At 38.3% G+C, this 244757-nt stretch overlaps 8 protein-coding genes across 9 annotated transcripts; 4 read left to right on the forward strand and 4 right to left on the reverse strand.

The window, feature by feature from the left end:
- The first annotated feature begins 1562 nt into the window (after window positions 1-1562).
- LOC131943103 (actin-binding protein IPP) lies at window positions 1563-8732 on the forward strand. Its single transcript, XM_059303127.1, has 7 exons — window positions 1563-1732; window positions 3906-4077; window positions 4645-4773; window positions 4926-5101; window positions 5257-5971; window positions 6602-6822; window positions 7729-8732. The coding sequence occupies exons 1-7, from the start codon at window positions 1622-1624 to the stop codon at window positions 7969-7971; spliced, it is 1767 nt and encodes a 588-aa protein (XP_059159110.1). The 5' UTR covers window positions 1563-1621; the 3' UTR covers window positions 7972-8732.
- Window positions 8733-12198: 3466 nt separating this feature from the next.
- Window positions 12199-13815, forward strand: LOC131943108 (uncharacterized). Its single transcript, XM_059303131.1, has one exon. It carries the CDS (start codon window positions 12199-12201, stop codon window positions 13813-13815), a length of 1617 nt encoding a protein of 538 aa, XP_059159114.1.
- A 9088-nt stretch (window positions 13816-22903) lies between these two features.
- Window positions 22904-31056, reverse strand: LOC131943109 (mucin-2-like). The gene is made up of 4 exons (XM_059303132.1): window positions 30929-31056; window positions 30082-30830; window positions 29422-29844; window positions 22904-23235 (listed from the first exon to the last, which is right to left on the reverse strand). Exons 1-4 carry the CDS (start codon window positions 31054-31056, stop codon window positions 22904-22906), a joined length of 1632 nt encoding a protein of 543 aa, XP_059159115.1.
- A 4026-nt stretch (window positions 31057-35082) lies between these two features.
- Window positions 35083-79899, forward strand: LOC131943082 (leucine-rich repeat-containing protein 7). Its single transcript, XM_059303092.1, has 21 exons — window positions 35083-35364; window positions 51858-52040; window positions 54790-54907; window positions 57692-57770; window positions 65241-65330; window positions 66863-66983; window positions 68087-68161; window positions 68359-68503; window positions 68606-68678; window positions 68879-69008; window positions 69466-69651; window positions 69948-70047; window positions 70195-70307; window positions 70587-70751; window positions 71043-71156; window positions 71502-71610; window positions 71763-72916; window positions 76296-77195; window positions 78075-78167; window positions 78279-78353; window positions 78586-79899. The coding sequence occupies exons 2-21, from the start codon at window positions 51867-51869 to the stop codon at window positions 78697-78699; spliced, it is 4128 nt and encodes a 1375-aa protein (XP_059159075.1). The 5' UTR covers window positions 35083-35364; window positions 51858-51866; the 3' UTR covers window positions 78700-79899.
- Window positions 79900-84126: 4227 nt separating this feature from the next.
- LOC131943110 (helicase-like transcription factor) lies at window positions 84127-95199 on the reverse strand. The gene is made up of 23 exons (XM_059303134.1): window positions 95117-95199; window positions 93038-94483; window positions 92524-92687; window positions 91951-92188; window positions 91517-91591; window positions 91243-91408; window positions 90713-90849; window positions 90234-90411; window positions 89825-89906; window positions 89561-89619; window positions 89073-89405; window positions 88711-88827; window positions 88342-88404; window positions 88069-88190; window positions 87619-87762; window positions 87186-87324; window positions 86899-87034; window positions 86338-86517; window positions 85965-86089; window positions 85513-85718; window positions 85144-85272; window positions 84829-84941; window positions 84127-84343 (listed from the first exon to the last, which is right to left on the reverse strand). Exons 2-23 carry the CDS (start codon window positions 94385-94387, stop codon window positions 84127-84129), a joined length of 4473 nt encoding a protein of 1490 aa, XP_059159117.1. The 5' UTR covers window positions 94388-94483; window positions 95117-95199.
- An 8581-nt stretch (window positions 95200-103780) lies between these two features.
- LOC131943100 (helicase-like transcription factor) lies at window positions 103781-136552 on the reverse strand. Its single transcript, XM_059303124.1, has 25 exons — window positions 136444-136552; window positions 135540-135812; window positions 135215-135381; window positions 134916-135138; window positions 134643-134717; window positions 134354-134519; window positions 134075-134214; window positions 133875-133971; window positions 133701-133797; window positions 133422-133489; window positions 129035-129163; window positions 128528-128677; window positions 128268-128324; window positions 127687-127790; window positions 127442-127585; window positions 127131-127266; window positions 126627-126762; window positions 126304-126483; window positions 123191-123321; window positions 122672-122841; window positions 122188-122328; window positions 121850-121962; window positions 121493-121673; window positions 119930-120010; window positions 103781-104684 (listed from the first exon to the last, which is right to left on the reverse strand). The coding sequence occupies exons 2-25, from the start codon at window positions 135789-135791 to the stop codon at window positions 104529-104531; spliced, it is 3294 nt and encodes a 1097-aa protein (XP_059159107.1). The 5' UTR covers window positions 135792-135812; window positions 136444-136552; the 3' UTR covers window positions 103781-104528.
- A 291-nt stretch (window positions 136553-136843) lies between these two features.
- Window positions 136844-144377, forward strand: LOC131943085 (major facilitator superfamily domain-containing protein 1). The gene is made up of 12 exons (XM_059303095.1): window positions 136844-136904; window positions 138242-138342; window positions 138927-139048; window positions 139231-139430; window positions 139861-140019; window positions 140197-140312; window positions 140480-140580; window positions 140709-140817; window positions 140936-141073; window positions 141374-141513; window positions 141678-141792; window positions 142211-144377. The coding sequence occupies exons 1-12, from the start codon at window positions 136880-136882 to the stop codon at window positions 142367-142369; spliced, it is 1485 nt and encodes a 494-aa protein (XP_059159078.1). The 5' UTR covers window positions 136844-136879; the 3' UTR covers window positions 142370-144377.
- A 1488-nt stretch (window positions 144378-145865) lies between these two features.
- Window positions 145866-239869, reverse strand: LOC131943084 (E3 ubiquitin-protein ligase MIB1). 2 transcript variants are annotated; one of them, XM_059303093.1, is made up of 23 exons: window positions 239417-239869; window positions 238324-238495; window positions 237899-238043; window positions 237413-237502; window positions 237184-237250; window positions 236552-236685; window positions 236284-236360; window positions 235811-235994; window positions 234935-235082; window positions 234583-234716; window positions 234307-234414; window positions 233476-233673; window positions 232484-232635; window positions 159331-159463; window positions 158572-158634; window positions 157982-158068; window positions 157407-157535; window positions 156249-156430; window positions 154734-154926; window positions 153921-153999; window positions 152803-152889; window positions 152148-152251; window positions 145866-149288 (listed from the first exon to the last, which is right to left on the reverse strand). In XM_059303093.1, the coding sequence occupies exons 1-23, from the start codon at window positions 239742-239744 to the stop codon at window positions 149148-149150; spliced, it is 3135 nt and encodes a 1044-aa protein (XP_059159076.1). In that variant the 5' UTR covers window positions 239745-239869; the 3' UTR covers window positions 145866-149147. The 2 variants fall into 2 exon arrangements, with proteins under 2 accessions (XP_059159076.1, XP_059159077.1); XM_059303094.1 differs by lacking the exon at window positions 158572-158634.
- Between the last annotated feature and the right edge of the window lie 4888 nt (window positions 239870-244757).

Genomic DNA, 244757 nt, shown 5'->3' on the forward strand with positions numbered 1-244757 from the left:
GCTTTCTGCTGTTGTTCACACACAAATAAGGGAGTCGTCCATAAATGACGTCATTCTCGTAGAGGGTTGTGATGAGGGGGAGGGGGGGGGGGGGGGGTTCAGATGGTGTGACATCACACTTTTGCATTTAAAAAAGCAATGTTAGAAAACGAGTTTTAGCCGTTATTTCGCGTTTTAGAAAACGGTTGTAATAAATTGTATTAGGAATTGATTAAAATACTCTATGTTGATAAAGTTCAGACAAGATTTTTGGGAAAATAGCGTATTTTAAGAATAATTCAACTGCAATTTTGAGGGGGGGGGGGGGGGGGGGGGTTGTAGGCTGATATGTGACGACATGTTAAGCTAAAAACATCAGAAACTGTTTTAATTAATTTGAGAGAGTATTAAATCATATTCTAAAATTGATATTTTTCTATTAATTATAATGTAAAACAATAAATATCACGACCAAAATATTACCATTAGCCCCACATTCGTCCACTGTCTAAACAGACATAGGGTCTACTGGCAGGCATAATTTTAATACGAATCATTTAATAAATCATGCATTACAAACCAATATCAAAACGAATGTAAGATTATCGACTTTAGGCGAAGTCCACTCGCACAATTAAATTAACAATTTGTATCATTGTTTAACAGGTGTCACCCCATTCCTTCCATTTTGCCTAATGGCGTAGATTTGTACACAGATAATTATTCACATTTCATTCAAGTGGAAAAGTATCGTTTTCATAGTAAATCATTAGATATGGCGTCACCCCCTACTACAGCTATTGGTTGACGTATTAATTATTTAAAATATTTAACATGACTTTTTTGCTTCTGTAAGTTTTGCAGAAGGTGTCGTCCCCCTCCCCCACCCCTCCAAGGGATTTCTTTAATCTGCGCACACTTTTTGCAAATGTTTTCCTTAATGCCCCCCCCCCACCCAAATTGTGTCACTTGGTGCGGTTCGCACCCCCCGCACCCACCTCGAGACGCATCTGTTACTGCTCCTCCCTAAAAATATATGTAAGCCCTATATCTAATCTTTTAGCCAATTATTTATCAATAGATACCTAACTTGTGGGGTAGTAACGAGCGGCGCAGACCTTAGGTGGGGAGGGGGGGGGGGAGACGCCAAATGAGACAGAATACAATATTGAATGCTGTTATTGAATTGTTGTTTTATTTGTTTAAACGGCCAATGTGAAAAAAGGCCTTCGTGCCTACAATTGTTACCGTTTTTTTTAAATACATTAAATTGAATTAAATTAAATAAATTAAAATTGTATAGCTTTTAATTTTTGAGCGATGTTTTTTTTTCCGACCATAAATGGATGACCACTAAATCTAACCCTAATACCTTTTAGCTAGATCTAGACGTTTCTAAAGTTGGTCAAATAAAAATCCACTTTGTAGATATATGATAGTTGACACAGGTGTTATAATAATTTATGAATAAATATGAACAGTGTTTAGGGGATAGATTATTCACATTTTTCGGTAACGTTACGTTATTTAGATGAACCTGAAACATTTGTTTACAAACTTGATCTAGATCTAGATCTAGTAGTAAAGCAGTAAACTTAGTAAACTAAGCGTCAATGAGTTAGTTAACAACTACTTTTCTAAAATGAGCTCTAAAGCCCCTGATATTTTTGAAACATCTTCTCCAGGTTACCCTAGGCGATTATTAGAGAATTTGCAATCCATCTGGACTGAAAATAATTTCTGTGATGTAACGATATGGCAGGAAACAGATTGGTACCGCAAAATGCATATTCGGTCTTCGCCGTTCATAAACTTTCTAACCAGACATCGTTCGGGGATTTTGTTTATACTGATAAATAGAGCAAGGTTTTTACAAGCTTCGTTAGCAACATTTTTGTGGAATTCATTTTTTATGACATTTTGTGCCGCGGCGAAGGATGCGAAGTATGCAAATCTAGACGGAATGGATCTACTTGGAAAGTACGTGTACTGCACTAATAAGGTAAGAAATAATATTTTGTAAAAATAACTATTATTTTTTTATGGATTTTTCATTAGAAATGATTGCTGTAAATTATGAAAGTAAAAAAAAGTATATTTGAATGCGTTTTTTACTTTAATTTGAACAAAATGACTGCCGAAAATTACGACACATCGGCGTCGCTGAAAGCGGGAATTTCAGTTAATTTTTTACGGATATAAAATTGTATTTTTTTACTCCGAAGCATGTATTTAAATAACAGTTAAGTTAAATCTATTTAATTCTGTAAAATATAATTATTATTTTGCCGTAGATACTTTTTTTTTTATTTTTAATGATTTTCTGTCGCGGAAAATCGGTATTCGCACCATGCACGCACACGTAGTAAAACTAGACTTATCTTTAAAACACGAGAATCTTGAGTACACTGCGAATAACAAAGTTTTTAAATGTTAGTTTACTTTTGACTTTAAGCCATTTGTTTTAAATCGAAATTAATTGATAATGTAATTATTTCAAAGTAAAAACTTTCCGTCTCAAATTGGCTTCTAACCTTCGCCACTGAACCAGCCTACGCACGACATTCGCGCGAGTCTGTTTCTTCGCAATAGTCTGTATAGTGTCGAGGGCTAATCCTAAAAAGAACCGAGTCCTCACTAATGTAATGTTTATTAAAATTAGGTACAATTGTTGGAACACATGAGAAATAACAAATTTAAATTTCTTCAAATCTATAGCCAAAAGAAAGTAGAACATTATAACTCTGTAAATTATGAATCGAGTGACGGCTGTCGTGAAAACGGGAGCCATTGTACTCTTTTTTTTAGGGTGACCTACTTTTATTATATAAATTTAAAATTCGAAGATTTGATAAGCAGCTGAGTAGCTGAATACGCATGCGATATGGCTGGCACGTTTTGGGATAGGGATCGAGTACACCGTAGAAATTTTTTTTCTTAGAACTACGCGTATTTTTTTTTTAAATCAAAAGATACTTACATATAAGCTGTGGATTTCAATTTCATTACAGAACTAATCACTAACTTTAGTTTTTAAAAGTGATTTTGCTTCTAGATCTAGCGTATTTTCAAAATTACGTAGATTCTAGATCTAATCTAGATCGATTTTACTAACTATTTGACAAACGTGTCAGTAAAATGAGGTCACCGCTTCCAGATTCTTAGGTTTTAATTATGTTTGTCATTTTGATCTATTATAAGTAGCATTAAAACTACTGCATCTATCATCAACATTGTTTTTATATGCCAGTTCTAATGATACATTCTGTTCATTACCAATTCTAATGAAATCGTATCAGGCCCTAACACCCTGTTCACTGACACCACACTATTTGAATGAGGCCACAGACAGTCGTAACTTTAAATTAATTTATAAAGTACTAAACAATTATAATTAGCCATGTAAATGCTGCAACTATAATAAAAATTGGCATATAGACATATTTTACTAATAATATTTTTTATATAGACCTTCTATATTTAACTCTGTTATTTTTTTCTTCCCCAGAGTGTTTTTAAAGCCAGAATTTTGAACATTTTTTAAAGGGGATAGCGGTCGTTTTTTTTTTCAAGAATAATTATAGAAATAAGTTATAAACTGGTATATTTTGTAAAGTTTGACATAATTACAAATAAATTTATGCCTAAGTGACATTTCTGTGTAATTATATTGTTAATTTTGTGAATTTCGTGGATTTTAGACCTTACTACATTTAGATGTAAAAAAAAATGTCATTTGAGTGAGTGTGGTTAATCTAAATTTTGAACGTGATGTAAATGTCTAGTGCTATTAATTTTTATATTTTTGAATTCCTCGATTGGTAAGCAACAAAATTGATATATAATATGTCAATATTTGTTACTTTGAAAATTGGCGAAAATCGACCCTAAAAGTAGATGTTTGAGAGTTGAATCTGTTTCCTGCCATATTGATTGGAAGGAAGCGGTTCCCTGCTCACCGAAATGTCCTTGCTGCCTCCAGTCCATTTTTTAAAGCAATGTTTCTATCGGGAATGGAGGAGCAAAAAAGAAGCGAAATAGAATTGCATGAGATGTCTGCTGGAATATTCAATACAATTATTTCCTTCATGTACACAGGTAGAAAGAAAGACCAAAAAATTAAAATCCACTGCATTTAAAATTTTTATTTTACTTGCAATTGCCTTGAGTCCATTGAATGGACACAACCAAGAATTAAGAATAGTCTCGAAATTATTCGTAAGGCCAATAAATATTTTGATATACACAATAGTATAGGCCTATATTTTCTTTAATATCTCTGGCCATACCAATCCAGTATTAAGTATTTCCTTCTTGATTGACCTATTTCATGAAAATTTCATTGCAATGTTTTGTCTTCCTTTCTTCATCCATTTACTTTTCATCATGCAAGTTATAACAAATACACTAGTATTCATAATGATTTGTATATAGTTATTTACTGGTCTTTACAAAATATTTCACCAATAAGCCCCTTCGTATTTAATTAAAGTGATGAAATTTTAGTTCAATTGTTCAATGCAGAACTAAATTATTTTCTTCTTGTACTAATACTATCTATGTCCAAAAATAATTTGTTATTTTCTTAAGACGTTGTGCTTATTTGGTACATGGCATATAACTGCATTGTTTTCATTTTAATGCAAATCTTGCATTTTTCTCAAGGTTATATTAAAGTTGATGTTGACACATGTCAAGAGATACTGGCTATGGCTGATATGCTAGGAATTGATGATGTTGTTGACATATGCAGTGAATTTTTAATTGAAAACATTACACCATATAACTGTGTTGGTAAGTTTAAAAAAAATGAATTAATTATGAAAGACTTATTGATTTAATAAAATGTTTCAAAATATTTTGATCTTAGAAATGTATCACTTTTTAATAGGTGCATTATATACTAAATAATTTCATATAGACCCTTTGCTATTTTTTTGTTCTAGGCATATATGCTTTTGCTGATGCTCATAACCTGACTTCCATGAAACGTCAGTCAGAACTCTACATTGAAAAAAATTTCATTTTAGCAACTAAAGCAGGTGAATTCACGCAATTGGAATTACCTCTAGTCCTAGCTATATTAGGAAGTGAAAAGCTGCATATAGAATCAGAAGTGCAGGTGAGATTCCTTCTGTTCCTTGATGTACTGTAAATGGATTATGTATATACATGGTTTGACTTGAACATTTTATTTCTAAAATTGTAGTGATAAAGCAAAATAGCTCCAGTTTAGGTTGACTAATTATTAAAAAAAATTATTCTCCCATAATTTAGGTTCTTGAAGCTGCAGTGGATTGGATATTACATGATGTAGTTTCTCGAAGAAAGTACCTTCTTCAAATTTTGAACCAAGTCAGAATCAATCTTGTCTCACAAAAACAACTTTTTTGTATAATTGACTCATGCAACGATCATGGTATCAAAATAGCATTGACAAATTTTGCCTCTAAACATGACAAGTTTAAAATGTTAAAAACCCTAAGTCTTTACTTACCAATTAAAAATGTGAACACTGCTACATGGCCCAGACAAAATGCAAAGAAATACATTTATGTGATAGGTGGCTTTTCAAGAGTTAAACAGTCTTTTGTTAGTAGTATAAATACATTAGACAGTGTTGAAAGGTATGATGTGTTCTCCCAAAAATGGCAGCCATTCCATGGTATGAACAACCCTCGCAGCAGTCACGGGTTGGCAGTGCTTGACAGAAAGATCATCGTGGCAGGCGGAGAAGATGCATCTTTAATATCAGATTCAGTTGAAAGCTTTGACCCTGATGAAAATTACTGGATCTCACTGCCCAGCATGAATCAGCCCAGGTACGGCCTTGGCCTTGTGTCACTGAATGGCTACGTGTATGCCATAGGGGGATATGTTGGCTCTCAAATAGGCGCTTCTGTTGAAAGATATGATCCAGTTGAAAGGATGTGGCTGGAAATTGATAAAATGCCAAATCCAAGATTTTCAATGGCTACAGTTGAATATGAAGGTAGGTTATATTTTGATCCTCTAATTTTAGTTGTGTTATTATTAAAAAAAGAGAAGTAAAGAACCTTTTCAGACTAGACAGACCATGAGCAGATAAAGTAGAGTTCCCCTGTTCATTGACCTTGGCACATGAAGGGATAGTGTCATCAACACTGTGCCAAGTTGCTTTCCTTCCCTCATTCAGGTACCCATCAGAGGTGGATAGACAGTGATGTTTTACTGATTGAAGTATATGAATGAAATTTGTGACCTTGGGGTTAGTAATCATGTGCCTACCACACAACCCTTGTTTTTTTTTAGCTAAGACGTTTTTTTTTCATTATCAGTCTCCACCCCTTGTTGAAAATATCTACAACTCTATATGAATTTAAATTTGTTAAGGCAACAGGTGTTAAAATGTTTTTAAATGGTATCTTCTAATTGTTTATTATGTTTTCATTAATATTATTTATATTTTTTAATATGTTTTATCTATTTTTATTAACATTTTGTTTGTTTTTTTGCATTGAATTAAAATCACCATGTTTATAAAATTACACTAGATCAGTGTAGTAAATTATTTATTGTATTTTAAAAATGTGCAATAAGCTGTGTTTAGCTCAGAATACCTGACGTCTGATCTATTTGACAGGGCTCATCTATGTGGCTGGAGGTCTGTCAGAGCTGTACACAGAATCTGATGCTGTAGAGAGTTACAATCCTGTGACTAGGGAGTGGTGTCCCCTTGCCAGACTCAAGTTTCCAAGGGCATATCATGGATTGGTTGCCTGTGATGGATACTTGTATGCTATTGGAGGTTTCAATGAGTACAAGGGTTCTTTGAAATCAGTAGAAAAATATTCTATACGAGAGGTGAGAAATTGAAATGCTTGTACTTAAAATTCTTATTGCAATTGTTTACACACATTTTTGTTAAATAATTCAATAATTGTCAAATCCCTCAGCAAAGATCTTTGTTACCTAAAATTTATTTTAGCTATACATATTTTAAAAAGTCAAAATGAGTAGAATACTAAATGTTTAGAATCTGAGCCTTATTAAATTAGAAAATGGGTTAAATTTGATAATTTTAATGATCATTTTTCCAGTTGAAAAGTTTTAAAATTGTGCATGTATTACCTGTTTACTACTTCACCTTGGCATGGAACCTTCTCAACACTATTCCCGTTATCACATTTTTACCTCTTTTTATACCACTGCTCTTATCATTATTTTCTCTGTATTTGTATACCATTTCCTGTTATGATATTTGCATGTTTTTGTAAATTTATGATTTTTTAACATCTGTAAAACCATGCATATATCAACACTTATCAAATTAAACAGTAATGATTATCAATGGTTTTGCCAGTACAGGCTAATTTAATGATTATTAGTTTATTACTATAATGCTTTAATTACTTTAACTACTTGTACTTGAGATAGGACAGACCATTCTATTTTATATTTACTATTTAGTACTTTTAAAAAGGGTTAGGTTTGCTGTGAAGTTACTTGTTAACTAGTTACAATACAATACCCACTAGCTGAAAAGTTCCAGATAAATAATTTTTTATGAAGACTTTAAAAAACTTATCCTACAGTAACAAGTTTTACAGCATGCTATTTTGCTGGTCAAACAGATTCACTCTCTTGCTGACAACTTTAATACATATTAACATTAAAAAACAAATGTTAGCAGTATAAAATTAATACTAGCAGTATAAAATAAATACTAGCAGTATTAAATGTGTTTAACTTTTATCTTTAATCCTCTAGAACACATGGACGGTTGTGTCTTCCATGTCCATCAGTCGGGCAGGCTCAGGTGTAGCATTGGTAGATGGGAAAATTTACGTCTTTGGTGGACGATCTCAAGATGTGGAGTTGGCTGGCTTGAATGGTTTTTGCCCCTCTGTTACTCTAGACAGCTGTGAGTGTTATGATCCTGAGAAGGATTCCTGGACCAGTATTCCCAACATGGCATTTGAGAGATGTGAGACTGTGGCAATTGTTTTATGACAGTAATGGTAGCTGTAGGCTATGTGATGGTTTATTTATATTCTGATGGGTTTGGTGGTATTATATTTATACTTCATGTAACAGATTTCGTCTTGTCTGTGAATGACAGTGTTAAATTGGTGGAGAATAATGTTGAAGAACTTTTGTGCATTACTGCTCATTTGAATTGTCTGTTTGGTTCAAATGTATTAATTAAATTATTAATATTGTATTTTCTAATATATTTATTTTTTATATACTTATTATTTAACAATATTGACAATTGTTTCCAGTGTGATATAATTAAAATGCATTTTACTTTGTTTATGTTTACAGAGTTTAATTTTGAACACATAATTTATTTTGTATTATTATTTTTGTAAAACTCGATAAGTCGGCAAAATAAGTAACCTATATGAATTAGATGTTCGGCTATAACCATAATATTAAAATATAATCTGTATTTTCGTTTATTCTACATTTCGACGAAAGAAGGGGAATAAGTTTCGGTACATTTAAGAGTTTAAATTTCGGGTTGTTTCCCTTCAGCAGGTAACCAGTTACTAACTACTAGGCTTACTGTAACTAAGTAGAATCTATAAATTGAGCTTTCTAAAAACAAAATGACGGCAGTTTAGATTCTCAAATTATTATGCTTTTTTAAAAAATACATACATTTATAATTTAATGTATATCATTTTTGTGAGGACAACAATCTATCTTGTTTTCCTCTGACTAGATCTATATCTAGTCTCTGAACAGTTGAGGCTGTACGATCTGTATCCTACCAAGTCATGTGATCTAAACAATAAAATGGCGGCAACTATTTATAACACGAATCTTTCTTCGTCTGTTGACTATGTGATGTTCTCTAGAATCGCCCCCTTATAATATTAAATTATCTAGATCTAGTTGTTGAATGCATTTCAAAACATATTGTGTTATGACATTTATAAAGGTAGGTATATTTTCAATTAGGCCTATATTTAATAAATTTATTAGGGGCCTATAAATCTACTAGTTAGAGTCTAGAATATTCTAGATCTAGATTTCTAGTTAACTAGTACTTTATAGCACTAGAATCTAGAATCTAGATCTAGATCTAGTACTTGAAACTTCTCTAGCGATCTAGATCTAGTAGATCTAGTTTTAATGGACACAGACAAAAATGCCTTCTGAATAAAAATGACATTTTCTATTAAAATATTCGAAAAAAATTAAAATGTGCACTTCGGTAGTTGAACGCATGGAACTACTGCTACTTGGCTGGCCACAGCACAGTAGTAGAGCTGGGCCTACAAGCAGTTGTCAGCTGTCTGTATACGCTCTACTCCTCCTATTCTCAGTATTTTTATCTAGTTTAAAGTTTTTTTTACAGTATAATATTTTTATGATTTATGACCCCTGAGTTAGATTACTAGAATTAAATTAGAAATAGATAATTATTAATAGAATATATTTTATTACTAGAAAAGTTTTGCCTTTTTTGTGCACCTGCATACACTCAATTATTAGCTATACATGGTAAAGGTAAGTCTCAATCTTGACACCTAATAGGAAATTTAGCTGATTTTAGAGTGGGTGTGGGGGGGGGGGGGGGGGGGTGGGGGGAGATTACCTAAAATGAAACAATTTTCAAAGTCCTTCTTTAATAAGTTGCTGAGCGATGAGGAGGGTAACCCGAAAGTCATGAGTTTGAATCCTGGGGCATATGAGACTGTGGACAACAACCCATTTTGGAGAGAAAGCTCAGAAATCCTAGGAGCAAAAGATCAGAACTCTAACAGGAGTGGGACTCCTTTGGTGGTAGGACTACCAACTCTGGCTTCCTTATTGTGTATAGGTAACATCTTGGGTCCATCAAACATTAGAAATAGCTCAAGGTTGTGATGCAACCAATTGGAGCTGGTAAAAAATAGTGGAGCTTAACTTTTCGCCCATGCAATTTTTACATTAGTGGCGGGGCTTATCTTATCTGGAAAAGATACAAAAATTCCACTTGCTTATGCTATTTTTGATGGCTCTGTCCGGTGGTACACAACATTCTGCTTCCTTAGACTAACCATGTTTAAAGATGGTGGTCAGGAGGTCTAATCCGTAGATACCAACCATGATCTTAAGCTCAAGTACCAACCTTTCTGTGTTCCAAAAACTTGCCAATGTTTTACTATATGCCGTGTTGGACGGATCCCATAAGTAGACATGCCCAGTGTACTTGTTTCTGTTCTCTCTGTGTTATTTCCGCTTCAGTAGGTGCTGTTATAAATACTAATGAGGACAGTAGAGAGTTAATATCTAGCCCGTTCTCCGCCAACTGATTCAATATTGGGACCTGTTCTTCCTAGTAGGATCTGTGTCTTCATCGTTGTCTCGCCCCCCCCCCCCCCCTTACCATCATTGCTAAAAATTGGCAATAGATGCAAGTAAGTTAAACTACAAACAGCCTACTTTCCAGTTGAGCAGAAAAACATCTACCATTTAATTATTAGAGATTTTCCATTGAAGTCGCAGGGTAACATAATCTAACCTAGCCTAAGAATGAAAAAAGCGTGTTCATCTTAATACGGACCTACATTAGAACCTTTGACAGAAATTTGTTGGAGGTAAAGTGCCTATTGTGTGCTATATCGTCTTATACTTCGAAGGTCGGAAATCTTCCTTTACAAGAAAATAATAATCATTAAAAAAGTTTTAAAAAACCCACGTTTTCTGATTGAACTAAAAAGTAGAAAATAAATGCTATAGGCCCTACATCACAATAATGCAAGCGATCACTCTACTATAAGCGATGAAAAACGTGGGGCGCCGAAGTAAAAGTTATATTACTATTGATTAGATAATACTATTGACTTTTATTAGGGAGCTTGTAGAGAGTCAACAGTATTAGAAACTGTAAGAAAATCACGGCGCCCCACGTTTTTGCTCGCTTATAGTAGAGTGATCGCTTGCATTATTGTGATGTAGGGCCTATAGCATTTATTTTCTACTTTTTAGTTCAATCAGAAAACGTGGGTTTTTTAAAACTTTTTTAATGATTATTATTTTCTACTTTTTAGTCTTTGTCTGTTTGTTTGCATTAAAATCTTGCTATCGATTTTATCTTTTCACTTTTTTTGGGTAAACGAAGACAACTCGTAAAAAGACAACTCGTAAAAAGACAACTCGTAAAAAGACAACTCGTAAAAAGACAACTCGTAAAAAGACAACTCGTAAAAAACACGTTGTTTGAATACGTTACTGACTAGAACACATAGATTTGAACCCGTGTCGAGTGGGATAGCAATCGTGTGCCCAACCACTCGACCATATCGTCTCCCCCAAACTGGTCTACCTCCTGTAAGTTTAAACTCGGTTCAAGCTAAATTCTCTGCCCCTAAGCCTGTGGCGACATGTGATCGTTCGCTTCACTGCGCGCGAGGTACGCGTCGCTGGTTTTTTTTCTAATGGCTAGCAGAGGAGAATTATATATATAGATTATATAGCGGTCTAAAATGCTCAATAAAATGTTTCCATTGATCAATTTAGTAATAATAACAATTGAATATTCAATGGTCATCCAAAAGAAAGCTTCCCTGAAAATTTCAGCGCGCTAGCTAACTGGGAAGTGCCAGAAATTTCGATCGCAAGATTTGATTGGAAAGACAAACACACAAACAGAGAAAGCAAGTTAAAGAAAACGTGGGAAAAAATTCATTGGACTTCCACAGGTTTTCACTGTGTTATAATAATCGAATAGAAAAAAAGCAACCAATTTGCATTTTATTCCTGTAGTTTTTATAAACTAAAGAAGTAGTATTAGTATTAAAGCTAATGTAAACATTTTGCAACACTCCATCGTCTTAAGTTATAATTTTACATGGCCAAGTTGCTCGCGACGGGGTTTTTTTTTTTTTTAAATCATTTTATATAGACGCGTCTCACGTCAGCACTTCGTCTACATACTTGAAGTTAACGTCTCAGCAAGCTAAGGCGGGGTTGAGATATTACACAATACTTGCCTTAACCCTGAGAATTCTTTGAAATTCTTTGCACATTGTAGTCGCCCTTGACATTTTTTTTTAAGATTTAAAAAAAAAATAAGACGAGTGCTAGTCACATGAGACAAGGATTAGTTGTAGAATTTGAAAACAGATCAATATCTACTGCAAATGAGCATCAAAGTAGGATATTCCTGGATCTGTCCCCCTACATCTGGCCCATGTACGGCACCCTACATCTGGCCCATGTGGGGCCCTTTACATCTGGGCCATGTACGGCCCCTACATATCTGGCCCATGTTCGTCCCCTAGATCTGGCCCATGTACGGCCCCCTACATCTGGCCCATGTACGGCCCTTTACATCCGGGCCATGTTCGTCCCCCTACATCTGGCCCATGTACGGCCCCCTACATTTGGCCCAAGTACGATCCCATACATCTGGCCCATGTACGGCCGCTCCATCTGGGCCATGTAAGGCCCCCTACATCTGGCCTATGTGGGTCCATCTACATCTGGCCCATGTACGGCCCCCTACGTCTGGCCCCTGTTGTATGCCCCTACATCTGGGCCATGTTGTATGCCCCTACATATCTGGCCCATGTTGTATGCCCATACATCGGGCCCATGTTGTATGCCCATACATCTGGCCCATGTTGTATGCCCCCTACATCTGGCCCATGTTGTATGCCCCCTACATCTGGCCCATGTACGGCCCCCTACATCTGGCCCATGTACGGCCCCCTACATCTGGCCCATGTTGTATGCCCCTACATCTGGCCCATGTTGTATGCCCATACATCGGGCCCATGTTGTATGCCCATACATCTGGCCCATGTTGTATGCCCCCTACATATGGCCCATGTTGTATGCCCCCTACATCTGGCCCATGTACGGCCCCCTACATCTGGCCCATGTACGGCCCCCTACATCTGGCCCATGTACGGCCCCTACATCTGGCCCATGTACGGCCCCCTACATCTGGCCCATGTACTGCTCCTACATCTGGCGCATGTTGTATGCCCCTACATCTGGCCCATGTTGTATGCCCCATACATCTGGCCCATGTACGGCCCCTACATCTGGCCCATGTACGGCCCCCTACATCTGGCCCATGTACTGCTCCTACATCTGGCCCATGTTGTATGCCCCTACATCTGGCCCATGTACGGCCCCTACATCTGGCCCCTGTTGTATGCCCCATACATCTGGCCCATGTTGTATGCCCATACATCTGGCCCCTGTTGTATGCCCATACATCTGACCCATGTTGTATGCCCCTACATCTGGCCCATGTACGGCCCCTACATCTGGCCCATGTACGGCCCCCTACATCTGGCCCATGTACGGCCCCCTACATCTGGCCCATGTACGGCCCCTACATCTGGCCCATGTACGGCCCCCTACATCTGGCCCATGTACGGCCCCCTACATCTGGCCCATGTACGGCCCCCTACATCTGGCCCATGTTGTATGTCCATACATCTGGCCCATGTACGGCCCCCTACATCTGGCCCATGTACTGCTCCTACATCTGGCCCATGTTGTATGCCCCTACATCTGGCCCATGTTGTATGCCCCTACATCTGGCCCATGTTGTATGCCCCTACATCTGGCCCATGTTGTACGCTCATACATCTGGCCCATGTTGTACGGCCCCTACATCTGGCCCCTGTTGTATGCCCCATACATCTGGCCCATGTTGTATGCCCATACATCTGGCCCATGTTGTATGCCCATACATCTGGCCCATGTTGTATGCCCATACATCTGGCCCATGTTGTATGCCCATACATCTGGCCCATGTTGTATGCCCATACATCTGGCCCATGTTGTATGCTCATACATCTGGCCCATGTAACGAATCCCGCGTCCACACCAACCCTCTAAAAATCCTACTCAAATATTGACAAGCCTGGCCGTGCCGCCCTCAAGGGCTCTCCTCCTATACGTCCGTAACACTTGCCAGATTTTCTCTCTATTTTTATGTTAGCCCAACTTCCGCTCTCGACCCTTGTCAAGTTGCCGGTGGTATAATTGAATATATTATCGACTTTGTAGAAGACAAGTGCAGTATGTCCAATTTTTTTTTTTGGTAAAATCAATTTTCATTTATATTCATATTGGCAGTGTTGTCAAATGTCTGAAGACAAGAATTAAAATATTTTTGAAACTCCAAATAATTATCATTAAAAAAGTTTTTAAAAAAACCCACGTTTTCTGATTGAACTAAAAAGTAGAAAATAAATGCTATACATCACAATAATGCAAGCGATCACTCTACTATAAGCGATGAAAAACGTGGGGCGCCGAAGTAAAAGTTTTTTATCGGTCATTGTTAATATAAGATGTAAAAGTTATATTACTATTGATTAGATAATACTATTGACTTTTATTAGGGAGCTTGTAGAGAGTCAACAGTATTAGAAACTGTAAGAAAATCACGGCGCCCCACGTTTGTTACTTTTTTTGAACTCCTAGTAGAGAATAAGCCTTTCGGAACATTCTTCTTAACTTTGCGGTCCTTTGCTATTTTCCCCCCACACTTTCCAATAATTTTGTATCTTTTTCAATGATTGACATGTTAAAATCCCTGTGAACCTTCAACACAATCATAGAAAACCGTTCCAGCGCTGTTCAGCTGCTCCGTTGTTAGAGAAACTGTACTGTAAACTTGGTCTGCTTGATGCTTTTAGATATCAACTTTAATTTACTTTTTTTTTTTTAATTTTAAATTAAAAAATTCTGTCCGGATCGGGCATTGTATTGAATTTCCATGTTAAAAGATTGTCAGTTGTAATGTAATATCAATTTTAGTAAGAGGACTAAGTTTAGGGCCATGCCATGGCAGTAGGCTACTTCGGTCAGATTTGGGATATTGTTAGCGATAGAGTTGACATTACTAAATACTTGTAGTTAATAGTTTACATATAGGTTATCTGTCTGTCTGTCTGTCTGTCTGTCTGTCTGTCTGTCTGTCTGTCTGTCTGTCTGTCTGTCTGTCTGTCTGTCTGTCTGTCTGTTTGTCTGTTTGTCTGTCTGTCCGTCCATGGATATATATATATATATATATATATATATATATATATATATATATATATATATATATATATATATATATATATATATAATATCTTGTACCGAAAATATGATCGCCCACATAAACCAATATCGTTCCCTCGGTAGATTTGTTGGACCCGCTGCGTCATTTCCAAGCATGCGCAAATAATGAAGGTGAGAGACCAGAATGGCGAGAGGGGGCTGGTTACGTTTGAATAAGGGAAGTCAAGCCCGCCGTGTGAAGAAATCTGCTGTGTGACACAACCTTTCTACTGTAGTCATCTCCCCTTGACGGAACAAACCCTCTCTTTGTGCGACCAAGACAAAAAACAGATTTTGAACGCTTCGAGCTGGTTCAATTTTGCACTTATTGAAATTCACTTTGTGAATTCAGTAACGTTATTATTCAAGTACCCCCTGCACTAGATGGTCCAGTACTTTGGTTTTATTTAGCGAGTTGAAAAAATAAGTATTCATCGATTTTGTGAAAAGACCGCACCCCAAATACATTTTGTCAAGTGAATTTGTTCCGCTACATTTGTCTAATTTTTAAGAAACATCCCGTGACGTCAGGCCAATTAGACGACCGCCCCCCTCCTGGTTGAATAGATGGAGTTGTTCGGTTCAGAACCTTCACATAATACGTTAGTTCACAATCTTCTTTCAACTGGGCTATATTTAGAAGCCTCGTAGTCAACTCGTGGTGTAAAAACGGTTTATAGTGTAGCACATAGTAACACGTATATGATATATCTTTATAAGTAACAAACATTGTTTCATTACGTACAAGCCAGTATATTGCATCTCAGCGAGATTCGTAATTTGCACATTAGTGTATTTATACTTAGGTTTATGAATGAATAATTTCTCAAAAATTTTGCACGATGTTATTGTAACAAGTTAGTCTGTGGTGTAAGATGTCCCGATATAATAGCAGATATTGCCATACTGAAATATATTTTTAGTAATTCCAACTATCCACAGATATTTTCTAAGTTTAATGCTATTTCGCTATGTATTATTTTCTAGAGAAAAATAGTGTAATGAAGGCCACATCATTATAAAAATGGGAATAATTTTTTTCCTTTTTCAGAAAATATACCCTCACCACTCACCTAAAAAAAACTGGAAAATAAAATTACAAGAATAATATTGCAATTTCACATACTACTTATATTGCATTTTTTTTCTTATGTCTCTTGGGGACGCAACCATACTCGTCCTGTATGTAATAGGTCAGCCTGCCCTGTTGGTTTATACAATCGTCGTGTGTGGCTTAGGTCAGCTTGCACCTATTGAACCCCACTCTCTGTTAGATTACACTTCAAGAAAAGCCCAGAAATACAGCCCATGGTTTTGTGTGGCAGTTAACATTAGGCAATTAGGCATTAAAACTCTGAAATGTAAGGCCGATAGGAATTGAAACTAAGAAATGTAAGATTTAGGCATTACAGCCAGCTACGAAGTGTAATGCAGATAGGCATTAAAACTATGAATGTAAGGTCGATAGGAATTGAAACTACGAAATGTAACTGTAAGGTTTAGGCATTACAACTACGTAGTGTAATGCAGATAGGCATTAAAACTAGGAAATGTAAGATTTAGTCATTACAACTACGAAGTGTAATGCAGATAGGCATTAAAACTATGAATGTTAGGCCGATAGATCTTACAAGCACACCATTGTACCAGGTGGACCCGATGTTGTCTCGAAAAATTTAATTACAGTGTATGTGTGTTCTACTGTAGACGTGGTTTTACTGTTGCATGAAATAATTGTTTCGTGTATATAAAAAATGTTTTAAATGTAGGGATATACCAGGACATAAACTTTTTTCTAGGGGAGACAGCGACAATGATTTATAGATTTTTTAAAAGCCTCACGTAACTTTAATGTCTTATGTATAGATCTATGGTGTGTACAGTGGGAGTGGGGTGCCTTTTTTGTGACTTTTATTTTTCATTGGAGGTAGGTGAACAGTAAGACTAAACAATGGAGATCTTAAAGTAGAATATCTATGCGGTTTACCAGGATCAGCTACTGTGTTTGGAAATATTCATGTTTTATAGGACCAGTAAATATAGGTACAATCCTATTCCTAACAGTTCTAACCCTAACTATACACTTTTACATAACCCGACACTAATAATTCTAGACAGTATTTTATGAGTATTGATATGATATATATTTTATGATATAATTGCTAATGCAGTATCGCATCAAGATTTTTTCGATGATAATCGAATTTAATATGAGGAATAAGGTGAAAGCAAGTTTCGTAGATTGTCTTAAGACTAGAGTTACGGTAGCGTTACTTGAAACAGCCACAAAAGCTATGCATACATTCTGACCGTTTGAAACGGTATGTTATAGGCATCCTTGAAAAGAACCACTAAACGAAGCTAATTTTTCGGTCATGTTTAAGCGTGACCCAGTGACATTAACCTCTTGGTCAAGCTGTCACGTGTCATCAAATTCTGGTCAAGCTTTTATATGTCACCAAATACTGGTCAAACTCATGTCACCAAATACTGGTCAAACTCATGTCACCAAATACTGGTCAAACTCATGTCACCAAATACTGGTCAAACTCATGTCACCAAATACTGGTCAAACTCATGTCACCAAATACTGGTCAAACTCATGTCACAAAATACTGGTCAAACTGTCATGTCACCAAATACTGGTCAAACTCATGTCACCAAATACTGGTCAAACTCATGTCACCAAATACTGGTCAAACTCATGTCACCAAATACTGGTCAAACTCATGTCACCAAATACTGGTCAAACTCATGTCACAAAATACTGGTCAAACTCATGTCACCAAATACTGGTCAAACTCATGTCACAAAATACTGGTCAAACTGTCATGTCACCAAATACTGGTCAAACTCATGTCACCAAATACTGGTCAAACTCATGTCACCAAATACTGGTCAAACTCATGTCACCAAATACTGGTCAAACTCATGTCACCAAATACTGGTCAAACTCATGTCACCAAATACTGGTCAAACTCATGTCACAAAATACTGGTTAAACTGTCATGTCACCAAATACTGGTTAAACTGTCATGTCACCAAATACTGGTCAAACTCATGTCGCCAAATACTGGTCAAACTCATGTCACCAAATACTGGTCAAACTCATGTCACAAAATACTGGTCAAACTGTCATGTCACCAAATACTGGTCAAACTCATGTCACCAAATACTGGTCAAACTCATGTCACCAAATACTGGTCAAACTCATGTCACAAAATACTGGTCAAACTGTCATGTTACCAAATACTGGTTAAACTGTCATGTCACAAAATATTGGTCAAACTGTCATGTCACCAAAATACTGGTCAAACTGTCATGTCACCAAATACTGGTTAAACTGTCATGTCACAAAATATTGGTCAAACTGTCATGTCACCAAAATACTGGTCAAACTGTCATGTCACAAATACAAGTTAAACTGGCATGTCACCAAATACTGGTCAAACTGTCATTCTTTCAAGTATTGATCAAGCTGTACCGGAATTCATCAAGTACTGGTCAAGCTGTCCTAGATCTATATGTCAAGCTGACCTATAAGCGAGAAAATCAAACCTACCAACGCGAGCCACGTCCGTGTCCTATCGCTCGCCAAGCGGACTACGGTGCTGTATTTAGATTTGTCGCCATTAAATTATCACTTATCTCTGTTTGCTCACCGGACCGCGGGCTGTGAAGTTGAATACATTACGGTGCAAATATTTGAGCCGACACCGGTTTCTGTGCGTCACTAGCGACGCTAGCACGCACCGTGTGATGGTGCATATATTAGTACCTAGTTGTAAGGTAGGCCTACAAGCAAGTGTAAGTTGCGCGTGTTTTTCTTTGGCCGTATGTCTTAAGAAATAGCAGAGCGTTTAGTTTAAATCAAATATGTGATAATCCAATAATCCAAGATCACTAGCTAAGGTGGATTAGAGGTTAAATAATGTGTGACTAAACAGACATCTAGCTCATTACTATCAGTCAATTTTAGATCGGTTATATATACCGTATGTTTGTATAACATTAATCGCCTATAATGTCTCTTCAACTCTAATTACAACTATAACCATAGCTCCTAACCCTAACTCCAAGCTTACCACTTACAGTGTCATCACGGTAGAAGACAGAAATACAGGATGTCAGCTGCATTGTTTACGTTTGAGAATCTTGCTGTGTGTTGTGGTGCTCTGAATTAGACCAGATTTTTATAACAGGAATTGTCTAAGCATATTTTTAAAATTTAGACCCTTCAATTTTCAACTCCCGGGTACCGGAAATCGATAAAAAGTTGAAAGGAAACTGCATATAGAATCTGATTTCGCTACCTAATTGAAACAGTGCTCAAGTTATCGCGTCTACACACGTACACACAAACAACAGACACACAAACGGACAAGATTCTAGATACCGGTACTCCGATTCAGGAAGGTGTAAAACGTTAAAATGTGTCAAAGTCTCGAGTTTTCACAATACTTCCTCTATACCCCGTATACGAGAAAGTGAAATGTAACCAAGCGCTGGTCATAGGTTCTGTTGGTAAACACGCTAGAGTTGGAATCGTTAATCTGCTTGTTACGGTCTAGTTATAATGTGACATGTGCCGTGTAACTAAGCACGTGATGTCGCTTAAATCTGGACATGAACACAGAAATACTCCCCCCCCCTCCCCCGCCTCCGGATGGACACACAAACTCTAATAACTAGAATTTAGGATTATAAAGGATTTTTTTTTCTGCATTGAAATAATTAAAATGAAATAACACGCTTCATAATACTCATCATTTCTTCAACTAGAATAGGGTTACATTTAAATCTTTGGTTTGTGTTGGTTTGGTGTTAAGTGTGGAAGGAGTAGTGTTAAGCTTGGGTTAGTTATCAATATGATTATCTTTAATGTTGATTCATTGTATCGAATTACGTTAGTTTTAGTGCCCGGGTTAACGAGATGTGCCAATATACAAGCGAACAGTATTAACATATTTCAATATATTCAGCCCCACTCACCTACATAAAATAAATACACTTGATAATCACCGTAATTGCTAATTATACATCAACATTTGTGGAACGTGAAGATAAATATTGGTCGCCATGATCCGGGCGTTTTATTTATTTAAATCGCCACCCGCTTTCCGGTCACAGTTTTGGAATGTCCGGAACACACATACCAGTAAACGCGGTCACCATGGCGACGAGCATAAACACAGGTGTTCACTAAAGATAGTTTAGATATTCTTCTCCGCGACAATGGAGTGCTCTCCCTTGGATGATTGATGGGGTTGCGTCCCCTCTTATGTGTGTTTGTGTGGGCACATCTCGTCCTTGGAGTACTGTAATAAACGCGTTATCTCCTGTGGGTACTTGTCGTTTAGCCGTACCCACACGGCTAATACCACCAACAAAACAACTCTTGCTCTAGTCCGGGCTTAAAACTAATCCTAAGAATTAAAGTGTCATTATTATCAATCTCCCCAATAAGAATACGTGGGTATGGCTATTCGGTACTAACCATCGTGTATAAATGTGTTCATATTTTGTGGTACAATTCTGTTAGGGTACATACATTTTAGTTTAGTATAGTATCCAGCTGTTTTTCTATGAAAACTGGCCGGGGGTATATAGAAGTATTCTTTTCGTAATAGTGCACTTACGCTCTAGAAAAAAAACAGGCAACTCGTTACTGTATTGTCCACATTTATGCTGCTTGGGTGAGTGTGTTTATGTGTATGTTATATGTGTATGTATGAAATCGGCATTTTTGTCGAGAACAATTTTGACAGGGGGGGGGGGGGGGGCATTTTTGTCGGGGGTGTCACGAGCAGTTTTGACATGTCACCGAAAAACCCCTTTATAGTTCCATCACCATTTTAGATCACGAACGACTGCAGTACATCTTCTAATTGTGGCCGGACTTTTAATTTCACTTCCCTTAGTACAAGCCCATTAATCTCAGTTCCCCTCCTACTCATCCATTAATCTCAGTTCCCCCACCCACACAGTCATTAATCTCACTTCCTACACACCCATTAATCTCATTCCCCACACACCCATTAATCTCACTTCCTACATACCCATTAATCTCATTCCCTTTACACCCATTAATCTCATTCCCTACACACCCATTAATCTCACTCCCTACACACCCATTAATCTCATACCCTACACACATTAATCTCACTTCCTACACACTAATTAATCACACTCTCCCTACACGCTTATTAATCTCACTTCCCCTTTCTACACACCTATTAAACATGGGCAGTAGCTTCAATATATCAAGGGAATAATAACATTAAACATATATAATATCCACTCCACTATAGCCTCTTGAAACTTCCTCCATCAGATAATAAAAATCAAAAATAAGCTGCTTCTATTTCTTGATGAACATCCCCACCCCTCAAAGCCACTCCCCACCTTTAAAATCAAGAGACTGTTGGATCTAAAACTGTTGAAATTAAGTTAACACTAATTTAACATGTGTCAACTGTTAAAACGAGATGATGCGATTGGCTAACATTTATTATTTTGTTGCCTACAAACACTCTCAAAGCTGTTGTGAAATATCTCGAGACAAATAAAAACTTTAGACATTAATCAGGGTTGTTTTAACTAGGCTGTTGTGCAACTTCTCGAGACAAATAAAAATTTTACGTCATTGATCAGGGTTGTTTTAAAATTGTGGATGGGAGACGACAGGAGTTGGCAACGGGGGATTGAGATCTATTTCAAACGTTCTGTTGTGGTGTGACTTCATACTTGATAACATTAAATCGTTCGTGATTCGCATTGAATTAATCTCGCCCCCCCCCCCCCCATCTCCCCGTTCCCAAGGGACGGGATTCGATTGTTACGCGGACACACCCACGGCATTATCACACGGACGGGCCATCACTGTCCGTGACAGACCCACCGTCGCTGTCGGACAATGTGGACGGCCCCTGGTGTCTGTGTGTGGGAGTGGACGGCCCCTGGTGTCTGTGTCAGGTAGACAACTTGCCAGACGGCCAAACTAATCGGCTATTCCCGACATGGGGAGGGGGGGGGGTCTATTCATGGTCACGTGATTGTGGTCACGTGTCAACAGGTTGGGTGGCGTTGTCCAATCAGTGGAGGTGATTTGTGGCCGGATTAAAAGATTAGTGGACGGATCAAAAGATTAGTGGAAGGATGACACGACCGGACAGTTTGATTGTTCTGTGGACTCACCTACGTCATGGTCACTCCCGTGTAGACAACTTGATCTGGCACTGACTCATGTCGATACACTGTTGCTTGTGCTTATGCCAACATGCTTTCATGTTGGTGACCTTTTTAACACTGGTCATACAGAGTCACGTGGTTTGTGTCTGGTGTTAACGGCTTTGATTGTGTCCGGTCCACAAGGTACCTGACATGCTGTTGGGTGCAATCAATAGCTGGCTTGACGGTGTTACCAGACGTAACGTCGTCTGCTGTAGTCTGTTGAGTGAAAGATGTCTTCACGGTTTGCCTCTACACAGCTGAAGATGTTTTGGTCCACGTGATGTTATCATGTGTCAAGATGATGTCAAGATGTATCAACATGATAATTAGTTTATCCACATGATGCCGAGATGTTTCAACATGATGTTGAGATGTATCAACATGATAATTAGTTGTATCCACATGATGTCGAGATATGTTTCAACATAATGTTGAGATGTATCAATGTGATGTTGAAATGTCATCATGTGATGTTGATATTCAACAACATCATGTTGAGATTATCAACATGGTGTTGAGATGCATCAACATTAGAAATATAGCATCATGATTTTGAGATATATCTAAATTATGTTTAGATGTATTCATATGATGTAATGTATCAACGTGGTGTTCAGATGTATCAACATGATGTTGAGATTATCTAAATGATGTTTAGATGTATCCACATGATATGATTTATCAACGTGGTGTTCAGATTTATCAACATGATGTTGAGATGCATCAACCTCACACAAAGATGATCCGACATATTTTTATACCGTGAGGATCCCATGAGGCAAGTTTTGGTCAAACACCGCATAACCTGGCCCACAATGTTTGTTGTTTGATGTCCATTGAGCCGGGGCTTAACAATTTCAAACGCTGCTTGACCACAGCGGTACACATGCATGGTGGACATTCCCATTTGTTCATGGCTAGCATCGGCGGTTGAGCCCGCTGTGGTTATGTAGATGGCTGTGGTGATGGAGATAGCTGTGGGATTGTGGTTACCGGTTATACAAGTTTTTCATAAACGAGAGGGGTACTCGACTTATGTGATGGTGTGTGTAAACGCCGTGAAGAAACCCATTCATTGAGAATAAAACTTGGGATGGGTTGAGGGGCACTTCAATCGTAATATGTATTTAAAAAATAATTTGAACGCCTACAAGTCAATTATTGAATAGATCACGCGCAGTTTAGATAGATATAGACTAAATGCCGTACAGCTTCTTACCAGTTTATAAACTGTACTTTATGGACGCCATTTGGATCATGGTTAGGTTTAGGGTAACGTTGTCGACTAATAACTGTTGCAATGTTGAAGAATTTTAGACGAATCGAGACAATTGTTTGTAAACACTTCTTGTGAATTGCTTATCAGTATGTTGTTTTATCACATACAATCTGTTTTATGTCTTTTCGTTTAACTTCGATGAAAAATGTAATGGAACTCGAACATTCTGATACATGTAATAGAAGTTGTAGGTTTTCAAAGTATAAAACCTCCACGGGTGATACAGCATATATAACTAGAAAAAAAAATTGGCCTTTAAGTACTTATCAATCTCACTGCTTCAACGGTTTTTAGGGCCATGAATGTGCGTGTGAATGTGTGTATGAATGTGTGTGGATTAATGTGTGTATGTGTTTAGCAGGAAGCCGTCTCGGTCTTTTGACTGCGCTGTGCCGTGTAGCAGACGACACCCAAACGGTTGGATCACCACGATGTGAAATTCTAGTTGGATGTCAGAAACAACGCACTAATTCAATCAAAGTCACCCGACCGTCTAAGGAAGGTCTTTACAGATGTAGTGGGATGTGCCATTTATCTGTTTAGGCAATTCAACTTCATCAGCCTAGCACTCAAATTGTATACTTTAGTTACACTGATCTAGAATCTATACATCATCGTGAAACCTTCTTAAAGTTGTGCACCATTGAATACACGTTGTGACTTACTGAAGTAGATTTTAGTAAGTCACAACCGCGGCTGACACTTTAAGCGTTAAACCGTTATGGTACTTAAAAATCAAATTCCACTAAAAATTCACGTCACCTTGCAGTAAATAGAGCCCACAATCTTACATCAGTATTCACTTTATAAACAAAGTCCTAGGCAGCTATAGAGACACACACATATACACTCACACACGCACTCTCTCTCAAATACACACACACACACACACACACATATATATATATATATATATATATATATATATATATATATATATATATTCTAACTTGTTGTTAAAAGCATGCAGTAACCAGGTAACCTGCTGTGATGCTGTCTGTTACCCAGCAGGTTTAAACTACTCAGCATTAGGGTAATCCAACATTGCATGCGAGGCGAACCACAGCCACAAATTAAAAAAAAAAAACATTGATTGATTGTTCACGAGTTAATTTTTTAAAGACCAATCAACGCTTGCGTCTGGCATTAATTAAAAATGGATCATTCGTCTCAAAGCATAACGAGCTTTGACGAATTTGGTACCTTGGTTTACTGTTGTTAAAATAATACAGGAACTATTGATTCCATAGGCCAGACTTCTATTGAAAGGTCATCAATCATTTTATTTACATAACAGATTTTTTTTCCTATAGCTATAAGGCATACAATGGTCTGATATATTGACACGAGGTCTTTTCCAGGCAGTATCAATATTTTTTCACAAACGCCTGACTCGCCGCCTCTCACCCCCCCACCCCCTCACCCTGCCCCCCCCACCCCCTCACCCTGCCCCCCCCCCCCCCACCCCCTCACCCTGCCCCACCCCCATACCCCACCCGCGCCCAGTAGATGGCGTTGCAGACGTTTGAATGGCAGACGTTGGGTACGCGGGGAGGCAGCGAGCTGTCGACACCTTAGACCGCATTACATTAGCCTGACGCCATGGCTCTCCGGTGAGAAAAACATTGGCGCGATACGATTATTCAAGAGAATCGATTCTATGAAAGTAGCTTTAGTGTGCCGTATTGACGAGTACTAGCTTTATATTTAGCCGAGCTGTACTATTAATGACTAGAGAAGGTTGAATTATGCTCTTGGATCATGAAATAAACACAGATTTGGTTCACTTAATAAACTATAAGCCCCCCCTCCCCTTCGAACCTGACGGTTGACGGGTCAAATGAAGTAGAGTTCACCTGTTTCTCTGACTTCAGAATATGAAGGGATTATGTGGTCAGTACTATGCCAAGTCGCCTTTACTTTCCCTAACATGTCAGGTATCCATCAGAACTGGGTTGTCACCCGAACGGACTTCAACCCGGATTCGAACTCGACTTTTGGGTTAGCAGTCGTATGCTCTACCATTGTACCACGCCGTCCCCGAATAAAATTAATTATAAAACTCCAACAAAACATCTTTCTCGATTCTGTTTTCAATGATGTCGAAGTATGGTCAGGGTTAGGATCTAGGTTAGAATTATGACTAGGCTTAGGGTTACTGTTAGCTATATATTTATTAAAAAACATACCTCTTACGTTCATTTAAAATAAATAGTATTTTTTTAAAACAGTTTTCCTAATTTAAACAAAGTAGCAGTCATAAGCTAAGCTGCCTTGAAAAAAAAAACGACATGTTTTAAATTACCATTTATATCGCTTTTTAATGAATTACTTTATAAATGCGTGTCACAAAAATAACATCAACGATTTTTTAGTATCGCTCCTTGAATTTCCCCGACTACTCGGTATCGCCCGGTGTATTTAAGAGCTGTACCTGTGTCCTCAGCAGACCGCGCCGAACGAATGTGTCGTTTGACTAGCGCGACGCGGTTTTATATCTTCTGCTCCTTACCTCGGCAGGACGTACGTCATGAGCCTCTCATTGGATTACCTACATCGATCTACCTGGAATACTGAGATTACTGCTTATGTTCATGTGGAATTCTCTGGATACGTTTAGATGTGGTGCTTTTCCTTCATGGACTTCAACGATACCTGAATTTGTTTTTCTTTTCGACCAAGATTATTACTATTATTAGGATTTCAAGTTTGTTGATTCGTTTTTTTAAAAACAAATTTCCTTATTATTAGGCCTTAGCCCTATTGGTCCAATGATTTAAATAAAACATTATTGGTATTGGTAGGTACTAGTTCAGATGTTATTAATAAGTTGAACCTAGCAATAAAATAACAACGAAATATTTAACTTCATTTAAAAAAAAAATTAATATTATTTATTGAACAAAGCAACGAAGATTAACCGCTTGTATTTGTATAGTAAAATAGATCAGTAACCTAGATTTATAAATAGTTTATCTGAAGGAAATGCCCGATGACTCTACATAGGCAACAAATTGTGTCGTCGTCGTCGACTCCCCCCCCCCCCCCCCCCCATGAATGTTCACAATTGTTTGCTTAGGCAACTGTACAATCTGTTATAAACAAAGCTAAGTGAACTTCATTTGCAATGTCTACTGAAATTATTGCTCGCTTAAATAAGAAGATTTGTATTGAAAAAAAAAAACGTTTTTTATCAGGTTCGAAACTCTGGGATTACAAATCTAAAAATAGCGACGACCGTAAACATGTTTTTATCTCTTATTCTACAGTTCTAATCGGTCTACGAGGAAATGTTTAGTCACTGTCTTCAACACGGACTTTATCGTTAAAGTGTTGTCATGTTCGTTTCATTGACACGGTCAATAATTGGTCATCTAGACATTTCGGCGTCTTCCCATTTACTCGCATATGAAAGCTTTGAATGTTCCCACCCTTTTTAACCTGATATATAGATCTATGGTATCTTAAAGCCCATGTTTTAAAAAAATTGTTTATACCCCATTTTATTGTCGATGTGACAGGCTTCTGGTTCGGTAAAAATTGATTTCTTTTTTTCTATTTACAAATATCCTTTTCTTAAAATTCTTACGTGAAAAAAACACGTAACTGATAACACACGTTCACCTTACAATGACCAAGCACGATACATTACACACTCGTATCACACAGTAACAAAACACGGTATAATTCACATGCCTACCTCACGTTACAAAACAAGTATATCACGCGCCAACAACACTACGACACAGCATATTACACACTACACACACGTATCACACAGAAACAGTATATTACACATGTGTATCACACAGTAACAAAACACGGTATATTAAGTATGCCAACCTCACTATAACAAAAACAGTATATCACACGACACAGTATATAACACACGTATCACGCAGTAACAAAACACGGCATATTACATATGCCAACCTCACTATAACAAAAACAGTATATCACACGACACAGTATATAACACACGTATCACACAGTAACAAAACAGTATATCACACGCCAACAACACAACAGCACAGCATATTACACACGTATTACACATTAAAAAAAACACGGTATTTACAGCTTTACCTACACACGTTCTTGGTACTGGCAATTTGATCGCGGATCAATCTAACATACAACACAAACAATCCTACTACTACTACTAGTACTATCCTATAGAAAACACGAACCACGTCCCATACAAATGTTTAATGTTTCCACAATCCTGCTCCACAATATATTTACGACTTGTGGTTTTTATTGCCCCCTACTACACGTCTGCACACCATAGGACGCCCATATTGTCCTTATCCCCGCTAGCACCGGTGCGTTCTGGCATAACATTTGACCCTAATGGGCGCATAACGGCCCTATCTCTTTACCTAATGCGGTACCCAGCACTCCTTTCTTCTGTTATCGGATAAGTTTTATTTTTACAAACTAACCCCCTCCCCCCCTTTCCCATTCGTTTCCCAGCGCTAGTAGGTTTGTTATAATGACATGCTAGCCCTTAAGACTCCACAATCTTACGCAAATATCGATTTTTACTTGATCAAGAAGTCCTTGTTGTTTCTTTAGCCCCTGCCCCCCCCTTCTATTGTGGTCATAAAACCTCGAGTAAGAAATGTCATTTGTCTGGCGTCATGCCAAATGTGGGGTGTCTGTGGGGGTGTATTGGTGGTGTGTGGTGTCTGTAGGGTGTACTTGTGGTGTGTGGTGTCTGTAGGGTGTACTTGTGGTGTGTGGTGTCTGTAGGGTGTACTGGTGGTGTGTGGTGTCTGTAGGGTGTACTTGTGGTGTGTGGTGTCTGTAGGATTTACTTGTGGTGTGTGGTGTCTGTAGGATGTACTGGTGGTGTGTGGTGTTTGTAGGATGTACTGGTGGTGTGTGGTGTCTGTAGGATGTACTGGTGGTGTGTGGTGTCTGTAGGATGTACTGGTGGTGTGTGGTGTCTGTAGGGTGTACTGGTGGTGTGTGGTGTCTGTAGGATGTACTGGTGGTGTGTGGTGTCTGTAGGATGTACTGGTGGTGTGTGGTGTCTGTAGGGTGTACTTGTGGTGTGTGGTGTTTGTAGGATGTACTGGTGGTGTGTGGTGTCTGTAGGATGTACTGGTGGTGTGTGGTGTCTGTAGGGTGTACTTGTGGTGTGTGGTGTTTGTAGGATGTACTGGTGGTGTGTGGTGTCTGTAGGATGTACTGGTGGTGTCTGTAGGATGTACTGGTGGTGTGTGGTGTCTGTAGGATGTACTGGTGGTGTCTGTAGGATGTACTGGTGGTGTGTGGTGTCTGTAGGATGTACTGGTGGTGTCTGTAGGATGTACTGGTGGTGTGTGGTGTCTGTAGGATGTACTGGTGGTGTGTGGTGTCTGTAGGGTTTACTTGTAGTGTGTGGTGTTTGTAGGGTGTACTGGTGGTGTGTGGTGTCTGTAGGATGTATTGGTTGAGTTTGTGGGGTGTACTGGTGGTGTGTGGTGTTTGTAGGGTGTACTGGTGGTGCAGTGTCTGTAGGGTGTACTGGTTGAGTTTGTGGGGTGTACTGGTGGTGTGTGGTGTCTGTAGGGTGTACTGGTTGAGTTTGTGGGGTGTACTGGTGGTGTGTGGTGTCTGTAGGGTGTACTGGTGGTGTGTGGTGTTTGTAGGGTGTACTGGTGGTGCAGTGTCTGTAGGGTGTACTGGTTGAGTTTGTGGGGTGTACTGGTGGTGTGTGGTGTCTGTAGGGTGTACTGGTGGTGCAGTGTCTGTAGGGTGTACTGGTTGAGTTTGTGGGGTGTACTGGTGGTGTGTGGTGTCTGTAGGGTGTACTGGTTGAGTTTGTGGGGTGTACTGGTGGTGTGTGGTGTCTGTAGGGTGTACTGGTGGTGTGTGGTGTCTGTAGGGTGTACTGGTGGTGCAGTGTCTGTAAGGTGTACTGGTGGTGTGTGGTGTCTGTAGGGTGTATTGGTGGTGCAGTGTCTGTAGGGTGTACTGGTGGTGCAGTGTCTGTAAGGTGTATTGGTGGTGCAGTGTCTGTAGGGTGTATTGGTGGTGCAGTGTCTGTAAGGTGTACTGGTGGTGTGTGGTGTCTGTAGGGTGTATTGGTGGTGCAGTGTCTGTAGGGTGTACTGGTGGTGCAGTGTCTGTAAGGTGTATTGGTGGTGCAGTGTCTGTAGGGTGTATTGGTGGTGCAGTGTCTGTAGGGTGTATTGGTGGTGCAGTGTCTGTAGGGTGTACTGGTGGTGCAGTGTCTGTAGGGTGTACTGGTGGTGCAGTGTCTGTAGGGTGTACTGGTGGTGCAGTGTTTGTAGGGTGTACTGGTGGTGCAGTGTCTGTAGGGTGTATTGGTGGTGCAGTGTCTGTAAGGTGTACTGGTGGTGTGTGGTGTCTGTAGGGTGTACTGGTGGTGTGTGGTGTCTGTAGGGTGTACTGGTGGTGTGTGGTGTCTGTAGGGTGTACTGGTGGTGCAGTGTCTGTAGGGTGTACTGGTGGTGCAGTGTCTGTAGGGTGTATTGGTGGTGCAGTGTCTGTAAGGTGTACTGGTGGTGTGTGGTGTCTGTAGGGTGTACTGGTGGTGTGTGGTGTCTGTAGGGTGTATTGGTGGTGCAGTGTCTGTAGGGTGTACTGGTGGTGCAGTGCCAGTAAGGTGTATTGGTGGTGCAGTGTCTGGAGGGTGTATTGGTGGTGCAGTGTCTGTAAGGTGTACTGGTGGTGTGTGGTGTCTGTAGGGTGTATTGGTGGTGCAGTGTCTGTAGGGTGTACTGGTGGTGCAGTGTCTGTAAGGTGTATTGGTGGTGCAGTGTCTGTAGGGTGTATTGGTGGTGCAGTGTCTGTAGGGTGTATTGGTGGTGCAGTGTCTGTAGGGTGTACTGGTGGTGCAGTGTCTGTAAGGTGTATTGGTGGTGCAGTGTCTGTAGGGTGTATTGGTGGTGCAGTGTCTGTAGGGTGTACTGGTGGTGCAGTGTCTGTAGGGTGTACTGGTGGTGCAGTGTCTGTAGGGTGTATTGGTGGTGCAGTGTCTGTAAGGTGTACTGGTGGTGTGTGGTGTCTGTAGGGTGTATTGGTGGTGCAGTGTCTGTAGGGTGTACTGGTGGTGCAGTGTCTGTAAGGTGTATTGGTGGTGCAGTGTCTGTAGGGTGTATTGGTGGTGCAGTGTCTGTAGGGTGTATTGGTGGTGCAGTGTCTGTAGGGTGTACTGGTGGTGCAGTGTCTGTAAGGTGTATTGGTGGTGCAGTGTCTGTAGGGTGTATTGGTGGTGCAGTGTCTGTAGGGTGTACTGGTGGTGCAGTGTCTGTAGGGTGTACTGGTGGTGCAGTGTCTGTAGGGTGTATTGGTGGTGCAGTGTCTGTAAGGTGTACTGGTGGTGTGTGGTGTCTGTAGGGTGTACTGGTGGTGTGTGGTGTCTGTAGGGTGTACTGGTGGTGCAGTGTCTGTAGGGTGTACTGGTGGTGCAGTGTCTGTAGGGTGTACTGGTGGTGTGTGGTGTCTGTAGGGTGTACTGGTGGTGCAGTGTCTGTAGGGTGTACTGGTCTACTGGCTGTCATCTGTCCTGTCTCAGCTGTCCAATGTACTGACTGTCATCTTTATCGATTGCTTCAACAGTTCAGTCAAATCACATTTAGATCAGTGTAGTATCCTACATTCGGTACTTAGTGATTTGCAATAGGTAGGCTACCTATGTGGTACAACCGATAAGGTTACACCAACATTTAGTATTCATTCAGGAATCGTTTTCATTGATAAGTTCTGGATATGTAATCGTCAAGTGCCAATTCAATTTTAAATTTGGGTTTGAGGATTATTGATTATTTAAAAAATAAATAAATCGGTATTCCTTGTGCTCTTGTAACTTCTCACGATTTTAAAAACATTCAGAAAACAAGTTTGGCTCTATGGATAGTTATGTAATTTATGTTATCTATAGTAGATAAGTAATATTTGAAGCTATGTCAGCTTTGTACAGTAATAGTTTTTTTAAAAACTTTACCCCCCCCCCCCCCCCTTTTTCATATTTAATTCAAAGCACAAAAAAAGCACTAGTCCTTCTTTTGGAAGCGTCTGGAATAATTTACGGAGCATTTTTTTTTTCATTGTCCGCCTCGTGTTGTAATCTTAAGACAACACGCTCTAAACATGCAGGAATGCTGGAATGTGGGGGATCACGTCCGCTAGACGTACCAGGAATCAGGGCGGGTATTGTGATTGGATTAGCGCGAGCTCATTACAAATGTGCACTCTGTCTGGGGTATATCACGTTTTTGTTTACCCCGGAAGCCGCGAATGGAGGGTCGGAATTGTTCTACTGGAATGTTTAATCAGCTACTGTTCCTCTACCCACGGCGTCCCAATTCTGTGCACGCCCCTGTACTAGACCACTCACCGTGATGCGAGTAATATATGCCATGTATTGTTTACTTATGTTAGATTCTGTAGCGATGACGGACGGACTGACACACTACCTAGGGTCTTATATTATAGTAATAATAATATAGATGGCCTTTTCTTTTTTTTTTTAATTTGAGGGAGGGGGAGGGGTAGCCGTGCCCACGTTATCACGTCCATATTTCCGAAATTTCGGAAAGGAAATTAACTTCAAATTGATTCTTGTGACGTAAGGCAGATCTGGCATAATTGTGGGGAAAAAAGTCACAGAGAAAAAGTCACAAGAACAATGCACATGTGTATTTGCATAGAGTTCAGTGTGTAATGTAAACATCTTAGATAGGCTACATGTGCGTAGGTTGTAGGCCGATTCCTATGGTAATATTTATAACACACGTAAAAATATTTCGTCTGAAGTAAGTTTTTATTTATTATAGGCCTACATTTATGGCTTATTCAATTAATAGAATATAATAGAACGTCCCAACCAACTCAGTTTTCATCGTTTAAAAAAATACTAACTTGAATTAGTGCGAAATGTGAAGAAAGGCATTGTAATATGACTTGCTGTATTCAACTCATAGTTCAACCACCTTTACTGCCCCCATGTATCATGCTCATTACATCACAAAGCATAGGATCAAGACAAAAAGCCGACATGCTAGAAAACAAAGGCTGTCATTGACACCATCGTCAACAATACACAATTGTGGACGGACAAGACCGATCGAGGACAGGACTGCGGCAAAAAAACACACAAAACACAATGATGTGTTTAAATTTCTGTTATAAATAACTTTCCGGGTATGAATTAAATATGTAACTCAATTAGAAGCTGCTGTGTACATTGCGTTACAGTATTAATACTTATTAAGAAGTTAAAAGTCGGATTATTATTATTATAAATCATGTTTTTAAAGTTTTAAACATGTTACTAAAAATATAACCTACATTTTTTCAATTCTCAGCAAGTAAATCAAAATATTTCTTAAAACATTTTTTTTGTGAATTTTATACTATGACTTTTTTTACCAGTAATATATTTCCTTTATGACTTTTTCCCGCTCACTGTATAGCATATCGACGAGTAGGTCTACCAATTTGTGTTGTAAAAAACACTGACCTAGTTTTAAAAATTGCAACGCATCGCTAATCTAAAACCACAACACAAGAAACGATTGATACCCCCCCCCCCCCCCCACACACACACACAACCATTGCAACAAGCGACAGCTTGAAGCCAGTGTCGGTTAGCTAGCTGTGTAATCGTCTGCTCGAGTAAAGGACTTCCGGTGTGTCCCCGCTCAGTAGGTCTGCTCTTGGATTATGCATCAAAGGTTCCATTTCCGGCGCCAGCGGTGTGTGAAATTATGGATCATAAGACTGGATAAATCACGCCCGTGAGACTAATTTATTTAATTAATAGCTAATTTTAAAACGTTTAGTATGGCTTAAGTTGACTAACGTGCGAGGTTGAAGTAAAGTTAGATCTCCCTTACTTATTATCGACATTACATTGGGGTTTTTTTTTCGATTTATGTTCAATATAAATTCAATTTAAACATTGTGTTAACCTAAGTAGTAAGTAATGTACCATTAAATAGTTAGATCAAACAAATACACGTTCAATTACTTCTAGCCTGTTGTCTAAGAGGTTATGATAATCCAAACAAGGTTTGGTTTAACTAGTTTAAGAAGAGAAACTTTACTTCTGGACTTTAAAAAACAAAACGGTGTAGACAGTGGTGAACTTCCTGCTCTTAAGCACCAAGTGGTCATTATCGTATAGCCAGCACAGGGTGGGAAGGGGGGAGAGATCAATACCAACAGGTGTCATGTTGCTGTTGTGATATGGTATCTCATGTCAGGGAAGTATAGAAATATGGGGATGGGGGTGGACACAACTTAGGTCAGATCCTGATGCGTTACAACTATCTCAGTTTTCTTTTCTACGACACGGTCGTTTTTGTTGTAGACAAAAATCGAAATGTCCAAACTATTTTTAATTTTAAATAAAAAAATTAACAAACTGTAGAATCATTATAAAAAACTCAAACCTAAAAAAAACAGCTAAAAATAGTTGTATATTTTTTTTTACCACTAAAACAAAATACAACTATTTTTTTTTAGAAAACGAACAAGTATTTGACATGTAAAACTGAATAAATACTGATCAACCGATTAAGGTAGGCAATGCTTGCCTTCTAGATCTAAGTGTCTTCAAACACTACCCTTTGTTATCTACCTACACTGATTCCTCTCGGAACTATTCAACTTCCGGATACCATATTATCTAAGACTTGACATAATACCCCCTGCAGATTATTGGCATGCGATTCCCCCCATCTACCTACCATTTCCGGCGTTATGTGACCCCCAGTCTGAAGAGGGCTGTGAATAAACCCCTTTCTTCTGCGATAAATGGGCCCACTTTTCTCGCGAACATGGGTAAATATTATTGCGTCGATGTTGAATCTACGCAGGAGCAAAATGCCGTGTTTACTTAGTTATTGAATGAAATATCGACGGCCAACTTCTAATTGTAAGGTTTGATGCTGCTCTATGTATTGTTTGAGTAGGGGAGGCCTGGGGTTTTAAGGATATTCAATAGTCATTGATCGAACGATATGACATTACTTTATGCGTTAAACTAGTGATTTGTAAGCTTGCTGTTGTGTCATCTTAAGAATGTGGGTTGGTTATGTTTTAGTTGTTATCAACAGGTTTGTTTTATTTTTGTTGTGTTATCCTTTGAATGTTGGTCTATTATGTTTATTGTGTTAGCCTTTGAATGGTGGACTATTATGTGTATTGTGTTATCCTTTGAATGTTGGGCTATTATGTGTATTGTGTTATCCTTTAAATGTTGGCCGGTTATGTTTTAGTTGTGTTATTTTAGAATCTTGATCAGTAATGTGTAAGTTGTATTATCTATAGAATCTTGATCTTTTGATCATGCATGGGATGGTGCAAATTTCTAATGTGGTAGTCTTGTGTTCTTGTATTGTGTTTACGTTTACATGATGGTCCGAGATCATGCAAATAATACAAAACGTATTCGTAGTTTGATATCCTATTTGCATTCGTTATCTTTGGAATGTTGGGCTATTTTTTTCATGGAGGGGGGTTGTGTTAATATTCCATTTTATATTAATATTTTTTATTATCTTTAAATGTAGGTCTACGTAGGTCCATGACTCTTGGAAAAGTGTTCCTTCTTTCTCCTATTTTGATGTGATATTTTAGTGCGCTGCTCTGTGATTCATGAAGGATATACCGACAGATGTAAAAAAAAAAAATTGCTTAAACCAAGATAGTGTTGTGTTCATTGGATAACGAGATGTTGACGTTTCTGGATAAGTATTCGTAAGTTTGGAGTCCGGATATTTTAACTTATGATCGCAGAACTCTTGGATATTTGTCGTCTCGGGGCATCTTGTCAACTTGATGAAACAGACTTGATACTCTAGGTAAGTGCTCTGTATATTGTTTTAACTGTATGTTTAACGTATGTTGCTACAAACTTGATATAATTTAGGTAGGTTTATATAGTTTTAACTGTATGTTTAACATGGCTATATTGATACAAACTTGATATAATCTAGGTAGGTTTATATAGTTTTAACTGTAGGTTTAACATGGCTATATTGCTACAAACGTGATATAATCTAGGTAGGTTTACATAGTTTTAACTGTAGGTTTAACATGGCTATATTGCTACAAACGTGATATAATCTAGGTAGGTTTACATAGTTTTAACTGTAGGTTTAACATGGCTATATTGCTACAAACGTGATATAATCTAGGTAGGTTTACATAGTTTTAACTGTACGTTTAACATGGCTATATTGCTACAAACTTGATATAATCTAGGTAGGTTTACATAGTTTTAACTGTAGGTTTAACATGGCTATATTGCTACAAACGTGATATAATCTAGGTAGGTTTATATAGTTTTAACTGTAGGTTTAACATGGCTATATTGATACAAACTTGATATAATCTAGGTAGGTTTACATAGTTTTAACTGTAGGTTTAACATGGCTATATTGCTACAAACTTGATATAATCTAGGTAGGTTTACATAGTTTTAACTGTAGGTTTAACATGGCTATATTGCTACAAACGTGATATAATCTAGGTAGGTTTACATAGTTTTAACTGTAGGTTTAACATGGCTATATTGCTACAAACGTGATATAATCTAGGTAGGTTTACATAGTTTTAACTGTAGGTTTAACATGGCTATATTGCTACAAACTTGATATAATCTAGGTAGGTTTACATAGTTTTAACTGTAGGTTTAACATGGCTATATTGCTACAAACTTGATATAATCTAGGTAGGTTTACATAGTTTTAACTGTAGGTTTAACATGGCTATATTGCTACAAACTTGATATAATCTAGGTAGGTTTACATAGTTTTAACTGTAGGTTTAACATGGCTATATTGCTACAAACTTGATATAATCTAGGTAGGTTTACATAGTTTTAACTGTAGGTTTAACATGGATATATTGCTACAAACGTGATATAATCTAGGTAGGTTTACATAGTTTTAACTGTACGTTTAACATGGCTATATTGCTACAAACTTGATATAATCTAGGTAGGTTTACATAGTTTTAACTGTAGGTTTAACATGGCTATATTGCTACAAACGTGATATAATCTAGGTAGGTTTATATATTTTTAACTGTAGGTTTAACATGGCTATATTGATACAAACTTGATATAATCTAGGTAGGTTTATATAGTTTTAACTGTGTTTAACATGGCTATATTGATACAAACTTGATATAATCTAGGTAGGTTTACATAGTTTTAACTGTAGGTTTAACATGGCTATATTGCTACAAACTTGATATAATCTAGGTAGGTTTACATAGTTTTAACTGTAGGTTTAACATGGCTATATTGCTACAAACGTGATATAATCTAGGTAGGTTTACATAGTTTTAACTGTAGGTTTAACATGGCTATATTGCTACAAACTTGATATAATCTAGGTAGGTTTACATAGTTTTAACTGTAGGTTTAACATGGCTATATTGCTACAAACTTGATATAATCTAGGTAGGTTTACATAGTTTTAACTGTAGGTTTAACATGGCTATATTGCTACAAACTTGATATAATCTAGGTAGGTTTACATAGTTTTAACTGTAGGTTTAACATGGATATATTGCTACAAACGTGATATAATCTAGGTAGGTTTACATAGTTACAAGCTTTTATTACAAGCTTTTATTACAAGCTTTTATTTAACTCACTTCCTCTGTCTGTCGTAAGTCTGTCTTGACGGAAACGCAGGAGTGAAAATTCGGACAGTTCTACTTGACCGACACGATTCACAGTTGGCACGTGGGTCAAGACATGAAGACAATGCAATCTGAAACTAAATTTGACTTAATTGGATGCCTAATTGATTTTTTATGAATTAATTAAAATTTGGACCGAATTAGTAGGCATGTCTAGCCAACCACACCACACGCGTCATCAATAGCTGCGCCATCACGACCACGTAATGGCTGCGTTCAAAAACCATTGCGCGCCTACTGAACGTGATATTCAGTAGGCGCGCAATGGTTTTTAGTCATGTAACTCTATTGTAGATAAAACATGTAAAGTACTGAAAAAAAATTCATAAAAAACGTTTTAATAACAAGCTTTTATGTAATGATGCACTAAAAAGTAGAAAATAAATTATAGACTACTATTTAAATAACTATAAAGAAAAGCGTGGGTGTCTTCCTTAACATTAGTAAAGGTATCCAATAGATACTAAAGTGACCCACGCTTTTCTTTATAGTTATTTAAATAGTAGTCTATAATTTATTTTCTACTTTTTAGTGCATCATTACATAAAAGCTTGTTATTAAAACGTTTTTTATGAATTTTTTTTTAACTCACTTCCTCTGTCTGTCGTCAGTCTAGACGGAAACGCAGGAGTGAAAATTCGGACAGTTCTACTTGACAGATACGATTCACAGTTGGCACGTGGGTCAAGACATGAAGACAATGCAATCTGAAACTAAATTTGACTTAATTAATCGGATGCCTAATTAATTTTTTATTAATTAATTAAAATTTGGACCGAATTAGTAGGCATGTCTAGCCAACCACACCACACGCGTCATCAATAGCTGCGCCATCACGACCACGTAATGGCTGCGTTCAAAAACCATTGCGCGCCTACTGAACGTGATATTCAGTAGGCGCGCAATGGTTTTTAGTCATGTAACTCTATTGTAGATAAAACATGTAAAGTACTGAAAAAAAAAATTCATAAAAAACGTTTTAATAACAAGCTTTTATGTAATGATGCACTAAAAAGTAGAAAATAAATTATAGACTACTATTTAAATAACTATAAAGAAAAGCGTGGGTGTCTTCCTTAACATTAGTAAAGGTATCCAATAGATACTAAAGTGACCCACGCTTTTCTTTATAGTTATTTAAATAGTAGTCTATAATTTATTTTCTACTTTTTAGTGCATCATTACATAAAAGCTTGTTATTAAAACGTTTTTTATGATTTTTTTTTTTTAACTGTAGGTTTAACATGGCTATATTGCTACAAACTTGATATAATCTAGGTAGGTTTACATAGTTTTAACTGTAGTTTTAACATGGCTATATTGCTACAAACTTGATATAATCTAGGTAGGTTTACATAGTTTTAACTGTAGGTTTAACATGGCTATATTGCTACAAACGTGATATAATCTAGGTAGGTTTACATAGTTTTAACTGTACGTTTAACATGGCTATATTGCTACAAACTTGATATAATCTAGGTAGGTTTACATAGTTTTAACTGTAGGTTTAACATGGCTATATTGCTACAAACGTGATATAATCTAGGTAGGTTTATATAGTTTTAACTGTGTTTAACATGGCTATATTGATACAAACTTGATATAATCTAGGTAGGTTTACATAGTTTTAACTGTAGGTTTAACATGGCTATATTGCTACAAACGTGATATAATCTAGGTAGGTTTACATAGTTTTAACTGTAGGTTTAACATGGCTATATTGCTACAAACTTGATACTCTAGCACAGTGGTTCTTAACCTTGTTAGAGGTACCCAACCCCACCCGTTTCATAAGCGTATTCGCTGAACTGGACCCCTTTTAATAATTTTTCTTTCGCACTGACAAAAAGTCGAGTATGTGTCTTGACCTCTCGAACCCCTGAGTCTGACTCACCCTGGGGTTCGATCGAACCCAGTTAGGAACCCCTACCTCAGAAGATAAGTAGGCCTGCATGTTTAGTTTTGTTTGTGTAATTGGATGTATTGCCCTGAGAGGTAGGATTATACAAGGAAAATCCTTTAAGTCACTTATAATTAATAAATTGATTAAAACGTGAGTTCGCAGTAGGTATAGCATTATGTGGTTGTTCAACATGTTATATGTAGATGTTTTCATATTGTACACGGCTGGTTTTATGTAGGTGTTTATTTTGCACGGCTGGTTATATGTAGGTGTTTACATAATTTACACGGCTGGTTATATGTGTTTACATAATTTACACGGCTGGATATAAGTATCTGTTTACATATTTTACACGGCTGGTTATATGTAAGTGTATACATAATTTACACAGCTGGTTATAATTATGTAGGTGTTTACACATTTACACAGCTGGTTATATGTAGGTGTTTACATATTATACACAGCTGGTTATATGTAGGTGTTTACATAATTTACACGACTGGTTATATGTAGGTGTTTATTTTGCACGGCTGGTTATATGTAGGTGTTTATTTTGCACGGCTGGTTATATGCAAGTGTTTACATATTTTACACGGCTGGTGAATTAGTGTTTGATAATTTGGTTAGTGATTTACATTTACTGGTAATATTATGGGCTGTGTCTCAATATTTCAGTGGTAGCTTTATTTTTTATCTGACGACTTTGTTGGCTGGCGACTTTATTTCTCTGATGATTGTGTTTGCGACTAGTAATAGAGCTGTAATTAATATCTATTGCCAGTCTTTACACATTGCACTATAATTAATGGCTATCTAAACAAGTATAATCATACACAATGAGAAAAAGCTAGTTAACTTATATGTTATACCTCAACACTGCAGATAAGTAACAATACCTTATACATTGTTGAACGGTATACTGCATCATACTGTAAAAACAACTAAACGCGGTAAGCTGAATCGGGTTAAACTGTTAATATCAGGTGAACGTTCAATTGGTTGAACTTTACTGTATGTTAAATACGATCCGTTATATCGAGTTCAACTCATATAACAGCTAGATGAGGTTAAACTGTAATAACGGCTAAACACGGTCCGCTAAACCAGGTTAAACTCTAATAGCATCGAGTTAAACAAAGGAGCTGCTTCCTGTGTTAACCCGGACAGATAAAGGCGCTCACATGTCTTCTGTCTCGCCCTGGTCCTTTAAGATAATATCATTTAAGATAAGAAATCTCCCCCCCCCCCTCCGATACCCAGCCGTAAAAGCCAGGTTAAAGCCTCTATATGGCTTTTACCTGTAGTCCCCCTAGCGAGTTAGTCGGTGTGATTATGGGGCATGGCAGACCCCTCTAGTCTTATCTAAATCTAAACGCCTATAAAACTCGATACGGCGCTATGATTGGGTGACTTCAAGACTTCAAGGGTCGCTTTCAAAAGTCATCCACACAACGTGAACAGGTTGAGATTTGAGCTTCAGGGTTGAATTCAGCTCTTCTTTCTCTACAAGTGTGAGAATCGCTGAGTTGGTCCGGGTGTAAAATATAACGCTCACTTTTATGTAGGTTTTAGGGTATATTAATAAAGCTTATGTTGCTTAATTTATGCGATTTTTTAATAACCAATCTATCAGATGCCTTTGATCTTATGTTACAAGACTGACATTTAATGGGGGGAATACAAAGTAAAAAGTATCGTTACTTGATTACTAGAGATTAACACTGCTTACTTAGGTATAGCTTGTGCTTAAGAAACGATTATATAACCTTAAAGTATTGGGCTAATGCAGTGACGGTGAACTATGGCACCAAGACATGATACTAAACATGTGACAGTTTGTAACGAGTATTTAAGCGTATTACTGACTGGCCTATTAGTTGTGGGGAAAATGTATGGTATCTTCTTTGTGTACAGTGAATGCATTAGGTTCGTAGAATATTTTTCAGTACGACGGCTCTCTAAGAAGTATTGGTGTTAAAGATATGTACGAGAAGGTGAATCTGTACTAAAAAAAAAGTTGCCGACATCTTGGCTTAGGCTGTGTGTTGTGTTGATGCTGTCGTTATCTGTGTCAATATTCACGCTATAGAGTTAAAAGGGTGTGTACAGAATGTATTGTGTGTGCGAGGTGCTCTCAAAGGACTTATAATACAAAGTTATCTGTAATTATAATACAAAGTTATCTGTAATTTAGAAGATCTCGCGGAAGTTTACTATAACCTGCTGTGGTCATGACACTTAGCTTGGGACATCAAGCGTAAGTAAACCACTTTGTAGATCTTGCTTCTGCTAATCGACAAACTCAGTTTTTCTTATGGATTTTATTGAGTCTGTGAGTCCTTTGCAATATTTTTTTAGATGTTTGTATAAAGAGTTGGGGCTTCTAGCAGTCATTGTATTCCCTGTGAGCTTCAGTTCAAGGCTGCCCACAGCTGATGGTGTAGTTTTATCAGCAGATGCCGTGCCGAAAAAAAAAAACGTGTTTGGCGACGTTACATGTTTAGGCCGTTAGGAACTTTGTGCAAATAGCAGTTCGGCACATTGGAATTTGAATAGCGTAAATTGTGTGTATGCAGTTGTCGATACGGGCTGTCTCTCAAAGGTCGCACCACTTGTGTCTGGAGCAAAAAAGTATTTTTCTTTTATTGTAAGAGGGTTGTAGTGTAGAGATCTAGCGTAAGCTGGTCTGTCAGAACTAAATATAACCCAGGTTTGACTTTAGTAGTGGTGGGTTACCTGGCCAAATCTACTCGAATGTGCCAGGGTGGATGAATTGGTAAATCTCGGGTCGTTTGTTTATACACACCGTGACACGCAAATCATGGCATTGTCATATCATTGAGGTAAGCCGTAGGCAAATACCCAGGTACAAGACACGGGGGTAATAGCGTGGGGAGAAGAGGGTGACAGGGGTACATTCAGGGGGTGTGGTACCCATCTGGTGGGGGGGGGGGGGGACATCCATACTTAAGTGACGTCTCAGTCATCATTCTTTTTCTCCTCCAGTCAGCCAGATCGTTCTATCATTTCATTGGTATCGCAGTCAACAATATTATTCAGTCATAATTCTCTTTCCTAAGTCAACAATTCTGTTTAGTCATAATTCTCTTTCCTCTGAAGTCAACAATGTTATTCAGTCATAATTCTCTTTCATCTGAAGTCAACAATGTTATTCAGTCATAATTATCTTCCCTCTGAAGTCAACAATGTTATTCAGTCATAATTCTCTTTCATCTGAAGTCAACAATGTTATTCAGTCATAATTCTCTTTCATCTGAAGTCAACAATGTTATTCAGTCATAATTCTCCTTCCTCTGAAGTCAGCAATATTGATTTATTATCAATTCATAACTCTCCATCCCCTACAGTCAATAGCACCGTCCATTCACAATTCTAAGTATACAATATTTGGAGTACCGCACCCATCCCCACCAGCACCTCCCCCACCCTCTTGCCCTTATCCACGCCCTAAAGTACCCACTTTACACATTTAGATCAACCGTCATTCATACCCCAGGTTGTTTCAAGTGGGGGTGAGGGGTGGGGAGGGGGGACACTCCACTTGATGGTGACCCATCTGATGCGAGAAATAAAGGCCTATTGAAACCCACAAGCAATCATTAGGTATCGAAATGTGTTGGTCCCTTTCAAAGGTCAGTGGGTTTCAGCCGGCTGGGGACGACAATGGAAAGGTCATTGACTCGGACAGGGGGAGGCTACTACGACAGGCAAAGATGTAGTTGGTTATTGTTCAGTGTTAGATTTGTTATGGTTCACCTCAATTTTAGCGTACACAGAACCATCGCACATTGGTCTATAAACTGATGCCGGTCACATAAAATAAACATTACATTAAGTGTGGGAATGAAATATTTATTAGACGGTTTGTGTCTCATTCATAATTCACAATGCTAGTATACAATTATTGTGGCGAAGAACTAATCAAGATACCGAAATAAAAACAATGCCTTGTTAGTAATCAGCGTACTTGTGACGATTGTCATTTGTATATTTAGGCTTAATGTGTGTGTAAATAAAGTAGATTTTGAAATAGAAACTTTATAAAAAAAAAAAAGAAACGAATTTTTAATGACGAGACAGAACAGACCTTTGAATTCGATAGAAGAAAAAAACACACTAAAAAGAAACAAGGTAGATATATTAGTAAATGGATGATTTGTAGTGGTTGGAGTTGAATAACAACTTAATTTTTCTGATATGGGCAAGATGTCTCACCCAGATCCTGATAAAGTGCTAGTGTCTTGTAGGGGAGCAGTGAGCGATAACGACTTCAGGATGGTTTTTTTTTTATTTGTTGTTGTAGTTGGCTACTACTAGTCTCTTGCTAGCAACAGGAAGGCGTTTGTGCTGAAACAGGAACTTAGAATCAGCATATCCAACTAACTTAACAGGAAAGTACATAGTAACAATTAAACGCCCATAAAAAAAAGTTATAAACAGTTATACACGCGCCAGAAAGGTTAATAGCTACACAAATTAAACGCGATACAGAAAAGTTAGTTGCTAGTATTACTAGTAACAGCTAAGAAGCCCGTCAGAAAAGTTAGTTGTTAGAAATATGACCATACACCCGTCATAAAATTTAGTTACTACAAAAAATGAAACGCCCCTCAAAGAAGCGAGTTGTAACAGTTAAACATCCGTCAGTGAAGTTGTCAGAAACATGGCTAAACAGCCGTCAAAACACAAGCCAAGGCTACGACGTTAATGGAGTTTGACAAACATCATTAGTGGCTGAATACCCGCAGAATCGCGGGGGGTAAACCAATGGACTAAAGGGCTTAGCCCGTTCATGCCATCAACGAGATTAAGCCCCGTTTAATCGGCTAAAAACGTTAAGCCTGGAGTTCTACCCAAGTTTTGGCGTTCTGGCGATGTTTGGTCAAAACTTGCTAGTCACAGGACCTGTCATTTTAAGCCAGGCTACAACGTGTACATTTGTGTCAAGAAAAACTTGACATTTGATTCATTGTTTATTCTGACAAGTCACGTGATTGTGTGGTTACTTTATGTAGACTTTGATTACTTAAAGAAAGTCTAGCAAACTTCTAATGTGACTAGTGTTATGGAATTGGTGGTAGTGGTGCATCAAGTTCAGCGTACCTTTTTGAGTGGAAAAAGGTAGTGTGCAACGAGTTTTTTGTGTGCGCGGTGTTCTAAAGTAAACGTCTAAAAACAAGGATATTTAAGTATTTTACAAAATGACTACGCGGCGAGTTCAAAACTACTGCGCGGCCGCGCAACCGGTTAGACGGACCATTGAATATGATGTATCTTATAACACCAAGCATGTGTTATGTAATTTAGTCTATATAGGAAAATGTGCTCTATAAGGTAGCCTTTGAATAAAATGTGCTATATAATGTAGTCTGTGGAGGAAGTGTGCTGTAAAAGTAGTCATTACTCCCTGACCCTAATGATTGTGTTAACACCGAAAAGAAAGTGAAATCTATTTGAAAAGATTTTAACAAACAGCATTTGAGAGCGACACTTCTCCCAGCTCGTCAAGTGGTTTGTCTCTGTTGACTATTGGAAGAAATCTTCAGGTTGAAAGTCAGGTGTGTTTTTTAAGAGCCAGTATTAAAAAATGTGTGTTGTATTGAGTTGTCTAACCTTAGATTTAATACAATGTTTTCTTGAGTGTAGGTTCTCCTATCTAGTTCTAGGTGTCTAAACTCAGAGTTTGGGCATTATCAAAACATTTGTAGGTACAACTTATTCATCAACAAAAAACAAAGATAAACCCTTAATCATGTTTTCACACTTGAATAAGTTACTTTTTTGGAGTTTTCGAGTCAGTTCTATTTTTGTTTGGTCTGTGGGCCTAACTAAATACTGCTAACCCGAAGTCTCTAGTTCGAATCCGGGTTCAAGTTCACGTTAGGGAATGTAACGGTGGCTAGGCATAGTGCTGACCACACTATCCCTTCATATGCCGAGGTTACAGAAACAGGTGAACTCTATTCCACCTGTCACACGGACCGCCAGATCCGAAAAGGGAACTATATTTTTCACAACCAAAAGATCAGGATAATCCTATCCCTAACCCACAGGAAGATGACACAGATGAATTGTATTGGCAGGTGCCGTAACCCCGCCTAGACAAGACGTCTGCCATAAGGCGGTGCTCTGTCTACCTGTATAGCAGGGGCAGGTGTGTGGGACTTTCATAAAGTCACCCAACGGTCCCGTGTCTCGCCACACCCACCCCACATTTTGTTTGAGCTATTCCGTTTTCACACACCCGATCGTGAGTCATGTTTGTTTTATTTAATACAACATAGTCGGGCCCCACGTCAAATATTTGATGAGTGATAAAGTCAGTGGTCCTCACATAGTCGGGCCCCGCGTCAAATATTTGATGAGTGATAAAGTCAGTGGTCCTCACATAATGGGGCCCCACGTCAAATATTTGATGAGTGATAAAGTCAGTGGTCCTCACATAATGGGGCCCTGCGTCAAATATTTGATGAGTGATAAAGTCAGTGGTCCTCACATAGTCGGGCCCCACGTCAAATATTTGATGAGTGATAAAGTCAGTGGTCCTCACATAATGGGGCCCTGCGTCAAATATTTGATGAGTGATAAAGTCAGTGGTCCTCACATAGTCGGGCCCCACGTCAAATATTTGATGAGTGATAAAGTCAGTGGTCCTCACATAATGGGGCCCTGCGTCAAATATTTGATGAGTGATAAAGTCAGTGGTCCTCACATAGTCGGGCCCCACGTCAAATATTTGATGAGTGATAAAGTCAGTGGTCCTCACATAATGGGGCCCTGCGTCAAATATTTGATGAGTGATAAAGTCAGTGGTCCTCACATAGTCGGGCCCCACGTCAAATATTTGATGAGTGATAAAGTCAGTGGTCCTCACATAATGGGGCCCTGCGTCAAATATTTCATGAGTGATAAAGTCAGTGGTCCTCACATAGTCGGGCCCCGCGTCAAATATTTGATGAGTGATAAAGTCAGTGGTCCTCACATAATGGGGCCCTGCGTCAAATATTTGATGAGTGATAAAGTCAGTGGTCCTCACATAATGGGGCCCTGCGTCAAATATTTGATGAGTGATAAAGTCAGTGGTCCTCACATAGTCGGGCCCCGCGTCAAATATTTGATGAGTGATAAAGTCAGTGGTCCTCACATAATGGGGCCCCACGTCAAATATTTGATGAGTGATAAAGTCAGTGGTCCTCACATAATGGGGCCCTGCGTCAAATATTTGATGAGTGATAAAGTCAGTGGTCCTCACATAGTCGGGCCCCACGTCAAATATTTGATGAGTGATAAAGTCAGTGGTCCTCACATAATGGGGCCCTGCGTCAAATATTTGATGAGTGATAAAGTCAGTGGTCCTCACATAGTCGGGCCCCACGTCAAATATTTGATGAGTGATAAAGTCAGTGGTCCTCACATAATGGGGCCCTGCGTCAAATATTTGATGAGTGATAAAGTCAGTGGTCCTCACATAGTCGGGCCCCACGTCAAATATTTGATGAGTGATAAAGTCAGTGGTCCTCACATAATGGGGCCCTGCGTCAAATATTTGATGAGTGATAAAGTCAGTGGTCCTCACATAGTCGGGCCCCACGTCAAATATTTGATGAGTGATAAAGTCAGTGGTCCTCACATAATGGGGCCCTGCGTCAAATATTTCATGAGTGATAAAGTCAGTGGTCCTCACATAGTCGGGCCCCGCGTCAAATATTTGATGAGTGATAAAGTCAGTGGTCCTCACATAATGGGGCCCTGCGTCAAATATTTGATGAGTGATAAAGTCAGTGGTCCTCACATAATGGGGCCCTGCGTCAAATATTTGATGAGTGATAAAGTCAGTGGTCCTCACATAATGGGGCCCCGCGTCAAATATTTGATGAGTGATAAAGTCAGTGGTCCTCACATAATGGGGCCCTGCGTCAAATATTTGATGAGTGATAAAGTCAGTGGTCCTCACATAATGGGGCCCTGCGTCATATATTTCATGAGTAATAAACGCAGTGGTCCTCATTCTCATATAGTCGGGCCCCGCGTCAAATATTTGATAAGTTATAATGTCAGTGGTCCTCATTTACTACATTTAGTGGGGTCCCCGTATCAACTACTTGATGAATGATAAAGTCAACGTTCCTCAGTCAGCCATACCTTTGGAAGTTTACCCAGATTTCAATACATGACATCTGAAACTTCCAGCCATCAAAAGAAGCTTTTAGAAAAGTTATTCCATTATGTATCTATTTCTGGCGGTGCTGTTTTCTACCGCCCCCACCCCCACATCCCCCCTGCCCCTAAGTTCCTTTATCTAGCACTAATACCTCCCTCGCCACGCACGTAGTGTTGTGCGACACAGCGCTGACGAGGCATGACACGCCATTCAGAACTCCGTTAGAAAACGCCATTTAATCTAGGGTATTTTTCGTCTTGTTTCTCTCTCGCTTCGACGGGATACCGAGACGTAGCACCACAAGATTGTCGTTTTAAGTCACGTTTGTCGGGGGTGGGGGTCGTGTGGGATGGGGTCGGGTTGGCGACAAAACCGTTAGCTAGTTAAACACGAGTCGTTGAAGCGTTTAGATTTGTTGCTGCGTATGGCGGCTAGTTTGTTAGCACACAGTAGATGTGTACATTGTAATGTTGTTGCTGTTCTCGCAGAGATGTGCTACGCTATAGCTGTCTCCATTCTGTTTTACTTTGGCTGTCTCTATTCTGTTTGGCTGTCTCCATTCTGTTTCACTATGACTGTCTCCGTCCTAATTCACCTCGTGTGTCACCTTTCTGTTTCACTATGTCTGTCTCCATCCTAATTCACCTCGTGTGTCACCTTTCTGTTTCACTGTCTCCATTCTGTTTCACTATGACTGTCTCCGTCCTAATTCACCTCGTGTGTCACCTTTCTGTTTCACTGTCTCCATTCTGTTTCACTATGACTGTCTCCGTCCTAATTCACCTCGTGTGTCACCTTTCTGTTTCACTATGTCTGTCTCCGTCCTAATTCACCAAGTGTGTCACCATTCTGTTTCACTGTCTCCATTCTGTTTCACTATGACTGTCTCCGTCCTAATTCACCTCGTGTGTCACCTTTCTGTTTCACTGTCTCCATTCTGTTTCACTATGACTGTCTCCGTCCTAATTCACCTCGTGTGTCACCTTTCTGTTTCACTATGTCTGTCTCCGTCCTAATTCACCAAGTGTGTCACCATTCTGTTTCACTGTCTCCATTCTGTTTCACTATGACTGTCTCCGTCCTAATTCACCTAGTGTGTCACCTTTCTATTTCACTATGACTGTCTCCATCCTAATTCACCTAGTGTGTCACCTTTCTATTTCACTATGACTGTCTCCATCCTAATTCACCTCGTGTGTCACCTTTCTGTTTCACTATGTCTGTCTCCGTCCTAATTCACCTCGTGTGTCACCTTTCTGTTTCACTATGTCTGTCTCCGTCCTGATTCACCAAGTGTGTCACCATTCTGTTTCACTGTCTCCATTCTGTTTCACTATGACTGTCTCCATCCTAATTCACCTCGTGTGTCACCTTTCTATTTCACTATGACTGTCTCCATCCTAATTCACCTAGTGTGTCACCTTTCTGTTTCACTATGTCTGTCTCCGTCCTAATTCACCTCGTGTGTCACCTTTCTGTTTCACTATTTCTGTCTCCATCCTAATTCACCTAGTGTATCACCTTTCTGTTTCACTATGACTGTCTCCGTCCTAATTCACCTAGTGCGTCACCTTTCTGTTTCACTGCATGGATGTCTCCACTCTGACAGTCCCACTACTGTGCTCCACCATACCTATCTTCTCATTCTGTGCACGACTATCACCGTGTTTCACCCTTCCATCCTTAGTATTGTTGATACATGAAGCTTTTATATACACAAAGCCTATATATACATAAAGCCTGTATATACACGAAGCCTTTATACTTGTGTTAAACCCATAAACTGAAAGAATATTTAAAAACATTTTAGTTTACCCAAATTATCCCCCTCCCCCAACACCAACAACAATTCGCCTTAGTCACTAATCCCACGACAGTTACAATAGGTACACTGTGTACACCTGGTTGTACAAGTACTGTCCACATGAGCACCACACAAGTACTGTCAATTTTTGCACCACACAAGTACTGTCAACTTTTGAACCACACAAGTACTGTCACTAGTGCACCACACAAGTACTGTCAAATAGTGCACCACACAAGTACTGTCAACTAGTGCACGACAAGTACTGTCAACTAGTGCACCACACAAGAACTGTCAACTAGTGCACCACACAAGTACTGTCAACTTTTGCACCACACAAGTAATGTCAACTTTTGCACCACACAAGTACTGTCAACTTTTGCACCACACAAGTACTGTCAAATAGTGCACCACACAAGTACTGTCAACTTTTGCACCACACAAGTACTGTCAACTAGTGCACGACAAGTACTGTCAACTAGTGCACCACACAAGTACTGTCAACTAGTGCACCACACAAGTACTGTCAACTAGTGCACCACACAAGTACTGTCAACTTTTGCACCACACAAGTACTGTCAACTAGAGCACCATACAAGTACTGTCAACATATGCACTAATCTTATGTTTGCCACTGCTCTAAACCTTTATTGATTTAATTTAACGAGGTTCCCTTCTGATTGGTTCTTAACTCAGTTCATGTTTAATGAATCATCAATTATAGGACTTCTGTTCAATAATACAGCAACATTTTTCTTCGTTCTCACGTGTAATGTTGGTACTTCCTCCAACACAAGGATTGCGTGTCGACATTTTAAGCACCTTATGATTCGTTGACTCCAACTTCAGCCTGTCTTTTCTTTGTGTATTTGCTTCCATGGTCCTGTGTCTATCCAAAAAAAAAACCTACAAGGTTACAGTTGTTTGATTTAGAAGTTTTCTGGGTAGATGGGTTGCTGTCGCCAGCTCACTAGCCTCGTCTGTCTGGGTGTTCGAACTCAGGATTTTCGGAGTTAGCCATCAAACGTTCTGCCTCTCGGCCACACTAGTCCAGAGAAGCGTCGTTCTGGCAAGTTTAGAGCTAGGCTTATGGATAGGATAAGTGCTTTTTGCTTAGGCCTTTAATGATGCTCATTCAAAATATCCAATGCCGTTTTATCGAACAGTTTTTTTCTGTTTGTCTTATCATGCTAATACCGAAGTATAAAGCGTGTAGATTACAGGGAAACCACTCCTGTCGTTTTTCAGATCCGTCTAGACGTGCAGATTTTATAAATGATTTTACTGTAGATTTCCTCAAGGAACTCTTTATTCCTAGCAGTTCTCTCCCCTTGTACAAACACAACTACACATTTACAACCATTACTGTAATCCTTCTCTTCTCCCCCTCCCCCCGCCATTCTGAAAACCGCCATTGAGCCTAAGGCCAACAATTACACTTATCTGGGGTCTAGCATTAGCGTATTATTGGTCCATATCGGAGCCCCTGACGCTAGGCATTGTTGTTACCCTTAGCTAGTGTCGTCTGGAAACCAGGGGACGCGATCCTTGACTGTTTTCTTATCGCGAGTTACGTCTCCTTTCAGACACGACTCTACTTTCTACGTTTAATAAAGATCTGTTATAAAAATTCTAAATCGCAGTTTTAACTCCCATTACTTAAAACTGTAACAGGTTTTGTTTCTCTTAAGAAGACGTGACCAGAGATAAACATAAAGGATCCAGTGCTTGAAAACCTCAGCTGTAGCAGTCCGTCTTGCTTTCTGTCCTGATTTACTCGCTCGCCGTCCCCTTCCGTTCAAACATGACTGACAACATGCCCCCCCCCCTCCTCCCAGGGTTTGTTTAACTGTGGGGCACCGTTTGCCTAGGGTCGGCCGATTGGCCCGTACAAACACGAGTGATCAGCTTACCGGGTTCTCCTAAGTCAGTTCGGGGATACAACTCTGATACAAACGGTTGATTAGAATGCCTAATCTTACCTCCCCCGTTTTTTCTTTTGTTTTTTAATTAAGGCAGTTAAAAGTCAAAAGCGGCTCGTTAATTGCCGTGCATTAAACTCAGATAAAAGAACGGGCTTTCTTTTATACATTGATATCGGGTCAAAGAGGGTTGAACCGTTCAATACAAAGCTGTTTGAGGTTTTGAGTTTGTAAGTAGGTGTAGCAAGTCACCATCTGAAACTTTACCCCGACTGTAGTTAGTGTTTAGCACTTCAAAAAAGTACTGTATTTCATCCGAGCCGTCATTCACATACAACTTAACGCAAGTCTCGCTCGGTTGGATTCGTCACTTTGTGCCCTTAGTCAAGCTCGTGTTAAAAGTCTCCATTGGCGTGTCTATAAAAGGTTGGCATTCTTAGGAAAACAGCTGAATTTTTCATACCGCCACCAGTTGTTAGAGAGTTATAACACGGTATCCCTACCCTGATCCTAACCCTAAAATCAGTAATGGTTAAAAAAAATTATCACTGACCCATTCAATTAGCATCTTAATTAAACTCACCTATTGGGTATTATATTCTTTCATTCGATTTTTTGCTGTTTCCGTGCTGATTTAAACAAGAGATATTGTTTGTTGTTTTTTTTTTTTAAAAAAAAAATGATGCTCATATGAAAAATATCAGCGTAGCACGTACACACCTAACTATATCTAAACTATCAGATTACTGTTATATGCATGAATTTAAAGATGCTAGAATGAATGCTGATTAGTATATGTGTGCTAACAGTGCCCTGTACTCTACTTTCAGCCATAGGACATGGCGGGCATCGTGAAGAAATGCCCCTGTCTGCGGCCCAAGATGGAGGAGGAGATCCGCGTGCTGGACTACAGACACTCCAGTCTCCACGACGTGCCCAGTGAGGTCTTCAACAGGGAGCGGACCTTGGAGGAGCTGCGTGCTGACTGTAACCAGATCAGGGACCTTCCCAGGGTAGGTCTTGTGTTGTCAGGTCAGGGACCTTCCCAGAGTAGGTCTTGTTTAGTCAGGTCAGGGACCTTCCCAGGGTAGGTCTTGTGTAGTCAGATCAGGGACTTTCCCAGGGTAGGTCTTGTGTAGTCAGGTCAGGGACCTTCCCAGGGTAGATCTTGTCTTGTTTTAGTCAGGTCAGGGACTTTCCCAGGGTAGGTCTTGTGTAGTCAGGTCAGGGACCTTCCCAGGGTAGATCTTGTCTTGTTTTAGTCAGGTCAGGGACCTTCTCAGGGTAGATCTTGTGTAGTCAAATTAGGGACCTTCCCAGGGTAGGTCTTGTTTAGTCAGATTTGAGACCTTCCCAGGGTAGATTTTATCTTGCTTAGTCAGGGACGGTCTTGGTTGTAACTTAGGGTAGGTTGAGGTTTTGTTTTGTCTGATTCGGTGATTTTGTCGTCAGATTTCATTGTGTTGCAACGTTTGACCAGAGTAAACCAATCCCGTTAAGCGACCACCCTGTTTGATTCGACTGTTACTTAAAAACTGTTTACATTGTTCTTCGATATTATCCGCTCCATTTTTTTTTATCAAATGTAGGAAACGTTAGTCGTTAATGTAATATTGATTATGAATTGTATAGGCATTAAGAGTAATTAAAAGCTATTTATAACTGCGGGGCCGCATAAAAATTTGAATATAACTTAATTCTGGGAAGGGGGGTGGGGCGGAGTGTTCTAAATAAAGCACGCCTTTATTTTACATTGGAAAACGCGAGTTACAAAAAAAACTTGATTGTGTAGCAAGCCGACTGTGCCCCATTTTATTCGTGAAACTCAAGCCACGTGATGGGTCCCTGCAATTACCAGAAACCAGCTAGCTCATAGGGCTGCCCTCCCCACCTCCCGATGTAATCTCAAGTCTAGACATATAAAGACTCTCAAAGGTTCTAACATTATGGTTGGCTGGGGACAGATATCTTCGGTTAAAGGTTCTAACATTATCCTTAGCTGGGGACATATGTTCTGTTAAAGGCTCTAACATTATGGTTAGCTGAGATAAAAAAAAAAAAAAAAACTTCTGTTAAAGGTTCTAGCAATCAGTGGATAGAAGGTACCGATTGTTTTAGGTTTTTTAAATGAGAAAAAATAGTGTTGCACTGATCTACGTCAGAGGCGTAGCGACCCTTCCCGGCGCCCGGGGACAAACCCCCCTCAAGATTTCGATTTGCACCCCCCCCCCCTCCTTCAACCTTTCAATTTATTTTCCAACCCATTTTGGCGCCCCTAAGGGTCGGCGCCCGGGGACATGTGTCCCGCCCCCCCTCGCTACGCCTCTGATCTACGTAACTCAGCCTAGTTCTCCTTCCAACGTGAGATCGTACTTAGTACAAAAAAAACGTGCTGCCGCGCTTAGTACTTAAAAACGTAATACCGTACTTAGTGGTCATAAACGTACTGCTGTGCTTACTAGTTATAAACGTGATACAGTGCTTACTTGTTATAAAAAAAAGGCTACCGTACTTAGTACTTCTAAACGTATGACCATACATATAAACGTACTACAGTACTTAGACAAAAGCCTTACCAATCTAGCGGAAATTAGATTTGAACCCAAGCCTAATAGGTCTTCATTATAGGCCACCACTTGAAACAGCCTTACAGTGGCAACATGTTACATGTTGGGGGAGATATATTTTTCTTATCGGCCTGCAAGGTTATCTAAATAATTACTGGTTTTTCTAAAGTGATAACAGCTGTCTTACATAACATAATTACATTTGCTGATAAAGCTGTTATCTTGCACTGCATACAATAATCAGCCGTGTTTTTATTTATTTTACTAAGGCTTGAATTAATCGCTCCACCGCCCTTTGGGACTCTCTTTGTAAATAGAACGTCACGTGACTGACATCACTTGACGTGTTAACCAATGTTCTTTAATTCCCGGATCTCAGTGTAGTTTATAGAAAGCTCCTAGCTAAATCCACTGCACCATGCGAGGTAGCCTTGCATTCCAGGCTGGGAATCCCCGTATATTTCTTCTTTACTTGGTGGGCTCGTTATATTGTACTAACCCATTGTCTTAGCACTGTATTAAATTGTTTTTTTTTTTTCAAAATCGAATGTTCTGTGCGGATTAAATACCCCGACTTAGATATTCGTATGATTATTAACCAGTGGCGTTACTTGGTGGGGTGTCAACTGGTGCGGTAGCTCCCCCCCTTACTCTAGTAGGTGTCTTGAAGTGTTCAGTGATATATTTCAGTTTTCTTTTTAAACTTTTTAATTGTTATGTTTTGGTGTCCGTCCGTCTTTGATGTTGTATTTTTGTATAGCTGGCACTGTTCAGGGGAGTTAATTACGTTAAACCATCACATAACCATCAGACAACGATCATCAAAGCGGTGTTCAATGAGCTGTGAAATGGTTCATTAAATCAGTGGATTATAATAAAGCCTTTAAAAACTGTTGTTTTTTTTTGGTTTAAATAGATAATTTTGTTTTTAACTAGATTCTACATTGTTTTTTTATTGACTTTTTGTTTTACCTGACATTATGTTGCATAAACTGACGTTATGTTGTTTTTATAGGTCTTTTGTTGTTTGAACTAGTTTTCTTATTTTAGCCGTTTGTTTGTTGTTTTTACTCTGTTAACTGACAATGAGAATTATGATAAAAATTAGTTTTTCCCGATGGTTTGTTATTTTTATTTATTTTGTGTGTGTATGTGTGTGTATTTACTGACGTTATCTTGATGCCTATGTTGCCAGGAACTGTTCTATTGCCACGGACTCCGCAAGCTGACCATCAGTGACAACGAGATCACCAGCATCCCTCCTGCCATCGCTAGCCTGGCCAACCTAGAGGAGCTGGACTTTAGTAAAAATGGTCAGTGTGTCTTTGTGGGTTCATTGTCTTTGTGGGGGTAGGTGTGTCTTTGTGGTGGTCGGTGTGTCTTTGTGGGGGTAGGTGTGTCTTTGTGGTGGTAGGTGTGTCTTTGTGGTGGTCGGTGTGTCTTTGTGGGGGTCGGTGTGTCTTTGTGGGGGTCGGTGTGTCTTTGTGGGGGTAGGTGTGTCTTTGTGGTGGTAGGTGTGTCTTTGTGGTGGTCGGTGTGTCTTTGTGGGGGTAGGTGTGTCTTTGTGGTGGTAGGTGTGTCTTTGTAGTGGTCGGTGTGTCTTTGTGGGGGTAGGTGTGTCTTTGTGGTGGTAGGTGTGTCTTTGTGGTGGTCGGTGTGTCTTTGTGGGGGTAGGTGTGTCTTTGTGGTGGTAGGTGTGTCTTTGTGGTGGTAGGTGTGTCTTTGTGGTGGTAGGTGTGTCTTTGTGGGGGTAGGTGTGTCTTTGTGGAGGGTCAGTGTCTCTTTGTGGGGTTGTGTGTCTTTGTGGGGATCGGTGTGTCTTTGTGGGGATCGGTGTCTTTGTGGGGGGTCAGTATGTCTTTTGGGGGTCGGTGTGTCTTTGTGGTGGTCGGTGTGTCTTTGTGGGGGTAGGTGTGTCTTTGTGGGGGTAGGTGTGTCTTTGTGGAGGGTCAGTGTCTCTTTGTGGGGTTGTGTGTCTTTGTGGGGATCGGTGTGTCTTTGTGGGGATCGGTGTCTTTGTGGGGGGTCAGTATGTCTTTTGGGGGTCGGTGTGTCTGTGTGGGTTTGGTGTGTCTTTGTGGGGGTCGGTGTCTTTGTGGGGGGTAAGTGTGTCTTTGTGGGGGTCGGTGTGTCTTTGTGGTGGTCGGTATGTCTTAGTGGGGGTCAATGTGTCTTTTCGGTTTTAGTGTATTTGGTGGTTGTGTGTCTTTGTGGTGTCGGTGTCTTTGTGGGCTCACTGGATCATTGTGGTGTCTTTGTGACAGTCAGTGTCTTTGTGGAGTCAGTGCATCTTTGTGGGGGTTGTGTGTATGTTGTCAGGTTATGTGTCATGGTGTGTCACAGTGTGTCTGTTATATCTCGGTTACAATGAGTCAGGTTTGTGGTGTCAGTCAGTTATTCTGGGGTGTGTCGGGGTGTGTCTGTGTTCGGTACACACAACCTGCACAAACATGGAAGTAAACATTTCTCTCTGAACCCCACTTAAAAGTTCATACAGGTAATCGTGCCGTATTTGGTTACCAATACCGATTGCTTTTAATAGCGGATCGATTCTATTGTGCGAGTCACGCGCTGAGTTTTATTATTAGTTTTTGTATGTGCGCACGTGAGGCGGTGTTTGGGGCTCAAAAAAAAAAAGTCCCAGCCAGTTGGCAATTAGGTGAGTTTCACGCGTGAATACACATCAGGGGATGTAACACGTAATAGCTCTCAGGGGAGGGGCGGGGGCTTTATCAACTTATTTAGAAAAGACCGAAATGACGTCACGGGAATCGTTCACTTGCTTCGTGTGTATGCTGTGAAATAATTAGGCATATATAATTAGTTTCTTACTGCATTTTAATCAAATAATTTCCGTGCGTGTTAAAAAGTAATGTTGTCTTTTTAAAAAAAACTACATCTGCCGTATATCATGAATTTTATTTCTTATCCCTTAAGGTTAGAATCTAATTTTAAAAATAGCTGTTGTTAAGGGAGGCGTAATGAAGTTTGTTATTGTTGCTAGGGAACTCTGGGAAGCTTTGGTTAGAGTTACGGGCCTTGAAAATATTTTTATTATACAAGTACGAGACGAAGATGCACTTGAGCCTTGTTGAGCTATCACAACTATTTCAGTGGCTGAGATAAATAGACGCGACTTGAATCACTTGGGCTCTAGGAACACGTAGGACCCAGCCATCCGTCGAATATATTTTAATTATCTACTTAGAGGAATTTACAAACATCATTTCCTGGCTAATTTGTTTTTCTTACTAAGGCTGGTTATAAGGGAACGTATCACGTTTCTCAGCGTGAATGGCGTGGTTGATTACCCACACGCCATCCTAAATAGTGTGGTTGGTTACCCACATTTAGCGTCCTGGCGTAGGATAACTATTTGCTTGGGGTAATTAGATGATAGCCCACAGTATCAGGTGTTCTTTGTGTGGAGCGGGGTTTAACATTACATACCCCACCTTTTGAGATTTAGCACCTGACGAGAAAAAAAATCCCAAATATTCAAAATTTTACCCACCCCGTACCTCGTGTAAAGTATAGTAAGAGTTGGCCCTTTCGAACCTGCATATCAACGTGGCAGATGAAGTAGAGTTCACCTGTTTCTGTGACCGCGGCATCTGAAATAATGTGGTCCTTTATATGATCCGATACCTGTACTTTCCCTAACACGAGCCAGGTACCCATCAGAGCTAGGTGGACTCAGAAACTTCCCACAGATTCAAGACATTCGGGTTGGCAGTCGTGCGCTCTACTGCCCGGCCACGTCTTCCCATCTAACACATACAGCTATATATATATATATTCACAGACCAACGTCTCAGATAATATAACATTTGTAGGACCTCCCCCTCCCCCCTTCTCCTGTCTCTTACACAAGCCACAACACAATTTTGTTTAACAATTACTTTTTTTGTGTTATATTATGGTACTATATATAGATATGTATCTATTGCTAACCTATATACATTTATATATTGGATTGTTAACGTATACACATATACATGTACTGTTAACAATTAAAGGCCTACATGTGCATGTATTGTTTACAAATACAGGCTACATGTTCATGTATTGTTTACGTTCATTTATTCCCTCCGCAGGTATCATTGATGTTCCAGAAAACATCAAGGCCTGCAAATATCTTCGATCTATCGATGCTAGTGTCAACCCACTCGGAAAGTAAGTCAAAATAAAAACACTTTGTTTTAACAATAATTGTGGGAATATATATAGATTATCCTCAACATCGTCGTTGTTCACTTACAGAGATTCGGTAAAATCCTGTCTAGCCTTAAACCGCATTATAAAAAAAAACATAATTTAATAACACAAGTGGGCTACGCATTTTTCAAAGTTTTGCTGAATGAAACCAAGCCTGGGGATTAATGTTTGCATAGATTCAATAATGAACAGATCGGCCCATAAAAATTACGTTTAAAAACGAACAAGATAGAAAAATTTTAAAGCATTAAACTATTAGTTCCCTATTTTCCAGCCCCTGTCGGAATATCTGCGTATTCTTAAGTTTGATATCCACTGATAAACCCTGTATGATTGTTCCGTTCCTCGGCGGAGAGTTCCATGAAACATCCTTTTTTAATTTAAAAAAAAGCCCCATTTAAAGCTAGTTTATCCCATTAAATTCGGTTCTTTTAATGTCGTTTGTACCTCAGCCAGTCTTGAAGGTGATCTTTGTTCAACCACTTCACCATTAGAAGTTTTTCCAATCGTGGATTACGATGTTCAAATCCTACCCACAATCCTACCCTTAGTGCAAAAACAGCCTATTATTGTGTCGGCTATTCCTTCACGTATAGTTAAGCTCAATCGATTACACTGTTATTTTGTTTGTTTAAAAAAAAATGCATTACTATTGTTAAGTGTTTCTTTTTTTAAACTTTACCGTAACATGACCCATCACAACACGCATTGAACACACGTCTAGGAATTATAATGCAACTGTTAAATTACTGTAATCATTTCATTATTCGATTACACGGGGTTGTATCAACGTGCGAAAATGTCAATAAATTGATCGCTGAAGATGTTCACATTTCGGCCAAATATCGGCGAATTGAAAAAACTAGAACATTGCAGAAAGGATCTAATGAAGGCTTAATTTAGCTGAACTTTTGGTGGGGGCGCGGATGACGGGTCGTTGGGTGACGCTTATCGCTCAACGACCTTTCTAAAATGGAACCTTAGAACTTCCGTTCTGCCATGCGCACTGTAGGCGGCAAACTGTGGCGTGTCAAGTTACATTTACACCTGAGTTGGGGGGGGGGGGGGGGAAGACGACTTTACTTTATCAATTGATCAAAACATTTTCTCGTGATTTCTCGCGTTTTAGTTGTTCGCACTGCCGGAGTATTTGGTGTGGTGTTGTAAGAATGTGTCACGTGTCACAATACACTGGGGGTGGGGGCGGGCGGGGTTAATAACGGTAGATTTTTCCCATGTTTTCTTTAACTTGCTTTCGTCTCTGTTTGTTTGTCTTTCCAATCAAATCTTGCGATCGAAATTTCTGGCACTTCCCAGTTAGCTAGCGCGCTGAAATTTTCAGGGAAGCTTTGTTTTGGATGACATTAGAATATTCAATTGTTATTATTACTAAATTGATCCATGGAAACATTTTATTGAGCATTTTAGACCGCTATATAATCTATATATATAATTCTCCTCTGCGAGCCATTAGAAAACAAGCTGCAAGCGCCTCCTTACAGTCCCCTCTCTTTCTCTCTATCACTATCACATCACTAACCACCCTACCCCACCCCCACATGGTCTGCTGAGCTGTGGTCACGTTAATGTTTACAAACCGTACAGCCAGTTTTAGTGACGGCTATTAGGGGCAGATAATTTAGTTTGAACCGACTTTAAACTTACAGGAGGTAACTAAGAGGAGGCTGCTTTCACGGGGGGGGGGGTGTAGGGTCGGGGTTAGGGGAAAGGAGGGGGGTTAGTGTTTTAAAGCAAATATTTTCAGTGGCAGCATTGGTACTGTCGAATTCACAAATTATGAATTACTGAAAAGTAGAAAATAAATCAACTAAATAGCGGCGTATGATACGCCGCGGGTCGGCTCTTTGTAGTAAAAACGTGGGGAAAAAGGGACATAACCCAGTAACTGTAATTTGTGTACAAACAACCGTAACAACTGGTGGCCAGTATGGGGGAGACGATATGGTCGAGTGGTTGGGCACACGATTGCTATCCCACTCGACACGGGTTCAAATCTATGTGTTCTAGTCAGTAACGTATTCACACAACGTGTTTTTTACGAGTTGTCTTTTTACGAGTTGTCTTTTTACGAGTTGTCTTTTTACGAGTTGTCTTCGTTTACCCAAAAAAAGTGAAAAGATAAAATCGATAGCAAGATTTTAATGCAAACAAACAGACAAAGACTAAAAAGTAGAAAATAATAATCATTTAAAAAGTTTTTAAAAACCCACGTTTTCTGATTGAACTAAAAAGTAGAAAATAAATGCTATACATCACAATAATGCAAGCGATCACTCTACTATAAGCGATCAAAAACGTGGGGCGCCGTGATTTTCTTACAGTTTCTAATACTGTTGACTCTCTACAAGCTCCCTAATAAAAGTCAATAGTATTATCTAATCAATAGTAATATAACTTTTTATTTTCTACTTTTTAGTTCAATCAGAAAACGTGGGTTTTTTTAAACTTTTTAAATGATTATTATTAACAGTATTACCCAAGTGGGCAATCTTTTAGATGAGCAGTGTTCAGCTTGTTAAAGAACCCGAGTATCACAATACGGTGGGGGTGGAGCGGGGTTAATAACGGTAGATTTTAACAGTATTACACAGGTGGGCAATCTTTGAGGTGAGCAGTGGTCAACTTGCTAGAGAACCTCACTGTGTCACAGGATTGTCATCCGAAACGGACTCGTGTTAGCATTAGGGTTAGGTTGAAGGACATTACCCCCTCCCCCGGTCATCCCCCGATCATTTTCCTACCCCCGGACAATTACCCCGTTCTAATATTTATAATACACATAATCCATATACCTATCTAGCTCCCTATAAAGGGGGGGGCGAAATGTAGGGTGAATGTCGTGCAAGCAGTGGCGTTGCTAGGTCGGGTGTCACCCAATGCGGCACCTAGAGGTGAACTTTGGTGTCACCTCCCTTCCCCCTTTTGATAGGTCTAAACTTTGCACAAATATTAGTAACGTTGTTTATCTATAGTCGGTTATTTATACAGCTTGATGTAACATTGTTTCCTCTATAGTTAATGTCATTGTTTCACGCCTACCCACCCCCCCCCCCACCCCCCACCCCCGCGTGTCGGGATTTGTCAATTTTGCTCTTAAAATATCAATTAAACTCAAATTAATAAATTAATGACATTTCATACACCCTACGTAATAGTGACGTCTCATTATATCCCATTCAATTCTGACGTCTCATATCCTACGCAATAGTGACGTCTCATTATATTCCACTCAATTCTGACGTCTCAATATACCCCGCGTAATATTGACGTCTCATACCCCACGTAATGCTGACGTCTCAGTATACCCCACGTAATGCTGACGTCTCAGTATACCCCACGTAAAACTGACGTCTCACTATACCCCACGTAAAACTGGCGTCTCATTAAACCCCACGTAAAACTGACGTCTCATTATACCCCGCATATACAAAGAATGTTTAATGCCGTTTTAAAAATCTCGACTAAAATTATTGCACATTAAAATGTGGACGCTGAAAAGTCGCCGCTGCGCTTTCTAAAGGAGAAAGAAAACGATTGAATGGAATCAATGAATGTAAAATAAATGAAGCACGCAATGAGTTGGTAAAGGGGTTGGTTGCAGGACCCCTGCGGGGGTACGGGCCAGCGCATCAAATGCTTGTGACAACATGAGGGCGTTGTGTGGGGAAAGTCGTGGGGAGAGTGAATGGGGGCCCGGGGGAGGACCTGGTTCATGGGAGCATCCAAGCGTGCTCAAGTCAGACCTGAGGCACTTACTCGTGGTTCCATAGACTGTACAGAATCAGTTTTGGCTTTTTTTTTTTTTTTTAAATTCGGTTTGTTTAATGAATATTGTTTCCAATACATTTTGTTGCGATATTTTTGCCAAGCGTCAGGGGTAACATTATTACGAAAAGTTTGTTAAGAATCAGTTTTTTCACTCCCTTTATACTACCGGAACTCAAGCATTTCTGGAACAAATCCATATCATTGTTGACCTAAGACCTGAAACATTGAGTTACTTCCCATGTAAGAATTCAAATTAACTAAGGGATGCAACCATTGACTGTTTACTCTGTTCTTAGAAGTCGTTAAATGAGAACCCGAAGGCCTAAGCCCCCTACGTAATTGGACCTAAGCCCAATACCTTATTAGACTTATGCCCCATACCTTATTGGACCTAAGCCCCATACCTTATTGAACCTAAGCCCCATACCTTATTGGACCTAAGCCCAATACCTTATTGGACCTAAGCCCCATACCTTATTGGACCTAAGCCCCATACCTTATTGAACCTAAGCCCCATACCTTATTGGACCTAAGCCCCATACCTTATTGGACCTAAGCCCCTTACCTTATTGAACCTAAGCCCCATACCTTATTGGACCTAAGCCCCATACCTTATTGGACCTAAGCCCCATACCTTATTGGACCTAAGCCCCATACCTTATTGGACCTAAGCCCCATACCTTATTGGACTTAAGCCCCATACCTTATTGGACTTAAGCCCCATACCTTATTGGACCTAAGCCCCATACCTTATTGGACCTAAGCTCCATACCTTATTGGACCTAAGCCCCATACATTATTGGACCTAAGCCCCATACATTATTGGACCTAAGCTCCATACCTTATTGGACCTAAGCCCCATACCTTATTGGACCTAAGCCCCATACCTTATTGGACCTAAGCCCCATACCTTATTGGACCTAAGCCCCATACCTTATTGGACCTAAGCCCCATACCTTATTGGACCTAAGCCCCATACCTTATTGGACCTAAGCCCCATACCTTATTGAACCTAAGCCCCATACCTTATTGGACCTAAGCCCCATACCTTATTGGACCTAAGCCCCATACCTTATTGGACCTAAGCCCCATACCTTATTGGACCTAAGCCCCATATCTTATTGGACCTAAGCCCCATACCTTATTGGACCTACGCCCCATACCTTATTGGACCTAAGCCCCATACCTTATTGGACCTAAGCCCCATACCTTATTGGACCTAAGCCCCATACCTTATTGGACCTAAGCCCCATACCTTATTGGACCTAAGCCCCATACCTTATTGGACCTAAGCCCCATACCTTATTGGACCTAAGCCCCGTACCTTATTGGACCTAAGCCCCATACCTTATTGGACCTAAGCCCCATACCTTATTGGACCTAAGCCCCATACCTTATTGGACCTAAGCCCCATACCTTATTGGACCTAAGCCCCATACCTTATTGGACCTAAGCTCCATACCTTATTTTACCTAAGCCCCATACCTTATTTTACCTAAGCCCCATACCTTATTGGACCTAAGCCCCATACCTTATTGGACCTAAGCCCCATACCTTATTGGACCTAAGCTCCATACCTTATTGAACCTAAGCCTTATAACTTATTGGACCTAAGCTCCATACCTTATTGGACCTAAGCCCCATACCTTATTGGACCTAAGCTCCATACCTTATTGGACCTAAGCCCCATACCTTATTGGACCTAAGCCCCATACATTATTGGACCTAAGCCCCATACATTATTGGACCTAAGCCCCATACCTTATTGGACCTAAGCCCCGTACCTTATTGGACCTAAGCCCCATACATTATTGGACCTAAGCCCCATACATTATTGGACCTAAGCCCCATACATTATTGGACCTAAGCCCCATACCTTATTGGACCTAAGCCCCATACATTATTGGACCTAAGCCCCACACCTCGTTAGACCTACGACTCGTAACCTTCGGACGTATAAGTTCCTAACCCCAAAGTGTCCCAGCCATGTTTTTAAGTAAACCCTCAAATTCTTCTGAACCCACTACACGAGGATGTCTAAAATGAAAACGATACGGACAAACGTTAGACCTGCTCCGTGTACCAGACCAGTACGTCAGCGAGAGATAATGGCGGACGTAGAGAACGTGTTAGTCCTACAATAGAGGTGCTAAAACCCTAGGTACACTAGGTAAACGCCGATCCCCCATTATCGGTAGCCGGCGTGCCGATGGACAGGGAGATAACTCTCCACGCTACATTAACTTTATGGCCCGTGTCACGTGATCGTGTTTCCCTCGGGTCCGCTGGAAGAGACCCGCTAGCTAAAAATAGACTCGACTCTACTACTTCTGGTTTTAGCACACCGCTGCCCTGTACCCTCTTGAGAATGTCTTCTTTCAAACGTTTTTCGCTGCTTGTGTATAGATCTACAACTTTACTCTTTCCCCCGAATAGACACGTTAAACTGTTAATCGGTGTGCAATGAGATTTATGTAGGGCGCGCTGGTCAGGCTCCATAAAATTTGGCAATTATTTTTATTTTTCTGAGACGGTTTTGAAAATGGGCCTGGAGAAATTACCCGATCTTTTGATGGAGCATCTAGACAATCTAGATCTAAATTCTTTCTGTAATGTCTGGTTATGTTTATTGGCTTTAAAAAAATATTGTGTGTAATTATGTAACCGGTTATCTTATATTATAATTATATCCTACTTTTGGCGTGTCCATCGTTAGACACCCTGGTCAAGTTACGAATGTTTTGGACATTAAATTAAATTCATTAAAGAAACAAGTAAGCGGGGTCTCAGATAATTTTACATGTTCCTGAAAATATCCGCTGTTTTAAAATAAATCTTTTAGGTGACCCTTTTCCAACTTGTCAGTAGTTGTTCTGGTTAACCAATATCATATTTTCAGATAATGTTTTTAATTAGTTCATTGTGTTAACTTATTGAATTTTTCAAAGTGTTTATTTTTTCGGTTGATTTAATTATTCAGTTTTTTAAATTTATTCAAGCTTTTCAAATACCCTATACCATATACACAGTTGAAGGAGTTCTTGGCTAGTCAAACAAAATTAGTTTCTTGATTATATTAATTCCAAGCAAATTAAAAGAGTTCTCTCCCATCAAAAATGTGTTTGACAGAGTTCCTTCCCATCACTAGGTCTATATAAGAGATTAAAATAAATAAATTTCCACTTTAAGTTTTACTGTTTGTTTTTTATGCAACATTTTATTAATAAAAATATCACCCCCAGTGTAGTATCCTATAGAAGTGGGTCTTTGTAAGAAGTTAGTGAAGGCATTTTTCACAAAGTTTATATATAATCATGCCTTACACTTGTCTAAATCACTTGAAAGACTCTTAAGATAGCCTTATGGGGTTACTTTGGTAAAAGAAAGAAATAATTGATTAAAAAACAATAGTTTAGTTCACAAGAGCAGTCTAGTTACTGAGATAGAGAATGGGTATTGACATGCATGGAGAATATTGTTTTAACTTCGATTGATTTGTTTTTAACTGCTATCATTGTGAAAATACAATATGGTTTTCAGTGTAACTTTTCCATCTTCTGCTTCTGTACTTTCAATGTAACACTTACGTAACTTTTCTATCATCATGTACGTAACATTTGTTCCCCTTTATTCCCCCAGGCTCCCAGAGGGCTTTACACAACTGGCCAACTTAACCCACCTGAACCTGAATGACACCTTCCTTGATTACCTACCTGGGAGCTTTGGCAGGTCAGTGTCACCACATCACCTGCCTCTAATGATTTGTTAGCATTTTCAGTTCAAAATTAATTTAAATGGTACATTAGTAAAAAAAAAAAACCTGCCACATGCACACCACGATAGGATAAATAAGTTGAAAAATCCTGGCCACATGCACACCAAGATAGGATAAATAAGTTGAAAAAATCTGGTCACATGCACACCAAGATAGGATAAATAAGTTGAAAAAATCTGGTCACATGCACACCAAGATAGGATAAATAAGTTGAAAAAATCTGGTCACATGCACACCAAGATAGGATAAATAAGTTGAAAAAATCTGGTCACATGCACACCAAGATAGGATAAATAAGTTGAAAAAACCTGCCACATGCACACCAAGATAGGATAAATAAGTTGAAAAAAAACAACTAGCCACATGCACACCAAGATAGGATAAATAAGTTGAAAAAATCTGGTCACATGCACACCAAGATAGGATAAATAAGTTGAAAAATCCTGGCCACATGCACACGAAGATAGGATAAATAAGTTGAAAAATCCTGGCCACATGCACACCAAGATAGGATAAATAAGTTGAAAAATCCTGGCCACATGCACACGAAGATAGGATAAATAAGTTGAAAAATCCTGGCCACATGCACACCAAGATAGGATAAATAAGTTGAAAAATCCTGGCCACATGCACACCAAGATAGGATAAATAAGTTGAAAAATCCTGGCCACATGCACACCAAGATAGGATAAATAAGTTGAAAAATCCTGGCCACATCCACACCAAGATAGGATAAATAAGTTGAAAAATCCTGGCCACATGCACACCAAGATAGGATAAATAAGTTGAAAAAATCTGGCCACATCCACACCAAATAAGTGGATGTGGATGTGAAAGGTGAGGACGTGTACTAGGTCAGGTGAGATTTTAGGTCACACTTTAAGGGGTGTCATCTGACTTTTTTGTGTGTAGAACACCCCCACATCCACAAAAGCATGTGCATAGCATCCATTCCTCCCTTGGGAAAATATATTTTTAAACTTTCATTTAGGCTTGAACATATTTTTCAAAGAAACTGTTTTGACTTTACTGTTTACACAATACCCCCACTCCCACACAAAGGTTTGACTCTTTACTCTTTACATTACATTGTCTGTTCCATTAGATTTTAATTTTATTTGTAACTATCCCACCAAAGCAGAGTGGGGTTGATTTTTACCCTCAGTCCCAGTTGTCCCACAAAGCCAGGCACCCCCCCCCCTCCCCTGCCCACACCCTCCCCAAAAAAGAATTCATCCAAACAACACATAATTCATGTCTTTTCTCAATTCTTGGACACCCCCCCTCCCCACACACACACCCAGTCACACACAGAAACAGCAAATTGTCACTAAAATATGAAATCTTCCTTATGTATGAGAGTTAGGCCTCAGTTAAGGGTGAGCCCTTATACATATAGGCCTATTAATATAAAGAAATAATTTGTGGTAATATTTAGAAATTTGTATTTTAAAGACAAAATTTGACTTGTGTTATTTGTGCTTAGAATGGTCAAGTTAAGAATTCTGGAGATGCGAGAAAATCACCTGAAGACACTTCCTAAATCATTTGGACGTCTGGTGGAATTGGAGAGGCTGGACATTGGAAACAATGAGTTCACTGAGCTGGTGGGTGTTGTTGCTTGTATACTGACCAGTCCAAACATTGCAGTGATTTACTTCACATTTACATCATGCCAGACACATTCACCATAGATACATTCACACCAGACACATTCACACCATAGACACACTCACACCAGACACATTCACACCATAGACACACTCACACCAGACACATTCACACCATAGACACACTCACACCTAAGAAATATTGACACCAGACACATTCACACCATAGACACACTCACACCAGACACATTCACACCATAGACACACTCACACCTAAGAAATATTGACACCAGACACATTCACACCATAGACACACTTACACCAGACACATTCACACCATAGACACACTCACACCTAAGAAATATTGACACCATATGCACTCACACCTAAGAAATATTGACACCAGACACATTCACACCATAGACACACTTACACCAGACACATTCACACCATAGACACACTCACACCTAAGAAATATTGACATCAGACGCACTCACACCTAAGAAATATTGACACCAGACACATTCACACCATAGACACACTCACACCTAAGAAATATTGACACCAGACACATTCACACCATAGACACACTTACACCAGACACATTCACACCATAGACACACTCACACCTAAGAAATATTGACACCAGACGCACTCACACCTAAGAAATATTGACACCAGACACATTCACACCATAGACACACTTACACCAGACACATTCACACCATAGACACACTCACACCTAAGAAATATTGACACCAGACACACTCACACCTAAGAAATATTCACACCAGACACATTCACACCATAGACACACTCACACCTAAGAAATATTCACACCACAGACATAACCACACCATTACACATCTTATCTACATACTATAGACCAACATTTAGTTCATTACCAATTTTGTACAATATCATTTTTAAACATCATTTTATATTTACATGCATTGGCAAGAATTTGCATTTATTCATATTATTTTTTACATTTAGTGAAACATCTTTTTTTTCCATTTGATATTGGTTGTGTTTTTCAAAGTTACTGGCTTCTAGTAAAGAAAAATGTTTTAAAAATAGACCTTAACTTTTTCTTTCAGTCGGATGTGATTGGGAGTCTAACAAAGTTATCTGAGCTGTGGTGTGATAACAACCAGATCACAACTATAACACATGTAGGTTGACCTTTGAACTGTTGAATCTGCGAATAAATAAATGGCACCTTAGGCTGACAGATGATTAGATAATAGTCTGATACTGATTCAGCTGTGTTAAAAATAAATATATAAACTATATATATGTTAAATTCAGTTTGTTTTCATGCAAGGGTAAGAAATTTTTTTAAAAGCTTTTGTTGTTGTTTACATCTCAGACCATTGGGAACCTGAAGCAACTGATGTTTCTTGATGCCAGCAAGAATCAGCTTCTGGATCTCCCTGGAGAGATTGAGGGCTGTGTGGGCTTGGCTGACCTTCACCTTACTACCAACAACCTCATGGGTCTACCAGAGTCTATAGGTAAGTTGGTGCATAGTATAGTATCCTCCCTTGAGAAAATGTATCTTTAAAATTCCATTATAGTTAAGTTAAAAATTAAAAATTTAAAAACAAATCTTCCAGGTAACTTGAGCCACCTGACGACATTAAAAGTTGATGACAATCAGCTGACGTCGCTTCCTAAAACACTTGGAGGGTAAGTCTGAGGCTTTTTTTTTATTTCAATAATAAATAATTGATTTTATTTTTTGCTCCTTTAGTAAAATAATACATCCTTTATTTAAAAAACAACTCATCTATTAAAAAGTATTCTTTTTCTTAGTATTTTTTATAAAAGGTAATTTAAAAAATTGTAAAATAACTACAAGCACAGTAATATGTTACCATATGTTCCAGACTTTCCTCACTGTCAGAGCTAAATGTGAGCGCCAATGACCTGGAGGACCTCCCACCCAGCATTGGCCTATTGAGGAACTTACGAACATTTTACGCTGATGAAAATCTGCTTCAGTTCTTACCTGCTGAGGTAAAGTTTAATATATATATACACACAATAGAATCAAAATTTCCAAATATACATTTTATTCCTTTAAAAATTTGCAATAATTAAATATTTTAGAATGTTTGTACCTTACCTTGGAGCAACTGTTTTTAACTTTAGAAATAAACTTTTTTTAAAAATAAAATAAATATATGAAGGATATCTAAATAGTATTGTATGATATTCATATAAAAACGGCCAATGTGAAAAAAGGCCTCCAAGCTTACTGTTGTTACTCTTATTTAATAAATAAGCAAATAGCTTTTATTATTTGTAACTTGTATTATATGACATCTAACTTGTATTAAATGACATGAAACTTGTATTAAATGACATCTAACTTGTATTATATGATATCTAACTTGTATTATATGACATCTAACTTCTATTAAATGACATGAAACTTGTTTTAAATGACATCTAAATTGTATTACACAACCAGATGGGGAGCTGCAGTGGCATCACAGTTCTCTCAGTGCGCAGCAACAAGCTGACCTACATCCCTGACGAGATTGGCCGTATCCCACGGTTACGTGTGCTCAACCTGAGTGACAACTGTCTCCGCTACCTGCCCTTCTCCATCATCAAGTTAAAGGAACTTCAGGCCTTGTGGCTCACAGAAAACCAGGTCAGTTTTTTCTGTTAGGGAATCACGGCTGTATAACAAAAATAGTTCACTTTTAAGAATCACACTACAAAGTTAGTTAGCAACTTGAATAATTCTAGCCATTTTGTTGTTGCAATACCAGACAAGAATTGTTATTTGAATAAGTTTAATGATTCCAGTTCATTTATTTAAAATGTTGATTGTCAGTCATAAAAAGGTATGGTTATCAACCAATGGTAAATCTGTAATTAAAAACAGTTATGCATTAGGATCAAATTAATAAACTTACAAAAGGTTTTCTTAATTTTCCATCACAGACGCGTCCATTGATTCCTCTACAATCTGAAAACGAGCCAGGGACTGGAAGAAAGATTCTCACCTGCTATCTACTGCCCCAGGGATCCTCAGAGCCAAATGGTAAGATCAATTCAACACACACTTTGAAGTTTTCCTTGTCTATGTGAGGTCTCATAGCTAAATTCTAAGATCAATTCAACACACAGTATGTTAAAGTTGCCTCTGAAAGTTTTTGCTTCAGTCTGACAGTGCCTACTATATTTCCAGATGAAAGAGACCCAACAGGAGACAACGAAAGTTTTCACGCCTCCATGTGGGATGAGGAGAGGCTCAAACGACAACAAATTCATTTTGATTTCGCTGATGACCTGGAAGGCGAGGTCAGAAAATGTTTTCAACATAACTTATTTATATCTGATTCATAAAAAAAAAATATGGCCAGAAAAATATTTCTAAGATACTTGTCTTTACCTGATTCATGTATGACCAGACAAATATTGTAACATTATTTTTCTTTATCTCATTTTATAGGCCACATACATATTTTGTCTTTGCGAAATTCTTGAATGACCAAAAGTTATTTCTAAAATTTCTATTTGTGTATGACTAAACATCTCAATACCACCAAGCCGGTTTCTTAATTTTAACTTTTTATTTAGGGTACCTTGGTTCGATGTCCAACACCATACCCAAAAGAAATGAGAGAAAAAGTGCGGCATGCCAGAAATTTGGCCATGAGACAGATGATCAACGTTGGAGAAAGTCCCCGCGATGGTTCGGCCGGGTACGGGGATGGTGATAGACTTTCTGGAACCACAGATGAGGTCAGTGGTTACATGGGCTGTATTATTTTTTTTAACCTTTGATATGTGAAGGGTGTTTTTATCATCTGAATTCTGATTTGAGTGATGTACTATTTTTATCAGGATTCACATGACCTCTTATGTTTTTAAAACTCTCAGTGAAGTCTTTAACAAAAGTAATTAGTTGTTTGGAATTGTATGGGGGGGGTCTCAAATCAATCCAGCTGAAAAAGATTTTAGTGGTTAATTTGTTTTTCTTTGTAGCCATTAATGCTATTTGAACTTTGATGCATGTATTTTATATTGTGACAGAATGGTTTTGGATATGCAAGAGACAGTTCAGATGTGAGGGTGAGAGAGGCTCGGATCACAAAACCCATGTCCCCTAAACTTCAGGAGTCTCACCGCTTGTACAGGTTTGATAAGGTCAGTTGGTCAGCTCAGCATTGCTTGGCTAAATGATTCTTTTAAAGATATTTGTACTGGTTTGATAAAGTCAGTTCAAAATGATTCTTTCAATAGCTAAATGATTCTTTTAATGATAATTGTACTGGTTTTATAAAGTCAGTTGGTCAGTTTAGCATTGGTTAGCTAAATGATTCTTTTAATGATAATTGTAAAGGTTTGATAAAGTCAGTCCAACATAGGTTGGCTAAAATATTTTTTTAGAGGTATTTGTGTTTACAAAGGTTGACCTAAAGGGTTCTTTTATTAAAAATATATAAATCTATTCTGTTCATAAGTTTAAAACAACTTTTTGTTACATTAAAGGAGAAACTAATGAAAGATAAGGCAAGGATGCAACATCGACTGTCAGTGCCAAACTTTGATGGAGATGCAACAGACTTTATGAAGGAAGAGAGGGGTAGAGACAGCAGGAGTAAGATTTTTAAACAATAATGTGGCCAATTTTTTCTGTGGGCATTTAAGTATTTTATAGAAGTTAAAACTATATAAATGGCTTATTTTTTTTTACTGCACTTGAAATATTTGTATGAAAAATTAAATTTTATAAATTTGTTATTTTTACAGGAAAATCTGGTGATGACAGCATGGCTCGTAGATCTGGCTCAGTTCCAGACCTCACTACACCAAAGACTAAAGAGAACTCTTCAGCAAAGGCGGTTCCATCTTCAGCTACTTATGATGAACTCTACTACAAACACATTGTCCAAAGGGGCAGACGACATGGACGGAGAATGAGAGAATATGATTCAGACACTGGCTATCGCAGCGACAGAGAAATCAGGTTCAGAGTAGATGGAGAGGAATCAAGAGGAGCCAACTCTGAAATTTTATCAGTACGGTCACAACCGTTACCGAACCAGCATCACCACCATCACCACCGCAACCACAGCGGCAGGCGGAGAGACGGTGCTGGTTACGCCAGTGACTTGGAGGCCTACGGCTCCGGCAGCTTGTACCCTACTGCTAACGCAGCTGCTGCAGCTTTTCAACAGAAGCACCACGGCTCTGGGCAGAGCAGTTCCCCAGCTGCCACCCCTCAGTCATCCAGAAACTTCCGTCCACATTCCCCGTCCCGGTCAGAACCTCGGAACTACGGAGGTGGATCTGGACATCATGGACTGTACAGGAGATCCAGCAATCCAAAAGAGAGCGGTCAGGCAGGCAGTGACTTCTCTAGGACTAATAACCCCATGGCTTTGAATGACACGCACAGCTCCGCTTCTAATGAAGAGTTCTACAAACGGTTGCCGGGCAACGAATATTACCCAGCAGACAACATAAGAGGAACCAATGAAAGACTTGCTGGGGAGGATTACTACACAGCCACCCCACAACAAACAAATCCCCTGGGTTCACAGTATCCCATACAGATAAGCAACGGTCCACAGCTACAAAACCCAATGGGCCCTGGGCCGCCCTCTCAGAATCCGATGGGCCCTGGGCCGCCCTCGCAGGGCCAGTCAGGGTTAGGGCCCCCGCCTGCTGTAGCCCCTAAACCGAACTTGAACAATTCAGGGGGAAGCAATCTCTCCCTCCACCAGGCCTCCCCCTCTCCACCAGTGTTTCACAAAGACAATTTCATCGACCAAAGCACACCAGTGATTACACAGGCCCCAGTTCAACTCGCTAATGGTGTAGCCAATCAAAACGCCAGGGATAGGAGGGGAAGTAACTTGTACACAGTTGTGGAAGAGAGGGGCGGATCTCAAAAAAATCTGGTATGTTTTGTTTTGTGATCTTATTTTTTTAGAGTTACTTGATTAAGTCATTCACTTCATTGATGCAAGAAATGAGATTTCATTTTTACCATGGTGAATAAAATACTAATTTTTTTTTTAATGTAAATATTTTAAATTAGAAATTTAGATTGATTTTAATGAATTAATACTGTTACCAGGAATTCAAATGATTTTTGTTAAAAGTTAAGTCAGCTTTTTTTTTATCCACAGTCTAGTCCAACATTTAAATGCTGTCTTTGTATCCACAGTCTAGTCAAACATTTAAATGCTGTCTTTGTATCCACAATCTAATCAAACATGTCTTTGTATCCACAGTCTAGTCAAACATTTAAATGCTGTCTTTGTATCCACAATCTAATCAAACATGTCTTTGTATCCACAGTCTAGTCAAACATTTAAATGCTGTCTTTGTATCCACAGTCTAGTCAAACATTTAAATGCTGTCTTTGTATCCACAATCTAGTCAAACATTTAAATGCTGTCTTTGTATCCACAGTCTAGTCAAACATGTCTTTGTATCCACAGTCTAGTCAAACATGTCTTTGTATCCACAGTCTAGTCAAACATTTAAATGCTGTCTTTGTATCCACAGTCTAGTCAAACATTTAAATGCTGTCTTTGTATCCACAGTCTAGTCAAACATTTAAATGCTGTCTTTGTATCCACAGTTTAGTCAAACATTTAAATGCTGTCTTTGTATCCACAGTCTAGTCAAACATTTAAATGCTGTCTTTGTATCCACAGTCTAGTCAAACATTTAAATGCTGTCTTTGTATCCACAGTCTAGTCAAACATTTAAATGCTGTCTTTGTATCCACAGTCTAGTCAAACATTTAAATGCTGTCTTTGTATCCACAGTCTAGTCAAACATTTAAATGCTGTCTTTGTATCCACAGTCTAGTCAAACATTTAAATGCTGTCTTTGTATCCACAGTCTAGTCAAACATTTAAATGCTGTCTTTGTATCCACAGTCTAGTCAAACATTTAAATGCTGTCTTTGTATCCACAGTCTAGTCAAACATTTAAATGCTGTCTTTGTATCCACAGTCTAGTCAAACATTTAAATGCTGTCTTTGTATCCACAGTCTAGTCAAACATTTAAATGCTGTCTTTGTATCCACAGTCTAGTCAAACATTTAAATGCTGTCTTTGTATCCACAGTCTAGTCAAACATTTAAATGCTGTCTTTGTATCCACAGTCTAGTCAAACATTTAAATGCTGTCTTTGTATCCACAGTCTAGTCAAACATTTAAATGCTGTCTTTGTATCCACAGTCTAGTCAAACATTTAAATGCTGTCTTTGTATCCACAGTCTAGTCAAACATTTAAATGCTGTCTTTGTATCCACAGTCTAGTCAAACATTTAAATGCTGTCTTTGTATCCACAGTCTAGTCAAACATTTAAATGCTTCTTTGTATCCACAGTCTAGTCAAACATTTAAATGCTGTCTTTGTATCCACAGTCTAGTCAAACATTTAAATGCTGTCTTTGTATCCACAGTCTAGTCAAACATTTAAATGCTGACTTTGTATCCACAGTCTAGTCAAACATTTAAATGCTGTCTTTGTATCCACAGTCTAGTCAAACATTTAAATGCTGTCTTTGTATCCACAGTCTAGTCAAACATTTAAATGCTGTCTTTGTATCCACAGTCTAGTCAAACATTTAAAGGCTGTCTTTGTATCCACAATCTAGTCAAACATTTAAATGCTGTCTTTGTATCCACAATCTAGTTAAACATGTCTTTGTATCCACAGTCTAGTCAAACATGTCTTTGTATCCACAGTCTAGTCAAACATTTAAATGCTGTCTTTGTATCCACAGTCTAGTCAAACATTTAAATGCTGTCTTTGTATCCACAGTCTAGTCAAACATTTAAATGCTGTCTTTGTATCCACAGTCTAGTCGAACATTTAAATGCTGTCTTTGTATCCACAATCTAGTCAAACATTTAAATGCTTCTTTGTATCCACAGTCTAGTCAAACATTTAAATGCTGTCTTTGTATCCACAGTCTAGTCAAACATTTAAATGCTGTCTTTGTATCCACAGTCTAGTCAAACATTTAAATGCTGACTTTGTATCCACAGTCTAGTCAAACATTTAAATGCTGTCTTTGTATCCACAGTCTAGTCAAACATTTAAATGCTGTCTTTGTATCCACAGTCTAGTCAAACATTTAAATGCTGTCTTTGTATCCACAGTCTAGTCAAACATTTAAAGGCTGTCTTTGTATCCACAATCTAGTCAATCATTTAAATGCTGTCTTTGTATCCACAATCTAGTTAAACATGTCTTTGTATCCACAGTCTAGTCAAACATGTCTTTGTATCCACAGTCTAGTCAAACATTTAAATGCTGTCTTTGTATCCACAATCTAGTCAAACATTTAAATGCTGTCTTTGTATCCACAGTCTAGTCAAACATTTAAATGCTGTCTTTGTATCCACAATCTAGTCAAACATTTAAATGCTGTCTTTGTATCCACAATCTAGTCAAACATTTAAATGCTGTCTTTGTATCCACAATCTAGTCAAACATGTCTTTGTATCCACAGTCTAGTCAAACATGTCTTTGTATCCACAGTCTAGTCAAACATTTAAATGCTGTCTTTGTATCCACAGTCTAGTCAAACATTTAAATGCTGACTTTGTATCCACAGTCTAGTCAAACATTTAAATGCTGTCTTTGTATCCACAGTCTAGTCAAACATTTAAATGCTGTCTTTGTATCCACAATCTAGTCAAACATTTAAATACTGTCTTTGTATCCACAGTCTAGTCAAACATTTAAATGCTGTCTTTGTATCCACAATCTAGTCAAACATTTAAATGCTGTCTTTGTATCCACAATCTAGTCAAACATTTAAATGCTGTCTTTGTATCCACAGTCTAGTCAAACATTTAAATGCTGTCTTTGTATCCACAATCTAGTCAAACATGTCTTTGTATCCACAGTCTAGTCAAACATGTCTTTGTATCCACAGTCTAGTCAAACATTTAAATGCTGTCTTTGTATCCACAGTCTAGACAAACATTTAAATGCTGACTTTGTTTCCACAGTCTAGTCAAACATTAAATGCTGTCTTTGTATCCACAATCTAGTCAAACATTTAAATGCTGTCTTTGTATCCACAGTCTAGTCAAACATTTAAATGCTGTCTTTGTATCCACAGTCTAGTCAAACATTTAAATGCTGTCTTTGTATCCACAGTCTAGTCAAACATTTAAATGCTGTCTTTGTATTCACAATCTAGTCAAACATTTAAATGCTGTCTTTGTATCCACAATCTAGTCAAACATTTAAATGCTGTCTTTGTATCCACAATCTAGTCAAACATGTCTTTGTATCCACAGTCTAGTCAAGGCCAGCAGAAGCCAGCAGTGAGCACCCCACCACCATACAACCCAGCACCACCCTACAGAAGACCATCTGATGCCCGAACCCTAGGGCCACGCCCTGAAAGACTCTCTAGTGACTCCTCTTCTAGTCGTGTTGACTCCCCTCACACCACATCCAACATCCCATCAGTCATGACTCTGGGCGCCGCGGCAACCAGCGCTACACCCAACATCAACAGATCTCAGTCCTCACCTTGTGGTTTCCATGGCAGCAACCCATTCCCTGAACTTCCTGCCACGCCCAGGGAGAAACTTAGTTTTTCAGACTACGCTGACCTTGACAGGAGAAGTCAAGGTCACTACAGCGTTAGAGACAATCACACCAGCAGGTCGGGCAGCAGTTCCTCACAGATAGGATCAGCGTCTCAGACCGGCGCCGCCTACCATCTGGGTGCCAGGCCGAGGGACAGGTCCGACTCGTCTGACTCACGTAGTGACATACACAACCATTCATCGTCCCGCGAGTCACCCAACCCCACATTTGGTTCAGCCCGGCCCAATTCACGACAAGACAGAACATTTGATCCGTATTCCGGATCCTTGGACAACACAAACTTTGACGATTTCGCAGTCCCCAACCAGGAGCAGTCGTCACAAGTATCCAGCTCCACGGACAGCGGATACGGACATGGACACCATGTGTATGAGCGTATTGGAGAGTACGCAAAGAGCAAAGGTGACGTGTTCCCACCACACCCAGGGCCTGGCTCACACAGCTCAGCCGCTACATCAACCCCGCCCTCTCAAAGACTCACTTCTGTCAAAACTCCTGCAGTTTCTTCAAGGGATGTAACTCCTGTGAAAGAATTTACCAAACCATTTCCTGACTCCACCACACAAGAGCACAAGGAACAAGTAAGTGTAAAATCATTTTTAAATAACTGCATGTGCATAGTATTCATTTTCATTAATGATTTTGCAATAATTTTTCAAATGTTAATCTCAGTTGTATAGTTTGAGTACAGTACTGTCCCTTAACCTTATAATTCTTCTTAACTTTTGAATTATTTAAAATTGTTAGATCTAGTATAATTTAATCCAAACCAATTGTTTTGAGAAAATACAATGAATAACCTCTAAATATTAGTGAGTATTCCAGATAATCAGTCACATTTTAGCCTTGTACTTGATAGATTTGTCTCTGTGTTACATGATGTAGGACAACACAGTCACAATACTAGCTGGCTAATAACTGACACAGGTGATCTTTTTGAAAATAGAGTAACCTTGAGGAAAGCTGTCTTGCTTGAGGAGGCCTATAGGTTCTGCTTGCTGTACTTGGAATTTAAGCCTCTAAAATACTTTGGAATGAAGTTGTCATCCCAAATTAATTTTATACCCATAACAATCAAGTGGGACAGCATAGCCTAGCGGTAGAATCCTAGAACACTAACCTTAAAGTCTCGAGTTCGAATCCATTTCAAGTCAGTAGAACGTTCTTGAGTCCACCCAGCTTTGGGTATCTAAGTAGCTGGGCACAGTGCTGACCACAATCCATCATTTTCCCCATGGGCCATCAGGTTCAAAAAGAGAACCTTGTTTTACTTACTTACCAATAACAATCAAAATGGATTTTCCCACAATTAATTTTAAAAACTGTTTTAACTACTTAGTCAGTATGATGTTATTTCTATTTTTATTCTGGTTCAAATCTTTTAGAGCTCTGGGAAAATACAAAAGCATAGAGTATTCTAAAATTGGGATTTTGACTGTAAGTCTTGTTTATTATTTCAGTTTCGAATTACAATCAAGAAAAATCCTGGCCTAGGCTTTTCTATAGCAGGTGGCATTGGTTCCCATGGCAACCCATACAGGCCTAATGATATAGTAGGTTCCATTGTTTTTTAAACACTATATACATGTAAATATATGTCACATATATATGTAAAAATAATGCATGATCTTTATAAATAAAATATATGTTTACTCTCCCAACAGGGAATATTTGTGACAAAAGTTATTCCTGAAGGTCCAGCTTCAAAATTACTTCGACCAGGAGACAAAATTTTAGAGGTAATTTTTATGTAACACCAAGTTCAACCAAAGAAAAGCCTAAATATAAAACCTTTGAACCTTATACCTGTATTTTGCTTAAGCTTAAACTGAGGCATTGTAACAGGATTTAAATGTAGTTATCAAATTTTTGCTTTGTTTTCAAATCATGATAAATATAATGTTCATCTTATAATTTTAAAAATGTTTGTTACCAAATATTTTCTCATTTCATCTATTTATATTATCACAGGTAAATAAAGTTGACTTCCAAACCATTGAGCACAATCAAGCAGTGACTGTTCTAAAAACAAACAACAATGTCAATCTTTTAATTGAGAGGATACAAAAGGTCAACATGGTGTAAACAAACCAGAACTACTGTGTGATAAATTGTATTTATGTAAGTGTGAATGTTGGCTATTTAAATCAGAGCATGAATGAGTCAAAGTATTTTTAACCTGATTAGTAATGTTCATTTAAGTTGTTTTCCTATTAGATCATGTGATCTGAGGTTGTTGGAATAGCTTGCTGGTTCAATTGAATGATCAAATAAATTTAATTATATTTATATTTTATTGGAACAAATTTGTAAGAACTCAGATTTAAAACCAACTTTTCTCCAAAGGTTCACAGTGTGTTGTTTGTACAAAAATGTTATAAGCTAAATAAAATTCTCTCTTTTATTTCTTTTTTTTTAAAATCTTACCCTTGTAGCTTAAATCCATATGTGTTCAGTTTGATCTATCAGTTAAGCTTCAAATAGATTTATATTTGACCTAATTTTCAGTAAAATTGTTATAAAGGTTTCCTTACAACACAAAATATTTTACAGTTCCATTTTGATAGGTTCAAAAGTGAAGGTCTAAAATTCATGACAAGGTTTTTTTTTATTATGGACTTAGAGGTTATTTATTATGTAAAATCAAGTGCGTTTGTTAAAAAAATGATAAAATTTAAAAGATCTATGTCTGGAAATAACATGTTGGGATTTTATACTGCTGTTTTAACATCTGAAACTGCTGACCACCAATCCACACCCCTACATTTTATGTACAGAATCTCTATGTACTATACAATTTTAAAAACTTTACACATGTTTATACAATCTTTTGATACCTGCTTTATCATGCATTCCAATATTTATGTATGTATTATGTTTTAGTAGTTATGCAAATTTTTATCTATAAACTGCAATTAGATTATTGAAGTTAGTGACCATTGATTTGGTCGTTTGTTTTACTTGCTTATTTGTCCAGTATTTGTAAACTCAGTGTAGATTTTTTTGTCTTCCATTATAAAATTTTGTAATTTTGTGAAATCGAGTCCAGATATTGGATTTACAACTCAGTGGTAAAATACTTGTTAGAATCATTTTTGTAATGTTAATTATAAAGAGTAAATTTAAAAATAATACTTCTTTGACAAGGGTAATGGAATTTGAAATCCAATTTTTTATTTAAAAATTATTTTATATTTACTTTTTTATACAATTTTATTTATGCAAGATAGTGCTGTACATTTTTTATTTTGTTTTATAAACAAGTTTGTAGAAAAATTGATTTTTTTTTAAAAATGTAACAACCGTGTTTAATTGCTGTTGGACTAGACTGATAATTAAATGTAAATAAGTAGTGTAGTGCCATTTTTTAAAAAATGTGCAATTATTATTTTCTTGCTGTATTGTTGCTCTGTGACTCTTGATTCTTAGAAATTTGTTTAAAATATAAAATGGCAGCATTATATGAAAATTGATTTCTGCTTATGAACCATTCCATGTTACACATATTTTGTTATTGAATTTATGAAAATGTGTCAGAAATAAAAAAAACCATTCCAATCGTTAGTAGCGTTGTAGTTGATAATCTTTGTCACATAAGGTTTATAAAATGGACCTGTAAGTTCTCCAATTATACAAATAAAACCAGAGACACAAACAATTTTAAGTTGTTTATTTGTAAAATTATAAAAATATCAAACAAATAAGTTTTGTAAAGAAATAATTAAAACAACAAATATTACAAACAATATTTCAGTTCCAAAATTATCATTTTTAAAAAAAATTAGGGATTGTTAAATAAAAACAATGAATAACCAATAGTAAACAATAATTAGACAAGTCTCGTTAACAAATAACATCATAGGCTGAGACACAAATACATCAAAGAACAGCTGCAGCTCTGTGGATTTCCCATGAGTGATCTCATTAACATGGTCTAGCAATGTTCTTTATTATTCATTATATTTTAACTCCCCAATCATTACTAACTGTTCATGACAACAGGGTTATAACTTGGTATTGCTAAAATATTTTAACTATTTGTATTTAATAGTGAAGGCAATACAAAAGAAACTGTAAATCAGATTTCCATGGGAACTGTTGATATTAAATAATAGAGTAAAATATTTTTTTTTAAAAACAAGATTTTAAAGCTTTGAGTTGATCAAGATGAGATATAATCAATGTCACAAAACGACCATTATTTTACGTTTCTCAGACAATGGATTTCATAGACATAAATAAATAAATAGGCCTAGTTATTAAAAAATTAACACAATATATCCATTAAAAATCACATTAATACCATAAATGTATCCACTAAAATACACACAAAAAAATGTTTAAACAGTACACACACAAAATGTTTAAATAGTACACAGAAAAAATGTTAAAATAGTATAATAGAGATGGAATTGCTCGTTGTTCCAGACAACACTAACAAGTAAAATAGTTGTTTGCATATTAATTTTAATTTTCTTTAGATGATGTTTTTAACACAATTAGAAAAGTTAACTATTAAAACATATAGATTCTTTAGTATTAATGTTGGTTTAGATACAAATTGGCTATCAGATCTAATATAGATTACAGTGGGAGTTCATATGGAAATACAGTAGGCCATTGGTCTCCAAATGAGGGGGGAATCACTTGTTCTTAATTTATAATTTTATATTGTATACTTTTATCATAACACAGATTCATAAAAAAATTTACATATGTAATAAAGATTTCAAAAATTACAGTGACCAATAATGGTTTTAACATCATGCACAAAATTCAAATGATACATATAATTTACTAGCCATATAGAGTAATTATACTGTAAGCCCAGTCATCTGAGTAGAGCCTCAACATTCAACAAATGTGTGGGAAGGGCTTTTAGGGAGGCGTGGCCTCCAGTACTGATCTGATCACATTAATGACAAATGTTTGAGAACCACTGCATTAGAGTATACTTCAAAGAAAGATAAACAAAAGGATTTTTTATTTAAATGTCACACAGCCACACAAAATAATAGTCTCATAACAAATCAAAGAGTCATTTTCCAAAACACAAATGACAAAAATAAAAAGTGAAATATTTTTATCATCGGGAAACAATTTAGAAATCTGTTAAAATCTTAATTAGCAATAGCATCTTGTTAAATCTGTTAATTAATATTCTTTATAAACAAAACTTAGTAAATGAAAAGTAACCCAATTATTAAAGCCCAAAATTGGGCTGACAACAAACAAGTATGCTGCAAGAATGTAACTACATAACCTTTAATAACATGAGAATTATAAACTAATAAAATGTGCCTAGAAGCAATAGTTTATATATAATTAAAAAATCTAAATATCTCAAATCTACAAAGGCACACTACACAATTCTTGGAAAATGACCCTTCTATTCTGAAATGACATCACAGTTAATAAAAAAAACTTCAAATTTAAAAACAAACATTTTCACTGACTAAAGGCATCAGATATTCATTTATTTGAGTAGGATTCTTTAAGTAATGGAAACATTAAAGAATCTATGAATATATACATGATTGCCTCAGATAAATACATCACACATATAGAATATTAAAGCATTAATTTCCAGGTGATTGAGACAAAAACTAATTACAAAATTATACAGAACCCTCCACATTTCTAAAAATGATGGATCTACAGCAAAATGTTTTTTTTTTAAATTACATTAAATGATTCACTTTAAAAATATCAAATTTTTAAAGAATTAATTACATATTGTGACAACTTTACAATGTATTTAAAACATTTTCAGGGCTCCTAAAATTTTCATATTTTAAAAGCTTTTCTAATTAGTATTAAGTGCATTTGTAAAAAATTTGTAAGTTTAATTTTTAAATAAGTACAAATAATTGTAGAGAATATTTTTAAAATCTTAATATTCATTTTTCCATATTTCATCAGTCTTGAATTGTTTACATTGCTTCTTGGTGATAATAATCAGTTTTAGGATACATTTTGCTTAACATTTTCTTATACAGGCTAACAATTACTAAATAACTAGCGTAACTTTTTATGTTAACAATGATAACTGTTGTACTTGACAGCAAAAAGAAAAGTATTTTTGTAGTAAATTTACAAACATTATTGATTGGTACAGGCTGGGACTAGGATGTGTTAGATACAAACTTTAACAACGTGAATGTAACAAGTAAATCATGATAGCGTACAGAGAGATGTTGCTGCCCATTAAGTATGTTTAAACATTTTCCATCATATACACGCTTCTTCGAATAAATTTAACAAATAGTCATGACATTTATTTTAAAACAGTTTTTAAAAAGTTGATTTAAAAATCACATAAATTATTATTTAAATACAAAATATATATTGAGTTATAATGTTAAAAATATTGTAAAAACATAACATCAAAAATAAATTCATATTCTAAAGGCACATAAATCCTTTACATTAGATGGAACAAACTACATTGAACACAGCATAATGTAAATGGTAGAACAGCCAATGTAATATAATGTGAAAGCACTTGGTTTTGATAAACTTTAGACTTTAAAGGTCTAGAAGGTTTCTGATTTCATTGATGCGATTGTCTCTTCGTTGCTCAGCTGATAGCTTTTTGTCTAACACTCCGTTGATCAGCTGTCTCTTCTTGTCCTGAAGTTCCAGCATCCTTTCTTCAATGGAACTTTCAATGACAAACTAACAGAAATAATAGATAAAACTGTCAATTACAAACTAACTAAAACAATTGTTATAGCTAAAATAAAATGTTCAACACAAAATAACCATTGATAAAACTTTCAATAACAAACAGAAACAAAATATAAAATTTTCAATAACAATCTTACAGAAACAATTTTTAAAGCTTTCAATAAAAAAGCAACAGAAACAATTGTTAATTATGTAAATATCTCATCAAAAGTAGGCTAAAGAGTGATTTGTGGAGTATTTCTAAATTTGAAGATAACTAAACAGAGCAAAAGAAAGTAAATACATTTTTAAATTATTCAAAATTTGAGCAATTAAAAAAAGACTATTTTAAACTAATGGTTAACTTATATGTGGCTGATGTTGACTATGTAAACCCCACCTTTGTGATGATGACATCATTTGTTTGCCCCAATCTGTGACAACGATCAAAACATTGCTCTTCTGCGGCAGGGTTCCACGCCTGGGGATAAACATCATTCAAATACAGGTAAACATATCATCAGGTGGGTGTTAATTAATTAACACAGGTAAACATTTCATTATTAATTACAGGTGGGCATTCATTAATTACACAGGTAAACATTTCACCTTTAAATAAAGGTAAATATTTAATTTTGAATATTCTTCATTTTAGAACTTTAAGATTATTCTTTTTTTAAAAGAGAAATGTATTGCTGGCAGTGTAAACTTGTCTTGGGTAAGTCCCTAAAAGAAAGTCATCACAGGTCCATGAGTGAAGATTTAACCAGCCCATGAATCCTTTGGTTAAGGGGAACTAAATTAAATAACAGCTTTGTTTTCTAGTAAGTCAGAAGTCATGGTTTAAGCAATAAAAATAGCAATAAGATTTAAACTCACCGGATCCATGAGAAAAACTCTGGAAGCAGCAGTTAAATTGATGCCCACTCCACCAGCTTTAAGAGACAGGAGGAAGATGGTGGGCGTGTCAGGCCCCGGGGATGAGAACAGTTGGACAGCCTGCGCTCTGTCCGAGGCCTTCATGCTGCCATCAAGACGAGCAAAATGGAACCCCTGCTCACTGAGAATTTAACAAGAATATGATAACTTGTGTTGTGCACATTACTGTTTCTTTAGTGTATTAAAAATATTGAAGTCTGTGATTACATGAAAGGGTTAAGTAAAATGGATTACAGGAAGGGGTTGAGTTAAGTGGATTACATGAAGGGATTGAGTAAAATGGATTATATGAAAGGGTTGAGTAAAATGGATTACAGGAAGGGGTTGAAGAGCAACATCTTTTTAAGAGTGGTTAGTAAGGATAAGGGGTGTGATAGGATAATAATCTAAAGCAAGATCATGTAATCAACAACTCCTTAGGTCATGGTGAAACATAAAAAGTAATAAATATTTACAGAAAACTATTATTTTTGAGAATAGTAGCAGTAAAGTCTAGCACATTTTCAGAGCTGAAAGTAGTAAAGTATCTAAAGAATTTATCTTGGAAGGTGTTAAGAATTGGGAATACAATAATTAATAAATAAACCCATTGCATGTGTGACTTACTATAAGGGTGTTTCCAGTAAAGTCAACAGGGAAGTGAACTGTGATACAACTACACTCTTCACATTAGGCTCCCTTTGTCTTAGTTCATTCAAAGCTTTCATCAAGGCATCCACCTACAGGTACAAACAGCAAGTTTATGATACTAATAGAGTATCAAAATGTTTGTTCACTTTCCATTTATGTTTCAATCATGCTTGTTCAAAACATGTTCATTTTATTCATGTTTGCTTCAAAATTAAAAATTATAATAAAAATGAAGCATTTCCTTTAAAAAACTGAGAAAGCTGTAGCAAAAGTTAAACCACGGTGATTTACCTTTGAGCTAGTGCGCCACTCGTCAGGATCCAACTCATTCTCTTCCTCACCTGTCCCATCTTTAGTCTCAGACACACCAATTAGACCAGAGCTGTCCAGCATTGCTCTACACATTGGGCATTTTGGATCCTAAAATACAAAAGAGTACATGAATCTTTAATAAGTTCAACTTTTTAAACTTCCTAACAAAGAGGATAGATCTTTGTAGCTTATTACTAGGCAAGCAAAAAGATCAAATAATTAATCACAAATATGTTGCAAATAATATATATTTTATAGTTTTTATTAATTTGGACAAATAACTATGAATTATTACACAAAATGCAGTCTATATAAAAATACATAATAAATAGATATAAGAATTCCTACTTGACTTTTTTCAAACACAGCTTCAATGCAGTTCTTGCAGTAGACATGAGCACATGTTGTTATCACAGGCTGCTTGAGACTTTCTAAGCATATGGAACATTCTTCATCAGATCCAGACTCCAGGACTGTCTTCAGCAGATCTATCAGCTTCTGACGTTCTTCTTTCTCGGCTCCGGTCAAGTCTCTCTGTACTGAACCATCCAATTCTAAAAACAAAAAATTGAAAGGAATAAAATTATATTCCTTAAATAAAAAAATTTAAGAAACAAAATTTTTTAATAAAAAAAAAATAAATTCAAAGGATAAAAAAAATATTTAGAAAATGAAATTATTGTTTAATTTCTCATAGGCTATTGACATTACAGTTGGATGAACTATGAACAAACAAAAAAACTGAAGCTGCTAAATTTATATACCGGGAAATTAAAAAAACGAAGAGCAGGCAGACAAACCTAGTTTTCTCTGTTTAAGTGCAGATCTTGGTATGAGACGTGGATGACAACACATCTGTCGTAGCCTTAATAGGATTGTCAGGACAGCTCCATAATTATCTAGGAGAGTTCCTTCCCTGTAGTAGCTGCAGATTACACATAATATCAGAGTTAAGTCTCATTTTTGAAGTGTGTGTGTGTCAGCAAATGTAACTAAACTACCAAACATTCCATTTCTATCAAAGATTTTCATCAGACAAAGAAAAAACTGCAGTTTCTACATATTTTTATTAGGGATCAGTTAATTTTATTTATAAAATCATTATCCAAATTAACAGGAACTATTAAAAATCAACTTTCAAGTTACTTTCAAGAGGTTACATTTTTGACTTACTTGCCAACAATATTTTTGCCATTGCTCTGCAAAAATTCATACTCTTTTCTTTCATCAGCAGTTAATGTAATTTTCTCTAAGTAAACTTCACGTTTAGGTAAAGACACTAGAGGTTTGCCATTCAGCTGCTGACATTTTGTGCGACGCATAGCCAGATTTTTTACTAGATGTGCCACTCGTCTAAATTAAATAATAAAAATTTCAATTATGAAAAATTCATGTTGTTGAAAATTTATTGATAAATAACACAGTTTTCAATTTCTGTGAAAAGATTGTGCTAAATTTATTATTAATAAAACAATATTTGATTATTTTATGTATACAAAATTTTAGAAAAGACCAATTTAAAGATAATAACTTAAAATGGGTAACTTTAGTTATGTAGTTAAAAAAAATACTTCTGTTTTCAATATTAACATTTAAAAACTAAATGTTATATATGTAAGTAAATGACTGATATATTTTTATATTAATTTTTATATTAATTTATTATTAATGCCTCACCTTTAGCAATGTGACCACTGTTATAAATTATAACTGAAAATTTTTTTTTTATCTCACCTGAGTGCTGTACGCTCTCTTTTGACTAGAGGCAAGGCAATGATCTCATTCCAGATTTTCTTCTCAGTGAATGGTTTTACTTGTAGGAAGTTGATCAGGGACCACAGATCTTTCAGAGAGTTTTGTATTGGAGTGCCTAGTTCAAAAGAAATAAATTAGACTGTCTTAAATAAACAGATTAAAACAATTTGTGGTGTACAAACTCCAAATGAGAATACACGCTCCAGCCTATGTTTATTACACAATATTGATGAAAAAAGTTGAAGCAGACTGAGAAAATAAATTACCTGTTAAAACCCATCGCCTGATGGAATTCAACTGGAATATGGCTTTTGTTTGTTGGGCTGCAGGATTTCTTATTGTGTGCCCCTCGTCAAGTACAATACGAAGCCACTGAATCTGGTGTAGCGGGCTATCAGACCCTTTCTGTACATAAAGAATGTCTCAAGGTTATAAAACACAAAATTGAATGAGACAAAAAAGTTCCCTGGCTTGAACTCATTCAACATTTCCTGATCCATTAAGCTGAGTTAGGATAGAATATTAAAGACAGTAACTGCTGGACATAGTTCAAACGACAACAATCATGGTCAAGGTTGTACAGATGAACTCTACTTCATGTGCCTCAATGGGCATAAAGGGGTCCATTTTAAAAAAATTATTTTTTTCAAATATACAATACTTGAACAGAGCTCAAAAATAATTTTTGTCATGGGTTACCTTAAAATCTGACATTAGTGTTGAATAGGTAGTAATGATGACGTCTTGGTCCTGCAGAAACTCCACATTGTTCGTGCGCTTTGGGCCGTAGTAAACATGAAGATGGAGGCAGACAGTTTTATGAATGTGTTCCTCAAACTGGTCCTGATGGCAAAAAATAAAAATTTGAATAAATGGCATCTTTTTATGATACAAGTCTGTTTCAATTTTGTTTTTAAATTTTATACATTTTTTATGTTAGCAACTACATTAAGTAGCTAGTTTAAGTCTATTTCAAAATATGTGACTAGTACATTTTATAATGTAAAAGAAAGTATTTTTAGAAATCTTGTCATTGAAATGTTAATATCCCAACGTTTAATGTTTTCTTCTGTAAAACAATTATACACAAGCATAGTTTCACTTCTTTTAAAACCTGCACCAAAAATAAACAAAACAATTCAAACTTACCACCCAGTTACTGATGACACTAAGGGGGCAGATAATCAAAGTTCCCCTGGGTCCATCTGTTAACGTACGACCAGTCTCTTTGTCAACCCATGTTGAGTATTTTTTCTCTTCAACAGGTGGGACTATAATAAAAAAAAATCGTTAACAGTTGAGACTAAAAACACATTTTTTCAACAAATGGGAGTAAAAGAACACATTTTTTGACACATTTCGAACTGTTCACACTGAGAAGCAAAAAATGGTTAGGCTTGGAATTTCCTAATCATGTCTTACCAGCATTATGTTTTTTGGGTGAACTGTGGATGGCTGAGTGATTTTCAGTACTGTCTTCATCAGCTGAAGATTTAAAAAGTGTTATAAAAAATGTTTTTCAAACAAACCCCAAAACAATTACTTTGATTTATTTAGTAAAGGTTAAAAATCCATGCAAATGTTAGCCTTTTGTATTTGCCTACTGGAAATTGTTTTAATACATATTGTAAGAATATATTTATTTATTATAACTATACATACTTCATTCATTAACAATTATTTAGTATAAAAGAATGGAATACACAAGCCAGTATTTTAAAAAAAGAAATTAAACAAAGCAAACTTACAATCATGTATTGTTATTGGTACTCAGTGACAAAATAAACTTACAATCATATATTGTGATTGGTGTATCAGGCAAATCATCAACATTGATGCATGTTTCTGCACTGTTGCTGATATCGGGAGTAAAATTAGCTCCTTGTCCATTTATGTGGTCAGCTGTATCTGTTGTATGGATGAAACAGTTGAAACAGATATTTTACTCTTCTATTAATATTAGACAATGATTGTTAGTGGAAATTGTTATCTGTAACTATACATTAGAACCTTTAATCATTAATTATTATAATAAGCTGACAGTAAAAAATATAGTCTACATCAACAGCGAGCTAACAGTAAAATGAAGTCTACAATTCTATAAAAAGAAAATAGTTTTTAAAAACTAGTTTCTTAGAAAAAAATTAATTTACCTCCATAGTTAAATCCATATATAGTCGGTTCATTTTTCGGAGTAAATTTGAATTCCTCAATAGGATTTGGTTCACTTCTTTCACTATAGACAAATCCATTTTGAAACGGTTGATTTCCTTCAGTACTGTTAAATCCATTTACGGTAGTTAATTCTTTTCTTTCCATGTAATTAAATCCATTTACAGGCATTGATTCATTTCTTTCACAGAAAGGTGTACTAGCTTTCTTTAGATTCATAAGACACATGGCTGCCATTTCTTCTCCAGTTAAATTATCGGATTCTTCACACAAACTTTGTAGAGATTCATTCGATTTTGACTTTTTACCAGCACCTTTTTAAAAAAAAAAAGACACAAAAAAAAAGTTTTGCTTCAAACTAAATCAGATGAATATTTTTTCAAGCTAACAAATTTTTTTTTACACCACCTTACTAATCACCACATATAATTTAAATTTTAGCTCATTAGTTAATACAATTACAATTTACCTGTATTATATTCCCCTTGACAGTCTGGCATTTCATTTACAAGTTGTCTTTTCCGTGGGCTAGGATACAAAAAATAAAATGTGTTGCTAATAAAATAGCCTAGTAACATAGCGCAAAATAAAAACATAGCAAGTCTTATGCAGTAGTTTTACAGGCTTAAAACTCATTTGTCATAGAAGTGTAAAACAAGTATAAAACTACAAAAGACAGCACAATTTAAAATCTTTTGCATATAAGAACTATGACTATTTTTGGGTAACTTACCTATTATTGTGTGAGACTGATCCTGAGAGTTCCAAGTTTGATGAAGAAAACTCTTCATCTTCCATTTTCACATTGTTTAAAACTTTAAAAGAAATTGTTAAAATCAAAATAATATTACTCAATAAAACGGATTTAGCTGAAATTAAAATATTATTTTACTATTATTTTAATAACTTTTTGATTATGCTGATTTTTTATTTGATAAAACTTTTTAAGAATTTGCAACTTAAAGTTATAAGTTTATACTTAGTTCCAGAAACAGTTCAATATTTTTATAATCAAGTTAATTGTAAATGATAAAATGAATGGAAAAAGAAATTAAATTAAAAGCATGACCATGATATAAACAAGTCAAGCTAATGCAATTACTGAATAGTGAAATAAGATGATAAAAAATATCAATATTTACAGTTGTAGCATTCCATAGACATGTTGGAGGAAGACTGAGAAGGCTTGTAGAGCATTTCCTTTGATGGAAACACATCTCCTGAGGTAGCATCTGACCAAAGTCCAATGTAGGAAGAACTTGGTTCGTTAGCGCTGGGCTCAAAGTGTGGTCTCATTCTCTCTGATACAGGCTTGCAAACCTGAAAATAAAATTACAACGTGACTTTTAAAACATGTATCAATTTCTTTTTTTGCTAATATATTTTATCTAAAGTGTCATAGCAATAAAATAATCTTCAATGCAAAACCTAATCCTAAATTTAATTACCATTCTTAAAAAGCCAAAACTCTGATAATGTGATGAAGATACATTTCTGAATATAAATATTCAGGTGTATTAACGTTAAAGGAAAGTTAAAAAAAAATTTAATTTGATAAAATGAAAGAAATAACCAAGAAATAACCAGCTAAATACAAAAACTAAAAGATAAAAAATGCTACCTTTGCTGTCTGTGAAAATGGAGCTCTATTTATACTGGGATGAGTTACAGCTATGGGATTCCCATTAACAAAATTAGTTGTTATTAAAGAAATCATTTCTAACGTTTTTCCAAGACCCATGTCATCAGCTAAGATACCTGAAATTGTGGTAAAACATTGTTATGATTAGGAGGTTAAATATATTTATTAAAAGAATGGAAAGAATGTCATATACAAAAGTTCAGAGTATTAAACTTGTGTAACATTTGTAAAATATCAATTGTGTGAAAAAAGATTTAACAAAAACAATTCTATGTAATTTTTTTCAACTATTTGGATTTTATAGTTGTAAGTGGGAAAGACATTAAAAATAGAAATCAATTGTTTTTTTTATTGTAAATACTAATGCATATTAATATATTTTAAAGTGTGATAATTATTTTTTCCATTACATTAATAGTTTAAGAGTAGTGAGGTAAAGAATGCAGATCTTAACTGCGTTCCAGTTTTAAAAAACTTTTTAAAATTCAAATGTTTTAGTCTGTACTTGCCTCCATGAATACTATCAGGTTTGGTATAGGTACGCTTCTTATCAAGTGTATTAAAATAAAATTCTTTTCTTTTTTCCCAAAAAGGGGGCAGGGAATCTTTATTCTCCTTGCACATCATCCAATTGAGAGCTTGTTTTTGATGAGAGTACAGAGGTGTCTTCACAGCCTGCCAGTAAAAAAACTTATATTTAATACAAATGTAATAACAGACAGAAAATAGTTTTGGTCTGAGAGCTTTGAAAATCTGGACAACAAGAAATATTTTTAAACTCACCTTTGCTGGTGCTGCCTCTGTCACTTTGTCTCCTTCATCTAAAGTTTGAAACATTTTGTCTAGTTCATTCTCCATCTGAAAACAGTGAATTTAAATTATTTAGCATTCCGTTTCCTAAACTAACAGAGTTAAAAAATTTTAATTGGTTATTTTTTGACATAACTAAATTATAAAAATGTGTTAAAGGGTAAACAGCATTAAAACTCCTTTTACTCCAGCCCAGTAATATTACCTTATTTACATCATAAACAGGACCATTTTAATTTTAAATTAGCTTCATTGATTTCTCTGTAGTATTGTATAACACTCTATAATAACAGATTTAATGAACTATCTAACAACTGTCTTCACAAACACTACAAACACAGTGGGAAATGGTGACAAGCTATTGGCATGCCATAAAGACAAAAAACAGTGAGCATAGTTTAAAATACCTCTGTAGGTGTAACAAATGTCCTGGATGACACCACATGATCGTACTCAACAGCTGCAGAACTCCATAAAGAAGATGTAGCTGGCAGATCTTCAGCAACTCTGTTCATAGAGTTGTTAGTGACTTCAATTCCAGCAAGTGAAAGGATATTTATGACCCTCGACTTGTTTTCAGGAATCCCTTTTACTTGGACCTCAATGGGTACCCGGAATTTGCTGTTATCATTGTGTATAATCATCCTATGAAGAAAAGCAGTTAACATTAACATTAATTAGCAGTTAACATTTCTTTTGCCTAAAATCACAGTTAGACAAACTTAACTTTTATAAAATAATTATAAGAAAAGTGCAATTATGCTAGCTTATAATATTGAAACAAGAATTTAAAAGTAGTTTTGATTCAAAAGCTTTAAGTAAAATAAAGAAATATTTTTTGTACAACCAGAGTGAATTCAATTTATCAGTTGCATTATTTTACTAAATATATTAATTTTATTTTATATTCATAATCATCTTTATTTTTAGTTAATAGAATTATGAATTCTAGATAATCATAAAAGTAAATAATGTGTTACCCATCAAGCTCAGCTAAAGACTGGTCCATGATTTGAGACAAGGATTGACAATGTTCACGCTTTATCATTCCTATATGGGCACCTTGATGGTTTTCAACACGAATCCCGTAAAAATCCATCATTGTGGATGATCTTATAAGAACAACTTTTTCATGGTTGGATACCTGAACATAGGCAGAAAAACATTAATATAAAGTTTTGTAAGGTAAGAGATTATTTTGAATTTATTCTAATTATACAACATGTATATTAAAATATATTTAAAGGTATAATTTGAATTTACTATAAATATGCAACATCATTTATATTTAAATGTTTATCATTATAATTTCACAAAATCTTTAATCAGTGTTTCTTTTTAAATTGATAAATAAAAAATGACAACATTTAAAAAATAAGATCTTTAAATAAATAACTTTTATCAATAAAAAATGGCAGGTAGGTTGGTATAGCTCATGTTTGCTAAACCAAAAATTCCCAAGTTATTATTTAAATTACTGTGTAAGTCACTTACCATGCTGAAGTTTGGTCGCACACTAACAACCTCCGACTGGAACACACCAAACTGTTGCTTAGCACTTTGAGAAAAAACTGGAGAGTCTATTATTGTAGGATACAATGACTCCACTGGGGGGAAATCTAAACTACTTGGTCTTGGTCGATGCAACAAATCTGTAGCCCGCAATGTGTCCTCAAAAACTTCCTCATCTTCATCCAAAAGCCCAGCTAAATGAGAGTTCCAGTAGGAACTTCTACTGTTGTGTCTGGGATAATCCTGCGATTCATCATATTGTACTGAACTCATCATAGAAGATCTAAAAACAGGTTCTTGTATACTGGGTGGCAAACTGTTAGCTGCGTTTTGAGTAGACGGCTGGAGTTGGGTAGGCGCTGGACTTAGATTGCTAGGTGATCTGCTCGATGGAGAGTTTACAGACAAGTCAATTACTTCACCATCGAGGTTATCAAAACTCCTGGAATGTGAACTAGGGTATGTAAGTCCATGTCTGCTTGTGTTACCAAACACACTAGAGGTACTCATCCCATGTTGGTTTTCAATCTGAGATGTCTGTGTCGGAATATGGCTGGTGTTCAGATTTCTAGAAAAAAAGTAAGGTGAATGGGAAGCTGTTGGATAATCCTGCACTGTGTGTTTTGAAAATAAACTTGAATTCCCTTGATTACTGTGACTGTCATATATATTCCTATTCTCAGGCAAACCAAATTCAGGTTGAGGAAACTCAGGGCTGTAGTGTCTTGCAGGTATATTAAAAGTTCTAGGGAAAATTTCCACAACATCATCATCATCATCATCAAGGGATCTTGTTGAAGCTGTTCTAGAATTTAATCCGTGTGTATTTATGTTATCATATGGAGTATTATTTGTTTCTGGTACATCAGGCTGAGTTGGATGTGGGCTTTCGTTTCTCTCCAGCCCTCCAAAAAAAGAATCAAAAAGGTTATCAGCATTTGCATCTACTTGAATAGAACCTCTTGGCTGTAAGCTGGAATCAGTTAATATATTATCACTGTGAAATATATTTGTTGCAGTTTCTTGAATATTTGGCTGAGGCTGAACACTGTTTGAGCTAATAAAACCAGAATTAAGAGACGTTTCTGAACTAAGAGTGGAGTCATCAACAGGTAGGCTAGGGTAAACTTCTGGCTGGCTGATGTCTTCATACACTGCGATGTTGGCCCTTTCCTGTAACGTCTCACATTGAGATGGCGCTGGGCTTTGGTCAATCAAATCATTTAAAAAATGAAGATCTTCAGAAGAATAATCCTGATCAAGCAATTCTCCAAAGTCATCATCTGCAACAGTTCCACTTGCAAGTGGTAACATTTCTGTGTTTTCTTCCATGCATAAAATCCTTAATTTTTTTAAAAATTACAATAGTAAAACTAGTCTTCAAATTATATATTCATCATTTTTTAATGACAGCTGGGGCTCCAGTGACTGAAATGAAAAATAAAAAAGCTGAAATTAAACAACTATTAAATTCTATTAATGTCTAGAGCAGGAATTTCTAACATGATAATGTAAAGTTTAGGCCTAAATTTCATATATTAATTATTATTAATGGCTAGGCCTAATGATAATTCAAATTAGTAGCCTTCGAATTACTTCTTAATATAAGTATAGTTAAATTTTAATAATTAACTAGCCTAATTATAGGCCTAATTAGTAATTAATTTTATTACTACTCTAGATTTAGTCTACTACTACTTAGTTACTAATACTTAATGTCTTATAGTAAAGTAGTAGGCCTATAGTAACATAGTTACTATAGTTAACTATAGTATAAGTATAATACTATTACTAGATCTAGATTCTAGTACTAAAATCTAAAAGTACTAAAAGTACTAGATTTCTAGATCTAGTACTACTGTACACTAGGTTCTAGTTCTAGATTCTAGATCTAGATTCTAGATCTAGATCTAAATCTACTTACTAGGACTTAGTTAGACGTCTATTTTATTTTACTTAATAATATTTAACTTATTAGACAAAGATCTTTTTACCACAAGACTATGACTAGAATCTACAAGTAATTTAGTACAGAATAGATAATCATTTTATACAACTTACATCTAAAATCTATAGCCAGCAACACGGAAGCTGAAAATAACACGGATCTTCACAATGGATACGGAGCTGCCTAGAGTTGCCTTGGGCCTAGCAAAATCTATAATTAACGCTTTTATTATAAGAGTTTTTTGTGATATCATTACGGGGATTTCCGATTATTTTCTTTATAAAATAGGGCAATCACAAAAGGAAAAAAAAACTTGCATACTGAAAAAGTACTTTCGCGGAATTTCTTTTTATTATCTTTTCGGTAATGATCACAGCATTTATTCTACCTATAAAACATTTTTACATTTTAAATTATAATTATTGTTTAGGCTAATTATCGTTGTCTTCAAATTTAGGATGATTTAAGAAACAATTAAAATTAAAAGTTAAAATTAGCCTGGACCGAAATATGGCCTACGCAGTTGCTAAACACAGTAACACTTAATTTCAGATCTTGATTCTTGATTTAGTAAAGGGAATGTACGGCCAATAATATTTTACTATAAATGAAAGAAATTATGAAATATACCGAATGCATATCAACTGTATAAATTAAGCAAAAAAAAATAAATCTTGATGTTATGTTGTAGGAGGGGGTCGTCCCTAAATGACGTCCAATGGGGGAGGGGGAAAGGAGGGGGGGGGGGGGGGTAACGATGTGTGATGATGAGGACGAGGGTTTAGATAGAGTGATGTCACATTTTTTGCATTTAAAAAAAAAGTAATGCTAGAAACTGAATTTTAGACGATATTTTGGGTTGAGAAAACCGTTTTTGTAAATTGTAATAGAAATTGATTCCATAGCTCTATGTTGAGCGAGGTCAACCAATATTTTAGAGAGAAATCAATGTTTAAAAAAAATTAAACTGCAATTATGAGGGGATTGTAGGCTAAGATGTGACGTCAGTTTAAAGAGGGGGGGGTCTGGCTTTTTGTGACGATGGGGAGTGGCGAGATAAAATTCTTAAAAAGGGTGACGTCATTTGTGGATTAAGAGATGCCTGGAAGATACTCTGTTCGTGGATGCCCCAAATATAGATGTAACAGGTTTAGCGTGTTGTCAACGTTAACCTACTAGCGTCTGTAGGTTCCTAGTGGTGTTTTATCAAAACAGCATTAGATAAGACTCGAATAAATTCTTTTTAAAGCCCCCCAAAACTTTTTTCTCGAAAAAGGATGACTATTCACGAAAGTATGCGCAAATACAACTCCAATATCGCGTGTTTGCCTTCCTCACAAGTAGACTTCTAATCTCAGGGTCTTTAGATGGCGTTCGTAAGACTTCAGATGTTATGCAGAGTAGCAAAGTTAGACTCCATCAAGGCTTCAAACCTACGTCTTTGTCTAGAGTATCTATCATAGCGTAGTATCCATTTAGCATGTTTGGTTGTTGCGCCACACCAATGGTCCATATTTATAAATTATTTATTGAATTCAAAACAGAGGAACCAAAATAACAATGTTGACGGCAATGTTTTGTCTTTTGGTAGTAGGCATGTAAGTATGCTATAGGCCTATCTATTATCGGTGTTTCTTTCAGACTTTTTTTCTCCGGAGGTGGGTGGACACTTAAAACTTTCGGGGAAGGGGGGGGGGGGGGCAGAATGGACTAAATTTTCTGGGGTGGACAGGGGTAAAGTATATATTTTCTATATAGATTCTTTTTTAGGGAAGGGGGGGGGGGGGGACACCGTCCTTCTCTCCCCAAAAAGATGCTTAAAAGAAACACTGTCTCTCATTAATAGACCCCAGATATTATAGGACCTTTTCTTTATAGAATGATGTGATTCCCATAATTTAACTTTAAGCTGGGCAGAATTTCGACAACTCTATTATAATTGTGTCATTATTATTTAGTTCATTTAAAACTTCTGTTCCTATCGCCTTAAGCTTAAAAGCTTACTTTGTCATTCCAAAGTTCATTCGGTGAATCTTCTATAAAGATGTATACGACTGAATCATCGAACAACTGCATAGCGTTTCGGATCAGAATTTTTAAAGTTGTCTCATTTTTGTGCAGTCTGTTAACTCTTTTTTCTCAGAATAGCCAATGGGGCACTTTCCTAGAATTTAACAAAAAATACAGATAAAGTAGGGCGACGATGATTTGGCCAAACTGTTTGATTAAAATCTTTGAAAATCGGCGGATCTAGACAGGAAGTAGATATATGTGCATCCAAGTAATCAGAATTTTCAAATCGTTTTTCAATTGCTTTTACAAATCGTCCATGATGCAATTCAATGCCCATTGCAATATTACTAGGGATTAAATGCGTATTATGATGCTGGTTCTTGTAAAGTACAAATCAGTTCAATCAACAATCTTGAGTTTGTATTATCAGTTCCCGAACATTTGTAACGGACTTAAAACGGACCCCACACCTTCCCTTCGTATGCTGAGGTCAAGAAACATATGAACTCTAATTCATCTGCCCAATGGATCGCTAGGTCTAAAGAGGATTATTTTTAAATCTCTTTTTTTATACCCACAATCGCCAATAAGATTTGGTGCCGAGATTCATGTTGGTGATCGAGCCAAACATCTACTAATGTTGTATACGATCAGTGGCGTAGCCAGAATCGTCTTAATGGGGGGGGGGGGGGGGTCCAATTTTTACCCGGGGACAAGCTTTTGATTTACACCCCCCTCAGACTTTTGATTTGCACCCCTCTCAAACTTTCGATTTGCACCCCCCCCCCTCATACTTTATATATAGGAGTCAATGGTCACTACTAATGTTGTATACGATTCTCTACAAAAGAACACACTACTAATGTTGTATACGATTCTTTACTAAAGAACACACCGACGACATTGAGCAGTTAAAAAGTGTAACCGAATCGTTCGTGGTTTGAGTGGGGTCACTTAGAACACGATTCAATTCATTTACGTGGCACCAGACATCTGACGCGCTGTGACGTCACTCAACCATTCGCTAAATCCGTTGTATTGTCCTAGCCCATCAGTAACATTACCAATGTAATATTCAGTATGTAAGCTACATTTAATGTGTTTGTCTTGAAATAATTCAACTATGACTTTTCTAGTACAAGATGAAGATGTAGCTAGCAACACATAAATCGCTCAAGAACTTTATCTGCGATGCATCTGATGACCCACTGTTTGAGCACTTTATGCTTACATCCTGGTGTGTTTAGTTGCACTGAAACATGCCAGCAGATTTCATCTCCGCTAAACATGTTTTATTTAATCTCATCGTGTCTATGATATAATTTCATGTTTAATAGAAGGGTAGTCAAATGTCCTCTCCCCTTATTAGCCAAATTAGACGCGCATCTAATGATGCTTTTGCTTGATGGACTTGATGTCTGTATCAATACGTTTTTCAATTATAATTTGATACGATTAGAAATATTTTCAGGAACCCAAGTCGATTGTGCTGTCAATGTATTACATGACCACGAGGATTTATACCATGTTTTCCAATCAATTTCATAATCTCATTTACTCTCTCCAGCATTTGCTTTTGATCTTATTCTCGCTACTTAACCCTTTATCTACTGACGGTACTTATAAGTACCACTTTAATTAAATGCCTGTATTATTTTTAATTTAATACGAATTTTAAAAATTATTGAAGTAATTAATAGTATTATCTCCCCTGAGTCGCAGGTAGTCGGAGGTATCAATGATTTTTGAAAATTACTGGTGTGGCGCCATTTTCAATGTCTTGCTATATCGGTAGTTCACAATTTTTCTGTACATTTCTCACATACGTTCTTGATTTCCCTTTGTTTTACCTTATTTTTCAAGTTTCAACCCCAAATATTTTTTATTGGCAACTTCAATAGTCAGGCAAACGTATTTAACTTCTAGTTATACAATTTTAATCAAATTGTCTTTGTATTAGATCGATGTTTACAAGTGGACTTATAAGTACCGTCAGGGCATACGGTCATTTTTTTTGGATTTTTAGAAAATGGCAGAATTGTTAGGTGGAGTTACATAAATATTGTCTTGATAATTAATTATCGAAATGTACTCAAAAAATGATATTTACACATTTATAAGAAGTTTAGCATATGGTTTACCTAAGAAATATTGTAATTACATGTTAATTTCTAGTAATAAAAAAATAACAAGAATAAAGGTATCAGTTGCAGGCTCGTTTACAAGGTTTAGTTTACTTCATTTGTATACCAAAGCTTAGTTCTAGTTGTAAGATTTAATTTGTTAGTTATATTTACTGCACTAAACTGTCTTGCCTACAACAACTAGCATTTACGTAATGTATACATGTAGGCTAGTAATAGTCCATACTTCTGCATATAGTATAGATCTATACGGTAAATTTTAATCAGTAAACAGAAAGGAGTAGGCCACTACGGCTATCCTAAACACATTGAGCTCACTTCTATTTATGAACTTTGCACTGTAGTGTAGACTTGTCATAACATTCTAGTAGGCTACTAGTATACTAGTATTACTTGTAGTTGCGTGCTGAATGACTAGGCTTTTGTTTGTTAATTCGGCTCATTGTACTAGCTATTGGAAGCTTCCAGCAAAAGCATGTTCATTCCGGCAATCGTTGCTACACCAGAAAGACCACAGACATGATTGAGGGAGCATGACATGTCGACTACTTTTGCTGTGTTTGAGGTCTAAGATGTGTTCCGATAGAAAATCCAGTAAAAATCGTACTCAAAATATACTTTTGTGCTGTATTTATGTGTGAAAATTACAAAAAGTGATTGTTATAATGATTGCCATGTTATTAGTTAATAAATTGTATCGTTTGTTCCTGTTTTGTAAAAAAAAAAATTTTTGAAAAAAAATGTCCTAGTTTACTGACGGTACTTATAAGTACCAATATCTGTTTGGGCCATTAAAAATTTATGAAACGAAATTTCCTTCGATATATGCTTTGAATGTGCCAAAAGCAATATAGTAACACATTATTTAAGTAAAAATCTCATTCAGAACATAATTCCGTAAATAAAGGGTTAAGTTATTTTGTTGGGAGAAAAAAAAGGCACACCCTTATCGTGTTATATGTTGTTTCACGTGCTCCTCTATGCACGTATTTCCAGGAATTCACTCCCCCTTGCCGTATTAAGAAAACTGGGCACAGCAGGTGTGTAGATTATTTACTGTAAGCCCCCTATTTTAAAAAAAAAAAATAAACACAACTATTTCCTAGAAATACATGTGAGTCCGACTGCTGTTGGTATAAAAATGATAGCCTACAAATTGGGTTGTGTGCCGTTATTGGTGGGCCATCGGGATTTTTTCCGTGTCCCAGCCCATCACTAGGGGTAGGTGGTGGTGGTGGGGGGGGGGGGGGGGGTAGAATTGTACTAAAGGAATAGCGCGCGTTTTAATAATTATTATATAAAGTGAAATGTGTTATTATAGGCGTATAATTTTGTTAAAACTGTATTGTACATGTAGTATTAGGGGTTATTGGGCAATGTTAAAAAAAATACCTATGATTCTTTCTTTTCAAATGTTCTACAAATAGTTAGACGAAGAAGCTGATTTTAATTAGCTTATTTGTTTTTCCTTAAAACCAGTTTCTGTCGAGAATGTAACAAGCGTCGTGTTGGTAGGGGGGGGGGGAGGGTTGGTCCTAGAAATATAACATGAAAGCTGGTCTATGGTCTATGAAGTGGCTGTATATAAAGTATATGGGGGTAGGGGATTAAAATGCCCTAGTAGTCTCTTAAATTTTATATTATGTGCGCGATAGATATGATTTAATTTCAGGAGATTAACAATTGTCTGTATATCTAAGCACTAATTATGTTTAAATGATAAATAGCCTAATTAAGAAGTGTTTTTTTTTAAATAGTCAGTGATTCAATTAGCTGCTTATCTTATTATTAAATCTAAATAGGAAGTACCCCTTGACTCATCTTCAACATAGCCATTGTCATATAAAACTTCCTTCTACTGTAAGTGTTACAGCTACCATCTGCTACATCCTAGTCGGCCTACAGATTCGTCGTACAGACCCAAATGTGTTGCTATTTATGGAATCCGTCAGAATGTAATCCTGTTTTTCGGGAAGTTCAGTTTTTTATCTTAAGCTTTGCAGCATATTACGTTTTATTTGAATAGCTCTAGACTTGATTGGTTTTTCCCCAGGAAATTATCGTCAAGTTATCTAATGTGTCGTGGGCGGCATACGCAAAGTAATGATTCTTATTAAACTGAGTAATATATTTGATACTGAAACATTAAAAACCAACAACTAGATCTATAGAGCAATATTTAACCGACATGGCAAGCCCCTCACATAATTGTATTTGCCAGTTGAAACAACTTTCAAAAAGTGTCTTGATTATCCATTGTGATTCGCTCTTATCTTGAAAATTACATGTTAACATGGCGTCTCCGCTTGTAGTGGGCAGTTTTGGTAGGAATGCTATTAGAACTATGTAGGTCACCACCCCTCCAATGGGTCTTGGACAGTGTTTCTTCCAGACTTTTTTCTCCGGGGGGGGGGGGGGGGGCACTTGAAATTTTCGGGGGGGGGGGGCGGTAGACTTTCTTCGGGGGGGGGGGGGGGGGCGGACACTGTTAAAAGTATATATTTTCTATATAAATTATATAACTTTCATTTCGTTCGGGGGGGGGGGTAGACTTTCTTCGAGGGGGGGGGGGGGATCGATCTCTCCCCCCCCCCCCACAAAGAGATGCCTGGAAGAAACTGAATGTCTGTCATGGGCTGACGGAGTATAAAATAAATCGTAACTCAAACTTGCCTAAGCAATATATAGAATACAGAAAAAAAAACCCGACAATATGCTGATTCCATCCGTAACTTATCCCTATTATATCTGTATCTTGAATTGGCCCGAGGAGGGAGGGGGGTTGAAGAGGCTATAGAGATTGATCTGCGTGCGATCCCCTGCTCCCATTAGCCCTCCCAAATATTCTAGGCCCGCAGGGCCGCAACTCACAATTTCACATTACAAATATGTTGTAAAATTTAAAAAATTAATTACATGAAAAGGCTACGTAAGTTTGGAGAAAACGCGTGTTAGATGTTTATTAGAAACAATAGCAAACCTTTAGGCTATTGAGTTACATTAACATTAAACAAAGTTAGGTTAATTATGTCAATATGTAGGACTACATCCAACTAAAATAACACGATTAGTGGAAATAAGAATTTAAAAAATCAAATATATCACGTTTCTACTTTTTTGTGCTATATATATATAGGCCTAATATTAATATGTATCCCCTAGAACACATTTTAGGCTCCTTGCCATAGTATTTTTGTAAAGCCTGTACAACGTTCTGAACAATTGTTCAACCCACATTGTACACATCGCTCTCAATGTTCACGAGATCGTAGATCTAGTTTATAATGTAGGCTTACGGTTTAAATATGGTCAGCAAGAGTTTCACTTTATAACATAATAACACGAATAAAATTGATCTTTACTTACTTTAACCACCTGTCATCGACTTATCCAAACAGCCGTAGTGTGTCTATATGAGCTTCTTAAGGACGATGTAGAGAAGTTATAAACCCTGACACATGGTTTTTTTTAACACTAGTAACGTCAGACTACACAAGTTGTACATTGTCATGACAAACACACGATTTCTGGGAAAAATTAATCACACCGTCAAGTATGGCAATGGCACAGGATTTTCGTCATCTAAACAAGGTTTTACAAATTTTTTGGTCGGTCGTTTAGAAAACATAAACCAGTAACCATAGAATTTCGTGTAATGCGACAAATGATGGTCATTAATTAATTAGAATCTCAAATGCTGTGGCTATTTAAATCCACACGCAATCATTTTCTAAAAAAAAAAAATTTGTTAATCGTCATCCGCCCAATAGTTTAGATGTTTATTGTTCGGGAAAACCCAACTCATTTTTCGCGTGGTATTTTCAGTTTACGAAAGGACTGTAAAAAAAGGAAATCCCCAGAATTTGTGTTTCCTTTTTTAAAACCAAAACGGGCCACTCGAGTTTGAGTCACAATGACAGGTTTATGAGAGTAAAGCCAGGGAATAAAGGGTCAAATAAATTTGAAGCCAGTTGTAAATTTTAAGTGAATGAAGTTTACATGTGATAGTTCCAACTGTTCTGATTAACGGTAAATGACAAGTTCAGGACAAGAGAGCACCATGGCAAGTTCAAGACTGTGTATCACCATGACAATAGAGCACAATGACAAGTTTGGGACACGAGAACAAAAACAAGTTCAGGAAAACAGCACATTGACAAGTTCAGTAAAAAAAAAAAACACTGACAAGTTCAGGGCAAATGGAGCAAAATGAAAAGTTCAGGACTAGAGAGTGAAATGACAAGTTCAGGATAGCAGAGCAGAATGTCATTAACACATTTAAAAAACCCACAATGGCACAAACCTAATGCAAGAACACAATGACATTAATGACAATAATTAAATAGGAAACAAAAACAGAATAGTGACAGACTATGATAGGAACAGAACATAAAAGAACCCATTGACAAGAACAGAGCAAAGGCAAAAAACTGAGCTTAGTGACAGTAGAAGAACACATTGACTAGAATAGAACACAATGGCAAGAACAGAAAACATGAACAGAACACAATAACAAGAATAGAATACAATAATAAGAACAGAACATAATTTATAATTAATACAAAAATAGATGGTAAGTTTAAAAAAATATTTATTAATAATCTTGATCATCACCAACAAGTAAGCTGATGCATGATAAAAAAAATTCTTTACAACAATCAACACTTTTTCATGTCAACAAAACACAGCTGACTGGTAAAATTAACAGCAGAGCTAAAACAAATTCAATAAATCAACAAATGACATACAATTTTAGCTTAACAGTTTTCAGATAATTTTCCTGACACATTATTTACAAATGTAAAGTACTTGATTGAATGTAAAACATCAGAATCAGGAAACTCAAACAATGAACACATTATTTAAAACTGTACAGTACTTGACAGAATGTAAAACATCAGAATCAGGAAACTCAGATCAATATTTACACTGGTAGAACAGATCTAGGCACAAAGAGATTACTACATGAAAGGGTTATGCTGTAATAAATACCCAGTGATTTACACACTTGTTTATTAATAGTATAACTAAGAATTAATTAACAAACTCCTCATAGGCTGTAATGTTATAATTAGTGACTTTTTAAAAATGTGACAAGCAATAGGACAGAGGAAGCAGAGTTCATCTGTGACCTTACTATATATCTATGTATTGGTAAAAGATAAAATATTGATAGAATGCAGCCTTACATTTCTGAGTAGGTGAACCCACATAATTTGATAACTAATAAGTACCTGCATTATCAATGTTATAGTAACTTCACTAAAACAAAGCTGTTATCAATATTCTACGAAGTACTGTTATTTTTTTTCCTAGCTGTTTTATTTAACTTTGCCAATCCGAAGCGGATCAGCATTCTACTTCACAATTAGAAATTTAACTGCAATAAACCTTTGATGTCATCTATTATATTCCTTCTGCGCTCCTCTGCTGTCAGTTGTTTACCAAATGCAACTTTCATCAAATGGGTTTTCTTTTCCTGCAGTTCCAGCATTCTTTCTTCAATGGAGTCTTCAATCACAAACTGTTAAGTTAAAAGAAAACATTTCAATTACAAACTGTAAGGTTAAAAGAAAACATTTCAATTACAAACTGTAAAGTTAAAAGAAAACATTTCAATTACAAACTGTAAAGTTAAAAGAAAACATTTCAATTACAAACTGTAAAGTTAAAAGAAAACATTTCAATTACAAACTGTAAAGTTAAAAGAAAACATTTCAATTACAAATAGTATCGATCATTAAAAACATTTCAATTTCAAACTATAACGTTCATAAAATCAATTACAAACTGTAACATTCATAAAATCAATTACAAAAATCAATTACCAACTGTAACCTTCAAAAAATCAATTACAAACTATAACGTTCATAAAATCAATTAAAAATGGTAATATTCATAAAATCAATTACAAACTGCTATAGTTTGTCCACTTACCCTAGTGATGATGACATATTTAGTCTGTCCACTTACCCTAGTGATGATGACATATTTAGTCTGTCCACTTACCCTAGTGATGATGACATATTTAGTCTGTCCACTTACCCTAGTGATGATGACATATTTAGTCTGTCCACTTACCCTAGTGATGATGACATATTTAGTCTGTCCACTTACCCTAGTGATGATGACATATTTAGTCTGTCCACTTACCCTAGTGATGATGACATATTTAGTCTGTCCACTTACCCTAGTGATGATGACATCTTGTGTCTGTCCACTTACCCTAGTGATGATGACATCTTGTGTCTGTCCACTTACCCTAGTGATAATGACATCTTGTGTCTGTCCACTTACCCTAGTGATGATGACATCTTGTGTCTGTCCACTTACCCTAGTGATGATGACATCTTGTGTCTGTCCACTTACCCTAGTGATGATGACATCTTGTGTCTGTCCACTTACCCTAGTGATGATGACATCTTGTGTCTGTCCACTTACCCTAGTGATGATGACATCTTGTGTCTGTCCACTTACCCTAGTGATGATGACATCTTGTGTCTGTCCACTTACCCTAGTGATGATGACATCTTGTGTCTGTCCACTTACCCTAGTGATGATGACATCTTGTGTCTGTCCACTTACCCTAGTGATGATGACATATTTAGTCTGTCCACTTACCCTAGTGATGATGACATCTCGTGTCTGTCCACTTACCCTAGTGATAATGACATCTTGTGTCTGTCCACTTACCCTAGTGATGATGACATCTTGTGTCTGTCCACTTACCCTAGTGATGATGACATATTTAGTCTGTCCACTTACCCTAGTGATGATGACATCTTGTGTCTGTCCACTTACCCTAGTGATGATGACATATTTAGTCTGCCCACTTACCCTAGTGATGATGACATCTTGTGTCTGTCCACTTACCCTAGTGATGATGACATATTTAGTCTGCCCACTTACCCTAGTGATGATGACATATTTAGTCTGCCCACTTACCCTAGTGATGATGACATCTTGTGTCTGTCCACTTACCCTAGTGATGATGACATATTTAGTCTGCCCACTTACCCTAGTGATGATGACATATTTAGTCTGCCCACTTACCCTAGTGATGATGACATCTTGTGTCTGTCCACTTACCCTAGTGATGATGACATATTTAGTCTGTCCACTTACCCTAGTGATAATGACATCTTGTGTCTGTCCACTTACCCTAGTGATGATGACATCTTGTGTCTGTCCACTTACCCTAGTGATGATGACATCTTGTGTCTGTCCACTTACCCTAGTGATAATGACATCTTGTGTCTGTCCACTTACCCTAGTGATGATGACATCTTGTGTCTGTCCACTTACCCTAGTGATGATGACATCTTGTGTCTGTCCACTTACCCTTGTGATGATGACATATTTAGTCTGCCCACTTACCCTAGTGATGATGACATATTTAGTCTGCCCACTTACCCTAGTGATGATGACATCTTGTGTCTGTCCACTTACCCTAGTGATGATGACATATTTAGTCTGTCCACTTACCCTAGTGATGATGACATATTTAGTTTGTCCACTTACCCTAGTGATGATGACATATTTAGTCTGTCCACTTACCCTAGTGATGATGACATTTTGTGTCTGTCCACTTACCCTAGTGATGATGACATCTTGTGTCTGTCCACTTACCCTAGTGATGATGACATCTTGTGTCTGTCCACTTACCCTAGTGATGATGACATCTTGTGTCTGCCCACTTACCCTAGTGATGATGACATCTTGTGTCTGTCCACTTACCCTAGTGATGATGACATCTTGTGTCTGTCCACTTACCCTAGTGATGATGACATCTTGTGTCTGTCCACTTACCCTAGTGATGATGACATCTTGTGTCTGTCCACTTACCCTAGTGATGATGACATCTTGTGTCTGTCCACTTACCCTAGTGATGATGACATCTTGTGTCTGTCCACTTACCCTAGTGATGATGACATCTTGTGTCTGTCCACTTACCCTAGTGATGATGACATCTTGTGTCTGTCCACTTACCCTAGTGATGATGACATCTTGTGTCTGTCCACTTACCCTAGTGATGATGACATCTTGTGTCTGTCCACTTACCCTAGTGATGATGACATCTTGTGTCTGTCCACTTACCCTAGTGATAATGACATCTTGTGTCTGTCCACTTACCCTAGTGATGATGACATCTTGTGTCTGTCCACTTACCCTAGTGATGATGACATATTTAGTCTGTCCACTTACCCTAGTGATGATGACATATTTAGTTTGTCCACTTACCCTAGTGATGATGACATATTTAGTCTGTCCACTTACCCTAGTGATGATGACATCTTGTGTCTGTCCACTTACCCTAGTGATGATGACATCTTGTGTCTGTCCACTTACCCTAGTGATGATGACATATTTAGTCTGTCCACTTACCCTAGTGATGATGACATCTTGTGTCTGTCCACTTACCCTAGTGATGATGACATCTTGTGTCTGTCCACTTACCCTAGTGATAATGACATCTTGTGTCTGTCCACTTACCCTAGTGATGATGACATCTTGTGTCTGTCCACTTACCCTAGTGATGATGACATCTTGTGTCTGTCCACTTACCCTAGTGATGATGACATCTTGTGTCTGTCCACTTACCCTAGTGATGATGACATCTTGTGTCTGTCCACTTACCCTAGTGATGATGACATCTTGTGTCTGTCCACTTACCCTAGTGATGATGACATCTTGTGTCTGTCCACTTACCCTAGTGATGATGACATCTTGTGTCTGTCCACTTACCCTAGTGATGATGACATCTTGTGTCTGTCCACTTACCCTAGTGATGATGACATCTTGTGTCTGTCCACTTACCCTAGTGATGATGACATCTTGTGTCTGTCCACTTACCCTAGTGATGATGACATATTTAGTCTGTCCACTTACCCTAGTGATGATGACATCTCGTGTCTGTCCACTTACCCTAGTGATAATGACATCTTGTGTCTGTCCACTTACCCTAGTGATGATGACATCTTGTGTCTGTCCACTTACCCTAGTGATGATGACATATTTAGTCTGTCCACTTACCCTAGTGATGATGACATCTTGTGTCTGTCCACTTACCCTAGTGATGATGACATATTTAGTCTGCCCACTTACCCTAGTGATGATGACATCTTGTGTCTGTCCACTTACCCTAGTGATGATGACATATTTAGTCTGCCCACTTACCCTAGTGATGATGACATATTTAGTCTGCCCACTTACCCTAGTGATGATGACATCTTGTGTCTGTCCACTTACCCTAGTGATGATGACATATTTAGTCTGCCCACTTACCCTAGTGATGATGACATATTTAGTCTGTCCACTTACCCTAGTGATGATGACATCTTGTGTCTGTCCACTTACCCTAGTGATGATGACATCTTGTGTCTGTCCACTTACCCTAGTGATAATGACATCTTGTGTCTGTCCACTTACCCTAGTGATGATGACATCTTGTGTCTGTCCACTTACCCTAGTGATGATGACATCTTGTGTCTGTCCACTTACCCTAGTGATGATGACATCTTGTGTCTGTCCACTTACCCTAGTGATGATGACATCTTGTGTCTGTCCACTTACCCTAGTGATGATGACATCTTGTGTCTGTCCACTTACCCTAGTGATGATGACATCTTGTGTCTGTCCACTTACCCTAGTGATGATGACATCTTGTGTCTGTCCACTTACCCTAGTGATGATGACATCTTGTGTCTGTCCACTTACCCTAGTGATGATGACATCTTGTGTCTGTCCACTTACCCTAGTGATGATGACATCTTGTGTCTGTCCACTTACCCTAGTGATGATGACATATTTAGTCTGTCCACTTACCCTAGTGATGATGACATCTCGTGTCTGTCCACTTACCCTAGTGATAATGACATCTTGTGTCTGTCCACTTACCCTAGTGATGATGACATCTTGTGTCTGTCCACTTACCCTAGTGATGATGACATATTTAGTCTGTCCACTTACCCTAGTGATGATGACATCTTGTGTCTGTCCACTTACCCTAGTGATGATGACATATTTAGTCTGCCCACTTACCCTAGTGATGATGACATCTTGTGTCTGTCCACTTACCCTAGTGATGATGACATATTTAGTCTGCCCACTTACCCTAGTGATGATGACATATTTAGTCTGCCCACTTACCCTAGTGATGATGACATCTTGTGTCTGTCCACTTACCCTAGTGATGATGACATATTTAGTCTGCCCACTTACCCTAGTGATGATGACATATTTAGTCTGCCCACTTACCCTAGTGATGATGACATCTTGTGTCTGTCCACTTACCCTAGTGATGATGACATATTTAGTCTGTCCACTTACCCTAGTGATAATGACATCTTGTGTCTGTCCACTTACCCTAGTGATGATGACATCTTGTGTCTGTCCACTTACCCTAGTGATGATGACATCTTGTGTCTGTCCACTTACCCTAGTGATAATGACATCTTGTGTCTGTCCACTTACCCTAGTGATGATGACATCTTGTGTCTGTCCACTTACCCTAGTGATGATGACATCTTGTGTCTGTCCACTTACCCTTGTGATGATGACATATTTAGTCTGCCCACTTACCCTAGTGATGATGACATATTTAGTCTGCCCACTTACCCTAGTGATGATGACATCTTGTGTCTGTCCACTTACCCTAGTGATGATGACATATTTAGTCTGTCCACTTACCCTAGTGATGATGACATATTTAGTTTGTCCACTTACCCTAGTGATGATGACATATTTAGTCTGTCCACTTACCCTAGTGATGATGACATTTTGTGTCTGTCCACTTACCCTAGTGATGATGACATCTTGTGTCTGTCCACTTACCCTAGTGATGATGACATCTTGTGTCTGTCCACTTACCCTAGTGATGATGACATCTTGTGTCTGCCCACTTACCCTAGTGATGATGACATCTTGTGTCTGTCCACTTACCCTAGTGATGATGACATCTTGTGTCTGTCCACTTACCCTAGTGATGATGACATCTTGTGTCTGTCCACTTACCCTAGTGATGATGACATCTTGTGTCTGTCCACTTACCCTAGTGATGATGACATCTTGTGTCTGTCCACTTACCCTAGTGATGATGACATCTTGTGTCTGTCCACTTACCCTAGTGATGATGACATCTTGTGTCTGTCCACTTACCCTAGTGATGATGACATCTTGTGTCTGTCCACTTACCCTAGTGATGATGACATCTTGTGTCTGTCCACTTACCCTAGTGATGATGACATCTTGTGTCTGTCCACTTACCCTAGTGATGATGACATCTTGTGTCTGTCCACTTACCCTAGTGATAATGACATCTTGTGTCTGTCCACTTACCCTAGTGATGATGACATCTTGTGTCTGTCCACTTACCCTAGTGATGATGACATATTTAGTCTGTCCACTTACCCTAGTGATGATGACATATTTAGTTTGTCCACTTACCCTAGTGATGATGACATATTTAGTCTGTCCACTTACCCTAGTGATGATGACATCTTGTGTCTGTCCACTTACCCTAGTGATGATGACATCTTGTGTCTGTCCACTTACCCTAGTGATGATGACATCTTGTGTCTGTCCACTTACCCTAGTGATGATGACATATTTAGTTTGTCCACTTACCCTAGTGATGATGACATCTTGTGTCTGTCCACTTACCCTAGTGATAATGACATCTTGTGTCTGTCCACTTACCCTAGTGATGATGACATATTTAGTTTGTCCACTTACCCTAGTGATGATGACATCCTGTGTCTGTCCACTTACCCTAGTGATGATGACATCTTGTGTCTGTCCACTTACCCTAGTGATGATGACATATTTAGTTTGTCCACTTACCCTAGTGATGATGACATCTTGTGTCTGTCCACTTACCCTAGTGATAATGACATCTTGTGTCTGTCCACTTACCCTAGTGATGATGGCATATTTAGTTTGTCCACTTACCCTAGTGATGATGACATATTTAGTTTGTCCACTTACCCTAGTGATGATGACATATTTAGTCTGTCCACTTACCCTAGTGATGATGACATATTTAGTCTGTCCACTTACCCTAGTGATGATGACATATTTAGTCTGTCCACTTACCCTAGTGATGATGACATATTTAGTCTGTCCACTTACCCTAGTGATGATGACATATTTAGTCTGTCCACTTACCCTAGTGATGATGACATATTTAGTCTGTCCACTTACCCTAGTGATGATGACATATTTAGTCTGTCCACTTACCCTAGTGATGATGACATCTTGTGTCTGTCCACTTACCCTAGTGATGATGACATCTTGTGTCTGTCCACTTACCCTAGTGATAATGACATCTTGTGTCTGTCCACTTACCCTAGTGATGATGACATCTTGTGTCTGTCCACTTACCCTAGTGATGATGACATCTTGTGTCTGTCCACTTACCCTAGTGATGATGACATCTTGTGTCTGTCCACTTACCCTAGTGATGATGACATCTTGTGTCTGTCCACTTACCCTAGTGATGATGACATCTTGTGTCTGTCCACTTACCCTAGTGATGATGACATCTTGTGTCTGTCCACTTACCCTAGTGATGATGACATCTTGTGTCTGTCCACTTACCCTAGTGATGATGACATCTTGTGTCTGTCCACTTACCCTAGTGATGATGACATCTTGTGTCTGTCCACTTACCCTAGTGATGATGACATCTTGTGTCTGTCCACTTACCCTAGTGATGATGACATATTTAGTCTGTCCACTTACCCTAGTGATGATGACATCTCGTGTCTGTCCACTTACCCTAGTGATAATGACATCTTGTGTCTGTCCACTTACCCTAGTGATGATGACATCTTGTGTCTGTCCACTTACCCTAGTGATGATGACATATTTAGTCTGTCCACTTACCCTAGTGATGATGACATCTTGTGTCTGTCCACTTACCCTAGTGATGATGACATATTTAGTCTGCCCACTTACCCTAGTGATGATGACATCTTGTGTCTGTCCACTTACCCTAGTGATGATGACATATTTAGTCTGCCCACTTACCCTAGTGATGATGACATATTTAGTCTGCCCACTTACCCTAGTGATGATGACATCTTGTGTCTGTCCACTTACCCTAGTGATGATGACATATTTAGTCTGCCCACTTACCCTAGTGATGATGACATATTTAGTCTGCCCACTTACCCTAGTGATGATGACATCTTGTGTCTGTCCACTTACCCTAGTGATGATGACATATTTAGTCTGTCCACTTACCCTAGTGATAATGACATCTTGTGTCTGTCCACTTACCCTAGTGATGATGACATCTTGTGTCTGTCCACTTACCCTAGTGATGATGACATCTTGTGTCTGTCCACTTACCCTAGTGATAATGACATCTTGTGTCTGTCCACTTACCCTAGTGATGATGACATCTTGTGTCTGTCCACTTACCCTAGTGATGATGACATCTTGTGTCTGTCCACTTACCCTTGTGATGATGACATATTTAGTCTGCCCACTTACCCTAGTGATGATGACATATTTAGTCTGCCCACTTACCCTAGTGATGATGACATCTTGTGTCTGTCCACTTACCCTAGTGATGATGACATATTTAGTCTGTCCACTTACCCTAGTGATGATGACATATTTAGTTTGTCCACTTACCCTAGTGATGATGACATATTTAGTCTGTCCACTTACCCTAGTGATGATGACATTTTGTGTCTGTCCACTTACCCTAGTGATGATGACATCTTGTGTCTGTCCACTTACCCTAGTGATGATGACATCTTGTGTCTGTCCACTTACCCTAGTGATGATGACATCTTGTGTCTGTCCACTTACCCTAGTGATGATGACATCTTGTGTCTGTCCACTTACCCTAGTGATGATGACATCTTGTGTCTGTCCACTTACCCTAGTGATGATGACATCTTGTGTCTGTCCACTTACCCTAGTGATGATGACATCTTGTGTCTGTCCACTTACCCTAGTGATGATGACATCTTGTGTCTGTCCACTTACCCTAGTGATGATGACATCTTGTGTCTGTCCACTTACCCTAGTGATGATGACATCTTGTGTCTGTCCACTTACCCTAGTGATGATGACATCTTGTGTCTGTCCACTTACCCTAGTGATGATGACATCTTGTGTCTGTCCACTTACCCTAGTGATGATGACATCTTGTGTCTGTCCACTTACCCTAGTGATGATGACATCTTGTGTCTGTCCACTTACCCTAGTGATGATGACATCTTGTGTCTGTCCACTTACCCTAGTGATGATGACATCTTGTGTCTGTCCACTTACCCTAGTGATGATGACATCTTGTGTCTGTCCACTTACCCTAGTGATGATGACATCTTGTGTCTGTCCACTTACCCTAGTGATGATGACATCTTGTGTCTGTCCACTTACCCTAGTGATGATGACATCTTGTGTCTGTCCACTTACCCTAGTGATGATGACATATTTAGTCTGTCCACTTACCCTAGTGATGATGACATCTCGTGTCTGTCCACTTACCCTAGTGATAATGACATCTTGTGTCTGTCCACTTACCCTAGTGATGATGACATCTTGTGTCTGTCCACTTACCCTAGTGATGATGACATATTTAGTCTGTCCACTTACCCTAGTGATGATGACATCTTGTGTCTGTCCACTTACCCTAGTGATGATGACATATTTAGTCTGCCCACTTACCCTAGTGATGATGACATCTTGTGTCTGTCCACTTACCCTAGTGATGATGACATATTTAGTCTGCCCACTTACCCTAGTGATGATGACATATTTAGTCTGCCCACTTACCCTAGTGATGATGACATCTTGTGTCTGTCCACTTACCCTAGTGATGATGACATATTTAGTCTGCCCACTTACCCTAGTGATGATGACATATTTAGTCTGTCCACTTACCCTAGTGATGATGACATCTTGTGTCTGTCCACTTACCCTAGTGATGATGACATCTTGTGTCTGTCCACTTACCCTAGTGATAATGACATCTTGTGTCTGTCCACTTACCCTAGTGATGATGACATCTTGTGTCTGTCCACTTACCCTAGTGATGATGACATCTTGTGTCTGTCCACTTACCCTAGTGATGATGACATCTTGTGTCTGTCCACTTACCCTAGTGATGATGACATCTTGTGTCTGTCCACTTACCCTAGTGATGATGACATCTTGTGTCTGTCCACTTACCCTAGTGATGATGACATCTTGTGTCTGTCCACTTACCCTAGTGATGATGACATCTTGTGTCTGTCCACTTACCCTAGTGATGATGACATCTTGTGTCTGTCCACTTACCCTAGTGATGATGACATCTTGTGTCTGTCCACTTACCCTAGTGATGATGACATCTTGTGTCTGTCCACTTACCCTAGTGATGATGACATATTTAGTCTGTCCACTTACCCTAGTGATGATGACATCTCGTGTCTGTCCACTTACCCTAGTGATAATGACATCTTGTGTCTGTCCACTTACCCTAGTGATGATGACATCTTGTGTCTGTCCACTTACCCTAGTGATGATGACATATTTAGTCTGTCCACTTACCCTAGTGATGATGACATCTTGTGTCTGTCCACTTACCCTAGTGATGATGACATATTTAGTCTGCCCACTTACCCTAGTGATGATGACATCTTGTGTCTGTCCACTTACCCTAGTGATGATGACATATTTAGTCTGCCCACTTACCCTAGTGATGATGACATATTTAGTCTGCCCACTTACCCTAGTGATGATGACATCTTGTGTCTGTCCACTTACCCTAGTGATGATGACATATTTAGTCTGCCCACTTACCCTAGTGATGATGACATATTTAGTCTGCCCACTTACCCTAGTGATGATGACATCTTGTGTCTGTCCACTTACCCTAGTGATGATGACATATTTAGTCTGTCCACTTACCCTAGTGATAATGACATCTTGTGTCTGTCCACTTACCCTAGTGATGATGACATCTTGTGTCTGTCCACTTACCCTAGTGATGATGACATCTTGTGTCTGTCCACTTACCCTAGTGATAATGACATCTTGTGTCTGTCCACTTACCCTAGTGATGATGACATCTTGTGTCTGTCCACTTACCCTAGTGATGATGACATCTTGTGTCTGTCCACTTACCCTTGTGATGATGACATATTTAGTCTGCCCACTTACCCTAGTGATGATGACATATTTAGTCTGCCCACTTACCCTAGTGATGATGACATCTTGTGTCTGTCCACTTACCCTAGTGATGATGACATATTTAGTCTGTCCACTTACCCTAGTGATGATGACATATTTAGTTTGTCCACTTACCCTAGTGATGATGACATATTTAGTCTGTCCACTTACCCTAGTGATGATGACATTTTGTGTCTGTCCACTTACCCTAGTGATGATGACATCTTGTGTCTGTCCACTTACCCTAGTGATGATGACATCTTGTGTCTGTCCACTTACCCTAGTGATGATGACATCTTGTGTCTGCCCACTTACCCTAGTGATGATGACATCTTGTGTCTGTCCACTTACCCTAGTGATGATGACATCTTGTGTCTGTCCACTTACCCTAGTGATGATGACATCTTGTGTCTGTCCACTTACCCTAGTGATGATGACATCTTGTGTCTGTCCACTTACCCTAGTGATGATGACATCTTGTGTCTGTCCACTTACCCTAGTGATGATGACATCTTGTGTCTGTCCACTTACCCTAGTGATGATGACATCTTGTGTCTGTCCACTTACCCTAGTGATGATGACATCTTGTGTCTGTCCACTTACCCTAGTGATGATGACATCTTGTGTCTGTCCACTTACCCTAGTGATGATGACATCTTGTGTCTGTCCACTTACCCTAGTGATGATGACATCTTGTGTCTGTCCACTTACCCTAGTGATAATGACATCTTGTGTCTGTCCACTTACCCTAGTGATGATGACATCTTGTGTCTGTCCACTTACCCTAGTGATGATGACATATTTAGTCTGTCCACTTACCCTAGTGATGATGACATATTTAGTTTGTCCACTTACCCTAGTGATGATGACATATTTAGTCTGTCCACTTACCCTAGTGATGATGACATCTTGTGTCTGTCCACTTACCCTAGTGATGATGACATCTTGTGTCTGTCCACTTACCCTAGTGATGATGACATCTTGTGTCTGTCCACTTACCCTAGTGATGATGACATATTTAGTTTGTCCACTTACCCTAGTGATGATGACATCTTGTGTCTGTCCACTTACCCTAGTGATAATGACATCTTGTGTCTGTCCACTTACCCTAGTGATGATGACATATTTAGTTTGTCCACTTACCCTAGTGATGATGACATCCTGTGTCTGTCCACTTACCCTAGTGATGATGACATCTTGTGTCTGTCCACTTACCCTAGTGATGATGACATATTTAGTTTGTCCACTTACCCTAGTGATGATGACATCTTGTGTCTGTCCACTTACCCTAGTGATAATGACATCTTGTGTCTGTCCACTTACCCTAGTGATGATGGCATATTTAGTTTGTCCACTTACCCTAGTGATGATGACATATTTAGTTTGTCCACTTACCCTAGTGATGATGACATATTTAGTCTGTCCACTTACCCTAGTGATGATGACATATTTAGTCTGTCCACTTACCCTAGTGATGATGACATATTTAGTCTGTCCACTTACCCTAGTGATGATGACATATTTAGTCTGTCCACTTACCCTAGTGATGATGACATATTTAGTCTGTCCACTTACCCTAGTGATGATGACATATTTAGTCTGTCCACTTACCCTAGTGATGATGACATATTTAGTCTGTCCACTTACCCTAGTGATGATGACATCTTGTGTCTGTCCACTTACCCTAGTGATGATGACATCTTGTGTCTGTCCACTTACCCTAGTGATAATGACATCTTGTGTCTGTCCACTTACCCTAGTGATGATGACATCTTGTGTCTGTCCACTTACCCTAGTGATGATGACATCTTGTGTCTGTCCACTTACCCTAGTGATGATGACATCTTGTGTCTGTCCACTTACCCTAGTGATGATGACATCTTGTGTCTGTCCACTTACCCTAGTGATGATGACATCTTGTGTCTGTCCACTTACCCTAGTGATGATGACATCTTGTGTCTGTCCACTTACCCTAGTGATGATGACATCTTGTGTCTGTCCACTTACCCTAGTGATGATGACATCTTGTGTCTGTCCACTTACCCTAGTGATGATGACATCTTGTGTCTGTCCACTTACCCTAGTGATGATGACATCTTGTGTCTGTCCACTTACCCTAGTGATGATGACATATTTAGTCTGTCCACTTACCCTAGTGATGATGACATCTCGTGTCTGTCCACTTACCCTAGTGATAATGACATCTTGTGTCTGTCCACTTACCCTAGTGATGATGACATCTTGTGTCTGTCCACTTACCCTAGTGATGATGACATATTTAGTCTGTCCACTTACCCTAGTGATGATGACATCTTGTGTCTGTCCACTTACCCTAGTGATGATGACATATTTAGTCTGCCCACTTACCCTAGTGATGATGACATCTTGTGTCTGTCCACTTACCCTAGTGATGATGACATATTTAGTCTGCCCACTTACCCTAGTGATGATGACATATTTAGTCTGCCCACTTACCCTAGTGATGATGACATCTTGTGTCTGTCCACTTACCCTAGTGATGATGACATATTTAGTCTGCCCACTTACCCTAGTGATGATGACATATTTAGTCTGCCCACTTACCCTAGTGATGATGACATCTTGTGTCTGTCCACTTACCCTAGTGATGATGACATATTTAGTCTGTCCACTTACCCTAGTGATAATGACATCTTGTGTCTGTCCACTTACCCTAGTGATGATGACATCTTGTGTCTGTCCACTTACCCTAGTGATGATGACATCTTGTGTCTGTCCACTTACCCTAGTGATAATGACATCTTGTGTCTGTCCACTTACCCTAGTGATGATGACATCTTGTGTCTGTCCACTTACCCTAGTGATGATGACATCTTGTGTCTGTCCACTTACCCTTGTGATGATGACATATTTAGTCTGCCCACTTACCCTAGTGATGATGACATATTTAGTCTGCCCACTTACCCTAGTGATGATGACATCTTGTGTCTGTCCACTTACCCTAGTGATGATGACATATTTAGTCTGTCCACTTACCCTAGTGATGATGACATATTTAGTTTGTCCACTTACCCTAGTGATGATGACATATTTAGTCTGTCCACTTACCCTAGTGATGATGACATTTTGTGTCTGTCCACTTACCCTAGTGATGATGACATCTTGTGTCTGTCCACTTACCCTAGTGATGATGACATCTTGTGTCTGTCCACTTACCCTAGTGATGATGACATCTTGTGTCTGTCCACTTACCCTAGTGATGATGACATCTTGTGTCTGTCCACTTACCCTAGTGATGATGACATCTTGTGTCTGTCCACTTACCCTAGTGATGATGACATCTTGTGTCTGTCCACTTACCCTAGTGATGATGACATCTTGTGTCTGTCCACTTACCCTAGTGATGATGACATCTTGTGTCTGTCCACTTACCCTAGTGATGATGACATCTTGTGTCTGTCCACTTACCCTAGTGATGATGACATCTTGTGTCTGTCCACTTACCCTAGTGATGATGACATCTTGTGTCTGTCCACTTACCCTAGTGATGATGACATCTTGTGTCTGTCCACTTACCCTAGTGATAATGACATCTTGTGTCTGTCCACTTACCCTAGTGATGATGACATCTTGTGTCTGTCCACTTACCCTAGTGATGATGACATCTTGTGTCTGTCCACTTACCCTAGTGATAATGACATCTTGTGTCTGTCCACTTACCCTAGTGATGATGACATCTTGTGTCTGTCCACTTACCCTAGTGATGATGACATATTTAGTCTGTCCACTTACCCTAGTGATGATGACATATTTAGTTTGTCCACTTACCCTAGTGATGATGACATATTTAGTCTGTCCACTTACCCTAGTGATGATGACATCTTGTGTCTGTCCACTTACCCTAGTGATGATGACATCTTGTGTCTGTCCACTTACCCTAGTGATGATGACATCTTGTGTCTGTCCACTTACCCTAGTGATGATGATATATTTAGTTTGTCCACTTACCCTAGTGATGATGACATCTTGTGTCTGTCCACTTACCCTAGTGATAATGACATCTTGTGTCTGTCCACTTACCCTAGTGATGATGACATATTTAGTTTGTCCACTTACCCTAGTGATGATGACATCCTGTGTCTGTCCACTTACCCTAGTGATGATGACATCTTGTGTCTGTCCACTTACCCTAGTGATGATGACATATTTAGTTTGTCCACTTACCCTAGTGATGATGACATCTTGTGTCTGTCCACTTACCCTAGTGATAATGACATCTTGTGTCTGTCCACTTACCCTAGTGATGATGACATATTTAGTTTGTCCACTTACCCTAGTGATGATGACATATTTAGTTTGTCCACTTACCCTAGTGATGATAACATATTTAGTCTGTCCACTTACCCTAGTGATGATGACATATTTAGTCTGTCCACTTACCCTAGTGATGATGACATATTTAGTCTGTCCACTTACCCTAGTGATGATGACATATTTAGTCTGTCCACTTACCCTAGTGATGATGACATATTTAGTTTGTCCACTTACCCTAGTGATGATGACATATTTAGTTTGTCCACTTACCCTAGTGATGATGACATATTTAGTTTGTCCACTTACCCTAGTGATGATGACATCTTGTGTCTGCCCCAGTCTGTGACACCTATCAAAACATTGATCCTCTACTGCAGGGTTCCAAGCCTGACAACAAGTTAAATCTATTTTTAGACTTTAGTAAAAATTTGACTTGATTACAAGAAAGGAAAGGTACAAAAAAAAAAATACTACTAACAAAACCATCAGCCATAATAAATTTTACGTGGTCAAATTCTGGCAGATAACCATTTTACAATTAGCTAAAATACAGAGATGTCCGTCTTTAACAGACAAATAACTTTATAAAACAATTGTAAAACAAAGTCAATAGTCAATTATAAAAAAAAACTAGGTTAGTTGGTTAGGATTAGTTATTACATTTCATTCCTTAAGAACATCAACATTCAATATGATGGTCTTACTAAACCCTCACGTCTAGTTGTACAGGCCAATACAACAAATACCAAAGGACCACATTCGTGTAATAACAGTAGAGATAAGTTGTCAAACAGGAAATCCACACAATAAATATACAAACACATTTGTTTTCTTAGTAAATGACTAAGATCAAAGCACCATTATCAAGTTTTACAATTTTAAAATGACCTAAACCTAAATGCTGCACACTGTTAAATGTTAGAGGCAGAAGGCCCATATGTAAAGTTCCCTTTCCAAACATGACGGACTATGGGGCAAGTGAAGTAGAGTTCACCTGTTTCTGTGACCTCAGCATATGAAGGGTTAGTGTGGTCAGCACTATGCTGAGCCGCCTTTACTTTCCTTAACGTGAGTTAGGTACACATGAGAGCTGGGTGGACTTAGGGACATTCTACTGACTTGAACCCGAATTTCGACTTACGGTTAGCAGTCCAGCTCTCTACCGCTAGGCCACTCCATCTCCAAGGCCCTTATGTAGGTGGTACTTACAGGGTCCATGAGAAAGACTAGGCACATGTATAGCTGGTACTTACAGGGTCCACGAGAAAGACTAGGCACATGTACAGCTGGTACTTACAGGGTCCATGAGAAAGACTAGGCACATGTATAGCTGGTACTTACAGGGTCCACGAGAAAGACTAGGCACATGTATAGCTGGTACTTACAGGGTCCACGAGAAAGACTAGGCACATGTATAGCTGGTACTTACAGGGTCCATGAGAAAGACTAGGCACATGTATAGCTGGTACTTACAGGGTCCATGAGAAAGACTAGGCACATGTATAGCTGGTACTTACAGGGTCCATGAGAAAGACTAGGCACATGTACAGCTGGTACTTACAGGGTCCATGAGAAAGACTAGGCACATGTATAGCTGGTACTTACAGGGTCCATGAGAAAGACTAGGCACATGTATAGCTGGTACTTACAGGGTCCATGAGAAAGACTAGGCACATGTATAGCTGGTACTTACAGGGTCCATGAGAAAGACTAGGCACATGTACAGCTGGTACTTACAGGGTCCATGAGAAAGACTAGGCACATGTATAGCTGGTACTTACAGGGTCCATGAGAAAGACTAGGCACATGTACAGCTGGTACTTACAGGGTCCATGAGAAAGACTAGGCACATGTATAGCTGGTACTTACAGGGTCCATGAGAAAGACTCTGGAGGCAGCTGTCAGGTTGATTCCCACACCCCCAGCCTTCATGGACAGCAAGAAAATGGTTGGAGAGTTGGGGCCAGGACTGGAGAATTCACTGACAGCCTGTTCACGCTCAGACCTACTCATAGTGCCATCCAGACGACTGAACGCAAAACCTTGATGCCTTAAAGCAGACAGAAACAAGACCATTAAACACTTCCATTGGTAATTTAAATGGCAATTTATACAACTACTGAACATCCTAAATATAATATCAAAGCTTTGAAAACTTGGAACATGAAAAACACAAAATTCACAGTACACACATCCAGATGGTGAATCATTTAAGTGAGTACTTACTTTAAAGGTATCTCCAACAATGTGAGTAAAGATGTGAACTGAGATACAACAACACTTTTTACTGTTGGGTCTTCTTTTCTCAGCTCTGTCAAGGCTTTCATCAGCGCATCAACCTGATCAACATATATCAACATATAACAACATACCTCAACCTGAACAACATACATCGACATACCTTAACCTGAACAAGATACCTCAACGTAAACAAAATACATCAACCTGAACAACCAAAGAGACCCAAGGAATATGAGCCCCAATTTAACATAGAATTTATTAGTTAAAAAAAAAGTGTCTAAACTTTTACCAGTGATAGCAACAAAACAAAGCTCAATACCAACCTTAGCACTGGACTGCCATTCGTCGTACATTGAGTTCCCTGACGTGTCAGCCAAGATGTCATCCTGACGTAACTCAGGTGGGACGTCAATCAATTTACTTTTGTCAAGCTGGCCGCGGCAAAGTGGGCACTTTGGCTGAGGCTGAAAGATTCAAATCAAATTCTGAAACGCTAAATTTGGGACAGACAATGAGCTTACCTGTTTTAAAAATGAAAGCGTACAAAGGAAAATAAAACAAAAGGAATTAATGTTAAATTATCTGATACATGGTCAAATGTTTGATTATGTTTTGGTCTCATTTGGTCTTACAATGTCAAAGAGCTGTAGAATGAAATTACAGCAGAAAAATCTTAATACATTAAACAAAAACGTTATCTCCCTTGATGAGATTGGCTGGGGTTAAAGAAACTGTGAAAAGTAAAGTTTGTAAACAAAGAGAACTTAATCAGTGAAACATGATGTATCTAGAAAAAGAATACATTACCTGCTCATTATCAATGACAGCCTCAATACAAGGCCTGCAGTAGACATGAGCGCAGGATGTGATAACAGCCCGGCTCAGACTCTCTAAACAAATGGAACACTCCTCCTCTGAGCCGGAGTTCAGCACGTTCATCAGGTGGTCAATTAACCTTTTCTTTTCTTCTTCACTGACTGTCTGTGATGTATCCAGAGTGTCCAACACACAATCTGGCAACACAACAGTTGCTCAGTTATTTCCCTTCAATTTATTTTACTGTTACTTTGTATATTATTCTATTATCTTAGAAATATGCAAAAAATTATTTTTTTAAATATCTGAATGAAAAAATAAAAAATATTATTCTAAATGAAGTTAGACTATAAATTATTTATTATTAAAAAAAAGTTATTGTGTCTGTTCTAGTCTGGGTGAGACATTTGATCAACAACACACTTGGTAACAAGGCAATAAAAATAATTGAGTTTAAGCTAATTTCTAGGCTGTGATGTTGTTATATACAGCCAACTGAGGTCAACATACCTGGATTGCTCTCCATGACCTTGGCAATGGCTTTGGCGACCAAGAGTGGGTGACAACACAGCTGTCGGAGTCGGATCAGTATGGCCAGCACTTCCCCATAATGATGTAACAAAGTTCCCTGTTGGAAGTATCTGCAACACAAAGATACAGTGTAACCCTAGCTAGCAACCTAACTGCCTCCAACACAAATATACAGTGTAACCCTAGCTAGCAACCTAACTGCCTCCAACACAAATATACAGTGTAACCCTAGCTATCAACCTAACTGCTTCCATCACAAAGATACAGTGTAACCCTAAATATCAACCTCACTGCCCCCAACACAAAGATACAGTGTAACCCTAACTATCAACCTCACTGCCTCCAACACAAAGATACAGTGTAACCCTAACTATCAACCTCACTGCCTCCAACACAAAGATACAGTGTAACCCTAAATATCAACCTCACTGCCTCCAACACAAAGATACAGTGTAACCCTAGCTAGCAACCTAACTGCCTCCAACACAAAGACACAGTGTAACCCTAGCTATCAACCTAACTGCCTCCAACACAAAGACACAGTGTAACCCTAGCTATCAACCTAACTGCCTCCAACACAAAGATACAGTGTAACCCTAGCTATCAACCTAACTGCCTCCAACACAAAGATACAGTGTAACCCTAGCTATCCACCTAACTGCCTCCAACACAAAGATACAGTGTAACCCTAACTATCAACCTAACTGCCTCCAACACAAAGATACAGTGTAACCCTAGCTATCAACCTAACTGCCCCCAACACAAAGATACAGTGTAACCCTAACTATCAACCTAACTGCCTCCAACACAAAGATACAGTGTAACCCTAACTATCAACCTCACTGCCTCCAACACAAAGATACAGTGTAACCCTAACTATCAACCTCACTGCCCCCAACACAAAGATACAGTGTAACCCTAACTATCAACCTCACTGCCTCCAACACAAAGATACAGTGTAACCCTAACTATCAACCTCACTGCCTCCAACACAAAGATACAGTGTAACCCTAGCTATCAACCTAACTGCTCCAACACAAAGATACAGTGTAACCCTAACTATCAACCTAACTGCCTCCAACACAAAGATACAGTGTAACCCTAGCTAGCAACCTAACTGCCTCCAACACAAAGATACAGTGTAACCCTATCAACCTCACTGCCTCCAACACAAAGATACAGTGTAACCCTAGCTATCAACCTAACTGCTCCAACACAAAGATACAGTGTAACCCTAACTATCAACCTAACTGCTCCAACACAAAGATACAGTGTAACCCTAACTATCAACCTAACTGCCTCCAACACAAAGATACAGTGTAACCCTAGCTAGCAACCTAACTGCCTCCAACACAAAGATACAGTGTAACCCTAACTATCAACCTAACTGCCTCCAACACAAAGACACAGTGTAACCCTAACTATCAACCTAACTGCCTCCAACACAAAGATACAGTGTAACCCTAGCTTTCAACCTAACTGCCTCCAACACAAAGATACAGTGTAACCCTAACTATCAACCTCACTGCCTCCAACACAAGAACACAGTGTAACCCTAGCTATCAACCTCACTGCCTCCAACACAAAGATACAGTGTAACCCTAGCTATCAACTTAACTGCCTCCATCACAAAGATACAGTGTAACCCTAACTATCAACGTAACTGCCTCCAACACAAGGACACAGTGTAACCCTATCAACCTCACTGCCTCCAACACAAAGATACAGTGTAACCCTAGCTTTCAACCTAACTGCCTCCAACACAAAGATACAGTGTAACCCTATCAACCTCACTGCCTCCAACACAAAGATACAGTGTAACCCTAGCTATCAACCTAACTGCCTCCAACACAAAGATACAGTGTAACCCTAACTATCAACCTAACTGCCTCCAACACAAAGATACAGTGTAACCCTAGCTATCAACCTAACTGCCTCCAACACAAAGACACAGTGTAACCCTAACTATCAACCTAACTGCCCCCAACACAAAGATACAGTGTAACCCTAACTATCAACCTAACTGCCTCCAACACAAAGATACAGTGTAACCCTAGCTATCAACCTAACTGCCTCCAACACAAAGATACAGTGTAACCCTAGCTATCAACCTAACTGCCTCCAACACAAAGACACAGTGTAACCCTAACTATCAACCTAACTGCCTCCAACACAAAGACACAGTGTAACCCTAACTATCAACCTAACTGCCTCCAACACAAAGATACAGTGTAACCCTAACTATCAACCTAACTGCCTCCAACACAAAGATACAGTGTAACCCTAGCTATCAACCTAACTGCCTCCAACACAAAGATACAGTGTAACCCTAACTATCAACCTAACTGCCTCCAACACAAAGACACAGTGTAACCCTAACTATCAACCTAACTGCCTCCAACACAAAGATACAGTGTAACCCTAGCTATCAACTTAACTGCCTCCAACATAAAGATACAGTGTAACCCTAACTATCAACCTAACTGCCTCCAACACAAAGATACAGTGTAACCCTAGCTATCAACCTAACTGCCTCCAATACAAAGACACAGTGTAACCCTAACTATCAACTAACTGCCTCCAACACAAAGACACAGTGTAACCCTAACTATCAACCTAATGCCTCCAACACAAAGACACAGTGTAACCCTAACTATCAACCTAACTGCCTCCAACACAAAGACAGTGTAACCCTAACTATCAACCTCACTGCCTCCAACATAAAGATACAGTGTAACCCTAACTATCAAACTAACTGCCTCTATCACTCAGCTGACTATTTTATACACAGCAAGCAGTAAAAAATGTCACCATATTACATGAAAACCAGTGACACAATTTAGAGAAAAAATGTATCTTAGAAATGTATTTAATTATCTATGCTTGATTTTAAGATATTAGGCAAGATAAAAGCCCGGAATTCTTTCTAATTGAACCTCAACCTACTTCATTCCAATTATTATTAGCATCAATCCAGAAAGGGCGATCACATGTTGATAAAGGATATTTTAAATTTAAATCTGAACAAAATCCCTGGTAAATATTTAAAAAAAAAAAGACATTTAGTCAATTTGTAAAGTTCCTATTTTTACCTTCCTACAACCACCTGTCCATGATTCTGCATGGCGTCGTACACGCTCCTCTCCTCTCCACTCAGTGTGATCTTCTCCAGAAAAACTTTGCGAGCAGGTAATTCAAGAATTGGTTTGCCATTGATCTGCTGGTTTTTGGTGCGTCTCATTGCTAGATTCTTCATTAAGTGACAAACACGCCTGGTAGAAGTTCCACAACACCATTTTTTAATCAAAAGTAAAACAACAGAACATATCATCTAAATAACTGTTAACTTTACAAGCACATCGTAACATTTTTAACAAGGTATCAAAATGTCAATCTGACTTGAAAAACTACTTACTGCATTGCAGGCTTTTCTCTCTTGCTGAGCGGCCTAACTATGGTGCGATTCCACCACACTTTATCAGTGAATGGTTTGACTTTAAGGAAGTTCACTAAAGACCACAAATCTTTCAAAGAGTTTTGAATTGGTGTACCTACATGATTCAATTAAACACAATCTATCAGCTTCAGAAATAACAAATGTAAAAATAGTTGGCAAAACACAACTTACATAGTAGAGAGAAGCTGAAATGAAGTTTCTTATAAATTCAGCATTGTGTTTATTTAGATAATATTTGTCTCATTAAAAAAAATTGAGTTGTACTGAACATTGACAGCAACAACTCTGAGAGAATCTTTCCTGCCTTGTTTTGGGAAGGAAAACAAAACATCACAACAACATGAATAAAAGCAACATCACAGGTAGTAAGGAAATATCACAACAACAGAAATAAAAGCAACATCACAACATCACAGGTAGTAAGAAAAACATCACACCAACACAGGTAGAAGCAAGCCTCACCTGTAAGAATCCACCTCCTCTGTGCCTTCAGCTCAAAAGCTGCCTTTGTTTGTACAGCCTGAGGATTTCTGATCATGTGACCCTCGTCCAATACAACCCGCAGCCATTCTATTTTGAGTATGGGAGAGCTCTGCATCTGCTCTCATCAAAGAGTGACACATTGAATCAGATTTTTAACAAAATCAGTTTAACAAAAATATACTTTAACTAAAGTCATTACAATGTTCATAAGAACTAAACTGTAACTGGCTAGCAGTAAGATTTACAATACAACTGTTTCTATTATATCAGACATTGAAAAAAAAACCAACCTTATATTCTGATGCCAGGGTGGAATATGTTGTAACAACAACATCTTTTTCCTTAAGAAACGTAAGATCTTTACAGCGACTTGGGCCATAGTACACGTACACTTGTATGTGAACTGTGTCTAGTACATGTTTCTCAAACTCGCTCTAAAACAAACACACAAAAATACATTTTAAAACAACCTGAACTTTCCCAACAAATCAGCATCTAACAGCTTATTAAAATGTGGTGTAGGTCCCCTACTTACCACCCAGTTACTCATTACACTAAGCGGGCAGATTATCAATGTTCCTCTGGGGCCATAGGTCTGAGTTCGTCCAGTTTTAGAATCACAATCAAGTGGGAGCGGGGCTAAAGAAAATGTTTAATTTTTTTTACTGTTTTTGTTAGGTTTTTATTAAATACAACTTAAAATAGTAGAATCCTATTGTTAATCTTACATATAGGTAGACTAGGATTTAATTAATTTTTTTTAAAAAGGCAAATTTTAACACCTTATCCCACAGTAACAATTTTTTTAGATGAATTTTTGTAACAAAAGAAGAACAATTAATATAATATCCATGTTACAGATCTTATAAAAATATTATAAACAGAATTCTACTTGTTGGGTAATAAATGTAATACCCTAAAAAAAAACAGTGCAGAAAAAACAGTGTACAGTGTACATTTGATGATTTTTTTTCAGTGACATTTTTTTTGTGTGTGTGAACCATACAGTTTGGGATGCTTCAAAAGTGTACATGTAAAAATTGTGTATACTTTCAGTTTTGAGTGAACCGTATAGTTTTGGGAAGTTTGAAAAATACAAATAAAAATGGTGTATACTTTCTGGAACATTCTGGGAAACTGAGGATGACAGAATGTCAGGTAAGTCGTCATCAGCTAAAAATTTAAAAGAAAATGTTCATGCAGTAACAATTCAAGTAACATGTTTTTAGTAAAAATGTTATGGTAGAAAAATTTCATTATCAATTATAGTATATTAGTAGCAAATAAAAACTAAACTCTCAAACTATTAGTCAAACCATGATTAATTAAGAGGCTAATGAGCAAGAAGTAAGAAACAATGTCATCATAAAACTTACAGTCAAGAACGAAAATAGAATGATCAGAATTATCACAATGTGAGTGTTTATTTTTTTCATCAGATTTTGTTTGTACTTCTGCGCTGGACTTCGAGTCATTTGAAGTATCTGTCTGGTTATCTAACATATCTTCAACAGGACTTAGGCAACCTGACAAAAAACAACAACCGGTTATTAATATTAGAATCATATTTAAAAACATTAATTTCACCTTCACCAAAATTAAAAGTAAAGGGACGGAGTGGTCTAGCCGTAGAGAGCTGGACTGCTAACCCGTAAGTATCGAGTTCGAATCCGGGTTCAAGTCAGTAGACCGTCCCTGAGTCCACCCAACTCTGATGTGTACCTAACTCACGTTAGAGAAAGTAAAGGCGGCTGGGCATAGTGCTGACCACACTATCTCTTCATATGCCGAGGTCACAGAAACAAGTGAACTCTACTTCACTCGCCCCATAAACCGTCAGGTTTGAAAGGGAAACTTTACTTTTACTTTATAATTAAAAGTACCTTTGTTATTTTCTGTAGTGTTTGATGTCACTAGTGATGAATTGAATGACATAGTTGGGGTAGATCCTTTATCCCCTGCACCAGTATCTGAATGTTTCTTCTTCACACCCATTTTATTATGACTTCTCTCTACAAAGAAACAATTAGTAATTTACTCAGTTAATGGGAAACAATATTACTTTTTGCTGTAAGAAATAAAAATAATGCAACATGAAAAGTTTCTGAAAAATCTGTGATGAAATCAATAACATTTATAGAATTATTATCAAAACAATTATTTCTGTAGTTATGTATTTCTTAGGTGGCTAGGTCACATCTTACCAAAGATACACACCTTACAATACAGTCTTTTTATGCAACAAATTCTTATAAACAGACAGGAAAAATACTCAAACACCACATAGATTCCCAATACAGATTAAATCAAAATCTGCTAAGCTGTTGGTCTTGACTGTTTTTTTTTTGTTGGGTTGTCAGCTTAAGCATAAAGCACAGAATTATTATTATACGAAGTTGCATTGGAACTGCCAAGCAAAAAACCCATCACACAGTTGGAGAAAAACTCAAAACATTCCCCCCCCCCCCCCGTATAGAAGATGGTGAAAGCAATTTGTGGCTATTTCAGTGAAAGCATGCAACGAATACCTGTATCTAATGATATAATTATTTCAGTGAAGAAAGCATGCAAGGAATACCTGTATCTAATGATATAATTATTTCAGTGAAGAAAGCATGCAAGGAATACCTGTATCTAATGATATAATTATTTCAGAGAAGAAAGCATGCAAGGAATACCTGTATCTAATGATAGTAGATGTTAAATAGAAGATTATAAAAGAAATTAGTTTTTCACCATTTTCATCTCAGTGTAAAATGATTTCATTCAAAGAAGAGTACTTATTTTGGAGTGGAATTGAAACTACTTAATAAAAAGTAGATATTTTGAAGAAAATAAATATTTTTGAGAATGCAGGATTAAAGTGGGAAAATGTCTTTAGTGCACCATATATGATTGGGTCAAATTGTGCTTCAAGAAAAAAGGACAGAAATACCACCAAGTTAAGAGAATTCACTGCATGGTTCACTTCATGGGAATCACCTCACCAAGAGGTACCAATATAATTAGTAAATACCAAAGGATCTAGAACAGGGGTCGGCAACCTTTTAAGACGAAAGAGCCAAAAGTTATAATTTTCAAAATTTCCCAGTTTTTTAAGAGCCACTAACATTATTTTCCCAATATTCTGGGATTTGATTAGAATTAAGTAAATAAATTTAATTGTCTATTTGAAATAAATACCATTAATTTGAACTAATATTGATTCAAAGAAAAACATGTTTCGCACAGAAAAGTGTTTTACCTAGCTCTGCTATGATTAAGTTAGTTATCAAATAATATAACTATAGGACAATCCCAATCCACTTTAGAAGCCAATAACTTTGTTTTTTCTTTCTTTAAGGACACTACTGGCTAAGGAGGTGTCTCCCATAGCCAAGCAGCCCTCAACTCTGACTAACTGGCTTAGATATAGGTTTGATTACTGAATCGGTCGCTTCTGTCCTTTGGTTCTCACCCTACTTGTTCCCCACAGTCCAGTACCTGGCTCTAACGTAGGATACTATAACTAAGATACTTCGGTTAACGGTATTTGAAAAAGTCGGCACTTCAGCAGTGGCATAAGTGGAATGGATTGGTTGACGGGGGGGGGGGGGGGGGGGGGGGCTGTGTTCTCTGATGAGTTTTTTAAAATCCTATTTAAAGTTGTTTTTCTTTACAGTATAGTATTTTTATGAGTTTAGAAAATGATATAATATAATTATTAATCATTATGCATGGAACTCGAGAGCCCCATCGAGCCGAGCCCCATCGCTGATGCTCGAGAGCAGCAGGTTGCCGGCCCCTGATCTAGAATATTAAATTTTTTTTTTTTTTTTTTTTTTTTAAGAGATTATTTATTCTTAGATCACCTGTCATCACTAGCAAGTGCTAACACACCTACATTAGTCCAATCTATGCCATGATGAAAATATGGATGTGTACACCAAACTTGCTTTAAATTTTTTTTTTTTTTTTTTTTTATTTATTTATTTATTTATTTATTTTTTTTTTTTATTTATTTTTTTTTTTTTTATTTTTTTTTGTTGTAATATTACATTTTTTTTTAAATTTTTTTTTTTTAATACTTTTATTTGCAATTAAAACAAGTACATCAACATCAAATTTTTTAACATAATTTTGAACACCAAATGAAAAGGAAAGGTTTTGCAAATGTACATAATGAATATTTACATGATGTCATGTATTTGATTATAAAAAAAATTGCAAAGGATGACAGTAAAAGGGGTGAAGGTCAAATGAAAGTGTCAGAAGTCTGGGTGGGGAGAGGAAAGGAAATTTTTCAGAGAGGGTCAATGGGACAGTGAAGCATTTTCTATGTAGGGAAACAACTTAAGTTGACTAGTTGAAAGGGTGTTGTAGTGGTCGCATTGAGTTTTCAAAAGGTTGCAGTGTGAAAGATGAGGGGAAGGAGACAAGATTTAGAACTTTAAATAAGTTCTGGATATTGATGTTGCGGTGGGTGGTGGGGGGTGGTGGGGTCGTTGGAACAGTTAAAGGGATTGTGGGGTTATCATGTCTGAGGGTAAAGTGGATATATTAAAAATTTTAATAACAAGCCATTTGTGTCTGTGGATAAATGTGCATTTAAGGGTATGTAGTTCTTTTGTACACTGCAGTTCACTGGTAGTTGAAAGGGTTTTCGTATTGAATAGAAAGATGAAATTAAGTTGTTCCAGCTAGGAAAACAGGACCTATAGATATACTGTAACTATGAAGCTTGGTTATATCCTTACAACAATAACTGCTGTATCAATTAGTAACAATAACCAATAAATCATTTTATAAATGTGGTTTCTAAAATTCAGCGATTAACCATTTGTTGTCTCCCTTGGACCAAATCAAAGATTGAATATGGGAGGTAATTATTAATGGCCTTATTTATCTTTGCTAAACACCTTATTACTCATTTTCATGCTTATTTTATTTTCAACAAAGGTATATCTAGATAATACACGCACACACACACACACACACACATATATATATATATATATATATATATATATATATATATATATATATATATATATATATATATATATATATATAAATGGTTTTCCATTTCCGCCTTTAGTGAGAGTGTGAAAATTTGATACTTGTTTGTCTAAACCAGTGGTTTTTAACCTGGGTTTGATTGAATCCCAAGGTTTCGGTGAGACAGTCTCAGGGATTATGCTGAGGTTAAGAATTATACCAGACTCATATGATTCAGGATAGGATTTTGTCAGTGATGATGATAGAACGATTAAGAAAGGTTCGATGATTAAGCATATGAAACTGGTGTGGTTTTCAGTACCTCAAAAAAGGTTTATAACCACTGGGCTAAACTATATATTTAAACCAAATTAATTTTTTTTTTCCTTTTTTATTTCGTTTATTATACTCTCAATACATGGTCAAGTTTCAAGCATGAGAAATTATTTGAAAAAGTGAACTGAATATTCCTCTTATGAAATTTAGACCACTATAAAAGTCACACACATGGTTTTGTCCCATGTTTAATAGTATTGTATAATATAGACAAATCAATCCCATATGTCTAGCTTACTGAATCTATGTGTAACTTATCACTACTTTCGTTACCCTATAATAATCTATTACTAAAAAAGCTTCATTTGGAAAGCAGCAATGCTGGTAAAATATTTAAGTACTTGCATGTACAATTAACAGCACAAGAACCATATTACTCAGATTCTTGACAGTTTATTATTTATTAATAGCATTTTAATAGTTTTGCCAGTGCTAGACTAGAATGGCTCAACTTGCCATTGCAAATGCTGACTCCCATCTCTATTCTTGTTCTGTGATATATTTGAATGCAAATTGTAGCCTAAATTTCCTTTTTTGCTCGACTTAGTATAAAATGATTAAATTATTCAGAAAGAAATCACACATTGTATCATCAAAATAGTCACAAGTTGACTACTCAGCTAAGATATACAAATAAAAAGTAAGCTTATCACAGCTTGTATATACACAATTAACGTGAGCCTGTATAGATGGCAGTGACACAATTCATGGCGTATGTGTGTTGTGGCAAAAAGGGTTCCACGTTATAGAAATATCAAAATACCAATATTTCATTCCAGCGCACTTTCTTACTACATCATGCTGACATAATTGAAATGTCATTGCCAGCAACCACACTCACAAAATCCGATTGCAAATCATATGAGTCAATATGCACTATTATGTATCTGAAACTTTAAAAACTGAACACTTAAACTAACTGACAATAAAGTAATTTAAAAAAATAATGATCCATACTTTTTACATAAGGCTGGTCCTCTTCATCAGAATCATCAATTGTGTAGTAAACTGGTCTTTTAATATTTCTGGATAAATTAAAAAGTAATCAAAATGCGTTAGTACTGCAGAATCAACCAAGCTGCAACAGATGTATATATTTCCAAGCAAACGAAGTTCATATTGGAATACAAAACTTGTGTGTCTGTATACTTAGTCTTCAGCTGTAGACAAACCATGTAATCTGAAGTTGATTTCAATTTAAAGAGATAAGAATTTTAAATATAAGAGTATTATCACCTTCTAGATCTTGCAACAGGTTCTGTGTTTGGTTTGCTCTGGGTGGGCACTCGTGGTTCAAACTCAGGATCTTCACACTTGAATTTTTTAGACTCACCTTTACAGACCAAAAAAGAGTGTTAGTTTCTAGATTTTATTTGAGAAGGGAAGAAAAGATTTTAATGTTTGACTTACTTTCTCTTTGAGAGGTTTTATTCAAAACAAATCTTGGAGAAAATGTTGAATCTTTTGTTTTGGATGTTGAGGGCAAATCAAGATGTGAAGAAGCCACCTAAGAGGTATTAAAATGTATAATCACCTACTAACTATAACAAAGAACAAGTTAAAAAAAAAAAGAATAGAGATGTTATGATAGGATTTTTCTGCGCACATACCTTATTCACGGTAGTGCCAAAAGCTGACCTGTACCTGCCAGGTACTGGACAAGCTAGAGGCTTGCCATCAATAAAATTACTCATTATAAGAGAAATAATCTCCAGTGTTTTCCCAAGACCCATATCATCTGCTAGTATACCTTTAAAAAAAAACAACACTTTTTTTGTTAGCTTTTAACTACTCTTAATTCATCATGAATTAATGTGTAAAAAATAATATGTAATAACAAATAACCCAACACCAATGTTTTGAATAAGACAAGATGAACACATCCTCACCTCCATGTACACTGGCTGGCACAGTTTTAGTTACAAACATAGTGAGGGAGTTTGCATAAACATTGCCCTGTTTTTCCCAAAAGGGAGGAAGAGTATTGTTGTTTTCCTTACAAATCATCCAATTGAGAGCCTGCTTCTGATGTGGATACAGAGAAGTTCGTATCGCCTATAAAAATAAAAGTTTTTTATGCTTACTTATTTTGAATAATAATTTTACAAAACTGATTTCATCATTTTATCAAATACTGTGAAATAAATAGCAAAATGTATGTGATAAATATTTGCTTACCTCTACTGGTTTTGTCTCTGTGGTTTTATCACCTTCTTCTAATGTTTCAAACATCTTGTCCAATTCATTTTGCATCTAGACATGTGTTAATAGAGTTTTTTAAGTAAGTACACTATAACTGAATTAAACAATGTAAAAAAGGTGTTGATACAATATGTAACTGTAAATTCTCAGTGTGAGTAATTATATGAATATCTAATGCTAAAAATAAACATATTTAACCATGTTACATTATATCCGAGTCATATACTGTATATTAGAAATGTATATAACCTCAGCTGGTGAAATGAAAATCCTCGATGAAACAACATGTCCATAGTCCATGGAAGAACCTTCAAGAAGAGAACCACTTTTTCTGACAGGATGCTCACCCTCTGATAGTGTAATACCATTGGATCTCAAAATTCCCACAACTTCTGGTCGGTTATTAGGGGTCCCCCACAGATAGATATCTATTGGCATCCTGTACTTATTTTTGGCTCCATATGGGACTATCCTGAAAATAAAAGTACCAAATTTGTAAAATTTAAATTATAAAAAGCCCAAATGGTTAAGGTCTTAAATGTTCTTACCCTTCCACTTTTGCCACAGTCTTGTCCATTATTTGAGAGAGAGCTTTGGCGTGTTCTTTTTTAATGTGTCCCACTTGCTCCATGCCCATATTTTCAACTTTAACAGCATTGCAGTCATATCTGTTGTCTGGTTCCCTCACTAGATTCACCATCTCATTATTTGATACCTAGAAGAAAAAAAGTAATGCATGCTCACAACTAAGTCTTTATGAACTAGTAGCCTAAACCTACCATTTTTGGCCCTAAGATATTTATTATCACTATGTCACAAGTTATATCAGAGTAATGAACTGAACTTATAATAATAAAAAACACATTACTTAACTGTTCCTTTATAATACTGAACTCCAACAATGTCTGATCGTACAAGACCAAAAAGCTCATCCTCCTGATCAGGTTGGGTAGACTGATATTTCATCAATACATTATCGTCATCTTCTTCTTCAAGTAAGCTTGCCAGTGTTTGACCATGCCCAACTATTGCTGAGCTTTTCTTTGAAGTCTTTTTCGTATTTACAGCTTTTTTCTTTTTTTCTTTGCTTTTCTTTCGTTTTTTGGGTTCCATAGTTGAATACATTTCGCTTGTACTCAATCAACACTGTACAAAAGTTTAAAAAATTCATATCTAAATAAATAGGCCTACAAGTTTTAAAAATATTGGAAGTAGGTTGGGGCAAATGGTGGTGTGTTCTTTTTACCAGGGTAAACTTGTGACATATTTTATAATTGTCCATAAATTATCAATTGATATCACACTTTCTGTACACATTTTTAAAATGCGAAATAACGTCTAAAATTCGTTTTATAACATTGCTTTTTTATAATACAAAAATGTGACATCGCAACATCTGAACCCCCCCCCCCCCCCGCCCCGTCATCACACATCGGCACATAATAACGGACCCCCCCCCTCCCCCCTACGAGTGTGACGTCATTTATGGATGACCCCCTAGATGTAGGGATACTCAATCATACTGATTGATTTAGACTGAATTTTTAATACTCATAATTATTATAAATAACAACTAGAATCTAGATCTAAATCTATTAAAGTCATACTGAAGTGATTCAATACTCAATCAATACTGAAACTGAAATAAAAAATACTGGATTCTTCTAGCTTCTAGTCTAATCTACACGTTGAGCAGCATTAATCATTAATGGGGAAAACTAGATCTAGATCTATCTACTAGATTCTATCTGCTATCACTAAATTTAAAATGTTTGACCTAGACTAGAATCTAGATTTTCTAGACGAGAATCTAGATTGTAAGTCTAGACTCTAGATCTAGTATGTTGCGTGTTTAGCATCGTACATCTAGGAATTATTGTTTTGGCTCATTTAAAGCTAAAAATAAACACCCGCCGTGTTTTGTTTACTTTATTTTTTCATTTGTCAACGACACAATACATAGATTCTACTTCTATCTTTAAAACTTTTAAGCGTTGTAAGATTAAATTAATTTCAAGCAGTGAAGTTGCTGTTTTTTTTAAAGCATAACTGTTATAAAATATTTTTTAAGCCAATAAAATGAACTTAAAATAATTTAAAATATTATTTTGAAACGTAACACTATTGACTTATGGTTATAATTTTGTATTTTGGTATTTTAGGTCCTTTTGTCACGTGATAAATGATCATGTGACTTGAATAAAGCCCACAAAATGGCTGTCCTACGAGCTACCGATCGTAAATTTTTTTCTTTCTTTATTTTTCTTTCTTTTATACAGTCAGAAATTTTGATTTGTTTGTTCTCTGCATGTTGTTTTTTTAGATATAGAATGTTGATCTGTATGCTTTTAATATACTGAATGCTGGAAAGTAACAACCTGTCTACAGCAGATCATTGGTCTCTCAGTGGCTCAGTGCAGTGGTCTAGTGACTAGTCACCAGTAGTACCAGTACCAGTCTAGACTCTAGTCTAGTGGCCTGGGTGATCATCTGGTCTGGTGGATCCTTGCCTTAACTTAAATAACTTAACAAATACCAAAATCCGAAATCACTATCCAAACTAATAATAACAATATTACCTCCCCCCACCATTAACTTAAGTACTGTATTAGGCCTAATATATTACTATTAAATTATTAATTAAGTATTTTCTAATTGTCTGCGAAGGATTTAATTAAAAGGCGTCCACTGGGCCAACATCTCCAATGGATAGATAAGATACATTTAAAATTAAATACATTACTTACAGGAGAAAGGGAAAAGGAAGCAGTTTCTAAAATAATTAAAAAAAGGTGCTGCTGCTCGATGGGTCACGTTTTTAGAATAAGTCCAAATTATATCAATTTATTGTATCAAAGGAAGGGGTTAACTAGAAGTCTCTCAAGGAATCAGGAAGTCAGGAAGAAACGACTGACAAAAGAAGTCTATCTGGGGGACTGCCAAGAAAATAGACAGGAATGGCAAAGGTGGAGAGCGCTTTCTGTGGTGGCCCCATGTGTCTTGGGCACAAAAAGGAAAAGAAGATTTATATAGGCTAGGACCAACTTTGTTTGAACACACTTTACTCCACCATCCTACTGCATTAAAATATACGAAGTATTTGTTCAAAAGAAAATGCCTCCCCAAGGCTCTAGGCTGGACAGGATGCAGTATTTCTGTTCATGTGCAATGACCTACATTGGGCTTGTAGGCTTATTATTCTGATAACAGTAACTGCTACAGGTGGTAGACTATACTTAGTTGATGGTCATCTAACACAGAAGCAATAAAAATTAGATAACAAAAAGCCTGGTCAAGCATAGCACTGTTTTGCAGTTTTGATCCAAAAATTTCTAGCAGTATTGGTATTACCAGTGTTCGGTAGTAGTCTCTTTCAGAAATGGGTGCATGCTTTAGGTTTTAGTAGTGTTATGTGTTATGTGTCAGGTTTTGTGAAATGGTAAGAAATTAAGGCTAGGGCTATAGTAGAACTTTGTATGGGAAATGGTTAGTGTTGGCTTAAGCTTGTCATATTTCTACTTGGTTAAATAGTTTTGTGTTGATTGAAATGCTCAGGCCTACTTCATCCTTTTCAGGTGGCTACAGGTTTCTGGTGCTATTTTTCAACTGTATGCTTACATTTGGATCTTACTTTTGTTTTGATATGCCAAGTGTTTTACAAGATGTTTTTACTCAAGTAAGTGTGAATGTTTTACCTTTTTTATATCTAGATACACTCTGACATGATTTATAATCAATTTTCAAAAAATTGTTAATAAAAAAATTTGGGGGGGGGGGGGGAAGAGAAAGAGAGAGAATGGTGGGATAATATTTTTCAAATTTTTAATGGTGTAAATAAAAAAAAATATTTCTTTATCTTCCATACCACTTTAAGAATCAGTGTCTAAATACAAACAAAAATAGAGGTATAATAAGAAATTAGAACTTTAAAAAATTCCATGTTTTTCAATAACACTTAAATTGCTTAGCATTATAGTGAGGTTTTTTTTTTAAAAAAAAACCAATTCATTCACTGCCTGTAACAACCCCCCCCCCCCCCACCTTGGGTAGCAGTCTTTTATTAGATACTTCAAAAAATATTTTTATTAAAATATTTTCAGATTTGTATTTGTATTATATTGTGTAAACCTCTGAGACCAAAATGTATATCCAATTTGTGTACTTTATATGTGGTCAAAAATTGAATACAAAATAAAATAGATATCAAATGTGCCTATGTTATACTGTAATACCTTACTTAAGATAGCTGTGTTATTTCAGTCTGGCAGCAATTGTACAAATTCATCTGGCTCAATTTTATCTAACACAACATGCAACTGTACAGATTGTTTAGGCATGTCAGACGCAGACTACAATCTTCTTTATGCCATTTATGCTTGGACGTAAGTAGTTCCATGTCATTTGCAAGGTTTTACAAATTTCTCAGAGTAAATTTCCATGAGAATGGTGTGATACTTTAAGTTAAAGGTAAATAATATTGTATGGCTTAATTCTGTGGTGCAACTGGAATTTGTAACACCACTCCATATTATTTATTCATTATTTATTATTTATTCATTTTCAGAAATGCTGTTGTGGTGATTTGCGCAGGGTTTCTGATCGACAAACTTGGCAATAGAGTTGGAGTTTTTCTGTTTTCGTCTCTCTGTTTACTGGGATCCTCTACATTTGCTGCGGGGGCTTTCCTCAAGGGCACATCATACCTTCTTCCAGTTATGTTGTTTGGAAGATTGTTATTTGGGTCAGGAAATGGCTCTCTCACAAGTAAGATTATAAATATCTCTGTTTACTATTGAGAATAAGAAAAAGTTTTTAAAACTTTCTTTTGAATGTCGCTTTTTGCTTAACTTAGAGAAATTCCAATTATTCAAAAGAGGAAATATTGTTTGTATAAATTTGAAATAAAAAAGGTCATAGAGGCGTATAGATGAGAGCCAAAATATTTCTCTTACTCTTCATTGAAACCTTCTGAGAATTTCAGTCCACAATTTTACATCAAGCAATGTATTTTTTAATAAATTTTCATAATGTTTATATTTACTTGAATGTTCTTAGAATTTTTTTTAATACTTTATTGTTAAAGAGCTGGATAATTGAAACTACAGTCTTATTTTATTTCTTGAACATTGTTTTTTAAATTTCATTTGCTCTCATTGTATTAATTGTATCTTACCTGAGACTTTCCTCTCTTCAGTTGTTCAGAACAGGATAACTGCCTATTGGTTTAGAGACAAAGAGCTGGCTATGGCTTTTGGAATTACCCTAGCTTTCTCAAGGCTTGGTAGTGTACTCAACTTTTTTCTCACTCAACGCTTTGAAGAGGCTTATGGCCTACGTTGGACTCTGTGGGGAGGTCAGAACTGCACTTGTTTTAAATATTTATTTTATATTCCCACCTGTGAAATTGTTTTATTTATTTTTTAAGCATTTCATTTTAGTTATTAATCAATTTTGGCTATTTTTAAAATTAAACTTTGAGAATTAGAAAGACATTATATTGTTGAGTCTAAACCTAAAATGTATTTTTTAGGTGCTATGTTGTGCGCACTGGGTTTTGTCTCTGCAATTATTGTGAGCATCTTGGACCGCCATGGGGTGAAAGAACTTGGAGACGAAGGAAAACTGAAATCAGAATCTAAGAAATTGGTAGTCATATCTTCTATTTATTTATTTATTTCCCTTATCAACTGTCAAAAAATCTTATTTTGCTCATTTTAAGATACCCAGAATATATAATGTTTATTAATCAGAATAATAATTGAAAAATAATCATAGTGTATTTTGAAACTTTTAAATGTCTAATTTATTCCCAGAAAATAACGGATGTGAGACACCTTTCATTATCATTCTGGCTTGTTGTACTGTCCATTATGTTTTTCTACAATGGAGTTTTTCCTTTTGTTGCTGATGCCAGGCTAGTTTTTTATATTTTAAATTTTGTTTTGCTGTATAATTTTGTAATTGTTTGATTTGTGGTTGGTGAATTTATGTCTTGATTATTATTGTGATTGGTGTGTAATATCTATTTATTTTACCTTTCAGCAAATTTATAAAAACAAAGTATGGTATTGATAAAACAACTTCTTCATACATAGCTGGAGCTATTTATGATGTGTCCATGGTTGTGTCCCCTTTTCTTGGAGGATTGATTGTAAGTTTTTAATTATAAATTTAGGTTTATATAACAGTTACATTAATATCTATAATTATTCTGATCTAAATTTCAGAATTAATTAAAAATGTAAATACACCATTGTTTTCAATGCAAGGATGTTTTTGGCAAGAGAGGCTACATAGCAATGGCTACTGCTGTCTTGACTATTCCTGTGTTTGGTCTGCTAGCCTTCAGCTATGTTCCTCCACTAGTTTGTACATTGTGGCTTGGTGTCACATACTCTTTTGCTGCGGTAAGTTTTATCTTGTTTTATCATAAAACATTTTTTTAATTTACACAAACTTTTAAAATCAAGTTTTAAAAATTTTAGTTACTTATAAAACTTATAAAAGCTGAACATAATTTAGTTTGTAAATTAGTTTTCATGTTCTAGAGAAATGATACTTATAATTTTAGTTCAGAAGAAAATGATTAGTTTTTAAAAGGAAATCTAGTTATAATGAATTATTTTCTTAAAATTTTAAATTCCAATTTTTGTTTTTTCTTTTAATATTTTGAATGAGCAGAAGATGAATGTTCTTTAAATTTCTAGGCAAGCATGTGGCCCAGTATACCCCTAGTTGTAGCACCAACTACCCTGGGGACAGCTATGGGCTTGACCACCAGCATCCAGATGATTGGCATTGGCATCTCCAACTTGGTTGTTGGACAAATACTGGGCAAAGATGACAAGTAAGTCGGGTCAATAATATCCCAACTTTCTTTTGCTCAGAAAAGAATTATTTGAGAGAAAATATAGACAGTGGAAAAGCATGTCATTTGTCATGTTTTGTTTTTTAGTATTTAAAAATATTTTAAAAAATTATGTTTGAATCAAATATCGTTTTTTTTTTCAGCCAAGATATAGATGTAACTCTTCGACACTGGAAATATGTAATGATCTTCCTTTTAGGCAACACTATCTGCTGCATAGCTGCAACATTTTTCCTTAATGTGAATGACAGACGCAAGGTAAGTTTAAGATATGGTAAAATGTTTTCCCATTTAGAGAGCCAGTCTTACATGAACTATGACATCTGTGTGATTTTTTAGTCAGTGAATTGTATTAGCTGGCTAATACAAAAATAGTGTAATTTTGATATTATAGATTTGTAGATCAATGATCTTCTTATACCTAAGTGATTGTCAGTAGATTTTATGTGCCAAATAATGTCCACTTGTTACCCCCATATACCCCCACACATTAGCCACATTGTTACCCTCATATACCCCACATATTAGCCAAATGTCGCTCCGTTGTTACCCCCATAAACTCCACACATTAACCAAATGTCGCTCCCTTGTTACCCCCATATACCTCACATATTAGCTAAAGCTCCCTCCTTTGTTACCCCCACCCATTAACCAGCCATTATGTTTTCCCCAACAGAGTGGTATTTTAAATATCAGCAAAAAACAAAAACTCCTGCTGGCCCAACAAGCTGAGCCAGATAAAGATAGCCCAGAGATAGGCAGCAGTGAAGAGGACCCTTTGCTTCCAGATGGACCAGGACAGAAATATTTACAGGGGGGAAATTCACTCAACTGAAAACATTTTCTTTATTAATAGAGAAAATCTACACAGAAGGTTTTAAACTCAGTTACAGACTATATCTTGGTTGTCAGGGTTATGTAATTTTAAAGTGGATGTGTGTATGTACATCTTAGTAAGTTAAGTAGAAGCTTGACTCAGTGTTGTTCAGATACATAGATGTATTTTGAAACCATTGTGTGATGTATAATAGTCCCTAGAATCTGCCAGTCTATCATGGGAAAATTTTATTTTATTAATTGCACAACTTTTTAGCTCTGAAATAAATATTCCAGAGGAGAGTTTTAAACATACAAACATGATTATGTTATGTCAAATAACATACTGCATTTTAGCAATTCAAATTTAATATTATTATTTATAGAAATAAGTTAAACATTCTGATTTTCCAGTAAGTGCCTGATGTAAATTTTAAATTTTATAATAAATTTTATTGTTTTAATTTTTTTTCTACATAATTGATAAGAGAGCCTAAGTTTTTATATTGATTTATATATTTATATACAAATTGTCATTTTGAATTCCAGCTGCACATCATAGTTTGTGTCAGGTATAAAAAAATATTAGTTTGATGTATTTTGTAACAATTTTGTGATACTGTAAATCATGAGGAATTCTGATGTTAATATTTTTGAGTTGATAATTGTGATAAAGTAAATTAAAAAGGGGTTTTGTATAAATGAGCATGTTTCCACAGACTATATTTGAGCTAATACTTGTGATTAAGTATATTCAACTCAGGAAATTGGTTAAGACTGCTGTTAATTAGTTTGGTATCAGCTGAGTGTCTGAAATTTTTATCGAAAGATATGTAGGATTTTGAAAAAAGGTGACTGATGTTAAAAAATTAATTAATTTTAATACTTTATTTTAATTAGCTATTTGTTTCTGCTGTATTTTAACTCTTCTGAGTCTTCACAGGATTTTTTCTTTTTAACTAATAAAATGTTTTTAAAAAAACCTCAACAAAAAACCTTTGTTAGAATAAGCTGTTACTCCAATTCTTTTTTTGTTGTTACTTTTCCACTAATTGTTACTTTTTTTTGAAGTCTTAAAGATAAAAAGTTGACTTAAAGTATTCTTTCACTATATATTTCATTCACAGTGTTACTGATCATAAAAAGAAATGGCAATATTTCATTTTTTTAAAAAATTAATGAACACTAATTATTGTAGATAAAAAAATCATAATTCAGATTGTGATTTATTGAATCAAAAGGAAAATACAGAAAATTCACTGATTTATTTTGTGGTTTCCCTTTGGTATAAAGAAAATATTAGATTTTCTACAGTTTTGAAGTTGTTTTTTTTTTTAATGTATTGAGTACTTTTGAATCAGTGGTTTAAGATTTATCATCATCCAAATGTAAGTTTTTAAAATGATGATGTAGAAAATTAAAATCCCTGTCAAATTGTAAATCTAAACATAACTAATATATATATATATATATATATATATATATATATATATATATATATATATATATATATATATATATATATATGCAATATACAATACTTGGTTTACATGTAAGGAAACAGAAAATTTATGTATGGTAACAGTAAATTTGTTACTTAAAATTTTTATGAATTACTTTGTGTTAGGTTTCAAATATGTTTACTTAACCAGAAATACTTGGCATGTCTGATATTTTGAGTATTCTGTACTTACAAAGTGACTGCTTCCTTACACAAATACTACAATGTACTATCTAGTCACAAACAATTTGTAAATGTAATTCTTTTGGTTCTTAAAAAGATAAACTATTTTTAGCATGCTTTCTGCTTTCTGAAATTTAATTTAAATCAAAACTGCATAAACTCCACATTTTTTTGGGTTTTTTTTTTTTTTTTCCTGAAAACATTTCGGTTCTATTTGCTTTAAATTAAATTTCTAATCATCAATTACCATTGACTGCTGCATTGAAAATGTCTTGTGATATATTATTTTGTAAAAAGTGTAAATGCATAAAAATTGGAATAAATTTTTAAAATATTCATACAACTTCTAAGTTAACATCCGAGTTGCATTTTCTTTAGAGAAATTGTGTACTTCTACTAATTGCTAAAAGTGACACTAATATCTTTTCGAATTGTTTATATTGAAAGTGGTTTGTAAAATAAACTTTTTTTTATAGAGGAGCATTTTCACCAAACTAGTTATTAAAGTAAGGAATTTACATGTGGGAACAGTCTAGCACAGTGGTTCCCAAACTTTTTTGAGTGGCGAACCCCTTTGATAAAAAGTAAGTGACCCACGACACCCTCCCCCCCCCCCCCCCCTTAGCTCCAAAATTAGATTTTCTAGTAGACTTTCAATATGAATTATTCCTGATAACTGTTTTAATACGATGAGTAAAATTGCATGCTATTATCTAGCATCAACATTCGTGGTTGAGTTTTTGTTAGCGCCAACCTCATGTCATTCTCAACATTTAATTTCTTTGTTTTGTTTTAATTGGAGTAGTGTTCTCACAAAGATATGTAGACATAAAAGGTACTAAAACTCAAAAGGCAGTCAATTTCACATTAAGGGTATGAATGGTGCATACTACACCAAAATTGTGTGAGCAGTTTTTCATCTGAGGCAACTCTGAATCATTCCACAAATTTAAGAACTCATCTTGTAATTCATCAAGAATGCCAGCATCAAGGGAACCATGCAGTTTCTTCTTCTTTCAGCTCAGGGAAATAATGCAGCAGTGCGTTTTCAAGAGATTCAAGATGCCCAGAAATCTCCTCTTTCATATATTTATTTATCCATACAAACCCCACAGCTGTCTTCCCATTTAAATCATCCTGTTTCAAAAAGCGTATTTTTTTTTCTCTGTGATGTCTTCACAAAATAGCAACTATTCTTTGCTATCATCGGAATGAATATATTTCACAATGACAACTAACTGCGAACACGATGTGATGTCTGTTGATTCATCAACTTGAAAAGTTTGGTGAAAGTTTGATTTAATTAAAAATTTGTTCTTTAACATCTATGGATGTCTGCTATAAGCCACTGAATATTATATTAGAAAGAGATATTTGTTGCATTGCATTTATTGCCCTGGAATCCCCAAGAATTAATTTCACCATCTTCAACATGCAGAGTTGTGAGTTTTTTTTTTTTTTTTTTTTTTGCTTGACAATTTCTAATGTGAGTTCATTTGATGTTTGCACTAATACTGTGTTTTCTTGGTGAAAAGTTCATGCTCAATCAAGTCTCTGATGTTAGCAACTAGCTTCATGTCGACGAAAAAACTCCATTTTTTTTGGGGGTGTTCCAAATGACTTGTCTCAAAATGACGTTTTAGTTTTGAAGGTTTCATAGACTCATCACGAAGAACAACTTAGCACAGTACGCATTGTTTAGTCTAACAGTTGGCGACCCCCCCCCCCCAGAAAGTTCTTTGCAACCCCTCTGGCAGTCGCGACCCACAGTCTATCAAGATGCCTGAAGGTCAGTACATTAAAAAAGAACAGGGTGGAAGAAAGTTGGTATGCTTCAAAATTTTATTAGATGTTTTGTTTAAAAAAAGCCAGAAATCAAATTACAATGTAAATCATGCCCTACACTACGTACACATAAATAAAACAAAACAGTACATACAATTTTTTAAAATTAATATAAGCATGTCAATTTGATTTTCATTAGTTAGTCCAGTTTTTTTGTAGTCACAATTTAAAAATACAAGATTTTAATGATGGCATACTACCACTTTCTATCATATAGTTGTAAAACAACTATACTGTGCAGTTGTTTTTACTAGGAACTGTAAATAAGGTTGTTACTAAAATCTTGTTAAAAATGAATTGTAATAAATTAGTTTCCATTTGAATATCCAAAATCATATTTACAATTAATGAATGCAATATGCTAAATATGATAATGGTTTTATAAATTTAATACAACTGTTGATGAAACAAAAACTAAATAGGAAAATGTAGCATCCTACAATAATCTTCCACGTTGAAAACAAAAAAAAATTGTTTTTCTGCCAAGGACTTTTACATGTGATGTAAAATTTTGCTCAAACTTACTGCCATCAAATCATTATTTTGACAAATAAAAAATTTGGCAGTAGTCAGTGGAAATCTGGCAACTATCTGACTAGTGAGGTCCATAAAAACAGAGGGTAACTTGGCCAGTGAGAAATAGCTAAAACCCAAGTACGAAACCAAAATTAGATTTTAGACAAGGTTACTAGCAGTGGCTTTAAAAACTAAAAAAAATATATTTTAACAAGAAACATATGGTAAAAAAATATAATAATCCTCTGTTTAAATCTTTTGATAATTTAAAGAATAAAAGAAATCTGAATTAAATAATAGATTTCTAATAATCGAATTGTTTGTAAATTTTCAACATTCAAAACATCGTATTTGAAATGCTATAATGAAATAGTTCATTTATTTTTTAGAAGTTATCAAATTAAAAAAAATATATAACACAGCACAAACATGTCTAAGAAAATTTTCTTGATATTTTCGAAATGTTTCAGAAATATCTAGAAAATTCTTTTCTTTTTAACAGACCTTTAAAAAATATCTCGTAAATTATTTTTTTAAGCAGACTATGTATCATAATTATTGCCAATTGACAACTAACATGCAAAACACAAAAAAATTCCTATAACCACACACCCCAAATTTTAATACTTAATACGACAGTTCTAAAAATATCAGAAATAACAAATATGTTATAATGAATTTGACGATAAATTTACAAAGCATGGACTAGATGTGGGTTAAATGTCAAGGCCCTGGTTTAATGGCTTTTTGTTACAACTAAAACTAAAAAATTATTAACAGACACATGAAGTTTTACATAAATCAGGTTTCATCTGAATGACATAGTGCAGTTAAAGTATAATTATTTTTATCTCAGTTCATTACACAATGAAGTAGAGAAAATTTATATTTGTAAGTTATTTTTGCAGAACATCCTTAGACAATTAAGGAAAGGCTTTAATATGAAAATGATAAAAAAAGTAGTTTGCCTAACAAAATCATTTGAATAATATGGGGATTTTTAGGACGTTTTTTGGTAACAGCACATACAATTGTTTTTAATACAATAAAAATACTTTCATGTATTACAAAGCCATTTGATATTAAGTTACAGATTAAAATTTTTTTTAAACACTTCACATGAAAAAAAAATGGTTTAGGCAGAAATGATAAAAATACGCAAATGCACAGGTTACACACCAGGAAATGCCATGAGATACTGGCTACAAGTAGCACTTGGCTAACTCATTAATTTAATGCATGCATGAAAGACAAAGCAAAGAAATGGGAAATACACAATGTGAATTAAATTAAATTAGCGAAAAAATGGATAGCAGGTTGAAAATAAACAACCAATGGACAATGGGGACAAATCAACATCTATTTATAGAAAATAGCTATTAAAAATTTCCATTCTTTAATAACTTTTGTTGTGGAATATACAGACATTTGATATCATTCATTCCTTATTACTAGTAGGATATGCATATAGTAAAGATCTTTATTAAAGTTATTCATAAGCATTGTTAAACATTGCAATAATTGTACCAAAAATTCAGTAAGTTTTTACATAAAAATAATTGGATCATAATTGTAAATTGTGTTCAATTATATGAGGTGATGTTTATTTTAATGTGACCGGCAAATAGTGGCTATTAAAGCCAGTTATCCGATACTTGTGTTTTACTTATGTAACAAGTTAAGTTGCATTATAAAAAAAAGCATCAACTACAATCAACACAATATTGAATGATAGATTTCTTGCTTACAACACAAACCACAGTTTGACAAATAAAAATACATTTTTTTACACATGAAAGAAAAATATAGGAAGTCAGTATAAAAAATTAATTGGTTTTCAGTTTTTTTTTCCTCCACTGCCTACAATTTTTGTCTTGATGAAATTAGGATGTCTAACCTGTCACCAAACAATAGCCTGTCTCCAGCTGTCACACCCCTAATCCTGCCACATGTCCTATCATGATCTAATCCATGAAGATTAACTCTTGAAACCAGGCATTATTTTATCAGCTTTATTGAAATTATAGGCGTCCCTCCATTTTTTGGAACCAGAACATTTCAGGTCAGATTTTTTTCTAGTTATCTGAACCAACTACATATACACATATAGTTTAAGGACTATACATATATATGTAAAAATAAATATATATCAATAAATTAAAAGGAAGCACCTAAATTTTAATGGCAGTTCTACGGATAATCATGGACTATATAAACAATTTTACTAAGGAGAGGTATTGTAGTCTTTTTAAGATTTAATCTTCAATAAGCCAGGCAAAAAACATTGTACAAAAAACAGATGATGGCAAGTGTATTTTGTACATGATATGGGAAGGACAATAAAACACAAACAATATTCAAATACTTAAATCCCACGTTAACTGTTGTCTACCAACCATGTGGAGAATTCTATTTATAACTCAACATGTTTACAATTTACACATCAAAATCCGAAACACATTTAAAAAATGTCTAGCTCACAAGACCACAAACATTAAAGACCACATTTGACCACTAGAGCTGACAAATGTATATGACCACATCTGATGTAACTAATGAGCTCACAGGTATGACTGGGAACTATAAAATCCAAGATGACCAAATTAAGTACAATTTGTTTTTGAATGGGTCATTTATCATCTTGAGTTTTATATCCATCACCTGTACATAGCTTACATTCATACTGTGTCCATGTATTACAATGTTTATTAGGCCAGATATGTCAGAAGGTTTATGTTTGGCCACCTATGACTCAATAGAGCAGGATCCTCTTCTCCACAGATTTCCTACAGATGGGGCACTCATTGAGCCGGTCACCACACAGCTGGCAGGCTCCATGGCCGCACAGGAAGATCATGTTCTTCAGCCTGTCCATACACACTGGGCAGCACGTCTGGAACATTACGAGGTACATCAGGGCAAAGTTCTAAGGTGCCACCAGATTGGTCAATATTCTAAGGTACCACCAGATTGGGCAATATTCTAAGGTACCACCAGATTGGGCAATATTCTAAGGTATCACCAGATTGGGCAATATTCTAAGGTACCACCAGATTGGGCAATATTCTAAGGTATCACCAGATTGGGCAATATTCTAAGGTGCCACCAGATTGGTCAATATTCTAAGGTGCCACCAGATTAGGTAATATTCTAAGGTGCCACCAGATTGGGCAGGTACCACCAGATTGGGCAATATTCTAAGGTACCACCAGATTAGGAAATATTCTAAGGTACCACCAGATTGGGCAATATTCTAAGGTACCACCAGATTGGTAATATTCTAAGGTACCACCAGATTGGGCAGGTACCACCAGATTGGGCAATATTCTAAGGTACCACCAGATTAGGAAATATTCTAAGGTACCACCAGATTAGGAAATATTCTAAGGTACCACCAGATTGGGCAATATTCTAAGGTACCACCAGATTGGTAATATTCTAAGGTACCACCAGATTGGGCAATATTCTAAGGTACCACCAGATGGGGCAATATTCTAAGGTACCACCAGATTGGGCAATATTCTAAGGTACCACCAGATTGGTAATATTCTAAGGTACCACCAGATTGGGCAATATTCTAAGGTACCACCAGATTAGGAAATATTCTAAGGTACCACAAGATTGGGCAATATTTTAAGGTACCACCAGATTGGGCAATATTCTAAGGTACCACCAGATTGGGCAATATTCTAAGGTACCACCAGATTAGGAAATATTCTAAGGTACCACCAGATTGAGCAATATTCTAAGGTACCACCAGATTGGGTAATATTCCAATGTACCACCAGATTGGGTAATATTCTAATGTACCACCAGATTGGGCAATATTCCAATGTACCACCAGATTGGGCAATATTCTAAGGTACCACCAGACTGGGCAATATTCTAAGGTACCACCAGATTGGGCAATATTCTAAGGTACCACCAGATTGGGCAATATTCTAAGGTACCACCAGACTGGGCAATATTCTAAGGTACCACCAGATTAGGCAATATTCTAAGGTACCACCAGATTGGGCAGGTACCACCAGATTGGGCAATATTCTAAGGTACCACCAGACTGGGCAATATTCTAAGGTACCACCAGATTGGGTAATATTCTAAGGTACCACCAGATTAGGCAATATTCTAAGGTACCACCAGATTGGGCAATATTCTAAGGTACCACCAGACTGGGCAATATTCTAAGGTACCACCAGATTGAGCAATATTCTAAGGTACCACCAGATTGGGCAATATTCTAAGGTATCACCAGATTGAGCAATATTCTAAGGTACCACCAGATTGAGCAATATTCTAAGGTACCACCAGATTGGGCAATATTCTAAGGTACCACCAGATTGGGCAATATTCTAAGGTATCACCAGATTGAGCAATATTCTAAGGTACCACCAGATTGGGCAATATTCTAAGGTACCACCAGATTGGGCAATATTCTAAGGTATCACCAGATTGAGCAATATTCTAAGGTACCACCAGATTGAGCAATATTCTAAGGTACCACCAGATTGAGCAATATTCTAAGGTACCACCAGATTGGGCAATATTCTAAGGTACCACCAGACTGGGCAATATTCTAAGATACCACCAGATTGAGCAATATTCTAAGGTACCACCAGATTGAGCAATATTCTAAGGTACCACCAGATTAGGAAATATTCTAAGGTACCACCAGATTGGGCAATATTCTAAGGTACCACCAGATTGGGAATTAGAGCAATATTCTAAAGTACATCAGGGTAGTAATAGCAATATTATATGGTACCATTTGATTGGGAGTAAGAACAATTTTCTTAAGTACCATCAGATTGTGAGTTAGAGCAATGGTTATTTATATAGTGCAGTGTGGCCGGGAGGTAAAGTGGATGATTGCTAACTCAAAAGTCTTGGGTTTGTATACAAGGCTCAAGTCTGTAGTAGATACAAGTCCACCCAGCTCCAAATTGATACCTGACAAGTTAGGGAAAGTAAGGGCATCTGGGCATACTGCTGACCACACTACCTTTTATATGCTAATGTCACAGAAACAGGTGAATTCTACTTCCCCTGCCCTATTGATCATCAGGTTATTTATATTTTGGGTCCTTATCTCATTTCTTATCATATCATTTTTTAAATTTAAGTGTGCTCAACCAATAGGACTAGTTCACTCCTGTAAAAACTTTGGCCACCTGACTACCCTGACACTGCCAACTTTGGCCATCTGACTACCCTGGCACTGCCAACTTTGGCCATCTGACTACCCTGACACTGCCAACTTTGGCCATCTGACTACCCTGGCACTGCCAACTTTGGCCACCTGACTACCCTGACACTGCCAACTTTGGCCATCTGACTACCCTGACCCTGCCAACTTTGGCCACCTGACTACCCTGACACTACCAACTTTGGCCATCTGACTACCCTGACCCTGCCAACTTTGGCCACCTGACTACCCTGACACTGCCAACTTTGGCCACCTGACTACCCTGACACTGCCAACTTTGGCCATCTGACTACCCTGACCCTGCCAACTTTGGCCACCTGACTACCCTGACCCTGCCAACTTTGGCCACCTGACTACCCTGACACTGCCAACTTTGGCCGTCTGACTACCCTGACACTGCCAACTTTGGCCACCTGACTACCCTGACCCTGCCAACTTTGGCCACCTGACTACCCTGACACTGCCAACTTTGGCCATCTGACTACCCTGACCCTGCCAACTTTGGCCACCTGACTACCCTGCCAAAAGTCCTGTGCCCCAACTGACCTGGTCCTTGATGTCCTGCAGCTGTTGCTGGAGCTTCTGAATGTCGCGGCTGACATCGCGGGAGCCGTTGTTCATGATGCCAGGTTTCTGAGGCTCAGGTGGCGCTGGGGGGCAGATACAAGGTTCACAGAATATACAATAGTGCACAACTAGAACCCAACCCACTGTACCCAACCAAAAACCCAGCCAACTGTACCCAACCAAAACCCAACCCACTGTACCCACCCAAAGTCCAATCCACTGTACCTAACCAAAACCCCATCCACTGTACCCACCCAAAACCCCATCCACTGTACCCAACCAAAACCCACTGTACCTACCAAAACCCAACCCACTGTACCCACCAAAACCCAACCCACTGTACCCACCAAAACCCAACCCACTGTACCCACCAAAACACAACCCACTGTACCCACCAAAACCCAACCCACTGTACCCACCAAAACACAACCCACTGTACCCACCAAAATCCAACCCACTGTACCCACCAAAACCCAACCCACTGTACCCAACCAAAACACAACCCACTGTACCCACCCAAAACCCAACCCACTGTACCCACCAAAACCCCTCCACTACAATCAATTTAAAACTTATTCTTGCATATCACTACAGTAGAGTACAATTATAAATCAGAAATTGAGAAGAAACTTACGTGTCCCACCACAGCAAACAATGAATGGTATTGTCTTCTCAATAGAAGCTCGGCATTGAACACATTTCTTCATCAGGTTAGCACAGCCTGTCAAAAGATTTGGTTCAAATAATTATTCTAATAGCTTTTTTTCTTTAACGGCTAGATCAAAACAAACTATCTATGCAGTGATATAGTATAAATTCTTCTTAAAAACCTAAAATGAAATTAAACAGCATTAGACCAAATTGAGTAATTATACCATTGTGTAATTAAGAACATTCGGATAAGGAAAGAAAAAAAAAACTATTGAAAATGTATCCAAAATAAGCTTTATATGACAAGTACTTACATTTGACATTGTTTAATCTTAGCCTATTTGTACAGCTAAAAGCTATTGGTAGACTGCCAACATAACCTAAACATTGGTTCAATCACTCAGCCCCCTTGTTTGTTTACATCTATAGGGGGGGGGGGGGGGTGAGGACATCTGGCTATCTTACTGCTATAGGACTGGTCTAGACACATCACAAACTTTACAGAGAAGAGCTGGTCAAGACAGAGGGACTGGGACTGGTCAAGAGTGAGGGACTGGGACTGGTCAAGAATGAGGGACTGAGATTGGTCAAGAGAGAGGGGAGTGGGACTGGTCAAGAGGGAGGGACTGGGACTGGTCAAGACTGAGGGACTGGGACTGATCAAGAGTGAGGGAGTGGGACTGGTCAAGAATGAGGGACTGAGATTGGTCAAGAGAGAGGGGAGTGGGACTGGTCAAGAGGGAGGGACTGGGACTGGTCAAGACTGAGGGACTGGGACTGGTCAAGAATGAGGGACTTGGATTGGTCAAGAGAGAGGGGAGTGGGACTGGTCAAGAATGAGGGACTGGGACTGGTCAAGAATGAGGGACTGGGACTGGTCAAGAGTGAGGGACTGGGACTGGTCAAGAGGTATAAGGGACTGGTCAAGAGGTATAAAGGACTGGTCAAGAGTGAGGGACTGAGATTGGTCAAGAGTGAGGGACTGGGACTGGTCAAGAGTGAGGGACTGAAACTGGTCAAGAGGGATAAAAGACTGGTCAAGAGTGAGTGGCTGGGACGTCAAGAGGGATAAAGGACTGGTCAAGAGTGAAGGACACTTACCATCACAAGCACACATGTGGCCACAAGGCTTAAAGAGTACAGTGGCTTTCTTGTCAGAACACACAACACATTCCTCAATCTGTAAGGGAACACAGAACAACATTAGATCAGAATAGAACACTAGATCACAATACAACATTAGGTCTCAACACAACATTAGGTCATAATATAACAGATCACAGCACAACATTAGATCAGAATACAACAGATCACAATACAACATTAGATCATAATATAACAGATCACAATACAACATTAGATCTCAACACAATATTAGATCACAATACAACATTAAGTCTCAATACAACATTAGATCATAATACAACACTAGATATAATACAACATTGATCCCAATACAACTTTACGTTACAATACAACATAAGATCATAATACAACATTAGGTTTCTATACAACATTAGATCACAACACAACAAACTTATACAATACAACATCAAAACACAATACAAACACAGATTTATAAACTAGTAAAACTAAAACTAAACTTTATTTTAGACAAACAAGTTTACAGTTTTTATTATTTTAAACCTACAACCAATAAGGCCCATTAACCAGTGTTACATTTACACTAAATATGATAAGCCCCCCCCCCCCCCCATCCAATGTTCTCTCTCTGTAACCACCATATTGGCCAGATAAAAACAGACTCAACATAAACTATTGTGAAAGCAGTGAGTGGGCTATTTCAAATAGACCTCAGTTGTCCCCAGACTCAACAAAAAACATTGTTACAACAGACAGCGTAGTGTGCTAATAAAAAACAATTGTGCCAAACCCTCCCTCCCCTCCACTGACCTTTGTCCTGGACTGTACAGGGTCTTTACACATGAGGCACTTCTTGACCCTGGGTGAGCAGAGTGAGCAGGTGCAGATGTGTCCGCAGGGTCCAAACAGCGTGTCCCTCTTCTGGTCTGAGCAGACCATGCACTCCTCCAGACTCTCCTGGTCATTGCGGATAATGGCAGCGTTTGGTGCCGTCAGGGCAGGGCTGGAAAGTTGATAGAGTGGTTAGTGTGGTGGGTGTTTGGTGTAGGGTGTTGGGTTAGGGTGTTGGGTGTAGGGTTAGGGTGTTAAGTGTTTGGTGTTGGGTTAGGGCAGGGGTTCCCAACCTTTTTTTACTCTAGAGCACATTCTAAAATATCGGTAGGGTGGCGGGCACCACCTAATTTAAATCGACAAACTCCTTCCAGAGGCGTAGCCACTCTTCCCGGGGACAAAACTTTCGATTTGCACACCCTCCCCCCCTCAAACTTTTGATTTCCATCCCCTTCAACAATGTTTATGAAAAAAATTCTGTCTCTGTCGAATAGTGAGAGGCGGGCACATACGAATTGTTCGGCGGGCGCCATGGCTCCTGCGGGCACGGGGTTGGGAACCCCTGGGTTAGGGTGTTTGGTGTTGGGTTAGGGTGTTGGGTGTTTTGTTAGGGGGTTTGGTGTTGGGTTAGGGTGTTGGGTTAGGGTGTTTGGTGTTGGGTTAGGGTGTTGGGTAATGGTGTTTGGTGTAGAGTTAGGGTGTTTGGTGTTGGGTTAGGGTGTTTGGTATTGGGTTAGGGTGTTGGGTAAGGGTGTTTGGTTCTTGGTGTTGGGTGTAGAGTTAGGGTGTTTGGTGTAGGGTTAGGGTGTTTGGTGTTGGGTTAGGGTGTTTGGTGTAGGGTTAGGGTGTTTGGTGTTGGGTTAGGGTGTTTGGTGTAGGGTTAGGGTGTTTGGTGTAGGGTTAGGGTGTTTGGTGTAGGGGGTTAGGGTGTGTATCCTACAAATGATGATTACCCCACAATGTGTATCCTACAAATGATGATTACCCCACATTGTGTATCCTACAAATGATGATTACCCCACATTGTGTATCCTACAAATGATGATTACCCCACATTGTGTATCCTACAAATGATGATTACCCCACATAGTGTATCCTACAAATGATGATTACCCCTTTCCTATTATAAGTCAGTTGTAAGGTTTATGTGTTATCTAAACTTTTATTTTTTGTTTTAAAGGTATTGCTCAACACTTTTTTCTTCTATTTTAAAAATTAATCCTAGTTCTGTGTTCTATTGTATAAATGCTTCTAAGGACCCAGTTAAATATTCTATTGTAGAAATTATTCTATTCTCTAAGTTCCAAATATTTTGTTCTATACATGATTCTATAGTTGAGTGTTTTATTCTGTTAGTAATTCTAATGACCTAATTAAGTGTTAGTTATATTTCATTAAATTATACAAATAACCCAGTTAAGTGTTTTATAAATATCCCTCATGGCCTAGTTAACTATTCTACTCTACAAATGCCATCTCTCCCTCCCCTCCAACCTGTTTCTCTCCTTGTGACATTTCGCCAGGGCCTTGCACAGGTTGGGGTCTGGGCACAGGTCCAGCGGTGTCTGCCCCTTTTTGTTCTTCAGATTGAGGTCGGCTCCGTTGGCAGCCAGGAAGCAGGCAATGGATGCGCTGGATTTCTTATCCGCCCCAGGTGTCCCCAGCCCCATCAGCAGCTGCAGGAGCAAGTTGTTGATTTCAGTTCATGTTACAAACTTCATGCGTTCCCAAAACAAAAATATCTGATCAAAGTCAACATTTATTTTAAAAACAGGTGCTTGAATATGTTTTACAACAACACTTAGGCCTACTCTATGGTGATTTTTTAGTTGTATTTTATTTTTAAAAATTTAAAAACAAAATGCACCAAAGAAAATCTTATCACCACATGTTATAAGCATTAACGTAGATAAAAATAATTTTTTTTAAAACCTGATGGAAAAAAAATGAAATATGTTTTTAAAGGGTTATGAATCACTCTATACTTTTTGCCATTTGATATGAAGTTTTAAAACTTAGCTACAGCTATATAAAAAAAAAACAAGTCACTTTGTGTTTCTAATATAAAATAAAACATTTTACTCATAAATCCAAACATATTTTTAAGGAAAAATGACTGACTAGGACTGTCAGTCATATTAAACTTTATGGTCAATGTAAGGCAATGGTTCTCCAGAAGTTTTATGACAACTCATATGTGTGTGACTAGCCTGCTAAATACAGCTTGTGACTAGCCTGCTAAATACAGCTTGTGACTAGCCTGCTAAATACAGCTTGTGACTAGCCTGCTAAATACAGCTTGTGACTAGCCTGCTAAATACAGCTTGTGACTAGCCTGCTAAATACAGCTTGTGACTAGCCTGCTAAATACAGCTTGTGACTAGCCTGCTAAATACAGCTTGTGACTAGCCTGCTAAATACAGCTTGTGACTAGCCTGCTAAATACAGCTTGTGACTATTGAAGTTAGCATTACCCTGGTTATAGTTATTGGGTTAGGTGATCAAAATCACAGGTAAACTTAAGGTAACAATTCCTTATTTCAGAATTCTGTGTCTGTGATAGGCATTAGCAAAGTACTGCCACATGATAGATGTTAGCGCCATATGACAGGTGTAGTGTCACACTGCCACCTGACAGGTGAGGTGTCGTACCTTGCCGACGTCTTGCATGTCCTGGAGCTGGCGCAGCTGTGAGAGCGTGTGGTGTCTCAAGGCCTCGTGGAGGGGCGTGTCCCCGTCCTTGTCAGGAATGTTCAGGTTACAGCCCTCTCTGACCAGCAGCTGTGGACACAGGGTGTGCCAGGTTAGGGATGGGTGTACCAGGTTAGGGATGGGTGACATGTCAGTGACAGTTATGTGACATGTCAGTGACAACTGGGGGCATTTTAGTGACAGTAGAGTGACATTTTAGAGACAGCTGTGGGATGTGAGAGCTGGGTGGCATTTAAGTGACAGTTGTGTGACACACCAGTGACAATTAGAGCATGTCAGTGAAAGTAGGGTACATGTCAGTGATGACTGGGTGGCATGTCAGTAACGGTTATATTACATGTGAGCGAAAATTGTGGGCATGTCATTGATAGTTATGCAACGTCAGTGACAATTGGTTTGCATGTCAGTGACAGTAGAGTGACATTTTAGAGACAGCTGTGGGGTGTCAGAGCTTAATCTCAGTGAGTGTTGCGTGATGTCAGTAATCAGGGTGACACGTCAGTGACAAAACCTACTCGAACAATCTGTGTGTGCTGTCTCTCCACTGCCAGATGGAGGGGGGTCTGCAGGTTGACGTTCTGGATGTCCATGTTGGCCTTGCCCTGGAGAACAGAAGACAAGAGGACCTGGTCAAGCCTGAGCAGCTTCCACGTTATACAACAAGGGGCATTGGGGGTACCAGTGTCTGACAATAGGCTCTTCCGAAAATAGGTGTGTTAGGTGGTTTGTAATCTCAGATCTAGTGATATGGTAAAAATTTTGGGTTAGGGTTATGGTTGAACTTGGGTTAGGGTTAGCATTGAGACTAGCAGGTTGTATTTGTTTTTAATTTACTTCTAGTAATCAAACACCCCTATTTTAAGAAGATTCTATTATTATATAATTTTTGGACACGGTATGACATACCCCAAAAACTACATTGAGCATATTTTTGTTTACATGTAGACTGGTCTAAATCTGATACAGAAAACATTTCTACTCTACATCTATGTCAGATTGTCAATGAATGGCGTACAGAAAACTGTGATGGTGACTGTCTAGTGGACAAGATGGTGGCCACAGGAGCTCTTCTAGACCGGGGTGTGAGAAAAGTTTTTGTACTTACTGCTTTAGCTGGTGTGTGGCTAGGAGGCTGAGTGGTTGGGTCTTGGCTGGACTTTGTGCCATGCTTGGTGACCAGCGTGATGGAAAGAAGACGTGAGTGGAAATAGAATCAGTGTGGGGGTTTACGTCTCTTCCTCATCAAGCTGGTGGGGTGCTTGGTGGTGTGTCAGGGTTGGGTTTAGTGGTGCAAGTGGTGTAATCGGATTTATTGGTGTTAACTGTGTAATAGGGTTGGTTTTTTGTTGTTGCAAGAGTTGTACTGAGGGTTGGGTTAAATGCTGCAAACTGTATTTAGGGCTGGGTTTATTGTTGCAAATTGTGTAATGAGGTTTGGGTTTATTGTGTATGATGAGGGTTGGGTTTATTGTTGTGACCAATGTTTTGATGAGGGTTTGGGTTAATTAAAGGCAATTAAAAGTGTTGTCACACAAGGGTTAAGCAGGTTAATTAGTTCCATCAACAGTTTACAGAGATTCAGTATTGTTTCCTACAAGAGTGTGCTAATGGTGTCTCATGATAGAGTTCAATGGTTGGGGTCCACTGATTATGTTTATGGTTAACAGGATTTATAAACATAATTTTATTTTTCTACAATAAATTTTTTCTACAATAATTTTTTCTACAATAATTTCCTCTGCTAATAAATCCCAACATGTTAATCACAAAGTAAACACAAAGTTGAAGCTCCACAGCTAGAGATCTAGGACAGAGCTCCCTGCTTTGCTGAAGTAAGGTTCGATCCCCAGGCTGAGGCAAATACCTGATGCACTAGCAGCTCGGCCACCTCGACGTGGTTGTTGAGGGAGGCAAGGTGCAGGGCTGTGTAGCCGTCGTCTTTCTTCTCGTCCACGATCCAGGGGCGGGGCAGCTTCGTCAACAAGATGCGCATGGCACTGCAAATAGAAACATTGGAGGTTTGATTCAACAAGATGGGTATATAGCAATATAAATAGAAACATTGGAGATTTTAGTCTACAAGATGTGCATGACACTGCAAATAGAAACATTGGAGATTTTAGTCAACAAGATGGGCATATAGCAATATAAATAGAAACATTGGAGATTTTAGTCAACAAGGTGGGCATAGCACTGCAAATAGAAACATTGGAGTTTTGATTCAACAAGATGGTCATATAGCAATATAAATAGAAACACATTAATTCAGATTTAATCCATAAAATACCTGTGCCACCTGACATATAGGCCATGTTAATTTTCAGATAATCTATAGGCCTATTAGGACGCAAAGTATATAAATTAAAGGAATAAATAGCTGGACTTTCATAATTAAAAAAAAAATGACATTGCACTATTTAAAATGGCGGGGTTTTAAAAAAATATTTAAGTCTATCAGCACAATGAAACAGGACACAAACACAAATCGTGTGCAAACTCTAAAACAAAACAAAAATAAGCGCATGAATGCGGAACAATGGGATGGTGTGTCAGAAATTTCAATACAACCTATGTGGCAACAGTAAACACAGGCACGTCTACACAGTGGTGGGGCCGTGTTTACAAAGTGGGTGTCTCTCATGTCACAATATGGCTGGCTGGGGGACACATACAGGGAGGAGTGGACAGGACACAGGGTGGGGCTGGTGGACACATACAGGGGAGGGAGTGGACAGGACACAGGGTGGGGCTGGTGGCATGGTGGACACATACAGGGGAGGGAGTGGACAGGACACAAGGTGGGGCTGGTGGACACATACAGGGGAGGAGTGGACAGGACACAGGCTGGGGCTGGTGGACACATACAGGGGAGGAGTGGACAGGACACAGGGTGGGGCTGGTGGCATGGTGGACACATACAGGGGAGGGAGTGGACAGGACACAAGGTGGGGCTGGTGGACACATACAGGGGGGAGTGGACAGGACACAGGCTGGGGCTGGTGGACACATACAGGGGAGGAGTGGACAGGACACAGGGTGGGGCTGGTGGCATGGTGGACACATACAGGGGAGGGAGTGGACAGGACACAGGGTGGGGCTGGTGGACACATACAGGGGAGGAGTGGACAGGACACAGGGTGGGGCTGGTGGCATGGTGGACACATACAGGGGAGGAGTGGACAGGACACAGGGTGGGGCTGGTGGACACATACAGGGGAGGAGTGGACAGGACACAGGGTGGGGCTGGTGGACACATACGGGGAGGAGTGGACAGGACACAGGGTGGGGCTTGTGGCATGGTGGACACATACAGGGGAGGGAGTGGACAGGACACAGGGTGGGGCTGGTGGACACATACAGGGGAGGGAGTGGACAGGACACAGGGTGGGGCTGGTGGCATGGTGGACACATACAGGGGGGGAGTGGACAGGACACAGGGTGGGGCTGGTGGCATGGTGGACACATACAGGGGAGGGAGTGGACAGGACACAGGGTGGGGCTGGTGGACACATACAGGGGAGGAGTGGACAGGACACAGGGTGGGGTTGGTGGGCACATACAGGGGAGGAGTGGACAGGACACAGGGTGGGGTTGGTGGGCACATACAGGGGAGGAGTGGACAGGACACAGGGTGGGGTTGGTGGGCACATACAGGGGAGGAGTGGACAGGACACAGGGTGGGGTTGGTGGGCACATACAGGGGAGGAGTGGACAGGACACAGGGTGGGGCTTGTGGCATGGTGGACACATACAGGGGAGGGAGTGGACAGGACACAGGGTGGGGCTGGTGGACACATACAGGGGAGGGAGTGGACAGGACACAGGGTGGGGCTGGTGGCATGGTGGACACATACAGGGGGGGAGTGGACAGGACACAGGGTGGGGCTGGTGGCATGGTGGACACATACAGGGGAGGGAGTGGACAGGACACAGGGTGGGGCTGGTGGACACATACAGGGGAGGAGTGGACAGGACACAGGGTGGGGTTGGTGGGCACATACAGGGGAGGAGTGGACAGGACACAGGGTGGGGTTGGTGGGCACATACAGGGGAGGAGTGGACAGGACACAGGGTGGGGTTGGTGGGCACATACAGGGGAGGAGTGGACAGGACACAGGGTGGGGTTGGTGGGCACATACAGGGGAGGAGTGGACAGGACACAGGGTGGGGTTGGTGGGCACATACAGGGGAGGAGTGGACAGGACACAGGGTGGGGTTGGTGGCATGGTGGACACAATAAAACATAACAACATATATGGGGGGGGGGGACAGGGTGGGGTTGGTGGCGTGGGGTGGGGGTGGGCAGGACACAGGGTGGGGTTGATGTATGAAAGGTTGTGGGTCATAGGTATCCCTTGACCCTCCCCATTGATAGGAATTGTGGGACACTGGGTCATAGGGGTCATTCATTTATGACATCCTCAACAGTTTGGAAATTTCGCCCCTCCCCCCCACTCCCCTCCGTGTAAACGTCATAAAAAGATGACCCGATTTGAAACCCGTATCGTATAGAGACAAGACAACTGTAGAAAATACTGACCCATATAGAAAACGACAACTTTGTTCAATAATAATACAACAATAATTCTATTACTAAAATAAAAACCATAGCTTTCAATGCTATTTCCATTTTCATTTCACCAACATTATGCTGTACGACGGTCAACTATTTCAGTGTAAGCTTTCTATTAAGCAATTCAACTTTGTCACCTTGGACCCTGGAGTTCCAGCGTTTTATTTTCTTCACTAATTATTCATACTTTGTTGAATTGTTTCGTTATAAACTGAGTTTCATCTTTATTTAGTTAAGCAGTTTCGTATGTTCTTGTGCCTGGGCACATTGTTCTATACTGTGTAGTGTGGGAAAGTGTGTTCTTGTAGCTAAAGGTATAGTGGTGTGTCCAAATGTGGTTAAAGGTATAGTGGTGTGTCCAAATGTGGTTAAAGGTATAGTGGTGTGTTCAAATGTGGTTAAAGATAATAGTGGTATGTCCAAATGTAGTAAATGATATTTGGGGGGTATAGGGGAAGGTCCACATGTAGCCAAATAGATGATATTTAGACTGTGGGGGTATGGCTAAAGATATGGGAATATCCATGACGAAAAATATGTGGGGTGTTCACATAGAGACAAGGATGGGGTGGGGAGGGGGGTGTTCACGTTGAGACAAAGATATGGAGGTGTGTGTAGCCTAAGATACGGGGTGTGAGTGATTTAGCGCCACACAGAGCGCGTGACTCCACGATAAAGCCTAGAGACCTATGGAGTTGACTGGAATATAAAACAGCCATAAACATCGTTTGAAGATTCCGTTTGCCCCAACTCCAACAGATTTCAGATTGGGCCTCGGCCCCACCGTTTTAATTTTTCCCCTTTGAACTCGGCGGTGTAGCATCTTATCGTGAGTACTCATTCATGCTCACACTGCACCCGTGCTACTGTGTGCGCGCCTGACACGCCGACCCGCGATTTGGGAGCTCAGCTATTTCAGCTCTACTGTAAACTTCTATTTCTGTGTCCCCAGCTATTTCAGCTCTACTGTAAACTTCTATTCCTGTGTCCCCAGCTATTTCTGTTTCAGCTCTACTGTAAACGTCTCTTTGGTTCTAGCTATTTTAGCCCTAAATTTCTATAAAAAAAATTGTGGGTTTAATGTTCTATAGACCATTTTGTGGGCTTGATATTCTATGGAACATTTCGTGGGTTTCATGTTCTCTGAAAGACTAGCTATGGAGCAATGAAACGTGCAAGTTACATTTTGACAGTAGCATATGCCTCGCTATTGACCATTGTATCTTGTGTTTCTTCTAGACTCCGAAAGTGTATCTTTTAGCACTAGCCACAGGACACGTACGATATTGACATACAACTTAACCAAACACTCATGTCACTGACCCCACATACATCACCACATACACGAGAAACGTCACACAAACCAGACCTTTATTCACATTTCATTCACATACCGACCCTATACAGATAGTTTTTTTTTTAATTTCTAAAAATAGTTTTTTAACATGTGTACATGATCCTCTACCCAGCCCACCTCCTGCCATATTAAAAGCCTTGTGCTAAAGACATGGACAAGACAATATAACCAATCTTAAAAGCCTTGTGCTAAAGACATGGACAAGACAATATAACCAATCTTAAAAGCCTTGTGCTAAAGACATGGACAAGACAATATAACCAATCTTAAAAGCCTTGTGCTAAAGACATGGACAAGACAATATAACCAATCTTAAAAGCCTTGTGCTAAAGACATGGACAAGACAATATAACCAATCTTAAAAGCCTTGTGCTAAAGACATGGACAAGACAATATAACCAATCTTAAAAGCCTTGTGCTAAAGAAATGGACAAGACAATATAACCAATCTTAAAAGCCTTGTGCTAAAGAAATGGACAAGACAATATAACCAATCTTAAAAGCCTTGTGCTAAAGACATGGACAAGACAATATAACCAATCTTAAAAGCCTTGTGCTAAAGACATGGACAAGACAATATAACCAATCTTAAAAGCCTTGTGCTAAAGACATGGACAAGACAATATAACCAATCTTAAAAGCCTTGTGCTAAAGACATGGACAAGACAATATAACCAATCTTAAAAGCCTTGAGCTAAAGAAATGGACAAGACAATATAACCAATCTTAAGGACATTCTGTGCGCGTGTAGCCCAGGGATTAAAGAGCCTCATTAAAACAGAGTGCTTACAGCTCAGGACGCTCCCCCTCCCGCGTCAAGACGATGACTCACTCAGGGAATTTGCTGCCTCGATCTTACCCCCCCCCCCCCTTCCCTTTATAGTTTAGGGACTATAAGTTTAGTGTGATTCTAAAAAAATAACTTTTTAAAAACGTCTTTTTATAAGTATGACGGTGGAAATTATTTGTACAAGATTAGTCATATTCCACAGGCCTGACCTACATCGACGGCCATCGTGCTTTTACAGAAAGATACATCAAGCTCTCCCCTTACAGCCGAGGTTTCTTGTTAAAGTAAAAGAAAGAAAAAAAAAACCTCACTTTCCCGCCAGAAATCCCTTAAGATTTGGGATTAGAGGAATATGAGTTACTTCTGTTGCAATGAAACTTCGAAAAAAAAATTCCCCCACATGTTATATATATTTTTAAAAATCGTCGACATGTTTTCAAGGCCTATTTTTAGATGGCTCCAAAAGTTACCTCCGCCCCCCTCCCCCCACGCTAACACGGCACAGATGTGTTGGGCACAGACCGGAAGCTGCGTAAGGGATCGGCGCTGCTGCTGGAAGCCTGCGGTAGGCAGAGATAGGAAAATAATGACTGAGGAGAAACGTCCATCTTTTAAATCTTTAAACCCGAGCGGTGATTGGACGAGTCGCGTCATTCATCGTGTCTGGTGACATACAGCTCACATACTAACTCGTACCATAACCTTCACGAGAGAACGAAAGTTAGATTTAAAAAAAAAATATCTAAAAAATAAATAACAAAGTTGGCATTGAAGAAATAACTCTAATGATGGCAATGATCGCCTTATCCCTTTTTACACAATAGTTTAAAAAAAAAACACTGGTGTATTTCTCTGTGTGGGGAAGGGCTGAGATAGATGTGGTTTATATGGGTTGAAATAGATCTGGTTTATAAATTATATGGGCTGAAATAGATATGGTTTATATGGGCTGAAATAGATATGGTTAATATGGGTTGAAATAGATATGATTTATATGGGTTGAAATGGATCAGGTTTATATGGGTTGAAATGGATCAGGTTTATATGGGCTGTAATGGATATGGCTTACAAAGGTTGAAATGTATATGGTTTATATAGGCTGAAATGGATATAGTTTATATGGGTTGAAATGGACCTCGTTTACTTATACTTATTCTGAAGTAGACCTTGTTTACACGGGTTGAAATAGACATCGTTTAAGTGATTGACTAAAAAAGACCTCGATTATATTTTCTGAAATTCCTGAAATAGACCTCGTTTATTTAGGCTGAAATAGACCACGTTTATTTAGGCTGAAACAGACCTCGTTTTTTTAAAGCTAAAATAGAAGTAGTTTTTGTTGGCTGAAAAAAGACACTGTTTTCAGTTGGGATTAGACGCCATTTGCAAACAGACTAGGGATTAAAGATCAGCCGCTATTAACGAGAAAGGTCATGTACAAATAAAGGAGATTACAGGAATTATTTTTTAAAATCTGATCGTTTACAAAGTAAGGATTAGAGGTGAATACTAACGCTAACACAGAAGGTAGTGTTACACTTAGTACTGTAGCTAGAATTTCTCGAATACAACACTGAGCTACAACCTATGAAAGTCGATGTGAGAAGTATGACAGATGCAAGATACACAGACAAGATACACATATGTTTATTAACGGAAATACAAGGTACAAATGGATAGAAAAGTTGGGAGAGTAATGCAGATATACCTGATACACTATATCAATGTGTGTGCTGACGAAGATACAAAGTATAAAAACAAAACAAATGAAAACTAGTATAGCTAAAAACTAGTAAGAAAAAATAACAGAAAGACATGAAACAGTTTAAAAAAATGACTCTGCGATCAATTGTTTTTAAATAATGTATTTGTCTAATGACAGAAACAGTCAGAAGCCCCAAGCCCTTCTGTAGTTCTACTCGAGGACTTGTATCATGTTCAGAGCACGCCAGACTTTATTCCAGAACAAATTCCAAAAGCCATCAGGAATAAATCGGCTTGGACATTTTTTAAAACAATTACCTGCACGTGCTGGGCCGTCAGGTGACCTGGTCTACGGGACCACCTTTTTCATGTCAGCCCATTCCAAGAGAGGAGTTCATTAGACATCAGGAGAGTCGGATTTCAAGTAGATTCAGAGAACATTGTGTTCCACGAACATTGAGTTCTACGAACATTGAGTTCTACGAACATTGAGTTCTACGAACATTGAGTTCTACGAACATTGAGTTCTACGAACATTGAGTTCCACGAACATTGTGTTCTACGAACATTGAGTTCTACGAACATTGTGTTCCACGAACATTGAGTTCTACGAACATTGAGTTCTACGAACATTGAGTTCTACGAACATTGTGTTCTACGAACATTGTGTTCTACGAACATTGAGTTCTACGAACATTGAGTTCTACGAACATTGAGTTCTACGAACATTGAGTTCCACGAACATTGTGTTCCACGAACATTGTGTTCTACGAACATTGAGTTCTACGAACATTGTGTTCCACGAACATTGTGTTCCACGAAAATTGTGTTCTACGAACATTGAATTCCAAGAACACCGAGTTTCAAGAAAATTGAGTTAGAAAAGTATGCTATGGAACAGTGTTTAAATGACTATTAGTTCTAGAACACCGTGTTTATAGGTCTATACTTAGGCTAAGCGTAGTCGAATGATAGAGAACACGACTGCTAACTTGAGTTCGGATCCCAGGCTTGAGTCTCTAGGACGTCCCTGAGTCTACCCAGCTTTGATGGGTACCTGACTCACGTTAGGGAAACAAAAGTTGGCAAAGTGCTGACCACACTACCCCCCCCCCCCCCCCCGTATGCCAGATAAAAACTACTTCAGTTGCCCCATGGGTCTTGGGAACGATTGGTAAAAGGAGCCCCTGTAATGTGTTAGGGGTCCGTATGTTTAGGACCCATGTGAAATAAGTTAGGGTCACGTGGTCGATGTGTTAGGGTCACATGGTCAATGTGTTAGGGTCACATGGTCAATGTGTTAGGGTCACATGGTCAATGTGTTAGGGTCATACGGTCAATGTGTTAGGGTCACATGGTCAATGTGTTAGGGTCATACGGTCAATGTGTTAGGGTCACATGGTCAATGTGTTAGCGTCCCATGGTCAGTGTGTTAGGGTCACATGGTCAATGTGTTAGGGTCCCATGGTCAATGTGTTACAGGACAATGTGTCACGTGCTAGCTTATGTGTTATATAGATTGAATAGTTTTAGGCAGAAAATTCATCATTAATTTAGGAGCTGCTGTATATGCTCACTGTGTCAGGTCATCATACCAAGGCGTAATGTGTTAGTTGCCCTTGTATGGGCCCAGTGTGTTATGGGCCCACGTATAGACTTACTGTGCTGGGGGCCCCATGTGTTAAGCTGGGCCCCCGTGTGATGTAATAGCCAGTAGGTCTAACATTCCCACACGCACCGGTGTGAGCAACCAAGTGGTATCAGCCCATCAGATCCGGCCAACAACTCATATTTACAATTCAATCGAAAACCTCTCGCTCTCATCTAGTTTATTACTGACGAAGCCCTCCTTCCTTCCTCCATTCCCCCTCTCAATCTCTCTCTTGAACCCACGCGATCTCCTCATTACTTTCCCCGCGCCCCATCCTCCCATCCCTCTCCCCCAAGGTGACCCATCACTCATTCCCCTACCCTAAATGTAAAGCAGCCTCAGGTCCAGCCCACGTACCCCCACCCTTCCATAGACGTATCTCCAGCAAGGGGAACTTAATCTATACACATTGCTTCCCTCCCCTTGCGTCCCCTTACCTCCCTTGTCGAGGACGCCGGATAAGAAGATGGGCTATTACAGTGCAAATCGAATTGAGAAGAAGACAAAGGCAGCGGGGAGGAAGAAATCAGAAAGTCAAAAGGGGGATTCCTTCAATTTTCTTCATCTGGGTCAGCCAATTCAAACAAGACAAATGATAGAGGAATCTATCAGATGGACCGGTATCAGGTGCCACAAGGGAGAGTTCCAGAAAATCTGGAAGTGTTAGGAACCATGTATCTATACGTATATAATGTATATATGTATATGTGTGTATATGTATATGAAAAAAATGCATATATTCATAACTACATATTTATAAGTAGATGTATAGGCCTATATATGTCTATAAAATATATATATCTATCGCTCTCTCTCTCTCTCTCTTATATATATATATATATATATATATATATATATATATATATATATATATATATATATGTATATATATATAATACATAATTTCCCTCTCGGTAAGCTTGCTCTATAAAAAAAGGGGTCAAGAACATCTAAACCGAGGACCCCCAGGGGTCACCAACGTCTTCCTATTGCTGGTCGATGGTAGCTTCAAATGTGGGTCAATACTGTCATATTCTTGCGACCCCCTGGTGTCCTCACTTTGTGGGTCAACACTGTCCACTGGAGACCAGTGCTGCCCTTGGCTGAATGTTTTTGTAGTGAGTTCGTTTTTCTGATAAGTTTCCTCAATAGTTTCAGACAGGGAAAATACAATGTAAAGAAGAAAAAAAAAACATTATAGTACTGTTGAAGTTTTGTAAACCAAGACGACCAATCTAAAAAAAAATCTAATAGAAAAACCAGCATAGAGCTAATTGTAGTTAATCTTTGACTGGAGCCCAGATTGTATTTATTATGAGTCAGCAAAGCCGGGGGATATTGGCCAAAAGTTGATAAGGTCCGAGGAATGCCCAGCGTTCAGGTCGTTGAGCTTTTCTTTTAGTCTCGATAGTTAGTCTTTTTGTCTGACCGTGTGTGGGTGTGTCTGTGTGTGTGTGGGTCTGTGTGTGTGTGTGCGTGAGGTTACGGTACTAGCCGGTTATCCCGGCGTTATCTCGGCCGGCAAACAAGACCAACTCCCGTCTGGGCCGATTCATAAAACATTTGGACATTCCATCCCAGACGTATTAACATTTGCCCGGTATTAAAGTTTGACAATTACAACAGTAGAATCAATCACCCAGGGGGACCAAACCTGAGGGGGAGGGGGCGGTGATCAAACGCGGGGGTGGGGGTGGCGATGACCAACAACAGCAGGGAGGGGGGAAATAAAAGAGTCGGGGGTTGGCGATCAACCTCAGGGGTCGGGGTTGGCGATCAACATCGGGGGTCAGGGGTGGCGATCAACCGTAAGGTCGGGGGGGGGGAGGGGCAATCAACCACAGGGGTCGGGGGTGGCGATCAACATCGGGGGTCAGGGGTGGCGATGAACCACGTCCATTAAAAAAAACAACCCACCTTCAGCCAGTAAATTTGAGTGAGTCTCATGCTGAGAGGTTGAACATTCGATATTTTTATTCTGAATAATTCACTCAACACACTACAGCCGACCAGCTTTTGATGGACTTGTGAATTGAAAAAAAAAATATTGTAACTTTTTTTTTCAATTGAGAATGTTACTCCTGATTGGATCGGTTTTTTCGGGGGAATTTTTAAGGTTTTACAAGCAAGACACACGTATTCCAATTACTTAATAACGAGGTTATGGGTAATTCTGTGGGTGGGGGTGGGTGGGGGGAAGCAGGGATCAGTCTCTTTGCCACAATGGAGTACGGCGGCCATTAAACTTAGTACTCACCACGGGTAATGATGTATTAGGGACGTGGCTATTTCAGTTCGCCGTCAAGTCTTACGTTCAGACAGCCGAGGTTATTGGGTGTAGACTGAAACAGCCCCGGGGGTATCGCGGCAAATTTATTTACGGAGATGTTAGCTTTACAAAAAGAATGTCGTTTGTAAACGAACACAGCCACACACAAACTACTTTAGCTGCAAGTGTGTTGTATATTGTATGCTTTAAAGTAATTTTTCAGTAGCCGATGCTTCTGTGTTTACACTTATCACACATCAATCTTAACTGGGCGGAAAGAACGAATGTACGAATGTGTGTATGTGTATATATCTATATCTATACCTATATCTATACATACATACACACACACATATATATATATATATATATATATATATATATATATATATATATAAATATATATATATATAAATATATATATATATATATATATATATATATATATATATATATATATATATATATATATATATATATATATCTGGGTATCTGTCTATCTATCTGTCTATCTATATCTTTATATCTATCCCAACAGGAGATGAGAACAACAAGCAATCTAAAAATAGAGCCGCCGACTTTCCTGTGAAAATAAAAATACCGATGATGCACGTCTACCTTGTTTAAAAAAAAAACAACTGCAATAGACGTAATGCGGTTGTCTGGGTTGTGCCATTTGGCTTGGGGAAATTTTCTCATGATCTCATGCTCCCAGTTTAGTCTCACTTTACACGCAACAAACTGGTCGCGTTGAAATAACTTTCATCTGTCTAGTGAAATCATTGTACAAAACATTACACCCCCCCCCCCCCATGTCCCAGTCTGTAAATGCCCCCAACTTGGTTGGTAACTGCCCCCCTCCATGTCCCAGTAAGTAACTGCCCCACCCCCGTCTGCACCCCCCCCCCCATGATGTACGTCCTCACTTGGCAGCGAAATGTTTCAGTGACACGCCAGCTGACGTGAAATGTGTGAGTGTTGTGGTTTGTGTGTATATGTGTGTGTGTGGTTGTATATGTGTGTGTGTGTGTGTGTGCTGTGGTTTTGGCGGCCAGACCACCAGACTGGAGAAAGACGAGATCTCTGGAACCCATGCTTACATAAACTCGCTTTTCTCCTTTGTGTAATCGCTGGCTAAATATTGACACGATTCTTTCGTGTAGACAACACGAACGGTGGCACTGTTAGTTGCATGCGGCATTGGGCCTGATATGTGTTTTGGCAAAATCCGATGATTTAAAATATATTTCGGCAAAATCCTATGTTTTAAAATGTACTTTGGCTAAGTTTAGTTGTTTAAAAATGTATTTCAGAAAATTCAGTAGTTAAAAATGTAATCCGCGAAATTCAGATATCTAAAACTTTTTTCGGCATAATGAACCAGCTTAGTAAAATAAAGTCTGTATACAGTATACAGTACACGACAACTGAATTAACATATTCAAATCAGTTGACCAGACCTAGCTGTGTGAAGACAAGCTGAGTCAAATAGTCCAGGACTGCGCCATGTTTGTCTCTAAATGACCATAAGGACCAGACAGCCATGTGTTCAGTAATCTCCCCTTCCCTCCAACCCCCGCAAGAGTAAAAGGGAACAGTTTAAAACACACGCCTAAGGTGTTTTGGTAGACATAAATATTGAATGCTTAAAGTACAGAGCACACACAGCCTTGGTTAGAAACAGGAACATAGTTGGCTTTTCAGGACGTCGCTTATTCAGAAAAGAATAAAATATATTTATTTTTAAAAATCTTCGCAAATGTTAGTGTAAAATTTTTAAAAATATTAAAAAAAAAAAACTGTGGGAAAAGTTAACGTAGGGACACCGCGTAGTACAACAACCACACCACTGCGTTAATCACATCGTCAACCACACCACAGCACCAACCATTTCCAATGGCCAACAAAATCGGTACACTAACAATACTATACATAAACAATTCTGAATACTAGCCACACATCAACACCAACACCACATACACACCAACGATGCTAAAACACCAAAACACATACACACCAACAACACACCAACCATACTAAAACACCACCAACCATACTAAAACACAAACGCCCACACCAACTCTAAAACGAATGACACACAACGTTTCAATCAACGTGTTCGCGTACACACTCAACCAATCCGACAATTACCGCTCAAGTACCCCTTCATCAAAGTTAATTAAAACTCTAATTAATCCTAATCAGTCACTATCAATAACCTCCTCCCCCTCCCCAATAAGCAACCAACCCGACACGTCACCCAGTCGTACATTCTAGTTCCCATGATGCAACACGCTCATTACATTAATACATCCTCCCGGCATGTCCCCAACAGAACGTCATTTAGCCCATTCAATACACCCGTTCAACCACGGGACGAGACGCTAGTGTACAAATGGCCATTACGAACATATGGCATCCACAGAGCCTGTCGTATAATACCATTACGGCCGACGTCCCCCCTCTAATAGCATTGTTCGAGTCTCTCGTGAGACCCTACACAACAGTAGCCGACTGTTGGCATTTTTTTATAACTACAGGAACCGCTGCCTGGCGAGGAATGTGCCATGTCTGTACACGGCTGGCTTTATCGTGCTAGGCACTGGCCATATGCTGGTCATTTTTCTCAGGGATTACACAGATAAAGATATATATATATATATATATATATATATATATATATATATATATATATATATATATATATATATATATATATATATATATATATATATATATATATATATATATATAAATATATATATATATATATATATATATATATATATATATATATATATATATATATATATATATAAATATATATATATATATATATATATATATATATATATATATATATATATATATATATATATATATACACTATATATATATACTATATATATACTATATATATATATATATTTATTTATATATACAGAGAGAGAGAGAGAGAGATTACAATGATAGGATCTTTTTTTTTTTGGGGGGGGGGGGGGGGGGTTGTCTATCGATCCTGAATAAGATCGGGTACTTTCATTTCAGATGATACATTTAGCAATAGCACACGAGTCACTCTGAAAATTCTAAAAAAAAAAAACGTATGTCCATCTCATCAATCACATTTTAATCAAAATATAGGTCAAGAGCCAATGACAATGCAATGCGGCATAACTTAGGAAATTAATTATATAAAAAAAAAATCTTTGGTCGCTATTACACACATTTGGTGGGTTCATATTCGTGCGCAAGGGTTTTTAGTCATGAAATGTAATTGTAGCAAAATTAACTGGTATCAAAAAAAAATTAAAATGTTCATAATAAGAAGCTTTTATTTATGCAATAAAAAGAAGAAAATAAATTATCTTCTTTAAATATAATAATGCAAAGCTATTTATATTGCCAGAGTTAAAAGAGTAGATAGCGTATATCATTTTAGAAAGGTTTTTAAGTTGCAAATAAATAATATAAATGCTATACAGTTTTAGCAGTATGTGAGTATTTATATATAAGTAGTTATATGAATAGACTTAAAATGAGTATTAATGCTATACACTTTTAGCAGTATTTAATTTCTTATTTATACATATTAATATATGAATATAGTATATTACTTGGTACTAGCGATTGTAGCCTATTCATATTTAGAGATATGCCTACCTATTTCCCAACGTTTTCAATACATATCCTCTATTATATTAAACGAGAAAAATGGCCCGTTGAGGAAGGGTACAACGGGCGCTAGGTTGATAGTGCTGTCTATTTTCTCGGTACTTTAATTTATACAAAATATAGTCATAGGTATATCCCTAAACCATGCACCTAATCTCATTCATGACAAAAGTCGCATTTAGAGTTTCTTTCAGGCAACTCTACTTGGGAGGAGGGGGCTTCGCCCCCCCCCCCCTCCCCCCCCCCCCCCCCCACCACACACACAACACCTCCAAAACATGACTACTGTCCCATTCAACGAAATATAATTATATACTTTTTCCAGTGTCCGCACCCTCCCAGAAAATTCTACCCCCGCCCCCGAAAATTTCAAGTACCCCCACCCCTCTCCGGGGAGGAAAAAGTCTGAAAGAAACACTGGTCGCATTTGTAGATCATACAAACTAAAGGAAGAATCTGGGCGGGGCTTCGCCCCTACCGGAAGAGATGCTTGAAAAAAAAACCTGCACGCTAAACGCTTTTTAGATTAGAAAAAGTTCCCCCCTCCGGGGAGGAAAAAGTCTGAAAGAAACACAGGTGTCGCGCTTAGCCACTACGCGAAGAATTGCATTAAAGAAAACCACTTTTTAGATTAGACACATTAATTAGGCGGTAATTTTATTATAGAGTATCGATGAGGAAATTTCTTTTGAGTTGGGGAGGGGGGGGGGGGTGGGCTTAGACGTTCTTACGTCCCTACCCGAAGAATTGTATGAAAGAAACTCTTCACGCAAACCACTTAGATTAGACAAAATTGCCTTTTTATTCAATGTTTACTCGAGAATCAATAACGTCATATTACTGTGTGCACTCTCCGGCTTGATATTATTTTCTACTATATGACGTCATACTTCGTTTTCGTTTAACTATGCATGTTTTTAATTTGCTTGTGTTTTCTCTAGAGCGTTCTTGTCAGACAGATAGATAGATAGATAGATAGATAGATAGATAGATAGATAGATAGATAGATAGATAGATAGATAGATAGATAGATAGATAGATAGATAGATAGATAGATAGATAGATAGATAGATAGATAGATAGATAGATAGATAGATAGATAGATAGATACACAGACAGCGAAACTATTATTATAGATTATTACATCTTTAAAAAATCATTCCATTTCATTCTTTTAGTACAAAATGAAAGTTAGTTATTAAAAAACGATTTGATTAATCAATTTTTTTTTTCACTTGAAGAGGGAAATCCAGATAAAGTATGCCAATTAAATACGCGAAACTTGAATAAAAGTGTCTACAAATACGCTGAAATTTACACTCAATATAGCTTACCTACTTGACTTTATAATTTGAACCCATTTTATCGTTTTCGAGTCATTTTTAGTTTACCATAGAAATATGTACATCGACGTATATAATTAATTTTTTACGCATTACAGATTTAGTAGACGATCCTAAAAAGACAAGCTATTGTACGTACAAAAATAAATAACCAGGATGAAACATTTTTTGCCAAGTAGTGAACTCTTTACTGATTTTTTTAACGTGTCACTATTTGTTAGGGTAACTTAAAGATTCTATGAATTTTTTAAAGTTAGATCGAGATATTTTTGTATATAACTGTATAGGCACATATAGAGGTGTTCAAACGCGGTCAAGTTTTAGCGATTGGTGAACTCGCAGAGGCTGTGCTGTATATTTCCTGTTGGACTGATATTACTGACTACGTGTCTGGGCCGTATATCCCCTGTTGGACTGATATTACTGACTACGTTTTGTGCTGTATATTTCCTGTTGGGCTGATATTACTGACTACGTGTCTGGGCCGTATATCCCCTGTTGGACTGATATTACTGACTACGTTTTGTGCTGTATATTTCCTGTTGGGCTGATATTACTGACTACGCGTCTGGGCCGTATATCCCCTGTTGAACTGATATTATTACTGACTAGGTTGTGTGTCGTATATTTCCTGTTGGGCTGATATTATTACTGACTAGGTTCATGTAAATTATCAGCCACTTGATTCGCTTAGAAGTACCCTCAACAGTTTGAGACTAGAGGTCTCTTGAAAATTTGCTATTTTTAAAAAACACAGAGAAAACGGTCTTCGATCTGATTTGACCTCTTGAAAAAATTCCTCAGGTATTGGCCACTTTTTTCTTCAGATATCTAGACTTGCATGCTATGAATATACACAAATTTCAATGTTTTGACTTTGGTCAGCTTTGTCCCATTCAATGTTTTGACAATGATCAGTTTTGCCCCATTTACTGATTTTCCCCAAACAGGTCACACTTTTTTCTGATATCTCCGTTTAATATTTACAATATGTATGTCATAAGTCATTGGTCATTAGTTTTCACACCCTCTTCTAGATTGCACGTGTTTAAATATGATTTACTGAATTGAATACGTGAATGTTTAAGAAATGGAACAATGAGAGAATATTAAGATTTGTGTATTTAGTCGTTAAAAGTTGTTAAGATGGCTATTAAAAAAATATAATTTTGAATTTCTTAATAGATTAACAATAAGTGTAGTTCTGGTTACAAGCATATTTGCCAGTGTGTAGTTCCGGTTACAAGCATATTTGCCAGTGTGTAGTTCCGGTTACAAGCATATTTGACGGTGTGTATTTCCAGTTACAAGCATATTTGCCAGTGTGTAGTTCCGGTTAAAAGCATATTTGCCAGTGTGTAGTTCCAGTTACAAGCATATTTGCCAGTGTGTAGTTCCGGTTAAAAGCATATTTGACAGTGTGTAGTTCCAGTTACAAGCATATTTGCCAGTGTGTAGTTCCGGTTAAAAGCATATTTGCCAGTGTGTAGTTCCAGTTACAAGCATATTTGCCAGTGTGTAGTTCCGGTTAAAAGCATACATGCCAGTGTGTAGTTCCGGTAATCATCGCGTGTTGCAACAACCAGCTTGTGAGTGAACCGAGCACTACAGATGGCCAAAAAAAAGCGACGCCGTCCCCTGGGAAAGGTCGGCCTCTACACCCTGCCCCTCACTTCCCCCTCCATGTTGAAATGCCACTGGAAATGCCAAATCTCCCGTTGTTATTTATTATACGACTGTATTTCCCCCCACTAGCCAATGTTTCAAACACGACAGATGATGCCATGAGGTTTTTTTTTAAACGTAGGATTCGTTGCTGGAGTTGTCTGATGGGCTAGGGGCCAGTCGGATATAACTACTGGTCAGTGAGTGGACGGGTCATTGCGGAGCATAGATAGGACAGTCCGGTAAATGGACAGGACAGTTCGGTAAATGGACAGGACAGTTCGGTAAATGGACAGGACAGTTCGGTAAATGGACAGGACAGTTCGGTAAATGGACAGGACAGTTCGGTAAACGGACAGGACAGTTCGGTAAATCGACGGTTCCATCTGTTGAAACGACGGGTCTATCTGAAAATGGACGGGTCAGTCCTGAGAATGGACGGGTCAGTCCTGTGAATGGACGGGTCTATCTGTAGATGGACGGGTGAGTCCTATAAATGGACGGGTCAGTGCTGTGAATGGACGGGTCAGTGCTGTGAATGGACGGGTCAGTGCTGTGAATGGACGGGTCAGTGCTGTAAATGGACGGGTCAGTGCTGTGAATGGACTGGTCAGTGCTGTGAATGGACGAGTCAGTGCTGTGAATGGACGGGTCAGTGCTGTGAATGGACGGGTCAGTCCTGTGAATGGACGGGTCAGTCCTGTGAATTGACGGGTCAGTGCTGTGAATTGACGGGTCAATTTAGTAAATCGAAAGTTCCATCCGGTGAATAGACTCATCTAGAGAGGCGGCGACAAAATATAAAGTTGAATGCACTGACAAATGTTTAATCTCACGTAAAATATAACTGACGGCAAAACTGTAACGGGAAAAAAATGGCTAATCTGGTAGAAATAACAATTATCACAGATGCTATTAAATATATCATCAATATGTGATACCCCAATAAATAATGGTCCACGCCCTTCACCGAAGTGATACAGGGAATTCTATTTTTAATAACCTGATGTGGCGTCATGACCTTCATTAGACTGCTGTGGCGTCATGCTCTTCTTTCAACAGATGAGGCATCGTACCATGCAGTAAAGCGGAGTCATGCCCTCCCCTAAAAAAACAATACGACGTCATGGCTTTCAAAATCGAAGGAAGCGTCACACCATTCAGAACAGCGGCGTCATGCCATTCAAAGCGGCGTCACTCCCATCAATACGCTGTCACACCACAAACCTCCCTCGGGGGAGGGAGGAATAGAGAGAAAGAACGGGGAGGGGTGAGACGGTCCGTCGGGGCCTGCCATTTCTCCCAAAATTCATCAACATAGCGACGAGGCAGGCAGCTCTCTAGTAACCATGGCAACCTATCTCCTTTCCCTCCCCGACCCCCGTTTTTTAAACAGCTAGAGCCAGCGAGGGCCAGCACGCAGACACGAGGAGATGGGCACACGGAACTTTTTTTTTTCTGTTAGGGTAAACTTAAATTTTTTTATAATGCTAGAGAGAAGGGGTAGAGGGAGGGAGGAATGGATGGATTCAAAGACTATAGTTTATACATAATTGCCTGGGGTGAGGATGGGGAGGGGGGGGGGGGAAGCGGAAATATGCCGTAAAACTTCTACAATTACGGAAATTCTCATTTCTTGTAAAACCGTTATGCGTCAAAACCGAAGACATTTTATTTGAAGTAGAGACAATATCACCACGCCTGGTGAAACAGTTAAGTCTCTACTGAAGACTGGGGTTGCTATTAATTGTAGAAAAAAAACAGCTTGTGTTGACTGATTGATGGGGGACATGGAGGATGCTTACAGTAATTTTGAAATAGGAAATAGACTGATGACCTCGGGTAGTCATGAATGGAGAAGGCTAGCGCTGAGTGGGAGGGGGAGAGGAGGAGGGGGGGGGGTAGAGATGGACATTAAAACAAAAAAGTCCAACACGGCTCCCGCGACCCGCATTGCATTTTTTGGACTTCCGTCGATCAGATTATAAGAATATCGATATCCCTTTTTTTTCTCAGGCTTCCATCTATAACTGCCAAAGTGTGTCGCCCCCCCCCCCCCCCCCAACCTATCCTCTCTGTTTTCCCTATCAAGCGCGGGTTCCAGTTGGGTTTAGAAAAATCCAGCACAGGTCGTAAGCCCGTGGTTGAAGCGGATTACTGGACGCCGAAGACTTTGGTAATTCGTTATGTGAATTGACATTTTTCAGATAGGAAAAACAGTAGTTTATTGATATCAATGGCATTTTTTTTTACCACTATCAAATTTAAAAAAAAGGATAATAATATTGGGTTGGTTAGATTCATCATGTAAATTGCTGGTTGAATGGTGTTAAGTTGGGAAAACATTTTGCAAAGTCAAGAGCTTAAACCAAATTAAGAAAAAAAAGAAGAAAAAACAATGACCAAATTAATAAGATTTGAGCCAAATAAAAATATTCAACTAAATGAAGATTTGAAATAAATGAAGAAATGAACCAAATGAAGAACTTGAGCCAAATTAGAAAGGGACATCTGGAAACATGAGAAGACTTTTGGGACCAAATGAAATGTTTTGTATCGGATTAGGAAGGTTTAGGAACGTACTTTTTTTTTCTTAAACCCAAAATATTAAGGCAAAGTTATTCCTAAATTAAAATCAAAGCAAAGTAACCTTCCTTTATTACTAACCAGAGGTGTAATGTAAGTGTACTACCTTACTAGCTTGAAGTAAAATGTAACAGTGCAACATTACTGGCTAGAAGTAAAATGTAACAGTGCAACATTACTGGCTAGAAGTAAAATGTAACAGTGCTACTTTACTAGCTAGAAGTAAAATGTAACAGTGCTACCTTACTAGCTAGAAGTTAAATGTAACAGTGCTACCTTACTAGCTAGAAGTAAAATGTAACAGTGCTATCTTACTAAATAGAAGTAAAATGTAACAGTGCTATCTTACTAGCTAGAAGTAAAATGTAACAGTGCAACATTACTAGAAGTAAAATGTAACAGTGCTACCTTACTAGAAGTTAAATGTAACAGTGCTATCTTACTAGCTAGAAGTAAAATGTAACAGTGCTACCTTACTAGAAGTTAAATGTAACAGTGCTACCTTACTGGCTAGAAGTAAAATGTAACAGTGCTACCTTACTAGAAGTTAAATGTAACAGTGCTATCTTACTGGCTAGAAGTAAAATGTAACAGTGCTACCTTACTAGAAGTTAAATGTAACAGTGCTATCTTACTAGCTAGAAGTAAAATGTAACAGTGCTACCTTACTAGCTAGAAGTAAAATGTAACAGTGCTACCTTACTAGAAGTTAAATGTAACAGTGCTACCTTACTAGAAGTTAAATGTAACAGTGCTACCTTACAGGCTAGAAGTAAAATGTAACAGTGCTACCTTACTAGAAGTTAAATGTAACAGTGCTACCTTACTGGCTAGAAGTAAAATGTAACAGTGCTACCTTACTAGAAATTAAATGTAACAGTGCTACCTTACTGGCTAGAAGTAAAATGTAACAGTTCTACCGTATTATTCATGTGAGCAATGTAACAGTATTTCATTATAATGCACGAGGAAAAAAAAATGACATAACCTCCTATGTTAGATATCCGTAATACCCAGTGTATTTGTAGTGTGACTGTTGATCAAACAATGTACCTAATTAGTCAGCCGCCCCACCCCCCCCCCCTCCCCACGACTAATGCTAAAGATTTAGCTGACTCAGACCTTGGTTGTGGAGATTTAAAACGAAGAAACGCCTCTGATTAGGGCTGTTTGGTGCGAGGTGTCAAGGGCAACGGTGGCCAGCAAGAGTGCCAGACATGTTCTGGACACGGCAGAGGGCGTTAGTTCCGCTGGGTGGCCGCAGTAAATTAGTGCTGGTCAACTTCCCGTGTGTCAACATGGGCCGTAGTCAGGTGACGTCACCATCTCACCTGGTCAACTTCCGGTGTGTCAACATGTACCACAGCTCCTCAGTCATGTGACTTCAATACTCCCCCCCCCCCTCCGATAAGTAGTGTAATAGAAACGTATTAACACAATATCAGACAATGATAAGTCTTGGCTGCTCCAAGATAGAAAGAAAATACAAATATTTCTTAAAGAGTTTTATTGTCTTCGGCACTTAAGTCTTTTTATAATAGCTTTTTTCTATTTAAAAAAGTTATAATAGCTTTTTTCTATTTAAAATTCAATTTCAATACAACAAAAAGCGCTTATAAAATCGATCAGCACCAAAAAGGGAAATATTTAAAAAGAAGCTTAAAGAAAAGATTAGGAGGGCAGCTTGATCGGGGAGTTCTTGTGACGTTTAATGCCAGGTAAATTTTGATTAAAAATACCGAATGTGCTTGATTGGTATTTTTTTTTAGCTATACGCTATAGACGCAACAGTTGAATACCTGAAATAGATGACATCAGAAGCAATAGATGACAACAGAAGCAATAGATGACAACAGAAGCAATAGCTGAGGTGTCAAGTAGTAAAACTGGCCAGGCTGAACACAATAAAATGTGGGTAGCTAGTGCCCGATAGCATACTACAGGTAGTGTCCTAAGGCATACTACAGGTAGTGCCCTAAGGCATACTGCAGGCAGTGCCCTAAGGCATCCTGCAGGCAGTGCCCTGCAGGCAGGGATAACTCAACAAAACGTCCAACATTAGATTGAGCAAGCCTAAAGTGACTGGACAAGAGAGAAGAAATCTTAGCTAAAGGCAATTAAAGAGAAGATTTCCGACAATGACCTCACTACACGGGGCAATGACCTTACTACACGGGACAATGACCTCACTACACGGGGCAATGACCTCACTACACGGGGCAATGACCTCACTACACGGGACAATGACCTCACTACACGGGGCAATGACCTCACTACACGGGGCAATGACCTTACTACACGGGACAATGACCTGACTACACGGGGCAATGACCTCACTACACGGGGCAATGACCTCACTACACGGAGCAATGACCTCATTACACGGGACAATGACCTCACTGCACGAGACAAAATAATCCTCTTTAGACCTAGCGATCCATTGGCCATCGAAGTAGAGTTCATTTGTTTCTTGACCTCGGCATATGTGGTCAGCACTTTGCCCAGCCGCCTTGACTTTCCCTAACCCATCTACTGACTTGGACCCGATTTCGAACTCGAGACTTTCGGGTAAGCAGCCTAGTGCTCTACCGCTTAGGCCACGCCGTGCCAAATTATGTGTAGTTAAAACGTTAAGAATGGATCTGTTGTTTTTATCAGCTTTTTATTTACTTCATCTGAAGACAAGACAAAAGTATATACATTTTTAACCGAATGAATGCTGCATGAGTTGCGAGGTTTATCGCAACATAGTTCACCAAAGTAGGCAATGGCTTTGTTCACGACATTCACGGTTCTTTATTTCATTAACTTCACTGAATTCACAGTCGACTGGTTCACGAAATGGACGTGAAACCATCCATCCGTGACCACAGTTGTCACAAGGCTGATCGGTCGTTGGTTCTGCTTAAGCCTGTTATCTTCCCTTTTGTTATTGAACGTAGTCTTTTAATTAATTTTTAAAGAGCTAATTAAATATTTAATTACTAACTCCCTAGACTTATAATTGAGGTCTGTGTTCTATTAAAAAAAGATATATTCGAGTATGGCAATCCGTTATAATTTTTATATTTTAATCGAACACCTAAGGGAAGGTATATGAATATCTCATGTTTTAAAAAAATCTAGCTCTCAATGTTCATATATCCATATTAATTAAATAAATAAAAAAGAAATGGTACTTGGTCTTTGACCATAGGTGCACGTGCCAAATCAAGATGACACGGTTAGCTTTCTGCTCACGAACAACCAGGTGAGTGCTCTTCCGCCCCCCCCCCCCCCCCCCCCCCCACTTGATCAGGTAGAACAAAGAACCAGAACTCTCCTTCCTCACAGAGCATTGGATTGACTCTAGGGGGTGGGGATACATGGTGGGGATACAGGGTGGGGGTGCGACCGGTGTTTATTTGCAGTGTCTAATCTGTTTTTCGAGAGCCAGAAATCAACGACGGATTGCGCTCAAGCCTCCACATTAGGCGTGTGCTCACCCATTCACAGCCGCAATCAGCGCTAGTCAGGGACGATAACCCTGATGGATGGGCGCACAGGGAGACAACCACGATGGACCCGCTACTAGAGAACATTTCAATACACTATCGACGAATGGACAACATATTATGGTTACCTATGAATTGACCAAATATGAAAACTATGACTGTTTAGGAATTGACCAACCATAAAACTATGACTGCCTATGAATAGACCACCCGTGAAATCTATGCCCACGAACTGACCACCAATGAATATTATGACTATGACCCATTTACCGACACAAGTCCACACTTTAACAAGTCAAGTGTGCGTACACCTTCAGGTCCTAACGTGTGGTACGGTCTCGCCTGATGGCCCATACAATTCCACAGACAAATCCACGGAATGTAGCGCTGATTGGGGGGGGGGGGGGGGGCGCTGGCGATGATGTTTGATTCAGGCTGCTGAAGCCTTTGATGGTTTCATGCAGGAGAGCATTGGCTGAGACACGAACAAGGGATATGCGATACGGTGACAGGCTGGAGTGGCAGGGTGTAGTGGGAAAGTATATCAGTAATGTGATCACACGGCGTGAGTTCGGATCTCCGCTAGAGGTGTGATGGTGTCACAGTTGGTGTTAGGCAGAGGTTCTTGTGATGGTGTCATACATGGTATTAGGTACAGGTTATACCGACTTTTTTATTTTACGAAGCGGTAAAGGTAGTGGGTGGTTTCTAGTTAATATAGGGCTAATCTATTGGTCTTCGTGTTCTAAAAAGATTGTTGGGCTGGGTGGTTGGATTGGTAGGTTGGTCTAGGGGGGTTGGGCCATACATCTAGTCTAGGTGGTTGGTCTGGAAGGTTGGACCAGACTACTGTTTTAGGTGGTTGGACGATTTCTCACCAAATATGTAGCTCGTTACGTGTGTTGACCTTGTGGTCGAGCTTGAGTTTGAAGGCTACCAAGCTCCACATTGTGTTTCCGGCAAGACAAAGGACTGTGTTTTAAATTTCTACCTCATAGTTTCAATATGTACAACTTGTAAATAATATTCAATATGATTAGAATTAAGTACGGTAAACCTTTGACACCCCCAACTACTGCCCACAAGCAAACACTCAAACGGACTCAAGACTGTTTTCTTAACGAATGAATTCTAATGGTGGCCTGTTAATCCGGGCGGTGGAGTGGCGGCTATAGACAACTATCTCACACAAGACAGCTGGCCAGCGGGGATAATCAAACAACGGTCACGCGGGGGTGGGGGCCTGATGGAACAGTCGTGTCCAGTCATCTGCCAGTGAACATTATCGATTTTAGTCACAGAGTAATAAGAACGGACAGACCGGGTACCACGTGATTTGACACCAGTGGCTATCACAAGAGGAATCTCTGGCCTCCATCCGCGCCGAGCGAAAACAAATGGAAGAAGCTAAACGTTAACATCCGGGGGTGTCAACATCACAGCCGCACGCAAGGCTAGATCGTTTCACCACCTCTAGCTACTACATTTACAACTGTTTCACCACCTCTAGCTACTACATTTACAACTGTTTCACCACCTCTAGCTACTACATTTACAGCTGTTTCACCACCTCTAGCTACTACATTTACAACTGTTTCACCACCTCTAGCTACTACATTTACAACTGTTTCACCACCTCTAGCTACTACATTTACAACTGTTTCACCACCTCTAGCTTCTACATTTACAACTGTTTCACCACCTCTAGCTACTACATTTACAACTGTTTCACCACCTCTAGCTACTACATTTACAGCTGTTTCACCACCTCTAGCTACTACATTTACAGCTGTTTCACCACCTCTAGCTACTACATTTACAGCTGTTTCACCACCTCTAGCTACTACATTTACAGCTGTTTCACCACCTCTAGCTACTACATTTACAGCTGTTTCACCACCTCTAGCTACTACATTTACAGCTGTTTCACCACCTCTAGCTACTACATTTACAGCTGTTTCACCACCTCTAGCTACTACATTTACAACTGTTTCACCACCTCTAGCTACTACATTTACAGCTGTTTCACCACCTCTAGCTACTACATTTACAGCTGTTTCACCACCTCTAGCTACTACATTTACAGCTGTTTCACCACCTCTAGCTACTACATTTACAACTGTTTCACCACCTCTAGCTACAACATTTACAACTGTTTCACCACCTCTAGCTACTACATTTACAACTGTTTCACCACCTCTAGCTACTACATTTACAACTGTTTCACCACCTCTAGCTACTACATTTACAACTGTTTCACCACCTCTAGCTACTACATTTACAACTGTTTCACCACCTCTAGCTACTACATTTACAACTGTTTCACCACCTCTAGCTACTACATTTACAACTGTTTCACCACCTCTAGCTACTACATTTACAACTGTTTCACCACCTCTAGCTACTACATTTACAACTGTTTCACCACCTCTAGCTACTACATTTACAACTGTTTCACCACCTCTAGCTACTACATTTACAACTGTTTCACCACCTCTAGCTACTACATTTACAACTGTTTCACCACCTCTAGCTACTACATTTACAACTGTTTCACCACCTCTAGCTTCTACATTTACAGCTGTTACACCACCTCTAGCTACAACATTTACAACTGTTTCACCACCTCTAGCTACTACATTTACAACTGTTTCACCACCTCTAGCTACTATATTTACAGCTGTTTCACCACCTCTAGCTTCTACATTTACAGCTGTTTCACCACCTCTAGCTACTACATTTACAGCTGTTTCACCACCTCTAGCTACTACATTTACAGCTGTTTCACCACCTCTAGCTACTACATTTACAACTGTTTCACCACCTCTAGCTACTACATTTACAGCTGTTTCACCACCTCTAGCTACTACATTTACAGCTGTTTCACCACCTCTAGCTACTACATTTACAACTGTTTCACCACCTCTAGCTACTACATTTACAACTGTTTCACCACCTCTAGCTACTACATTTACAACTGTTTCACCACCTCTAGCTACTACATTTACAACTGTTTCACCACCTCTAGCTACTACATTTACAACTGTTTCACCACCTCTAGCTACTACATTTACAACTGTTTCACCACCTCTAGCTACTACATTTACAACTGTTTCACCACCTCTAGCTACTACATTTACAACTGTTTCACCACCTCTAGCTACTACATTTACAACTGTTTCACCACCTCTAGCTACTACATTTACAACTGTTTCACCACCTCTAGCTACTACATTTACAGCTGTTTCACCACCTCTAGCTACTATATTTACAGCTGTTTCACCACCTCTAGCTTCTACATTTACAGCTGTTTCACCACCTCTAGCTACTACATTTACAACTGTTTCACCACCTCTAGCTACTACATTTACAGCTGTTTCACCACCTCTAGCTACTACATTTACAACTGTTTCACCACCTCTAGCTACTACATTTACAGCTGTTTCACCACCTCTAGCTACTACATTTACAACTGTTTCACCACCTCTAGCTACTACATTTACAACTGTTTCACCACCTCTAGCTACTACATTTACAACTGTTTCACCACCTCTAGCTACTACATTTACAACTGTTTCACCACCTCTAGCTACTACATTTACAACTGTTTCACCACCTCTAGCTACTACATTTACAACTGTTTCACCACCTCTAGCTACTACATTTACAACTGTTTCACCACCTCTAGCTACTACATTTACAACTGTTTCACCACCTCTAGCTACTACATTTACAACTGTTTCACCACCTCTAGCTACTACATTTACAACTGTTTCACCACCTCTAGCTACTACATTTACAACTGTTTCACCACCTCTAGCTACTACATTTACAGCTGTTTCACCACCTCTAGCTACTATATTTACAGCTGTTTCACCACCTCTAGCTTCTACATTTACAGCTGTTTCACCACCTCTAGCTACTACATTTACAACTGTTTCACCACCTCTAGCTACTACATTTACAGCTGTTTCACCACCTCTAGCTACTACATTTACAACTGTTTCACCACCTCTAGCTACTACATTTACAGCTGTTTCACCACCTCTAGCTACTACATTTACAACTGTTTCACCACCTCTAGCTACTACATTTACAACTGTTTCACCACCTCTAGCTACTACATTTACAACTGTTTCACCACCTCTAGCTACTACATTTACAACTGTTTCACCACCTCTAGCTACTACATTTACAACTGTTTCACCACCTCTAGCTACTACATTTACAGCTGTTTCACCACCTCTAGCTACTACATTTACAGCTGTTTCACCACCTCTAGCTACTACATTTACAACTGTTTCACCACCTCTAGCTACTACATTTACAACTGTTTCACCACCTCTAGCTACTACATTTACAGCTGTTTCACCACCTCTAGCTACTACATTTACAGCTGTTTCACCACCTCTAGCTACTACATTTACAGCTGTTTCACCACCTCTAGCTACTACATTTACAACTGTTTCACCACCTCTAGCTACTACATTTACAACTGTTTCACCACCTCTAGCTACTACATTTACAACTGTTTCACCACCTCTAGCTACTACATTTACAACTGTTTCACCACCTCTAGCTACTACATTTACAACTGTTTCACCACCTCTAGCTACTACACTTACAGCTGTTTCACAACCTCTAGCTACTACATTTACAACTGTTTCACCACCTCTAGCTACTACATTTACAACTGTTTCACCACCTCTAGCTTCTACATTTACAACTGTTTCACCACCTCTAGCTACTACATTTACAGCTGTTTCACCACCTCTAGCTACTACATTTACAGCTGTTTCACCACCTCTAGCTACTACATTTACAGCTGTTTCACCACCTCTAGCTACTACATTTACAACTGTTTCACCACCTCTAGCTACTACATTTACAACTGTTTCACCACCTCTAGCTACTACATTTACAACTGTTTCACCACCTCTAGCTACTACATTTACAGCTGTTTCACCACCTCTAGCTACTACATTTACAACTGTTTCACCACCTCTAGCTACTACATTTACAGCTGTTTCACCACCTCTAGCTACTACATTTACAGCTGTTTCACCACCTCTAGCTACTACATTTACAACTGTTTCACCACCTCTAGCTACTACATTTACAACTGTTTCACCACCTCTAGTACTACACTTACAGCTGTTTCACCACCTCTAGCTACTACATTTACAACTGTTTCACCACCTCTAGCTACTACATTTACAACTGTTTCACTACCTCTAGTACTACATTTACAACTGTTTCACCACCTCTAGCTACTACATTTACAACTGTTTCACCACCTCTAGTACTACACTTACAGCTGTTTCACCACCTCTAGCTACTACATTTACAACTGTTTCACCACCTCTAGCTACTATATTTACAACTGTTTCACCACCTCTAGCTACTATATTTACAACTGTTTCACCACCTCTAGCTACTATATTTACAACTGTTTCACCACCTCTAGCTACTATATTTACAACTGTGTCGATTCGGGTATTTGTCGCATTCAGGAAAGTATCCATTCGGGTATTTGTCGCATTCAGGAAAGTATCCATTCGGGTATTTGTCGCATTCAGGAAAGTATCCATTCGGGTATTTGTCGCATTCAGGAAAGTATGAATTCGGGTATTTGTCGCATTCAGGAAAGTATGAATTCGGGTATTTGTCGCATTCAGGAAAGTATGAATTCGGGTATTTGTCGCATTCGGGCAAGCGTCCATGCGGGAAAACGTCCGGCTCCCGTAGTTAATATGAAAGTAGATTTTGAATATTACTTTTATGAAAGTAGAGTTTGAATATTACTTCTAGATGGAATATTACTTTTATGAAAGTAGAGTTTGAATATTACTTCTAGATGGAATATTACTTTTATGAAAGTAGAGTTTGAATATTACTTCTAGATGGAATATTACTTTTATGAAAGTAGAGTTTGAATATTACTTCTAGATGGAATATTACTTTTATGAAAGTAGAGTTTGAATATTACTTCTAGATGGAATATTACTTTCCTGAGAGAAAATAAATGTGTGAGAGACATACACGGGGAGCTACGTGTCAGAGGCTGGGAGTATTAAACAGACTTGAAACAAATCATTTGAGAATAGCATATATTGTCAGAGGCTGGGAGTATTAAACAGACTTGAAACAAATCATCCGAGAATAGCCTATATTGTCAGAGGTTGGGAGTATTAAACAGACTTGAAACAAATCATTTGAGAATAGCCTATATTGTCAGAGGTTGGGAGTATTAGACTTGAAACAAATCATTTGAGAATAGCCTATATTGTCAGAGGTTGGGAGTATTAAACAGACTTGAAACAAATCATTTGAGAATAGCATATAAGAGAATGTACTTTAGGCTTGAGCGAGATTGAGAAATGGAGGGAGAATGGAAGTTGGTGGGGGGGGGGGGGGGAGGGGGATGGATTGCTGGTAGAGAGGGATCGCTGGGGAAAGTGAAATAGATTGGTGGGGGAGAAAGGGATCGCTGGGGAAAGAGAAATGATGCTGGTAGAGAGGGATCGCTGGGGAAAGAGAAATAGATTGGTGGGGGAGAAAGGGATCGCTGGGGAAAGAGAAATGATGCTGGTAGAGAGGGATCGCTGGGGAAAGAGAAATGATGCTGGTAGAGAGGGATCGCTGGGGAAAGAGAAATGATGCTGGTAGAGAGGGATCGCTGGGGAAAGAGAAATAGATTGGTGGGGGAGAAAGGGATCGCTGGGGAAAGATAAATGATGCTGGTAGAGAGGGATCGCTGGGGAAAGAGAAATAGATTGGTGGGGGAGAAAGGGATCGCTGGGGAAAGAGAAATGATGCTGGTAGAGAGGGATCGCTGGGGAAAGAGAGAGTGGCGTACACAATTATATTATTCCTGCGGTTTGCGAAAAAACCCTCGACTTACTGATTAGATTTAGCCACAATCAGTCATAGAAACATGTCAAAAATGTATTATCTACCGATTGCATCTTCATCTAGTACATAAAGCAAGGTCGGGAAGGGCGTTTCCCTCCTTTAACTCGGGAGCCACGTGACGACATTATGCATGCAACTTGTTGGCGCGATGTGTCGTGGACGAGCCGCGCGCGATCTGGGTGCCAGCCTGTCACACCGAGTCCAAATCTGATCGATTTTACCACGGGGTGCCACCCATACCAAATTGAGGGGGTGGGGGAATACAAAATGGGTTATCTGCCCGTGTTAAGGAGAGAGAAAAAAAAGGGGGGGGAGGCGTGTGTGTGGGGGTGGGTGAGTAGGGAGAGGGGTGTGAACTTGTGTGTGTTCCATGAGAGGGTAGACCCACGGATCGATGAGGGGAAAGAGGGGCCCAGTAGGAATTATTATGATTATCATTCTGATCAACACGGAGAGATAGGCCACTGCTAAAAAGTCGATCCGGGATTTGGGCGGCGAGGGTGGGGGGGATGAGTGAACAAAGGGGGCGGGTGCTTGACCAAAATTTGGCAATATTTATCCCAAGTGTGTAATGGGAGTTCGTGCCTGATGACGACTGAACTAACGAGCAGCGAACAAGGGGGGTAAGCGACAGTCGGATGATAAGGGGACACAACTCGAAAGTATTCACTAGGAACCACATTTTTTTTGGGACTATCAGAAATATGTGACGAGGCCGAACTGAAGAGCGGTGTGGAACTAAAAAATGGAATCTTCCATCTCTTTCACTGTGGTATGTGTGTGATTAGGGCTATCAGACTTAATCGGATTTATTCTCGTGTTAATCCGGGATAAATGCTGTTGTTTTGAAAACATCGGCTGTAATTGTAGTGTGCAGTGGTTGGATTATCTGTGTTACGCACGCGGACCGGACGGTCATTTCGCTGAAATCAAAATATACAGGACAGATGAACGGTCATTTCGTTAACATCAAAGTATACAGGACAGAAGAACGGTCATTTCGATAGCCAAACGACATATACAATAATCATTACTTAATACAAGACACATATAGAGGTTGTTTGTTTAATATCACAATTGACACAAATGTTCATTTCGTTAACGACAAAACACACAGAGTGTTCATTTTTTTGCTAAAACCGCTACAAATACAGTGGCAACCTATTTAACACAACGACATACTTAAGTTTTTTCGTTAACAGAAAGACACATTTAACGATCAGTCCGTAAACACAGAGACCCAAGTAACGGTCATTTCGTTAATACAGACATATAGAACGGTCATTTCGTATACACAGAGAGACAAATAGAACTGTCATTTGTTTAAAAAAAAAAGTGCTGTAGCCAAGACCCATGAGATAACTCACAGCCAGCAGCGACACGGCCACACACTCGACGCCGTCATACACCCCGGGCGGTCACCACACGCTCAAAGTCAAAACTTCAAAAAAATTAATTCCACAAATATAATTCCAATTTTTTTTTCTACTCGTAGAGAGCCCGGTCGCCGTGCTGTCCCCAACCCTGTCTTATCGCCCCCCCCACCCCCATCAGCGTTTAGCCATGCAGCCCTCACAAACGCAGACTGCGGACCCCCCCCCCCCCCTCCCCATACCATGGAGCAATTAACATTGTGAATCACTTGGCCGGTAATTTATGCAAATGAGGGATAAAAACCAGACACCATAACTGAAATCAAATACCACGTGGACAGTCGTGCAGAGGTTTGTAGGAGGCGCTTTATTCTTTCTCGTTCCTAACTCGTGCGTTTATATATATATATATATATATATATATATATATATATATATATATATATATATATAGGCCCTATATATATATATATATATATATATATATATATATATATATAGGCCCTATATATATATATATATATATATATATATATATATATATATATATACGATGTATGTGTAGATCTAATTATACATATATATATATATATATATATATATATTTATAATATAGGCCTATCTATATTACACATCTTATAAAACTTAAAAGCATGTAGGCATTTTATATATATATATATATATATATATATATATATATATATATATATATATATATATATATATATATATATATATATATATATATATATATATATATATACTTGTGTATTTGATGGTTCAGTTGTTTTAGTGAGGTTTATTCTTCTAGTTATAGTCAGATATTTTAAATCAGTTAAAAAAAATGGTCACGATTGCGGCAATCTATCCTTTAGTCCCCATAGGTCTCGCTGTATTCTAACTATATAATAGTTAAAGTGTGTAGTAGTAGTGCCGACATTGTCTTGGCCTCAGACACTGTAATAAACACCACTTTAAACCCACTCTGCTCATCTGCCGGTGTGTATCTCTGTGTGTGTGTGGTTCGTCCAAAGTGTTGTCAAATCGAGGTCACGAGGACACGCGTGTCAGACACACCGATGTGACACGGGACCACACACACACAGAGTGAGAGTCAAGTCAAACTCGTTCACGCCGTGAGTACCATGTGTGTGTGTGTGCTGGGGGGTGGGGGAGTGTCACTTTGTCACCCTCTGTGCCAGACGTCGCCCGGCCCTATAATAAGCCGGCGGACATTTTTTCTTCCCCGCCCTCACGCGGGTAGTGGTACATCGCTGTTTGAAAAATTCCCTTTCTCGGCCTCGCTTCGGTTCGGGTTATCGATAGAAAAAAAAAGTTAGGGTTAGGATTACGGACATGAGCACACCAAGACGGCACTGGCTTCTCAAGCCACGGACGTATCGACGAGTCCTCGGCCACCCCTAGGGCTTCTCTCTGACCACCGACGTAAGAAAGCCGGTGTGATTTATTCCTTCTATTGATTGAGCTGTCCGACACTTGCTGTGGAGAGTGGCTAACGGTCATCTTGTGTGCTTTAAGGCTACTGGTCATCTTGTGTGCTTTAAGGCTACTGGTCATCTTGTGTGCTTTAAGGCTACTGGTCATCTTGTGTGCTTTAAGGCTACTGGTCATCTTGTGTGCTTTAAGGCTACTGGTCATCTTGTGTGCTTTAAGGCTACTGGTCATCTTGTGTGCTTTAAGGCTAACGGTCATCGTGTGTGCTTTAAGGCTACTGGTCATCTTGTGTGCTTTAAGGCTACTGGTCATCTTGTGTGCTTTAAGGCTACTGGTCATCTTGTGTGCTTTAAGGCTACTGGTCAACTTGTGTGCTTTAAGGCTACTTGGTCATCTTGTGTGCTTTAAGGCTACTGGTCAATTGGTCATCTTGTGTGCTTTAATGCTACTTGGTCATCTTGTGTGCTTTAAGGCTACTTGGTCATCTTGTGTGCTTTAAGGCTACTTGGTCATCTTGTGTGCTTTAAGGCTACTGGTCATCTTGTGTGCTTTAAGGCTACTGGTCATCTTATGTGCTTTAAGGCTACTGGTCATCTTATGTGCTTTAAGGCTACTGGTCATCTTGTGTGCTTTAAGGCTACAGGTCATCTTATGTGCTTTAAGGCTACTGGTCATCTTATGTGCTTTAAGGCTACTTGGTCATCTTGTGTGCTGTAGAGCTAGTATCCATGTGTTAGTATTAAGTTACCAGCCATAAGTACTGTGTATTAAGGCTACCCGCCATAAGAATTATGTATTAAAGCTATCGGCTATAAGTACTGTGTATTAGGGCTACTAGTAATATGTCAGGCTAGCTATCGTATTTAAAGTGTTTTTATTGAAGTAGCTTGCAATTCTTGGATTCGATCTTCGTATCTCTAGATTCACTGTTAGTTTCCGTGTATAATACTGTATCATTAGATTCAGTTTATTCTTACTTGGGATACAAGCAAGCAATATTCCTTGACAATCAAGTAGACTTGCTTGAAACACAAGCAAGCAATATTCCTAGACTATCAAGCAGACTTGGGATACAAGCAAGCAATATTCCTAGACTATCAAGCAGACTTGGGATACAAGCAAGCAATATTCCTAGACTATCAAGTAGACTTGGGATACAAGCAAACAATATTCCTAGACTATCAAGCAGACTTGGGATACAAGCAAGCAATATTCCTAGACTATCAAGTAGACTTGGGATACAAGCAAACAATATTCCTAGACTATCGAGCTAACTATCTGAAGCTACAGCCTGCAAAAGTGTCGTGTAAAGACCGACCTGTCCGTCTGATGGATGCGATGTGAAACCGGAGGAACCAACGCTATCTTCAGGCTCCGGCAATGGATTTTTACAGTGGACGTTAATCCTCAACACGAGCTGGATTAGTGTTTGAATGGGATATTTGAGGATGCGCTCATCTGACAGATATGTGCTGTTTCTAATAGCTTCCATTTTCGGTGGGTTTACTGTGAGCCCACTCACGGTGGTATTTTGTGTCTGATAGATCTTTGGTGGTATTTTTTTTTCTGGGGTGGTATTTCTCTTTGCCCGGGTCTCTACATGTTGGTTATTTTTTCGGCCAAATTTAATAAAACGTAGTGCACTAGAACTAGGCCTATCTCCGGACGATCGTGGAGAAATATAAGGACTTAACTATAACAATAGGACACTATTGGGACAGTGTAAGACAAAAATAAGGAAATATATTAGGACAATATAAGGAAAATGTAACGACCACATTTTTAGGACAATGTAAGGGGACGTCTGAAATCAAAAGGCTGAACGCTAAATTCTTACATTTCAGTGTAACTTGGTGCTAAGTTAGGGTATCTAGTCTTGTAGAAGGGCCTTCATAATGTAACAATGCATGCCAGTACCACAAACCATTGAGTATTTCAGACATGATCTATAGACTAGTTGGGTTATTTTAATTTTATTTACGACATTATTTTGAAATGTCCCCACATAGTGTGCCAAAACTGGCATATCCTAAGCATATCAGTGAAAGTACTCCACAAAATGTGTGAGCAAATATAGACATCTCTAAGTACAGTGGAAGCCCCACTTTGTGCGAGCCAACACTGGCATATCTAACTACAGTGGAAACGCCCCATAAAGTCCGTGCCAATATCAGCACACACCGAGTAGTTCTGTGAGGGCCCCAAACGTTAAAACAACATCAAGGGTTAGCTCCCCCATCCATCCAGGCGACTGGCACTGACAGGGGCAGTAATCGGCCCACCCATCCAAGCGTACAGATGCGATATAAGGTTTCTAATAGACAGTTCTCAGCCATGGCGAGGGGAAGATGTCTGGTTTAATGACATCATTTCTGTCACAATAAACATGGACGCCCCAACACACCGCATCAAGACTAGGAGGTAAACTTGCATGTAGGTCGTTCGTGAATAAACGGGAGGAGGGTGGGTGAGGGGGGGGGGGTCGTATCAACCGGAAGTCGTGTAGATGTGTAGGTTTTTATCGTGTGTAGCTCGCTGTCTCCATCTTCCTCCGTGTTTTTTCCCCCTTCAATGTGAGGCAAGGGAGATAATGAAGCCAGGGGAGGTAACACAATAGAGCCCTTATTGCTAGCCGACACTGAACAATCACGGCCTTGCGTAAGGGCTTCCGTTTCTATGCCCGCCTGAAATCTTTCATATGTGAGAGGAAGGGGGTGGGGGTGAAATGAGGTCGGGGGGGGGGGGGGGGGGCGGACACACACATTCTCCTGTGTGAAAAAGTCATTACTGGCATAGGATGAGCGACAAATTCTTTGAATACCACACAAAGTCACTCAGCAATATCTTCTTAAAGTCAAGTCAATGTATCAGTAGAGCCGTTTGATGGGTGGTGGAGGTTTTTTAAGTACCATCACTAGACCATCAAGTTCAATGCTCTTGAAAACGCTATCTCCAGTTACAAGCGCATGCGTTTAAGTTTAAAGAATCTCCAGACAAGATAAGATGTTAGAGTTCCCCAGGCCTAGAATTCTGGCATCACTCCAGTACCTAGATCTATCAATGGGCAGAACGGCGCCGACAAGGGGTTTTATAAGAGGAAAGAAATGTATTAACTAACTTGGTCAGAATGGTGAATAGTGTGGATGTGATGGTCAGTTTGTTGAATGGTGTCATGCGATGGTCAGTCTGTTGAATGGGGTCCTGTAATGGTCAGTTTGTTGAATTGTGTCAAATGACGGTCAATTTGTTGAGTGGTGTGATGTGATGGTCAATCTGTTGAATGGTGTCAAGTGCTGGTCAGTCAGACAGACAGCAGCGACACGTCTAGACATGACAGTTGTAACCCGTCAGCTTAAAGTCACGTGACATCAGCCCCGGGGTGTCGTGACTGGACTAGACAGCGTCAGGCATTGGGGCGGCCCGGATATTGGTTCCAGGCTGATCAAAGAGCGCGAGGTCAATCGAGGTCCGGGCACTACAAGCAGCCTCCCCGCAGCACCGTGCTCACTGTCATCAGCCCCCGCCCGCTCCTCTTACATTTCACCCCCCCCCCCCCCCCCCAGCACTCTTCACGCCAGATGACATTCTCTAATGATAATACGGCAATTTTATTTCAAATGTCAAACCGTCGAATCGCCACAGAGTCACGCTGGGAACCTAACGGCCAATTTATAATTATATAATTGCAACCTCGAAATTTTTCGCTCAAAATTCTGCACAGGGCTCGATGTGTGACCCATGCCCTTGTTAGTAGACTTGAGGCAATGATAGTCCAGGGTGAGCTCAGTGACAATATAAGCAACAGGACCAGAATTATATTAATACTGTGATTCAGTCATGGAATTCAATTGGAGGAATTCCAACGTACATTGTGATAATAGCTAGGACCATGTCGATGGACTAACGCAGTATCGTGTGCCAATAGCCAGCACTGTACCAATGGTCCTTTAAACGACATAGTGTGCCTATTGCTAGCATTTTACCATTGGCCTAAATCGTGTGCCAATAGCCAGCACTGTACCAATGGTCTAACCCGACGTGGCGTGTCAATAGCCAGCACTGTACCAATGGTCTAACCCGACGTGGCGTGTCAATAGCCAGCACTGTACCAATGGTCTAACCCGACGTGGCGTGTCAATAGCCAGCACTGTACCAATGGTCTAACCCGACGTGGTGTGTCAGTAGCCAGCACTACACCACAGCTCCATCAAGACACCGTGTGCCAATAGCTAGCATGATGCTGCATAGTCCACGATTGATTACGCTTCAAATTGGAAGCTCCTATCAGTAACTCGACACGGCGCATTCTGCCGCTTAAATAAATAGCCTATTCTTTTCAGCCCATGCCAGGGGAAAAATACTATCTGCGGTCCTATTGTTTGATAGATCCCCCCTCCTATCCCCAGTCATGTTTGACTTGCTCACTTGAGGCAGTTCTCATAATGATAATCCGGTGACAGCCCTCTGTTCTTTTATCTCTGAAGATTATTTGTTTCCGTCCACGGCACCTATTAGCAGCGAGATAATATTTGCATGGCGCACTCCATCCAGCCCTCGTGAATACTTAACTAGCTACAAGCCTGTTGGATTCTCGCTCACTCTCCACATCCCATGTCACTCACTCTACACTCTCCAGTGGTCCTCACTCTCTGACTTGCCTCATTCTTTCACATGCTCTCTTGCCACTATCCTCTCTGCCTCACTGCATGCAGTGGTCTTAACTCGATGACTTGTCCTTCATTGTCACTCATTCTCTCCCCATTGTCACTAACCTCTCCAAACTCTCCGCATCCCTGCGTCTCTCATACATTTAATATTCTCCTATGCCAATAGCATTATGCTACAGCACCCATTATTTTCATCCCTTCTTCCTCTCTTTCTCTCTCTTTATATATATATATATATATATATATATATATATATATATATATATATATATATATATATATATATATATATATATATATATATATACATACATATATATATATATATATATATATATATATATATATATATATATATATATATATATATATATAGGCATATTGTTTATTAAAATAGCATGTTAGTATAAAATAATTAGTCCTAATGACTGTTGAAGTGTATACAATGAGATGACCATTTTGACAGCTGAGCTATACAACTAGATCGATCCACCTATTGTCTAGTCTCCAACAAGGCGGGAAGAGGGAAGTACACACACAGCACTGGATGAATGGCTACACACATCTAAGTGTCGCGGTCATTTGATGGCACCAAGCTGTGATGAAACACCCCCCCCCCCCTCTCACTCTCTACCAATAAGGACAATAAGGAAGCGATGGCTATGATCACACGTCCATTAAATGAATGATGTAAAGGTATTCAAGTAGAAGTAGACTAGTGTAGACTAGTGTTTCACAATGGAGTTTTAGATTTGTTACATAGTTGAGTTTGAGACAGTTGTTTTATAGTAAAGTTCTAGACAGTTGTTTCATAGTAAAGTTTTAGACAGTTGTTTCATAATAAAGTTTTAGACAGTTGTTTCATAATAAAGTTTTAGACAGTTGTTTCATAATAAAGTTTTAGACAGTTGTTTCATAATAAAGTTTTAGACAGTTGTTTCATAGTAAAGTTTTAGACAGTTGTTTCATAGTAAAGTTGTAGACAGTTGTTTCATAGTACAGTTTTAGACAGTTGTTCCATAGTACAGTTTTAGACAGTTGTTCCATAGTAAAGTTTTAGACAGTTGTTTCATATTAGAATTGTTGAATGTTGTTTCATAGTAAAGTTCTAGACAGTTGTATCGCGGCAATGACACAGATTACACATGCCAGTGTATTATTCGCTTTCAACCTTACCCAAGTTCAGAGCTAGTCTAGTAAATCGGCCTTATGATTGTGTGCTGGATTTATGATTGTGTGTCGATTTTTGGATAATATTGTGTCAGTCATACGATTCTGTGACTACCTTATGATTGTGTGCCGGTCTTATGATTGTGTACCGGTCTTACGATAGTGTGTCGGTCTTAAGATTGTGTACCAGCTTTATGATTGTGTGCCGGTCTTATTATTGTGTGCCGACCGTCTGTCAAACATGTTACATGCTCTGGTCTTATCACGAAATGACACAAACCAACCGTTTCTCACATAACCTGTTAACGAGTATAAGGCGACGCATGAAAATTTCCCCTCAAACTAACCATTATACAAGCTTTTATTAAAGTAGAACTATATATATATATATATATATATATATATATATATATATATATATTTGATACTGACTGAAAATACTCTTCTTCTTGTTACAGCCCCCCCCCCTTCCACTGCTCCCGGTAACATTAAGTTCAACCAATGTTCACAGCCAGCCCCACATTGGCCAGGGGAACGCTCAATTTACCTCGCCCGTCTACCCATTCACGTGCTGCTGACCGCTCGGACTTCTGGGAATGAGCACCTGGTGGAAATCTGAGAACTCACGCTGGGAACCGAGACCCGGGTGCGCGGGGGGAGGGCAGGCGATCCGTGACGTCACCCCCAACCGGCAGCTGGTGGAACTGATGTCAATTAACGCACGGTTAGGAGTTTGTAATGATGACGTTGTGGGGGCCCCGTGGATGGGCCATGTCCCTCTCCCCAGTACACGCAGGGGGGTAACGTGGGTGTGTGTGTTGGGGAGGGGGGCTGTGGAGATAGGAAACCACAAGGGGTGGCAAATCAACGTCATAAGTGGCCCAAGAATGATAATTAATGACAAGAGTGAAGGGATGGTTCAGATAACAGTGGCCGGCTTCATTAGGCGTGGGTCAGGGCGTTACAGATAGGAGCAACTGCACACATGTCACACGCATGTGTGCTTGCATACATGCGCCTTTAAGATATATATATATATATATATATATATATATATATATATATATATATATATATATATATATATATATATATATATATATATCCTGAATCATTAACTATATTATAGAAATGGTCTAAGTGACAGAACAGAAGCTCCCTGGCGTCTAAACAACGCGTCACTAATCACCTCCCAGCTATATATTATGAAAGAGCAGCCGTGGGTGAGTACTGAATATAAAAGCGTGTAGAGCCCCTAGGTTAGAGCGACTTGTTCTAGATCTCCCCCCGAAACGTCAGGCGTAATGTGGAGCTCACAGGAAACACGTGTGAAGGCGTCACTAGCCTCGGTGTGAGGAATGTTATCTCCCCCAGTTCCGCCCGGGCCTACACACCGTGTCAGCGCCATGTTGTTTCGTCCCCCCTTGTACTTTCTGACAAGACTTCCGACATTTGTAATACAAAACAAATTTTCAAAACAAGCAAGTTATTAAAACATAACAGGTGATTCTTTCATTGTTTCAGGGAGTTGTCTTGAAGAAATGACGGCCAACTTAGATGAGTGGATATAGGAAACTAGAGCTGGCACCCCTCCATCCTCGGCTTCCAGTAATGGGTCTAGCTGGGAGATAACACAGGACAACATCCCCGTCTTGATAGAGCAGGGTTCAGAGTTCAACTCCCTCCAACGCTACACGGCTATTATAAGTAACGCACTCGTCGAGGGCTCTGGGTGTAATTTTTTTTTTCATCATTAGAAGAATGAGGAGGAAACACCCTTAGCCTGGCTCCAATCTAAGGTTGGTTGAAGAAAGTCTGAGAGGAAAAGGGGGTGGGGGTGGTATCCTCATCCTTATGGAAATGTCATTATTTATCTTTCCAGATAAAAATTGGTGGGTCAGAACACGGGAGGGGTAGGGGATTGTGCCACGTATATATAAGCTTGGTGTTTGAAGTTAAATCTAAGTAGATGAGGCCACATGTTCATCCCCCCCCCCCCCCCCCCACCTCACGCCCTCTACCCCCCGCTCCCTACCATGCCATGGAGATGAGTGGCAAAGATTTTCTACTGGGACCGGATTGGTCCAAGAGATTCCTACCTGGTACGCGATTGGCTGTAGGTGCCAGGGGCCCCCTCGGAGCAGGCAGGAGCCTGCAGTCTGAAATAGGTAAAAGTATCCGAAACGGCCCCGACTCCTTGAAACACGCCGGCAGTCCAAGACACGCACCCTTTTTTTCTGAGCCCAGCTTCCAGTGGGCTGGTGCTTGTGTTGCGACCCACGCTCCACGGGACTAGGCTTCTCTTTCTCGTCTCCTTCCAGTCTCGTTTGAAATGGTAAAAGGCCTAGATGTAGGATGGTATGTACTCACAGTTTCACTAACCGTGATATCTAGCAGATGGTCAAGCCGCGGTTCGTGTCAGGTCCAGCGCAGTTTCACGACTTAGAAAGGACTACCGGTTCAACTAGAAGAGTTGGTGCATGGAACATACTTCTTTGCTATCCCATATTAAAGACAATCTATGGAATGTAAAGAAGTATGTATCCTGCATCTAACACAACGTCGGACCTACAAGATGGACCCACGACACCACAGGATTTGATCGTTCAGTTTTATTTATTTTATTGTTTGAACTTTGGAATTTGTTCACAATATGATGGCCAGTGAGTTCAGATGGAATTCTAACATCTTGGATGATAACGGTGGTCATTTGTTCATGTTTCTTTGGTGGTCATTTCTTCATCTTTCTTAATGGTCATTAGTTGTTTCTTGGTAATCATTTGTTCATCATGTTTCGTCTTTGCTTAGGTTCATCTTTTATCTTGGCGTTACATTTTGTGGCGAATGTATCTTTTTTTTTAAAGTATTCTGTTTTCAACTATTCAAATAGACAATGCATGCTCGCTACTTCTTTCTTCAACATTTTAAACTGGGGAGTTATCGAACCTTCTCTTCTTAGATTCCTTTCAAAGCTTTTGTCTTGCAACTTCTATTCACCTTGCCATTTCCTGATGAAAATTCTTATTACTGGCACATATGCTTTTTACATAATCTTATTCCATATTATGCATGTGTGTTCAAAACGTGAAAGTTAGGGCGTTTTAGTCTTATTAGTATCTTGGTGTATCATGTCTGTTTTCTTGCACCATTTTAAGACGATGGAAGCGGGCACTACGATTAAATGTAGGTCTGGAGTAGTTTCATTTGGGTAGTTTACATTAAGGTTAAGATTCCAAGTCTAGGGTGTGGTTTAGCAAAAAGGGTATTGACATATTGTGATTATAACAGTTGAATAATGTAGACTTAGAAGAGAAAATGCTGTTGAGTTGTGCCCCCTAGATCCAGTGGCCAATAGGCGGCAGGGCGAGCGGGGTGTGAGAGGAAATGACGTAGTACTCACACACTCCGCGTCTGCCACATGTGGTTTACATAATCATCTGTGTGGGGCACCAACAGCTTTCTTTAATCTCAGACAGCCTAGATTTGCTTTCTTTAGAGCAACCCTTGGCATTAAGTTTTCATACAATAGTACACAGTGCATATAGCTGGACGGAGGTTATATCAGTAAGACAGACGTTATGTAAAAGCACGATTGAGGTTATATAAGACAGGCATTTGTAAAAGCGAGATTGAGGTTACATAAATAAGACAGACATGTAAAAGCAAGATTGAAGTTATATAAGACAGACACTATGTAAAAGCAAGATATATAGTTAGTGAGGTTATACATTACTTAAATAAAGACAAGCATAACGACATATTGAAGTTATACGCTAGTTGACCATCTGGAATCAAGGAAGAATGGAGGTTTATGGGTGTACAGTATAGACTCTATAGTATAGAGAAAATGTGCGCTTAGTCATCTGGTAATGCGATTCTCATGTTAGGTGATTCGATTTGCCAGACATCATCTCGTAGTTACGTCTTGAATCATTTCACATTGATGTTAACATCTCCTTGCTTGTGTTTTTTTCAGCGTTCGACCCAATAAACATTTTGATCAAAGATTTACGCCACAATTCTCATTGTTCTTCTTATGTTTGTCTCAATGTCAATGTGCATGAACTTATCTGAGATAGGACGGCACCAGAGAAAAGGACACAGGACTGTCACAAGGTAAACCCAATGGTCAGGTGGGGATATCAGCACGGTCGTTGGGTGGAGGGGAGAGGGGCAGTATCTCTGTAACCAATGTAACCCAGAGATAGTCGAGGTTTGGCTGAGACGTAAGTAATGGGGGTGTTAGGAGTGTCTAGAGACATTGTAAGTAATGGGGGTGTTAAGATACATAGGTGTCCAGAGACATTGTAAGTAATGGGGGTGTTAGGATACATAGGTGTCTAGAGACATTGTAAGCAATGGGGGTGTTATGATACATAGGTGTCTAGAGACATTGTAAGCAATGAAGGTGTTACGATATCAAGCTTTTAAGACCCTATACTCGATCTGGGCATGACGTGAAAGCTACTTGTTTAAAGACATTGAGTAATGGGGTTGTCACGATACCAAGTTGTTATAAGACACTGTAGATTAAGATATTAAACTATGCCTTACTGATATTATAACACAAACCTAATGATGTGTAAGCCAGACGATTTACACACACAAAAATGAGTTTACGACCATGCGCATGTGTAAGTCATCTTACTCTTATGGTATGTTAGTCATTGATAAAATAAAACACACTGCTATCAGCTCGTATAATTACTTCCGTATGTGAATGAACTTAAACACATTACAGGACGCCGACTATCCCATGCAAGTGGTAACATATACATGTGTTTCGGTGTGTTTTCTAGAATATAACAGCACTGAAATGTACTACTACAGAAACAGCAATCAATGGGGGGGGGGGGGGCACGTAAAAATGTAAATAGATGTCATAGTCGTTCATCAGTATAAGATTACATCATGTGCATGACGCCACAGGTAATATTTAGTAGTGTAGGGTACACTAGAGCCTAGTATTAAACCTAACCTGAGCGAACCATGCTTTCAATTATATGACCGCTTTGGCCAAATTCTATTTCATTTCTTTTCTCGAACCAGTCACCAATTATTCATGTTGGCTACCGTTCAAAATTAAATTAACAATGTATAATAGATCGCTGCAGTGCAATGCCACATCTTAAACCCAAGCTTATTTAAGCCCGCTTGATATGCCTAGTACTGAAACTAAACCTTAGAAATCTACAAACAAATACAGTAGGTTGTAGCCTAATTCCTCTATAAACACAAGTGAGGCCAATGATTGAAGTTAGAAAGAAACCCTAGATTGTACATGGTGTTGAAACCATCCAGCACGAGTGAGAGAACCTCCAAGAGGCCGCTGGTCTGCATGTTTCTGACGCATGGTGTTACACGAGCTCACCACAGGCCGGGCGGTGTGTACGAGCCATGAGTTCACTAGGAACATTAATAGCTTTGTCCTTTTCCACGTGGGGGGGGGGGGGGGGGGGGGAGGTCAGCTAAATTAGGTCGACGGGCCGTCCAACAATAGCGGCCTAAAAATATACCCTTTAAATAGCCTAATTTATAACACAATAAAATCGCCTTCATGGAATGTTTTTTATATTACTGTTATAGAGATTTCACTCTTTTATAAAAAAAAAAGTCTTAGCTTAAAATCTGTCTTCCAGGCATGCGCAGAAGCCACCAGGCCCACGTGCTTCGCTCACCACGCGGTAAGGCCTAGCCTAACTTTCCGTGGTCAGCTCAACCACAAGCGAGTACAGTAGCGCGATTCACTACTCACTTCCCCCACCACCCCCTACCTCGCCTCGCTTCTTGAAATGGCGCCAAAACTCACGGAGCAGACGCTTGAAACACACAAAAATACAATTTAAAATGACCGGAAAAACAAGAAGTAGAGAACTAAAAAAAAATTATTGGTACTTGTACCATGTGAGTTAAGCCCCCGTTTAGTGTTGGGGTGTAAGCGCGGAGAGGGCAAATGGTGTTACTACACATTGCTCACGGTGGGGGGGGGGGGGGGGGGGGGAGGCGGGGAAAAATAAAAGCGCTCATCTACACAGCGCGCGTGTAGGCCAGAAAATTTATTTGCTCTCCCCTCCCAAAATACAGGGTGTTTGGGTGAGTTAAAGCGGGAACGTGTGCAGACGATGTAGAACACGGTTGGCTAATTAAACCCATGGAACTAGTTCCTTCACCCTCTATACATACACACACATACACACACATACATAACAATATATATATATATATATATATATATATATATATATATATATATATATATATATATATATATATACACATTTATTTGTTAAACACCACATGTGTGAAAACAAATATATATGTATGCATGTATTTAATTAAATATAATTCCCTAATACAATGACAAAAGCGCTGTAATAATGAGTCATTGAATCAAACGCCACAAAATGTACATACAAACAACACCAACCATGAACCAGCTACATTCAATTAAACCCAAGGCCTACACGGCTATCATCTACATTCTAGACTGATGGAATCAGCAGAGAAGCCAAGCGATAAGACTGTAATGTCCTAAGCACCGTGGGGTGTGAATTAAGATCGCAGCAATTAGAGATTGATTAAAATGATCAAGATCAAACTTAAATGAGGCATCGACCCAAAAAAAATGTTACCGGCTGACTGAATGAATGTACTGTAAAGGGGGACAACTATAAATCCAGTTACAGAACCTGACAAAATAATCGTGTTTTAAGCAAGGTCCCTTATCAAAGACCAGACTATGTAGGGTTGTATAGGGTCCACTAATCCGGCCCTAACGTTTGACGTCTGATTTAAACTAATGGACTAACAAATTAAATTAACGGACGGACGATCGGACGGCGGGAGGACAGACAGACAGAAAGAAGAAAACGGACGGTGGGATGGATGAGATGGATAGAGAGATAGCGATGTAGACTAGCATTTTGGCTCCAAACCAGAAGAACAAATTGTGTTATGTGATTGAATGATAAAAGACAAGCAACAGGGATGTGGGACAAAGGAGAATAACACGTTTGTAGGGAACAACAGCATGTCTGTCTTTCTCAATTTTCTCATTCTAATTTCATTCATGCATATATATATATATATATATATATATATATATATATATATATATATATATATATATATGCATATATATAGATTCATAAATATGTATACATACACTCACGCGCATACAGACACATATATGTATGTATGTATGTATGTATGTATGTATGTATGTATGTATGTATGTATGTATGTATGTATGTATATATATATATATATATATATATACGTATGTATATATATATATATATATATATATATATATATATATATATTTATATATATATATAGTTTCAAGTAATTAAGTCAACAGGCCCAAGAGAGAAGCGTCTGGCCATAGAACAAAGAACTGGGCCAGTGACTTGTCCTGTGATCCCACAACATTACACAAACCCTCGTACAGAAGTCCGGCTCCACGACTTGTTTAATAATCAACCAATCAATCATAATAACTCGACGTCACGTGACAGGGGAGGAGCAAATCATTTTTTTAGAGTCGTTTCATACTAGCTTTCCAAATGGGTTTCTATTGATGTCAATTGTACGGGCGGGGTAGGGGAGAGCACTGCTATTGATACTAGAGGGAAGTAATCGCGTGTAATCGAGTTATTTTCACCCCACCAATATTAGAAAAGTCCACTCGATCAAATTCCAACGTTTACACATCCGCATAAAAGACAATGATAAAGCATATAGATAATCTACACATACAATTATAACACGTCAACATTTTCCGACTAAAAATTCCGTTCCTAAAAACCTATATGAACTGCAAGGACAGCATAAGATAATATGCGGCGCTGATAAAATAAATGCATTATTTCCATTGACCATAGTGATTTTAAAATTTTTTTTATACTTAGACGTTTTATTAAAAAAAAAAGTATTAAATTTATGTTTAAGTAAACCATCTTAAATGAATGAAAGTAGGCTACAAGTAAGAAAGAAATATTACTATTGTAATTCTGTATCAGTCCTCACAAGCCGATGATGAAAACAATTTAAGTTGAGCGCAAGAAATGATTTTGATCGCCCGATACGTAGGCGTCGATGATAAGGAAAGTAAAATATCACATCGGGCCATTTATGCTAGGGGTCAGATATACCACTCAGTTAAGGGATTGTTACAAGTCTGTTAGACGCCAATCATGATAAGGATCAGTCATGTAAGGTACCATTTATGTTATGGTCCAGTCATGTAATGGACCAGTCACGTTATGGTCCAGTCGTGTTATGGTCCAGTCATGTTATAGACATGTTATGGTCCAGTCATGTTATAGACATGTTATGGTCCAGTCATGTTATAGACATGTTATGGTCCAGTCACGTTATGGTCCAGTCATGTTATGGTCCAGTCATGTTATAGACATGTTATGGTCCAGTCATGTTATAGACATGTTATGGTCCAGTCATGTTATAGACATGTTATGGTCCAGTCATGTTATGGTCCAGTCATGTTATGGTCCAGTCATGTTATGGTCCAGTCGTGTTATGGTCCAGTCATGTTATAGACATGTTATGGTCCAGTCATGTTATAGACATGTTATGGTCCAGTCATGTTATAGACATGTTATGGTCCAATCATGTTATGGTCCAGTCATGTTATGGTCCAGTCATGTTATAGACATGTTATGGTCCAGTCATGTTATAGACATGTTATGGTCCAGTCATGTTATAGACATGTTATGGTCCAGTCATGTTATGCTCCAGTCATGTTATAGACATGTTATGGTGCAGTCATGTTATAGACATGTTATTGTCCAGTCATGTTATAGACATGTTATGGTCTAGTCATGTTAGAGACGCTATTGTCCCGTCATGTTATAGTCAAGTTATGACATGATATGATCATGTTACCATCATGTTATAGTTATGTAAGCTTGCATTCAACACATCGCCAGCAGAAAGAGAATGACATCAAGATGTCTAGTGAGCTAGAGCTACAAGACGAAGATCAAAGAAAATGTCACAGCAACCAATTGCTAGAATGGCTTCCAGATGGATCCATTCTCACCACTGCAAGACATGCTGCCGCTGTCAAACTTTGGTTTATCTCATGTAAGGAATGCTCCTATAGTGGAGTGAGTTCTTGCAGCTGCTTGATGTGAGCCAATACAGATCTAGGCGGCGCGCTATAGCTTCTGTACACAAGGTCTAGGCGGCACGCTACAGCTTCTGTACACAAGGTCTAGGCGGCACGATGTTGCTTTTTTACATAAGATCTAGGCGGCACGCTACAGCTTCTGTACACAAGATCTAGGCGGCACGCTATAGCTTCTGTACACAAGATCTAGGCGGCACGCTACAGCTTCTGTACACAAGATCTAAGCGGCACGCTACAGCTTCTGTACACAAGATCTAGGCGGCACGCTACAGCTTCTGTACACAAGATCTAGGCGGCACGCTTCAGCTTCTGTACACAAGATCTAGGCGGCACGCTTTTGTACACAAAATCTTGGTGACATACAATTTAGTTCGCTCTTAACCAGTCCATTTAAGCATTGTATATGATGCCTAGTTTACTAGTAGCATTGTCAAACTCGTTAAAAATACAGTCTGTGGTATAATCTCAAGATTGAGAACGAAAATTAAAAACATTAAACAACAACAACATGCACTTAATGAAAAAAACTAACCTGCAATTTTACTGTTTTTAAATCTAAAATAGTTCTGTTCTGACAAGTAATTTAAAATATAATTTTACGGGTACCACTCCAATGCCAGTAGTCAAAAACCGTATACACTTCTCTTGTTTTAAAACTCAGTTGTCTCTTTTAACAAAATGCTCCATTTTTTAATATGAGAAGATTAAAATAACGCAGATACTTATATCATTCAAATATAAAACATCTTAAAACAAAGATTTATAAAGGGCATTGTCTCAATATATAGACAGACATCCGAATCACTGAGTTCAATACCAATCTCAGCGATGTATTTTTGATCAATCACCCATTCTAGAAATCTGGTTGACGGCCTAGAATTATCTGTATAAATAAGACATTAGGCTGAGTTTAAGACATTGCATAAGAACACACGTCATAACCCTGCTTTTACAAACATATACGCTACAGCGGGATGGGAGTGTTGCTGTAGTGGGTACAACCTCTGACTACATACACCATTAGATGGTGTTACTGAGGTGGGTACAAACTCTGACTATATACACCATAGGGTGGTGTTACTGAGGTGGCTACATACACCATAAGGTGGTGTTACTGAGGTGGGTACAACCTCTGACTTCATACACCATAAGGTGGTGTTACTGAGGTGGGTACAACCTCTGACTACATACACCATAAGGTGGTGTTACTGAGGTGGGTACATACACCATAAGGTGGTGTTACTGAGGTGGCTACATACACCATAAGGTGGTGTTACTGAGGTGGCTACATACACCATAAGGTGGTGTTACTGAGGTGAGTACAACCTCTGACTACATACACCATAAGGTGGTGTTACTGAGGTGGGTACATACACCATAAGGTGGTGTTACTGAGGTGGTAACAACCTCTGACTACATACACCATAAGGTTATGTTACTGAGGTGGCTACATACACCATAAGGTGGTGTTACTGAGGTGGGTACATACACCATAAGGTGGTGTTACTGAGGTGGGTACAACCTCTGACTACATACACCATAAGGTTATGTTACTGAGGTGGCTACATACACCATAAGGTGGTGTTACTGAGGTGGGTACAACCTCTGACTACATACACCATAAGGTGGTGTTACTGAGGTGGGTACAATCTCTGACTACATACACCATAAGGTGGCATTACTGAGGTGGGTACAACCTCTGACTACATACACCATAAGGTGGTATTACTGAGGTGGCTACATACACCATAAGGTGGTGTTACTAAGGTGAGTACAACCTCTGACTACATACACCATAGGGTGGTGTTACTGAGGTGGCTACATACACCATAAGGTGGTGTTACTGAGGTGAGTACATACACCAAAAGGTGGTGTTACTAAGGTGAGTACAACCTCTGACTACATACACCATAGGGTGGTGTTACTGAGGTGGCTACATACACCATAAGGTGGTGTTACTGAGGTGAGTACAACCTCTGACTACATACACCATAAGGTGGTGTTACTGAGGTGGCTACATACACCATAAGGTGGTGTTACTGAGGTGAGTACATACACCATAAGGTGGTGTTACTGAGGTGGCTACATACACCATAAGGTGGTGTTACTGAGGTGAGTACATACACCATAAGGTGGTGTTACTGAGGTGGCTACATACACCATAAGGTGGTGTTACTGAGGTGGCTACATACACCATAAGGTGGTGTTACTGAGGTGGGTACATACACCATAAGGTGGTGTTACTGAGGTGGCTACATACACCATAAGGTAGTGTTACTGAGGTGGCTACATACACCGTAAGGTGGTGTTACTGAGGTGAGTACATACACCATAAGGTGGTGTTAATGAGGTGAGTACATACACCATAAGGTGGTGTTACTGAGGTGGCTACATACACCATAAGATGGTGTTACTGAGGTGAGTACAACCTCTGACTACATACACCGTAAGGTGGTGTTACTGAGGTGAGTACATACACCATAAGGTGGTGTTAATGAGGTGAGTACAATCTCTGACTACATACACCATAAGGTGGTGTTAATGAGGTGAGTACAATCTCTGACTACATACACCATAAGGTGGTGTTACTGAGGTGGGTACATACACCATAAGGTGGTGTTAATGAGGTGAGTACAATCTCTGACTACATACACCATAAGGTGGTGTTACTGAGGTGGGTACATACACCATAAGGTGGTGTTACTGAGGTGAGTACATACACCATAAGGTGGTGTTAATGAGGTGAGTACAATCTCTGACTACATACACCATAAGGTGGCATTACTGAGGTGGGTACAACCTCTGACTACATACACCAAAAGGTGGTGTTACTGAGGTGAGTACAATCTCTGACTACATACACCATAAGGTGGCATTACTGAGGTGGGTACAACCTCTGACTACATACACCAAAAGGTGGTGTTACTGAGGTGAGTACAATCTCTGACTACATACACCATAAGGTGGTATTACTGAGGTGCGTACGCTCTGTAAACACACATCCACACTACAAGGTTTGTGTTATTGTGTTGAGCACACCATCTGACAACACACACTACAAAGATTATGTAATTATGGTGAGCACAAATGAAGCAATGTTCTGCCGTGTGCCCAGCACGCCCCGGGTTATCAGCACGGAGGCAGGTAACGTGCTGGCCGTGTCGTGTTACTCGTGTGGAGTGGGGGGCTGGGTGCGTGTGTGTGTGTGGGGGGGGGGGGGGGAAACATGCATTCAATTATCCTTCTTGTCTATCACATGACCCCGGGTGAGAAAACGGCAGAGAAAACTCGGCTACCTTATTTTTCTACAAATCTAGACGCACCACAGACGTAACTGTTTTATTACAGTACTACCAGAAAGAGGGAGGGCGAGAGATGTTAAGTAGCGGAGTAGATGGGTGAGTTTAGCAGTTCTAAGCAAGAATGCCAAGTATTTAAAAAAAGAAGAAAAAAAGATGGCGCGGTTTTCTGTAGATTTCCTGCTGGAGTCGACCTGCAAACCAGTGTTGACTACGTCACGCTCAGCTGTGCCGGCAGATGCGACTGGGCTCCAGATCGAGGCTACACCACTGAAACACGCAGCCCGATTGGACGAGGCAAAGGTCGTGACCCCGGCGGAAACGAGCCAGGCGTAGGAGGAAGCGCTCGCTGGAGTTGGCACCGACCTCTCTGGCAATTCCTTAAAAGCAGAAACGACGCCAAAATGGCGGAGTTCCTCCGGCGGCGTGCTGGTCTACAGTCTGGCATCAGACTACGCTTCCAGAGGTGTGCTAGATCCAACTGACGCGGGCTCACATCTCACGGCTAAATTCTAGAGCCCTGCGTCAACGCTGTTCCTCCGTGGGAACAGTCTCTCAGTCTGGGGTCTCGATGTGCATATCATTATTCAAAATAATATTATTATACAATGACTAGGTATAAAATGATCAAATTATTATACAGCGATCATGTAAATAATGGTCACACCATTATTTAAGGAACATATTAATAGGCAATGAACATATTATACAGTGACCATTTATAGAACGATCATAGTTTACGATGACTATTTATCAAATGATTAAATCGTTATATAATGGATTTAATTATTTTTTTTATAATACAATCAACTTATACATGACCTTTTGTAAAATGTCCGTTTAAAACAATGACAATGCAATACATGGTTAAATATTGTTAGACAATGACCAGATCAGTATGCAATGACCCAATACATAATGACTATATCATAGCGATCATACATACATAATATTACCATGTATACAGACAATGTAATAAATTACGAGGTAAATCATTATTCAATTACCATGTACACAATTATGTAATGACAACTTCAATACCCAATAACTGATAAAATTATAAAAGAACCAAGTTTAAAATGACCACGTGTTAAATGACAAAAACGTTAATTCCAATGAACAAATGACCAAGTAAATAATGACCAAATCATTCCCCGATGACCGCCTGACCAGAAGACTAGCAGACGTGGCATAGAAAGTCAGGAGAGGAAGAAAACATTTTACACACAACTCCCCCGAGAGTCAAACACTCCAATTTGATTCCTAACCCACTCCCGTGCCAGGGTGTAATATTTTACTGACTGGGGTGGGGGTATTCGTTACTCAAATCCTGGGGAGGGGATGCCGGACACAAGATTTACTACCAGGGAGGGGGTGTTGGACAGATGAATTTTCTTTCAGGGAAGGGGGGGAGGGGGGGTGTCTGTCGAATAATTTTAAACTAGAGACCTGTGTATAGTAAAAAAATGAATAAACAACAATCAAAACACGTCAGCTTTGGGCAACGTTTGGCTGTTATGGAATCAATGAACGGCGGTATGGCACAGTGGTAGGCAGACTGACTCAAACCGCCGGATGTATTTGGCCTAAACTCTTTGGATGATCATCAATGGCAACACATGTAAACACGAAAACTTCACCTCGCTAGTCTTTGACTTAGATGGTAGGCCAGTATTTGATTTAGATGGTTGGTCAGTCTTTGACTTTGATGGTTGGTCAGTCTTTGACTTTGATGATTGGTCAGTCTTTGATTTAGATGGTTGGCCAGCCTTTGAATAAGATGGTTGGCCAGTCTTTGAATAAGATGGTTGGCCAGTCTTTGAATAAGATGATTGGCCAGTCTTTGAATAAGATGGTTGGCCAGTCTTTGAATAAGATGGTTGGCCAGTCTTTGAATAAGATGGTTGGTCTGTCTTTGAATAAGATGGTTGGCCTGTCTTTGAATAAGATGGTTGGCCTGTCTTTGAATAAGATGGTTGGCCAGTCTTTGAATTAGATGGTTGGCCAGTCTTTGAATAAGATGGTTGGCCAGTCTTCGAATTAGATGGTTGGCCAGTCTTCGAATTAGATGGTTGGCCAGTGTTTGAATTAGATGGTTGGCCAGTCTTTGAATAAGATGGTTGGCCAGTCTTTGAATAAGATGGTTGGCCAGTCTTCGAATTAGATGGTTGGCCAGTCTTTGAATTAGATGGTTGGCCAGTCTTTGAATTAGATGGTTGGCCACTCTTTGAATTAGATGGTTGGCCACTCTTTGAATTAGATGGTTGGCCACTCTTTGAATAAGATGGTTGGCTAATTAAACACGAGACCTTATGTCACCAAGAAACAGCGAATAAGACGTCTTCTGTAATTAATATCGAGTAATCACCCCCCCCCCCCCCCCACTTCTTCCAGGATCTTCACCCCTCATTACAAGAAGCCGGCTCTATCCCCAACGAAAATTGTTGTTTTACCGTTTTTGTTTATAAGAAATACAAGGTGTACGTTACATTCTTAGCCCCTCTGCCCGCCCCACCCCCTTTGCATCACATCGTCAGAAGATGTTCATACACCCTCTCCGTGTATCATATTGTCACAGATATTCCCATACCCACCTCCCCGTTGCTGCTATAAGCAGAGTTTCTTCCAGGCATCTCTTCGGGGGGCGAAGCCCCCCTGAAAATTTTTTACCGCCCCCCCGAACGAAATGAAATTTATATAATTTATATAGAAAATATATACTTTTAACAGTGTCCGCCCCCCCGAAGAAAGTTTACCGCCTCCCCCGAAGATTTCAAGTGCCCCCCCCGGAGAAAAAAGTCTGGAAGAAACACTGGCTATAAGAGTGACGCCTCCCCCCACCATTGTGGAGACCTAAGTCACCTTGCCCGGGTAACCTAACACTGTAACGTTTGTCACCGTGATAGACACGAATAAGGTAAAGAGGAGCAAGCAAGCCCCCCCAGTGATCTCATTTAACAGTAAGGTAACACAAAAAAAAACTATTCCAGATATTAGCTGCACAACTAATGGCTCGGCTCGCACGTGGCCATATTTACTATATTTAGCCGAATGGAAGATGGTTTCCCCAGTCACGTGATTTTTACTTCTTTTTTTTTACCTCGAGATCAGCTGATCCCTTAGAAGGCGGGGGCAATGGCTTAAAACGTGTCAAGGGAAAGAACTCACCGTTATTTCGATAGAAGGATGTTTACAAGGCAAAGGGATATAATTGGGGAAAAGTCTAGAGACCTAGGAAGTCATTACAACATTGATGGCAAAACAAGAAACGATTTTTTAAAATTAGCAATATTTAATTTCTTTTACCAAATATTTGTTGTTTTTTTTCTTTTTTGCAACATAAATAATACTAAAACACAATATTATTTAAGTAATTATTTGCATAAAAATTGAAAAGCAAAGGACACACCTAATAAATTATTATAATTTTGTTTAGAGAAAAAAAGTAATTAAGATGTAGGTCAATTGGTGAGCACGAAAGTTGTGCTGGTGCCGGCGTGACCTGGTTTTACCTGGACAGGAATCGATACTCAGAAGAGAGCGTGGGAAAACTTTCCCCCGAGTATTTTTACGCCTCACAAGGGTGTGCATGCATACCTGCCTGCGTGCCCTTAGATCCCCATGTGCTACTGTTGCATTCTTTTCCCCCCTACGGGTCCCCCCCGACCACAATCGCTATGGCCGAGGTATAAAACCTTCAGGCCCCCATCGGTAGACAGTGCTTATTATAATCTAGTGATTGTGCAATCAGCCACAACAGGCTCACGGTGTTTAGAATACACAACCGCCGGCATCACAACAACAGTCGAGCTGAGGCGTAGACTCGGCACCAGCAGGATGTCTTCAAGTGCCGGCACTGCCAGAAAGTACCTGCACTGTGTTGTCGTCGTGGTACTTCATGGATGTACGCTGCTGGCAGAATGACAACAGTGCCGTTAGAAAGACAACAGTGTTTTCAGCATGATATTAGCAATAGAAGAATGACAACAGTGCCATCAGCGTGACACCCAATTTATCAATGACAGAGTTACCTCGAACAAACTGTCTCCAGAATGACAGCAGTTCCTGCAGAATGAAACAGTTCCTTCACAATGATAACAATTCCTCCAGTGCTTTGAAAATGGAAAGTGCTTCCAGAATGACAACAGTGCCTCAGAATGACAAAGAATCAAAGTGATGCTTTCAGAATGACAACAGTGCCTCTAAAATGACAACAGTGCCTCAGAATGATAAAGAATGACGGTGATGCTTTCAGAATGACAACAGTGCCTCTAAAATGACAACGCCTCCACTTGGGAAACAGCATTTCTTCTTAAAAAGACCGAATCGTCAGGGTCACTTGATTCTAAAAATAGCAACAAGGCCACACTTGCGACCATGCAACAACACGACGTCATCAAAGTTGACAAACATTCATGTTGATGTTTCTTACTGTACAACAAAAACTGACCATAAAAAATGTCAAGTGAAACAGCTATCAACTATAAACTAATCGGAACAAAAACATACTCGATAAAACGCCACTGGTATAGCTGATATGATGGTCACCAAACTGTAGTCTCGAGTCCAAAGTTCTGCCACTAGATTTAACAAAGGATATACCGTCATCCCGACAAACGTCAGTAAGTATTGAAGACCTGACTCGTAAGGTCATTGTGTGCTCCCAATTTTAACAGCAGAATAGTTTATTTTTTTAACTTCTAGCAGGAATAACGGCACTACAACCTATTTTCGATAGCGCAACCTTCCTCCTTTTTAATTAACACTGGCAGAAACGAACCCAAACATACTAATGTTTCAATACTGTTTCCGATTACGATTGTTCCATACAATTTTAATGTAAGCAACAAGACATCGACCTAATCTCATGTCCGGAGTAGCGTTTCCCATCTAGCATTTCATCCTATCTATTCAAGGAACTATCACATCCTTTCTCTCATGACAGCACGCAGACATTAGCTAACACGACAAAGTTTACTGTTTACAAATAGAGTTTCTTGAGTCAACTGGATCCATCCCTGCTCGCATCTGTTTACATATTGAACATCCTTGGTCTCATATTACTATCTGTTCTATAAAACCCAACGTTTCATATTTTTTGTTTGATATAATTCTAACTCCTGGATAATGTCTGTATATTTAAAAAGAAAAGTACCAGCAAATTAGAGCTTGTACACACGATACTCTATTGTTTCTGGTTGCAGGGTTCAATATGTACAAGATAAGCTTTTGTGTGTAAATGTAACTAAATTAGTACACAATATTTATATTACGCCGTCCGCCTGTTCACACTATACAGTATACACATAATTTTTGTATAGCAAATACACAGCTCTCACACCCAAATGTGTACACTTAGTACTATATATATATATATATATATATATATATATATATATATATATATATATATATATATATATATAATACGTCTCATTTAAGTATAATATCTTGTAAACATGAACGCATATAAGATACAGAATGCACTACTAGTAAATAGTACGCACACCTATCCTGTTGATTTTAACACTATTTGTGTACGTGGACTTTACACGCATATAATGCGTACACGTTTGTTGTGTACACCCACACCATTGAGCAAGTACACACACAATACTCATCCTCTACACCTGTCTACAACGTGTTTATCACGCACATACCTAGTCTACCTATCATTCACTATGTACTTAGTAAACATCGCCCACACTCATCCTATTTATTATGTAAACAGTATACACATCTTGTACACGTTATTTACACCTAGAACATATACAGCGTGTTCCGGTCTCAGAGAGTGAGAGAAAGGACGAGAGAGAGGGAGGGAGAGAGAGGGAGGGAGAGAGAAAGGTGGGGGTACCAGACAAGAGGTTCCATGACTGAATGTGAAGAATTCCTCTTAGCTCGCAGACACACGACTCTACCTGTATTCGGCTCCATGACCTTATAGGAAGTTTTCTCAGCCAGGTAGCGGCTATGACGTTGGCACGGAAGAGTCCACGTACTCACTGCTCCAAGACTGCCACGTGCCATCTTTGTTCCTCATCTCACTTATCTTTTCTTTTTCTCCCCCCCCCCCCGGCGGTTCTCCCGCATCTACAGACACACCCCACCTTTTTAAAAGCAATCCTTGCCTGTAAGGTTTTCAGCTTTATTTTATTCCCGGGCTGATATAGGCAACACGCGTACATTCGATTAAAACGTAACATTTCTTCAAATGTCGTCATCAGTTTATGTGTTCTAATATTTCCTACACACCCCTCTCCGTACCCCTATTGTTCCCGGAAAAAACAAACACACACAACACATTCAAATGACCTATAAATCAACTTCTGATGATGCAAGCACAACAGCCTGGGACTTCCAAATTTTTACCTGGGTGATTTCTTCCTGCCCCCCACCCCCTCACCCAATCACACACCCCCATCCCATTACTCACCTACCACTTTCTCCCCCCATCTTTTTCAGCTTTCCTCTGCCAGCCTGGGCAAATGCCATCTGTCCATCCCAGCCTTACCTGCCCGTGAGATAACCCACGTGCTCCTCCTAACCTCCACTCAGTCTACACGGAGGTTCTTGCACCACGGCCTGGCACTCACACACACACACAGACACCCACACACACCCAGACACACACATAGGTAGTGATGGAAGCCAATATCGGGTATGATTGTGTCGTGTGCTGCACGGCCCCCGTCAGCCACCAACTACTAGAGAACAAAAGAAGACAATGCTAAGGAAAAGTGAAACCGTCTTAGTGCGTTGAACGCACGAAACAAATATTATTATTTGTGACTTTCTTGGACACAGGTGAATTCATTTCATGCTTGGATTATTTTAAAACGCTTATTTTACTTTAAAATACGACTTTGTTTTTAAAAAAAAAAAATTACATAATGTGTTGCATCTCGTCAACCGAACAGAAATGTACACAATCTATCGAAAATTGTTCAATGTTTTTTCGATAAGCAAGAACCTGACTTCGTATTCTGTAAAGCGTTTTACGCATTAAAAAACTGTAAAATGTAGACAAACAACCCGAATGTATTAACGTGAATCAGATGTTTATCTTTTGCAAATCTCTAAACAGAAACAGTCCAAAAAAAAAAAAAGATGGGTTCTGCAGTGTCTTCAAGAGCCAGAAGCAAATGGGTTGTGACACCATCTTTCATACAGCAGTACACTGAAGATATCTGGGTACCGTGTGGGACTTATTCAGCTGGACCACGCACTGAAAACAAGCTCGGACCTAAGGTTTTTATTTTGGTAACTATACATAGATGTGCTTTAATCAAGGAACCTGTAGCCGGAGTTGGAGCATGTGTGTTGAGTTCTAACTAGATCAAAAGTAACCCTGGACGAGACGGGGTTCGGATGGTCTCCCATTAGGAATTTGACCAGAGCACCTACAAAACGGTCGGGGCTACGTTTGTTATTTACCGTTCGGATCTCGACAATACACAGGTGTAGTTGCCAAGGTAACGGAGACTTACCCTTGGAATCCAGGTAAGGTGCAAAAGTTAACCATAGAGCAAGTTTCATTTTTTAGTGTGTTAACAGTCTGGGTTCGTGTAGTGATTTTGTTTTTTAAGTATTCTGTTGAATGTTTTGTTGGCCTGAAGTTCTGCTTATTTTAACAATTGTTAGCCTTTAGGAACGACTCGATAATCTGAACAAGCGTGGTAGGGAGGGAATGGGGGAAAAAATTCAAATATTTCTGTAAAAAAAAACGATGAATTTAAATTACAAAATTGGAGTTAGTAGATTGATCATAGAACTTAAGAAAACGTATTCACACGCTTCTATAAACAATGATTTGGAGGGAGTCAAATTCAGCATTTTGAGTTGTATTATCTTGTAACATCGATCTCTGCATTAGTATATGTTTTTAGCGCAATTTCCATTCTGGAGAATTGCGTTTATTAACTCGTCATTTCTGGGAATGGATGGATGGATGGATGAATGTGTGTCCGGTCTTTAAGTCGTATCTCCTCCTCAACGAAGCAATATCGATGACTAGTTCCAAAAGCAATTATGTTAAGCAAGTTACGAGAATGAGCATAGGCTATAAAAATTCCGGGTTTCTTTCATGTATTTCCCGGAAAAGACAAAAAACCTCGAAAAAATGCAGTTTTTGGCCCATATCCCGGCAACCAGACCACTTAGCGACTTGAAACATGTACCAATCGATTCCTGTCATAATTTAGAACAATATTGCCAAAGAAAGTTTTCAAAAATATCCTCTCGTTCGGTCACAAATTTTAAAAATACATAAACACCTACAAACCGATCGTTCTTCTAGCTTGAACGCACCCCAACATTATACGTCAGAGCTATTTTTAGATAACATAAGGAAATTGCGCATAAATGTCACTAGACTTTTTTAATTAACTTGTTTTCCATTGGTACGGAGACAAATCGGAGAACCGATGAAACTTTATTTTAGGCAGTTTGCATGTGTTAAATGGTGCATAGCAAGCGACACGTGGGAGGGCAGACTTTGACCTTAATGGCGTAAGGGGGGGGGGGGATGTGGTTAAATGATAAAGTTAAGTCCCTTATAAAGGCGTTGTGTATTTTAAAGTTTAGAGTTACGTCCCTTATATCTCCATGCAGCATCGACTCTGATAGTGTCGTCTCGTACAAAAAGGAAAAGTTAGGACAGGTTTATTTCTTTATATTTCTTTATATGTTGGTGTCAACACGTTAAGTGCATGCAAGTGTCTGCACGTTTGTTGTGTGTTGATGTGTCACAACATGGGCTATTGGGCTGTTTGTCAACAAGCGTGTAGTGCGTGTGTGTGTGTTTGAACGCGAGTTATGTTCATGTATACGAGTCAACCGACTTCTGTTCGATCTGTGTATGTGTATGTGTGTGAGTGGGGGAGGGGGGTAACTCGGTATGTGTATGGTATTGTGTGTGTGTGAGCTGTGTTAAAGACAGAACTGTGTACACCATACTGTACTGTGACACACCACCGCCAGCCATTGGACACACACCATCACCACAATGAGAGCTGACGCCGGCCACTGAGAAAGAGACCATCGAAAACCATGCTAGTCTGGAGCTGGTTGAATCTGGGCCAAATTGGATTGTTCAATGGCATTTGGTCCCCTTCAATCAGTTGTAGCTAGCTGAGTATGCTGCTAGAGTCGGGACAGGGCGGGATATCACCGGTCAATACCAGGGCATGGTCACGTGACCTACAGATGTTGACCGTGGCATGTCAACAAAGTCATATGTTCACAGTTTTATTGCATGACAGTCGTATGTTGACAATATCATGTCATCACAGTCATATGTTGACAATATCATGTCATCACAGTCATATGTTGACAATATCATGTCATCACAGTCATATGTTGACAATATCATGTCATCAGTCATATGTGGACAATATCATGTCATCACATGTGTTGACCTTATGTCATCACAGTCATATGTGGACAATATCATGTCATCACAGTCATATGTGGACAATATCATGTCATCAGTCATATGTGGACAATATCATGTCATCACAGTCATATGTGGACAATATGTCATCAGTCATATGTTGACAATATCATGTCATCACAGTCATATGTGGACAATATCATGTCATCAGTCATATGTGGACAATATCATGTCATCACAGTCATATGTGGACAATATGTCATCAGTCATATGTTGACAATATCATGTCATCACAGTCATATGCGGACAATATCATGTCATCAGTCATATGTGGACAATATCATGTCATCACAGTCATATGTGGACAATATCATGTCATCAGTCATATGTGGACAATATCATGTCATCACAGTCATATGTGGACAATATCATGTCATCACAGTCATATGTAGACAATATCATGTCATCACAGTCATATGCTGGCAATATCATGTCATCACAGTCATATGCTGGCAATATCATGTCATCACAGTCATATGTTGACAATATCATGTCATCACAGTCATATGTAGACAATATCATGTCATCACAGTCATATGTGGACAATATCATGTCATCAGTCATATGTGGACAATATCATGTCATCACAGTCATATGTTGACAATATCATGTCATCACAGTCATATGTGGACAATATCATGTCATCACAGTCATATGTTGACAATATCATGTCATCACAGTCATATGTGGACAATATCATGTCATCACAGTCATATGTTGACAATATCATGTCATCAGTCATATGTTGACAATATCATGTCATCACAGTCATATGCTGACAATATCATGTCATCAGTCATATGTTGACAAAATTTGTGTTATGACAGCCATATGTTGACAATTCTATGTCTTGATACACAAATGTTGACACTTTTATATCACGACAGACATTTGTTGACAGTTTCATGCCGTTTGATATAAGATAATCATATATTGAAACCTTTATATTGTTGTGGCACATATGTTGACGATTTCAAGTTGCTAGATATGACTGTTATATGTTCATTATTTTATATCGTTGGACATTAAACGGACAAATGTTGGCAATTTCATGTCATTCGGAAATTTGACAGACATATGCCATTAATTTCATGTAATTGGACATTTGACGGACATACGTTGACAATTTCGTGTCATCGGACATATGACAGACATATATTGACACTTTACTTCCATGTATATTTTAAAAAGGTGTGTTACAAACAAATGTAATTCTATTTTCACGTTACTTGCCATATGACGGACACATGTTTTGGCCTGAAGGTCATTGAATTTTGGCCATTAAGACGCACTTTGGCCACGGTTCGAACAATGTCTACACTTAGGCCACTGGACACAAGATGACCACACTGGATCACACGACATTGAAACCTAGGCCACTGGACACAAGATGACCACACTGGATCACACGACATTGAAACCTAGGCCACTGGAAACAAGATGACCACACTGGATCACACGACATTGAAACCTAGGCCACTGGACACAAGATGACCACACTGGATCACACGACATTGAAACCTAGGCCACTGGACACAAGATGACCACACTGGATCACACGACATTGAAACCTAGGCCACTGGACATAAGATGACCACACTGGATCACACGACATTGAAACCTAGGCCACTGGACACAAGATGACCACACTGGATCACACGACATTGAAACCTAGGCCACTGGACACAAGATGACCACACTGGATCACACGACATTGAAACCTAGGCCACTGGACACAAGATGACCACACTGGATCACACGACATTGAAACCTAGGCCACTGGACACAAGATGACCACACTGGATCACACGACATTGAAACCTAGGCCACTGGACACAAGATGACCACACTGGATCACACGACATTGAAACCTAGGCCACTGGACACAAGATGACCACACTGGATCACACGACATTGAAACCTAGGCCACTGGACACAAGATGACCACACTGGATCACACGACATTGAAACCTAGGCCACTGGACACAAGATGACCACACTGGATCACACGACATTGAAACCTAGGCCACTGGACACAAGATGACCACACTGGATCACACGACATAGAAACCTAGGCCACTGGACACAAGATGACCACACTGGATCACACGACATTGAAACCTTGCAGAGAAGGAAACCATTATCGCAATGATTATATGTTGTGCTATCGAATCGCCATCTACTTTTGTAATTACACAATGTTAATAAAAATTGTCAAGTTGAAAACTTGTTAAATAACATCTGAGAAATCTCACTTGATTTTGTCTTTTTGTTTAGACGTAATAGTGTATGTTTATGGGTGTTTGTGTGTGTGTGTGTGTGGGAAGGGGGGGGGGTACAAGCATTGTACACATTAAGAAAGAAAAGGTTGTGTGTAGAATTCATGTGTGCGCGGTGCTTAGAAAAGGTTCTAGACTCTATGTGTTGTGTACACAAACACTGCACGGCAGATTTAAGACGAGTGAGCATTGGGAGTGGGGGTAGAGGGGGGGGGGGGGGCATTGGTTACAAATTATGAAAAAAAAACAGATGACTATGATGTTCAATGATTGCAATAAAAAAGAGATGACTGCTGTTCAATGATTGTAATAGAAACATGACTATGATGTTAAATGATTGCAATAAAAAAGAGATGACTGCTGTTCAATGATTGTAATAGAAACATGACTATGATGTTAAATGATTGCAATAAAAAAACAGATGACTATGATGTTCAATGATTGCAATAAAAAACAGATGACTATGCTGTTCAATGATTGCAATAGAAACATATGACTATGATGTTCAATGATTGCAATAAAAAAGAGATGACTATGTTGTTCAATGATTGCAATAGAAACATATGACTATGTTGTTCAATGATTGCAATAGAAACAGATGACTATGTCGTTCAATGATTGCGTAGAAACAGAGGACTACGTCGTTCAATAAAGAGAAACAATAACAGTACAATTGAGCAATAAGAAACAGATGACTATGTCGTTCAATAAAGAGAAACAATAACAGTACAGTTGAGCAATAAAAAACAGATGACTATGTATGGTCAAGGTTCCAGCCTAGAGGTCACTGGGTGAGAATTTTTTCCCGCAAAGGTCAACCTCTGGCACGCTAAAGGTTAACCAACTTGAGTGATATTGATTAAAGCCGAGTTGGTTAGGGGGTGGGAAGAGACAAATTTGGGCCGGACGCCAAGCCGCGAGAGTGGACTGCAGGCTTCTTGTGTGGAGCAGTGTAGGGGCGATAACCGGAATTACAAGGGGAGGGAAGCTCTTACTGGGGTAAACCATTTTACAAGCAAGCCAAATGGTCATTAATCCTTTCACGTGGTCTGTTTGAAAATCACAATGGGAACGTCTGATAACGGTGTTGCTGTGAGTTTTTAGATCAATACAAAAGGTTAGGTGATTGCATCTATTTGATAGTGTAACACAGATAAATATCAACCCAAGTCAAGGATGTTAAAGGTGGTGTCAAGTAAATAGATGTTTTAGAACAAGTGCTGTCGGGACATCAAAAATAAACACAATATGTTTCATTGTTGCCTTAAAGCTTACATCTACACCAGAGTAAAAAAATAATTCAGGAACGATCCATAATAATACTAGTAAAACTGTTTACATGCGAGCTATATTAACATTATAACAACTACATTTGGTGCGTATTATTTTATTGAAGTCAAACGAAGTTAGACAACCACACCAAAGCCATAGACTAAGACACAGAAATTCATACAATCATTGAAAGAAGCGCTGTATACAGTATATTGACAGATGGACTACATAGTATCACTGACAGATGGTCTGTCAATATAGTATCAATGACAGATGATCAATATAGTATCAATAACAGATGATCAATATAGTATCACTGACAGATGGTCAATATAGTATCACTGACAGATGGTCAATATAGTATCAATGACAGGCTGTGGAGTATCACTGACAGATGGACTATATAGTAAAAGTGTTAGTATCAAGGACAGACGAACTTAAGGCAGGCATAGTCGGATATTTCATCAACTCTAGGATCCCTAACTTCTTAAAAGCATCAATGTTCAAATCAACACTGCTAAAAATATCTGCTGGACATCCCTACATTACCTAGACGTGAGGTCAGCAGTTTTCCCCGGACATTCCACCTCACTGGTCACTCATAGGTTATTCAATGACGTGGGCTGATCTAACCCCCACGCACGAGTAAAACGGTCAAACAGCGACCGACACAGTGCACGTGAGAGAGCACTGTTACGTGATTGGCAATTAGAGAAACAACTGCGCATGTCCAGCCACGGCCCTGTTGGACGTGTCAGCCCAGAAGATCTGCTACCTGTCATGTGCCCCAAGTTGTCTCCCATCTCAGGCACAAATTACGTTACAGACACACATTTCCAAGGACACGTGAAAGGAGGAATGAATACAAGAAAAAAAATCGATCGCTCTTCGGTATTTTTTTTACTTTCTTTGGGAATAATATTACAGGAGTCGTGTCTGCCCATTGACCTCCCTACACTAAGTGTTGATGGTGAACTATGTTTTAAATATTGGTGGTACCCCCAAATGGGTATGTTTAAACTGTAGCTGGCCATGTACTACACTACAGAAGTTGGCCATGTACTACACTACAGTAGCTGGCCATGTACTACACTACAGAAGCTGGCCATGTACTACACTACATAACCTGGCCATGTACTACAACACAGTAGCTGGCTATGTACTACACTACAGTAACTGGCCATGTACTACACGACAGTACAGTAACTGGCCATGTACTACACTACAGTAGCTGGCCATGTACTACACTACAGTAACTGGCTATGTACTACACTACAGTAACTGGCCATGTACTACACTACAGTAACTGGCCATGTACTACACTACAGTAACTGGCCATGAACTACACTACAGTAACTGGCCATGTACTACACTACAGTAACTGGCCATGTACTACACTACAGTAACTGGCCATGTACTACACTACAGTAACTGGCCATGTACTACACTACAGTAACTGGCCATGTACTACACTACAGTAACTGGCCATGTACTACACGACAGTACAGTAACTGGCCATGTACTACACTACAGTAGCTGGCCATGTACTACACTACAGTAACTGGCTATGTACTACACTACAGTAACTGGCCATGTACTACACTACAGTAACTGGCCATGTACTACACTACAGTAACTGGCCATGAACTACACTACAGTAACTGGCCATGTACTACACTACAGTAACTGGCCATGTACTACACTACAGTAACTGGCCATGTACTACACTACAGTAGCTGGCCATGTACTACACTACAGTAGCTGGCCATGTACTACACTACAGAAGCTGGCCATGTACTACACTACAGTACAGTAACTGGCCATGTACTACACTACAGTAGCTGGCCATGTTCTACACTACAGTAACTGGCCATATTCTACACTACAGTAACTGGCCATGTACTACACTACAGTACAGTAACTGGCCATGTACTACACTACAGTAACTGGCCATGTACTACACTACAGTAACTGGCCATGTACTACACTACAGTAGCTGGCCATGTACTAACCTACAGTAACTGGCCATGTACTAACCTACAGTAACTGGCCATGTACTAAACTACAGTAGCTGGCCATGTACTACACTACAGCAGCTGGCCATGTACTACACTACAGTAGCTGGCCATGTACTACACTACACTACAGTAACTGGCCATATACTACACTACAGTAGCTGGCCATGTACTGCACTACAGAAGCTGGCCATGTACTACACTACAGTAGCTGGCCATGTACTACACTACAGTAGCTGGCCATGTACTACACTACAGTAGCTGGCCATGTACTACACCACAGTAACTGGCCATGTACTACACTACAGTAGCTGGCCATGTACTACACTACAGTAACTGGCCATGTACTACACTACAGTAACTGGCCATGAACTACACCACAGTAACTGGCCATGTACTACAGTACAGTAGCTGGCCATGTATTACACTACAGTAGCTGGCCATGTACTACACTACAATAGCTGCCCATGTACTACACTACATTAGCTGGCCATGTACTACACTACAGTAGCTGGCCATGTACTAGACTACAGTAGCTGGCCATGTACTACACTACAGTAACTGGCCATGTACTACACTACAGTAACTGGCCATGAACTACACCACAGTAACTGGCCATGTACTACACTACAGTAGCTGGCCATGTACTACACTACAGTAGCTGGCCATGTACTACACTACAGTAGCTGGCCATGTACTACACTACATTAGCTGGCCATGTACTACACTACAGTAGCTGGCCATGTACTACACTACAGTAACTGGCCATGTACTACACTACAGAAACTGGCCATGTACTACACTACAGTAACTGGCCATGTACTACACTATAGTAACTGGCCATGTACTACACTACAGAAGCTGGCCATGTACTACACTACAGTAGCTGGCCATGTACTACACTACAGAAGCTGGCCATGTACTACAATACAGTAACTGACCATGTACTACACTACAGTAGCTGGCCATGTACTACACTACAGTAACTGGCCATGTACTACACTACAGTAACTGACCATGTACTAAACTACATTAGCTGGCCATGTACTACACTACAGCAGCTGGCCATGTACTACACTACAGTAGCTGGCCATGTACTACACTACACTACAGTAACTGGCCATATACTACACTACAGTAGCTGGCCATGTACTGCACTACAGAAGCTGGCCATGTACTACACTACAGTAGCTGGCCATGTACTACACTACAGTAGCTGGCCATGTACTACACTACAGTAGCTGGCCATGTACTACACCACAGTAACTGGCCATGTACTACACTACAGTAGCTGGCCATGTACTACACTACAGTAACTGGCCATGTACTACACTACAGTAACTGGCCATGAACTACACCACAGTAACTGGCCATGTACTACAGTACAGTAGCTGGCCATGTACTACACTACAGTAGCTGGCCATGTACTACACTACAATAGCTGCCCATGTACTACACTACATTAGCTGGCCATGTACTACACTACAGTAGCTGGCCATGTACTAGACTACAGTAGCTGGCCATGTACTACACTTCAGTAACTGGCCATGTACTACACTACAGTAACTGGCCATGAACTACACCACAGTAACTGGCCATGTACTACACTACAGTAGCTGGCCATGTACTACACTACAGTAGCTGGCCATGTACTACACTACAGTAGCTGCCCATGTACTACACTACATTAGCTGGCCATGTACTACACTACAGTAGCTGGCCATGTACTACACTACAGTAACTGGCCATGTACTACACTACAGTAACTGGCCATGTACTACACTACAGTAACTGGCCATGTACTACACTATAGTAACTGGCCATGTACTACACTACAGAAGCTGGCCATGTACTACACTACAGTAGCTGGCCATGTACTACACTACAGAAGCTGGCCATGTACTACAATACAGTAACTGACCATGTACTACACTACAGTAGCTGGCCATGTACTACACTACAGTAACTGGCCATGTACTACACTACAGTAACTGACCATGTACTAAACTACATTAGCTGGCCATGTACTACACTACAGTAGCTGGCCATGTACTACACTACAGTAACTGGCCATGTACTACACCACAGAAGCGGGCCATGTACTACACTACAGTAGATGGCCATGTATGACATTACAGTAGTTGGCCATGTAATACACCACAGTAACTGGCCATGTACTACACTACAGTAACTGGCCATGTACTACACTACAGTAACTGGCCATGTACTACACTACAGTAACTGGCCATGTACTACACCACAGTAGCGGGCCATGTACTACACTACAGTAGATGGCCATGTATGACATTACAGTAGTTGGCCATGTAATACACCACAGTAACTGGCCATGTACTACACTAGAGTAACTGGCCATGTACTACCATGTATGTCATAATCTGGTAAGAAACTGCAGCTATATCATCTATCTGAAATCTACATGTATCACAGTTATTCAGCAGGATGAGAGCTAATCAATACAAGAGTCATATTGCCATCACTATTCTGGTTGGACGCAACTTCATCATTCCATCTCTAGGAAACTGGGTGGGGAGGGGTGGTGATTTAGGGTCAAGTTTTATCTGTAGCCCCATCAATCAGTGTCAAGCCTAGACGTCTACATCATAATTGGTTGGCTGTGGTCTTTAGCTGTGGACCATAGCATTTCGACCCTTAGGGCACCTACATCATGTGAATGGCCATATCATACTGCCTGTAGGGCACCTACATCATACTGCCTGTAGGGCACCTACATCATGTGAATGGCCCATATCATATCGACCCTTAGGGCACCCACATCATGTGAATGGCTCATATTATACTGCCCCTAGGGCACCTATATCATGTGAATGGCCCATATCATACTGCTCCTAGGGCACCTATATCATGTGAATGGCTCATATCATACTGCCCCTAGGGCACCTACATCATTTGAATGGCCCAGAGCATACTGCCCCTAGGGCACCCACATCATACTGCCTGTAGGGCACCTACATCATGTGAATGGTCCATATTATACTGCCCCTAGGGCACCTACATCATGTGAATGGCCCATATCATACTGCCCCTAGGGCACCTACATCATGTGAATGGCCCATATCATACTGCCCCTAGGGCACCTACATCATGTGAATGGTCCATATCATACTGCCTCTAGGGCACCTACATCATACTGCCCCTAGGGCACCTACATCATGTAAATGGCCCACATCATACTGCCCCCCTAGGGCACCTACATCATGTGAATGGTCCATATCATACTGCCCCTAGGGCACCTACATCATGTGAATGGCCCATATCATACTCCCCCCAAGGGCACCTACATCATGTGAATGGTCCATATTATACTGCCCCTAGGGCACCCACATCATGTGAATGGCCCATATCATACTGCCTCTAGGGCACCCACATCATGTGAATGGCCCATATCATACTGCCCCTAGGGCACCTACATCATGTGAATGGCCCATATCATACTGCCCCTAGGGCACCTACATCATGTGAATGGTCCATATCATACTGCCCCTAGGGCACCCACATCATGTGAATGGCCCATATCATACTGCCCCTAGGGCACCTACATCATGTGAATGGTCCATATCATACTGCCCCTAGGGCACCCACATCATGTGAATGGCCCATATCATACTGCCTCTAGGGCACCTACATCATGTGAATGGCCCATATCATACTGCCCCTAGGGCACCTACATCATGTGAATGGTCCATATCATACTGCCCCTAGGGCACCCACATCATGTGAATGGCCCATATCATACTGCCTCTAGGGCACCCACATCATGTGAATGGCCCATATCATACTGCCCCTAGGGCACCTACATCATACTGCCCCTAGGGCACCTACATCATGTAAATGGCCCACATCATACTGCCCCCCTAGGGCACCTACATCATGTGAATGGTCCATATCATACTGCCCCTAGGGCACCTACATCATGTGAATGGCCCATATCATACTGCCCCTAGGGCACCTACATCATGTGAATGGTCCATATCATACTGCCTCTAGGGCACCTACATCATACTGCCCCTAGGGCACCTACATCATGTAAATGGCCCACATCATACTGCCCCCCTAGGGCACCTACATCATGTGAATGGCCCATATCATACTGCCCCTAGGGCACCTACATCATGTGAATGACCCATATCATACAGCCCCTAGGGCACCTACATCATGTGAATGGCCCATATCATACTGCCCCTCTAGGGCACCTACATCATGTGAATGGCCCATATCATACAGCCCCTAGGGCACCTACATCATGTGAATGGCCCATATCATACTGCCTCTAGGGCACCCACATCATGTGAATGGCCCATATCATACTGCCCCTAGGGCACCCACATCATGTGAATGGTCCATATCATACAGCCCCTAGGGCACCCACATCATGTGAAAGGCCCATGTTATTCTGCGTTTGAGGTCAGGTACATAATTTGACTTGCCCATATTATACTGCCCCCTAGTGCACCAACACCATGTGACTGGCCCATATCATACTGCCCCTAGGGCACCTACATCCTGTAACTTGACCACTGGACCATATCATCAATTCAATGGCCTGTATCATTCTGCCCTCTAGGGCACCTATATCATGTGACTGGCCCGTATCATACTGCCCTTTTGTCGCCCCAAGGGAAATCACTATATTAACCACAGGATTAAAAAAATTCTCATCCAATAAATCCCCCCCCCTCACAAAAAAGAAAAAATCAATGCATGAAATTAACGCTGGGTTCACCCAACCAACAGTACAGTAGGTCTGTACATTCTGATGAGATCAACCACACTTTACATACATCAAAACAGCTGATCAGCTCAAATAGGTTTTCCAGGGGGAAAGAAACAAAACGTTTCCAAAAACAATTTTTATCTGCAGTTCAATCACATTAGCAACTTCCAACAAAACTACTAGACCAATATTTATAGTTTACAACATATAAATAAAAATATTAGTTACTTTCAGCAAAAACTACACTAACTCTTCTGCAAGTGCTATATAACACGGAAAGTAATGAAATAGGCATAATTTAACTACTTGGCAGATTTAATCTAAAAGGTAATTTACTTGTTGCAAAAGGTAATGATGCATAACCCCTGTATAAACAAGAATTGTGAGCCTAAATCCTTTGTCTGACAGCTTATGTCTCTCTTCTTCTGAAAAACTCTCTCTCTCTATCTCTTATAGCTGGCTCACAACCTAGGCAGAACACAACAGGATGAAGAATAAAAGATTTCAACACCCTTAACACCGTGTGTTTCTGCCACTTTTAACATCCTCCCTCAGTGCATTGCACCATCTATTTTAGACATGAGGGTCTGTTAGGCTAAGGGATGAGCTATGGTTTCAAGGATGGGTACCAAACTCGTGGCTTTTGGGTAGCAGGTTCACATTCTACCACTAGAAAATGCCTTCTCTTCTAGTCTGAGACTTTAACATTTATGTTGAGGTGACAACTCCGGTAGCAGCTGCACCACTGCATCCCCAAATTTTGTTTCACTACAACTACAATTTTGTTTTAACCACAGCCATATTAACATACAATCAATGTAAGTTTGTAATGAACGGAAACGCAGGAAGTGAAGGGAACTAGATAAAAGCCAACACACAACTAAATCTAACTATGTACCCATAAAGAAGTTGCATTATGAACTTATAAATAAAATGAGAACAGCATTTTAAGAAACACATTAAAAAAAAACCCTGAAGGGGGGGAAAAGTCCAAAAATAAAGACTATATAATTATTATCACATTATAATAAGATAAAGGAAAAATTACAATAGAAAAATTAATACATTAACTGAATAAAGACATGGGATTTTCAAATTATATACAAATATAGAAACTTACCTTATTAATAAAAATAAAATAAAAGAGTTGTCATTTTAGAAAGACAAAAGGAAGTGTCAAAGAATTGTGAGTAATATGATAAAATTTTAGCAGTGGCTATATTTAACACTGATGATTTAATTTTTTAAAAATCAATCTGCATTTAAATGCTTTCTTTTTAACAAATTATTATTTATAAAATTCAAATAAATTATGCAGTGTCCAAGAATCTAGTGTTAGAAAAAAATGTTGCTACAACTATTGATAGCAAATGGTAATTTAGACAGTTTTCTTAAAAACTGTGGTATCTACCAATTGTATTCATATATTTATTATTACAAATTAATCATTACTTTGTAAGCTGTCTTTTTAAAAAAATGTGATATTAACTTTGAAATTAGATGTTTCACTAACTTTTTAAAACTTTATTGAAGATTGCTTTAAAAAGTACCACAAGCTTTTAAACACACATTTGCTACATTTGCTTAGTATGGATTTATTTTATTCATGCAATCTTCTTAAGAGTAAAATCTAGAAAAATAATAAATATATAATATCATTTATAATAACAAGCTATTATATAAATGCACCAAAAAATTTAAACAGAATGATTCTTCTCAAAATATAATAATGCACCTCTATATAATTATTTAAAAAGCATGTATTCAACTGCAAATAAATAATACTACTACGCAGGTTAAGCAATGGTAAGTAGTGGATTTAATTAACTTTTTCACTCACATAAAAATATAATCATAAGTAGGTTTGCTTATATTCAGAGATTTTCCAATTTTTTCCCAAACTTTTACTATAAACCTTGCCTTTATTATAGTTGTGTAAATAGTAATGCATTATTATATTAAAAGAAAATCATTTTATTTTTGTCTTTTTAGTGCTAGTTATTATAAACAGTTTTATATATTTTATATTATTTTATTTCCACTCTTAAGATTTTCCAAGGAGTTAAACAAGAAGATGATGAAATAAAAATGCAGAAAGACTTACCTAGGGTTTCCTCGTAGAGCAGCGTGGTGTAGAGCATTGAAGCCATTATTGTTGGTGATGGTGATGTCAGCAGCATGCTCAAGAAGGAGGGCTATCATATCATCTCGTTTCTTACTGATAGCATCATGCAAGGCTGTGTCCCCTTCTGAATCCTGTCAAGACAAGTATTATAAATGATTATTATTATTTTTTTAAATTTGATAAAAACTTGAAATATTTATTGTTATTTTAGCAACACAACGCAGTTGAAATCAGTTTAATCATTATTTTAGAAATAGCAGATTACAACGAAGATGTTCTTTGCTTTTTTTTAAAAACCTGTTTGTATGTTAATAAAAATGCTAAAGTGACTAGAGCATTGTGTTCCAAAAACCTAATATTTTTTTCTCTTACAAAACACAATATTGCATAATCAAACAACTTAAATTTAGACTAATTAATGACAGGCCTTTTTTCTTTTAAAAAAAACATAACTTCTTTCAACTGAAGAATTTCTTTTGTTAAAATTACAAGCTCATGATAGAAAAGCATTTTTTCTTAATGTATGAGTATTAAAAAATTCATTATTTTAATGTCATTTTTTTACTCACTTATACTAAATACACTAATAAACATTTTTAAAGCCATAGGCCTACTAGTAGTAATCAAAGGCATCTATTTAACTATTTTTAATAATGTTAAAACAATTCAATTGTTTTCTGCATTATTATAATTTAGGTTAAAAATAGCTTTAAAAATAAATCTATATTTAAATCTATATTTTTTAACTTCCAAAAGGAAAAGCAAACAGTCAGGGGAAACAACTCAACAAAAGTCTAAGAAAATTTCAGGCAATGATCTTGTAGTATTATTTATATTATATTTTGGTGTTTGATGTTGTAGCTGAGTTGGGTGTGACCAAATGATGATGAAAAATGTTTTAAAAAGTTAAAATTTTAAAGCCGACTAAGTTGTAATAAATCAAAAACTTTAAACAAAGCACAAGCAATTACCTGCAGACTCGGGTGACTTCCCAGCACCAGCAGAGAGCGTACAACACCAATATGTCCCTTATTGACACCTATGTGGAGTGGTGTTTGCCGCCTTTTGTTGCGAGCATTGAGATCAGCTCCCCCTCTGTGTAACAATTCAATCACCGCAGGTTCATCTCCAAAAGCTGCATGATGCACTGCTCTGTCACCATCTTTATCCTGAGTAAGACAAAAGAACATTTCCCAAAGTTAATATTAGAATTAACTTTAACACACCTGACAATCCATAAAATTCATCAGTAAACTGAGAATGACATGAAGCCAAAGCAAATTCAAGGTATCAAATTTGTGTATACACCTTTACAAGCATAATAAAGTTTTATTTTATGTATTCACTAGCATCTGACTATTTTGATGTTAAATTGTTTGTTTACAGTTACATAAGAGAATATCAATCTGACTAGCACAGAGTATAAAAACCTACAGCTCAGAAACCATGTGCAACTATAAAATAGAATTATTGTTATATTTCTATCAATAATTTTAGAATTTATTTATAAAAAGAGTAGGCACAATGTCCATTAACGTTTGTTTTAATCTACAACTGTAACTTACAGAAACAATGAGAGATAGTACTCAGCACAGCTCTATAAAAAACAGTTCTAGAAATTATTTTTTTTCAGAAACAATTTATGAAATGGCTTTTCTCTCAGAAAAGAGATGCTTATATATATATACTAGAATGAACCGGTCACTCAAAGTCACATTCAATACAAATCATATCTATTATCTAAATTAAAAAACTAAGAGGTGTATATTTATGTATAATTAATACTAGAACAAAAATTCTACCTCAACTTCCATGTTGACATCATGCTTAATGAGCACTTTGATAACTTCGATATGTCCATTTTGTGAGGCAGCTTGTAGGGCTGTGTGTCCAGCAAAAACTCCATTAACCTAAACACAAAGTGTCGTCATTTACAACTGTTCTATGTAGAGTAATTCATAACAGTGTTCAATACTGACTTAATATGTAGTTTTGCCCCTTCTCATACATCTTGGTTTCTTATAAGAATAATACATTTCAAAAGAATGTTAATTAGTTCACTGTTAAGATCAACTTACATCTGATTCAGGTCTCTGAAGAATCTCATCCACCTTAACTCCATCCCCATTGGCCGAAGCTTTGACTAGCTCTTCATTCACATCACCAGAAACATGAGTTTCAAAAAGTTTTTTTAACAGCGCACTCAGTCGTTCTGAAAATGTAGTCAAAGCAATTTGACTCTTTTAACAGAATAAATTTTAAAAAATGAAATAAAACTAAATTTATAAAATATTTTTTTTTAACATTTAATTCCTATATGAAATTGATTACAAATCCAAGTATTTAACATGAGCTATAATTTTTATCATTTAACACCTGTATGAAACTAAATACAGATATTTAAGATGAACTGAAATGAGTGATCCCTACCTCCTGATGAACAACTGATGGCTGCTCCATCTGCAGATGCTACCTTAGTGACAGCCAGGGGGTTGTAAGTCCATGATGTTCCACAGACTTCCACTTTAAGGTCATTGTCATGATAGATCTGTTGTACTCTGCCTATCTTTCCCAGAGTCTGTACAAAAAAAAGTATTTTAAATTGATATCTGATATATTTGATAAATAATTTTAAAATATTTAAAAAAATGAAACAATTTCAAAACGAAACAAAAAATTCAACAGAAAAGATTTTTTAAACATACACTTTACAATTATTAGAAGGCTGAAATACAGATTTTTAAAAAGATTTTTAAAATTAAAACGTGATATATCATGAATATGTAGTTCATCTTTTCCCGTTCATGCTGAATACAAATAGGGAAGATAGCGTAATGTTAATCCGCTTCAACAACCATTTCATGGACAGGGTCAGCATCAGCACTATGCTCAGCCGACCTTATTTTCTGAAATGTCAATCAGGTAGCCATTAGAGCTGAGTGTATTGAGGGACGTCTTACAGACTCAAGCTTGGGATCCAAACTCAAGACTTTAGGGTAAGCAGTCATGTGTGCTACCATCCGACTGCGCCAACCCCAAATATAAATAGTTATATGTAGTTAGCAAAAAAACATGATTTATTAACCATACCTAAGGATAGAGTTTAGCAGATTTCAAAATCATGCTGTTTTGGTTAGCAATGAAATAGCAACACAATCCCTTTTTATTAAGTAACTAGCGAAACAGCCGAGCTGTACTTCCTCAACCACACACGGGTTGACATCAAAAAACTAACATGAAATTTTTATTCTTTCTAATTTCATCCTATGAGACAAACAGCAATAATATTTCAGAAACACAACTCACAGGCATCATAGCTTCTGCCCATTCACCATGGCCTCGCTGTAGTACTTTGATCCTCTCAGCATCGCTACAGATCTGGACCAGATCCCCCACAGCAAACTGAGCTGCTGTACTTGTGTCACTGGCAATGGACGTGGAGCTGCTGGCTGTACTCACTTTAGTCAAGACTGCAGGATTAAACGTCCATCTGGGAACATTCGGAAACCCAAAGAATTAAACTTTGTATTTGAGCTAGTAACAATTCTGCACGAATATTTAATTATTTTAAACACTTGAAAACATGATTTTAAGTTATTATCGTTTAAATAAATCATTAGATTAACTGCAATGGAATATTCAGAATTATGCATGAAACATAGCTATTTAACAAATTATGTTAAAAGATTGTCAAAAATCTACAATTACTCTTTGCAAACATTATTGGTTTAAAAATAAAAACCAGCTGAATTGAACAAGTGCTAAAGAATATAAAGTACCTGTTTCCACTTGGATAAGAAACAACAATATCATGATCCTCATCAATGCCCACCACAGTGCCAGTTGTTCCTAGACACTGTTGATAAAAAAATATTGTGTGTTTAGTGTGTTTAGTTTCACAAGTCCAATTTTCATGAATTAAGGATATATATATATATATATATATATATATATATATATATATATATATATATATATATATATATATATATATATATATATATATATATAAAATTAAAATAATAATAAACAGAGTAAACAACATACCTCAAACATTCCATCAGTCCAGCCGCCATGTCCATGCTGCAAGGACTGCACTATTTCCAAGTCCAGGTCTACATTTACCTGGTCTCCGATAGCAAGACCACATGGGCCAGACCTTGACCCAGGACCTTGTTCCCCTGAGAAAATATGTATTTTATGTGCTTTACATAGGGAAAATCTGTGGGATGGCTTGGTTGATTACTAGAGTGCTAGCCTGAATATTTTGAGTTCAGATCTCAGTTCTGACTAGAGACTGTAGGACACCCCTAAGTCTACCCAGGTGTGATGGGTACCTGACTCAAGTAAGGGAAAGTAAAGGAGTAAAATAATTTTGTTCTAAAAGCCTTATCAATGAGATGGCTTGAACAAGCCATTAAGCGCAAGATTATTATCCTGAAGTCTTAACTTTGTTTTGCTGTCTTGAGTCTGTGTGATGTTTGCTAGTTCACCTTGAAAAATACCTGCCTTCAGTCAAGCTAAGTAAAGGTGGCTAGAGACAGTGTTCATCACACTATCCCTTTATAATCTGAGTCAGAGATACAGATAAACTGCGCTTCACTTGACCTTTGGACCATCTGGTCTCAAAGAGTAGTACCTTTTACACACTTCATCAATTTGGCTTAAAAATAACATACCTAATAAGGGCAAATGGTCTCTGTAAAAAGATCCTCCTTTAGCATCATTCATAACTTTTAAATCAGCCTAGGATTGAAAGAATAAGCATATAAAAAATAGTGAAAATTATTTCATGATTTATTTAAATGTTACATATGTGGTCCTGTATTCTCTAAACTAATTGCACACATGCTGCATGCCTGATAGGTTTATTCTTCTCACTCAACAGGTATTTGTAATACAACTTACCATCCCCTCAAAGCCCACTCTATAGAGATTTTTAGCTCCATTATCCCACAGAACATGAGCAGCACTTCGAGGACTTGCAGCACTCCAGTCCTTAAATAATAGATCAATGTTTAAACATTTAGAATGCTTTCTACAATACAGCAATTAAAAAAAATTGTGCTTTAAAAACAATTTAAAAAATTAGTACACGCTCATTTGCCCAAACTATATGATGTATAATTTTAAACAAAATCCCCAAAGCAATGTAGAAGGCTAGGTTTGAAGTAGATTACAAAGTTTTAAGGTGGAACTATTTCTAATTAGGGGAGAGGGGATTTAATTTCTAGACCATTCTGTTCTAACACTTATTTTTAAAAAATGTTAGCTCGTCAGATATATCATTTTATTTCACAATAAAAACAATCTGGCCATGAAAAGATAATTCACCTTTAAGAAAATAATAAACTTACTAAAAAAAAAGCTAAAAACCTAACTTAACGAACTAACCTGTATTTCAGTAACTTTTCCTCTTCTTCCATTTCCACCATCTTGATCCTCCCATTGCCAATCAACTCCTCTGACTACTCTAGCGCCAGGGAAAATACCCCGGGCTGTAATTTTTTTACTTTTTCTTCTTGGTTCTATAAGAATTCTGAAAAAAATAATTAGAAAATAACATTATTCATTTTTTTAACCAAACAATTCTAACACTAGTGGCTAAAAAATGTTTTGTATGAATAGGTCTAGAATTTGAGTTTCTATTTATTGCAATATTTAAAATAAAAATGTATATTTCTTTTCTTTTTATACAAGCTAGGCTCTTTTAGTATTTCAAATATAATATATCCATTAATTTTTTAATATAATTAGGTTTGAGTAATATTGTTCAAAATATAATATTTTGGCTACAAGCACAAAATTAAGTAGCAAACCTTTCATTTCCTGGGTTTGCTATCCTGTAAAATCTGTGTCGCATGTTATGTTTATCCCCATGGTAGCACACAGAGCATAAATCAAAGTTTTGACATTCTGCACATTTCCACCGAATTCCAAATATAGGCTGTTGTCTACATGTGTCACACATTGTACCATCATGTTTAATTCCTGAAACAAAGTTATATTGTTTGATAAAAATGTAAGAAACACATTTATCCAAATCTTGTTTCAATTAACATAACTTTTATTCACTTTTTTGCTTTGCCTTAAAATTTAAAAATACTGAATAATAAAAGGAATATTGTTGAAAATAATTTTGGGATTGATTTTTTTGTCAATGCTGATTTATTTTTTAACATTAAAATAAAAATATGCGTTACTGAATTCCTGTAGATAGTCACCAGTACACTACTACATAGTCAAATGGTCTACGAAATAGTGCTGTTAACACAACAAATCACATCAAAAGGTCAATTATTTTTACCTAAGCCACAGTCAACAAAATGGTGTTTCAAGAAAAAAGTGTCACCTCTGATTATCAAATCAATAGCCTAAATAAATTCTGGCAATGTTTCAATATAATTAGATAGAGATTTGCAGGCAACATTAATAATTTATTGTATTGGTTTAGTTAAAGTTTACAAGTGTTCTTCTTCTTTGTTCTTAACTGTAATGTTGGACAGGATTTCCTCCAACACAATAAAGTATTTTTATTATTTGCCATACAGTACATTGACTCTGATTTGATATTTCAGCCTGTTTTTTTTTCTGGATGTGCTACCACAGACTTCGACCATCCAAAAACTAACTTCAAATTGATTTTTGAGTTTTCTCTCCTAGCTAGGTTGCAGCTATAGAGCCTCGTCTGCCCAGGCCCAGGTCTTTTCCATGAGTTTTACCGGCATAATCATGCCAACCCCCTTTTAAAGGCTTTTAATGGTCTACCATACTATTTTGCCTAAATACTAGGCCATATAAAATACTTAATAACTTTAAAACTTATCTGAATACTTATGATTTATGATAATATTTAACAAACCTGTTGGAGCACTGTCCAGCACTGAATACTTATGATAATATTTAACAAACCTGTTGGAGCACTGTCCAGCACTCTCAAATCGTAAGCTCCTGCACATCTATAATTTGCTGCTGTTCCATTATCCCAGACAACAACGACTTCTTCAGGTGATTCGAAATTTCGAACAGTACCTATATGTCCTTCTCCCCCGTCTTGTTTACCCCACTTCCAGTCAGGTCCCCTAACAACTCGAGCTCCAACTCCTTCCATAACGTTGATTCTAACACTTCGTGTGTTTGTTGTATTGCTGGTGCTTGTACTGCTACTGCTAGCACCAGGATCAATAGTTAAAACAGAAGACATAGCTGTCTCCGACCTGAGACTCTCAGATCGGTTCATTTTAAGTAAATTAAATATATACTGATTTATTAGAGTAAGTTATACTTTTATTTCTAATATTTTTTTGACAAAGTATAGATGTCTAGAATGTTTGTGTTGACTGTCTCTCTCCACTTCCGCGAGACAGATTCAGGTTCGATAAACCAGTTAAAAAGAGCAAGTATATCGGTGTATTAAAAAGCAAACTATATTATAACTTTATAATTACTTTTGCATTTGACTCTTTGGATCTATTTTTGTCCACATAAGCTAGTTTGACGTAAAATGATTCCTCGCTTTAAATAACAGTAATAGATCTATATTTATAAGCTATTATTCTTAAGATTGCTAAAACTAAATTGACCAGAAGTTGCATTTAACTAATAATTATCTCTGGCATAGTCTCTATAGGCACGCATGAACTACAATGATCACGGGCGGCGTCAGCTGGGGAAAATAATCCAATATTAATGTTAGATCTAGTAAAGTTAAGTATATTGTGATTTTTTTCACTTAATTTGTTGAGACGGCTTCGAATGATACAACATATTTAACATGTTTTTCGCAAGCTTGTTCCAAAAGGAATTTATGCTGTGTATCAGGCGTTCTTCTCTGGGAAGGGGGAGTGCTTGGAATGAACAGGTTAAAGCCACGCCTTACATACCCCCCCCCCCCCCATCAATTATCAATTTTTTTTCTAACTTCGATTTCTTTCCAAAATATTGACAATATTAGAAGTTAAAAAAAAACAATTTTTAAATAACTGCTAACAAATTTTTTTTCTAGCGTTACTTATAATAAATACTAAAGTGTGACGCCACGTTATCTGATTCCTCACCTACCCTTCATCACACATCGTCACAAAATTACTCACTCTCTGCCTCCTTAGGGGTTCATACACGTCACGCTTTTTTGACGAATTTTACCCCACCCCCCTCCGTCACACATCGTCACAAAAAGCCAGACCCCTAAAATGACGTCACATCTCAGCCTATACCACCCCCCCCCCCCCCGCGCTCAAAATTGCAGTTGAATTTTTCTTAAAAGAACGATATTTTATCCAAAATCTTGTCTGAACTCTGTCAACATAAAGTATTTTAATCCATTCCTATTACAATTTATTAAAACAGTTTTCTATAAGCGCGAAATAACGGATACAATTCGTTTTCTAACATTGTTTTTTATAATGCAAAAATGTGGCGTCAAGCCACCTGACCCCCCCCCCCCTCATCACACACCGTCACAAAATTACGGCCCCCCCCCCCACCTCGCTACGAGTGTGACGTCATTTATGACGACCTCTTGGGGGGGAGACGTCATTTATCAACGAACCCCTCTGTTATGTGATGACTCTTGCTCTGGAGCTTATTTTCCTAGTATAAACGTTGAGCTAGCTCTGACATTGACATTTTTTAAAAATTATATAATTAAAAACTAAAAAGCTGAAATTCGCATACAATATCAAAACAAGAAAGGTCGTTTCCGGTGACGAATGACCCTAAGTTTCAAGTCGTAAGAAACCACTTTTATTAGTAATTTCACATGGTCTCTAAACTTGGGCTGCTTCTTAAATTAAATTAATTTAGGGACTTAATTTAAAATATCAAGATTTCTAAGGCTAAGGGATGAATGAAGATACCGTTGTCCGATTAAAATTTGTTGTTTTTAGTAGTAGATTCTAGAAGTATGGCTCGCTAGCAATCTCGGGTAATCTATTCTATCGTTTTGGGTACGTAAAATCGCCCGCGATTTGTAATGTGAAAAACAGGTGACTCCTTAAATTTTAATAATTATTTCACATTTTGAGGAGGGTTTATGTTTTTTAAAATACAAAAATGTTTCCTTGATTCATTTATGTACCTGTTTTTAAACAATTGAATTAAAACTTTTCCGTAATAAATGAAGACTAGCGATGTTTCCAACAGATGCAACCATGCTCATTTACTATAGCAGCTATCTTGTCTAAGTTTTATTTTTATAAGCTTATAGTGCCAGATTCAGGGGGTAGCCACTCTATTTTACAAATGGCTGCTGTTTATATAGCAAATCTTGCTCTCAGACACTGCTGTTTAAAGTTAATTTCTGGCCTATATCGTAGGCATTTCGACTTCCGCTGTTTCGATTCGGTACGACCACATCCTGACTTTTTCATCGTACTTGTTGAAATTCGCCATTTTTTAACATGTTAATTCTCGCCATCGGAATCGAAGAATAAAATGTATTCGATGTGAATATTTGAGTTGAATTTCATCTTTTATACATACTAATAAATGAATTAGCTCCCGTTTTACATTGTCCGATACCGAAAGCGATCACCGATAATAGCAAATATTTGTCGAAATGCCGGCGCTACCGAACTGGCGCATTGACAACTAAATTTCAGATATAAATAATCCTTTAAGTTGCATGAAAATAGGCTTAAATAGCATGCCAACCATTTGGATAAATAGAAATGTTGATTTGAAGGGTTTTTAAGCACGGGCCAATGAGGAGTAGCGCGATAAAACTCGTAGGGGTAGGAACGAGAAAGCGTGCGTAATTTCATAATGGCGGCCGGGTTACGAGATATTAATAGAAATGCGCATACGATGTTTTTTAATAGCTGTTTTTTTTTAAATGGACTGTTACAATAAAATGGGCTTTAATTTACTTTAAAATAAATATACTGTAGATCTAAATTATTAGATTAAGAATGGAAAGAATGTAATTAGGCCTAATTGCTGCCTAAATAAATTATAAAATTTTAAATTAGCCAGATTTTTATTAACCTTCTTAATACCAGGTTAACTAGATCTAGCAAACTAGCATTGACGAATTGTAGATAAATAGATAGATTATAAATAAAGGCATTTTCAAGTAGAAAAAATCTATATTTATTGTAAACAGTTTAAAAAAAAAAATAGAATCTAGATCTAGATGGAAATGAAAACACTAAAACAATAATGGGTCTAGAGATGTGTAATAATATATATATATATATATATATAAACTATTAGGCCTTAATGTAAATACTGACAGGCCTATCTGTAGTATCTAGATCTATAAAGTACTATAAAGGGCCTAAATTAAAAATAATAATGCCCAATTTTATAAGCTGCACTGCATTACAGTTTTAGTTATAGGCAACTATAATAGAAAGAAAACATGAACACTTTAATTAATGTCATTTAAGAATTTATCAAAGGATACGTCAACTTCACTAGACATTTTATAAATAAGAATACTGTGAAATGTCAATCTTTGAGTTTTAGCACACCTCAACACTTTTCATCAGAAACATTACAAGAACCAAAATTTTCTAAATTAATAATAACATTTTTACCATGTTATACACAGACACAAATCCAATGTTTATGGTAAATCGTTAAGTATCTTGATCATATTGTGCTGTATTTGACTTATAAGTTCTAACTCTATACATTACCTGTACAATATGTATACTAGCATTCTTATTACTAACACCAGAATCAATATGTAAAGTTTAATCTTTATTTTTATAGTAGCAACAAAGAAGTGCAACATATTAGCCTGTAGTTAATCATCATAGTCTAATTGCGCTGTACCATATTCAAGTTCACTATTTATAGTTTTCCTCTAGCTATGTTTATTTTACTTGCATGATTGTATTTTTTACATGCTCTAGTCCTAATATATAAAGTTTCATGATGCTATATGGAATAGCAACCTACCTGTACAGTCTGGAAATCCTCTTATGGCAGTCACTATAGAACAGTGCCACACCCCTTAATTTAACTTCATAATTTCTAGTTACCTCTTTTCTAATTTTTATTTTATTTGTAGACTTCTATTGCCTATATCATTGAGTACAAATGTGCAAAGTTTTATCATTATATCTTTAATAGCAACAGTGGTATGCAAGTTTAAAGCCAATCACACGTCTGGAATGCAGGTTACAATGAAACATAACAAGTTAAACACATAACTTTGAAAATTCATATAAAAAAAAACTATTAGGCCTAGAATGATAAATTTGATATTTTTATCAATGGGGTATATTATAGGATTAATCTGGGTCCATTTTATCATTATATGATAATTAGGAAAAATTTCCCAACAATATCGATATATTTAGCCATTGATTTAGGTTTATTATTCATTTATCTATAATATTTGACACAAACATATGACAATATAATTCTATTAAAGCCTTGACAATGAGGTAACGTTTTTGTACATAAATAGCCGCGGGCGATTTTACTTACCCAAAACGATAGATTACCCAATCTCGAGAAGATTGAGATTTATAAAAAAAAATTGTTTTAGGGCCTAGATCTATGTTATTTCTATATTTAATATTTATAGAATCTAGTAGTAGACCTATTACTAGTACAGGCCTAATATATTATTAAGTTATAAATAAATAAAATAGGCCTATTGATTATTTTATTTAGCCTATACCATTAAGTATTAGACCTACTCCTACTATTAGTTAAAAGTTATTAATATTATTAGGGCTTAGGGTAATCGATCAAGACTTGTAATGTGAAAAACAGGTGACTCCTTAAATTTTAATAATTATTTCACATTTTGAGGAGGATTTATGTTTTGAAAAATACAAAAATGTTTCCTTGTTTCATTTATGTACCTGTTTTTGATCAATTGAATTAAAACTTTTCAATAATAAATGAAGACTAGCGATGTTTCCAAAAGATGCAACCATGCTCATTTACTATAGCAGCCATCTTGTTTATTTTTTTAAATTGTAAAATTATAGCGCAAGATTCAGGGGAAGCCACTCTAACTTACAAATGGCCTCTTTTTATATAGCAAATCCTGCTCGCAAACAGTCACTGCTGTTTAAAGTTAATTTCTGGCCAATATTGATATATTTAGCCATTGATTTAGGTTTATTATTTATTTATCTATAATATTTGACACAAATATATCACAATATACTTCTATTAAAGCCTTGACAATGAGGTCACTTTTTTGTACATTACTACGATTTTACGTACCTAAAACTATAGATTACCAATATTAGTAGATAACAATAACTGGGAATCTATCTTTTTA

The sequence above is a fragment of the Physella acuta genome, unplaced genomic scaffold (assembly GCF_028476545.2).
Source record: "Physella acuta isolate Inbredline_101_S28 unplaced genomic scaffold, ASM2847654v3 ptg000441l, whole genome shotgun sequence".
NCBI lineage: Eukaryota > Metazoa > Mollusca > Gastropoda > Physidae > Physella > Physella acuta.

Coding starts and splice junctions, on each gene's coding strand:
- LOC131943085 (XM_059303095.1), top strand. CDS start 136,880: ATGGCTGTCCTACGAGCTACCGATC. Junction 139,049..139,230: donor TATGCCATTTATGCTTGGAC/GTAAGTAGTTCC, acceptor ATTCATTTTCAG/AAATGCTGTTGTGGTGATTT. Junction 139,431..139,860: donor AGGAAATGGCTCTCTCACAA/GTAAGATTATAA, acceptor TCCTCTCTTCAG/TTGTTCAGAACAGGATAACT.
- LOC131943084 (XM_059303093.1), bottom strand. CDS start 239,744: ATGAACCGATCTGAGAGTCTCAGGTCGGAGACAGCTATGTCTTCTGTT. Junction 233,674..234,306: donor ATGTCAACATGGAAGTTGAG/GTAGAATTTTTG, acceptor TGTCTTACTCAG/GATAAAGATGGTGACAGAGC. Junction 158,069..158,571: donor GCCACACACCAGCTAAAGCA/GTAAGTACAAAA, acceptor TCTGTTCTCCAG/GGCAAGGCCAACATGGACAT.
- LOC131943082 (XM_059303092.1), top strand. CDS start 51,867: ATGGCGGGCATCGTGAAGAAATGCCCCTGTCTGCGGCCCAAGATGGAG. Junction 65,331..66,862: donor CTACCTGGGAGCTTTGGCAG/GTCAGTGTCACC, acceptor ATTTGTGCTTAG/AATGGTCAAGTTAAGAATTC. Junction 72,917..76,295: donor GCGGATCTCAAAAAAATCTG/GTATGTTTTGTT, acceptor TTGTATCCACAG/TCTAGTCAAGGCCAGCAGAA.
- LOC131943109 (XM_059303132.1), bottom strand. CDS start 31,056: ATGACAGCCAGTAGACCAGTACACCCTACAGACACTGCACCACCAGTA. Junction 30,831..30,928: donor CTACAGACACTGCACCACCA/GTACACCCTACA, acceptor TACACCCTACAG/ACACTGCACCACCAGTACAC. Junction 23,236..29,421: donor TTACAGACACTGCACCACCA/GTACACCCTACA, acceptor ACAATCCCACAG/CTATCTCCATCACCACAGCC.
- LOC131943110 (XM_059303134.1), bottom strand. CDS start 94,387: ATGGAAGAAAACACAGAAATGTTACCACTTGCAAGTGGAACTGTTGCA. Junction 89,620..89,824: donor TCAGTCTCACACAATAATAG/GTAAGTTACCCA, acceptor TTTGTATCCTAG/CCCACGGAAAAGACAACTTG. Junction 85,719..85,964: donor ACTTAAACAGAGAAAACTAG/GTTTGTCTGCCT, acceptor TTTTGTTTTTAG/AATTGGATGGTTCAGTACAG.
- LOC131943108 (XM_059303131.1), top strand. CDS start 12,199: ATGTACGGCCCCTACATATCTGGCCCATGTTCGTCCCCTAGATCTGGC.
- LOC131943103 (XM_059303127.1), top strand. CDS start 1,622: ATGAGCTCTAAAGCCCCTGATATTTTTGAAACATCTTCTCCAGGTTAC. Junction 5,102..5,256: donor ATATAGAATCAGAAGTGCAG/GTGAGATTCCTT, acceptor CCCATAATTTAG/GTTCTTGAAGCTGCAGTGGA. Junction 5,972..6,601: donor GGCTACAGTTGAATATGAAG/GTAGGTTATATT, acceptor TCTATTTGACAG/GGCTCATCTATGTGGCTGGA.
- LOC131943100 (XM_059303124.1), bottom strand. CDS start 135,791: ATGTATTCAACTATGGAACCCAAAAAACGAAAGAAAAGCAAAGAAAAA. Junction 133,490..133,700: donor CCTGTTGCAAGATCTAGAAG/GTGATAATACTC, acceptor TAATTTATCCAG/AAATATTAAAAGACCAGTTT. Junction 126,763..127,130: donor GAGGAGGTGGATTCTTACAG/GTGAGGCTTGCT, acceptor TGAATCATGTAG/GTACACCAATTCAAAACTCT.